Genomic DNA, 288358 nt, shown 5'->3' with positions numbered 1-288358 from the left:
AATTTGGCAGTAACTAAATTTTTGTTGTTCCATAAGCTAGACCAGACTAAGAAAGTTTTTTAAGCAAAAGAGCATGGATGTCTCCTCTGAGGGACATCGTTCATGGTATCTAGCTGCCCAGTGCATTGGTGGAGCTCAGCTTCCCTTACAGCTCGTGACCTGCGTGGCCTAACCGCCAGCAGATAGACACATTGAGAATAAGACCTCAATTTGAAAGCGAGCAACTTCAACTTCTGTTGTTTGTAATTAAGAATCCTAAGTAAGATGGCACCTATGGCTTTTATTCACATGTATTGGAAAAGGAAATGCCAGGTGGCCTCCACTATGGTGACAGCAGAGACCTCCAGCTTTTGGTGCAATCCCGATGACAAGTCTGAGTTTCTGTCCCAGGAGAGGCATTGCTAGATGGCTGGGGTCCTTGATTACTCACCAGGCCAACTCTGCTGCCAGGCTTTGGACATGGCTCCTGGAAGATTAGCTTGGGTGTGGCTTTCCATTCCTTCCAAAGATCCCCAATATTATTTTTGTAGACTCTTTTTCTGTTTCATAAACCAGAGGCTTTGTCTGTTGTTTGCAATTAAGAATCCTAAGTAAGCTGGCACCTATGCTTTTATTCACATTGGAAGTGAAAAATATTTTGGCTAATCCTTTCCGGTCGAAGCCATCCATAAATGTAACCTGACAGAAGATATCTAAGATGTCAGAATTGCATCTCGGGGAGGAAGATCTCTGAACTCCTGGAGACTTTCTTTGGACCCCTGAAGAAACCCACAGAAGCTGTATGATGAAGCGACTAATTTGCCTGAGTCCAGAGCCCAAAGAGCCTTTTTACTGCGCAGGAGCAATCTGCTCAAAATATCTCGTGTGCCCCAAATCTGAAAATTTTATGGGCTAAACAGGTCATTTCTTTGGGGACTTGAGACCCCTACCATTGTCTCTATTTAATCCATGCGTGCACCACCCAAAGAATTATGCATTAATTATTTTTGGTGTTGCTTCTCCTTCTATATTAGATTGAAAAATCTGACTTCATGTGTGAAGGAGAAGGTGGATAGAACAGATGCCTTGCATCTGATGAGATGCTTGGGAAGACTGTGGTGGGCTGGATACTTTTATTTTCAGTAAAATTTGCAAAATATAACATACATATAGGAAATTATATAAAATGTGTATGACTTTTAAAGAATAATAATAAAGCGAACACATATTACCATTGTTCAAAATGAGAATAAAAGCTATTGCCGATAATCTACCAGCCCTCCCATGGCTGGCCTTGAGTACATTCCCCCTCACTCCCCTTTAAGGGTAACTATTATCCTGCCTTTTAGGATAATCATTCTTTCACTTTTGTTTATAGTTTATCACCTATATAGGTATCCCTGAAAATACCATTTAATTTTTCCTGTTTTAAAACTTCATACAAATACGTCTCATGTATTCCTTTTTTGTCTTTTATATAATGCTATGGTTGTAAAATTTGTCCATATTGTTGGATATGGTCGTAGTTCATTCATCTTCATTGCTGAGTAGTGTTCTGTTGTGTGACTATAGTACTACTTATCCGTTCTAGTGTTGGCAAATAGATGGTTTCCAATATGTGGCTATTGCAAATAATGCTGCTGTGGACGTTTTGAGTGCTTCTCCTGACGTACACATGCAAGGGTTTTGTGTGTATGTGTGTATTCCAAACAGTAGAAATGCGGGCTTATGGATGTTATTCACTATTCTGAGTAATCCTTAACTATTTTCTCAAGTGCTTGTATCAGTTTACAGTGCTAAAGGCAATGTAAGAGTTCCTCCTCTTTTATCCATACTGTTACAGTTTGTCATCTGGTGACTTTATAATGATCTCTCAGGATGGCTTATGTTGCATTTCCCTGGTAATACTAGTGAAGCATGGTTTATATTTTTGTTTTTTGAGTTATTGGTAACTAATTGTTTATCAGTTATTTGAGGTTTCCCTATGGTGAAGTGCCCTTGCATGTTCTTTGCTCTCTTCTCTGCTGGGTTTTTGTTGTCTCGTCTGGGAAGCCCGGAGAGCAGGCTGGCAGCCGATGACCGTGGCTCTGTGTTTTGTCACAGAGAACACTTGGAGCAGCGGGACGACAGAGAGGAGAGTGAGGCTGAGGGGTGGGGGACACGTGAGGTCACTTTGCCATCACCGTTTACTTTCTCTTCTTGAGCAAGAGATGCATTATATAGTAATGATGACGTTTAATACCTGTTCATAATATTGGAGTAGAAACATTGCTTAAGGAAACTCAATATTGTAAAGATGCGTTTCTCACAAAATTTATTAAAATTTGTATCTACTTTTAAGAGATATGAATGGAGGGGTTTTTTTTGGTTTGATTTTCATTTTTTGTTTTGCATGAAGCACACTTGTGGAAAACTAAACTTATGAAACAATTAAAAAGAACAGTAATGAAGAAAGACTTGCCTGTTACATAACAACATGTTAGCTGGCACAGTATTTAGACACATCACTGGTAGAGAAAGGGCCACTTAGAATCAATGACATAAAATAGAGAATTCCATAAATGATACAAAGACAAGTGGCAATCATAAAAATAAAGAAGAGCAAAACAAAACAAAGCCAAGGCAAACAAATACAAAACCTTAAAGCCATTCTTAACCTTATATTTGACAATCCCTCCCCCCAAAATACACAGAAGTTTTGGGAGAGGGTAGGAATATTCTATTTATTACACAATAGCTAGAAACTATAAAAGAAATGGTTGGTAGATATAACTACAAAAAGAATTAACCTCTATTCAGAAAATCATGCCTTCTAAAATTTAAAAATAATTTTTTAAAAAGTATGTCTATAAAAGACAAAGAAGCCTTACAAATTAAAAAATAAAACACCAACATAGCACAACTTTTAAAATTCACAGAAGGTGCAAATTGTAATGAACATTGAAAATATGCACACGCACGCTAGCAATCAAATAACTTGTTTATCACTTAATATATTTGTGAAGATTTAAAAGACTGATGAAACTCAGTAGGAGAAGATGTGGTAAAGGAGGAAATTTCACACAAGTATGATGAGTCTGTATATTGTTACAACAGCTATATTTTGCTACAACTATACTGTATGTTATTATGTTGTAATTATACCATGTATTCTTAAAACTATGCTGTTTTTTGTTAGAAGTATATGTACAAATGGGCATACTGTTCAATCAGTTATTTCACTTTAGAAATTTATCCCAGAGAAACAGTAAGGCATTATGTAAGGCCATATGGAGAGGACACTTGTCAAAATGTTCAGTATAGTGGAAAAAAAAAAGAATATCAGGTGTGTTTACTAGTGAGAGATTTCTTAAATTTTAATCCACCCATATAATGGAATTCTGTTTCTGCCATTAAAATTGATGAGGGATATCATGTAATTAAAACAGACTAATGGCCTCTCAGAAATAAGTAGACAAATATGAGAAAAACCTGGTATGAAAAAGAGGTTAGTTTACCTTTATTAGTTATAAGATATGATGACAAGCAAACTTTTTTTTTTTTGGCAAAATTTTGGCCCCAGAATTATGTAAGGTTAACATACATTTGGGAAAAAAACCTCACGATACTTACGATTATCTCCAAGAAAGGACAGCAGAGAGCAAGGAAGGCATCCTAAGACCTCAGAACATGTCATATGGGGAGGTGGGTCTTCACACTTGACTGGATCTCGGAAATTGATGGAATGAGTGGGAGGCTCAGAGGTTAAAGACTGGCAGCATCCCAAGTGGAGTCCAAAGCGGGGAGATGAAGAAAAGTCTTCCTAGAGTCAGCTGTGTTTGTGAATGCAGCATCCATGTGCGGGAACATGGCAGAGGTCCCAGGCCTGTTGGTTCTCCCAGGAATCTAGATACTCGTCAGTGTTGGTAAACATATGCTAGAAGATTATGGAGGCTTTGTTACCTCCATCTATCAGTATCCCTGCCAGGTTTGCTCTTAGGTTGGAAGAAAAAGGCATTCTTGGTAGTATTTGTGAGATGGATTGGGATTATAGGGGTCCTCACAGTACGTCACTGTAACTGAAACATCCCTCTAATCCCTTTTACCTGCAAAGAGGAGGAGGCCGTGGGGAACAGGGCAGGGCTCTCAGTCTCAGCACTGTTGACATTCTGAGTGGGTAATTTTGTGTGTCAGGGTGGGAGGCTTGTTCTGTAGGATGTTTAACCTCCATGGCCTCTGTGTGCTGGATGCCCCTCCTTGCAACAACCAAAAATGTCTCCAAATATTGACAACTGTCCCCTGGGGCAAAATTACCACCGGAACAGGGGTGGATAATATTTTGTAATGTGAGATGATATCTTTAAATAAGAAAAGTAGATAACAAAGCAGAGCGATTTTACAAAGCATTGTGATCCTATTTTTATTTGAGAAAATGTATATCTCTGCATAGGTACACATGAAATGCTTGATTAGGAGTGTTGTCTATTTTGTTCTATACGTATTTTGGTGTTTTATAATTTTTGACATATAATTTTAACATTGAAAGAAAAACATGGCTATCTTAAACCTTTATATTTGTACACATGCATAGAAAAAATCTTGATATACGAGAACATGGTAAAGATTCTTAGTGTTAAGATTTTTTCTTGTTTTTGTTTGTATTTTCTGAACTTTTTACAGTGAACATATATTCATTCTGTAATCATAAACGAAGTACACAGAAGGTATGTCAAACATAAATCGAAGATTTCAACTAACCACTAGGTGCCTGCAGATAATTAGGCCCATTGAAACACATGCTTCTAACTTCAGCCGCTCAAGCCATTCTAACTCTTAGAGAGTGGTTTAATGACCTCTCTTAGCTGAAAATAAGTAGTAAGTCTTGCAAATGTTCTTTACTCACCTCTTCACACCTCTATCCCAGCTGAAGAATCACTTCTTATTTTGATGTGAAAATGGGTACCACGCAGTACCAGCCTCTTCAATTTTTCTACCTTCAAAATTTTTCTGCATGTTAATTTCTCTTTTTTAGCCTCCATTTGCTGTAAAGAATGATGTATGCATTTTTTTTTAAGTTCACAAGTTTTTTCCTCTTGCCTCTTCTACTAAAATTAAGGAGAGAATCCAGGAAGGAAATAATGAGGAAGTCTTTTCTTTCTTTAGACAATTGATCACAAGACTCAGGATCCAAGATGAGCTGGCAGGGTTATTCTCTACAAGGCAGGCATGCTAGACTCTCTCCCATGTTTTGTTAGGTAGAGAACCTGAGGGTGGGAAGTGGGCATGAGAATGTGACAAAACTTTTCCACCCCACCCACCCTACCTTGGTTCTAGTAACTGCACACACTTGCACACATCTGCCCATGTGATCCTTGTGAGGCTGCCTTCCACAGTTCTCCACCCCTCTCACCACAGTCGTGATCATGTGATTCTGGCTAGGCCAATCACATTCCTTCTGCCTGGAATTTGAATTAATGTTATTGATAGCAGGTAGTCAAGGATGGATTATCTATCTGATGCAGGAGATCCCTGGAAATGCCATGGCTTTTGAGGAGTAATTAGCTGCACATACCTGAGTGCTTACTCCTTCCCAACCCAGTCTAGCCCCACGAGAAAAGTCTGAAGCTCCAGTTTACTATATCTAGGTAGTGAGAAAACCTCCCACGAAGTCCAGGCTTAGCTCCATAGCAGCAGAGAGCAGTAGGCTGTAGTTATATCCAGCCTTCGTAAGTGCTTGGAGAAGTCTCATTCTTACCAGGTGAAAACACGGTTCGCTACACCTTCAGATAAGCTTTAACCAGAAACAAAGAGGCAATGATTAAGCTGTTGAAAACCAAAAATGTGTCATTGGTGAAAATGTGAGACATGAGCAGACCCAGTAAGATTTTGATTGAGTGAAAAGTTCCCACATATAACATGGTCTCTATTAAATTAAAGGTGCAAAGTTTTAAACACCATGGGCCAAGCTACAGGCAATGCCTTGAAGAAGAATGAAACAGGAATGATTGTGTATGGGGTGGTCGGGTACTACAGTGGCATTTTTTCTTTCCATCTTGAAGAGGTTCCCAAACAGGAATATTTTGTCCAAGTTGACAGTATAACTTCATTAATGTAGGAACAATTTTGAAATAGAGTCAGTTAAATTTTGGAAAAATCTATCAAATATTACAAGATTGCTTTGCTTTACTTCTAAAAGATTAGGACTTTCATATTCCTACAAGGTAAGCTTGAAATAATCTTACATTTTACTGACTTGGATCATTATAAAATTTGATAATTTCCTGATGTTTATACTGTTTTTATCATATATGCTTGCCTTCAGCTTATGGTATAATATTCAATCATAAAAGCAAAGATCAATTTCACCATTTTATATATTATAAGCTAAAAACCACAGAGATGAAATAACCTGCCAATGTCAACTAGCCAAATGATCTGCAAATTTAGAATAAAAACTCTTCTTCTGAATTAAGAGTTATTTCTACCATGACAGTTATCAGGTATCCCGCCAGGTTTAAATCAGTTGACTCATTAAATTAGCATAATTGAACTGGTACTTTACTAAAAACATTTAGCACTTGGTATATAGTGCTATGAGGAAATGCTGTCTGTGAAGAAATTACCCACCCTCAGAAGCTCCTTCAGCTATTCACAAAACTACATAATGATTCCACCGCTGATTTAAAAGGGTTGGATATAGTCTGAAAATTATGAATAATTGGAAATTGAATACAGCAAGTTATTTATATGGTCAAAGTGTATGGGAAAGACACACACACACACACACATACACACTCACTTTAGAAACTACTGAAAGTAGAAATAAATAGCTGCCATCTGCCAAGACAATACTTATGAATGGACACTAGATTATATGGTCACCCTGCCCATGGGATCCCAAGATGTTACCACTGAGGTCAACGTTTGGGCATGTTGCCCCTAGTGCTTCAGTTAAGAAATTGACTACAGCTCTCAAAAGTGGAGGTGGTACTTGGAGCTGGTCCTTACTGGGTGGCCTACTTAAAACTTCTATTTCTTTTTTTTTTAAATTGATTTTTTTTAGCTTGACAGAGAAGAAGGGAGAAAGAAAGGAAGGGAAGGGGAAGAGAGAGAAACATCAGTTTGGTTCTTGCACTTATTTATGCATTCACTAGTTGTTTTTTTCTATGTACCCTAACAAGAGATCAAACCCACAACTTTGGCACATTGGAATGATGCTCTACCTTGTCTCATCTAAAGTCTACTAAACCAAGGTGCAAATGAACCCAATTAGCCAACTGGACTTTTTAAAAAAACAGAAGAGAACTTTAAAATGCAAAGTTGGTGGGGTGATCAATTACCTTGAGACTCAGGATTTTCAAAACTAAAATGGGGAAAATCAGGGCAAACCATGACAGACATTCAACTTGATATCTGTATGTCATGACAGTGGAGGGCTTGCTTTCTTGAATGGCTGGTGAAAGGAGACAGAATAAAGTCATTTCACCATTACAAAACCTACACACAATTTTGTTATATTTAGGTTTATGCATTGACCCTAAAAGAATCAATGTTATACTGCTCTTAATTTTAATTCAGTCTAGAACCTTAAGATAAAATTCCTTAAAAAATTGAAGTCCCTTAGAAAAATTGAAATGAATTTGGTATAAACTCACGATCAAATCAAATTTCTTCACCAACTAGGTGCCATTTGACCAGCTGGTGCACAGGAGGTGACCAACTGTCCCAGGTCACCTGGGAATCAGGGGTTCTCTGGATTAAGGACTTTTAGTCCTAAAACCAGAAGTCCTAGGAGACCAGGATGTTTCGTCACCCTACTCATGGTATGTTTCTGAAGGGATATTTAAATTAAATTTGTGGAAAACTGAAACTTCAGTTTACAGATGAGGACATGGAAGCCTTGAGAGGTTAAGCCAGTGGGTCATCCCATTTCAGAGTCCAAGTCACATTTTGAGTCTGTCCAGGGAACCTGGCTGCTAGTCCAGACTAGGCTCTTTTTACCCGGTTGTTTCTCTTTTCCAATGCGAAAACATTGATTCAATCACAGTGTGCTGGAAAGGCTATCTTCCACAAAATTAATGCTAAATTTGTGGAAGGTTTGAGAGAACTGTAAATAATCTCTTGTCAACACATCTCTGCTCTCGATTTATGAGTCCTTCAACTTTGAGGGATGGATGGGAACACCCTGTAAAGCTCCTATGGTAGAGTCGGTCGAACTACTGAATGACAATTGTGAAATTACTTCTGTGGGCCCTGGTTAGTCACAGAAGTAATAGCAAAGAGGTGACAATAATGAGTTATGCTATACATCCCTGGTTCTCAAACTTCAGTGTATTGGAATCATGTTCCTTGCCAAAAACCAGGCTGCTGGGCTCCTCCTCAAAGTTTCTGATTCAGTGGCTTTGGAGAGAGCCTGAGAATTTGCCCTTCTAACATATTCCCAGGTGATATTGCTGCTGGTGGCCTGGGACCATACTTTGAAAACTATTGCTCTCTTCCAGTAACACACACACACACACACACACACACACACACTCACATACACACAGAGCAGAATATTCCTATTAGTGGAGAGGTCAGGTCTGGTATCTGTTTTAACAAATGTAGTAATACTTAATAGGAAAAATTACTAAGATTTATACATTAGAGAAGGAATTGTTTTCATATCTTTCTGTTTTTCCCCCAGCATCAAGTCCCAGTTTTGTGGGGGCAAAAAATGTTTTACAAATCACCTTATTAAAAATTTTCTACTGCAGTAAGATGAGAACCACAGGATAGCTTTTTAAATGACTTACTTGCAAATTGTGTTTTTATAGCCTTTCAGTAAAATACACCTGTAGAAAAAGCTTAGTAAGCTTACTTGTGAATCATTTACAACAGTTACAGCTCTTAACCCATCATTAATTTTCAAAAAAGCTAGTGTTTTATGACTCAAGTAATTAACTAAACAATGTTTCACAAGCATTGTAAACAACTAGTTATACCAAGGACTTTACTGTGTTTAACTAGAAAGTAAATGAACAAGTTTAATGTCACTGGGAAAATTCTTACTTGTCCTTGGGTGTCCAGAGTTTAAGAATAGCAAGTCCAGTCAAATCAGGCATGTAGCTGTTTTGAGACTATCTCTCAGCCTTCAAAATCTAACTACTTTGTTATCTGCTGTTTAGAAATTGACCTCTATTCTTAATGGGAAAACATATTTATGATGCTGTATTTTTCTAAAGAGGTACATATAAGGTTTCCTTCTACATTCTCTCAATTTGAACGCTTGTTTCAACACCATCTTTCCTCAAACTAAATCCCCATGTTGCCATAAAACTTTATCACCCAGCTATACTCCTATTCCTTCTTAGTTGAGTGACATTTCCTCAGTGAGGTCTTCAGTGATTCTCCTATTATGACAAGGGATCCCCTCAAAACCCAAAATTATCATCTGGAGGGAGACCCCTTGTAGCACAGGCTTCCCTGCTAGGCGAATGTTCCAGGAACCCATCTGTCTCAGTGTACCAGCTCGTGTTGCTGTGAGAGGCTGCATTTGGCTTCAGTGAATTTTTCTGAAGATTCTTTCAACCTGTTTGCCCTTTTCATGATGAGTCACTTAGGAGCACACCTACCCACACATTGCTGAGTGTTCAGCAGTTTTTGATGAAAAATGGCATGACTTCCATGCCCCACCCTCCCTATTCACCCAATATCTCCCTGAGCAAGTTTTTTGTTTGTTTCCCTGATGAAAAAAGTCCTCAGAGGGGAACTTTTTGCTGATGTGGAAGAGGTGAAACAAAAAACGGCAGAAGTACTAAAAGGCATCAAAATTGCCGAGTTCAAAAACTGCTTTGATCAGTGGAAAAAAAAGGTCTCAATAGATGTATTGCAGCAAATGGAGAGTACTTTGAAGGTGACTAAAGTTTAAACGTGTAAGAATAACTACATAGTTTTTTATAAACAAATTCCAGGTTTTTTTGGAAACAAAATAACTCAGGGTGAGACTGGGTCAATAGGGAGGATGGGGCACAAGAGTCATGACGTTTTTTGGTCAAAAACTGCTGAACACTCAGCATGGTGTGGGCAGGTGCGCTCCGGTATCACCACCCATCATAAAATGGGCAAATGTATTGGGTCTTAAAAAAAAATTCACTGAAGCCAAAGCCAGCCTCTCACCACAATGCTGGCTAGTACACTGTTACAGATGGGTTCCTAGAACACTCACTTAGCGGGGAGAGCCCACATTACAGGGGCCTGCCCTCCAGAAGGTAATTCCGTCTTTTATTTTTGGGGGCCCTCTTCTTATAGTCTATACTTTTAAAATAACATCAATAATTTGTAAATGAGTACTGTTCGCTGTTTCTAATTGAATTTTTTGTGCTAAGGCAACATCATTTTCCACTTTTCCATTGTGTATTTGGTAACAGTTTTAAATTTATGTTTGGTAAATATGTTTTAAAAACACACCAATTTTATACTATGCAATATATGCAATAATTTTTCAATATATGCAATAATTTACTGAAGCCCAAATTTCATTGTGTATTTGTTGGGAGCTATAAAAAATTATTGATGTTGAGATTTTTTGATTTATTGTTTACTTACCAAGTTTTAAAATATGCAGAAAAGAAATAAAGAATATTCTAAATGTTCTATCTTTTTAGGATTTTTATTTTGTTATAAGCTCTTATGTTTTCCACATACATTTGTAGCATTGTTGTATTCCTGAATCCACAAATTAGTTTGTCTAGATTTGTTTATAGAAATATCTATAGTGCATATTTGTACAGTAATGTGATTCTACTGGAAAAAACTCTCAAATGGTTCACAACATGAAACATTTATATTTTGGAGAAACTGTAATTCTATCAGTAATTTTATTTGTTTTACATTGTCTGTAATAGGTACTGAGAATGAAAGAAATATTTATTATTTTTACTTTATTTAAAAAGATTTCACTCATTGCATATTTTATAATTTTATTTACTTTTTATATTTTAACTATTATAATATTTTGCTTTATTTTTGATATTCTGAATTAATATTCTAACATGAAATAATAAGATATTTTTATCAACTGAATCAGGCTTAACAGTAACATACCTGTACATACCTGTATGCTTTTTAGCTTTCTTGCTCTGTGTCTCTAATGGCTGGATATTTCTAATTTTAGTTTGGAATATTAACATTATTTGTTGATGGACATTTATATTTCTTTATTTAATTAAGAATATACGATCAGTACTGTTGCCAATACCTCAGTCTATTCTCTCTCTTTTTTAATCCCCAAAGAGTTTAGTATATAGAATTCTTAGAAGTGGATTTGAGTTTAATTTGTTTCTGAAACTTACCTATTCTGTCTTTCAGAAAATTAAAATTTCATGCTTGAAGTGGATATTAGTCAATGAGAGAGACTGCTGTTTAATTGAACTACGCACCCGTGTAGTTTTAGGAGCAGAAAGAATACTGATTTTAATGGGGACTTTTTTTTAATCATCCAGTTTTTCTTGAAATTCATCTATTATGACTGAGATGGAGTTAAAATAAATTCATATTCTTCTGCATTAGGGAAAGAACTATAAGTCATTAGCTCTAAAAATAGAAATATTAGAAATTACCCAGTAGAAATTAACTCAAATATTTTCCTTGTCTTCCAGCTATTTCCCCCCATTTTCAAAAATACAAATATTATATTTTATTTTCCTCTTAAATACTATGGTATTTTCTGTTTTCCAACTGTAATTCTCTATACAAACAGTTCTATTTTTCCATCAGGAACAAATGTTTTATCTTAGAATTTAGAACACTTTAACCCACTTAATTTTAACAGTGATTAATTTTTATACTAGTGGAATTTCCATTAAAAATAATTACTAGAATAAATTAGCATAATTATGTTTTTATAATGTTTATTTATAGATTATTAAAGTTAAATATACTCAGTTGCTACATAATATTTAATGACATAATTAAAGTACTTGTAAATTTTATTTTGGTACTCAAGAGCTCCATTCAGGTGTATGTATAAATGGTAGAACATATAAATAGCATTCTGAAATGTCAAATTTAGCCAAGGCACTAATAGCAACAATGAAGAATAGTAGCTTCTTATTTAGCAGCGTGGGTTACTTGAGATACTAGATCAACAAAGTGTTTTCCCCTTTTCATTTTTTAAATTGTGGTAAAATACACATAACACGAAACTTACTGTCCTAACCATTTTTAAGTGGACAGTTCAGTGGTATTAAATGCAGTCATAAGGAAATGGAACCATCATGACCATCTGTTTCCAGGACTCTTTATCCTCCATCCATTAAACAAGGCCCCATCACCCCTCCCTGCAGCCCCTGGCGCCCACTTTCTGTCTCCATGCTTTCAGAAATGGATTTTCATTATTAAGCTTGTTCTTTGCATTATACATTTTCAATATGAAATTTTCAGAAAAATATTTAACCTTTTTAGAATTAAGCCCTTTATTTCTGTTAACTGGAAGACTGGCAATATATACTCATTTGGCCAGAAAAAGAGAGAGTACTGCCATCTGTCAGGAATTTTCAAAGTTGTTATATGAAATTGCTTAATTATAATAAAAACTTTTCAAAGTAATGAAAATTGTAAAGATATAAATGGTGCCCTGTTAGATGCGGCACCTGTATGCAGCGTACAACCTAAACAACCAAAAGTGATGTCACCCTAGCAAAGAAGTTGGTGGGATAGATAGAGCTAACACATTCTTGGGAAGATGTGCACAGGGAGATATTTTGTATATAAAACAACTAGAACAGGAACAGAATCACAGAAATGGAGATCATAGGGAAGGTTATCAGTGGCGGGAGAAGAGCGAGCGGGGAAAGAGGTGCAGGGAATAAGAAGAGTAATTAATTGGTAGGCACAAAATAGGCAGGGGGAGGTTAAGAATAGCAAAGGAAATGGAGAAGCCAAAGAACGTACGCACATCACCCGTGGACAGGAACTGAAGGAAGGACGGAGGATGCTGGAGGGAGGGGGTGCAGGGAAGAGGGGGATGACGGGGAGAAAAAATGGGACAACTGTGATGGCATAGTCAATAAAATATACTTAAAAAATAAAAAAGAACAAAACTTATGTTTATAGTATAAAATTGGAAATTTTTTCTTCTTCCTGTAGATAAGCTGAAAATCCTTGAGGTTCGGGACTCACAGTGATGTCTGCCTTTATATTAAACACTTAAAAATGCTCATAAATGTTTTCTATCTTTTGAGTGAATAATTTTCAAAGGATGATATATTATATATACAAATATATGTCTATTTATATAGTATACATAAAGTTTAAATATTAATGTTAAAATTGATATTAATAATTAAAATTCCAGCTTAAGAAATACCTGAAGATTCTTATGAAGTTTTTATTTGTTATATAGAAGTCATATGCAGCTATATGCACATGTATAGAGAAATTAGTATGTGGACTTTAAAGAGAAAGGGATATGAGACGTAACAGTGGAACAATAAATAAAATATATTTTTAACTTTTGAAGTTAAAATTATTGGCTTGATGGCAGAGTCCAAATAATCCCTTTATTTTTCTTAATCTTATAAAACCTTCACAAATACCAAACTGATAGTTAAAAGATAACTATATCCCTAGTATTTCACACATAGTAGGTGTTCCATATAAATTTATTAAGTGTGATCAAATGGAAGGTACCATAGTGTATCTTGTATTTCTTCTCTTCATAATTCTCACTCTTTTAATGTTGAAAAAAATCTAAAATTTATTTCTCTCCATATCCTTTGGTCTTACCTGCCATTAGTTGCCTCTAGAACTTCTGAAATATTTTTGAATTCTAAAATTCTATATTATATGTACATACTTTTATCTATTCCTTGATTATTTCCTTCAACTTCTTGACACCACAAACAGACATCCAAACTTTTAGTTTTTCTTAGTTGTAAATTTCCTGTCTATTGTCCATGCTTAGCTGGAATCCCTGTCTTCTTGTCGATTTATAGGAATTCTTTGTATATTCTAGATACTGATTACTTGATGGTTCTTTCAGCCTGAAATTGTCTGTTACTTTTGTCCATTGGACGTTGTAAATTTTGATATAATCAAATTCATCTCTTTTTGCCCTTATGATTTATGCAAGGGTGTCTAATCCACGGCCCGGCCCACAGGCCACATGTGGTCCATGATGGCTATAAATATGGCCCAACACAAAAATTGTAAATTTACTTAAAACCATTTTTTTTTGCTCATAAGTGTTCATTAGTGTTTGTGTATTTAATGCATGGCCCAAGACAACTCTCCTTCTTCCAGTGTGGCTCAGAGATGCCCAAAGTTTAGACACCTCTGTTAGGATTTTAACTTTGAAGTTCTTTTCCTTAATTCCTCTTCTAGCCACAAAATGTTCTCCTACATTATCTTCCGTTAATTTCAAAATCTTACCATTCACACTTAGGTTTTTTTTTAATATATCATGATCCGATGAAATGTTAGTCAACTGCCTATTTTTATTTTTCTCCATGGATGAGTCATTATTTTTCTGTACTACACTGGGTTCTTTTCATATTTGTTTGTGATTTCATCTTCATAATAAAGTGATCTAATACACCTAAGGTTTTTTCTGAAGCCCTTATATTGTTTTAATGGTTAATTTCTCTGTTCTCGAACCAATACTATAATTTGGCCTTTTATGCTTAATATAGGGTAGGGTAAGTTTACCTTCTCATTCAAAGTTAACTTAGCTGTTAATCTGCCTTTATTCTTTCATTTACATTTTAGTTTATTGAGTTTCTAAAAAATTCCAATAAAGTTTTATATGGATTGCATTGGATTCATATTGTTTTATTTTGACATTCTTATGGTATGAAGTTATTCCATCCCATCACATGTAATATACTCCAAGGTAATTTTCTGTCTTTTTATTAGTTTTAAAATATTTTCTCCCTAGAGTATTTGTGTATGTTTTATTTTAAAATATTTTATAATATTTGTTCCTATTGGAACTGGTTTCTTATTTTTGATTATAACATTTGGTTATATATAGAGTAGAGAGATATTTTCCCCAAGGTGATCTTGTATCCACCAATTTTACTAAATTCTATCCTTATTTATGGCAGTTTAAACAATTATGTAAGGTGCATCATCACTATCATCTCCAAACAGTGACAGCTCTCCAACTCTTAAACTACTTCATTTTTATTCACAGCATTGGTTGGTTCTTAAGCTGTAGTGATGAAAATGGACATTCTTGACTTGTTCTTCATCATAGAGAGAATAGATCTGAAATTTCTCAATGAACTATTATATTTCCTCCAGTTTATTTTACAAATATTATCAAATAGATGAGAGTTTTGGGTTTACCAATAATAAATAGATGTGGAACTTTATCAAATACTTTTAAAAAAATCTTCTGAGATAATCATAGTTTTTGCCTTTAATCTGTTAATGTGGAGAATCATATTGACAGCTCTTCTAAAGGTGAACCATTCTCTTCTTCCCAGGTAAATCCTCCTTGATCACAATTATATTTTCTTAGCTTACATCTTATTTAGAATTTTATGATTCCCACATTTATTGAATGAGTGAAAAGGCTTATACATTTTTTGTTCCAACTTTAATTTTTAATGCTTTTTAAATAATTTATTATCTGTCTAGGCTGTCATGTTTATTAGCATGTAATTTCTCACAAATTTTCCTTTAACACTTAAAACATTTCTGTTTCATTTGTGTTTGTTTCTCATACTTTTTTATTTCTCTCTTGTTTATTTTTATTAGCTTCCATATAGTTGACAAGTTTTGCCAGAAGTTTTATTAATCTTTTAAAAGAACCATTTTTTAATTTTGATAATACTGCCTATTGATTTTTAAAAATTCTCATGCCATTGTTTTCTATCTTTATCTTTATTATTTCTTTCAGCCATATTTTTTTATTTCCTTTGTTGCTGTTTTTCTAACTTTTGAGTTGAGCTTTTAGTTTATGGCTTTTAACTTCTCTTATTTCCTAGGTCAAAGTATTTAAAGCTATAAATATCTCTCTATGTGTTGCTTTAGCTGTGTCGAATAAATTTGGTCATGGGGTGTTTTGTTGCCATTTAGTTTTAAGCATTTCATTGTTCCCTTTTTAGTTCAAGAGTTGTTTAGCAATATATAATTTAGTTTCTACACCTACAGGAATTTAAAAAATCTGTCCTCATATTATTAATTTCTAATTTTATTGCATTACGGCCAGAGAATATAGTCAAATGGTAGTGAGTTTGTGAAATTTATTCAAGTTATCCTTGGGGCCCACTGTGCAGTCAGTTTTTATAAATATTTCTCATGTATTCAAAAAGAATTTTTCCGTGTTTTTGTTTATTTTTTGTTTGTTTTTGACTGAGGGTTCCATATATATCTAGTATGTGAAACATTAATGGAATTGCCCTGATTTTTCATGTTTCTGCTTACTTTTTGTCTGTTTCAGCTTCAAGTTTCTAAGATTGATTTATAAGAATCCTCAACTGCAATTATTGCTAAACATATTTCTCCCTAAATTTCTACCAATATTCTGAATCTGTATTGTTTTGAGAGACTAGATTTATGATGGCTAAAGTTCTTATTCCATTATGTCTTTTACTAGTACATAATGTTTCCTCTTTATTTCTTTTCTGTTTTTTGCCTTGAATTAAATTTTGCCAGGTATTAAGAGTTCTATTTTAACCTTTCTTTGTTTAATACTTTATACCCCTTTTCATCACTTTATTTTTTGTTTTTCTGATATTTTATTTTAAATATGTCTCTTTTAAACCACATGTTGTTAGATCTTACTTTTAAATTTAAACAATCCCCTGGCTGGCTGAGCTTGTCCCCAATGCCTTCATATAGCTGCCTTGTTGTGAGGTTTTTTGGCATGTTACACAGTTTTTACAGATGTTCTCAAGGGGAGGCTTATTCTAAATCTAGCTACTCTGTCATATCTGAAAACAAAAGAAATGCATTTAAAAAATAAAATTTGTATCCTTAAAAATATCTTATTTGTTAACACTAAGTGAGATTGAGACCATTTTTGAAGTAAACAGTACTCTTTTCAAATAAAGATTTTGGTAGCAATTTGACATAGGGAGCGTAACACATTAGTTAATTCAGAATTCTTTGAATTCAGTAAATACAATTCATAATAACTTTATCTTCCATGTGATTTTTATCCTCAGAATCTTCTTCACTTAATATAAATATCAGATACTATTTCTGAAAATTTATGTTATGGAGACAATATTAAAATCTGTCACATTCCCCAAGGTGAATTAGTGTGAAGAGCATTTCATACATAGCGTAGATAACCTTCCTGAACACAAATGAAAAATAGGGCTTCTTAGTACACCAGTATCAAATCAATCATTTTACCTATAATTCAAGGCCATCCAAGGATTTCAAGATTCATTTCTACAAATCTTCCATGTCTCTACTGTTATGACCAAGGCTAATATATCAATTCTCATGCAAAATACTAAGGCATATCTCTGGTGACAATGGTTTTGTAAATTTTATATCCTATAAACTAATGTTGATTGGTATATAGCAGTCAGTATATACTAAGTGTGTAAAGTGACTTTAAAATCTTTTCGTGAAAACTTTTTTCTTTAAAAAAATCACTTAATCCATTTAAAAATACTTTTTTGAATACAGAGAATTGAAAATGCAGAAAAAACAAGGTAAATAGAGATAGGTTATCTTTGGCTCTGCATCCATACTCTATTGGGCTCAGCTCTGAAGAAGATGGTGGGGGAGTGGCAGGGAGCGACCAATAAAAGACACCACTATAATCCCCAACCAATTTTTAAAGAAAACCATGAATGTCTTAATGTTTTCAATCCAATTATTGGCAGCACTAATGTGAGATAGAAACCTATGTTTGGTAGTGCGTGTTTTGTTTGCCCTGGCTGCAACAAAAATGTGGGAGAAACAAAAATATGGCCGCCGTTCAGAGTTTCTCTGCACTCAGGTCCAGTTTAGCCACTCTTATGTAAAAACCCGACCCCACCCCTTATATCTCTCTATTGAACATACTTCTCCCAATCTTTTTTCTTTGCCCCAAGATAAAGCTGACAAAGACTACTTGTTTTCTGAGCTTCATTAACTTTTCATGTTATTTACATAAAACTTTTCTCATTTTATTATTATGACATACAGAAAAATGCCTTTTTTTTTTTTTTTTTTTTTTTTTTTTTTACTGAGGGATTGGGATTGAGGTAATCTTTTGAGGTGGTTGCTGTGTACCAGTTCAATCTTTGCAGAGACCTCAGCTCTATTAGTTTGAATTCCAACTACGACCTTGACTCATCACACTTAAAGTCATGAGTGTTGAAAATACAAAATTAGTCTCATTCCTATATACTCCTTAACTGGGAAAGGGTTCTTCAGCATTCAACCCAACACATTCTATTTTTCATTAATTAAAAATGCAGTCATTTACAGTCTTATTTTAAATAATATATATGTATATATATGCACATCACACACAAAACTCTATTACTAACAATATATAATACTTTAATATATTTTCCAAACTGATATTATTCTTTTCTTAGAATGATAAAACCTGATATAATAAATATAATAAAATTTCTTCCTTCTTTGTACCATCTCCCACTCTAGATAATTCCTTTGTTCATTTTGATTACAATAGAAAAGGAAAGATTAAACACCAAGTGCTGAGGTTAAGCATTGAGTTAACAATATATGCTATTATTTCACTCAGGCATTACAACACATAAAGTCATCTCACCTATGTGGTTTGCACTTTAGAATAAGTTATTTTTTCTCTATACTTCTGGTCCTAAGCAATTTTCATAAAACTATGAGATATTAGATTCTCATTTAGTACAATGCTAATTTGACTAAATTACAGATATTACTGTATTTGAACAGGTAGGTATAGCCATAGTGGGGTTATTATGTTCAAATTTAAAGACAATGCAGAATGTTTCGCTCCTCAAATTCAGAAAATATGATTACTGAAATTAGTGTCTAAAATTATTCATAAATATAGGTCATACCATTTAGAAAAACAAAGATCAAAAGAGAATTTATAGGAACGAAAGCTCTTAACAAGCCTGGAAATGGGAGTGGAGTTGCAACCTATTATCAGTTTTCAAATGGAAAGGAGCTTCCAAAGGAGATAGATACTCACCATAAAATGACAAGGGGAAAACTGATATTAAAATTTATGTTTATATTAAGGAATTACTTTTCAAGAATATCTCTTACTTAAATGTGTGACTGAGATGAGCTAACAACCTATGGTTACAAGCCGCATTTCTCAGTTCTGTTTTAATGAAGGATCAGCTCAAGAATGTTCGACCTCAAGTCCCTGTTCTGGGGGCTTTATTTACTTATGGGCTTTAGGGTCCTTGACCTTTCTGAAATTATATGCAAAGTCTATGCAAAGAGGAGAAGTTGCTCTGGAGAGGGCTCATAGCTTGCATCACATTGTCCAAAGGAAGCCCTACACGACCCCACCTCCCCCTCCCAAGTTACAGACTAGTGGAGAAAATGATTTAATTAGCTCTTGTTAACAGTGCTGAGAGTAAAGATGTATTTCATCCTTTAATACCTTAACAATGACTAAAAGCGATCCTATAAATTGATATGAAAGACAAAAATAAATACAAACAAAATCTCCCCTTTGAAAAACATTTATACTTAAATAGTCACTTTTTATAATCGTTACCTGAAAAATTTCCCAGATAAGGTTGAGATACACAGCCAGGGAAGTATCAAACTTACTCAGACAGAGATCATACCCTCTCATCTTCTTGAGGATTATCCTAATTTTAAAATCACTAAGCAAGAGAAATAAAACAATTGATAATGTGAATCGAAAGATTTGGACTTGAACTTAATGACATTTGAACTAAATTTTCTTTATCTTGCCAAATGCTGTCGTGAGCACTTCTGATATCATACTTCAGCCGTGTTGTTGAAAGATTAAGACTCATAGTTAGATTTTATTATTAGAAAAACTAAAGCTATTGCTATTATTGCTCAGTTTTTATGTTACATATTTTCCTTACAGATAAGTAGGCCATAAAATGGACAAGCTACTTATCAAAGTTTGTTTATGACCTCTTCCAAATCCAGAAAATGCTGCGGTCCATTTACCCTTTTTGCAGGAATCCTAAGTCAACATGTCTGCTCTTGAGTCATTCTTGGCAGGGTGCAGAGCAGTTGATCATGTTTTATTACTGCAGGATAACAGAAGCTACAGAGTTATCTGAAACTTTTTATCATGTCTCTCAGAAATGTGCTATTTGCAAATCTATGATTAATAATTCTATAAAATTTTAATTAGGCCTTTGCCTGTAATAATTAATAAAAGATGTCTGGTCCTCCCCTATACCATACCCATAGTGCCTCCACACACACCTTCCCCACCCACTCTAATTTTCATGTTCAAAACTGTTTGCTACCAGTCATTATTCTTAAAGGACAATTTGACTGGATATAAAAATGTTTGGCCTGCACATTCTTTTCATAGTCAATTTTAATAGTATATATCTTAACGCTGGCTATCCTGGGTTAATTTTACTTGCATGGTGTTCCTTTTTAATATATAAAATTTAAGTCTTGTTTCAGACATCAGGAGAATTTTATTGAATTATATTTTTTCATATCTGTTCTATTCTATTGTTTTAGTTTTTTTCTTCAGAAATTCCACCTCCAGGTGTGCCTATGTCTTCTATGTCTTTTGCTTTTATAAAAAAATTTTTTTAAATATCTTTTATTACTTTTGAGTTGTTTTATTTGCTTGATCCACTTCTATCCTCTATGTTCTGTGTCTTTCTATGGTATCTATTTTCTCTCATGCTCCTTGTAGTTTTTTTTTTAAGAAATGATTTTGTCTCTTCCTTTTCTGAGTTTTATCTGTTACTGTTTCACTTTCTCCTGTTGTCTGGCCCCATTTTCTCTGACTCCTATTTCTGCTCTGTGGTCTTCATAGGGGACTTACCTCATTAATTTAAAGAAATTTCATGTTAGAATATTGGTGTCATTTTTCTATGTAGGGAATTTTGCTTTTTCACTTTGTTTTCTAGTAGCTCATTGGTATGGGTGGTGTGTTTGTCCTTTCTTTTTTCTTTTTTACTGTTCTGATTCTTGCCTTTTCAAAAAATAAACTTTACTTTTTTAACAGTTTTAGATTTGCAGAAAAATTATAAGGCTAGCATCTGTACATCCACATCCCCAATTTTCTGTATTATTAATATCTTGTATTAGTATGGTACATTTGTCACAATTAATGAGCAAATATCAATACACTACAATGAACTGAAGTCCATACATTATTCAGATTTCCTTATTTTTTAAAATCTAATGTCCTTTTTCTTTTCCAGAATCCCCTTAAGGATAGATAGTACATTACATGTAGTCATTCTTCACCTTAGATTGTGACAGTTTCTCAGGCTCATTTTGTTTTTGTTGCTCTTGATTGTTTTGAATAATGCTGATTAAATATTTTGTAGAATGTCTCTCAACTGGGATTTGTCTTATATTTTTCTCATGGTTAGACTGGCATTATGACTTCTAGGGAGAAAGACCAAAAAGGAAAAATTTCATTCCCATCATCTCTATCACTTAATCATGGTTGATGTTGATCTTGATCATTAATATAGTGTTTGTCAGGTTTCTCTACTGCAAAGTTATACTTTCCCCCTCCTTTTCCAATGTACTTTCTGGAAAAAAGTTTTTATGTGTAGCCCACCTTAAGGAATAGGGAGTTAGGCTTGCCTCCTTGAGGGCGGAGTGACTATATAAATCATTGGGGATTGTTTCTGCATGGAAGATTTGTCTCCCCCGTCCCCATTTATTTATTCATTCAACTATTTATTTATATCATGAATCATGGTTTTTGTTTTATAATTTAATCCAATATTACATTATTTTGTTGCTCAAATTGTTGCACTTGTGGCCACCGGAAGCTCCTTTGGTGAACTCCTGTGTCTTTTTGGCACATTCCTATGATCTTGGGTTCTTTCTTTGCACTTCATTACTTTCTGACATTATGAGATATTCCAGGCTCATCTTGTTTATTTACTGCCCCATGTCTGAGAATCCACTATTTCTCTAAGGAGTTATGGTTTCTTTATTTGGAGAATGATACTAGAAATCAAAATCTCAGCACTAGGTGTGTGTGATACTGCTGGATCATTGAAGCTTCTAGTCTCCCTCAGACAAGAGGACAAGGAAATACATGTGTGTAGACTCACCTGGATTTGTATCTATAAATATTTCTATATGTAACCATTGTATCTATATTGAACTAAACATGAGTTCATACTGATGTCTCAAATTCTTATCCATTACTCCATGGATCACTCTAGTCTCTTCCTCTTGCTTATCTCTGTAGCCTCCCACTCCATCAGTGGATCTGCGACCCATTTATTTAATTGCTTAATTCCTGTGTGTGTAGTAGTATTAAAATTGTTAATCCACACCCCTATTGTTGAGAAACAACTCGATCAACTATAGTACAATGGTTATGTACAATTTTTTTGCCTTTAATTTTACATTCTCCCTTCATTTCAAAAGTTTCTCAGGTCAATAACTTTTCCCTCTACGCCCTTCAATAAAATTGTTTTATACATTCTCAATATAGATAGATTATTCTCACATTATATATTCCAGTCTAAATGATTTTTTCAACATTGACATAACATTAAAGTTCACTCTTGGAAATCTGAAGTTCTATAGATTTTGATAAATGCACAGTGTCACTTATTCACCATTATAGTATCACACAGAATACTTTCACTTTCCCCAAAACTCACTTACTTAATACTTCCCCCATTTCCTGAACTTCTGACAACCACTACTATTTTTGCTATTGCTATAGTTTTGCTTTTTGCAAAATGCCATAATTAGAAGCACGAGTTTCATGTTGATATTTTCTGGGGGAATTCTCTACATACATAATCATGCCATCTGCAAACAAGGATAAATTTACTTTTTCTTTCCCAATCTATATGTCTTTGTTTCCTTTTATTGTCTTATTGTACCAGTTAGGAGTTGTAATATGATGTAGAATAGAAGTTGTGAGAAAGGATGTTGTTTCCCTTTTCCCAGGCATCTAGTTTCTCTCCATTTAGTAAGATGTTAGTTATAGGTATTTTTAAAAAATACATTTCATTGATTATACTATTACAGTTGTCCTAATTTTTCCCCTTTGCCCCTCTCCACCTGGTACCCCCATTCCCTCCAGTAATCTCCTCCCTTAGTTTATGTCCATGGATAATGCATATAAGTTCTTTGGCTTCTCCATTTCCTATACTGTTCTTAACATCCCCCTATTTTAGACATACCAATCTGTACTTCTTGATCCCTGCACCATTTCCCCTATTTCTCCACCTTCCCCTTCCCAGTTGATAACCCAACAAATTATCTCCATATCTGTGATTCTGTTCCTGTTCTGCTTGTTTGCTTAGTTTGTATTTTAGATTCAGTTGTTGATAGTTGTGAATTCATTGCCATTTTAATATTTACAGCTTTGATCTTCTTTTTCTTACAGGTTTTTAATAGATTTTTTTATCAAGTTGAAGAAGTTTCTCTATTTCTAGTTAGCTGATAATTTTTATCATGAATGAGTGTTGGATTTTGTCAAATACCTTTCAACATCAGTGCATATAATCATTTTATTTTTCTCATTTAGATTGTGAATTATTTTTATTATGTGTTTTTGAAGAACTCACCCTTTTAACATTATGTTAATTTTTCTGGTCCTGAGGTCTCCTTTGTCTGAAATGTATATAGCCCTTGGGGCAAGTGAGTTCCCAAGGTCTTCCTGCTTTGTTGCTACCATTATGGACTGTTTCTTGATAATAGGGCTCTCCATGTAACCTCACTTCCTTTGGCTCACAGAACCTAGCCGGATCCCACAGTCCTTCTGCCACAAACCCTGAACTTGCTCGAGCCCTTCACTGGCTCCTACAATGAGGGGGCATAACCCCTGTCTTCTGAGACATCTCTTTTCTTTTTCAAAAGGTGGCATTTTTTTGAGATTTGCCTTTTCTAGATTCCACTCAGAATTTTCATACCTTTCTTCATTGCCTTCAGCTATTATTATACCCTGGCGTTAATTTTTGTTCAAATAGAGTTTACTCTATTTTATTATATTTTACAGATGTTGATTTCCAACGTTTCATAGCGAAACGCCTCATCTGCACTCCATATTCCTCTCCACTACATCTGGCAGCTTCCTGCACAGGACCTGGGCTCAGTTTCTTTTGGCCACATTTACACATAATTTGGAGATTGTGGGTTTTTTTCTGTCTCCTACTTTCACCAAAGATGTATTTCATGGCTTTATTTTTGTTCTCCTTGTTGTTCTATTTGGTTTCCAGGAGAAGTGGTAAGATTCAAAACTAAGCAGACGCCATGTTCCTGACCTCTGTACCGAATTTGGAAATAATAAGAAACATTAAGAAACAACAGGAAAATGAACACCTGAAGTATGGTGTTGCCTGGTGCAGAGAGCAGTGTAAATGGTGCCCTCTGCCGTGGCCTGGTGGAATAGCTTTTATAAATATGCAGCTTTCTGTCCACTGTCCCTATTTCTGTAATCTAAAGGTTGTGCTCTTTTTCTTCCTGATGTTATGTGCTCCCAACTGGGATTTTGATAAAGAAACAGGCAGTAGTGTAAGTGCAAAGTAATTTGCTACTACTTGGAAGGGTCGGGCTTTGAGAATTTGACTTTGATGAAACAGCACAAGAAAAAACACTTAAACTGGTATTTACTTTGCTGAAGATTTTTTTCCCCTTCGCCCATGAACCGTGCCTATATAAACAAGTGATTGTAAATGATTCTAAAGATCCTTTCAACCACCTAAACATATACATTCACACAGGGAAAATTTTTTAGTTATACATAGGCATTCTGATAAAGTTTCGAATAGAAAAATGTTTCTTTGGTAGTTTATGCCACTTCCCTTCTTCAAGGCAGAAAACCTTAAAATAAAAATATCTTCCATCTATACAATTGCACATGGTTTTCACATTGCCTCTGAGTAATTACGTAGATAGTAATGATAAAATATTGTAAATGCACTTTCATTTAAGCATATAATTAACTGTGTCCATAAAAGTTGTGTTTAAAAGAAATCTGGCAACTTATTGAGGAAGCTAACAGAAATATCAAAATCTGTTCTCAATAGAAGCTCTTTTATTGAGCTTTTATAAGAATGTGTGTTGGAGAAGAAATGAAATTTGTATGGTGTCAGTCATATTTCATTACAACATTAGGGATAAATGACATAATTTTCAGTGCCTCATTAACTCTCCCACAGAACCTGCTTACTCTAACCTACACATTCTATTTAACCATATGCCTAAGCCCTGCAGTGCTAAATTTATTAAAAAGACTTTTGGAGTCTTTATAAAGAGAGCTCCAGAGGGCTTAACACAGCCTTTCTAGTCCTAAGAAGTATAGCCTGGTTAGTTATTTTACAAGTGGAAGTAAAATGGTTGGGACCACGGACTCCAGAAAAAAAATACTAGGTAAGGCTAAGTGGCCATTACCAGTCACTGACCTAGGGAGCAGGAAAGACCAGACATGCCCAAGGGGAAGTGAGGATCCAGACAGAAAACGCTGTAAAGATCTCAGGAGGCTCTGCTGTGGCCATCCCAGGAGTTGACTGGGATAGGGACGGAGACAAGGGCATAAAGAGCTGGTGTGCAAATCATCTAAGCTTCAGGGAAATGGAGAGGGTTCTAGACATAGACACGAGGTTTAGAAAAAAATAAAGGAAAGAGATTTGCTTCCATCTCCTAAACTAGATGAAGATTCCTTTGGACTTGGGAAAGGAATCTTTCTGTGGAGACAGGAAGTAGTGAAGTAGAGGGCCCTTGACCCCAGCCTCCTGGACAGAAACATTAGGAAGGAAGTGAGAGTCCAGAGAGGAAGTATCCTCTCAAATAAGGCCACCTGCTTGGTTTAATGCTCTGCTGCTGCTTTCTTGAAAATCTTAATGATTTTGTCTCTGAACTTGGGTTTTGTGAGTGAAATCTGATGGGAAAGCAGAGTGCGTGCGTGAGCAGAGGACCATTTTCCAATGTTGTCTCAGCTCAGAATTCCAGTGGGCTCGCAGTAAATAAGTGTGCTGTATCTGTGACTGAGTAATTGGGGGTGCTGATGGCCCCAAGAGTCTATGTTTCCCATCGGAACCAGAAGGAGCTTCCAAAGCAGAAAGAAGGCACTTGCACCCTACAGACCAGGAATGACCTCAATCAAGGGACTTGACATAGCCTTTCTTACTTGTTACTTTCCTATATTAGTCAACCCCCTAGGCTGAAAATGATGATGTAGAAGGAAATGGAATGAGGAGACCATAGTTCCTTTTCATTTCAGTCCTTCCTTACTCATCAGCAACCTAAGGTAGAGTGTGTGGGTAGAATGTATACATATCTAGAAGTGAAATAAAAATGGTCGGGTTAGTTTTGTGCAGAGTTTCCACTGATGTGGTAAAAACAAAGTACATAATGCATGTACCCTACTCACTACAAATGGTGAATTGTGTAGTTTAGGAATTGTACATCTGCATTAGATGTCCCTCTATTTGCATTTAAAACTGGCATTGCACAACATAAACAGTGACATTCATGATAATTATTTAGTATTTTAATATTTATTTACATAGACTAGCATTAAATAGCAAATAAAATGCACTCTGACAAGGTGAGAGAGAAACAGCTGAAAAAAGGAAAAAGCTTTGCATTTAGGGTGTTTAATGACATTTCCCTCTTATTTTTTGTACAAATCATGTAGCTCCCCCTAGAAATAGTAGAGTGGTTGTCCACATAGATTCTTCCAGAATCTGTGCACTGAGGCTTTAGGGTCGAGGGAGCCATGGAGCTGAAGGGGCACACAAATAGAAATGGCAGCAGTTGGCAGCCATGTGTGGAAGGATGACTGCACACCAGGTGGGCCTCCTCCCAGCATCTGAGCGCTGTGGCTGATCCCCAGGATCTTGACAGATGCCTGTGGAAGGGGAGGATCCCCAAGACTGACTTTAAAGTACTGTGTAAGTTTCCCACTGCTGTTATAACAAATTAGCACATACTTAATTTAAAAGAGCACAAATCTATAATCTTCCAGTTCTGGAGGCCAACAGTCTAAAGTAGATCAATAGGGCTGTGTTTCTTTGGAGGCTATAGAAGCGAATCTCCTTGAGATCTCCAGATTCTACTGACCACTTACATTCCTTGGCTTGAAGTTCTTTCTTCTATCATCAAAGCTACATCACATCTTCTCTCTCTGCTTCTATATTCACAGCGTCTTCTGTCTTACAAGGAACTTGTGATTACAGCAGATCTACCTGGATAATCCAGGGTCATCTCTCCATCTCAATCCTTACTCACATCCACATGGTCCCTTTTTGCCATATGAGATAACACGTTATAGGGATTAGGATGTGGACATCTTTGAAGGGCCATTATTCATCCTACCACACCTACCATCCAGTGGGTTGAATGTTCAATATAGAAATTAAGCTTAGTTACAAAAAAAAACTATTTTGTAAACATGTAGGCTGAGACCCATACCCTCTACATTAAAGTTTAAACTAAGCAAAGGAAGAAAATGAAACAATCATCATTAAAACCTCTATCAATGCTTTTGATATTTAAGAACAGGGGATTTCCCTCTCAAAACTGGACAGGAGTTGTGATGTATATTTTTAAATAAGGCATTTCTTATAAATACAAACATCCTTTACTTTGTTATGCTATCAAATATGCATTCGACCTTCAGCCACTGCCATTTTGATTAAAAGGCACCAATATTAAGAAAAAAATCATTAATGCCCTCAATACTAAAAGTTTGGAGAGTTTATTAAATCCATAAACCTTAGAAATTTATCTTAGTCCTTTGGGTCTGCTATCACATAGTAGCACAGACTGGGTGGCTTATAAACAACAGCAATTTATTTCTCATAGTTCTGGAGGCTGGAAGTCCAAGATCAGGGTGCCATGTGGTCTGGTTCTTGGTGAGGCTCCTTTTCCTGGTTTGTAGATGGCAGTCTTCTCATTGTGTCCCCACATGGCAGAAAAAGGGCAAGAGAGCTCTCTGGGGGCCCTTTAGTGAGGGCACTGACTCTACTCATGAAGCCTCCCCTCTTATTTCCCAGTTACCTCCCAAATGTTCCACTTCCTGATGCTATCACATCGATGGTTAAGATTCCAACATGTGAACTTGGGGGGAACACAGACATTCCATCGATTGCAAAATTCAACCTCAGTTAGAGCACTGTTACTGTAAAGAAATGATATGGCAGGCACAGTGTGGCCCTGCCCAAATGCTATTTCCCTTGGCCACTCTTCCTACCACCAGACCCATTAATATTTTGTTTGGGTATCTGCTTTTCACTGTTCTAATTTAGGGCAGTACTTCTCAAACTTAAATGTGCATATGACTCACCTGTGTATCTAGTTAAACTATAGCAGGTCTTGAGAAGAAACTGAGAACCTATATTTCTCACAAGCCACCAGGAGACGTCTGTTCTGCTCCTCTCTGGATGGATGCCTTTGGGGATGTTGACTTCATATCCAGCAGCAAGAGGTGGATCCTAGGTATCCAATACCACACATATGCCTTGTCGGTTTCTGGATTAGAAATGAGGGTGTGACCCCGTTGCAGCCAATATGATGCAATGGTAATGCTACAGGGTGGATTTTGAAGCCCTTTACTGTTCATAAGTCATCAGTGAAGAGACATTGTCTCCTTCCTCTTCACCTTGCTGAGTCTGGTTGTGAGTCCTAGAGCTTTGGCAGCCATCCTGGGTCCAGAAGATGAGCCAGCCTCGTGCAAAGCTGCCCCACTAAAGAGGATGTAGGGGAGTTGAAGTTCTCAGTGGAGGAAGTGTTGGTTGTAGCAGTCATGTCTGGTAAAAATCCATAGGCTTCTGTGAAGGAGATTTACACTCTGGCGACAAATAAATTCATTGCCAACTTCAGAATCTTATGTAGCAACTAGAAAGCATTTGTGTAATTTTATGCTATAAGATTTCGTTCAACTCATGTTCACAAATATACTGCACATGATGTAAATTCTACCTGAAAATGCCCAGACTAGTCAAAAAATTCCTAAAGTGACTGACATCACTAAAAATGTAAGATTTTGATTGCTGTAAGATACAGTGAGAAAAGTATGGTTGATTCTTGCATAAGAGAGTAAAGTCTCAGTGGGTGGAGGGTGAATTGAGCTGATAATTTAAGGAGTTGTTCCTGGTAGGGTGGGAGTGGAGGTAACAGATTTCCTTGCTCACTATCATATAATGAGGCATCCACTAACATTAGTGTTTGTGGTTGTTTTAAAATAATGTTATTTGTCAGGTAGTTGTCATTTTCCATCATTTATGGGGGCAAAATCCAGGCGATGCTGGTAGAAAATCAGTTTTGAAACAAAAATAACTGGCTACCGCTATTTGAACTTGACCTGCCCAATTGGCTCACCCCTGTCTCCTGGCCTCTGTCGACTCTCTCAGAATCCTTCTCCTGGCACGCTTAATGCAGTGGTTTTCAGTGCCAGCTCCACACTGGAATCTCCCTGAAGATATATAAATGCTGATGCCTGAGCCCTGCTGCTTCCAGAGATTCTGGTTAAAGTTTCAGTGGGACCCAGGCATAAGTCCTATTTGTTTTTACAGTTTTTTATTTGGATATAATTGCAGACTTACAAAAAAATTACAATAGTATAAAGAATTCCCAGATACCCTTCACCCAAATCCCTCCCATATATAATCCTTCTGAACTTCTTTAAAAGTTGCAGAAATGATACATATTGGCCCTAAATACTTCTGTGCATACTTTCCAAATACAAGGAATTCTCATCCGTAACCACAAAACAATTATTGAAGTTCAGGATATTAACAATACTACTACTCTTTAATCTACAGGCCTGTTTGAGACCTTTGTCAGTTGTTCCAATAACATCATATACAGCAAGGAAAACCCAACAGCAGAAGCGGTAATTTTTAACAGCTCCAGGGTGACGCCAATGTGTGGCTGAAATTGGAAGCCATGCCTGCATTTAGCTGAAGCTGGGGGCCAAGATTCCCAGAGCTCCAGGGAGGAGGGTTTGCAGGGAGTGCCTGAGTGGTGGTGTCCAAACAGTACAGGCCGGGAAGGTCAGGCACTGCATGTGGAGCCCAAATGGCACCAGACCAGTCTATGGGACTCTACTTGCAGAGGATCGAGGGGCAAGGCGTCTTCTGGTCCTGAATTTCACCATTGACTGCCCCCACATCCTGCCAGGAAGGCACAGAAAAACATCTTGAAAGTGTTGAAACCGAGGTTTTCTCTCCAATACTCTCCTACAGTCCTTAGGGTAGAAGCAGGTGGGTTCATACAACTGGAGCCACTTTTCCCAATTGTTGCCCAGAACAAAGGCAGCTCAGTTGGGCATGCGTGGGGCACAGCGGGGGGTCGTAGCTAAGGTCCCTCCACCTCTCAGGGAGACGTGTGTCCTTCAAGGGGGAAGGAGAGCTAGGGTACCCAGTAGAGTGCCCCACCCAGGCAGTGTCCACTGCAAATTCCCCTGTCGACCAGCCTTCTAGGGCTGCACCCAAGTAAAATGCTGCAGCTTTCCCCCATCCCCATGACCTGCAAAGCAGCTGGGAAGTGGGGGAGGGAGAAAACATAGATGGTGAGGGGAGAGCCTGTTCCCTATATCAGAGGTTCACACGTGGGAAGATAGACAGGGAGGGCACACCATACTGGTAAACTCTAGGAGCATTTGGTAGGCCACAGAGTAAGGGAGAAAGTCGAGGTGGGTGAGGAATGCATAGAAGCAGTACTTGTTACCCAGCAAGTATTATATTTAGCAGAAGATGATAGATATCTTTTCTCTGTTTTGGTGGTATATTACTACATAACAAATCACTCCAAAGGTTTGGGCTTAAAATGACCGTGTTGTTATTTCTCATTTATTTCTTATTTACTGTGATTCCTGGGGTAGAAAATCAGTTTTAATAACTGGTTACTTCTATCTGAACTTGAACTGCCCAGTTGGCTCTCCCCTATTTCTTGGCCTCCCTATTTTCTACTCTCTTCTGTGTATTGACCGGGGCTTGGATGAATAGGTTTTTAATTTTTCTTTATTTTATTGTTTTGCTGATCTCAGTTGGCATCTTCAGGGCATTGCAGCCAAGTGGCGGCCAGGCCTGGGACACCTAACACGGCTTCATTCACTGGTGCTGGGGGTGATGGTTGAAAGGCCAGAAAGTAGAACAGCCTCTGTGTCTCTCTGCCTATGGTCTCAGGACTGTCTCTCTCTATGGATCCTCACTAGCGGTCCATATGGTGTTTGGGTTTTCCGTATTGGTGTGTCAGGGCTCCCAAAACTGCAATATTGGAAGCTGCCAACCCTTGGGGCTTAATCCCAAATCTGGTACAGCATCACTTCTGCCACATCTTGCTTTGCAGGGGTCACAGGATGAGCCCCATTCATTACAGGAGGGACTCCACAAGGGTCTGAATACTGGTAGATATTGTTCCTGTGGGGACCATCTTTGGAAACTAGTTACCACTTTATTCAGGGGCCTCTGATGATATCCCAGCCAGGGACCATGACAATAAGTGTTACTGGCAACAAATTAGAGAGAATGCTCTTTGCCATCACTCCAGTATGACTTCAGCAGGTCATGTGGTACAGGTAGGGGTTTGGCATCCTAACCCCAGATTCTCAGTGTCTGCAAATATTTCTATGTCCCAAAGGCACTGACAGAAAAGGAGGAACTGTGTGAACCAAGACAATTTGCATCTATGAGGAAACATGTTTGATGATCATGTAAAGATCTTTCCAAAGCCTCTGCACGCTCTAACACATCATTAAACATTGGCCCAGGCTCTGTGATTGGGTAGGGTGAACTGTTGAGAACTTAGGATGGCTGAAGCTGAATACTCTTACCAGAATGGAAAATTGATTTAAAGAATATAGAATTAAGATATCTTTTTGCATACTTGATTTTGTGGCTTGAGACTGGCTACATTTTTTGTTTGTTTTTATAAAGAAACAAAAATCTTAGATTCCTTGACACGCTCATGGAAACACTGCCATCATCTACAGAGATCAATTTTCTTCTACAACTTATTATCTACTCTATTCCTTCCTAGTAGGTTTAATTTTAAGGAAAATAAAGATAAAGTATAATTAAATGCAACCTAAATAGTTTACTGATAATTTGTAGATATCTACCAAGAAAGATAACACTGGTATTGATCTTAGCCATTTCTAGACAGCTAAATATTTTAAACTGACACAGTCAACCAAGTTTGCCTAAGGCATTTATGTGTGATATCATCTATTCTTCTTTGTCCATTACTAATTCTTGACTTACACATTAAAGCATCAGTACGTTCACTCTACTATTTAGTTTTTATTCACCTTCGTAAACAATCCCTAAGTCGTACTTTTGTTAAGTTTAGGAGCTACTAAGCCACACTAACATTCAGAATGTTTTGCGGGGCAGGGTGGGCAACATCACCCCTTTCATCCTGTTCCCAGGCATGACTTAAATGCCCTCACTGTTTAAATTGAGATTCTTAGTGAAACTGCATTGTAAAGATCTGAAAAGGTCGCAGCTCTCCATTTGAGAATTCCAACTTCTGGCCATCTGTCTTGAGAGGTAGGGTATGTGGACTAAGAGAAGGGCAGAAACAGCAAGAGTGACCCTGTCCGTCTGTTTCCTCCTGACACCCACTAACAGGCAATGCCAGTCCCTGCTGATGCCATTTTTAAGCAGTTTGGTTCTATTGCTTTTGTTGGTGAATTATCCTTGAACAGTAACACCTACTGGCTACTCAACTAGAGCTGCTAAAGAACGACAGGCTCTAGTGTATGGGGCATCTCTATGAGTAATAAATGAGGCTTTTTCTTTCTCCTGGCAAACCAAATTGTACTAGTCTATTCCCAGTAATAAACAGTATTATGAGTCTCACTACATAGGGAGTACATAAAACCTGTTTTGGATGATGGATTTTATATCTCCAAAGAGGCTTAGACATTGTATTTAAAGCTCTTGCCATGCTGCTTGGATTCTATGTTACATTTCAGAGGAAAAAAAAAAATGACAGTACGAAAATAGAAAAGAAGATAGATGATGATTTCACAGCTCCCCAGGGTCAAGGCAGGAATATACAAATCAGAGAGGGAAAGAAAATTGCATTTAAATATAGAATATTCTAAGTGAAAATTTTCATTTTATTTGAAGCTTTATGTAATTGGTATAATTAAACTTCTGCTGGACAGAGATACATGATGTAATCTTTATCTAAAGGAGGTACAGGAGCCCCTGCTTATCTATAGTTTCACTTTCAGTTACCTGTAGTCAGCGATAGCCTAAAAATATTAAATGGAAAACTCTAGAAATGAACAATTCACGTTTTAAATTGCATGCCATTCTGAGTAGCGTGATGGAATCTCATGTCGTCCTGCCCCAACCCACCCAGGACGTGAATCACTCCTTTGTCCAGAGTCTCCCTGCTGCGTCCCTTCCCGCCCGTTCGACACTTAGCGACCGTCTCGTTTGTCAGATGGACTGCGGCGCCATTGCAGGGCTTGTGTTCTAGGAGCCCTTTATTTACTTCACTAATGGCCCCGAGTGTAAAAGTAATGATGCTGGCAACTCAGAGATACCGAACAGAAGCTGTGAAGTGCTTCCTCTAAGTGAACAGATGAGTATGTGAAAGAAAAAACATAGTGTATATAAGGTTCAGTACTATTGGCAGTTTCAGGCAGCCACTGGGGGCCTTGGGACGCGTCCTGCACAGAAAAGCGGGGACTACTGTCAGTAACTTGAGAAGTTTGTGCAAACGGAATTTGTAAAACAAGGAATGTGGTTAGGACTTCTGAAATAATTGTTTGCAATGTGAATAAAATGTGGTTTGTCTTAGAAAATAAGGACTTAATGTAATTTGCAAATTAGTTTCATAATGAGTCTATTTAACAATGAATATGTTACTGCTCTATTTTCATAGTGAATGCATGAATGAAGTTAATGAATCACAATTTTATTAATGTTCTGTAGAAATATGGGGCAATAGAACTAAATTGAAATACTCCACGTGGTAGAAATAAACGGAAATATTCCCTGTGCAAACTTTTAGCTTTTAGCATGCAGATTAAAGAGTGGTTTTTAAACTTATCTTTTAACATATATCCTTTATTGAATTGGATGGAAATTTTGTTAATCATCATATGCAAGTAAACTAATGTCCTGTGAAAAGAGCAAATAAATTCGGCGGTGCCGAACGGTAAGAGAAAAAGGTATGTATCTCTTTAATCTCAAGCAGAGTCAGCAATGCTTCCGTATACAATAGCAATCATTTGGCATCACAGCCCTCTTACATTTTATGCAGTGTGATTCATCCATCCCTCCTGCAAATATTTACTGAGTGTCTGCTTTATACCATCCCTATGGGACGTGCCATGCTTACACAATTGCAACGGAGGAATTAGAGGCCAGCTGTTCAGGTGATCCATAGGGCATTCCCATGACTTAGGGAGGTTAGATGAATAGCATGATGCCCCAATGAGGGTTACACTTGTCTTTGTTTTATTCAGCTCTATACAAGGTTGCAGGAGGTTTTCTGTATAGGAAGAGGGTGAAATTCACTTTTGGTGGACTGATGATGATTTCTAACCTCATTCTCTAAACCCCTCCAACTCCATCTATACTCTCTCCCCCTTAAGGATAGGACATTTGAAAAAGGGAGGAATGGTACCTATATTGCCTGAAAATGTACTTTGATGATATATTTTCTGGTAATAAATTTAAAATGATAAGTTTCTAGACAACAGGGAGAAAGAGGATGGGGAGGATGGTATGGTGTTTGTGTTTATATAGTCAATGTAACTTCTTATCTCGTCGGGGTAGAGTGTGTGTTCAAGGAAGACTGCCATGCACAGTGGTCTGAAGCCACTGGCCAGGACAGAGGCCACAGCCTTCTTGTGGCCCAGTGTTTCTCAACTGGGGATGATTTTGACTCCAAGGGGACACTTGTCAATGCCAGGAGAAATTTTTGATGGTCATGACTAGAGGGAGTAGTGTTACTGGTGAGAAGTGGGGAGAGGTCAGCGTTGCTACTAAACATCCTACAATTCACAGGATAGCCCTACAACAAAAGTTGCTCAATGTGTCAATAGTGCCAAAGTTGAAAAAACCTGTTATAACCTGAGGCCTAAAGCAGAGTGCCTTGAACATCCGGGGTACTCAATAAATACTCAATAAATGCTTATTGACTGTGTCAATTAATGTGTGAGTGATTCAATGGCTAAACTAACCAACTTTGGAACGTGATGACTTTATCAAGTCAATATTGTGCTCAACTCTGTGTCCACTTAGAATGAAGCTTCTGACTCCAAATTGGCATAAGGAGGCCACAAAAAACCCCACTATTTTTTCTACAGGGTAATAACGTTATCCTATTTGCTTGAGTTTATGGCTTATTTAATCAATTTTTGAAGGACCATATTCATTTAACATATATTTTTGAGCACCTACTATGTGTCAGATACACCTCTAGAGGGAAATATTGGCATATATCCTTAGACACACACACACATCAATGAATATATGTGAATCTGGAATACGCATATGAATTTCATAACAAGATTTAGTTGTAGAAAATAGTCTAGGATGTGGGGTGTTGGTCAAGGAAGGTTTTATTTGTAATGTTTGAATATATTTTATAAAAATGTACTTGTGCATATTTGTATAAGTAAAAAGTAAACATTAATTCCATAAAGTAGTACTACATGCTTTAAAACTATACATATATTTTATTTTTTGCTTAACATTTTTGTCCTTCACATTTCCCCAGCATTTTATTATAAAAATTTCAAATGTACAGAGGCCAGGATTATACAGTGAACACCCAGATATTCACTGCCTAGATTTCTCAATAAAAGATATAGTTTTAATATAGTTGGCTTTATAACACATCCTTCCCCACCTTGTCCATCCATCAATATATCATAATTTTTGTTGTTTTTCAAAGTAAGTTGAGTGCATCAGTGCACTTCACTGTAAATACTCAGTATTTGTTTACAATTCAAACATATTTTATATTAATACTATATTCATATGCAAAACAAAATGTCTGAAATGTAAACACGAGTTCCCTCTTACAGGTCTGCCACTTGTGTAAGTTTCCTTGTGTAACTTATTCAGGTAAGACCCACATAGAAGTCTGACCTGTAAAACAGTGATTGCTTTAAGACTTTTCCTTAAGGGATACCCCCTTTGAAGCACTTTACATGTAACTCTTATTAATGAAAGGATCCCGTGGGAGAGCCACTATTTATTCTTTCTACTGATAAATTCCCACCTCCAAACTGAAAAAATAGCACCATCAGTTGGTCAGTTAAGTTATTGGCTGAGAGACAGATGGTCTACACAGACTGCACTGCAGGAGTGTTCTCTGTGACTGGGAATCTGCCACACTTGGATTTCGGTAGCCTTTCCAGCATGTACAAAAGGCCCTGTTAGGATGAAGGCAGGACACTTGTCTCCTTTGTTCACAATCTTCCCTCAGATAATATATGGCTCAGTGAGTGGCACATAAGAGATTCTCAATAAATATTTGTTGAATGAATGAATGGTTGAGTGAGTATTTTCTTTGTAGGTGGTATGCACAAGATTACTAGGGGGACCCCCCCAAAACAGAATTTATTTATAAAAATTGTGTACTTATTCTTACATGTTTAAACTTCAGTCACCTTCAAAGTACTCTCCATTTAATGCAATCTACCTATTGAGATATTTTTTTCAACTGCTCAAAATCGTTTTTGAACTCACAGATTTTGATGCTTTTTAGTGCTTCTGCTGATTTTTGTTTCATTTCTTCCACATCGGCAAAGTATTTCCTTTTGATGGGATGAGATTAGGTGAATAGGGAGGGTGGGGCATGGGGATCATGCCATTTTTGGTCAAAAACTGCTGCACGCTCAGTGTGGTGTGAGCAGATGCGCTTGTAAATCACCCAACATGAAACGGGCAGACACATTGAAAGGGTCTTCGAAACAAAGTTCACCGAAGCTGAATGCAGCCTCTCACAGCTCCAGCTGGTGCACTGATCCAGACGGGTTCCTAGAACACTCACCTAGCAGAGGAATTGTGCTGCAAGGGGCCTGCCCTCCCGAAGATAATTCAGGTCTTTTTTTGGCTGCCCCCATATTCATGACGTTGATTAATAAATCTTACGGTCTGTAGAAAGAGTAGGATAGTGACAACCTTCTGGCATTAGCACTTACAGAGTCTCTTATCCATTCTAAGATCTCAGTGTACAGAATATTGTGAATAAATTTTGGAAAATATTTAATTCAATATCTTCATAATAAAGACAAAGCTATGAAGGCTCGCCATAATTGCTTGGAGAAAATATTGGTTAGCTGTCTACAAAGACCAGAAAAATTATGTCCTGGGTGTTACATTGACTAGTATATAAACTTGTCATGTTCTTTAAGTACAGTGCTGATTTAGACTGGAGAGTATTAACATCATATTAAAATATTAGAATGACATTTTGGGTAAATACAGTATTTATGTAAATAAGAACTATCTATTCTTCAATAGATAAGTAAGAAAAAATAAGTAGCATGAAAGAGTGTGGGTTTTGAAGTCAGAAAGACAAGTTCCCACCTCAGCTTCCTCCCGGTCACATTTCCCAATCTACGTGTGAGGATAATGCTTCTACTACTGTTATTTCAAAAAGAAAATGAAATAAATTGCTTAGCAGAGTTTCTGGAGTTAAGCACTCCTTCTTTGTTAGTTTTCTTCTTTTGATAAGAAATTTTGAAACATATGACAGCAGTAAGTTACAGTAAATTATTTCATTTCTTTTTAGAGTGCTAATTTGGATGATTTGTTCTTTTTAATTTTTTTTATCAAAATTGTACTTGCAAATAGGTTAAAAATAAAATGGGTTAGAAAGCTTAGTGCTATTACAAATATCTTTTTTAAAGTTTATTTTCCATTTGGTGGCATGGGAATATAATCGATATTTATGTACTGATATGGTATTAGTGACTTTGTTAAACTTGCCTATTGCTGTTAATAACTTGTCTTTAGATACATTTGGATATTCTTTTTACATATGTTATCAGCAAATCGTGTCAATTTTATTTCATCCTTTTCAATTTTTTAATCTTTTGTTTGATTTCACTGCCTCCTGACTGGTTAGACCCGCCACTGTGCTGTTGAATAGAAAAGGTCAATCTTACCATGTTTTCTTCAGGGAAGAATCTTTCAATGTTTTACCTTTATGATTTTGGCTATAGGGTTTTGGGGGAGGAACAGCTACCATTTATCATATTACAGAATTTTTGTTATATTCTTAGACTGCTAAACACATTTGCCATGAATAGATGTTAAATTTTATCAAATACTTTTTCTGCACCTGTTGAAATAATCATATAGTTCTTCTTTATCATTTGTTAATGTAACAAATTGCATAGTGGATATTCTGTTGTTAAAATAATCATGTATTTCTGTAATAAAGTCAACTTAGTCATGGTATTTTATCTTTTTATATATTACGTGACCCCGTTAGCTAATATTGAGTCTAGAACCTTTGCATTTATGCTCCTGGAAGGGGCTGGTCTGCGGCTTTCCTTTCTCACTTTCTGTGTTGGGTCCTGTTATCAAAGTTTTACTACATTGTACAACGAATTGGTGCACATCAGCTGCTCTCTTTTTATTCTCTGGAATGGATGGTAGTTCTACCTTAAATGGTATACATTATGTTTCCTGGTATAGATATCATGGGCCTGTTTTATTTTGTTTGTTGTATTGTATGCATGTGTTTCTATGGGTCATTTAATTATGGAATCATTTTAATGGTTATGGGATTAATCAGGTTTTTAAGTTTCACACTTTAAATTTTTGATAAAATGCAATTTTCTAGAAATTTTCCCACTTCATCTGATTTTTCAATTTGTTATCATAAAAGTTGTTACATCTTATCTTTTTGATATTCAAAAGATCTGTAATTGCTTTTCATTATTATTATTAGTTATTTGTGTTTTCTCTCCCTTTCTTGATTAATCTTGCCCTACATACAGAAATTATATTAATTTTAAGAAGAAAATTTTGACTTTAGTGATTTCCTTTATTCCGTTTCCTTTCTTCTTTGCTACTTTCTGCCTTACAGTAACTATTTTCTTTCCCCTCCATTCTTATGATTTGATGCACTATTCTTCAAATTTCTTGAAATAGATCAATGAAAGTATGCTGATTCATGATGTTAAGACTTCTTTTCCTCTTCTTCTTCTTTTTTTTTCTTTGTCTCTAGGCATCACTTTAGAGCAGTGGTTTTCAGCCTGAGCTGATTTTGGCCTACCCCGGGGGCATTTGGCAATACCTAGAGATATTTTTGATTGCGATGACTGGGGAAAAGTGCTACTGGCCTTTACTGGGTAGAAGCCAGGGCACTGCTAAGCACCCTGCAATACACAGGACACCACCCCCACCCCCGCGCCCCGCCCCCTCGAGAAATATACTATCCACCTCTAAATGTCAGTTGTGCTCAGGTTGAAAGAGCCTGCTTCAGAGCATTCTACAAGGTTTGAAAGGTATTATTTTGTTGTAATTCAGTTAAAAATATTTTCTAATTTCCATTTTGATTACTTCTTTAACCATGTGTGATTTATAAACATTATGCTTTAATTTATAACCACATAGGAGTTTTCTCTCTTTTTTTTTTTTTTTTTTTGACTGACTGCATCTTTTAATTTCCTGCTTAAATGAATTGTGATTAGAAAACGTTCTCTGCATATTTTCGGCCTTTTGAATTTTCTTGAGACATGATTTGTGGCCCAGTAAATCATTGCGTAAATATTCAGTTTGTCTTTGGAAAGACTATGTTTCTGTAGGTTTTGGGTGAAATACTCTGTATGTATTAACTTGGTTTTTATGGCTATATTATTGATATTTTTGATGCATGTCTGAAAAATTACTAAAAACTGTTTTGAAATCTTCCACTATGACTGTGGAGTTATTTATCTTTTCATTGCATTTCTCTCAGATTTTCTCTTTTTCTCACTTTTGAGTATTTTTAAAAAATTCTATTTGCCCCTCTTATTATTTTGGAAATTATAGTCTCTATATCCACGTCAGTGTTTACCCTATATCTTGAATTATACCCTTAACCAAGTCTACTATAAATATTTTTGCCACCTGACCAAAATACTGAGAGGGACCTTAGAACATTTTAGACTACACTTTGCCCCCTGAAGTCCTATTGCATTACACTATTTCAATTTCATCATGCTTTTTTAACCCTACAAATAATTAGTCATTATTATTATCATCATTTCATAATTCAATATTTGTTTAGATTTACCCACATATATTTTTATTTTATTTCTTCTTGCATTTTAAAATAATCACAATAATAATTTTCCTTATGCTTGAATAACAGACCTCCAATACTTTAGTAAGAGCTTTTTGCTGTAAGTGGTAAACAGTTTTGGTTTGTCTAAAAATGTCTATTTCATCATCAATTTTTAAAAAGGTAATCATTTGGCTGGTATTTAATTCTTAGTTGAAAGTTATTTTTCTCAGAACCCTGAAAGTACAATTTTACTTTTGCCTGGTTTCTAATGTTGTTATTGAGAACTTAGCCATCTGTGTATTCATTGTTCATTTTTAGGGAATTTGTCTACTTTTAAGATCTTTTCATTTTCTTTGTTGTTCTTTGTTAGACTATGCTCGGTCTTTGTACATATGTCCTGTTATTTATCTCGTTTGGGATTGATTTGACTTTCTAAATTGAGGATTTTTGCCTATCAACAGTCTGGAAAGTTCTCAGCCATTGTCTTTTCATGATGCCTCTTCAATATTGTGTCTTCAGTCTCCTTCTGGAACATCTGTTTGACATACTACCCTTCTCCACACAGCCTCTATGCGTCACAGTCACTATTTTCTTTCTCTTGGTCATTCTGAGCTTCACTTTTGGAATTCCTTTAAATCTCTCTTCCAGTTCGTTAATAACATTTTCATGTTCATCTCATTTGCTATTTAGCCTACTATTTAGTTTTAAATTTGATTGTTTTTATTTTTAAAAGTTCCATATGATCTATTTTCAAATACTTTTTACAAATATGTCTAGTGTTTGCTTATCTTCCTGCCTGTCTTTGATGCTTTCAAATGTATTCAATATACTTTTTTTTATATTCCATAATTCCAATATTCCATGTTTTGCAGGTAGCATTCTGAAACCTGTAGGTTTCTTCAGGCACTCACAGTAAAGTGGAAATATTCTGAAATAAAAATAAAAAATTTAATCCCTCCACAGGGGATTTTACATTGTTATTATCACATTACCTGTGGGCACTACCAACTGGGGACCACTTTACATTAAATTGGCACTTGAGGCTTTTGTCCTACACATGTAGCAAGAGTTCCAGCTTTCAAGTGATGTGAAAGTTGGCTTGCACAATGAATTTCTGGGGGAAATAATGAAACTTAGCTATCGGCCCCTGTGGGACTCCTCACTGGCAAGCCACTTACGAGGCCTGGTGAGGAAATAGCAGTATGTTCACAGGGTGTTGTTTTATCAGCACTGTCAAAGTATGACATTTGAACAGCACTTGCTTCAAACTATTGTCTTTTTTGCATTCCAATATCTCCTCTATCACACTTTCCTTCCCACTGGGCGACATTGGAGTTGCCTCAGGCTCTTTTGGAATGTGAGTAAGAAGTTATTTGGGAAGGTAACATTTTTACTGCAATTTGGAAGGACGTTTTGAAATGTTTTTAAAAAGTAGGTCATTAATTATAGGCCTTTCTCAGATATACTTTTGTTGCTGTAAAATTTATTTCCTAAAGAACTGAGAGATAATTCAGATTAACAAATAGAATTTGAAACAAAAGCAGTAGTTATCAATGCTATCAAGAGAAATTATTCTGATATCAAAAAGTGAACTATAACAAAAAATTTATTTATAATACTAAAAGCAATTATTTTATTAAGAGAAAGAGAAAAATGTCAAATAGGAGTAGCAAATAGAATCTTCATTGTTTTACAGTCCAACTGGAGAAAGGAGATAAGACATGTACGTAAGATGAACAAAATTTAAGTTCCCTGCTGTTTTGACAAGAGATATTACCATTGAAGATGAAAATAAAACTTGTAACATGTCAGTTTGGTGAGAACATAGATGACAAATTACTTAATGAGTAATCATCAATTCAGATACGTTTAACATTGGTTGCTGTGTAAGTAAATGTAAAAAAGCTCTGAGACTTTCCAGCTTGTCAATGAAGAAATAGAGGTTTTGCCACACTTAGGTAATAGTCTTAAAGTTTTTCATCTTATCAATTACAAATTGTGAAGCACAAGGTACCTTTTCTAAAGAATTGATTTCAAAAGATTGTTTTTGATCAAACATGGTGAAAAAGACTAAATTACCTTTTTAGGCTTTCAAAAGTATTGATACAACAATATTTCTGTCATAAAAAGAAGTGATCAAGGAATTGCAGCCAAAAAAAAGTGGGAAAACACTACTGAGGTGCAGCATTATGCAATTATTTAATAGAACCTGTTCTGTTCTTCTGGATTTTCTGATGTTTTTGATATTTGTCAGCTTTTCAAAATCTATTACAATTTCTTCATATATTCTAAATAAATATTTTTAATATTTATTCTGATGTCCATAACCTTGTATTCATTTGGTTACGGAGACCTCCTGAGCACCTGGTTGGCTCCTCATGAGTCTGCAGGAAGAGTTGTGTTTCTGTGCACCCAGGGCCCGGATGAGACAGGCCAGCACCTCACTGTCTCCCTCTGTGCTGTAGGTTTATTTCTCACTGAGATGGGCCCTTTGGGGTCCCTGCTTATGCCTCTGTCTCCTGTATCATCACCCACTACCAGAGCTCCAAGGTCACCAGGGTTCTACAGAACTCAGAAGTGGACCTGGGTGCTTACCTGCACCCCAGATTTCCCAGCCAACTAGCTCTTCTCCCTCTCTCCCTCCCTCTCTACCTTCCTTCCTCCATTCCTCCTCCCTCTCTTTGTCCCTCTCCGCCTCCTTCTCTTGTCCTTCCTTCCTTTCTTCCTCCATCCTTCCCTCCCTCCCTCTCTCTTTGTTCTGTCCCCCTCTGCCTCCCTCCATCCCTAGCTCATTCCTTCCTTTTTCTTGTCTGTGAATTCCTTTCTTTCTTGCCAGTTTCACAACACATGTAGAAAGATTTTAAACATTTCCACCCCCTGCCCCCGATTTTAGTTTCTTTTAGTGAAAGGACATTTTAGGTATTTAATCCAATAGGCTCCCAGAAATTAAAATGCCTGCAAATCCTATGTTCAAAATTATATAAGATGTATACCTGATTTTTACCTAAATTAGCAGAAATTTTTTCTTGATACTTTGTGATCTCTTTGTCTGTTAGTTATTATAATTACCATGTGCAATATACATTTGCTTTCATTCTAAGGCAAAATTTAAGGTCATCTGTCATTTATTGCATGACTCATATAATAGTAATTGTCAATTTCTGTAATAAGCCAGAGTTATGGCTTTCTATCAATTCTCAGCCATCAGCAGCAACCCACTGAAGCTAAATGGGTCAGGCTTTTGATCTAATTTGAGATATGAGTCACTAAATATATTAAAGTTGATGAATAATAACACCACTCATGTCCACACTGAGAAAGCCTTTAGCAAGCTGATTAGTCCCCACGAGCTACTGTGGAAGGAGACCAAGGCAGGGAAGCTGCTCTCCCTCTAGCCCCAAACTCCGCCCCGGGGCTGTGGAAGCAGCTGCTGCAATCGTTGTGGCATTTGGGAATACAGACACATACCCACGCACTCACACACAGAATATAAAGGTGGATTTAAAAAGTAACTCAGATTCAAAGAAGAAAATTTAAGATTCTCCTTTCTTTTCTCCCAAAGATAGTTGAAGGAGGAATAAAATCTCCTTAAATCTTCCTACTGTTTTATAAATTGGAAGAGGTACTTAGATTGTGTTTAGCATCCCAACCACAGAATAACACATTTTCCCTTAAGGGGTTGCTTCAATAATCAGAAAACTCACTATACCTGCTTCCTCATTTTATTTTAATAGTGTCCGTGTCATTTAAAGCACCAGCTCTGCTTTTATTTCATGCCCAGCTCAAAGGATCATAGATACCTGCCTATCAGTTTGCATCTACTCTTTTGCCTTCCTTTCCTTTTTGTTCATAAATAATGAAGAGTAAATGTACCAGACCATTTCTGAAATTTTTGTAGAGTACAGTAGTCCCCTCCTTATCCAAGGGAGATATTCTGAGACCCCCAGAAGATGCCTATAAGCATGGATTAACAAGCCATATATATATTATGTTTTCTCCTGTACATATGTAACATGTGATAAAGTTTAATTTATAAGTTAAGCATACTAAGAGATTAACAATGATAACTAACAATCCAATAGAACAATTATAACAATATACTATCATAAAAGAGATGTGAATGTGGCCTCTCTCTTTAAGAATATCCTATCATACAATACAGCACTCACCTTTTTATTAAAGGGAGCACTTTGTGGCTTCTCTTTGGTGTACCCAAATACCAACATCACTACTTTTACACTTGGGACCATTAATTAAATAAAATAAGGGTGACTTGAACACAAGCACGTGACACAAACACAAACCATGACAGCTGACCTGATAACCATGAAGGTGACTAAGTGACTAATAATCATGTTTAAAATAACTACCAAACTGCTAGATGAAGACTGTACATAAATTTTGTATTATTTTCCAAATTTGATTGGTTGTAGCTATCTGAAATAGGGAGAATTTAAATTTTTTTTTTCCAAAAGAAATTTGAAGCCATGTCTTGCTCAGAGGAAGTAAACAGGAGGATTGATCACATATTTATCCTTAAGAGACTTGGTAAAACTACTAGTTTAAGAAAAACTATAAATGATTTTTAGAATTTATTAATTATTTAGAAAGATCAGGTTGATCTATACATGTCTGTTTTAAATCGCATCAAAGATGGAAAATATCAAAAGCCAGAATGGCATTCTTGAACCTGAAGAAGAGTGGGAAAGAATCTTGTTAATAAATGGACCCTTATGGTAGAAAAGTCAAATGTTACAATCATTAATAATAATTCTGCAACAAAAAAAAGAGTTAATGCAATTTGTGTCACTGTATCAGTCTTTGATTAAAAAATAATATTGCAAATCATTTAATATTGCTAGAAATACTTTAAAATTAAAATGCTAAGGTAATCAATTAAGAGTGGACTATTTTCTCACCAATATATCTCCTCCATGAACTCTCTTTACATAATAATTATTAGTATGTTCATCTGCTAAGAACAAAATATCCAATTTTTTAAAAATAAAAGCTTATTTTATTTATACAGTGAGAAGCTTGTAGGTAAGAGTTGCTGGAGCTGGTTAAAGTATTAACAATGATCTCAAGAACTTAGCTGTTGCTAGTGTTCTGCTCTGTCATCTTGCATGTGTCAGCTTTTACTCTCATGCTCTTCCCCAAATGGCTGTGACAAACCATGGTATCATGTCCACATTCCAACGAATGATGTAAAAAGCAAAAGGCCTTCTTATGAGAAGGTTTCATCTGTTTACTTGGAATATAATGCCTCTTCCCAGCCAATTTTTTCTTACATCACTTTAGCCAGAAGTGGGTCACTTGCCTGTCCTTGGGCCCAGCATTGGCAAATAAGAAATATTGTAGCTGGTTTTATTCCATGGGGATGAGAGGGGCTTTCCTTTCCAGTGATCGAGAGATCTCTGCCCACTCCTTCAACATAAAAGTGGCACAGTGGGTGTGAGCAATAGACGTCATCATCCACAAAGGGCAAAGATATTTTAGGGGATTCACAATAACATCATTTCGGTCAAAGCATGATTTTCTTGTTGAAAGAGCTTAAGATAAATACTTGCCAAATTTTTGAAGTTTGAAATGCAGAGTTTGTTCTTGCAAATAAAAATAGGTAAAGAGACACTTTATAAAGCTATTTATAGAAAAGAAATTATATCATTAGCCAGTATCATCCAAAAAGTACTAAACCAAGTCCAAATAAAGGAAGGCTAAAGCTAAGTTGGTTAGTTTCCATATAAAAAATCTTGACTAAACTGCTCGTTATTTTTGATGTTATATTTTTCTAATAGTGCCAAACACTGTTTCAAAATTAAGACTGTATTTCAGTGAAGTGCATGACACAAAATGGTAGTTGGCAGTGCTGCGTTTGGGGAGAAAGTGTCAAAATGATCCCTAATTAATTTTTAAAAATTAAAACTAAAATTTTATTTGTATCCCTCAATTTTCTCTCCACTTTGGTAACCACCAGCTTGCCCTCTACATCTATGGATATGTTTGTTTTGTTTATTCATTTGTTTTGTTTTTTTGTTAGATTCCACATAAAAGTGAAATCATTTGGTATTTTTCTTTGTCTGACTTATTTCACTTAATGTAATACCTTCTAGGTGCATTCAAGTTGTCCAAATTGGCAAGATTCCATATTTTTTATTGCTGAATAATATTCCATTGGGTATATCTTCTTTACATCCATTCATCTTCTTTATCCATTCATCTATTGCTGGACACCTAAATTGCTTTCTTATCTTGGATATTAGTAATAATGCTGCAGTGAATACAGGGGTACATATACATATTTGAATTAGTGTTTTTGTTTTCTTTGGATGAACACCCAGAAGTGAATTTGCTGGGTTATGTGGCAACTGTATTTTTAGTTTTGGGAGAATTTTCATACTGTTTTCCATTGTGATTATGTACTTATTTACAATCCCATCAGCAGTGAATGAAGGCTCTTTTTCCCTCATGTCCTTAGCAGCTATTTGTTGCTCTGTTGATGATAGCCATTCTGACAGCTGTGAGGTGATCTCTCATTGTGGTTTTATTTGCATTTCCCTGATTATTAGTGATGTTGAACATTTTTTCATATGCCTATTGGACATCCCTATGTCTTCATTGGAGAAATATCTCTTCAGGCCCTCTGCCAATTTTAATTGTACTGTTCATTTTTTAAATATAAAGTTATATTTTAGATAGTAATCCCTTAACAGATTTACATCTTTTCATTTTGTTGATAGTTTTCTTTGATAGTCAAAAAATTTTTAGTTTGATGTAGTCCATTTGTTTATTTTTTTCTTTTGTTTCCCTTGCCTGAGGTGACATATCCAAAAAGATATTGCTAAGAGTAATGTCAATGAGTTTATACCTATGTTTTCTTCTAGTTTTCTGACTTCAGGGTTTACATTTAAGCCTTAAACATGTTTTGAGTTTCATTTTGTATTTAGTGTGTGAAAGTGGCCCAATTTCATTTTCTTTGTATATATCTGTCCTATTGAAACACCTATTGAAAAGACTGTCTTTACCTGATTGTATATCCTTGCCTCCTTTGTTGTAGATTAATTGACCACATCAGTGAAGATTTATTTTTGGGCTCTCTATTCTATTCTATTGATCTGGATATCTGTTTTTATGTCAGGAACATACTGTTTTGATTATTATAATTTTGTAGTATAGTTCGATATCAGGACACATCATACCTCCCATGTTGTTTTTTATCAACATTTTTTGACTATTCAGGATCAATGGTTTGATATACATTTTAGGTTTAGTTCTAATTTTGAAAAGAATGCCATTGGTATTTTATAGGGATTGCATTGAACTTGTATATTGCTTTAGGTAGTAAGGACATTTTAAGAATATTAATTCTTCTAATTCATGAACAAAGAATATCCATCTACTTATTTGTACTTTCTTTAACTTCTTTCTTAAGTACTTACAGGTTTGATAGTATGGGTCTTTCACATTTTTTCCTAGTTATTTTTTGGGTCTTGATACAAAGGTAAAGGGGATTGTTTTCTTAATTTCTCCTTCAGATCACTCATTATTGGTGTATAGAAATGCAATGGATTTCTGAATATTGATCCTGTACCCTGCAACTTTTCCAAGTTAATTTATTAGTTCTAATAGTTTTTTGGGGGGGGAGTGGAGTTTTTAGGGGTTTCTATATATAGTATCATGTCATCTGCAAATAAGAATTTTACTTATTCATTTCTTATTTGGATGCTTTTTATTTCTTTTTCTTATCTGATTGCTATGGCTAGGACTTCTAATACTATATTAAATAGAAGTGGTGATAGTGGACAACCTTGTCTTGTTCCTGATCTTAGAAGAAAAACTTTTCCATTTTCACCATTAGTATATTAGCTGTGGATTTGTCATTTATAGTCTTTATTATTTTGAGATGTGTTCCTTCTATACTCACTTTGTTGAGAGTTTTTTTATTAAGGGAATTTTGACTTTGTCAAGTGCAGTTTTTGCATACATTGAGATGATCATATAGTTTTTATGTTTTATTTTGTTAATGCAATGTATCATGTTAATTGATTTATGGATGTTGAATCATCTTTGAATCCATGGATGAATCCCGCTAGGTCATGTTGTATAGTTCTTTAAATGTATTGTTGAATCCAGTTTGCTAATATTTTGCTGATAATTTCTACATCTATATTCTTCTAGAACATTGGCTTTAATTTTCTTCATTTATTATTTTTGTAATGTCTTTTTCTAGTTTTGGTATAAGGATAATGCTGACTTCATGGAGTGAGTTTGGAAGAATTCCTTCCTCTTTAATTTTTTGAAATAGTTTAAGAAGAATAGATATTGATTCTTCTTTAAATTTTTGATAGAATTCACCTGTGAAGACATCTGGTCCTGGACTTATACTTGTTGGTAGTTTTTTGATTAGTGCTTCAATTTCATTGCTAATAATCAGCGTGCTTAGATTTTGTATTTCTTCCTGGTTCAGTCTTAGAAGGTTATATATTTCTAGGAATAGATCAATTTTTTTTCTAAATTGTTGAATTTGTCAACATATAAATGTAATATTCCTTAATGATTCTTTGCATTTTTGTGGTATTGGTTGTAACTTCTCTTTTATTTATGCTTTAATTTATTTGAACTATCTCAATTTTTTTCTTAATGAGTTTGGCAAAGATTTTTCAATTTTGCTCCTTTTTAAAGAACCATTTCTTAGTTTTATCAGTCTTTTCTATTTTTTTACTTCTCTTTATTTTCTCTCTGATCTTAACTATTTCCTTCCTCCTGTTTATTTTGGATTTTGTTTGTTTGTCTTTTACTAATTCCTTTAGGTGTGGAGTTAGATTATTTGGTATTTTTTTGTTGGCTTGTCAAAATAGACCTATATAGCTATGAACTTCCTTCTTAGAATGGTTTTCGCTGCATTCCATACATTCTGGAAGTTGTGTTTTCATTTTCATTTGTCTCCAGACAGTTTTCAATTTCTTGTTTGATTTTCTCTTTAAATAATTAGTTGTTTAGTAGCACGTTGTTTAGTCTCTGCATATTTGTGCTTCTTCTTGTAATTAATATTATTTTATGTCATTGTGGTGAGAAAAGGTGCTTGATATGATTTCAATATTTTTTAGTTTATTAAGGCTTGTTTTGTAGCCTTATGTGTGATCTATCCTGGAGAATGTTCCATGTGCACTTGAAAAAATATGTATTTTGTGATTTTTTGGATGAAATGTTCTATTAATTTTATTGTTAATCTGGTCTAATGTGACATTTAAGGCCATTATTTTCTTATTAATTTTATGTCTGTATGATTTATTCATTAATGTGAGTGGGGTATTAAAATCACCTACTATCATTGTTTTACTGTGGAGTTCTCCCTTTGTGCCCATAATAATTGCTTTATATATTTATAAGTCCTTTTATAGTGGGTGAATAGATATTTATAATTGTTACATACTCTTCTTAGATGTAGTCCTTTATAAATATCTACTTTCCTTTGTCTATTTTTAACATTTTTTGTTTTAAAGTCTATTTTGTATGATCTGAGTATTGCTACCCCAGCTTTCTTTTTGTGTCTATTTGTACAGTATGTCTTTTTCCATCCCGCCACTCTCGATTTGAAATGTCTCTTGTAAGCAGTCTATAGATGGGCCATGATTTTTAATCTATTCAGCCATCTTATTTCTTTTTATTGGAGCATTTAACCCATTTACATTTAAAGTTATTATTGACAAGTGTGTACTTATTGACATTTTGCTCATTGTTTTTATAATTTTCTTTTGCTTCTTTTTCCTTCTCTTGATATCTTTCTTCTTTTGATCTTCCTTTGTTGTTTTCTGCTTTTCTTTAGTGTTTTCTTTGGGTCATTTTCTGTTTGTAGCGTTTTGGTTTGTGGTTGCCATGAGGTTTACATATATTATTCTGTATAGCAGTCTATTTTAAACTGATAGGATTAAAGTTTGAATATATTTTATGAGGATCACATTTTTTACTCTCCCCTCTACATTTTATGTTATTGATATCATGTCCTAGATCTTTTTACATTTTATACCTCCTTACTACTTATTGTAGTTTGAATTGAGTTTGATACTTCTTTTTGACCGTCACAGTAACTTTTTCAATTTCTAATTTTCTGATTTATTAAATATTTGATTTACCTCTGAGATTTTTTCCTTTATTATATTTTCTTATTTGGTCATTACTTTTCTTTTTATGTTTAAAAAGATTCTTTAATATATCTTGTAAACCTGGTTTTATGGTGATGAGCTCCTTTAGTTTTTGCTTGTCTAGGAAACTCTTTTTCTCTCCTTCAATTCTGGATGATAACCTTTCTGGGTAAATTATTCTAGGTTGTAAGGTTTTTTTCTTTCAACACATTAGAGGGCCAGCCACTTCCTTATGGCCTGTAAAGTTGCTGCTGAAAAATCAATGGATGGACTTGTGGGTTTTCCTTTATATGTAACTCACTGTTTTCTTCATGCTTCCTTTAAGATTAGCTCTTTATCTTTAACTCTTACCATTTTAATTACAATATGTCTTGGTGTGTGTCTCTTTGGGTTCATCTTGCTCAGGACTCTCTTTGCTTCCTGTACCTGGATGCCTAATTCCTTCCTCAGTTTAGTAAAGTTTTCAGCTATTTGTTTTTTAAATAAAGTTTCTGTTCCTTTCTTTTCTTCTTCTTCTTTTGGGATCTCTATAATGTGAGTGTTTCAACACTTCATGTTATCCCAAAGGTCTCTTAAACTATCCCCACTTTTTAAAATTCTTTTTGCTTTTCTGATTTCTGTCTGATTTGCTTTTCTAACTAGTCTGTCTTTGAGGCCACTGACCTTTCTTCTGTATTATTTAATCTGTTATTAATTCCTTCTATTGTATTTTTCATTTCAGCCATTCTACTCTTCTAGATCTTCTTAGTTTGTCATTTTATTTTCTAACTTTTTATTTAAGTTGTTACTGGACTAAAAAGGTCTCTTTACCTATGTGCATCAAAGTCCAATAAGATATGAACAGGAGCTTACAGCAAAAAAAGTAAGTACATGTTTATTTTTAGGATGTTGTCCGTGCCCAGAAACATGTTAGCTAATGCTCAAAGACCTGACTCCATGATGACTTCCAGGGGATGGATTACCTAGGGACAAAATCATTAGTCATGATGACTAAGGAAGTTATGGTTTTGGTCTCTTCTGGTGGTCAACATTAGGGCAGGGGGTCCTGATATTAGCCACAGCATTGCTTTACCTGGTCTTGATGCTTTTCTGGGCCTGAAACACAGCTAAAACTCAACTGAGGTCTAGATATTATCTCTACTTTGACTGAAACGTAGGGGTCAATAGACCTGAGACATTGTTTTTAAGATATTTTGATGCTGATCAGACCCTCACTGTCTTGAGGGCTCAATGACTAAGGGAGAGCACATGTAAGGAAGAAGGTTACAGGTGAGTCACTGTGCGGGGTGAGGCCAGTTTGAATCAAAAGAAAAAAAAGGATGAAAGTTCATATTAAAGAAATAAAGTTTCTACACAATTACAAAGTCCTCCCTAAGTTTCTCTATTCCACTCTCAAGTTTGGTGAACATCCTTATGTCCACTTCTTTGAACTCTATATTAGGTAAATTATTTATTTCCTTTTCCTTAGAGTTTTTTTCCCCCTGGGGATTTTACTTGTTCCTTCACTTGAGAGAGATTTTTCTGTCTTTCAGTTTTGTTTGATTTCCTATTTTTGTCCATATGAATTATAAAAAATAGCTCTCTCTCCCAGTCTTGAAAATGTGGCCTTATGTACAGTAGAAGCAGGCTCTGTGTAAGCAGTGGATGTGGCTGGTTTTGCCAGGAGGGTGAGAGCCAAGTGAGTGCCCAAAGTGTGTGGAGCACTGCCCTACTGAGTTGGATCAGCTCTAGGGACGAAGCCAGGTGTGTATTGTAGTAATACTCTATAGATCATGCTTGTTCCTTTGGTTTGGGTGAAATGGGCTTAGGTGATGTGTCTGGGAATGTGCTGCATCAATCTTGCAGGTAGACCAGAACACCTGGATAAAGCCCTGCCCACCCTATGGAAGTGGATGGGCTGTAAACAGTTGCACTCACCAAGTCCTTTGATCTAGAAAATTCTTTCAGACGCTGGAGAGCTCCTGTTGCTCTTCAGCCTTCTCTATACAGTCTCTCTCTTGCTTGTTGTACACAAAGTAGTGTTATGTAAATGCTACCTCTGCATTGGCTTTTTGTGCGGGATAGATTTGGGAAGCAGGTTGGAGCAGGGCAGGAACCTATGGTGCCTGGGGCACTGACCTGTGAAGGCAGCCCAGGTGTGTGTGGTGACACCCTATTATTCCTTCTTCCTCTCTTTGTTCAGAGTCAAAAGGCTCTAGGCAACATAGCTGGGAACAAACTGGGATGAGAAACTGCTATGATCTTGCAGGTAGGCCAAAATATAGAACAAAGCTCTTGCCTCCCTATTGAAGTGGAGGGAGACATAACCCAGTGATTTCCAACCTTTTTCATCTCATGGCACACATAAACTAATTACTAAAATTCTGCAAAACACCAGAGTATATTTTTTTTTCCAACCTGACCAAAACATAGATAAAATTTTGATTCATTCACACCTGACATCTATTGTTCTGTTGGTTGTTGTCATTTTACTATTTGATAATCTAAGAGAAAAGAAGTCAGTACCCCTTACTAAATAGTCAGGTATTGCATCTTTAAAAATTCCTGCAGCCCCGGGTTGAAAATCACTGACACAAACAATAGTACTTGCCAACTTCTCTGGTCCAGAAAAATCCCTGTGGCTCCTGGATGGCTCCCATTGCTTCCCATCATTTCCTATTCAGTCTTTTTATCTTGTTTGTTGTTCAAAGGATGTTTATTCAGCCCTCAGTTGTATCATAGGTGTAATTGCTTTCTGTATATGTATATATTTGAGTTTGCTCATGGGAGGGACAAGTTCAGGTCCTCCTACGCCACAGCCATCTCAGATATTCACTTTCTTAGAATTTTGAAAACTGGCTGCTAAGTCTGAAATTGTGAAGCATCTGAGATTTTACCCTAATTGCAAACTAACAAGTTAGCTTGCTAGTTTTATGTACATATACTGCAGAAGACACCAGGTATTTGGTCAAAGACAGATGGTTTATCACTCTTAGCAAAATGTAGTCAAAACAGCATCTGTGTCAGTTCCCCATGTGATAAGTGCCAGATGTTTATCTGCACATGCGGTGGTGCTCCCACAGGAAAGGGACCCCCAAATTAGGAGACTTGGATCTTTAATGGGGCTGCTGGCACATCTGCCTGTTTTCCCCTTTGGAGAGAAAGATTATGTTGGAATGTCAGGAAATCTCTCCAGGGAAGGAAGTAGAGCAATGCATCTTTACATTTCTGGATGTCTCCAAATCTCTCCAGAGGAATAGGCTATTTCTAGCTTCCACAGCTATTTGATATACAAACATGCCCTTTGCTTTGAAGGATCAGGCCACAAAGGAGTACAAGAAATAGTAGAGAATTGTCTGGTAACACTGGGCTGATGTTCTGGAATCTTATTCTTAACAGAAGTCAAAGTCATTAACTTTCACAGACTAATGGGATTTAATATTGAAACCAAATAATTAAAAAGGTAAACAATTTTTAAATTGCTGTATATGACAGACATCAAGTTATCTATCAAATGTTTTGGTTTTTTTTCATTAATGGAGCATTATTTTCTACTTCTCTGCAAGCCAATTTCACAGTCAACACCACTGAGGAAAACCTGAAGAGAGGCAGAATAAGAGAGATAAAATTGTGTAGTTCAGACTTATTTTACAGATGAATATTCAGTAAATGCCTTTTCTTCTTTCCTCACTCCTTTCTCTCTCCCTCTTCCCCCTCCCTCTCCCTCTTCCTTTCCTTTCCTTCCTCTTTCTCTCTTTCTTTCTTCTTTCTTTCTCCCTTTCTTTCTTTCTTTCTTTCTTTCTTTCTTTCTTTCTTTCTTTCTTTCTTTCTTTCTTTCTTTCTTTCTTTCCTTCCTTCCTTCCTTCCTTCCTTCCTTCCTTCCTTCCTTCCTTCCTTCCTTCCTTCCTTCCTTCCTTCCTTCCTTCCTTCCTTCCTTCCTTCCTTCCTTCCTTCCTTCCTTCCTTCCTTCCTTTCTTTCTTTCTTTCTTTCTTTCTTTCTTTCTTTCTTTCTTTCTTTCTTTCTTTCTTTCTTTCTTTCTTTCTTTCTTTCTTTCCTTTCTTTCTTTCTTTCCCCCAGTAGCCCTTGAAAAGTTACTGACCTTGTCCTACTCAGTTTGGATTGCTATAACAAAATAACATAGACTGGATGGCTTAAACAATGCACATTTATTTCTCATAGTTCTGGAAGCTGGGAAGTCCAAAATCAAGGTGTCAACAAATCTGGTGTCTGGTATGGACCCTCCTCTTGGTTTGTAGACAACTGTCTTCTTGCCATATCCTCACATGACAGAGAGTAAGCTCATTCTGGTCTCTTCTTCCTTTTGCAAGAGTACGAATTGCATCATGGGAGCTCCACACTCATGACCTCACCCAAACCCACTCACCTTCCAATGGCCCCACATCCAAAAATTGTCCTATGAGGGATCAGGGTGGCAACCGATTGCAGAAGTACACAAACATTCAATCCATAGCACTGTTCCTTGAACAATAACTACTCTTTTTTTTCTTTTGTAAATGTTTTTCACATTTACATTCACAAAACCACACTCAGTAAAAATAAAAAAGAATATTTCAACATTAGAATTTCTGACAAAATTCAGCAATTTTGAGTCAGAAAGTGTGAACTAAGATATTTGAGTTATGTCCTATCTTTGTGTCCCAAGCACTTTGTTGAAGGATAGCATTTTCTGTGCTCTTCTAGTTCTTGTCCATGAGTGCTCTTTGCCTATGTTTCAAGCTCTCTTGTGCTGAGCCTGCATTTTACTATAAAGGTAATTATCTGTGATAGAGCATTATTTTCAAATAAAGTTGAGTTCAAGATAACTATCAGCAAGCAAAAAGTTGAAAAATTTATAAGGAAACTGTTGCCAAAAAGGAAAGAGTACAATAAACTTTCACCTTTTTCTACTAAATGTGTTAGTTAACTTTTTTACCTGTACTGAATTTTAGTCATTATTTAATTTTTATATTTTACTATCTGTGAAATTTCTTTGGTATCTTAGGTTGTCATAGAATATAGGGCCTGTCTGGAAAAAGTGCAACCATTGTTAATATTATGAGAACAGTTTGCATGACATTGATGTAACCTGGCAGCCAAGAAGAGTGGACTGGAATGCATATGTGTGCACAATGATGATTTCACTGCACTAGTCAATGAGGGTGGTAGATGCCGTTGAATGAGCATGTGTACTGTGTGGCTGAGGCATTCAAAATGACTGAGTGAATAGAGCAATGAATCTGCATCAAATTTTGTGTTAAGCTTGAAAATGCCTTCGTGGAAACTATTTGGATGATTCATAAGGTCATATCTATGTGCAACTGGTAATTGGCAGCTTCATCATAACAACGTGCATGCTCATGCATCACATCTTGTGCAGTTTTTTAGTGAAATATCAAATCACCCAGGTGACTCAGGCCCCCTAAAACCCAGATTTGGTGCTCTGCAACTTCTGGCTTTTCCCAAAACTAAAATCACCTTTGGAAGGGGAGACATTTCAGACCATCAGTGAGATTCAGGAAAATACGACAGGGCAGCTGATGACAATTGGGAGAGCTGTGTGAGGTCCCAAGGTGCCTACTTTCAAAGGGACTGAGGTGTCATTGTCCTACGTACAATGTTTCTTATATCTTCTTTCATAGCACATGGCTGGATACTTTCTTTACAGTCTTCATATGTCAAACTTTCTTCCTATTAAACTTAACAACTTTTCATTCAATGTCAAGACTATCAAAAATGAATTAAATTAAGAAGGAAATGAGTTTATCAGCTTATAAAGCCAGGTCTAAGAAATCTTCACCACCTCCTTCTCTCTCAGCCAGGTGTAAGAGCGAGTAGAGGGGGCGGTTCTCACCTTTGGAAGTATTACTGGTTTATCTTTTTAAACTTTTTCCCTGATAAAAAATTTTTTTGTCATCATTAGACATCATTTTGATGGTCGCACCAACAATGGAAACGAAAACTGAGGACCTAAAATACAATGAGAACTAGTTTGTTACAGAAAAGGCTTTTCTGCTTCATTTTAGGAAAGAAAGTACACCACTCACTTATTCAGGCCTAAAATGAGATATATGGAATCTCTGGACAGGCTAATAATTTTGGTACCTGATACTCTTTATTTCTCCAATACTTTTTAAAGGCTGCAAAAAAAAAAAAAAAAAAAAAAAAAAGGTGGAGAAAAAGGCCTCCTAGTGGCTGCCTCCCCTTATCTTCCATGGATTCGAGACTTTCAGCTCTGCCCCCGAACTTGCACTCTCTGCTCTGAAGTATAAAAGCCCTGTCGTTCACCAGACCTCTCTCCCAAGTGGGAGGTTTTGGCGTCATACCTTGCTAAGAGAGTCTGACACTAAAAGCACTCAGCACTCACCAGAGCCGCTTATCCAAGTGTTTCCTCCAGTCGCACACAATGTTTTCCCTGAGAGAATTTGGCAAATGAGATGTTCCCTTTCCTTGTTCTGTTTTAAGCACCTATAGAGATAGGCTCGCCCTGCAAATGTCAAGTTGCTCTGCCTGTTAATCTGTCACTGCAGTCACTCATTCAACAATTCTTAAAAAGCAGCACCTCTGTGCCACGCATTGCAGCAGGTATTGGGATGAAGCTGTTACCCATCGGCACACAGCTAACAACCTAGTAAGAGAGGCAGACCGTGGAGTGGGAACAAGTGGGCGGCATGTTCATCTCCATGAGGCCATGGAAGCAGGTGACCTGGTCTGAGGAGGGCAGGGCCAGACTCCCAGGAAGGGTGAGAACCTGCAGCAGGACGAGGAGTGTCCGGGTAAAGAGGCCCAGTGAGGGGGAGATTGGCTCAGGCCAAGGGAATGGCCTCATTGAAGGCAAGAGAGAGCCTGGAGGAAGAGTAGTTAAGGAACTGAAGAGGACCAAAGGGATTAAGGTGTAAGAAGAAAGGAAAGTGAAGGGTTATTGGGGCCAAGGTCATAAAGAAACTTGTTCCCTGTGTTATGGTGTCAGGATGTCCCTCAGAACGGGACCTCCCTTCAAGGTCTGAAGCAGAGCAGTGTCATGAACAAACATGCATTTTCGATGGGCTATTCTTGTTATAGGGGGAAGAAGGGAATGTGAAGGTCAATATTAGGAACCTGGAAACCTCTGTTGACTCAGGTTTGGCCACCCAGAAGCTGGACCGAAGATGAGGGTTTTGAAGTAAATGATTGATGAAGGAAGGGCTGCTTGAGAAGACCTGTAAGAAAGCAGGGGAAGCAAGAGAGGGAGGGTGAGGAGGCCACATACAGGTCCAGCACCAGGCAGAGCCCTGGCTGCAGCCTGATCCCCGTGGGAGCCCATGAGAGTAAATTGTGCTTCAGCCGTTGACCAGACTCAGAGCCAGGCAGCTGGGCCTTCCTGCCCCTGCCAGTCGGTCATGGGCATGGATCGCTTGCAGGTGTAAGCACCCAGGCAGCGCCAGCTCTCTTCACCTGTGGGTGGCATGGCGCAGCTATGGCAAGCCAAGGGCACGGACAGTCCTCTGAAGGTAGCTCTCAAGGGCAAGCGTTGGGAAGCGAAGCAAGCAGAACCTGGGGGAGGGGCGCGGTAAATGGGTGGAAACGACTCCAGCAGGCCTGGTAGGACGCCAGCGCCGCGCGGAGCACGGGAGCACGATGACTATGGTGGGGGAGAGAGAGAAAGAGACACTGAAAAGATACGTGGGCGACGGAAAATAGGGATTGTGTCGGTAATTAGTTATATATTTTTAACTTTTATCAATAAATATTGCACACTTTTTAAATGGCAATAAGATTATACAATAAACATACAGCAATTTATGTTTAAATAATTAAGAGTAATATTTATGAAGCGATATTGCTCCAGCAAGCAGAGAGTCGGAAGCTTCCAGTTTTTTAAAGGTGATATATGGATATGATATAAATACTTAAAAATTCACAAAGAAAGGAAACCAAGAGTGTAAGCCTTTACTGAGAAGAAATCAGTGCTAAAGAGATAAAAGTTTAAATGCTGTTTGCCCAATGATTTTATATATGTCCTAATCCAGATGCTTTTTTAATAAAAATATTAATCCTCATCCAAGGATATGTTTATTGACTTTTGAGAGAGAGAGAGAGAAAGAGAGAGAGAGAACATCAATGTGAAAGAGAAACATCAATCACCTCCCATGCATGCCCTGACCAGGAACTGAACTTGCAACCTTTTGGCATACAGAATCACTCCAACCAAACGAGCCACTGGCTACAGCAGGCTGCTATTTTTTTGGTGAACCCAAACAGTGGATGCAGTTGGGTTGCCCAGCAGGATTGAAAAAGTAGTGCCAGGCTTCTCTTCTGAAATACTTTTGGTAATTTCTCAGAGTTGATTTAATAAAAGGAGGTTGATTTAATAAGTTGATTTTAATACAACATACCAATTTTTTTCTGAAAGCCTGCTTGGCTGGATGACCTTGTAAAAAGCAAATAGATGAATTAGGGACTTACTTTCATTAGCCAATATTAAAAGTCTATCTCCTTGACATATTTTACTGGCTTTCAAGTTGATTTTACTAATGGAGAGACTGGCTAGAAAAACATGTAGGAAAATACAGTGTACTGATATAATTCAACACTTTTCTCTAATGCTTCTTAGCCAAATGCATATCTGGAAAATGGAATTTTTATTAACATTCTCAAAATAGCCCTCTAATAATTTAGAAAATGACTTTATTAATGAACTCTTTGCTTAATGTTTTATTTTACAAAAATGGGCAACGTTGGCTCTCTGAACAAAATCCCTATGTCTTCAGAAACAAGCAGAATTTCTTTAGAAAAAGGAAATCAAGTTCCAGGAAGATCTAGAACAGCATTTAATTACATAGGCGGAAGTTTATGTTGCCTAGTTAAAGAAAAAATGCAATGTGGAGTAAGACAAGATCTTTTACTTTTCTGTCACATTCAGATATATTAATTTATCTTAGCCATGATTTCATTTTGGGGCCAAGAGCACTAACAAAATCTAACGACCAGCTTTGGTTAACCTTCCTTGTAAATGGGAAGATTCCCCCTGCTAGCATATGATTTAATTGGGCGGTTGCTTAGAATTGTGGACTGGCCTCAGGTCTCCATGATCAGCAGTGGCTCTGGATTTAAAACTTTGTGGCCAGCCACTGTCCTGGGCTGGGCAGAGCAGTGGTGGGTGGGGCTGCAGGGCCTGGAAGCTCGTTGGAGTAAATTCTATGGTGTGTTGGCAAGTGAGGACCGAAGTTAAAAACTGTGTTGGCAGTTTTTAAGGGCAACCTTAGCTCATATAACAGGTTCCCCCCCGACCCCATTTTCCCAGTCTCTTTCTGGCTCTCTGTGATTTATTTAGAGAAAATCCATGAAAATAGCACATTCATTGCTTTAATCCAGTGGGAAAATATGAGGTATAACTGTGCCATCAAAATCAATCCAATCTAAAATAAAAACTTCAGTTATTCAATAATTTTATCTACTAGACACCTAATATTCATTAAAAACAATGAAATAGCTGATCGTTTGGATGTCAGCTAACATAAGTTCAAGGTACTGCTAATATTATAAAGATAGTTTTATCTTAAATTTATATAAAGAAATCCTATTTAAAAATTCTCAGTCACTTATCTTAACAAAAATTTCGTGGATACCTGTATATCCCCTTATTTGCTCTAAGTCAACTATTTGTCCCATTTCCCTTAATTATCAAATGACAGAATTCCCTTGTGCCTTCTTGTCCTCAGGACTTTCTACCAACTGTGAGACATCATGTATGACCTCTCTTTCTTTCCTGACTTGGAGCTATACATTTTCCTATTTGCACACTTATCCTACTTCCTTTCCTCCAGTATCAAGCTCATCTATGCATCATTATCCTTTTGCCTGTAGAATTGGAGAACATGTGGTTAGAAAGCCTTATACATCAATTCTATAAATCTTGTAAACTGATTAAACTGCTCCATGTTATGTAAAAATTTTTTCAAAATAAATCAAAATCAACTGATCCCTTCTCGTACACAGTACTAAAGATACCCAGAATTATTTTAATCCTCATTTTTCTACATTTCTACGTTGGTCATTATATTAGTCAATATAACCATACTTGTGTTATTTTTTTCCATAATTCATTACAGTTTCCATGTTTACAACTGAGGTTTCATTTGCTATATTTAATATAGGTGTTTCCTAGGGACATGGGAGATAGCAGAGGTCTACTAGTCTCATTCACTGTTGGATTTCTTCAAGATCTGGGACTAGAGTGTCCCTTTTTTTCACCTGTGTCTGCTCCCTAGGCTGTCTCAGTCACCCTCACCAACTTGGTTGCCATCTGAGGATTGCCCACAGATATTTTTATTTCTGGCTCAAAATCCTCTTCTGAACTCTAGCTTATATATACACTGGTTATATCTCTATCTCTATCTCTATCTCTATCTCTATCTCTATCTCTCTCATCTCTGTCTATCTCTATCTCTCTCTATGTTTATATCACCTATTGGTTTATTTGATACATGGCTTGTTATTCACAAGTGTTTGTTGAATAAATAAATGAATGAATCAGTTACATGTTTCTAAATCCCACTGTCCAGGAAACAAGTAGAGAAACAACACATTATTTTAAGCACATTCCACATACACAAAACGCCAGTACCTAGCTCACTTTCTATCTGAAATTACACAATTTTTATTTTGATGTATGTTACTTCCACATGCTTGAGAATGTTTTGCCCAAAAGATGCCTTTAGTGTTTCACCATAGATTTTCTGTGTGTTATTATTTACTATTGAACCCTTCCTGTCATAGAGTAAAATTGAATCTCCGTGAGGGTGTAGAGTTGCCTTTCCTCCAGCCATACTCCTGCCAGCATCACCATCATGGATTTCCTGACTGTGTCCACACTCTTGTGATATTCCGTGATATGCAAAATCAGGAAGACTTACAGAAAGAGAAGTCAAGCCACGGGCTCATAGTCGTGGGAATCACTCGTCTGATCACGCACTCCCTCTCCCATGTAGAGAAAATGTATGCACCCTTCATAGAAGGGTGGCATGGTTTAGTAAAACTCCGTTATGGCACCAGCTGAGAGACCACACATTATGAGATGTGAGTGCCATCTTGGAAGATGTGGATGTAAGAATGACTTATACTGCATGCAAAGTGTTTTTCACAGCCTACATGTGGGCTCAAGTGAGGAGAGGGAAGGATGTGCCCATCACTACATTTCCTAATGAATCCATTGGAAAAGATGTGCTTTCTTTCCCTATAACTCTAAGAGCTGCTGGTTTAGACATTTTAGCACTCTGGAAATGAAGGCATCTCTGCACAAATGCTTTCCTTGAATTATAATCTGAGACTTCCATCTGACTATTTTGGGCTTCTGTGACCTTTGGATGAACAAGCCAAAATGGGATATGGTATTGACTTTGAAAATTTATACTATCAACAAGTAATAGGACTACTATTATATAGAGGGCTTGATGCTCACGTATACAGCATTCATGGCAGCTAAGAAGCAAGCACCTGACTTAAATGTGGCCCATTACACTTGCTTGGTCTGAATTTGAGTTTGGTGGTAGGGATGTGAAGCAGCTACAACCAGTGAAGGGTAAATTTTGCTACTGAGTAGCATTCAATTTTAGGAGGCGACTGTAGCATTCAGTTTTTCGTGAAAGTGAAAGTTCTGTCTCTTCCGGACTAAATTTATGCCAAGGTGCGGTGTGGCCACTTGCCCTTATTTTCTGAGCTCAGTTGCCTGGCCCTCATGCTCATTCTGAGAGCTATCTAACATCTTTTCAATAAAATATTTTTCTGCTCACATCACCTAGAGTCAATTTCTGCTTCTTCCAGCTAAGAAGCATGAGGTACGCACTGAGGACACCCACGTGGAGCACTGCAAGCTTCCTTCTCTGAGAGTTGAGTATTCTAAACCCACATGCATGTGGGATGCAGGCTGTGTCTCCAAAGGAACCCCAGGACCCAACTCACCCAGAAGCCTCCAGAAAGGTCTGCTTGATTATGTAAAAGCAGGATTTATATACAGCTGTTTATCCTCAGTACTGGAGGCGTGAGGTTAAGCCTGTGGTCGTCCTGACTACATGATTCACAGAGACTGTCTGAATGTTCTGAGTCATAGGAAACCTCAGGTGGGTTGTGGAGGCCCAGGAAATGCTTGTGGTATTTTCAAACTGATGTTGTGATAGGAGTATGATCTAGAAATCCTGCCTGCTGACCCCAAAATGCTGAAAAGGTATTAACATAAACTTTTCAAAAAACAAATGGATGAAAGAGGGGGCAAGTAGAAGGAAGTGGAATCCAAAAAATATGTGGTTGTTATTTCATTCACAAAGGTAAAAATGATCAAACAGTGGGTGGGTTTCTTCCTCCTTCCTTCCTTCCTTTCTTCCTTCCTTCCTTCCCTTCTTTGTTTCTCTATTTTTTTCTACCTCAGAGTGGATATCAACAAGAAGCTTATTATACAGAAAGGAAGAATAGGCAAGTTCCCAAATTAGCAAAAACTGGATGAATCCTCTTTTGAGCAGCTTATGTGATCATTAGCTAATAACAGAGCTTAGTTAAAATGAGCAATTTGAATTATCTAGTTGTCTATTGGAAAAAAGAAGTTCAGTAGAGCATGCCTGTCTATTTTTTTAATATGAAAAACTTGTGCTTATTCAGAATTCTCACGAATAAGGAAAACTATTGAAAATGTAACCATGGAAGGCAAATCAGATAATAGAGGTGAAAAATGGAGAGTGTTTATGGTCTTAGGAAGATAAAAGAAAACAATTTTAGATTGAATGGAACCTAAAGGGTGCAGAAGTTCAAGCATTGAAAAGAAAATTCTATGGCATGGCCAGAGAGAGAAAAAACCCAGCATTCCAGATTTATTGTGAAGTACTATATAAAGGTAATTCCACTGAAGTATGAGGATCCTTTTTGGTTGTTGAAGTACAGAAAGTAATTAGATAGAAAGTGAAAATCAGGGCACATAATACTACATGCTCATCCATAGTACTAACTTCTAATAGTTTATATTATAGTTTCAAGGATTACAGTCATGGTGTGGGTGAGCAAAGGCTTGAAATTAGCCAGGCCTGGGTTTGAACTCTAGCTGTTACTGTATGTGTCTAGGGTTGCTGTGACAAAGTACCACAGACTGGGTGGCTTAACATATATTTATTTTCTCATAGTTCTAGAGGTTAGACGTCTGAGATCTAAGTGTCTCAGGACTGACTTCTTTGGAGGCCACTGGGGGAAGTTCTGTTCCAGGCGTCTTTCCGTGATTTGTGTCTTCCCATCCTGTTTCTTCCAAGTTTCGTCTTCTTATAAGGACACCAGTCAGATATATTAGGGTCCACTCTAATGACTTAGTTTTAATTTAATGACCTCTTTAAGGACCCTATATCAAAATATGGTTGCATTCTGAGATACTGTGGGTCAGGAGTTCAACATATAAAATTTGGAGAAGACATAATTCAGCCCATAATGGTCACCTACTTGGTTTTCTTGGACATATCACTAATTCTTCTGAGACATCTTTATTATCTTTAAAATAGGGATAAAAGATCTTTGTAAGGTGAGAGGTAACCAACCTATAACCACGTCTGCCACATAGTAAAAACTAGAAAAGAAAGATAAAATATTACGGCTCTTACTGTTGTGATAAAGGACATATGAGTGTTAAAAGCACACAAAAAGAAACCCTCAGACCTTTTTAAACCATATTACTTCAGCACCGTCAGTGATTTCAGAAAAATCTCTGTGTCCCACAGAACTTTTCTCAAACCCTCACAACTGGGGGTGTCTTTGAACAGGTGTCAACTCTTTTTCTCTTCTTTCCTGACCCACCCAAGTCACCAATATTTCTTACTCAACCAAGACAATAGGCATTTGGGGAAAAACAAGTCTGATTTCCTGTCTAAATACTCTTTCAGGTGAAAAGTAAACAAAAGAAAGAAAAAGGGAGAGTTATAATATATTAAATTTTGTGAATAGGTGCAACCTACTTTTCTAGTCACTTTTGAACCATTGGGTACTGGTGAAGCTTTCAGAAGGATGAGCCTGTTGGAGAAGCGGAAAGGAGCCAGCAGAGGGCAGCAAGTGCCAGACAGTTGGGCCTGCCGAGGGACCCAGGAGGTGTGGGAGCCATTTTAGCAGGTGGGTTTCCCTCTAGGACAGTGGTTCTTAAACTTTGCTTCATGTTAGAACCACCTGGGAAGTTTCTAAAACTTCTGATAACCCCTTTAAGTCAGATTTGCTAAAACTGGAAGTTTTAGAAAAAAGCTCCAATTGCCCTAATGTGTAGCCAAGTTTGGGAGCCACAGCTCTGGGTGGAACCCAGGGAGAGGAAGAGGTAGAGGTTATACTGGAGGGGATATTGGGGCATATGTAACAGTCCATTAGCAGACCCATGGACCAAGTTTGGGGTATGAGGACACACTGGGTCAGAAATTAGTAGAAACCAGCCAGGGTCAGTACTCAGATTATAGCTGTCATTCTAGGGAAGAACACTTTGAAAGTTTCTAAATTGTGACCAAATTCCAAGGCATTAGTAGTGCTTTGAACATAGCTCTTCAAACACGCTGGGATACTAAATGAGATGCAGCAGATGCAAACTGAAAGAAGACTAAGCTGGTCAGAATATGAATGAAACAGGTGAAAGTTACCCACAAAATAGGCAAAAACAGGAAGTATTATGAAATACCTACCCCAGAGCTCTACGTGAGAGGCCAGGCCATCCTCCTCACTAAGTGGGCCCAGGAACTCCTTTGGCATATAAACCACCTTTCGGAAGCACTAAGGTATTTTTAAGATATTTCAAAGTTCCTATGAATCCTGAAGTCTAAAGGATGAACAAGGAGAGATCTTAAAAGTGTTTGTGGAAAGAGAATTTATAGATCATAGAATCCAAAGATTATGGGGGAAGGAGAAATTCTGATTTTCTACTCACCACACCTTCAGCCCTTGAGAAGTCAGAATATGCAGTGGGAGAGGTTAACATGTTTATGAGGAAAGACAGTTGTGACAGCGATATCTGTCCAAATTGTGATTGCTCCGTGAGTAGGTGGTTAGAGGTGGAGGTGTTGAGAACCTGTTTGTTAACCATTTGAAGAAAATGAATTTTTGTGTGCTGTGACTCAAATAATATTGGCGTTTTCAAGCCTTGTCATTCTAAAATTTTAACAAATAATCAGTTATGAAGTGCTGAGAGGTGACAGAACACAGACAGACATGTTTCTTCGAAGCAGTGATTCTCAAAATTCACTGTTTCTCAGATTGGCACACAGATAGTTGGGCCTCAGAATTTCTGATTCAGAGGGTCTTGTAAATTTGTTTTTCTCACAAATGTCCGAGTGAACTGCTGGTCTGGGGATTATACTGTGAGAACCATTACTTAAAAAGGAAAACAATTCTTATCCTGTGGAGAGGATAATTCATGATTGGGGTAGCATATGGAGAATGCTTACCTCTGCCTAACTCGGCAATTTTGGCTTTGTACGTTGGAATCACTTGGAAAGTGTTCAAATTAGTGACACATAGGTCCCACCCCAAGAGACTGTTGTACTTGACCTAGAAAATGACCTGGGCAGGTGACTCAAATGTGCAGCCAAGGTTGACAGTCAGTAGCTGGCGAGCCAACCTCCTGGTTCTAGCTGGTCTTTTCTTTCGTCTCTGGATGGCCTCAGAATTTCCGCAGTCAAGATCATGAAAAAGACCAGCTGACATTTGTCACATGCTTCTTATGGGTCTGCATAGCTTGAAGTCCTGCATGTGGATGATCTCATTTAAACTTCACAGTAAGAGACGTATTATCCACCCCTACAGGAACAGGGCCTATGGCTGTGTGACAAATTATAAAGCTGGTTAAGACTTGGGAAAAATGTATGGGCTCCGAAAAGAGAACTGAAAAGATTGAAATTTTTATTAGTCATTTTGACAATAAAATGATAAAACTCTTGAACATTTTGAAAATGATCTCTTATATGTAATAAAGAGCATAAGTGTTTTTAAAAGTATGCTTAGTATTTTATAAGGTAAAAATGCCCAAGTGCCTATGCATGTCTTCAAATGGCCTTGCTCACTGTAACTTTACATGATAGAAATTATTCACTCCACTTCATAGATGAGAAAATCGAGGCACAGAGGATTTAAGTAATTTGCTTTAAGTCTAAGTGAGGGATAAACAAATAATTTTAACTCAGAGACTTTGTGAGTCAGTGTGATGTAATGTATCCCCCGTATATACATACAAAGACCCACACAAGCCTTTTGAAAAAATTCCCCAGGGAAGTTGTAAAGGAATTACAATTGAGGCTGTTTAAAACCCTTTCAGGGACTCTACGGATCACTAAACTCTTTGGCCTGATTTTAACAGGGCGGGGAGGCTGAGTGCAGCTGCTCCGCAGGCTCCCCGGAGACTGGGAACGGCCCCGCTGGGGCTGGACGGGAGGCGCCCGCCGCAGGGTCTCACGTTCCTGTGCCTTGGTTAGCAGCCCAGACCTTGCTGGGTATTGCTTAAAAAGAAGGAACAGTTAAGGCATTCAGAAGATGCCCTTGGTTCACTTAAAAATTATAAAGTCTTGGTCATTCTGTGGGATTTGGCCTTGATTTTTGAAAAAGGAAACGGGAATCTGCAGCCCCGGGGGCTTATCCTGTGACACGGCCCTGCCCTACTGCGGTGAATGGGGAACTGGGACGGAGGGCGACCCCGGAGGCCCGGGGACCAGGAGGGACGATGCCTACCGGTGTTTTCCACCTGCAAATTTCAGTTGAAGGATGCGTCATGTTTCCTCTGAAATTGTCACCCTCTGGCATCGAAAAGCTGAGCATTTCTCCAACTTTGGAATTCTTTCTCCTCTCCTGCCATCTGGTGGTGCTTCATAGACACACGTTCATGCAACTGTTCTGATCCCAATAGTTGTTTCTACAACATTTATTTTGTTTTCGAGGTCATTACTGCTCAGATCATCAAGTCATATTCTTAGGAAATTCAGAAAAATTTTATTTGATGTTCAGGACAGACTGATGGCTTATGGTTCGTTTTTATACACCAGAGCATTTCATTTCTGCTAAATATTGTGTTTCTAAAACCTGAGCTGCTTATGGGACATTGTTAAATAATATCACTATGAATCTATACAAATTTATACTTTAAAGAGAATGGAAAATCAAGACATGCAATTTTATTAAACTGAATATTTATTTAAACACACGAATCACTAGTTGGTGTGATATCAGGTATTGAAACAAAAGATGCTGTTTAAAATTTTTCCATTTGAAGTGAATACTTGACTGTAGCTAATGTTACTGATTTTCTAGTATGATTATGTATTTGCCACCATTATACTTGGAGTTAATAAATATTAATCCCACTTCATTCACATTGCTAAAAATTATCTATAAAATCCATCTCTGATATAATCCAACAGTTTTCTGCCCTTCTACTAGCTGTAGAAGTAAAATCGCAGTTCTCTAACTTCTCTGAAGAAATAAGAAAATCTGGCAAACATCAACTCAACCCTGTGGTCACCAACTTCTCTGTGGCCTAATGGATCTATGGGGCTTCCACATTGAGGGTCTTGAGAAAGGACATCTATCTTTCCCCTTAAACTTCAGTCTGGCAAATATGTTTCTGCCCAGAACCCAGACAAATCCACCAAGTAGTGGAGAAAAACTTCATCATGTAAAAGTCAACCACAAAATTATAAACAATGACTAAAAGTCCAAAAGATACCTCAAATCACCATAGCCATATCTTCAAATGAAACCAACAATTAAAAAGAAGAAAGAACAGAAAAATAAAATGCGCACTTCAGAAGACTTAGCTTCTGAATATTTTGATTTACCAAATGTCAACATGTAATTAATTCATGTTTTTTGTTTGTTTCTCAATACATGATGGCAACTAGTACACAAAAGAAGCCTGAACGTGATTTGTTGATTAAAGGATACTGTGAATAATAGATGCTTGAGAACTAGTTAGAAAATTGTGAGTTGAAAAAAAAAATCTTAAAATATTGATGTTAATTAAAAAGTTGTTGAAATGCTTGAAAGTTATTAGTATGCTGAAATGAAACTGAACATAATTTGTGATTGAGGACAATGAATACTAAATGCTTGAAAAATATTAATTTTTGCCTAATACCATTTTTTATCTACTTTGAATTTCCAGCTTATTTTTCTACTCCTATTTATATAGATGGGGTGAAAAAAAAGACATGTCTTGAAGTCTTTTGTGCAATTGGAATAATTAATTGGTTTCAGTATGCTCATTGTGCTAATGTGCAATTTATTTTTGTGGCGCCTTATTCCATAGCTTCTAGCTTCTTAAGCAGAAGATGTTTCTTTACATTGATAGCCAGGCTAGTAGTGTTCTTTTCATTGTAATTTTGGAACAAAACACACACAAAAAATTTCTTTACCTTATGGCAAGAATCAGGGACAGAGAAGAATCTTGATTTGCCTAAGATTAGAGCTGGAGAAAGAGATGAAATGAAGTCCCAGGTTTCTGGCCTCTCTATCCAGTGCACTGCCCTTTACCATTTACAAGAATTCCAGGCATAATCACCAAGGTAAATTTCATCATTTATATTAAAATAAAATCAAAAGTCCTGAACAACCTTTCTAAATTTAGTCAGTTTTCTCATGAAGCTCCTTGGGTGGGCACCTGTTGGTGTGATTTGTAAACTGGTTCAGTAACACAGCAGCGTCGGCTGATTAGGGTGATGGCAGAAACACCTCTCCACGTGAGTTCCCCTCTTTGGGAGGGAGCCCAGGCTTGCACAGCTTTGATGTTTCTGTCAACGTGCTGCTCGCTCCAGAAATCCCCACCCTCCTACCCGATGAATTCCCAGGCGTTGTAACCTCTTGATCACATGGAGAAGGCAGCAGGTGGGGGGCACAAGTTGAATGGACGGACCGTACTGCAGACCCATGTCCAGGGAACTTCACAGGGTCCCAAGGTCCCCAGAGTGGCCAGTGGTCCGGTGGATAAAGGATGATATTGGATATGGATTTTTATATATGTTTTATACATTTCATTTAAAAATTGCCTTTTTCATCTTGTGGCTAGACTACTTTCAAGTGAGGATTCTCCAAGTTTCTGGGATGTGGATAAGGTAGGGGACAGTGTCAGGCTGTATGTAAGTCTTTCTTTCCTCAAAGATGACGATGCCCTTGGTTTCTACCAGTATTTTTGACACCATGTTCAGAAACTATATTTTTAAAAATCAAACATTAAGTTGCTTGCCCATTTCCTGATTAACTTACTGTTTTTTCCACAGGTAACTCTGGCTTTTAGATGTGAAATCAATGTGCTGGGACATATAATGTAACCCTTTAGGAAAAAAACAGCTCAGTCAAATATATTTGCTCTTAAAAAAAAAAAAAAAAAGAACCTTCTGGCTCTTCAATAAGCTCTGAATCAGAGATAGGTGTATTATTAGTACATGCCACTAAAAATACTCATAGAAAACCCCCTCTAGCTATTCAAGTTTAGGCCTATGTACAATATAGCTTTTGTTCAGCAGTTTTATTTTAATCTGAATGTGCAAAGACTTTCGGCAAGTGTTCTTTATGGGCCCGCATGCCACATAATGCTGACAAACTAGCATTTTATTGACATGGAAAAGCTTTTCTAGTTAAACAAGTAGGCATAGCTGTCTATTTTTCCTCTTAATACAAATATGAATCTTAGGCTTCCTGGTTGAGATATTTTGAAACCTTACAGAGGGGTGGATTGTCTTATGCTTTCTAGAAAACACACCCAGTTTAATTGCTACTGAGGCTTCTCCCCTGCAGAGTTCTGCATTTGATGCAAGATAGCGTTCATTATTATTGCATCTCAGCCACCCTCCCTTTTTTTTAAATCAGCGACATCTGCCATCTCCTGGTTATGAACAATTGCCTTAGATGTAAAAACTCAGAGGGCTCTTGTGGGAGCCACCTGCCATATAAGATGTCTAATCACCCTGAGACCATCGTACTAGAGAGGACAGGTGTAGGCAGCCTGGGTGACAACCCAGTTCAGTCCCAGACTGCTGTCAACAGAAACTGCCCAGCGTGTGAGTGCACTGCCTTGGATGGAGCCCTAAGATGACTGCAGCTCCAGCCGTTACCTGACTGCAGTCTCATGAGAAATCTCGAGCAAGAATTGCCTAGCTCAGCATTTTGCCCAGAGAGAATTTTGTAGGGCTTTTGGACAGGATTCTAGTTAAAGGATTGGTGAAGGATCCATGGAGAGCTCATGTTAGTGGTAGGAATATTTATATCTTATAAACCCATAATCATCTCCAACATAACTCTTATGTTTCTACGTCTAAAGGCAAAAGCAAAGAGACTCTTTTCCCGCCCCCTCTTTCTTCTGGTACGTAACCTCTATCAAAGTGTTGGTGGCTGTTTCATGACTTTGCTTTTCTTTGAGGCCTCACTCCAACTGGATTGTCACATAAATGTTTGTGAGAGCATCTTTCCCCACTTCGATCCCTGCACAACTTTGGGACCAACACTGTTGTTCTCTTGGATTTCTCCTTCCCTTGCTTCTCACTTTTTGAGTTTGAATCCTCCTCAACTGTCTGCCGTTCAGCGATCCATTTTCCCTTCCCCTCCTTTTTTTTTTTTTGACAAATCGACTTCTTTTTTCTCTAAACACTATGACTCCCACTCTTTTTAAATTGCATTACAATAGACTGTGGGCATTTTACTTAGAACAAATGTATAGAATGGTAATTATGGAGAAAGGGAAAGAATTTACGATTATTTAGTCTACAGAACATATTGTTTAAAGAATTTCATATACATGAATCAGAAAAGCAATATGCTTTAGTTATAGAATAAGATGGATACAGCTAAATGAGAGGTAAAAGTTAAGGGTTGATTAACCTCCTTCAGCAAATCTTCCCCAGGCTCTCTGCAGGTAGCTGGAAGTCTTGCCTCTGTTCTTCACATGTCTTGTCTATACTCATCTTTAAAATCTCAGTTTAAAGTCACTCTGTTTAAAATAGACCTTCAGTAATCTGTTTTCCTCACAGCACTGGTGTCATTTTAAGTACTGCATTTTAAAAATTTCTGTGATTTTGTAATTAGTTTTGTAATTACTATAGCCTTGTTGGTTACTGAACAGCTCTCTTCCCCACTAGGATGCAGGCTCCTTGGGGCGGGGGCGGGGGGCGGGGCGGTGCAGCTCTGCTGTTCTTGTTGCTGTTGAATCACAAGCATAAAACTTAGTCCTAGGCATATATAGTAGGTGCTCAGTAAAAACGTCTCAACTAAATGCTGGTAATGCAGTGTCAAGTTCATAATAATTAAAATAATGGTGCATGCCACTGCTGCAGAAATGGCAAGTATAATATGGGAACTGGACTACCAGTATTATTTCACTGGTATTATTTAGATAAATGAGGCAAAGATGGCCACATGAAAGGCAATCAAGAAGATACAGCTTAGCTATGGTGATTTTTCTTGTCATATCTCCTTTCTCATTTCTAGATATACCAAGAATATTTGAATTTTAATAAGAATAATTCTTAAGCCCATGTTCCCCAAGTGCCTTTAAGATACTGAGAAATTAAGTGATTTTTGCAAGTTACATTGAGAATGCTATGACAGATAAAAAGTGGCAAGGGGTTGGGATGAGCTAAACTCTTTAGCCTTCCTTAAATTGCACAACATTGGATACTATCCTTTCTGCTAATCTGTATTATCTGGAACAAGTGCTTTTATTTTTAACAGGTGGTTTAGGTAAATGTGTCTGACCTCATTTTTTTGACATTTGGAAGCAACCCCATTTTATAGCGCATGGAATCAGCAGTATGTCTATGGATTCCAGCAAAGTAGAACTACGGAGGGGAGAGAACAAGAGGACAAAAGACAGGGAGACTATTAGTCTGAGGTTGAATGTCCCTTGTGTCACCTACCAAATCAGCAATCTCATTCAACCATTGTAAGGCTCAATTTTTTTTACCTGAAAATTGGAGATGATACATTCTGAAGTTTCAATTTATATCACAATGTAAAATGCTACCATAAAGTAGGAAGTCAGCCTTTGCCAGTTGCCTGATGAATAAGCCAGGGAACCTGACATTCTAATATTCTGTGATTGTTATGAACCAAATATAAGCATTTACTCTAAATTTGTACATAAAGCTTTTTATTTCCCTTAAATTAGTAAATTATAGATAGCATGATATACAAGAGTAGGTTAGATACTTTCTTATTTTATTCACATTTTACTTCCTTTTAAGGCACACAACATAACAAGCAATAAAAAAGCACAAATCTTAAGTTTATAGCTTGATGGATTTTTCTCTAATGTATGCACTCATATAACCACAATCAACATAGAAATATAAGACATGTCCTGCACTGCAGATGGCTTCCCCAAGCCCCTTCTCAGCCAATACTCCTCTCCAAAAGTAACTCTTAATCTATTCTCTATCTTTATTGCATGATTTGATCAGATTTTAAATTTTACATAAATGACATAATACTGTATGTTCTATTTTGTGTTTAACTCGACATGTCCATGAAGTTTTCCGTGTTTTTATGTAACAACATTATTTTAAAGAGCATTCCTGAACCTGATAAAGCAAAGTTATTTTCAGAAGTAAAAATGTCTCCTTCAATTTTTTCATCCATTTTTCCCCTAAATATATTCGACATGAATTCATGGTTCTTCATGTCCTTCCTGAATAATCTTATTCTGTTTGTTATATCCATGATTCATCTCTCTTCTTCTCTGCCATTAGGATGGCCTGCTCATCATATCTAATTACATCATCAAATTCTGATTCCATCTTGTAGTGCTATCAGATAAATAGCGGTGCTTTAGATTTTAGCAGTCAAGCATAGAAGAGCTCAGGGAACTGAAATTTTCACAAGCCCAGTGGCAAGGGCTTCCTGATATCCTAAGGGTTACAGCGATTCATTTATTTCTGCACTGTTTGCATCACTCAGTTTGATTTCTTTAGGAGAATGGAGTGTTGAATGTCCCTAAGAGTCAGGTTTTGGAATATTTTCACTTTAATTACTGCAGACAAGGAGGAGGAAGTGAGAAAGCCTAAAATACAAGAGAAATAAATTTAACTGAACCGTAATAGGGCAAACATGACTCTTTTATTATATTAAAGACCTGGCACAAATCTGATTACTTTATTCTGTGGATATTGGGTTATCAGGGCCTGATGTCATTAAACATTTAAATTATATGACTGATGGTTCTTACGTTCTCACACTAAGCAAGAATTTTTGGATTATAGATTGTCAAATCACAAGTTTTACCTCAGCAGATATACATCTTACTGCAAATTAATTAATTTCTATGGAGATTGTATACATCAGCCTTTGTGAACCTAATGAAGTTGAGTTGGTATCTGTGCTCATAACAACTTCATTGCAGTGAAGTTTGTAAGTTTGCTAAGCTGAATGCCTGTCACAAAGATGAGTAGGCAGTTCATGTTTCTCAGGAAATGCTCTGCTGAGGGTGCTGCAAGGCCCGGATTCTTCTATCATAACAGAAAGATCTAGTCACCCAGCCATTGGGAAGATTGTCTGCTGTCACCTCTCTTTGAAATTGTCTCTGCTAAAGAGAGTCCCCTGTCTAAGGTCATGATCATGTTTAGGGCAGCCCACATTCAATGACTGGTCAGTGTGGGGCGATAAAGGTCCCATTCTCTGGTCATAAATGAAGGCAACTCTGAAAGTCCATGAGGTCCCAGAGCTGCCCAAGGACAAGAAATACTGACTTTTGATAATGTGGGAAATATGTATATGTTTACATTAACATAGGTTTTATTTTTAAAGAGACAGCACCCTGGGACAAAATAAAGTTGTTACAAATTGGGAAAAAATAAAAATTCCATATTGCAAAATACCAATAGCTTTGAACTTCAGAGTAATCAATGCCACATTAATTTAGGGTAGGAACTAAAATTTGGGAACACACCTTTGTCTCCATGGTACCGCTTCCCTTCTTTATCATAACCCCAAGCAAAGCATAGGCTGTTCACACAGAGAAGGAAAGGAGGCAGAAGATTGCTAAGTGTTACATTCCAATGGCATCAGAGCTATAGAGGAATTAGGTGAGGGTGGAAAGGAACAAATACTTGGGATTGCATCTTTGACCTATTTCTGGTTTCTTTTTAATATTTGGGGGTGAAATAGGGTTGATGTGGCCAGCTAAAATATAGGCAATAACATACTAGTTTAGTACATAACAACCTTGAGGCAATCTTTTCATCAAGCAATTTATATTTAGTATTTCTTAACTATTATGTGCTTTTGATTTATTATATATACATATTAGAATCAGAAGTACATTTTAAATGACTGAATATAACTTTACCTATATTTACATAAAATCCATCTAAGCCCACTTTAACTCATACTTTTCAACCATGGTTTCAGATGTTTTACTTCTTTTAATCCTTATTTTGCTGAGTGTTTGAGAGTTAACTGTGTTACCTCCAACTCCTGAGACTGGAGAAGAGCTAACTAACCATCGCTTTTTGACTAAGAAATAGGTGGGGATGGTCCCTGCTTCAAAGTGTTTACAATCCAATGAGAGAGATACATGTAAGTAAGAGATTAATTCTATATATCACATACAAGCATCACACCTTGGGAGGATTTTTTTTTCCATCTTGATTTTAAGGAAGTCAAAGGCAAGAATAGACTCTCACCTTTGGAATCCCACATGGTCTTAGGGAAGGATTTTTCATTCTCAACACTATTAACCTACTGGGCCAGAGAGTGCTTTGTTTTGGGGGGATGTCCTGGGAAGGATGTTTAGCAGCATCCCTGGCCTCTACCCAGTAGGTGCCAATAGAATCCATCCTCAGTTGTGACAACCAAAACTGTTTCCAGGTGTCCTCGGTGGGCAAAATTGCCCTCAGTTGAGAACTATTGCTTTGGGGGCTCAGAAAATATCAGAAAATACTTTGAGTTTTAACCACATGTTAAGGTAAAGCAAGTATTTTAAAACTCCAAAGCAAACATTGGTATCATTCTTTTGAGCAAGAAGATATATTTGAGTTTTGAAATGTCTGAAGTCAAGTAATAACCCTTTCAAGAAACCATTTTATTGGACTCCTAGTGAGGTAAATAATGTACCAATAAAAGTGAATAGAGTAAAAGGATCTTTCACCTGCCTGTACCCACAGCTATCTGTTTCAGTTTGGCAAATAACTGTTGATATTCCTCCAAAACTTTTGGATCATTCACTCAGAAGGTTTAGCCCTTTAATGCAATCCAATCCCATCCTATTAAGGCCAAGATCTATTGCCAGATGAATGTTGCCAGGTTGGTAACATTCCAAAAGCCCTTTCTACTTCTAATAAGGCTGTACAATCTTTTAAGAGAATAACAAGTTGCATGTGGCTGTTGCAAGAAAAGAGTTTTATAATACAGAATTGAAAACATAGAAGAAACATTTAGAACTCACAAAAGTCATCACAAAGGCAAATGCAAATAATGAGTATTGCAGGATAGAGCTATGTGTATCACCAGTATTTCTTAGTATTTGAAGAGGCTTGGTCCATCATCATTGTCTAATTGCATTAATATCATTTAAAAATTTCTCATATGTAATCAGGGCCAGAAGTGTGTTTTTGGAAGCCTCACCTTTCCATTTTGAGGCTTTATTCCTGCTTTATAGAATTTACAGTGCTATCCCAAACTCCTATGACCAGTGAATCAAAAGATCTTTTGAGATCCCTTTTTAACCTATTACTTGCATCAAAGATGCAATGCCTGATAAGTGGTATAGGGTGTTACCTGCCACTCAGGTGTTTGTATTAAGCCAACGTCAAAGTGAAAGGTTCTGCATTCCGTTCCAATGGCAGAGATGGGGGTGAGGGCGAGGACAGGGAGAGGTGTTCCCACACTGACGAACACTTATTGAAGACCAGCTTGGTGTCCTATGGTTCATCTCAATTCTGGAACCATCTACCTGGAGATAGCATCATATCCCACAGGTTAAGATGTCAGTCACACAAAGCTGTCCCCCTCCTCCAATTTCAGCTGCCAGTCAAAAGTCCACCTTGTCCCCTGTGTTTCTGAACAACCTGTTATATATTAGGTTTCCACTACCCCCTCCTTAGGTTTGATTAAATTGCTAGAGTGGCTCACAGACATCAGAGAGACATTTTATTTACTAGATTACTGGCATTTTATAAAAGGATGTAATTGAAGAACAACCAGATGAAAGAGATACATATGGCAATGTATAGGGAAAGGGCATGGAGCTCCCACACCTTCCCCATATGCGTAATTCTCCCCAAATCTCCATGTGTTTGCCAACCCAGAAGCTCTCTGAGCCTTGTCCTTTTGGGTTTTTATGGAGGCTTCATAACATAGGTGTGACTGATTAAACTACTGGCCATTGGCAATTAATTCAACTTCTAGTCTGTCTCATCTTCCCAGAGGACAGGAGGTAGGACTGAAAGTTCTAACTCTCTAATCACATAGTTGACTCTCCTGGTAACCAGGCTTCATCCTTAGGTGTCGTCTAAAAGTCACCTCATTAATATAACAAGAGACACCTTTGTCCTTCTCAAGAATGAGATGAACACAAAAAATATGTTTCTTATTATAAATCACGATATCACACAAAGAAGGATTTTGGGGTAGGAGGGTCTTCCTGAAAATTAGACCATCTTAGATATGAGAGGGAATCATGAATACTTACAAGCATTAGCATGAACGAAGATGTCCAGAAGAACATAAGGAAAGTTCAGAATTTGTGCAGAATGAAGACAGAAAGATAACATCTAACTAGCATTCTTAACATCAGAGACCAGTTCCACATGGAAACACCTTTGCATAAAACCAAGCCTCAAAGTAGACACTGAATTCATATGTTCCTGAACATTAAGAAAAGGAAAAAGTAAACATAAAATTATTGAGAGAGCTTGGAAATTGGTTATATAGAAGAAAAGTCTGTATCAAACAAGGTAAAAATTTGGAGAATTACTAAATTTTTTTAATATTTCTGGGAACAGTATTCTTTTGGTTACCAATAACTCAGACACTCTTTTTGTTGCCTTTCAGTCAAAATACATGTGCAGTGGGGACACATACTAATAATGGATAATCTGTTTGAGTTGTTACTATATGCCAAGAAGTTATTTAATTTTTTCAACAATACTCTGAAGCAGGTGCCTTTATCATCTTTATTTTATAAATGAAGAAATTGAGGCTTAGGGTGGTGAAGTAAACTGTCCAAGATTGCACAGTAAGGATTTGCACCTAAGCCTGACAGGCTTCAATGCTTAAATTTTTATCTACTCTAAACTATGATGCTTTAGCAGAAATGAATCAGATGCTACCAGAGCCAACTGAGGGACCAAACCAGCTTTCCTTCTATCTCCTGTGCACACAAACCCCAAGAAGATTTCTCATGAGATTTGTCTTCAGGATTGGGAAACCATTGAACTTGATATCTGCTAAGTTGTCTGGTCAAAGACAGGGTGCGGTAGAAGTTGCATCAGGAGGGGTGAGTTATGAGTCAGAGAGAGCTTATAACTAAGTGTGTCTGGTGTCATTCTGGCACTAAATGGATGGTAGAGATAGCTGAGCAATTCTCAGTCAAATACGGACAGAGCCAGCCTGGGCAACAGGGTCCCTGAACCATAGTGAAAACAGCCTTATGTTTTTGGTCAGGGAGGGTGTAGAATTCCAGACCTGCCTCTTCTTTCTCTCTCTTGTTGCCTCTACCAGGTCATTTATTTTCCTTCTGTAGGCTCCCTCATGATGTAGGAGGTAACCGGATAAGAATGTACTTTCTGAAAACCTCCAAGAAATCCCCGATTCTGTGAAATCTCAGGTATGATGAAAAATTATGAGAGGGGAGCTGTATTATGGTAAGTAAATACTTATGGTTCAGGTGCAATGAATGTAACATGTTGCTTTTACAAATAAGGAAGCATATCAGATTCCCTTCCCAATTCCCATCCCATTACACCCTATACATGAACTGGAAGGATCCAGAGATTGAGCTATGTTAATAAGCTGTTTGTCCTGATGATTTTCATGGATCATTTTGACTGTCTGTTTTATCCCCTGTCCCCAAGTGGGTGGCAGTGTGTGTAGTGGTAAGAACCTCACATTTGTAGCTAGGATGAACCAAGCCCTTGTTCTTAATTCTGCACTTCCTAATTGTGTGATCTGACTAGAGTTTATCCACTCTTTTTGAGCCAGGTATGCTCTTCTCATGAAGAGGAAAGGTGACAAGCAGCAGCTCTAGGCTTGGTCAACTCAGTAGATAGAGGGAACCTCTTTGCCAAGAGTCCCAGCTAAAATCTCAGGTGGGTGCCTTGACGTCCAGCCTTGGGTCTCATTGCCATTCCTGAACTAGTCAGTGTGTTTAGAAGGAAGGGGTTTGACAATTCATCAGCTGTGTCAGAAGACTCAGAAAATTTGGCTTATAGGCTCCCCAAAGCAAACCTTTGGACTCATGCTATGTGACAGTTCTTCTTTGACAGAAACCTGAAGGACTTTTGTTGAAAAACTCCTTTGAGCTATTTCAGAGTCCTGATTGCTCACTTCACTAATCTATGTGGGAATTATTTCATTAATTAGAGCCAGGAAGAAATTTACTCTGAATCTTGGTCAAAGATGTTGAAAATACAAGGTGTTGTTCATATGCAGCTCCTAGGAGCCTGGATTGGTGTCTGCCCTAGTCAAAGCACACTACTAAGCAAGGGTGAAGGAGAAGTAATTTCACCACAAAATACCAGGGTGAATTTACCAAAAGAAGGGGGAAATGGATGCTGGATAGGCAAGAACAACTGTACTGCTGCTCAGCATACTACCTGACACATCCACCTGACATTTCTATGTACCCATGTTTATTAAATTTTTTTCAGTACCTACAGCAGATAATGTACTGTCCTAGATAGCAAGGATATAATGACAGAGAGTCCTCAGGAACTTAGGGTTTAGTGGAAGGAGAAGGAATACAGAAAACAGACAGGTGATTCTGCTTCTGGTAAGCAGTCCATAATAAGGGAGAAGTTGCTATGGGAACAACAGCACAGAAGCAACACTAGTCTTGAGGGAGAAAAAGTAACTACTAAAAGGAGCCAACCTCTACATTGAGCCCCCAGAGGAATGGTAGGAGTAGTTCACTACAAGGGGGTACTCCTCTTGATCTATGTCCAAAGGTTGCCTGAGTTTAAAGTTTATCTTGTAGAAGACCAACAAAGATTAGAGATCTTCACCCCGGTTTGAGGGTTGTTGAATTCAAGAGAGAAAGAGGAGAGCTGGTTGAAGCATTTCATCCACAATTTAAAAACCTGCTCTCACTAGACTAGGAAAATGTCCTCAAATAGGTATTTGTTTTGTGGACATCATGCAAAGAACTTTTTTAAGAAGACCACTATTGTAACTTAACATCTAAAATAAGATTTATTTTGGATGCTAAATAAAATAAAGACTTAAATAAATAAGCAAAGTAAGATTTATTTCCCAAGAAGAGGTAAGAAAACATGAGACATCCTGGACAATGATTTTAGCCAAGGCTCTTACCCATCTGGAGGGGGCCCCATTGTAGGTGGTTACAAACTTAGGAACTGGCTTAAGTAGCAGGTATTTGGGACAGGGAGAAATTCAAGCAGAGATGAGGTAAGAGTGTGGGGACCACGGACAACTTCAGAGCCTAGGCCAGGGAAGGCAGGCATTCAGGGAGGGAGGAGGGACCGACCGGGTTCATCTGCACCTCTGTGGACCTTGGCAAATATAAGCATTAGAATGGCAAGAGAACTCAAATTATTGTGCCACAACATCTCATGCATTAGAAAATCTATATTTCCAAAATTCTACTACAAATTAGAGAATTTGACTTGAAGGGACTTATAATAATGTAAACAGTAAAATCATATTTGTTAGAAGGATGCTGGATAATTCCAGACTGAGGAAAACTAGACTTTCAACCCAAGAAAGGATCCAGGGTGGTTTGGAAGTCAATAGTTCTCAAAGTGAAGTTCCTATATCAGCAGTATCAGTATCACTTTGGAACTTCTTAGAATTGCAGGTTCTCATCCTCATATCAAATCTACTGAATCAAAAACTCTAGGGTGGGACCCAGCAACCTATGTTATAACTGGCTACCCAGATTATTCTGATGTAAAGTTGTGGAACCACTGCCTCAAATATTAGAACCAGAACATCCTCAGTTGCCTCTCTAAGGATGAGTCATTTCTAAGCCATATTTTGTCTCTGGATATCTTCATCCAAGAAGCAAATTCTAGAAAGTAGACTGTGATTGGCCACTTCTGGTCATGTGCCCACTCCTGTGCAGAGTGGTGCACCTCTGTGATTTGCTTGAAAGCCCCTCCCCCAACCACCAGAAGCACAGGAAGTGAGAAAAAGCAATTCCCTGAAAAAAAGTAGGGAGAGTTGTTCTAAATAAGGAAAGGAATTCTGACTGATCAGCAGATATATCAGATGGAGGATTTTGAAGGGAGGATGTGGGATGGAATTAGTCTCTTGCCAAAGAGATTTTTGGCAACATTATAAGATGAATTATAAAATTGAGAACTCCACAGAGAACAGGGGTTTAGTGTTTCTTTTTTTCTCTCAGTGTCAATATTCCATGTGCTTAAAATGCCTAATCCAATATTTTTGATGAGATTAATGAGTTGATTTCCTAAGCATTTTTTCCAAGTTGAAAGAGAGAATGAGAGAAAGAGCCACTGCCCTTAGACTGAGCTTCTGAAATATGCAGGGTCTGGCACAAATAATGCTCCTTATTATGAGTGGATAATCTATACCAAATCTTTTATTACAAAATTATAAGCATGTAATTCTGTAACATAACAATATTACATTCAAGAATACTAGGTGACATTTCAGGTGAAATATTCAAATTGTTGTCCATCTCGTGTGAGAGCTTCACGTACCCTACCAACCACACTCAATGGCATTACTTCTGCTGGACCCTGTGTTTCTCATCGTTGAGGATCTTCTTTTGGCTAGCAGTGAGTATCATGGAACCCTAGGGTGTTACAGATGAAAATAAACTGGAAATCACCTAGTCTAGCTTTTTCATTTTAGAGATGAGACTCTTTATGCTAAGGGAGTTTGATAGAATTTTCTCAAAACCATGTAGCCGATGCTGATCTTTATGGAATGGTATGAATATTTGGTTGGAAGTGAATCCAATGTCTATTTTTCTATCTATGGCCAACTACGAGAAAATTAGTCATCCTTGGCAATGCTTCTTAAAAGACCTGGCTTTGGACAGTCTTACTTTGGCCTGTGCTCTTTTTTGTCTCTTCAGTCTCATTCATTTATCCAATCAGCTAGCGAGACAACCCATGAGCCAGCCAGCCAGCATTCCGACCTCTATTTAGTATTAAATTAATGCTTCATCAAAAGAGCTAATTGTACAAAGGTGAACAAGACATATACCTAAAACTCAAGCATTCTGGCTCCTAGTCTAGGGACTCCATTTTTTAGATATTAAAGCAACTAGTAGACTATTGGCTGTGGAGATATTATGAAGACATGGACCAAAAGTTCTGCTACCTTGACTTGTCCTTCTGCCTCCTGTAAGATCTGTTGCCATTTTCACTGTGCCTGGTGCAATGAATTAGAGTTTTCTGTACTTTCAGTTAACTGAAAGTAAAATTTTTGTGAGGATAGCCCTAGCTGGTATGACTCAGTAGACTGAGCACCAGCCTACAAACCAAAGGGTTGCTGGTTTGATTTCCAGTCAGGGCACATGCCTGGGTTGCAGGCTAGGTCCCCATTAGGGGGCATGTGAAATGCAACCACACATTGATGTTTCTATCTCTCCCTCATCCCTAAATAAATAAATAAGTAAAATCTTTAAAATATTTATTGTGAGGATAGAATTAAAAAATTGTCAAATAAAACTACTTAGGAAAACTCTACAGTTCTGTGCTAGAAAAACCCCCCATTTATTTGAGGAAAAGATGGAAGTGATCTAATTTAAAAATGCAGCTTAATGCAGTAACAAATACTTTGTCTTATATCTGGAAGTCTACCCCTGAATGCCCTTATAGATTATGAGAGATAGGAAGACTCTACATGCCTGAGAGTCCTATGTGAAAACAATGACACTGCCTTTGGTCATATCAAAAGGATTTGACTTCACTGTGGTTTCTAGAATCTTAGATCTTTAACTCTTTCACTTCCACTTTCCAGTTCTCCATCCTGATTTCCTTTACCACCAAATATATAATCTATGGGAGTGGGTGCTATTCTGCAGAGGGAAAAAGTATAGCCACACTGGCCACTCGCTCAGTTTCTGAAATACTAAAATTGTAGGTCCCAACTCAGGACCTTTACATGTGCTGTTCTCTCTGCCCAGTAGACTTTTATGTCTTTCCATGGCCAACCTATTCTTAACTCAAGTCACCAACTCAAAGAGGCTTTCCTTATGACTATCCTTAAAGTGGCTATAAACTCACTGGGATAGATGGATTTTTAAAAAATGGAAGCAATTTTTCATCTCTCTTTGTATCTTTGCCTCTTAACTTTGTAGTTCCTCCCATAAAGAGGTGGAATCTTATTGATCTAATCTGGCCAACAGAATGACAATGAAGTGACCTGAGAGCAAGTATGTCATGCTGGAGGCTGACAGCCCAAGTAGAGGAGAGCTGAGTTGTCTCCAAACATATCAGCTGATACCTCTGCATGGAAGAGACTCAAGCCAAGATCAATAGAGCCACTGAACAGACATGTAGTTGACACTGATAAACAAGTGAGACAGGCCAAGTCCAGAAGAACTGTCTAGCTGGTCTGTAACAATAATAAATGCTTATTATTTTAAGTCACTGAATTTGGAGATAATTTGTTGCACAGTAATAACTAACTGATATCTTCACCACTTTATAGTTCTTATCACTATCTGAAGTTATCTTGTATATTTATGCATTTGCCAGAGTCTAGCACTATAAAGTAAGCTCTCTATTGGTTCCAATAATCCAATACCTAAACTAATACATAATATTTACTCAATAATTATTTGTTAATTGGGTAAATAAAAGGGAAGTAACATTCAAGTACCATTCTAAGTAAGATTCTCTCTCTTTCTCTCTCTCTCATATTAATCTCCCCAAAAGCCCTGTGAAGAAGGTCTTACCATTCATAGATTTTTATATATTTTTAAATTTTTTTATTGTTCAAATACATTTGTCTCCATTTTCCTACCAGCACTTTCCTCTGCCGCACCCACCCACACCTCTCACCCTCAATCCTTCCCCACTTTGGCTTAATAAATTCATGGGTCCTTTATATGTGTTCCTTGACTTGACCCTTCTCCTTCTTTTCCCCATTTCTCCCCACCTCGTCCCCCCTCGTTATTGTTGGTTTTTTCTTTCAATGTTGCAGTTATATTTTTCTCGCTTGTTCATTTTATTGATTAAGTTCCACTTATAGGTGAGATCATATTGTATTTGTCTTTCGCCCCCTGGCTTACTTCACTTAGCGTAATGCTCACCAGATCCATCCATGCTGTTGCGAATGGCAGGAGCTCCTCCTTTCTTTCTGCTGGGTAGTATTCCATTGTGTAAATTCACTATAGTGTTTTGATCCACTCATTTATTGATGGGCACTTAGGTTGCTTCCAGCACTTGGCTATTGTAAATTGTACTGCTATGAACATTGGGGTGCATAGGTTCTTTTGAATTAGTGTTTCAAGATTCTTAGGGTATAATCCCAGCAGTGGAATCGCTGGGTCAAAGGGAAGTTTCATTTTTAGCTTTATGGTTTTTAAATAAAAATCAAAAATTAACTAATATACATAAATCTAATAATAAAAAATCAGAGTCTGCCATATGTATGTAACATCTATGGATTGATCAAACTGTTTATTGGCATAAAAAATAGATTGTTCAGCCACACTCTATACTATTTCTGTTGCTATTACTTTTAGTAATATATAAATGTAATATATTGTTCCTAAAGATACACTTAAGAACTAAATAATGCAAACTAAAAAGAAGTTATTTGTATGAACAAACAACTTACTGTTACTGACTCACTTAACAAGCACATATTGGGACAGATTCTTGATTGTATCCATTGACAACCAGTGAAACCCATGCATGGGTCTGAGTTGGCTGTGTTTTTCTGTGGGACCTCGCACTGTGAGAAAACAATGTCACAGGCTGAGGCTTTCAGAGTCCTTGTGTCCAGGTCAAGGCTGAAACTTCAGGTCCCTGTTTCAGGCTAAATAGAACTTACCTCCTCTTCAGAGAGAAGAGCCAGTAGAATCATGTCAAACCTTGGGAATAAAAATGGTGGGAACAGGGAGTAATCTCAATTATACTCAAGGACAAACTTGTCTAGCTTCATTGGGAACTGGGGTTGTTGAGGGTATTTGGAGACAGAAATGTAGCAGGCTCTGAAGTCTTTTTGTTTTTACATTGGTATAAAATTTAGACACTGAAGGGAAAGACTTTGGAATGTAGTTTCTAACAGCAAGAACAACAAGCAAGAAACTGAACTACTATGGGTTAGAACACTGGGTGCTTCATTTTTCGGATCTTCTTTAATCTTCACAGCACAGTGTCAGGCATACTGAGCTAACTTTACCTTTTACACTGTAGTAAATGGAGTCTCAGAAAGGTTGTGTGGCCCAAGGTCACACTGTTTGCCAATGTCGATCTGATGGTTTCTTTCTCCTGAATGGGTACTTTCTCAAATGGGTACTGCAGGATTTGCAACACTGTTTTATATAGTTCTCTGTAAATGTTCACACTCCTTTGATATCATTCTTCATTCCCCATAGAGTTATTGAAAGAAATACCTATCTGAAATAAAAAGACATTTTCACTTTTATAATGGCTACTTACCGTATAAATAATAAAATCTCCACTAATTTTGAGTTAGAATGTATATCTAGCAATGTATATACAAAATATCATGCTAATAGAAAAAATCCTCATCAAAAAATGGCAACTTCAGAGGTGCTGGATACTAGAAAAGCTTCCTTCTTAAGCAAAAAAAAAAGAGAAGTACACTCATCAACTCCCATATGATTTTCACATTCAAATAAATCAGATTTTGCTATATAGTTTTCATTTAAAGTCACTGTAGCCTATTTAAAAACAGGGCCATTTATTTCTTCGTTTGCCTGGGAGGAAATAGAAAACAAAGACAAATATCAAGTCAAGTAAACATTGGCCATATGGTTATTTTAAATAAATATTTTGTTTGAAGAATGGGTAGCATTTGAATCCATTCCTATTTTTCCTCTGCTTTTCCTGGCCAGGAGAGGAGAATTAAACTTGACTTGCTCCTATTTACCCTCCAGCCCCTGCAATTTCCTGATTATTTGCTTTTTGAGGCTTTGATGGCACAGTCCACAGCCCCAGGAGGCCTGGTCCAAAGGGAGGTAGGAGCTCAGTCAGTCGCTGTGAGGTCCGTATTTCTCTTAGTCAGTAAATGCTAACAAAGAATTTCTCTCTGAGTAATTAGCATTTTTTTTTTGTGGCTTCTTTTCTCTTGGTGATCACTGACTGTGTTCCATTGGACAAACATGGACCTGAGATTCATTTTCTCTAAAATCAAATAGGAAAACAAAATGTGTCCGTGTGTATCAGCTTTATGAATGCTACTTTCATGTCCATGGACGGTGGGTAGGAATGGCTAAAAGATGGAAGTCAATGTTTGCTGTAATTCTGCCCTAAAATAGGGCAACCTGTAAACACTGTGAACTAAAGAATTAGGGCAAGATGGGCAGAAATGTGCTGTGTGTTTTGTGAAATTGGGTCAAAATGCTGCACTATTGAAAACAAGGGAAAAAATATGGATATTTGTCTCCCATGCCCCAGTGCGATTGAAAACATTGGCAATGGGAAGCCAGACAAACAGGGCAATTGGAACTTCGGAAACATTGCTCTTCCCAAACAAACTGTGCAATACAAGCCCAGGGAACACCCACGGAGCTCTCAAACTGGGTACCAAGGAAGGCGAGGCTGCTAACTGGTAAGCACAGTGACAATAGAAAAGGAAAAACCCAGCAGGATTGAGCTGGCGCTTCTTAGCTGGCACCAGAATAACACTGTTTGAAGAAAACAACATGAAATCTGGCAGAGCCACAAATAAAAGCTGTATTTTAGCAAATGCTGGGGACAAGACATAGTCTTTATTTCCTAGAGAAACTACCATGTTTACAATGGTATGAATGGTATGAATGTCAACGTGATCTCCTGCAGCCGATGCAGTAGATGCTGTGTCTGTCCGTATGGTAAGATGTTCTTTAAAACACTGACATTTCTTGTAGGGAAAAAAATTGAGGGCTAAGGATTTACATGAAGGTTCAGCTGTGTGAGGCCATTTCAAGATGTTACTGATTTCCTGAGGCCTAGAGCAGAGCTTCTTGAAGTTTAATGTGCACGATACAGTCCTCTGCAAATTGTGCAAAAATGCAGATTCTCATTCAGTAAGTCTGGGGTGAGACCTGAGATCCTGCATTTCTAACCAGGTCCCAGGTGATACTGTTTTGTAGATCCTGTTTTCAGCAGCAATATTCTAAAAATCATTATGTCAACAGAGAACTGGTAGGGCAGGTTTGGAATTAATTAGGTTGCCTCCTCAGGCTGTGGTAGGACAAGATAATGGACTTTAATTAGCATTTGAATATGCCTATTGCAATTTGAGATAGAAAAGACTGACATTTACTTTTAGAAGACTTTTTCCCCCCATTGAAAACAGAGGTTGCAACTGTGGCAGAACTTAGTAATATACCAGTACCTTTGAGTAAGAAGAAACCTTAAAGATCAGCCAGGACGCAAGCCCCTTGCCTCCCCATCTAGTGCTGTATCCACGATGTCCAGAGGATCCCAGCGGGATCCGTGCAGCCAACTTCCTCCCGTGATGGCATATTAATTTCCTGTGCCCGTTGTAATACATTGCCATAAACTTAGGCATTAAAACAAGAGCAATTTATCCTCTTACAGTTCTAGAGGCCAGAATTCCACAATCTGTCTTTCTGGGCTGAGGTCAAGATGTTCAGAGGCTCTAGGGGTAAATCTGTCCCTTGCCTGTTTCAGCCTTTGGTGGCTGCTGGTATTCCTTGGCATGTGGCCACATCATTCCACTTTTTGAGATCAGAAACTGCAAATTTTTCTTTGCCTTCATATTGCCTTCTCCTCTGAGTGTGTCTGTGTGGAATCTGTTTCTCTTTCTCTTATAAAGACATTTGCGATTGCATTAGGGCCCACCTGGTTAATCCAGGATGATCTATCTCCTCACCTCTGAATGTTAGTTAATCCAATCTGCAAAGGCCCTCTTTCAAAACAAGGTGGCATTTACAGGATCCAGGGATTAGGCCAATATCTTTGGGGGCTTTATTCAGCCTGTCACACATCATGAGCTACTACCCAATGCATGAGTTGTGCTCAGAAACATTTACCAGCCTGGCCAGTTAGGAATAAGACAGGCACTTCAGGACAATTGTCAGCTGAAGTACTGAGACAGCCATCCCTGTGGCTCTGGGTATCAGTGCAGATCAATTTCTCAGATGCACATGAAGCCTTGCGCCAAACAAGACATTCCTAGATGACATCGTTTGCGCTGGGATTTAGGTTGCTGGTCAGTGTATCTGCACAGCTTGTCTCTTGGATCTCAGCTAATAAGTGCTGCCCTATCTTTCAAACCAAAGGCTTTTCCTATAGGACATGAAAACTCTTTTTTTTTTTTTTTTTTGCCATTTTTTTATGCCTATAAAATGTTTATTTTAAAATAATTATAGATACACAGGAAGTTGCAAACAAATGTACAGGAAGGCCTCCTGCATCCATCACACAACCTCCCCCAGTATTAACACATTGCATTAATATAGTACAGTATCAAAACCAGGAAGCTTCCCTGGCTGGTGTGGCTCAGTGGATTGAGTGCCAGTCTGTGAACCAAAGGGTCACTGGTTTGATTCCCACTCCAGGCACTTGTCTGGGATGCAGGCCATGTTCCCTGTAGAGGGCGCGCAAGAGGCAACCATACATTGGTACATTGATGTTTCTCTCCCTCTCCCTCCCTTCCCCACTCTCTAAAAATAAATAAATAAAATCTTTAAAAATAAAAATAAAAAAAAAACAACCCAGGAAGCTAACATTGATGTAATCCCCAGCATTTCTTTAGAAGACCCATGTTTTTAACTGGTTAGATAATAGCAAAGGACTTTCCACTTTTTATATTTTTTTTCAGAAATAAATGGGCCAGATGACATTGTCATAGGTTGGTTCAGCCCTCACAGACAAAACGCTAGCTGTGGTTTGGAGGCACAGAAATGCTCTCGCCAGGAGATGGCACCTGAAATGTACAACAGGAAACTGGAGCAGTCACTTCTCATTCCAGCCTCCCAGAGTGTCATTTGCTACAAGACAGCTAGTAATGAAATAAATTTAGAGACATGAATCCAACATAATATTCCACTTAGAGTATGTAGTTGTTTACATGTGTAGTTAGAGCTTTTTATGTGACGGGGTTTTGATTTCCACATCGGAGCTTCATGAATTGTAATGAATTGTAAAATATTTTTAGGGCTGGTTATTATTTCCTGTGAAAGGGATATTATACTTGGAATGTTAAGGTCTATGCAATTTTCTTTGCTTCACATTTCTCCTTCTGATGCTGTCAGCCTGAGGATAGAGGGAAGCGTTCAGGAAAAAGGTCAAAATGAAGCAGCTGAGGAGGTGAGCCTCCTGGTTTCAGTAAACTCTCCATACAGGGTCAAAAACTGGGGTGCAGGGGCTTGTGGGAGTCCAAGATGATGACAGTTGATGAAATCCAAGTCTCTCTAAATATCCTGTAATTACACCAATCAACAAGAAAAGCAAATAAGAGTACACAAATCCAGGGCCTTCAGGGGAACAAAGACTGCTATGGATAGAAAAATAAATACTGCTTCACAGAAACTTTCCCTCCAGCTGAGTTAGAGAGGGGTAGGGCGTGAGGGTCCCACTGTGTAAAAGGAGAAAAAAGGAGATTAAGCTAAAATCATTGCTGGAAAAAGAAAGGCCACAAGAAGTATGGCAACAGCGAATGAGTCTAGGGGGATCGGCACTCTGACCACAGGGAAGGGAGTGTGGGGTGAACCTGGGCCTTGGAAGGCAGCCCTGGGGAGGTGGCTGTTCTGGGAGAGGTGCCCTTTGGTAACTGGATGGAGATGAGAAAACACGCCTGGGAAGGGATTTAAACCCTGTGTGGCAAAAGAAAATACCGGATCAAAATGATACGGGACCTCTCCCCTCGGTGCCCAGAGCCACCACAGTGGGAGGACACGTGTAGAGGGGACCTCTGGAGCATGTCACACCTCAGAGCAGTGCCATGTGGACCTATATTTGGAATCTGAGGTAAAAGGGAAAAATAGCAAAACTGCTCCTGTCTTTATTTAAAATGTTGCTATTTTGATCATCCTGGATTTTACGTTCATTCTGATTTTTTAAAATAGGACTCTGGAAAATATGTGGATTTCTGAATTTTTTTGCACCTGTCCCTCACCTCACACTTGTCCTGGTCCTGGTTCTGGGGTCTCAGAAGCGGAGGCTGTTGCTGGCTGTTGCCCTGCGGCCGTGCAGACTTTTGGGCTTCCCGTCCCCTCCCCTGCAAATGCTGGTGAAGCTGCTCTGGGAGCCCCCAGCACCCTCTGAGAAATAACTGAAGGGGCTGATTATTGGAATGGGGAGCCCACCAAAGGGTTGGAGAGAGGTTCCCCAAAATAGTAAAATGGGACCCATGGGGATCTGGAGCTGCTCCCACATTATCTGCTAGAGAAGCTCTTTTCCAAGGCTGATCTTTCAAAAGCTCTTCAGTTCTGTCCCAGCACCAGCCTCCCTGTCCTCATCCACAATAGTGCTCTTGACTCAGTGACCTATTATTCTGATCACAGTGATAAATATGCGGTGTCAACACACTCACACACAGCATCCTCTGGCCTGGACACGATGGCTGTTCATGCTGTCTGACGGGGATACAGCTGACAGAGGCGACCCTTGGAGAACCTAGCCCTGTGTCTATTCTTTTGCAGACTTCCTTAGAACCACTGACTTAAATGAGTTATAGATTCTTCTCTCTGTTCTATCTTCATATAGGGGATCTGGCAGGGTCAAGAGGATGAATCAGCACAAATATGGGCCCATTATTGGAAAACACATTCAAAGTGAATAACAGACTGAAAGCAGATAAAAGGCACAATGTTTGCATTTGAAAATTGTCATGCATTTCCTATACAAACTCTCTGTACCTCTTCTCTGTGGGACAGGAGACTATGTATCAGTGAAGATAACCAACAGTCATTCCCCTGTCTTACAAACAACCACAGACTTTGAGGAGAAACACATTCAGATATTTTTTTCAAAGTAAATGGTGTGTATAAGTGAAATGACATGCACAGACAAATGTGCAAAAATTGCAAGTGGACAATTCAATACATTTTCACAAAATTAACATACTCACAGGGCCAGCATCTGATTAAAAAAAAAACTACCACCGAAGGCCCACGTGGGTCCCCTCCCAGTGAACAATCACAGTAGGTAATCACTTTCCTGACATCTAACCCCAAAGATTAGTTAGCCTGGCTTTGCACTTCATATAAATGAGACTGTGCAATATGTACTCTATTATAGCTGGCTTCTTTTGCACAAATATACTTCTGGGAGTCATTCATGTTATTTGAACAATAATTTGTTTATTGTCTTTGCAGTACAATATTCCCTTTATTTAACTATTTTGCAATTGAGGGGCATTGACATTGTTTCTGGTCTGGGGCTGCTATGAATATTCTTGTGTGTGTACATTCTTGCATTCCTGGGCTTGTTTGAAAACATATAAAGACATCTGCTGGGCTATACACAGGAATTAAGTCACTCTGTTTCACAGAGATTTTCTGAGATTTAAGTGTTTATGAGTTCAATTGTATATATACAACTCAAGACAAGATTATTTGAAACAGACAAGGCGCCCCTTCCCATAGCGTGAGTGTGTGAACATGATTTAATTCAAATTCTACTTTCAGGAGAGCATTATCTAACATGGTAACTTCTTCTGCCAGTCTAATTATAGTATTTCTATTATAGTGGCATCTATCTTGTTAAGGAACTTTAGTTATTATTTCTTCTATACATGGACATGTTACAAACCCATTTTCAAAACTGGGGCTGGCACGATGGTAGTAGCATCTAAGCCATTTCTTACAGGCATATAAGTAATCCCCAAATCTCATCTGTTGAACCAGCATTAGGTAAGACACTAAAAATTGCGCTTACCTATTCAGAACTTGCTACTCTTCATATTTTAAATCCATTGCAAGTTCTGACACGTCACACATCTTTTAACAACAGTTTTTAAAATTTTTGCCTGATTATTAGACTCACCTGCAAAATTTCTTAAAAATAGATTCCTAGTCGAACTAGATCAGATGCTATGAGGGGAGACCTAGGGAATGACTGTTTTTCAAAACCGATGCTTATGATCAGCTCTGATTTGGAAACAGTATTACAAATAATTGCATATTTGATGTGCTTATTTAAATTACAGTTGTGGAGTCATGGCTTCTAAAGCTTCCTTTAAAAAAGAAAGACTTGGACATTGAATAAATTTTGGGTATGTGCACGCACGCGTGCATGTGTGTGTGTGTGTGTGTAACAGTACTAATTCCTTCATTTTATTCACTTCTTTTATATCACTGGTCATTCAGGTAGTGTTTTCATTCATTTAAGAGACACTCATTGTGTACCCACAAAGAACAGTATTTTAAAATAAGTTCCATGTAATGTGACTCCTGCCCAAAGGAATTCTAGATATGACACTCACACAAGTAACTAAATCATAAAGCACGATGACATTGTATAAACAAAGTGCTATAGAAGTGTTCAGAAGGGGGAAATAACCTCTAACCACCTTTTGCTTTTTCTGTTTCAGTTCCACCACTGCTTCATACACACCAGGGCAACAACCTCTGGAGTTCACTGGGATCTACGCTCGTCATGACTGTTTATTAAAAATGTAAATCTAAATAATGAGGGTGACATTTTATACACATCAAGTTAGGAAACGGGGATAAGAATAACAGCATACAAGGCTGGTTTGTCAGTTTCCCACTTAATTTGAAGGTTCTTCAAGACAAGAAAATGATTTATTTGACATTACTTTTTCTCCAGCTCCTAGAAGAGTAGTAGTTGATCAATAAATATTTTCAAAATGATGGGTGAAAAAGTGTAGTGGAATTTAGCTGTATTCTTGGTGACAAAAGTCAATTTATATGACCTTAAAAATAGATCTACTCTTTGGCCCTGTAATTCTGCCTTTGAAGAAAGAATCTAAAAGAAGAAAATCACCAGTTAGTGTGTAGATAATGTGTGGTTATACAGATATTGATATCCATTAAAAATCAATATAACAGGGTTTAACAATTGAGTGGGCTTGGGCTCGGGGGTCAGAAAGAACTTAAATAAACTCTCACCCTGCCACTTGCTAACTGAGTGAATATGGTCTTAGTTTCCTAATCTGTAAAATGGGGTTGACATAATAGTTTCTACTCTCAAAGGATTGTTGAGAGGACTCTATGAAATAATGTGGGAAAAGCTCATTTAACGTGGCCTAGCACATGGTACCGATTCAGTGAACAGGAGCAGCTTGCCATGAGGCCATCTGTGAGTTAGATAAAGCCACCCCTTGTCCACATACTTTCCTGCCCTCTGTGGCATAAGGACAGTCCAAGTTTACAGGGATTAGCAGTGTTTCTGATGGCCTCTAAAGGGGGGCCATTGTGCCCTCCACAGCCATATGTGGCAGCTCTGACTGTGACACTGTTATGACCATCATTATAATTATTCATGTTGTTCTATTCTTTTAAAAAGTACTTTTAGAAAAAGAAAGTATCCTAAATATTTCAAAAAACCTAGTTAATCTCAATAGTCCGAAAAGCTGGTTAATCAGTCAACCTACCAATTTTACATTGGTAAAGATATAACAATTAATAATTTTTATTGGGAGAAATTTAACATGGAAATATTTACAATAGTGTTACATATACAAATATAATTCCAGATTGTACTTTGTACTTTAACTAGACTAAAACATATATATATGTGCTTTATAGATATATATTCTTTGGAAAATAATTATTGGAGTGATACCATAGAATTGTAGACAGTTATTTCTAATTTTAAAATTGCTCACTTATTCTTGTTATCACATTTATATAATAAACATTTAAATACTTATATCCATCAGCTATGAAGACACTTCATTTGAAAACTATGAAAATGTAGAGAAAGATGACAGAATAAAAGCCGGGGGAAACATGTGGATGTGATGGAGGTAAAATGGGAATCTAAGAGGAGTAGAAATGGGTGTACAGAATAATGAGGTGTTTCTTTCAAACCACTTTTTTGAAGTGTTTAAGAAATTATGTGATATAGAATCTTTCCATTAAGTTTTCTTATGCTTTACATTGATTGATGCTTCATCAACCACCGACTTTTAATAAAAGTTCTAGGAAGGCTAGGCAGCTCTATGTACTATGTGTAAGCTTTAGGGGACAGAAATAGCCCATTTTCAGAAGAGCCAATACTTGTCCCCCCAGTTGTGATGGTTTCTTTGCAGTTTGAGCTACTATATTTGCCATCTTGGACCACTTTCTTCTAGTGATAGATGAAGACAGGTCTCTTCCTTCGTTTCCCCCAATAAGCCAGAGTTAGTACTTGATAATAAAATATTTCAATTCTATCTTGTTTTTCCCTTTTGCCATCACACAATAGCATTCCCTGCATTACAAAAAAGCTCAGCTTGCTTTATTAATATTTCAAAGTCAGCTTGTAACATATAATGTTCTCAATCATTAGATTGATTAATCCTGCTCAATCAGTTGAGCAAGATTAATTTGATTCGCCAGAAGTAGACTCAGTTGTGTTTCTAAATTAGAAAACCCATTTTCATCCAGATAATGCAAGGCTCAAGGGGTCCTGCTTGAAAAGTAGAACCACCGGTTCTAGCAATTTTGGCTTGGAGGTGCTGCGACAGTAAGAAACACGGTGCACTGATCCTCACTCTTGGCTTGAGATCTTTGTAAAACTTGTCATCCGAACTGAATTATTCAGGTGGAAGAAATGTGGTCATGCAAAAAGGGTTGGCCCTGTTCATATTAATGATGAAATCAAGTTACATCATTTGTGGCCTGTGGAGTCCCCCGAGGACTTGTATGCATATTATACCCATGAGGACTTCCCCCGACAGCACGATGAGGTTGGCCCATGATCCCCATTTTAATGGTGAGAAAAATGAAACTCAGTTGCCTTTTCCAGGGTCATGGCACTAGCAAGTGGCAGAAACCGGACTACAGGCCATGTTTCCTGCTTTGAAGTCTGTCTTGCCAAGGTCAGATGCTAAGCAATTGGGAGTGCACAGACATAAATAAACTATATTTTGGCCCATGTGCTTGGGATGACCTAGATTTGCCTTCCTTTCAATGAGGATTTTCCCTTTTCCTCCAGCCCCCCTTTCTCTGGAATGTAAATCAATCTCCACTAATTTTGCTGAGTCAACAGCTAGACTAAAACAATATCATTGGGAGGAATGTACTTTCTTCATTCATCTTAATGGGGAGTAAATTTTGAGACTTAATTACCAGAAACTGTGTATTTGCACTTGCGGTAGGTACCCTATGCAGAACTGCAGAACACAGTTGGTGTAATTTTATTCCACGCTTGTATAGGTGTGGAGTCTCATGCCTGAGGAGGGGAGCTTAGGACAGAAGTTTAGGCGTTAACTGTTGGTCTCAGGATATGGGGAACTTTTCTTTTGATGCTTTTCTACATGCAGGAGTGAAACCCCAACTTCTTACCCTTTTGACCATAAGAATATATTTCTTCCAGACCTGCGCATCTTTCTAAGCTGTTCACTTGCGTGTCTCTTCAAAGACTATTATGGAAACTCTGTGTGTATGCAGCGTGGGAGTGTGTCACATTCCTGAAAGATTTTAAATTTAAACTTGGACGTTTTCTCCAAATGAGGCTATACAGATAACTTTATGGTATAGTTGGAAATGTGGGTTTTAGAGTCAGACCACCTGCTTTCTAATTCTGGCTCCACCTCTTAGTGCTGTGTGATTGTAGGTAACTCAGCCAAAGCTAGGGAACAACTTTCTGTCGCCCAGCATCTTCATCCGTGTAATAAGGATAATGGTAATAAGAACCTTATGAAGTCATTGAGGGTGCAATGAGAATACATCTTTTAAACACTACAAACAACAAACATTGGCTATTAGTATTTGTGGGACATAGTAAAAGTGGCCATCTGTAAAGTGTAAGCTTGTAAAATATACTACCATTTTTGTCAACCTGACAGGACATTTTTTTTCAAATATTTTGATGTATTAAAAAGCCTTAAAAATGGAAATGTTTCTGCTCTCTCGTTTTTGTTTTTGTTTTTTCTTTGTAACTTACTCATGGATTGTGGCTTGGTGTTTGTAATGAACATATAGATATTTCAATTTAAAATTAAATAACAACAATCCCATTCATAACTGCTTCAAAAATAAAATACTTAGAAATAAATTTAACCAAGAATGTAAAAGACCTGTAAATGTAAAAGATAAAACAGCTATGGTACATTTATACAACAGAATACTACTCAGCTATAATAAAGAAGAAAATTTTACCCTTTGCAACAGTATGGGTGGACCTGGAGAGTATTATGCTAAGTGAAATAAGCCAGACAGAGAAAGACAAATGCAACATGATTTCATTCATATGTGGAATCTAATGAACAAACTGAACTAACAAGCAAAATAGAGACAGACTCATAGATAGAGAGCAGGCTGATGCCTCTGGGGGGTTGGGGATGTGGAAGGATTGAGCAAAAATGAAAAAAAAGAGAAAGAACTCGTGGACACAGACAACAGTATGGTGGGGTGGGGATTGCCAGGAGGAGGGAAGTGGGTAGAGATGGAAGAGGGTATGGGGGATAAATGATAATGGAAAAATACAGTGAAAAATAAAAGCAAGAAAACGCCCAGAAATTTCTCATTGTGTAATGAATATTTATGACTTCAGACATAATAAAACCTATTATTTTAAAAGACAAAAAATTAAATAACATTCACCGCGTTGATTTAATCATGGAATAATTTTAGTCCTAGAATTTATTCTAATAATCACAATAAGTCCTCTTCCCCATTCTGCCAATGCATTTTTGTGGAACCATTGATTTCCAAACTAAAAAAAAAAAACAAACAAAAAAAAACCCAAATCACTCTTAAGGGCCAGCTCGGGCCCTCGAAATGATGTTTTTTTCCACCATTCAGCTCACAGGGATTCTCTCCCTTCTGTGAATACCACCTGAATCCCTATAATCTTACTATTGCCCTTTTGACACTTACACATTTCATAATATCTTTTGGCTAATGAGTATGTTTCTTTTCCCTTCATTAGATTTTTAAGCTCTTTTAAGGAAGAATTCTTTTGCAAACCCTGGGTCGACTTACCCCTCCCTACATCTCTGACTCCTGAGCCTATTAGTATTGTCTCTGTTTCACCCATATTGCTCCAGGTGCAAAGCTCAGATACCTGTATAATTTCCTTAAGAGATCCATTTACAGCAGACATTTTGTGAGTTTCAGAAAAATTTACATGTGTTTTGGGGAGGGCTGATGAGGGGCCACCGTGCAGAGAACAATATGTCCCCTACCTCTATCTAGCTGGCTTCTACTCTGCCTTTACTAGAGTGCCCATGCAGAGTCCTAGATTCTTCTCTCTCTAGTATTTTGCATCTTTTCCACCCTCCTTCACTGTCTGTGAGGACAGCCAGTCCCCAATAAATAATTTGGGTAACACTTTTTTTCTCTAGCTTCTTATTGCTTTGGTTTTCCCAGAGCAGCAAATGACACTGCTGCAGTGTGTATACAACAGGCACTCCATTAATGTTTGTTGCCTGGTGATGTAAATGGTTGATTGTGGTAGAAGCAGTTTGGTAACCGGGGACAGACGTTTGAGGGTTTCTTGAAAAATTTGGAAAGGGACTGTTTGGGATGTGGAATCATATCCCTTTTTCCATGGATTGATTGCTTATGCCTCCCTGCCCTAAATCATATGTTGAAATCCTAGCCCCCAGTCTGATAGTGTTATGAGGTGTGGTCTTTGGAAGGGTTTAAGTCATAATTGAGATTAGTGTCCTTACAAAAGAGAACACAGAGAGCTTCCTGGTGTCTTATACCTGTGAGGTTACAATGATCAGGTGGACATACTGGTGCCTTGATCTTGGACTTTCCAGACTCCAGGACTGTGAAAATAATTTCTGTTTATAATCCACCCAATCCATAGTATTTTGTTTTAGTGGCCTGCATGTGCTAAGATACCTCTCTAGCAAAATTATGCAAGAAAAAGATCTGTTGTTACTAATAGTGAAAGCATTTTAAAGACAGATCTGTTCTCAAACTGGCTAAGTTAACCAATAACATTAAAACTGATAACCATTGAAAAGCTAATTAATCTCAAGGCTGTGAAATACTCGGGAGATTTTGTTTCTCTTAACTATCACACCTGACTGTGTGGAAAGGTCATGGGTTTTAATCTAATGCTAACCTTTCACTCCTATCCAAGCAATCTGACTGTGCATCCTTAGGGATAAACAAAAAAGTTAGGTAGGACTTCTGTGTGGTGATTTAGGTCCAGTTCCTCTGTCTTTGTCCCTTGTGACCTGGCAAAGTGTTGAAGGTTCCCAGAATCCAGAGAGCAAAAGGGGCCTACGTTCTTTTTAATGACACAGTTGATCAGAGATAAGTACTAGCTGGTTTCTAGAGGAGAAAAACTTTAAAAAGGAAGTTAGAACTCTACAAAACAGCCTGGAGAAGAGATGATGATTATTTATAATACAAGAGTTTTGGGAAGTAAAATGCTCTACAGTTCTCTGCACTTGAGCGGGGAAGAGGACCCATACTAGGAACGGGATTTCAGGCTCAGGTCCGGGTATGAACTCAGCCTCAGTGCACTGTGAGCAGAATTAAGAGTATGTAGATTGGCGTTCAGGTTACAACTCCAGTGCATTTTTGTAATTTGACACAAAAACCACATCATGGATGTTTGAGGATAGACTAGATCAGTGTTACTCACAGCGTGGGCTGCAAGCTATTTTAGGTGGCTTACAGCTCATCTTTTAATTTGTATACATTCATGATTACTAAAATAGTAAATAGTACATCAGACTCATGATTTACGCTTAGGTAGTAATCGAACTCTGAAAGTAGCAAGAACTATAATAGGTGGTGTGTTCGAGCATGTCAAGGATTGTTTCAAGATTTTGATAACTGAAGTTTTCACCAAAACCATCTATGATACAGAGAGTATAGATGATGTGGACTGCTAGTGTGGATTTGTGTAAGTTGAACCTCCACATTTACCATCATGTGTTTTTTAGAAAGATAAGAAAAGAGGGCGATTGGACTGTTTAAGTATCATGGTGATTGTATGTGAAAAATTAAATTTATGACACTAGGTTAGACCACCACTTGGTGGAGATGTTGTAGAAAAGATTCAAATACTAAATGGGATAATATGGACTTTGAGGTTCCTTTCCTGCTGGAGAGTGTGTATCTCTAATGGGACCTGATGAAAGGGACTCTATAAGAAAGGAGTAATGTAGAAGTTGTCAATGGATACAGGACCTCCTTAATGGCCTTATAGTGATGGGTATTGACACTTATCCATCATAGGGACTGATTTCTTTAGACAGCTTGTACCATGTGGATGACTTCCCACAATAAACAATGGTGTCATAGACCATATAACTTTTAAATGTCCTGCCAGACACTCATTTAGGTGAAAAATCTCTTGATAATTATCAGAACCTAAAATTTAACTCTGATGTCTAAACAGCACCATTTCCATTTTTTTTCCAGCGATATGAATACTGTGTAATTCAGAGGAGTGCTGTTTTAAGGATAGAAGTCCATTTTGTTTTATTATAAGTTATATTTATTTCTATCAAAATTAGATCATTTTATTAATTTTAAAAAATTATGAGTTTATTTGGGTTATATTTTCTATGGATTTTATATCTGGTTTAGTTTGAGACTTTTGTGAACTTGTAATTCCCTACACACATTCTTTTCTTATTAATAGGGCCTCTGTTTGTGTCCTCCAAAGATTAGGTCCTGTGATCTGATGAGGAAATTTTATTCAGTACTTGTATCATAGAAATTCTAAATACCGGAATTTCCAGAAAAGTTTTAGCTAGAAGTTCTACAACAAACCCCGAAGATCTCTTGATTTCTATGCTGTTTCAATCCCAAGAGACCTTACCTGGTTTACTAGATAGTGGGTTAAAGAAATATCTCTATCCTACAAAAATATTTAATCAAACTATTCTTTTTAGCTTAGTTGTCCTTAGACTTTTCAGTATATATTGAATTACTTGAGCCACTTATAGAAAATGCAGATTCATGGGTCTCATCATCATGAACTTGGGTTTCTAAGAAGCATTTTCATATTTCTTATGGAGGTGGTTCATGAGCCACAAGTTTGAGGACACTACATGGGGTTACATGATTCACGCTAGAATTGAAGAAAAAAACCAATCAGACTTTGATATCTCACCTGTGAAAACTCTCAGAGTCTCCCCAAGATAATCAACTCTGCTGTTCCCATGGGTCGAATCAACCAACATTTTTTTCAAGCCAATTATATAAATAGTTCCTCTGGCTAAAAGTTTCAAGAAATATATATCAAGATAGGGATATAAATACCTTAAAATGAGGAAAAATAGTTGTATCTAAGTGATGCACTTCATTTCCTCACCCAAGTTCATGCCTATCATCCACATCTTAGTTTATGAAACTGGTTAAGAGCACAGCAAAATGACCATTAGAAAGGCTATTCTGAAACTTCCTCTTCCAAGGAAACTCAATTAATTTTGGGATACTGAATCTCAGACTTAGGTTAGGCAAAAGATGCACCGATTCAATGTTCATGTGGCATTTCATCTGCCACCTTTTGTGAGAAACTCACGGTTTAGAAAATCAAACATTAGAAAGGCTTAAAAGTAATTAGCTGAAGTTAGTAAAAATACTGGTTAGTAAGTATATTAAATTAGTTAGGGAAGTTTAGAGAAAAAGAATCTTTGTCTTTCAATCAATCTCTCTGAGAGGGAGGGAAGAAGGAAGAGAGAGACAGAGACAGAGACAGAGAGAGATTTTAAAGAATTGGTTTATGTAATTTTAGGAGCTGACAAGTCCAAAATCTACACAGCAGGTTGGCAGGCAGGCTGGCAATTTCAGTACACGTTGATCATACAGTCTTGACTCCAAAGGCAGAATTTGTTTTACTTGGGGGACCTCAGTCCTTTCCCTTAGGCCTTCAGGTGATTGGATCAGGCCCATTCACATTATCGAAGGTAATCTGCTTTACTTAAAGTCTACTGATTTAAATTTCATCACATCTTAAAAATATCTTCCTGGAAGCACCTAGACTGGTGCTTGACTAAATAAGTGGGCAGCATAGTCTAGCCAAGTTAACACATAAAATTAACCGTCACAATAAATAATGAAGAACCCAAATGGATCATGATGAAAACCTGAAACGTGAACTGTTGGTGTCATCTTTGAAAGCTATGCCACAACCTTACCTAACCTAACTTGTACCACGCGCTGCCCCCCGCCCCATACCATGCTAATATTGGAAAACACCTGTTTTAGAGAAATCTTGGCTATTCTCTATACCATACATTAATTACCGTATTTTGCCATGTATAATGCACATGTTTTTGCCCAAATTTTTGAGGGAATGATAAGGATGCACATTATACAAGGGGAGTACTAATTCTGTATCTATATAAATGGTTTAATTTCTTTTATTTATGTTTATGTATTCAAAATGTAACTCTAGGCAAATAACAATATCTGTAGGCAAACTAATACCCTTTATAATAAAAAAAACAAATATCTAAATATAAATAAATAAATACTTGAATTAAAAAATTAAAACAAAAATATTTTTCCTGAAAGTTTGGGCCAAAAACATGGATGCACGTTATACACGGCAAAATATGGTAATAAGTTGCATTTATAAGGCAATGAGAAAAAGGTTTAAAGCTACAGGAATCTTAAAATCAGACAGGACTTTTCTGTATTTTTCCAATTTCCACCCTCCATCATAGTAGGAGTGTATTGAGTTTCGTCTATAGTCAAACTCTGTGGACACAAAGTGAGCATCTCTTCCCCACCTCTGGTACAAATGCCCACTGGTGTTTGTGCCAGTGTTGACAGACCATGATGCCATTCAGTTACAAGCTTTATTATTTTTTATCTCTTTGTGACATGTAGTTCTTATCACCCTCATCTTATGACACAATCAAATTTCCAGCCATTAATTCAGTTGCTGCTGTCTGTATCTTGTAGTGTTATGACTATAATTCTGAAAAAAATAATCACTTTTCTAACTACAGGGTATATTGAGAAAGGGAAACATGAAACTTATTCAAAATAAATAAGTAAATGACTTCATACTGGCCTTTCTACCAGGATATTGGAGTGATTGCATGGATAAATGTCTTCTTTGAAGGAGACCTTAGGAAGTACTAAATTTCAGCTTTCCATCAATATATTGCAAGCACATTGAAGTGTCCTGGGATCCTCTTTGTTCTCAGCTCACCACCATCTATTTAGCTGTGGCTTTTGAGTATCATCCAGACAGGCAGGAGGAAAGACTCCATTTTGGTCAAGGCAGAAGTGTCTCTCATTTCTCCATTGATCTCTTCTTTTAAGAAATGCCAGTTACACTGGAGTCGACTTCCTTGAGGCTAATGGCCAGCATTTTAACCCCGTTCCAAAGAATCTCTTTCCTCAGGCTCTGTCACATAAGATCCCTACCTCTTCAACCATGGCGTCTCCCCTGGGCCTCAGAAAAGCCTGCTGTTTGTTTTCTCACCTCTGCCTGCCAGTCAGCAGTGTGAAGAAGGGATGTCTGATGAGGTCCCTGCTGCCAGTCACAGTCAAACACATTCCTTCTTAAGGAAACAACCTGGGGCTTTGCTTTCACACCGCCAGCTTGCAGAGAGAGAGATCCAAGGCTGGTAGCATTAGATTTGTGTCAAAGGCATTATTTATGTTCATTAAACATGGTGTGAAAGCACAATGGCTTGTGTACGTGCCACAAGGGGGGAATTTTGCTGTCCCCCTTGTCAGTTCATTGCTATCTTGTTAAGTATTAATCCAGCACTTACTTAGTAATTGATTATTGAAAATATATAATTAGGTCTAATGTTCTATTTCATGAAAAGACTCAGACTTTGGTTTTGCATATTTATGAGTCTCCATGAGTGCTTTTTCAAAAAATGAATTGGTGGATAATGAGTTTACTAAAAACTAATTTATCAAACCAAATTAAAACTCGCTATATTTCCCTGAAAAAAATGGCATTTATGTTTTTGGCATCTAAGATTAACTTTCTAAGAAAGGCAGAATAAAGATTTACATATGCATAAGAATGCAAAACCACATTGATTTTTTTTTATTCAATAGTAATCTAAATTTGTAAACTAAATTGTTTCCCTTTTCTAAATGTATTTATTGAGGGTCGACTAATTGCCAGGCACTGGGATAGGCTTTATAAATACCAAACACGAAGGCCCTAATTCTCACAGACCTTCCAGTTACCACACATAGCTGGGTGGAGGTGAGAGATATGGAACAAATGAACACCCCCAAATTATAAATATATATATATATATGAGTAATTTCAAATAAAGAAAAAGAATATGAAGGAGAAGCATAGTATAGTATGAGAGAAAATGAAAGGTCCTTCATCACATCTGTGGGCCTACCTGCTGTGAGTATGCCAGATCCTGAAATAATAGATGTGCCATTCATCACTGGGACACCAGATTTTCAGTATGAGGGGAAAAAAAACAAAAACAACAACAGATGAACTAACAGGTGACAATTCACTGGAGTAGATTCTATGCTAACCTTCATGAATGAGGTCTCCTGGGGACCTCAGAAACCTGACTCTATTTGGGATAATCAGAGAAGGCCTTTTGAAACATATTACCTTGAAAAAACGTAACCATTTCATTAGTGACCACAATGCACTAAGCATGTTTCATAGGGTATAAATGACTTCCCCAGTTTAGCTGTGAAAGGACCAGGGAAGGCAACCAGGGAAAAGAGTGGAAGGGAGTCTGGATATAGAGGTAAAGCCTTTTTGTTTCATTGCTTGTCCTAGAGTTTGTGTAATTGAACATTTCTTTGACTTTACAGAGGAAAGATAATTATGTTAGAAAAAGGCCATTTACCTAAGGTGTAAATCAAGGGGGAAAAGCATCTCTTTCTCTCCAGATACAGTCAGTACGCTTGGGGCTTTCTCATGTATACAACTGCAATGTGGTCTTCCTTTGCAGATGCTGTTCATTCTCTTTCATACTGCAGCCCCTCCTGCTTTTTCTCTATGTCACCCTGATAACTTCTACCTGACCTTTGGGAATGTCCTTAAATGTCCCTTCTTCAGAGCAATCCTTACTGATTACTCAAGATTAAGTTAGCTTTGCCCTCAAGCATGGGCTCCCACGATATCCTCTATATAATTTCCTGTCATCATTTTTTTGCCACAGTGTGTTATGATTATCCATTTATTTGTCTCCATCAGTGTATACTAGATGGGAATATGTTTAACTGACTCTTATTCTACCAGAACCTATTGCAGCATTTAGGATCCAGCAGATGCTTAGTATATTATTTGGCAAAATAAAGGATGAATGAATGAATAAATTACTGAATCTTCAGTAGAATTTTGGCCTTCGGAGAATATTCACAATACCAATCCCTCAAGATGACAGAAGTAGATTCTTCAACACAATGACAGCAGGATTACCTTAAATTAGTCCATTCTAGGTGTATCAGTCATCTATTGATGTGTCTACCACCTAATTTAGTGGTTTAAAACAACAATAGCAATTCATTGCCTGGCAGATTCTGTGAGTCAGGAATTTATTAGTCACTTGATTGGGCGGGTGTAGCTCAGGTTTCTCATGAGATTGCAAGATGTTGAATGCGGCTGCTGTTATCTGAAGGTTCGACTGTGGCTGGAGGATATATTTCTCAGGTGGTTAAACATATTGCTAGAATGTTGGTGCTGGTAAGTTGATTCCTCTCCACTGGGGTCTTTTCCTGTGGCTTCTTGAATGTTCTAACAACATGGTAGCTGAGCTCTCATAGAGAGAGCCGTGGAAGTCATACACTTTTGCCATATTCTATTGGATAAATGCTCCAGCTTTGATTCAAAGAGGTGAGGGTCAATGGGGCCAACTTGGAGGCCTGTTGTCACACTAACTTATGTGAATCCTTTCCTTATTCTTTGAAAGAAGGATCAGAATCTTTTTCACTTGGCAACACCCCAGAGGCATGTTTGGGAAGGCCATGAAGAGAAGGTTAAACCCATGAGCAACTACACATGAACTATATGTGCATTGCTGACAGGAAAGGAATGTTTGACTTATCTTTAACTTTTTACTTATGGTCTCCCATACCCTTTCGTAACATAAATAAATTTCCACAACATCCCTCTTCAGTGGATGTTATTTTCCTTATTACAGATGATAAGTCTGTAAGGGTCAAAACACAGTCAGGGTATGCCATATGTCACTGTCAGAATAGGGGATACAACTCAAGGAATCTGAATTCAATGCTAATGTTTAGACTGGACCACCTCTGGTGCATAATGAGTTGTGGCATGTGCTAACTTCTCGGAATTTCCTTTTAACTCTACCTAACCCTGGCTGAGTGCACTCCCTTGACACCACTACACACACCACTACCTCCAATCACATGCACAAACACAGTACACAGGGACACATACTGACATCCTATACATGCACACACATCCCCTCTTTTCCCCATATCTCCCGAAAACCCAATGGCCCCTTCATGATAGTCTCTCTCTTTTGCCAATAGAGGGCCCCTAGAGGGTATTTTTAGAGTAAGAGCCAAGGCTCCCACATTGAAAATGAGAAAGCTATAATTTTCATATTGTATCTCCTTGCCAACTGTAAATCAGTCATTTTAAGGATGCTTCCCATTCTTGTTTCCCTTCAGGCAGCTCTTATTCCTCTCCGGAAAAAGAAAAGATTTGCTTTATAGCTAACTGCAGGACTGAAATGACATATAAAATAGCAACAGCAGGGAACAAATGTGTCCCTAAAGTGGCAATATGGTGCCTTTTTGTGTGTTTTAAAGCTTTGGAGTGAGAGGCAATTTTTCTTTTCAAGGCTTGTATTTGAATAGGTGTTGAAAATTTAGAAAACAATATTAGGTGTATTCAGTAATAGAGCCTGACCCTGAGTTGTTCTACACTATCAGTAGCAAGAAGGGGGGGAAATATATATAAACATTTCAGTATTACTTGGGCCAGCTCCTCTGATTATATTTGTAGGGCAAAGCTATCAAGCTAATAACAAAGATTGTTCCATTATTAGGTGTGGGTTTTTTGTTGTTGTTGTTTATTATGTAATACTTTTCCCACCAAAATCTTTGACATTCTATATCATTAATTGAAAAAAGAACCCATAGAATAAAAACCTATTTTATTCCTTCACCTTTCCTTTTCCTTCCTTTCAGTGTAAGAAATAGCCCTTCTGACTGCCAAGCCTATTTTCTTTTTTTTCCTTTTATTTTTTTGTCAAATAGGACAATTCAAACATTTCTTTTGAAACAAAGAGCCCAAAAGCCAAAGTAATATCTATATTTCTCCAAACTCCCTATAGTATCAATAAATCTGAAGGGCTGACAGCACTGGGGAAAGTTCTACGCTGAGAAAAAAAGAGCAAATTGGATCAACATTGTTGTTCATTATCCCCCATATTAGAAAACAATGTTGCTGAGGGTTATTTCCTGGAGGGAAGACCCCTGTGTGACCTGCCTTCCTCACCCTGCTGCCTGTGCTAGGGCTCCCTTTCAGCCCAGAGTTTCCAAGCATCCTTTCCAACAAGGGAAAGACTTCCTGTTCTTTTTTCTTTTCCTCTGTGCCCCTCTTCCCTTCACACTTCACACTGCTAATTCAGGGTCTTCTCCTGTCCCTTTCACTGTTCAGCACTCATCAGATTATGGAATGAATTAGTCTCCAAATAACTTAGTCTGACAGATGGCCACACACTGAGATGTGTTCCATCGCTACACAGGAGATAGAATTTCCCACAGTGCCCAGCAGCATGGCTTGGTGGGGAGGGCAAATGCCTTGATTCCCACTCTTTATTTGCCAATGACTACCTGGCCAGTCTTGGACTCCTCTGCCTACTCTCCTCATCTGGAAGATGATCTGCTAGTTTCCTTTCACTTCTGAAAGCTTTTCTGACTTTCGGGGCCCAGGCCCATGGGCCACATTTCTAGATTCTGGGCTTAAGAAGCAGAGTTTCTTGGGTTTGGTGATAACCCTGTGCACAATGATGATAGGATTGAAGAAGAGGAAAAAGAAGCTTTAACAACTGGCCTGTTTTGTGCATTAAGAGGACTAATTAATCATGCACTTTGCTGTTACAGATTCTAAACCGCCTGAGAATTAGTGGTAGGAACCAAGGATCAAAGTTTAACCTAATTTTGGCAACACTGGCCTAGAAATCCTGGCTCAGACCTAAAGCTCAGATGGGCTTCCTACTCTTTCCCTGATCATGTTAATCATGTCTTATGCTTATCACTTAATATGTTTTCTAAGCCTTTGATGTAGATTAAAAAACTCACTTAATTCTCAAAACAAGCCTTTCCAGTAGATATTATTATGATGATCACTTTCTAGGTAAGACTACAGAGGCCCAAAATTGTATAGCTCTTAAGTGGCAGAATTGGCCTTCACCCAGTGCTACCACTACACTTTTTCCAAGCAGGCAAGGCAGCTGATGGGAAGGGCCTCCCTCCACTACCAAGTTGGTCCAGGGTTGCTGAGCAGAGAGGCGGGTGTGTGAAGGTCTGAATGAGGCCTGTGCAGGTGTCTTGAAGACCATTCTCTAATATCAGCAGTTAGGTAAGCCATTCCTTCTCTCTTGGGAGGAATGAACTTGTCTCAGCATTTGTCTCCAGAGGCAGCAGGGAGCCACAGAGGCTGTTGCTAACTGGAGAGCCCAGGAGACATCTAAAGAGATGACAGCTCTTTCATCCTTGACCTATTGTTGCCCTAAGGCAAATGTCTGGGTGGCCAGACCTTGCTGTCCATCAAGGAGAGGTGGATATCCAGATAGCTAAATGAAGTGTCTCAATTTTTACAAGTATGGGCAAAATGAAATAAAAAAAAAAAGCAGAACAAGAATAACAAAAAAATGTAGTTATTTGATTTTGGCCTCACAAAATACTAGAGGTGGTTCACAGACTGCCAGTTAGCAGGTGAATTAAATGGTCACATAATAAAAGATTCATATACATTTGAACTAGAAAACAATTTTGTTTCATGGGTGAGGAAACTGAGGCTCAGAGGTGGGGAGGGGACCCAGTCAGCCACTCAGTGAGACTGTGGCAAGGCCAGGTGCAGAACAGAGGGCTTCTGAACTCACTCGTGTCTCCTTTCTCTTGCACCATGTCTTATTTGGAGAAGAAATGCAGACAGAGGCAAACTTCAGTGATTCCTCACATGGGTTAGCTAGTTCACCTCACATTAAATTCACTGTTCTCCTGATCATTTAAATTCCTAGACATGATTTGAAGTAATGCAGATGTTAAATTTTTGCTGCTTTACTTACAGTGGAACCCTCATTCCTATAGCATATGCCTGTTTCATGGCAGGTGCTGAATAAATTTTGGCTGAGTAAATGATTAAGTGAACAAATCAGTGAATGTCTCAGAGATGCAAACTCTCTGGGGGTTTGTGTTTGTGTGTTTTCTAAATCTAGGAATTTCCTAATAATCATAACTGCATTATTAGACTATGTTTTAAGCTGCTTGGTTGAATTCATTCAGAAAACAAATCAATGCTATTTGCTCTAATTTAAAAGTAGTCAATAAACTCATTTCTTTTTTTCTTTTTTTAGTATATTTTATTGATTGTTATTGCAGTTGTCCCCACTTTATCTTCCTTTGCCCCCCTCCACCTGGTACCCTCTTTCCTCTAGCGATACCCCCTTAGTTCATGTCCATAGGTTATGCATATTAGTTCTTTGGCTTCTTCATTTCCTGTACTATTCTTAACATCTCCCTGCCTATTTTGTATCTACTATTTATGTTTTTTAATCCCTGTACTTTATGCCCCATTCTCCTCTTCCCCCTCCCAGCTGATAACCCTCCAAATGATCTCTGTACATACGATTCTGTTCCTGTTCTGGTTGTTTGCTTAGGTTGTAGTTGTTGTTGTTGTTGTTTTTAGATTCAGTTGTTGATAGCTGTGAATTTGTTGCCTTTTTAATGTTCATAGTTTTGATCTTCTTTTTATTAAATAAGTCCTTTTAACATTTCATGTAATAATGGCTTGGTGATGATGAACTCCTTTAGCTTTACCTTGTCTGGGAAGCACTTTATCTGCCCGTGCATTCTAAATGATAGCTTTGCTGGACAGAGTAATTTAGGTAGTAGGTCCTTGTTTTTCGTCACTTTGAATACTTCTTATCAGTCCCTTCTAGCTTGAAAATTTTATTTTGAGAAAACAGCTGATAGTCTTATGGGAAATCCTTTAGAGTAGGTAACTCTACTTTTTCTGCTTTTAAGATTCTCTCTTTATCTTCAAATTTTGGCATTTTAATTATGCTGTGTCTTGGTGAGGTCCTCTTTGAGTCCAACTTGTTTAGGACTCTCTGTGTTTTCTGGACTTGTATGTCTGTTTCCTTTGCCAAACTAAGGAGTTTTCTTTCTTTCTTTTTTTTTTCAAATAAGTTTTTGATTCCTTGCTCTTCCTCTTCTCCTTCTAGCATCCCTATGATTTGGATGTTGGTACATTTGGAGATGTCCCAGAGTCTTCTTCTACTATCCTCATTTTTTTTGAATTCTGTTTCTTCTTTCTGTTCTGGTTGAATGTTTATTTCTTCCTTGTTTTCCAAATCATTTATTTAAATCCTGGCTTCCTTCCACTCCTGGTTCCCTGCAGATTTTTCCTTATTTCACTTAGTATAACCTCCATGTGTTCCTTTATGTTGTTGCCATACTCAATGAGTTCTTTGAGCATCCTGATCACCAGTGTTTTGAACTCTGCATCTGATAGGTTGGCTATCTCTATTGTATTTCATTCTTTTTCTGGGGTTTTATACTGTTCTTTCATTTGGGTTTGTCTCAGTTTGTTTCTGAGTATTAGGTAGGGCTACATGGACACCCTGTCTTATTAGCATGGCCTATTGTAGAAAAGGCACTATAAATTATGTGGGATGGAGCCTTAGGTAATTGCCAGGGTGGAGCAACCTGCTTCACTGCTTTGTGGCTCTGTGTGGGGAGAGGGCTTGGAGAGGGGACTGTGCCACTGCCTGGCTTCTGGGGTTTTCCCAGCACTCACTTCATTTCTAGTCATTTTACCCACTCCCCATGTGTGACTGGTGTCTTTCCAGCTGTTTCCCTAGTGTTGAATCCCAGAGTGGGTGGATTTGCAGACTTTTTAAGATCATGAGGGCCCTTTAAGTGAAGTTTTCTGAAAATCTAGCAATTTCTTCTGCCACCCTAACCCCAACTGGTTTTTGCAGCCAGAAGTTATGGCGATTTATCTTCCTGGCACTGGAACCCTGGGCTATGCGATCTGGCCCTGGGCTGAGATCTCTTGCTCCCAAGTTATCCCTCCTGATTTTTATCCACCACACGTGAATGTGGGAGTGCCTGTACCTATTCTATGTTGCCACCTCTTCATGGTACACCTCATCTCGCTTCTCTATCTCCACCCCTCCTACCTGTCTGGATGATTGTGGCTTCTTTAAATCCTTAATTGTTAGATTTCCACACTGTTGAATTCTGACAGTTCTGGGTTTTGAGATTTAGTTGTAATTATTTTTTGTGGTTGTGAGAGGAGGAGAAGCGTGTCTATTTACACCTCTACCTTGACCAGACATTTTTTTCTTTTTCCTAAAAGTTTTCACACTGCCAAACAACATAGCAACAGAAGGGCTACCTGGCTGAGCTGGAACATCTTGACTCTTTATCTTATCTGGGTGGCCCTGGAAATCATCAAACATATGCAGTCCTGCCTCCTAGTTCTGTGTCAGGGCTCACTTACTTTCCATGTTGAGGACTTTTAAATTGGCATGCTCAAAATGAGTAAGGTTTCAAAACTGTTTGGATAGAGTGTGGGCACAGGTTTCTCTAGTATCTTATTTTCTGGCCTATGTATAGGTAATGTTTTTGCAGGGCAATTGTCAGGTTTTCAAAATGTTTTCCACATCTGATAGGATTTGAACCTCATCACAACCCTGTGAGGTCAGAGCACAGTGTGTATCATTGTTCTGGTTTCTCAGGTGGGGGACCTGAGGCTCCTAGGAGTTCCAACTGATTGGAGATCACAATGCTGAAAGTAACAGAATAGATTCCTGGAGTTCAGACTGTGGCTTTGAAAATTAGTTGACCCTAGAACAATGTGGAAGTAGGGGGCAATGACCCCCACATAGTAAAAAATCTGAGTAAAACTTTTGACTCTAAAGTCATCCCCTCAATTCCCCAATTCAACCATCCCTATATCCAAAAACAGTACTACATGTATTTTCGATCTGTAGTTGGGAATCCGCAGCTGGGAATGTGAAAATATTATTTTCAGTCAGCAGTTGGTTGAATCCACAGATGGGCAACCTGTGGACACAAATGACTGACTAAATTTCTTGGAAAAAAAATTCATGTATAAATGGACCCAGACTGTTTAAACCCATGTTGTTCAAGGGTAATCTATCTGTAGTCTAAATGCCAAGTTGTGATAAAGAAGGAACTAGTGTGCATCATGTATCCTGACTGGCTGGTAGACCTCTCGAAGGAATTACCCAAGCAAGGCAAGACTGGGATCCATAGACATTCAGAGACACAGAGTGGGTGGCATATGTCAGAGATAGTGTCTGGAGGGAGAGACTTGACTGCTGAGGTCTTTCTTCCCTCTGGGCTCTTTCATTCTCAGACGGGACTGCGATAACTGAAAGGAAATATGATAGCCAGGGGACCTGTTTTGGGGGACGTCTTGTGGAATAAATGGGTCTTAGGGAAATCCAGGCTGCTCAGTTCATGGCTAGTACAAGAGGAACTATGAAAGGGGACTATTCAAACAAACAAATAATTAAAAAATAACAAACTTTTATTGACTTTCCCTGACTTTCCTGGTCTGGCTAGCCATGGGGCTTCTTTGGATTATTAGCTCAGAAACAAATAATGCACTACAAAAATAGCAATTTCCTAGTTTCCTCCTAATATTTTTAGCACACTCTGAATTTCATTATAGAGAACTCAAGTATTTATTCGTTTTTTGATCCATTCTTTTGGAAAAATAGTAAAGGGATTTATATGTCTTCAAGGGCTATGAATGGATTAAGAAGAGGAACCATGAAGGAGTGGCTGGGTGCCAGCCAGCTTTTCCTGTAGGTAGAGCCTGGGAAAGGAAGCCCTTTTCGTATTAATCTAAAGTTTTGTTACTCCATGCTGCATTTCCCTGCTTGAGTAAATAAATACACTGACTGCAGGCAGCTTCTCTGGGAGGCCTCAACAATATTCCCAGTAACAGTAACTACACTGTGTGTGTGTAGAGCCCATATAGAGTGCCAGACACTCTACTAACAACGTTATATACATGATCTGCTTGTTCCTTACAAAGCCCCACAAAGGGGTCATTATCCCCATTTTACAGACACACCAGGCCCCAAAGGGTGTAGTAACTTGCCTATGGTCACACAGCTCCTAAGTAAAAGAGTGTTGTGTCTGAATCCAGAGGCCCGCTCTTATATAACATTATACTGTACAGACATCCAAGACAGCATTCTCTCAAATACTAAATGGGTCCTTCTGTGGCCCAAACACTGCATTAGGTGCTGGAATGGAGCTATTATATTGATTTCAGCCACTTGACATTGGTTTCCATCCTGTAGGTAGTTAGTAAATGTTCCTTAGTTGGTATATATATGCATCTCCTGCTGTGAGCTTTCCCCAGTGGTGTTACACAGAAGGTAACCTGGGCTTTTCAACCCAAACCGGGGAGTTAGTGGTGAGGAAGCAAGACCTGTAGAGAAATGGAGAACATGAGAGAAGTTCAAAGACTGGCTTTTTCTAGGAGTCACCTTGAGACTGATACTTCTCCCCAGAAGAGAGCTTTGAAGAGGTCCCTGTCCGCCCTCCCCATGAGAGGACGTTGAAAGGGGTCAGATGGATGGGGCCCATGTGGAGATCATTAAGACCATAGGCACCATAGGCACAAGACCTGAGGCCTTTTCCGGAGTTGGATGTGGATTGGGAAATTAGCAGGGCTTCTTACTAATTGAGCCATTTAATGCCTGTAAAGTTCAATGCCAGTGTCATTTTTTGACTTATGAGAGTCATAAAGCTGGTTTCTTTTTGATGATAGTGTTAATGAATAAACATTAGGTCCGTATCCCATTACTGAATCTCTGGTAATCATAATAGCAGCCAGTATTTATAGAGTATCCATTATTTTCCAAATCCTTTACTTATATGTCCCCATGCCCCTGCCTGAAATGTGAAAAAATGAAATCACAGAAGTATAGGAAAATTAAATTGTTTTCTCAAGGTTACCGAGGGGCAGGTTCAGCCTTTAAACCTGTGTCGGCCCAACTCTCAGGCCTATGAGAGGCCTCTCTGTTAAGGACCACACGGGGTAGAACCCACAAAGTATAACAACTTACTATCAAGATGTTGATGAAAGTGTCAGGAAAAGAGATGCATAGCTGAGAGCCACAGTGCTGGCTCTGGGGCCTGACTTATGAAATAACAAATTTGGCCAAATTGCTTAGCTTCCCTAAGCCTCAGTTTCCTTATCTGTAAAGTAGACATAATAAAATTACCTACAAGCTAGGGGAGCAGTGAATACTGAATGAGATATTCCTTCAAGGACTCTGCTGCCTAAGAATAAACACCAAGAAGCCCCACTAGGGCCTGCCCCAGCTCCTCCCCACACCTCACCTTCGTGCTCTGCGCATTCCGACTGCACCAGCCCTTTGCTTTTTCAAATGAGCCGGCTCCCTCTTGCCTCAAGGCCTTTGCATGCAGAATTTCATCTGCCTGCAGAATTTCATCTGCCTGCCACACTTTTTCTCAATCTTTAAATATGCCTTTCTTTTTCAGGAAAATCTTCCTTTCCTGATATTTAGGTTAGGTATATCCCCTTTCTAAGCTCTATTAACTCCCTATAATTTTTCTTCATAGCCCTTATCATAGTTGTTATACATTTGTAAGATGATTTAATACACATCTTTTCCCAACCAGGCTGGGACTTCTCCCAACTAGACTAAACTCAAAATGTCTGGGCCTCTGTTTTTTCTCATGACTGTGTCCCTAAAATGTAACATAGTACTTAGTACATAGCAGTGTTAGGTATGTGTTTGTGGAATGAATGAATGAATTTTTAAAAATATTCACTGTGTCTCTGACACATAGAACACATCCAATAAATATAAGGTATTTTTACTACTATTATGTAAAGTATCAAGAATCAATCCTTAAGGGCCAAGACTGCTTTTGTCCCCTGTTTCTTCAGGGCCTGGCTTATGTGCTCAATGAGTAACACTTGAATCAATGAATAATGTGTGGACACTATTCCTATGGTCAATGAAGCATATGTAAAAATAAAAATTAAAAATTAAAAAAAGAATCAATTCAAGAGTTATATAAAAACAATGGTTGACAACACAAGTGGTGGCAGTCTATCTGTTACCTACTGCTGCAATAATGGTGCGTAACAACTATAAAACTCAGTGGCTCAAAACCACAGGCACTTATTTACAACCTGCAGGACAGCTGAGTGGTTCTTCTGGTCCCACTGCATGCATTCATTGGCTAGTGGGTTTGTTGATCTTGGCTGAGCTCTCTCACATGGAGGGGAGTCAGCCATTGGGGATTGCATAGGCAGATAGGCAGAGGCAACTGGGGCAACTCAGCCCTGCTCCACGTGTTCAACCTCCAGCTTGCTGGCCTGTGTGTGCTCTTATGGAAGAATCTAACTGTCCTCTGCTCTAACTCTTTAACACATTACATTGACTTTATGGAAGGGCTAGTTAGTGTGGGAGGAAGAAGAAATCTGGGTGGACACTGTCACGTCCCATATACTTGAATTTTAGGCCTGTTTTCCAGCTGCCGCTAATTGCAAGCTACTAATGATAAATGACAGAATGAATTCTGATATACTAAAGAAGTAAAGGCGTATTCTCTGATTTTTCCCAGTAGCATTTTCCCACTGGCTAGCAACTCCCCATTCAATTAATTGGGGGCCACTGAGAGAGCAGAAACAGTTTTTTGTTTCTTTTTATTTTGTTTTATTTATCTTCTGACAGAGTCTGAGATATGATGGATACTTGGATTTAAATAAAGACACCGAGTGTCACATCATCAGGCCTGTGGCAATGGGCAGTGGCCTCTTGGAACCTGCACTCAAGATCAGCTATTGTGTTGACCTTGATGGATTGCAAGTTCTTTGATAGCCCGTGGTGGATTCCTTTGAGGTCTCCTCTTTCTGTCTTTCTCTCTCCCTACCTTTCCTTCCTTCCTTCCTTCTTCCTTTTTTTCTTTCTCTCTTTCCTCCTCCAATCATCATTCCTCAGGCAATGATTAAGAAGTTTGTTCTATTTATTGCTCAGAATGTGTGTACTGTTTTCCCCTCTCCTTTCTGCAGAAGCAGTTTTTCCCCCACAGCATTTTGTAATGAATTCTCATATTCTGGGAACTTTTACTCCATAGCTTTGGACTTATTTCTCTAAGGCAAGGTGGAAAACCATCAATTCTTATATACTGTTTAATGACTCAAAGCTGGTTAATGTGGGAATAAGTGTTAAACAGAACAATCTGTTGCTCAAGTCCCGTATTTAAATGTCTGAAAGAGCCTTACTACTAACAATTATAACAATATTTATAAATATTAGATTTCAAATAACTCTGATCTTACAAATGAGGAAACTGAAGTTCCAAAAGAAAGTAGGTGGTTAAAAATGAATAAAAGATTGATGTAATTCACAAGTATACTTCAATTTTTTACCAAGGAGCTGGGCTTGCTTAGCACATAGTTTCATGTTTTTGACACTTCTCACTGGGGTGAGTCAGTTTCAGGGACAGTAATAAGGCAGGCAATCAGAGTCTTGTTCCTGACTGAAGCTGGGCAGTGGCCGGGGGGGTGGAGGTAACACCCTGTCTCAACCATTCCAGTCCCTTTTTCCCAAGTCAAGCTCTGCTCACTTCACTGAGCAAATATGCAAACACTGATGTTTTCAATCCTTGGAGAAGGAAGTAGACAGAGAAGCCCAAATTATATCACAGAACTATATGGATTGACAAACTCCATTGGAAGATCATATTCTAGACTCAGTGATGAAAAGTCTGATCAATATAGAAAACATTAATTTCAATGTATCTGTTTAAGTTTGCAGCAACCTCTTTGGAACTATTTACTTTAAGTTATGAATATTATTCCTGGATCACACTTTGCTGAACTCTCTAAAAATGCAGATTGGTACCACCTGGAAAGTAAATAAATTATACTTCTTTTTAAATTTAAGTATAATTTGATATACAATTTTATATATTTTTTATTTATTGATTTTAGAAAGAAAGAGGAAGAGGGGGAGAGAGAGAGTAACAGAGAGACAGAGATAGAAATCAGTTTGTTGTTCCACTTATTTATGTCTTCATTGGTTGATTCTTGTATGTGCCCTGACCGGGGATCAAACCTGCAATGTTGGTGTATCGGGATCATGCTCTAACCAACTGAGCTAACCGACCAGAGCCTGTATTAGTTATTTTAACTTCAGGTGTACCATATAGTGATTGAACATTTTTATAGTTTACAATGTAATCACCCCACTAATTTTAGTAATCTGTCACCATGTAAATTTATCACAATATTATTGACTATATTTCTTTTCAAACCCATTCCCACCCTCTCCTTTGGTAACCATCTCTCTGCTCTTTGTTTCTATGAGTCTGTTTTTGTTTTGTTTGTTTCTTAGATTCTACATATAAGTGAAACCATACCGTATTTGTCTTTCTCTGCCTGACTTATTTCACTTAGCATAGTACCCTCTAGACTCATTCATGTTGTCACAAATGACAAGATTTCATATATACAATGGAATATTATGCAGCAATAAATTATACCTCTTAACTGAAACTTTAGGAACTGTGATTTCATTAACTAAAGATGCATTATCTAGCAACTAAACAAAGTAATGTTCTCTACAAAGTAAAGTTTACATTGATTTTGAAATATAAAAATACAAAGACCAAAACATCATCAGTTAACCAAGAAAAAACTCTTGTTATTGGACTAAACCAGGCATTTCTGTTCTATAAATAATGAGTTGATGCACATAATTCAGAATAAGTTTCTTTTTGTAAGATCCTAGTTTTTCTGCTCTTAAAGACTCTACAATACCCAAATATCATGATTGTGTCGCATCTTTACCGCAATATTATTATTTTTTGTGTTACCTTAATTATAATTGGCATAATGGTTACATGTGTAGGTTTATTAAATCACCAAAAGGCTTAGCAGTCAAGTTGTTAAGACAATTGAAATAAGTATCCCGTTCTTTACCTATATTCAGCTGACTGATTCCATTCAGCCAAATAGCCCACCCTAGGAATACCTATATGAGATGTTGGGGAAAAGGAAACACCCTTTGTTATAAATCCCCAGTTTTGAACTATGGGCCATGACCCATTCCCTTGAGCCTTTGTCTTTGTAATCTCACTCTTCTAACGCCCAACCTTACTATTTTTCTACATTCATTAAATTTTGATATATTTGTGGAACAGAGATAATTGCCTCTGCTCCTTTTCACAATCTTCTTCCCACTTTCAAATTCCTCAGGCCTGTGCAGTAATACACATCATTGTCCAACTCCATCCACAGAACCGTCACACATGTAGTTTATTTCTGCCTGGGGTTTCTTCATTCTTTTACCCAGGACTGTAGTGTTGGATGAGGACTTACAACCTAGAACAGTCTGTAGCAATGGCTACTAGTCAGGAGCTTGAGACTGCAGTCACATCCCTCTCTTAAATTCCTGACCTCTGTGTAGTTGTTGGAATGGCCTGTTATTTCTCTCTGAACTCTTTGAGGACACCCTTTCCAATTATTCAATTACCATATAATGGACAATACTTAATTTCCTACTCCTCATGTGTGACTTGTCTGAATATTTTCATTTATTTCTTCCAGCTGAGCTTCATCCTGATCTCAGGGCAAGGTGCCTCTCACTTTACCCGTGTGATTATTGCTGACAGGCTCTTTCTAGGAAACTTTGTACATCATTAGAGATTAGAGAATTGCAAATATCTTTTAAAATGCTGTGATTAAATGAAAAACATAATGCATATTCTTAGTTGCATCAAACTAACTTTTAGTGTTTGTAAGTCAGTCAAGTTCCCATGACATAGCTAATATGTCAACAGACATGCCAATAGCATTTAGACTATGACTATTCAATTGGATGCTTGCTCAATTTGTTAAATTAATGGTGCATTGATATGGTAAATTATTGAGATCACAATTTTATGATGTTTTCAGTTAGTACAAGAGTGTTTGGATGTGAAAGGAGAATTGATGACAAAATATGCTATTGTAAAAATCACCCTAGTGAAAATCTTTTTGAGTTATACAACATGAATATAAAAAAAAAACCCTGTAAGACCTGACCAAGATCAAGGGCTACTGTCTAGCAAATCTCAAGATGAGATTTTGAGGAGTTAAATTTCTAGGGTCAAATACCTTGTATGAGCTGCAGAGCTGGGATAAGACCATAACAGCATGTAAATAGATTTCAAATTTAATTGAATTGCTAATAATCTTTGTTATTTTAGAAAATCAACCTGATTTCATGAACTAATGAATATATGCTTTGCAATACACACTAAAGTAGAGTAAAAGTACCTATGCTAAAACCAGAAATGCAGGTGAATGCTAAGGCATAAGGCAAACTCCTTATTTGCAATTCTCATTACAGAACACTTCTGTGCAGGACAGAGGCAAAATTTTAGATCTCTTGTCCACTACTATAGTCCTTTAAAACAAATGCATTTTAAGGGCAGGGGTGATTAAAGCATTGCTTTTATTTATTTTCAAAAAGATAAATTAATAACTTATATCCCCACCCAACAACACTCAGTGATTTGATGTGCATATATCTCTATAGCACCCTTTTTCATAGTCATCCACATATTAAGGTATACCTGTCATCTACCCATTAGTGAATCATAACTGCATTAAGAAGCTTTCAATACCCAATCTTTCTAATGTTGTTAGACAACCTTGACCTTCAGTTTCTTGCAATGTGAATAATATTGCATCATATCTGCACAGAACAGTGTAATCATCTTTTCTATTTGTGGCACTAAGACAGTCAACAGTATTTGATACAATCAGCATGTGTCTTGATACGGAAGGCACATGGTGACAAGCCTAACTGAATGTAGTTATTCGGCTGTCATGAAATGCACCTTATGGTGATAAACTTCCCCCATAAAATTGGAAGACTATCACATAAACATGTTTCACGAAGAAATACACTAGCAGAATTCACTGCTGGGTTATTGTTGGAAAACAGTGTTCTATTTATTGTGCTGAGATTTTTACAGTATGTGTCAGGGTTCCAATGCTCGTTATGTTTTACAATGAAGTAATTACTGGGCAGTGATTTCTTCATTCTGGACAATTCTATCTAATTAGTGAACAATAAATTGAAGTGGTTAGATTAGGAAAATCTAAATGGACATTGCAGGGCAGGCTGATTTTCAGTGCATGAAAGCATTGCATTGTTTACATTTAGGCTCCTACACTATATGCACATTTTCAACTTCATGGTAAATTATTTTTTTCTATACACTCAGTTTCTGCTTCTTTGTGTTTCTATCTCTCTCTAATATCATTGCATTGTTAATTAATAAAATAACATGCTAATGGAGCTGATGACCTATCTGAGAGGGATGATTGAAACTATGGATGCAATAAACAAATGTACTTCTGTCCCTTCTAAACTTATACAATTTTTAAAGACATTTTTCCTTAAATTTTATTATGATCCTGGGAATGATACTCCTATTCCCAGATATGCTCTCCAGCTATGAATGATGGAGGAGGAGCTGCTTGTGGATCTGTGTGCTCATTGGTTTTTCTGAGGAAGGTTCTTAAGATCTAATGTTTCCTTCCCAGAACTAGGAACTGTCTATACTTATCTGTCACTCTCTATATCACATATCTTGATTGTCTAGTCTATATGGTTTGTAGATTCATGTCTTGAAAAATAGTCACAACCGCTTTCAAATGCCATGCATAGTAATGACAGATAAATATTTTTTAAGAGAAAATTTGAAAATAGAGAAAACTCTAGCCAGCTACAGATCGAGAGGTTACGTGAGAAGCTATAGAAATCAGACCCTGACTGCTCCGTAGTGACTGGTGGTGCTGTCTGCTGGTGTTGTCACTGGGTCTTCAGAATTCCCAGTAGCCTCTCAAATGGCAGGCCAAGGTACTGCTGTAGGGTCTGGTTCTTTGGTTCTAAGGATCAGGTGAAGGGATATTTAGTACTGGTAGTCAGGGAGGAATAAAGGCTGGAATGGAGGTGAGAGGTAAGAAAAATAAGAAAATGGAAAAGCATATGGCAGACAAGTAATAAACAAAAGAACACCTTTTGATTACTACATGTTGTAGTAATGCTAACTCAGACAAAAATAGATTTTAAAGCAAAACAGTTGCTAGGAACAAAAAGGGACATTAAATCATAATAAAAACAGCAATCCACCAAAAATATATTACATTCATGTATATGAACCTATCAACACAGGCTTAAATATATGTAAAACAAACACTGATGTGGTTATAGGAAGAAAATTTTTAAAAATACATTTATTGTAGGAAATTTTAACTCTTGCTTATGGGAAACAGGACAAAAAATTATAAGAATACAGATACTGTAGGGATTTTTAAAATCTGGAGAGTTAATTTAAAGGGGACAGTCACTATTCACTTCAGAGTTTGGTTATCGGAAAGAAATGCAGGCCCAGCATTGCTAAAACATCAGATTTATCAAGAGAAATTTAGAATCAGGATTTTTAGGTGACATCTCATGGATAATGTGACAGTTTAAGACTTTAACATCTGAATGACACAGTACAGGCCACGCAAACCTGGTCCTCAGGCAGGGTAAGTATATGAGTTACCAAATGCCTGTCTTCCCCTTTATACTGTACATTTCGTGAGGTCAGAATCTTTATCTGTGTCTTCATAGTTATTTTTTAATGGTGTTAGAGGATTAAATGAGCAAAAAAAAAAAAAAACCATTCAATGTAATAATGAATACATGAATTAATGATTCTTTTAACATATCAATGAATGCTTTCTACATAAGAATACAATGGAAGTTTCTGGTACTGCAGAAAGTGATAATGTACATCCTCTCTCGCCCCTACCAGCTCCAGGCCTTTCTAAAACATGGAGGGAATCTCATTCTTTTCTGCTTCTCCAGTGCTTAGCTCATTAGTATATGGATGATCAATGAGAAAATAAATGGAATGACTGTTTGTGTTTGTAATTCTTCTTTATGATTTTCACAATTCTGTTGACATATATTCATTCAGCACTTACTATATGTCAGACACTGTGCTTGCTTTTTACGTCTAATTGATTAATCCCCACAACAACTGCAATTAATGCCCATCTTACAGATGAGGAAATCTAATCTTAGAATAATAAAAAGGTTAAATAACTCATTGAAGTTCCCACAACTTGGAAATAGTGAAGCCAGGCTGGGACTGTTTCTCATAAAAGTCTTATGAGACTTATACAGAGCTTTTCAGTTAATGAGAAAGGAAATGCTGATTGCAGCAAACATGAAAGTTATAATCCTGTCTTTAGAATTGCAACTACTTAACTGAAATTTTCAGTAAGACTCAGTCACTCAAAATTTAACAAATTATTTATTGAGCACAAATGGTGAGTCCGGCACTGACTTACCAGTTAACTCTGCTAGGCACTAAGGATCTAGCAGTGGACAAGACGGAGAAAGTTCCTGCTTTCATTGAGTTTATATTCTAGGGGATAAAGAATAAATAAACAAATATGAATAATATGAAACAAACATGAAAATAAATGTATGTGTAATATAATGTTAAATACTTGTAAGAACTGTGTATAATAAAAGCCAATGTCAAAGGACAGGAAATGAAGGGCTGCTTCTTCATCTAGGACAGTAAGGAAAATCTTTCCTGGGAATATCAGGAGAAAGAGAATTCAAGAGTGAGAGAGAAGAACAGATACAAATACACAAGAAGGAACGTGCTTCTTTGTTCAAGAACCAGGAAGCTGGAGCAAAGAGGAACGAGCAGGAAAAGATGGAGTCAGGGAAGTGGTCAGGAAAGTCTATATGTGTAAGACCTTAGAGACCAGAAAAAGGATTTAAAGTTTTGGTTTCAGTGTGATGGTAAGACACTGGAAGGTTGAGAGAAGGGAGGGGACAAGACCCAATGAACATTGTGAAATATTCACTGTGGTTGCGATGTGGAAGTACAGCATAGGGAGCTAACATGGAGATCTTTGTAGATTTTAGGCTCATTTATATGGCTTTTTTTTTTTTTTTTTTTTTTTTTTTTTTTTTACCTATTAGTAGGTTTGGAGAAAGAATAGAAGCCGAACACTATTATGAAGTCTTGGGTAAACCCCTTGAAGCTATATAAACTTCAGTTTCCTCATCTATTACATGGAGATAATATAATACCTGCTTAGCCTTCTCCTAAGTATTGTTGGGAGGATTAGAGATAAATGAAAATGAGCACATACTATAGACATGTAAGAGGTAATATTATTAAGATCACAGTGCTGATTGTAATAGCAAAATGATGAAAATCTGACATTATAGGAGACCATTTCTGGTTTGCTGTATTGCCCATTTAATAGCTGAATAAAATGAATACTGTACATTTAATAGTACTAAGTCCTTATTTTACAGGTGTGAACAGTACTTCTGGTGTTACATTAACTGAAAAATGCCCTGCTTGGATTTTGTTGGCATAGTGCAAATACATCTGAGAAAGGTTTTAAAAATCCTCTGTTCCTAAACTCTGAACAGTCAGGAAGATGTTCTTTAGGTCACCTACACAGTTTTATCTGCTGTTGGCCAACTGTTGACTTCACAGACATCTTTTCACAAAAAAGAACTTCATAAAACCAGGCACCTACTAGAAAAAGGCAGGGTCTTCAGTAGATGAATCAGTGTCATGGCTGCTATCTTCATTCAGGTTCGACCTGAGGATCTCTGTCCTGTCAGGAGCCTGGAATGTGGGTCTGCCTTAGCCTAAGGAGGTAAGGTGCTGTAGCAGAGTATGCCTGCAATTTGGAGCTGGATGGGACAAGCTGGAAACATAAAACAGACTTGAGTATAAATCCAAATCAGTTTTACTACTTTGGTGACCTTGGACAAAATTTGGAATCTCCTTGAGTCTCAGTTTGCTTATGTGTAAAATGGAAATAATTGTATTTGCTCATTTGTTGGCCCGAGCTTTATATAAAATCAGTATTCAGAGTACTTGGACTACAGTGGATAAATAGTAAGTATGGCTACTGCTATTATCTTTTGGGGGCAAATCTATTTCTCACAGTAGTGTGCTGGGGTGGGGGTAGGAAGGTGCTGTATTATCAGAATTGGTCCTAGGTCAGTTCTAGAATTATAGGAACAATTGTCCCTGCCAATGTAGCTTGTTTGAATTCACTTTTCCATTCTTGAAATGCCCATCCTTTGGAAGGTTTAACAATTATGACTTGGAAATTACTTCTAGAACACTGCTGAGGTGGACACATTTTCTGTGATTAGACCTCTGCCATTAACTCATAAATATGAGTTGACTTTCATTCTGGTACTTTATAGGCACAGAATGCAGCCTTTAGAAGATATCCCCTTATGAAATTCTGGAACATGGCAATTAAAGCACCCACAAAAGACCATCTCTATCAATGATGCTTTAGTCTGTTAGGGTGAAAAACATTTTGGAGAATCTGTCAAGATCAACACATCACTTCAGGAAAGTGCTCCTCTGCACTTACATGTACCAAAGCTTCATGTACTATTTCAGTTTGTCCACAGCCCTTTACATATTCATGCATGGACCCCATATCAAAAGCTTCTAACTCTTTAGTGTTGTCTATGTTTATTGTTTCTGATCAGGAAAGAAAACTGAGTCCTAGATTAATAGGCTCAGATTGGATTTCTTGGGCAAGAGAACTTGAGGTGGAGACAACCAGCAGATGTTTATCAGGGAGTACTCTTGGGATCAGCACCCATTCGAGGGAGAGGAAAAAGCAGAATTTAGGCAAATAGAGAAGCTGAGCTGCAATGCAATCTTAGCAAAAAGCATCAGCTGAGTTCCTGGGGACCCCTAGAGGTAAAATGACCTTTCCCTCCAGATCTGGGGCAAGAGGGCCAGCTGGTCTTCTTTGTTGACCAGTCAGTGGCTATGGACATCCCTGGGTGAAGTGCCCTCCTCAACTGAAACCATCTTCGAAAGGGTTGACAGCTGGGGTCTTCTGCAGGTGTCCTCCCACCAGGTGGGAGAATGAGTCCTTCCATCCTGAAAGAAGAATCTGGGTAGCACATCACAGCCTCCACCACATGAAATGACTTGCCCAAGGTCACACGTTGTTAGAGCAGCTGGGACTTGGACCTAGTCTCTAGACTCCTAGGTTAGCACTTTTTCCATTCCCGCTTTGCATCTTTGCCCATTGCTGCTACCTGATACATTTCATCCCACTGTCAAAATTTCAAAGCTCTTTACCATTCTCCTTTGGAATCACTTCACCCTAGCATGCTAGGAAGGGCTGTTTCCTTGAATAAGCCCCTCTGTATAGACTGTTAAATGTCCTGCTACTCTTGTGCACGACCAAATAATACCTGCAATTGGAAAAACAGAACCTAATATTAAATTCCATTACTCATCTCAGGAGCACAATAGACACAGAAAAGGTTCAAAAAGGGGCAATGAAAAAGAATTGAGTCATAACAGAGGTGTATGGAGTAATGAGTTTAATTTCCCAAATTCTCCATTTCCACCCTTGGTTCCAAGCATGTTTCTTTTTATGCAATTTAGCCATAATTTCAGGGTAGCCTTACAGTGTATTGACTAAGAACTAATTAGTGTGTTCAGGCCTTTAGTGTGTCTGATTTGTAAATTGCAACTTTTAGTGTTTTTCTTTTTCTGTGCTATTTGGCCAAAGCCAAATCATCTTTTAAAATGTTACCCTTGAAGATAAAGTCCTTCACTGCCAAGGGAAGTCCCGCAGATTTCTGATCACAGCCAGGAAGCAAAATGAATGCATTCCTCCTCTTTGTTTGTTTGCTTGTTTGTTTTTTTTCTATAGGAGTCAGTTCCCAAGAAGATCCTAGGCTGTCTAGCTGGGGCTGAGAGTGGATTAGGCAGTGGAGATTCATACTCCTTGCTTGAGCCACACTCTGTAGGTAGTCATTGATTTTGTTTATGGCTGGAGCTGGCCTTGAGATCAGCAGTCCCCACCATAACCATATCCAGATGTGCTCATATATGAAGCACAGGGGCCATTGTTGTTTTTGCATACATTTAAACTTTTTATTTGTGTCATTGGTAAAAAGATTGATAGTCTATTCTCAGATAATTATCAAGTTAAGTACTTATCATTGCTACCTTTCAGCATGTCATTTAAAAAAAAAATTCATTTACAGCATCCACATACGATCATTGATCCAGATTCTCAGCACCTTAATAGAACTTAAAGCAGAGAAGATATAAGTCACTGGGGTCCTTGAGGTCAGCAAATCTTTATTATACCTTACGTGTACCTAAGAAAGCTATTGTCCCTTCTTTCAGCATAAGCAAAGATTCCATTGTTCCATGCTCACTTCAATTCTCCATGTAACCCTCTGAGCAGGATGTCTTCTGTTCCCCATGAAGCTAATCTCTGCCTCCTGCATCTTGCATTATGGCCCATGAAACTGACCCACATGGCCAACACCAATGGATTCCCTCGCCTTCTGGCTGCAAGTTCCATTGCTGGGGAAAAAAAACTGAATGGGATTTTGGAGGGTAAGGAGAGAGGGAGGCTGGAGCATTATTTTCCCTACCTGTCCCTTGCTGAGTGGCCGTGGGATGATTAGGCCAGTAGAAGGCCACTGCTCCCATTCAGGGGTCAGTCCATTTAATCAGCTCTCTGGATTTCTGTAACCACTCTCTTTTCTTACTTTTTTAGGTCCAAGATGCTAATGGTTCCCCAACTGTAGTTAGTCCGAGGGTGCCCTGCCATCCCACCTTGATTTCCTTAACTCCTATTTATCCTCTCCTAAATTGTAAATTTTAATTAAATTCTTCTTTACTATCTCATTGTTCTCTGCCAGGACACTGACATACATCTACCAGCCCGCTGTCTAGTTGGGGCCAGAGAAACCTCTCAGATGAACATAATCCTTTCCTTCTGATATCATAGAAATACCTCCATGTTCAAAATTCCTCATTTTTAAATTTTTCCTTATTTTAGGATACCGTGCTGCTTTTTTCTTTTCTTTTCTTAAGAAGCGTTATCAGTAGGAAGAGCTTTCAGCTTATCCAAGGTCCAGGGTTGGAGGCAGGCTTCCAGAGAGTATGACAAATGCACAGGCATGCCAAGCTGTGACAGTCTCCATGGACTGAGATTTCAGAAACCTCAGGGAAGGGAGACTTTGAAGTGCCTTATTCAAAGGCAGCCAAGGCTTTTATCATTAGAAGAGGAGATTCCAATGTGGCCTGATAATTAACGGAGAGTGGGAACCTCCAGCCTGTCCAAGGAATATTCCCTGGGCCCAAATGTGGTTGCACAAAGAGCGAGGTCTCATTCCTGAAATGTATAATCATATCAACCACAGTTTTATGAGATACCGCATCATTTTTTAGAAAAGCTTGAACCCTTAAAGAGCTATTCAAATAACCATTGAGCCATTTGAACTGAAACAGGAGTTAGTGCAAAGTGGCAGTTCATAAATTAGAGGTGCTGTTGTTTCAAGGAGAGGGCATACTTGTCAAGCAAAGAATCCTATGCACAAGTTTACCAAGTTATTATTATACTCACAACTGTAGAGAAGTGGGGATGGGCAAACAGGCAGAATATGACTTTTAATTTGACTTCAGAGTGCAATTAGAGGCCATCAGCCATCAAACACACAGAAAAAAATTCATGTTATTTGTTTATTCATTCAGTATTTTCTTTTTAGTTCAAACTATACCCAAGGGGAAAAATGAGTAAATAACAAGGCAGGTCTTTAAAGAATTTCTAGTTTAATAGGGAAGGCCTGGAAACACAGAACCACGATAGAGTGGGCTAGCTAAATGTTTTGTGGCAGAATGAGCAGGGAACCAGGGAGCACAGAGGAAAAAGTCCTGACTGTGGGCCTAGGGAATGTGGCTCGGGCAAAACCAGGGAATATTTTGTTAGCAGAGGGACGTATAAGCTATTTCTTACAGCACCAGTTGTAGTGTCTCAGGGGAGCAAGGTCAGGGAGCAATATCCCAACAGAGAGTAAAGGGAACTTTGCTGCTTGAGGAAGCAGGAAAAAGCCAGAGAACTTTGGGTGACTCCTTAGGGTCAGAATGTTGTGTTAGCAGTATGACATGGCAGGGGGTAGTGTCTGGATGTGGGGGCTATTGAGCATTAAGGAACTTGAATTTAATCCAAAGACTAACAGCCTCCTGCTTTGGCAGACAAGCATATCACCTAAAGAACTGATGAAATACAGATTACTGGGCCCTGCTCTTTCACATTCTGATTCAGTAGGTCTGGGATGGGATTAAGAAACCTGCATTTTGAAAAGCATTTGTATTTTGAGAAATACTGCCACAGTAGATGGATAGATCTGGAGTAGTTAAATGGAGGGTGTCCCACCCAGCGTATCTATATGGACAAGCATTTGCTTTGTTTTGCATTCTACTATTCTTCAGATTTGACCCAAGAAAAGGTGAGACTCAAGGAAAGTTAAAGGGTACTATAGAAATGATCTACTGTGGAGTGTGTCAGTAGATATGTGACCCCTTACAGTTGGTCCTGAGAGCTGCTTCGTGTTGTCACTTATACAACTGGTGTAGATCCCAAGCAACACCAAAGTGTAATTTAATTGATTAGCAAGATCAAGTATAGTATCCAACAAAGCAAAAAAACCTCTGGTTTACATAAAGAATAAAAACCAGCTGTAAGGGTGTAACTCTCTAAAATCAGAACCCCCTTGCCTTGGAAACTGATCTTAAATTGTAGCCTTTAATCTCCTATGAGTCCTACAGCCACAACTTGGCAAAGCAGTTTGGCTGGCGAGGGTGTCTGACGGTAGCGCTTCCCACACTGAGGAGGAAGAGCGGGAGAACATTAGGTAGAGTGGGTATACACAAATGGATTACTAGTAAGCAGTAAACACTGCCCAGACAACTGCTTCTCAATCTTTTTTTCATTATTGCCTCCCTCCCGAAGGAGCCTTTTTAGACATTTTTTCCTAATTGCTCCCCCATAAAATTTTATTATCTCATACGTACTATATATCTGGTTATGTGCTGCGTGTGTGTGTGTGTGTGTGTGTGTGTGTGTATATAGATATCTGTGCTTTATATATTAAAAGAGATTTTTTTTTATCCCTATCAAAACTTATTTTCACCCCATGGGGGCAATATTGCTTTCATTGAAAGTGCTTGGTCTAGACTATGGGACCTAAGAAAGCCCTAAAATTCATTATTGTTTCAAATAACCAACAACTTTATTCATTGTCTTTACAGAAGGTCTCAAAGATATGGGTATGAGAAACATGTATAAGATTAACCTACTAGATGATGCTCATTGTTGTCTTTACAACAAATAAAATAAATAAAATAATTCATCATATAATAATGTCTATATTAGACATTGTTGAATGGATTCTGACACAAAATAGGCAATCATTATGTCTTGAATGTAGTATTGAGAGTTTTTATGTCTAACAGGGAAATGAGGATAAGATGTAAAAAAAAGGCATGTATTCATGAGGTTATGTAAAGTTGTGTATGAGGAGTAGCAAGAGACGGCCAAGGCCATTTTCCTTTACTTCATAGAAATTTTAATATTTCCCTTGAGGATGTTTTTTGACAAAAGCTTGAGGATAGAACCTTGTCTTGATCATTGTTAAATGCCACAGAGGTCCTAACACAATGCCTTCTAAGTGGTGGTTGAGTATCATTTGAATTATGAATTAGTGTTGAAGGCAGTAATTCTTGAGAAGAAAGAGAATTACAACTCTTCTTATTTTTTCTTTCTTTTTATTTAAAAAATATTTAGAATCATCTATATTTATGTATTTTAAAAGAAGCTTTTCAAATAAAAAATTTTATATTTGAAGAAAAATAATTGTGACATATTTTCTTCAATTTAATATTGTTTGTATCTTCATTTTCTCCCTCCAGTTCATCAAAAAAAATTACAATTTTCCTTTTAAAAAATAAAATAGAGTCTAAAAGCTCAATTACAACCCCCTTAAAAAAATAAAAGGACTATTAAAAGATTAAAAACACCTAAAAGGAGTTGGCTGTATCAGTTCTCTTTTTGCTGCATTTTTGTGGCTGCCATGGGAAGACTATAAAAGCTTCAAGAATGATTTTGGTGAATAAATTCCCAACAACCTCCCCCCTCAAGGAGTGATCAGTATTATGAACAAAAGGGAGGTAGTTCTTCAATACGTCCATTTGATTTTATTTTGTGAGGCAACCACCTTTGTAAACTACACTAACATGTCAGAAATATGAAACTGTCTTCAGTTCACTGCCCTGTAAAAGATGCGTGGCACAAAATAGAAAAATAAAAAAAATAAATAAAGCTAAGAATGCCTGAGTAAGTCATTTTATTTTTTATGATTCAAGCCCCAAAAGGTCTTGAACTGTCAGATTTATTGTCTATCCAATTTTATGACTTTTAGTTGTATTTATTCTTTGATGTTTACCATCAACTGTGCCTACGTGCGCTGTGGTCTGTAGGATTTCATATTGCTAAATCATTTTTTAAGCTTTAGTTGTAGCTTCTATTTAGCATCAATCTCCTGAGACGTGCCATTAACATGAATCATTTTTGAAAGTGTTTGGTGCAATATGAACTCCTTGTTGAGTCAATCACTCATTGCAATGGAAAGAAATGATGACTTTCTCAGAAATACCCATCACGGTTAAATAACCAAGGGCAGAACTCAATGGTCAGGGACTTCTGATTGGGGGGCTCTCATTGACTTAATCATCACTCCTAAAGTGGGAGATGAGTGGTAAGGGAAATTTAAGGAGAGAAAAAGAGAAAGAGGGGGGCAAGAGTAAGGAACAATGTAAACCGAAACAACTGTTTTATCAGAATTCATTTCTACTTTCATTAAGGTTATTTTCACAGCAGGAACTTCAGTGGCTATTATCTACACTATTTGAATGTATTTTTCTCTAATAATACTTTAAACTTTTGACCATGCTTTTTTTTTCTTCACCCAAGAAAATTTCAGAGGTTGTCTTCTCTGATTTCTCTTCTCTGCTATGCATCCCTCACCCCTGGTATTTTTGTTCTCAGTTTCAACTTTATACTCAGTTGCTCAGCTGTTAGAGATCCAGAAGTCTCATGACAAATTAAAAAATTTCTAAAGGAATGATGTATAATTATCACCAGCAATGATCTTTTTCTGTGGTTTATACCAAGTGTTTAGCTATTTTCAAGTTATAAGCCAGTGTAATAATTTATAGATTATTCTGGTGGATTGCCATTGTTTCTCTGCTTATGTTTGGTTAAATTTGGTCTCTAAATCCTCTGTTCAATCCAGGTTTCCTGCTTCTTTCTCAGATGAATAAATATAAATATTCTATATACGATGATTAGGGAACAACGTAGTGATATATTCTAAGGAAAAGGTCAGAAAACTGCAGCCTAAATATGGCCTGCTGACTTTTCTTATAAATAAAGTTTTATTGGAACACAGTCACACTCATTTATGTATTGTCTATGGCTGCTTTCACTCTACAGCAACAGCTGAGTAGTTGTAATACAGACTTAACGGCTCTCAAAGACTGAAAGATTTACTATCTGGCACTTTATAGAAAAATCTGCTCTTCTAAGTTGTAGATTTTCAAATGTAATCCTAATTACTAAATAAACAATAATAATAGTTTTATTTACTGAGCTCTGGAAGACCAAGTTGTTGAGAAAAATACCAGCAAATTTGAGGAGAAAACAGAAGGAGATAACTTTCAAATTCACTTTTATTATTTGACTCTATGCTTTTAGGTGTCCTTTTTCCTACTTAAATAGATTCTCTCTAAATTGCAAAATATGAAATTTTGTCATATATGCAAACTTTCAGGGACAACACTAATTTCTAAGTCTGTCTAATTATTATTATTTTTTAAACAATGAGACAACACTTCATTTTATTTTGTTTTTTAAGATTATACTTATTTCTTTTTAGAGAGAGGGTAAAGCAGTGGGTAAAGGAGAGAAACATTAATGTATGGTTGCCTCTCACATGCCCCCTACTGGGGACCTGGCCTGCAAGCCAGGCATGTGCCCTGACTGGGAATCGAACTGGGCCCCCTGTTGTTCACAGGCCAGCACTGAGCCCACTGAGCCATACCAGCCAGGGCCTTTGTCTAATTATTCATGTATAAAATTACATTCACATATTTAATTAAAACTTTCCAATTTCTCTGGAAAAAGTCTGCTGTTGTTTCAATCTGAATTTTTTTTTTTGGTATAAATTTTGAGGTGGAACACTTTTTTCTCTGTTCATTGGCTGCCTGTACTTACCCTTTGCAGATTCTCTTCACACCCTTCATTTCTTTTTTAAAACAGGCTTTTGCTGAAATTCTTGACAAAATTGGTTATATCTTTTATTTGTGTTATTCTAGTCTGACTATTCAATCAGCTTATACCCTCCCCAGGCCAGCCCACTCATGTAAGAGGACGGGCAGAGTGTCCTGAGCATATGGTATAATATGCCCTCTGTGTCTGATGATACTAAAATATAAAGAATCACCTGTGACAGCATAAATCACTAAACAAACATAAGTAAACGCTTTTAGGAAAGAAAAACTTACATTAAGAATTAGATTTTATACTTAAAATAAATGTAAATGTTTCTAATTTTCTGAAATTATAGCAAAGAAGATCGCCTCTCAACTATAGGAATTTAAAGTTACTTATAATATTTCCCATTGTTTGAGTTTTTCTTATTTTTTTGAAGTGCAAACATGCTTTAGGGTTCATGTGATTTTTAATTGGCATGATGCAGTATAATTGAATGAGATACTTATTTCCAGATGATAGATGTCTATGATTGAGAAGAAAGTGCTTTCTTTAAATTGTATTTGACTTATGAAGATAAATGGCTTGTTAGCATAAGTAGTTTTATATCTAATCAATTCTAAAGAGACTGAGACTAAAATATCTAGCCATTATAGAATATTTATGGTGAGTGTGGGGGTGTGTGTGTGTGTGTGTAGCATGGAAAAACAAAAGGGCCATGTGTGTAAACACATATGCACACACTCATGTGCGTGTACACACTATAAAGAATGAAGTGCTCCAAGATAAAAATAGTCCATTGAATTGTTAATAAAGATTTTTTTTTAAAGAGAGAGAAAAATAGAGTGTGTACAATATCTATAGGAAAGAAGTGTCAGACTAGTATAGAGTTCTCTGTGGCATTCTGGATGAAAAAGACAGTAGAAAAAATTTACCAGAATTACCAAGGAGAAATATTTTATTTTAGGGTTTATGTCCAGATGATTTATAATTTATTTGCAAAGTCAAAAATAAAGATATACTTATCTGTAAAATGCCTCAGGGTTTTCCACCTAAAGATCCCCATTGAAGTACTTGTGGAGGAAGCTTTTTAGAGAGTATAGGAAAAGACTCAGACAGATGCTCTCAAATACATGCAAAGTAAGAATAAGAAAATGACTCAGTAAAGCTTATTGTTTTTTAAAGAGTTAACAACCAACCAAAAATGAACATATACAAGGTATGAACAAAACAAGGTAGAATAAAAGTCTAGATCATCACTGTCCAAAAGAAGTCTCAAATATGATGGAAATGTTCCATGTCTGTGCCACACACAGCTATCGAACACCTGAAAAGTGATTAGTGTGCCTGGGAAATAGAATTTTTTTTACCTTATTTAATTTTAATTAACTTAAGTTTAAAATTAAATGGCCTCATGTGGCCAGTGACTACAATGTTAGACAGTGAAGTTCTAGATGATATCAACACAGTGAGGTTGGGAGAAGTTTCATTTATCTGGTGTAGAGGAAAAGTTAGAATCCAATAAGGTTAATAAATTGGTAGAAAAGAGTAAAATTTAAGTATATCTTAATTGTTAGATGCAGATAGATGACTAACAACAGAATGTATAACTTTCAAACCAGCAGATAGAAGTTCAATCAACTTACAAAGATTAAAAAGATGATGAAGAAACAAAAAAGCATAGTAAATAAAAATAATTAAATGTCAAAAAGCCCAAATATATTAGATTATGAAAATAATAAACTATTATGAATATAAGGTTTAAACTTACCATTTAAAGCAAAACGTTTTTAGATTACATTAAAAAGACTACCAATATGTTGCCTAAAAGAAGTATATGTAAAACAATAATATTCAAATGGCAAATAATTAAATAAACAAATAATATTCAAATATTATTCATTCTTAAATAATAATATTAAATATATTAATAATAATAAACAAATAATATTCAAATAATATTCATTCTTCAAAAAAGAATGATAGAGAAATACAAATCTAAAGTAACCTGGCAAAGCAATTTTAATATCAGACAATATAGAATTTAATGAAAAAATCATATAATTAAAAAAGGGATATTAGGAGTAAAAAAACTAGGAGTAGATCAAGAATTTACCACTGGTGTCAAGGGTCACAATGGGAAAAGGATCATCTCTTCAACTGACAGTGCTGGCAAAACTGGATATTCACATGTGAGAGAGTGAAATTGGGCCCTATCTTTAAACCACACATAAAAATCAACTCAAATGGTTTAAGACTTAAACATAAGACCTGCAACTAAAAGAAAACATCGGGGAAAAGCTTCATGAAAATGGTCTTGGCAATGAATTGATGGCTATAACATCAAAAGCACAAGCAACAAAAGCAAAAATAGACAAGTGGGACTACATCAAACTAAAAACTGCCCAGCAAAGGAAATAATCAACAGAATGAGAAGGAAACTTAGAGAATAGGAGAAAATATTTGCAAACCGAGTATCAGAGAGGGGGTTAATTTCCAAAATATATAGGAACTCCTATAACTCAAAAGCAAAAGCACTAACAACCTGATTTTTATAATGGGCAAAGGACTGGAATATGCATTTCTCCAAAGAAAGCATATAAATCATATAAATGGTCAATAGGTTTATGACAAGATGCTCAATGTCACTAATCATCAGGGAAATGCAAAATCAAACCACACTGAGATATCACCTCATATCTGTTAGCGTGGTTATTATCTTTAAAAAAAGATAGCAAGTGTTCCCAAGGCTGTGGACGAAAGGGAACCCCTGAACGCTGATGCCTGCAGTGCCAAACGGTGCTGCCGCTATGGATCCCAGGATGGAAGTTTCTCAAACAATTAAAAATAGAACCGCCATATGACGTAGCAGTCCCAATTTGGGGTATTTACCCAAAAGAACAGAAATGAGGATCTCAAGAAGATATTAGCACTTCTCTGTTCATCGCAGCACCATTCGTTGGAGCCAAGATGTAAAACAGCCTAAATGCCTAACAACAGATCAATGAACTTAAACATGCAATATATACATACAATGGAATATTATTTATCCTTAAAAAGAAAGAATCCGGCAATATGTAACCACATGGGTGAATTTTGAGGGCATTAGGCTAAGTAGATGAAAGCAGTCAGAGATAGACAAGCACGGCATGACTCCATTTATGAGAGGTATCTAAAATAGTAAAACTCCGAGAAGCAGAAAGCAAGACAGTGGTGGCCAGAGAGAGGGGAGGGCACAACGTGGAGCTGCTACTAATCAATAGGCATAATGTTTCAATAATGCAAAATGAATCACTTCTAGGGATCTTCTGTACAACTTGGTGCTTATAGTTAACGACACTGTATTATACCCTTAAAAAAATGTTAAGAGGGTAAATCACCTGTTTTCTTATGACAATAAAATAACAATAAAAATGAAGATGTTGTAACCATCATCATAAGCATATGTAGGACTAAACTATGGCCTTGAAATACAAAAAGCAGCAAATCACACACTGCAGTAATAACCATACTTAGTGCCCCGCTCTTGGTTTCTCCTACCATTCTCCAGTAAAAGAAACCAGGCTTCTTGTAGAAATGACTTATTCTAGGATTGGGGCAGGAAATGTGCAAAATGAGTCTCAAACATGCCGTAGTGTCAGAAAGTAAGACAGTGCTAAACAAAAAAAATCTGCAAGATAAGGAAACAAAACAACCCAACGACATTGATGTGAACTTGTCAAGGAGCTAACTGAAAGAAACTCCAATGGCCCAAGCTGGAACAACTTGAACAAAAACAATAAAATAATTGCTATTACTTTAATTGGAGTATTACATAAAGTGTAAAATAAATATCCATGAGTTAATACTGATATAAATAAATAATTGAATAAAGTAATAAAAGAAGAAGAAACACTTGTCCATGGAGAACAATTCCAAATTATTTATGCAGAAATTCTGCCCTGAGGGAAGAAGAGCGTAACTCCCCACTCCTTAAATGTGAGCTGTACATAATGACTTTTTTTTTTCCCAAAGTGCGCAGCATGGAAAGCGGGGAAGAGTAACACTGCAGCGGACAAACCTGACAAACTCTGCTTCAGCCAGGTGGTCCAGGTCAGTATCAACAGTCATGAATCATGTTGATATGAAATGATGAAAACGTCACTTTACACAGTTATCTTCCTCCAAAAAATTCATAACTCCTGACTAAGGGAACAAAGTCCAATACAGGGACACCTCAATCCTCAAGGTCATCAAAACAAAGAAAAGTCTGAGAAACTGCCAGTCTAGAGGAGCTCAAGGAAATATGACAAATATGTAATGTGGTATCATGGATGGAACACTGAGACAGAAAGAAAGACGTGGGGAAAAAGAAAGCACTGCTAGCTAAATCATTTAGTTAATAATGATGTATCAAAGTTGCTTAATTAATTGTAACAAATGTACCATACAAATGTAAAATGTTAATAACAGGGGAAACCATGTGCAGAGGCATATGTTCTCAATTTTTCTGGAAATCTACAACTGTTTCTAAAACATAGTCTGTTAGAGAAAGCAAGAAGTGACAGGAGAGGCAAATAAGTCAAAAATGTACTCTGGAAATTTTAACGTATTTAAGGAACTTATACATCAAGCAGACAGATATTAACCAACACACATGCACAATAAAAAGAGAGTATGTGTCCTTTTTGAGCACACATTGATGATTCATAAACCCGTGGCCATATGCTGGGCCAAAGAGGATCAGTCTCCGAGGGCTGGCACAGCTCAGGTCCTGCCAGACCACCTCTCCTCTGTGTATCCTTCTCTCCTGACTTCATCCATTTCTCTGTGTCTTTAAATACCAGCCCTGCGCTGATGTGGTGCAGCTGGGTTCTCTCCCCTAAACTCCAGATTTGTATATCTACAGTAGATTTAATACCTGTACTTATTTTTCTCATAGACATCTTGAACTTGGCACATCCCCAAACCAAATATCAACTTTTCCCCTCCAAGTCTGTAAATGAGAACACCATCCTTCCAGTTGCTAGGACAAAAAGCAAAGCAAAATAAAACATATAAACAAACACCGCCTCTTTTCCTTACCTGCACCCTGCAATGCTGTTGGTCTTCATACTGTCAGTGGCGTATCAGGGTCTGACTGCCAAAGTGGATCCTTTTATTTTTGTTTAACAATCCTCCATATATGTAACAGAATTATTTTCAGTAATAGTTATAAAGTAAAGTAATAATCATCATGAAGGAAAATCATTAATAATGGCTAGACAACAAATGCAGACAAGTGATGTTTTTCTTTCATTAAACTTCACATATAAAATTATGCTAGAAAAATGTCACAATTCAAAAAATAAAGGGCAAAATAAAGATTATAATACATAAAAAAGGAAAAAAGTAGTAGACTAATACTGCTTGATTTATTACTTTTCTAAAAATACAAAGATTATATCTATTTTTTGCATTAATAGAGCTTTTGAGTGTCAACTTTTGCAAACTTGTCAATGACATCAACAAAATTGATTTTTTAATATATTTATGTTTAATAGAGTAGAGCCATATTTGTCAATCTTCCTTCGCAGCTGATGGAAGAAAACTTTATAAATTTAAATTATATGAGTCAATCAATACAAAGTGATCACAAAAAGTCCCAAAGATAAAAATCCCATTTCACGAAAAAACCCAGAAATTTTAAACTCAAAAACTTCAAGCGGTCACACTGAACGGACAGAACTGAAGTTATTCAAGGGCTGTTTCTTCATCTTTACCGTCACTGCACTATTGTTTATTTTACGTCTGTAGTTAAGTTGCAAGTATAGCTGCGACATTTCTCGCCCTCCGCCCCACTGCCAATGGGAAGTGTGCCCACCCCAGCGCAGGCCGTTCTTACGCGCTGTGCAGACGTTTGCCCAGGACCAGTGCAGGCAGCGGAGTCCCTACAGTGTAACGGAGCTTTCTCTGAAGTAACCTCCATCTGGCTAACAATGCTTATTAAAGGATAAGAAATAAAATACGCTAAATCGAAGTCACGGGTATATTATTAAAACACTGCAGGAACTATGGCAATTGTTGAGAACTTAAAATAATAAAAGATTGTCTTCTCAGAGGAGTATTTTATCGCTGGCTTTGTTTAAAATCGCAAGTTCATACAATTTTTTTAACTCTGCAGACAGCCCCCCACCTAGTGCCGGTACCTGGAGCAGATGGTTTCCCCAGCACCACTCTTGGGATGCCAGCACGAATTATATCTACAATCCGACTTTTCCCCACCCCTACTGCTGCCAGCTCAGTCCAGGAAGCCATCATGTCTTACCTGGATTATCGTAACTACCTCATAATGTTGTAAATGGACTCACGGCTTCAGACTTTTCCCTCTCCCTGTTCTACTCTGAACACAACAGCTGAAGAGCTCTAAGTCAAAGTTAGATCAGTTACCCCTCAACTCAGACCCTCAAATCGCGTTCTCCGGCCACAAAGCCCAATGACTAGACAAACCACACACCAGGAGAAAATATTTCAAATCACATATCAGATGAAGAACTTGCATCTAGAATATACAAAGAATTCTCAGGATTTTGTCATACAAAAACAACCCAGTAAAAAAAAAAGAGGCAAGTTCAAGAAAGAAGATATACAGATAAAATAAGCTCATGAAAAGATACTCAACATCATCAGTCATTATCAGAATGAGAATGAAAACTTCAGTGTGATACCACTCAACACCCACTAGAACCTGGAGGTCCAACCCCAGGGTCAGCAAGGATGTGGGGCAAGTGGGGTTCTCATTCACTGCCAGTGGGGCTGCACATGGGTATCACTGCTTTGGAAAATAGTTTGGCAATTTCATAAATACAGTTAAGCCTGTGTCTGCCATTTGACCCAGGCATTCCACTCCCAGTTATTTACCGAAGAGAAATGATAATGTAGGTCCATACAAAGACTTGTACAGGAATGTTCACAGCAGCTTTATCTGTATTAGCCTCAAACTAGAAGGAACTCATGCCTACCAAGAAGTGAATGGAGAAACAATTGCAGTTTATTCATATGATGGAATACTGCTCAGCAATATTTAAACATGTAACAACATGGATGAATCACAAAATAACCTTGAGTGAAAAAAGCCTCACACAAAAAGAGAATATATTGTTTGATTTCATTTGTATAAAATTCTAAAAAATGCAAACTAATCAATAGTGACAGAAAGAAAATCAGTGGATGTCTGGTTATGGGGCAAGGCTCCCGTGCAGACTCCCTTCTCTCTTTGGGGGTCACCAGACCTGCCATGACAACTGCCACTTCTGTTGCTGCCACTACTGCCACCAACATGGGCTCAGATGACACTTGGGTCCCAACAGAACCCCAACCTGCCCCAAGCAAGCTGCTATGTGTATGCCTCAGCCATAGGCCTGCGTGCATGCTCAGGCTGCGGCTGGGCTACCGCCGAATGCCTCCACTGAAGCTGTGTGTGGCTCTTTTGCTCACATGTATGCTACATGGTCCCTCCTGACTTCACTTATGAAACACAAGTTCAAAGGCAAAGTGATTAAGAACTTTAAGATGGCCATAGGAGAGCATTAAACCAAGTATGCAGACCTCCTTGACTACAGAGGTTGCACAGCCACGAAACCATCCTGGATCTTGTGATATGGAGAAAGGAGACTCATCATGCATGCACTTTTGTGTAAGAATTAACTAGTGAGCCCATCCTGGAGACGACCTGGTGTTATTTAGTCAGATACAGAGATTTAACAACTCAGGAATTGCACTCCGTGTATATAACCCAAAAACTATTTTCTCCAGGCTCATAAAAGGGTATGTATGAGGATGCTTAGTAAAACATTGCATAGAGTAGTAGAAAACAGGAAGAAAATGAGGCATCTACCACCAATGAATTAATGAATGAATGAGAGTGGAGGCATACTATGGAGCAGTTAGAAACAATGAAGTAGATCAGCAGTTCTCAGCCTTAGGAACTTTTAAAAATTCTTAATGTCTAAGCTCTTGTACCTGAATTAATTGGTCTAGGGTAGAAGGTAGGAACTGATGTTATTTAATAGCTCCCTAGGAGATTTCAGAGTTGAAAACCATTGAATAAGATACAGCAATGTGTATACATATTTTTAAAATTAGGATACACCTTATATAGTTTATGTTCTTTAAAAATATAACAAGTGTGTGCATGTATATACATATACACACACACCAGGGATGGGCAAAAGTAGATTCACAGTTGTTTGTATGGAAAAAGATATGCAGGTTATGATTATATTACAACAGCTTCTTTAACTCAAAAGAATGTGACAATCTAATACGTGCTCAAATTGCTGGCCTTCATTATTTACATTGTTGTAGTCTACCTGCTATACTCAAGCAGTTTGGCATGGAGTTCTTAATTACTTTTCCTGCCCCATATGTTAAGGACACACACAGACATAAATATACACACATACAAACACATATATGTATATATATGGGCTGTGTGTATATATATAGATAGATGTATACTACATAGTCTATATATACACACTATGTATACTATATACTGTATATATACACACACAACGTATGTTTTTCTAGGCAATATATATCCAACAAACATATATTAAATAGGTTAGAGTGATTGTCAGAGAGGACTGGGGAATTATAAGGATGTGTTGAGTATCACTGAAGGAAATAGTGAGAAAGATTTATCCAAATTGATGATGATGGAGTTTAGTTCTCTGAATGTACATATAAAATAGGTAATAATAGTTACTAAGAATTGATTGTGTTCAAGACATTCTCCTTTCTAAGGGCTTTAATTGTGTTATTTCGTTTAATCTTCGCATGAGTCTATGAGGTAGGTACAATTTTCTCCTTGTTACAGATAAGGAAATGAAAGACCGGAGGAGTTATATGATTCATCCAAGATCACAAGGCTTGGTGGCTGAGCTACCTGTGATCCCAGGCAGAGGGCGCTAGAGCTCTGCTCTTAACCACTGTGATTTACTGCTTCTCCTAACAAAGATGTGAGAGGAAAAAAAAGAGGAAAAGAGATACAGAAAGTCAGAGACAGGCATGGGCACAGAGAAAGCAGGAAAGAAAGAGAGAGAAAAAGATATCTTGAGGCTAAGGGTGTGTGCAATAGCTATTTTAATAAGTTATTGATCCTAACTTTGAACTGATTGGCATTAATCATAGATGATCGTAGAAAACACAGTGTCTCTTAATCCTTTTCTTTACTACCCGGCAATAGGAAGCCTTGAACAAACCTAGGAAGTTAAGAACTCAAAGGTGAAAGTTGAAAAATACATGTTCAAGACAAAATAAAAACTGTGAGGAAATGGCAATTATATGACCATAAAATTATGAGTAAGAAGACTAAAAGCCAATGAAGAATAAAAAAGGCAGAAGGTAGACAGGCTGCTTGGACAAGAATACCACAGAGATGACACGCTCTTCCCAGGGCCTCGTAAGGAAATGCATGATGTCAACGTTCTATTGCTGGTCATGTGAACCTTCATTATTGGGGTTAAGGTAGTATCTGCAGGGCTTATCCACTGTGAAGTTCCTATTTTTCCTTTTGTCGTTAATAACTATTCTGGGGAAGATACCTTGAGATTATAGAAATACCCTGTTTCTGCTCAAATGTTCACCCATTTATTTTAGCATTCACCAGCGGATCTCGCCTGTTCCAAGACAAGCTGAGTCATTCATTCATTCACTCACATCGGTATGGATTTGTGGATATATATATTTTATTCTATAGGTTATTTTCCAATTCATTATTTATTTATTTTTGTTTAAATTATTCCAGCTTTGGCCTTGGGAAATCTTCCTGGTTCTTGCCTGTGCCATTTCTGAATGTTATATTCTTAGTTTCTGTTACCACAAGATGCACCAGGTTCATATGATGTTTTCTGAACTCCAAAACCTAAGGTACCCTCGATACTTTTATTTAGAAACCAGGATCTAGGAGCAGGATATGTTCATTACTCATAAAGTGTAGCTGATTATAGGTCCTCTCTGTGGACAAAACTAGAGTGTGTATGTGCATATTACTAATCCATGAATACACATGTCTATATTAATTTTGGTACCTATCTGCATGTACAATAATAATAATAAACAAGAATTCATATTGATACTGCCTATTCCAATTCAACATCGAGTTTATTTTTTATTTTCCCTGTTCCTAACCTAACTCATTTTTTCTAACAATATATTTATTTTTCTACAGTATATTTATTTGTTCAGTTCTAATATATTCATAAAGTAGTTTCAGAATTCCTAACACATACCCTCAACAGAAAGAAAATACTACCTTGAATACAGTAATTGTGTACAGTTCTTTTTGTATTTTACCTTTTACCATCTAGTCAGGCTTCTCTCATTTAGCAAAATGTTTTCAAGATTCATCCAGGTTGCTTCATGCATCAATAATTTATTACCTTTAATTTCTGGGTATTGCTTCTTCATTGTATGGGTACACCATTATGCTTATCCATTTATCAGTTGAAGGATGTTAGGGCTGATTCTACTTTATGGCAACTATGAACAAATATTCACACATAGGTTTTTATGTGAAGGTGTGTTTTTATTTCTTTTGGGGAAATACCTAGGAGTGGGTCTCTTGACCATATATTAAGTATATGTTTAACTTTTTAAGAAATTGCCAAGCTGTTCTCTAAAATGGCTATGCCATTTTGCTGTCTCATCAACAGTGCATCAGAGTTTGAGTTGCTTTACATCCTCACCAGCATTTGGAATTACAATGTTTTAATAGATATGCATCTCATTGTGATTGTAATTTGCAATTCCCTGACATGATTAATATTGTTGATCATCTTTTCATGTGTTTTCATGCCATTTGTAGAGCTTCATTGCTAACGTCTGTCCTGATCTTTTCTCCATTTTTAAAATGGTGTTTTAAAATTTCTTATTGTTGATTTTGAGAGTATGAAAAATCATAGTCTAGATGCAAATTATTTGTCAGAAATGTGGTTTCACTTGCAAATATCTTCTCCTTGTCCATGGCTGTCTCTTCATTTTCTTAACAGTGCCTTTTGCTGAGCAAAAACTTTAATGTTAATAAGTATAATGTATTAGTTTTTTAAAAAAATTTGACCCGTACTTGCCATACTGAATTTGAAGAACACTATCTATCCTAATGTCACAATTATTTTCTTCCATGTTTTCCTTAAGAAATTTTTATAATTTTACATCCATGATCCATTTTGAACTAATGTTTATTAATTAGAGGTTTATTTATTTACACATGTACATCTAGTTGTTTTCATAATATTTTTTGAAAAGATTTGTTGACTAGAAATAGAAAAGATATTTCTATTGAGTTATCTTTGCATCTTTGTAAAATATTAGTTGACTATATTTGTGTGGCTCTATTTCTGGGCTCATTGTTCTGTTGTATTGATCTCATTGTCTACTTTTGTACCAGTACTACGCAGTCTTGATTACTGCAGATTTGTAGTAAGTCTTGAAACCAGATAGTGTTACCTCCAAATTTGTTTCTTTTTTTTTTCAGAATTGCTTTGACTATTCTACTTTCTTTACCATCTTTCCACACACATTTTGGAATTGGCTTTTCAATATCTACAAAAACCTGCTAGGTTTAGATTAAGATTGTAGTGAATCTATGCATCAATTTGGGTAGACCTGACATTTTAACACTAGTGAGTAATCTAATCCAGAAATCTCTCTATGTGTATTAGTTTACTTTAGTTTAATTTATCAGTGTTTTGTCATTTTTCAGTATCCTGAATATTTTAAAGATATAATCTATATATATTAATTTTATTGTTGCTGTGTCTTTTAAAATTTCTAATTCCATTGTTTATTGCCATTATACGGAAATACATTTGATTTTTATTATTGATTTAGTATCCTACAACTATGTTAAACTCAATTATTAGTTCTACATTTGCAACTTTGTTGGGATTTTTCTTTGTGACTGATGATTTCATCTATAAATAGAAAGTTCTTCCTTCCTTCCTTCCTTCCTTCCTTCCTTCCTTCCTTCCTTCCTTCCTTCCTTCCTTCCTTCTTTCTTTCTTTCTTATGAGGTCTTTTTCCTTTTCTTGTCTTATTGCACTGGCTAGGTCTTCTAGTAAAGTGCTGAATAAAGTGGTGAGGAAGGATATCCTTGTTTTCCCATTATCTCAAGGAGACAACATTCAGTTTTTTACTAAATAATGTTAGGTACAGGTTTTGTGTAGATGTCTTTAATCAGATTAAGTCCCCTTCTATTCCTAGTTTGCTTAAAGTTTTTATCCTGAATTAATATTGAAACTTATTAAATGCTGTTTCTTCATCTATTGAGGTAATCATTTATATTTTCTTCATTAGTCTGTTAGTATGGTGAATTACATTGATGATTTTTGAATGTGGAAGCAGCCTTGTATTCTTAGGATAAACTCATTTTTTAGTCATATGCAAGTATTATCCTATTATATTTTCTGGGTTTGGTTAGCTAATATTTTATAAAAATATTTGTATCTTTGTTCATGAGAAATATTGTTCCTCTTCTTAGTTCCTTTTCTTACAATGATTTTTAGTACTAAGGTAATGCTGACCTCTTTAGATAAGTTTGAAAGTTTAGCCTCTGACATTTTCTGGAAGAATTTTTGTGTCATTTTGTATCAAATAGTTGGTATTTTATTTCTTTAAGGTTTGGTAGAACTCACATATGAAGTCATCTGGGCCAAGAGTTTTTGTTGTTGTTGGAAGGTTTTTAACTGTAAATTTAATATATTTTTTATAGATATGAGCTATTCTAGTTATTTACTTATTTCCTGATCAAGAAATGGCATTTAGTGTATTTCATGGAATTGGTTAATTTCACCTAAGTTTTTGAATTCATGAGCATAGGTTTTTTTATAATATTTCCTTATTATTTTAATAATTCTATGTGATCTATATAACATTATAAATTTCTGATATTAGTAATTTATTTCTTCTCCCTCATCTTTAATTTTTTGATATTTGTGCTTTGTTTCTTCTCCCTCTGTGTTTTGGTTAGTCTAGCTAGAAGTTTATTATTTTATTGATAATTTCATTGATTTTTATCTACTGTTTTTCTAGTACCAATTTCGCTGATTTCTGCTTTTATTATTTCCTTTTGTTGCTTGTTTTGGGTTTAATTTGATCTTAATTTTCTAGTTTCTTGAAGAGGAAGTTTAGATAACATATTTGTGACATTTATTCTTTTTTAACATAACAATTTTAAGCTATAAACTTCTCTTTAAGCACTTGTTTTGCTTTATCCATCAAACTTTATATGTTTAATTTTATTTAATTGAGTCAAAATATTTTAATTTTTTTCTGAAATACCTCTTTGACTTATGAGTTAATAAGAACTTTTTATAAATAGTATGGATTTTCCAGCTATCTTTTTGCCATTGATACCTAGTATAATTTCATTTTTTTCAAGAACTTAATTTTGTATAATTTCTATTCTTTTAAATTTGTTAAGACTTGTTAATGACATATAATACAATCTATCTTGATGAATGGTTGATGTACATTTGAAAATAATGTACATTCTGCTGTTGGCTGAAGTGTTCTGTCAAATTAATTAGATCAAAGTAGTTATTCAGCTCTTCTATATCTTATTGATTTTTAGTTTATTTGTCCCAAATAAATTGATAGTTTATTGATAACTGAGAGAATCATATTATAATATATCTAATTATTATTGTGAGTTTATCTATTTTTGCTTTCAAATCTAGAAATGTTTGTTTCATGCATTTTGAAACTGTGTTGATAGGTACATGCACTAGTATAGAATTATAATGTTTTACGGAAAATTTACTTCTTTCTTATTCTGTAATATTTGTTCTAGATAATTTTTTTTTGTTCTGAGGTACACTTTCTCTTATATTACTACAGTACTTCAGCTTTTGATTTACATTTGTCCTATCCTTTTACTTTTATCTTATCTATATATTTAAAATGGATTTATTGTAGATACATGTAGTTGAAATTTGCTTTTTTTAAAAACCAATCTGACAATCTCTTTCATTTAATTTATGTGTTTAAACCATTCACACTTAATGTAATCATTCTTATGATTAGTTTAAAATCTATCCTTTTGATATCCATTATTAAATTTTTCCATCTGTTCTTTGTTTCTTTTTTCCCTGTTTTTCTGCCTTGGCTTAAGTTAGTTAAGCATTTGTTATTATTCTATTTTATCTCAACTCTTATCTCATTATTTTATTTCTTGTTAAATATTTTAGTGGTTGCTGTCAGGTTTACAAGAAATAACTTTCATCGGAATTTACCTTTAAATACCATTATACTACTCAAAGTTTATTTGAGGACTTTTAAGTACTTTAAACAGTAGATTTTCTATTTCTTTCTCTCAAGTTTTATGTTATTGATGTCACACATTTTAGAATTTTTCATGTAAACATAGAATACATTGCTACCATTTTTACTCTAAGCAATGAGTTATATTTTAGAGACATGATAAGTAAGAAAAAATTATTTTACTGTCATTTATTCCATTTCTAGCACTCTGCATTTTGTGTAGATCCAACTTTCTATTTGGTGTCATATTTCCCCTGCCTGAGGAAACTCCTGTAAGCATTTTAGTGTAAATTTGCTGGCAATGAATTTTCTCAGACATATTTGTATGTCTGAGAAAATATTTCTCCTTCATTTAAAAAAAAAGTCACTGGGTGTATAGAACATGTGCAAACTTCTTTTTGTTTTTTTTGAACAAGTAAACATTTTTAAGCACTTTAAGAATATTCCTCTATTCTATTCTGGCTTGCATAGTTTTGGGAAAGAAAACAGCTCTAATTCTCACCTGTGTTCTTGTACGTACAATGTTTTTATTCCTATTGGCTGCATCAAGAGCTTCTCTTTATCTTTCATCTTGGCAGTTTGACTACTATTCTGTCATGTGATTTTTTTGATATTTATCTTGCTTGCTATTCTTTGATCCTCTTTAACCTATGGCTTAATGTCAGTAATTAATTCTAGAAAATTCTAAGCCATTATTTTTAAAAGTATTTCTTTTGCCCCATTTTCTCTGTCTTATCCTTGTGCAACTCTTGGACTGTTGGATATCATTCTACAGCTCTTGAGTGCTCTGTCTTGTTTTTAGTTTTACACTATTTTTTTTTCAGCTTTAGATTATTTCTAATGACTTGTCTTCCATCTTACTGATTATTTCTTAGTTTATGTCAAATCTACTCATGGGTCTGCTGATGTCATTTTTCATTTTGTTCCAGTGCTTTTTGTTTTCAGTATTTCCACTGAATGATTTTTAAGTAGTTTTGCATCTCTGCTGAAATTTTCCTCCCGATAACACAAGTTTTCCTCCTATGACATGAGATCCTTTAGCGCACTAATCGTAATTAATATTAATCACATCATAAGATTTAAATTACCTCTCAGCTTCTACAGCAGTGTCATATCTAAGTCTGGTTCTGCTGATTGCTTTTCTCTTGCTTTTTGTATGCCTCCTGATTTTGTTGTTGAAAATGGGACATCTTGTGTTGGACAATAGAGACAAAGGTAAATAGCATTTATGCCTGCAAATGGGCATGACACCTTCCCTTCTGCTGGGTACTTTTCCCCCTGCTAGTCTTTTAATGTGCACGTTTAAGTTAATCTAGCCAGTAGTTGGCATGTATTCCAGATTTGTTGTTACTATGGTTACCCTCAGTGCGCCACAGGCTTCAAATGCCTCTGAAGATACTTTGTGTTTTAAGGGACGACTGGTTTGCCAGTAAGTACATTTTACTTAATATCTGCTTTATCTTCAGCTTTAGGCCTTCCATTTGTATTGTGCCTCTGATAGTGTCTGTCTTCATAGTCTTTAAATAATTCCAGCTGTATTCTTTTGTACTTTTTCAATGTGTATTTGTTAGCCCGTGTTCTGGATCAGTCTTGGTCTTAGACAGACACTGGGTCTTTGGGTCTCAGGTGTAACTTTTCCCAATACTCTTCTTCACCTATCAGCTGTAGTTCTAGGTCCAATAAATATTTCTGATCTTTCCTCAAGGGTAGAAGATTTTATTTTACTTTTACTTTCTTAGGCCACACTGGGCTTTCACCATTGCCCTCAGGGTGAGAGTGTTGGTTGTCCTCCATCTTATAGATTATAGCTTTTTTTTTTCCCCCCTCATAGGACAGAGATGGGAGAGTGCTCAGTTTGAATATGTGCTTCTCTCTCAGTGGCTGCCATTTCTCTCTCCTAGGCCTGCAAACTTTCTTGGGACTCTCACAAATCATTTTTTATGTGATTGTCATTAAGTCTGTGGAAGGAAACTTGAAAAGGGTTCTTGGAAAGCTTGAAAACTCCTCTAGATCTTCATTTTCTATGCTGCACAAAACTCTCAGCAGCCCCTACTCAGCTTCTACCAGTCTATTAGTTACTCTAGCTGAATTCTTACCACTGTTCAGCTGCATCTACCCCAGGTGAGCAAGTACAGAAAGTCCTCATTTAACATTGTTCATACATGCATTCTGTGACTTTATGCAAACCAACACATCATGAAACCAGATCATCATAAGCTGATTGATATAAACAAGAGTTAGGTTCCTATGGCATCATATCAATGTCATAATGAAACAATGTTGAATAAAACATTATTCAAGGACCTGCTGTATGCAAGTCCCATCTCTCCCTACATACATCTGTCTCTTATTAGATTGTGGCTGATTGGTTTCCAGCAATATCAGCTCTCTGATGTGTTCAAGAAAGGTCATGGACTTGTATTTGTTTGTTTTTTTTCATTGCTGTAAGTTTTGGAACATAGCTCTTCTTATATTTCTATATCCCCAGTGAAAGTGAGAAGTTTCTTGACTCTTCTGATATTGTTTTTGAACTTAAGTCAGACTAATATAGGTAGGGCCACTGGGAAGATATATAACATTTCAACTGTTGGAGAATTACATTCTACAGACCTAGAAGAGTAGAGCTACTGCTGTACTCTTAAAAAAAGAAAAGAAAAGAAAAGAGGCAAGATTCTTCTGCGTGAAGTGTTCTTTCCTTGTCCTTCAAATAAAAGGTTGTAAGATATATTCCACTGCACCATCATGAAAAGAGGAAAGAGGGAGACTAATCGACACTTTAGCTTAATGCCATAAAAGCGGAGAGACAGTCCTTGAAGAAGTGAACTCCTTTTTTTTTAATCCAAAAGGATGTCAAATGTTGAGATGTCCCTGGTTTTGTCTCACACCCACTATTGTTTACATTCTCTTTGAGTGATTCATCCACATCAAAATTATTATCAAGTAATGTAAAATTTCATGTTGATTTCTTAGGGTAGAGAAGGTTTTCATCGCACACTACAATTACATTGACATTGCATTGCTTACAGTCTTCACAAATTCCACTAGACAGCTGTCTTTCGTGGCCCTTCCTGTTTCCTGCATTTTCGCTAAACAATGCTTAGAATAGTCCCTGTTCTTTGTTAGACTAAACAATTATGCTCTGCTTTTATATGTGTGAGTCCCATTGACCACAGTTCTCAGCAATTAAACGATCCCTAAATTATGATCCCCCCTCTATATTTCTTAGAAGACACGCTATTGACCATGTATTGCCTTCTATATGGCTTTTGGGTCTCCTTTCAACCTTAAATGATTTAATAAAAGATCTTTTCCAAATATACACACTATTTTCCCTGAGGAGGATTATGGCAAATAATTTTATCCACATTATTATAGAAATATGGCAAAGAATAGGGAATTTAGAAAAAATGAAAGTAGCTTTTTATTATCCCGTGGGATCTGACTTACACAAATGAAGTGTAGGAAATACTCTCTTTGACATGGTATGCATGTACTGACAGCTGGCTCAACATCAAGGTCATCTGATGGCAATATAAGGGCCTGATTGTGGGTGAGGGTTCGATGAGTGTCACAGATTTATACATGAAGTGGAGCACCTGACAACCTAGTTTAAAATTTGTCCTCATTGTCATCACATAGGAGATAATTTGCTTTAAAAAAGTTTTATATTGATGCCCAGGTGCCTGACACCTCCCCTACTCCCTACCCCCCACCACACAGACATACACACACGTCCCACCTTCTCTCCAACTAATATTTGGAAGTATTAGTAGTCTTTTCTTGTACTCTTTTGAACAAAGCCCTTTGGGCTCTTTAGAAGGAGAATGTTACAAATACACAAGGTATAAACAGCTTAGTAAAAGGTAACAACTGACATTCAATGTTTAACAGCCCTTCTTTCCTCTAACATCTTGCAAAAGATATACACTGCATCATTGGCCCAGTGACATACCCCAAAGCATTTGAATTTTTTAAAGAAGGTCTTAGGATAAAAGAAAGTCATTCTGTATCATCATGTGGGATGGTGGTATTTAAAGGTCATCAGAAAAGCATCTTTCTGACATGTGACATTAATGGCAACCTCTTGGTATATGAGCTGATGATAATATGTTGCTAAAAGCATTGTGTGACAAATAGAAATAAGAATGTTTGTCATCAAATATTTCTTACTGCTTGTACAAATAGAAAAGATAAGGTTCATGGTATTTATTCTTCTGTCTCCTAGTATATGTGCACATTCCTATCGGAATTTTATCTTTATAGCTGTATCTCCTGTAAAGATATAATAACCTTGAGTGGAGTTTTTAACCATTGGTAAGGTAAATTTTAGTGTTTGTGGCCAATGTTAGAAATAATAATGAAATATACTTCTGGTACTGGAATGATAAAGAAAAACATTTTAATTACAAAATAAAGTAGTTACACATGTAAGAATGCTGGCCTTCCTGTGCGCCTCTGGATGATAAGGCATTGCCTTTTAAAAATTATCTGTAAGCAGTTTTATTATTATGAAATGATAAATGATAGACATTTTAAGATGATCTCTAAATATGAATCTAGGAATACCAGAGATATATCAAAGGGAAAGGTTAATTGCTATATAAATTCAGATTAGTTACAAGATAAACTGATTCATTGTATTCTTCCTAAGCAAAATTTTACACTTTTAAGTTCTACCCTCCATCTCTCCAGATAAAGGAGGTTGGAGGAGGAAGGTTGTGAGAGCTTGTTTCGCAAGGGCCATCTGTCTCTATGATTCAAAATTTCCCAGTGGGTAAGTTATTTAACCTTTCTGTGTTGAAAAAAAATTTTGCCATTTGAAGCGTTTTGATTGGGTTTTGATTGTTAAGGATGTTCTAGTTTTGAAAACTCCACAGTTCAATCATAACCAAATATATTGTTTAACATCTCATTATTTGATATTAGGTATCAAGATGGACACTTAATATATCATTTTATTTTTATCATTCACTATTCTGTAACTACAGGTTGTGAAACTAACTAAAATAGTGTAGGTTCTGGGGGAAGATATATAGTACACTCAAAAATTTTTCATTGAAGAAAGTGAAAGAAAATACTTTAAAGGGTTTGAGCTGAGATAAGAGAACACACAGAGAATGATCAAGAATGTGTGTGAAGCCATTACTACCACCCCTAGGAATATCCATGAGGGAGAAGCATCATAAGAACCCAGGAAGAACTTAGAGGTGTGAAGGAGGCACTTCCACCTCCAATAAGAGCTATAACTGCTCCTTGGCCACTGCCAATCTACCATAAGAAAGAAATAGGGAAGGAGATAAACATTCCAACTTTGGCTTTCCCGACACTTTCCCTTAATCAATCCAACCAAAAGCCACAAAACAAAGGAACATGAGTGATGCAATACAGAGATCAGCCTTCCTGGGGTATAGAACAGAGCAGAGAATGGTGGGAAGTGACATGAAAGAGAATGGCAAATGAGTTTTTAAATATGTTAACCACATATGAATGAGATCTCCTGTGTGTGTGTGTGTGTGTGTGTGCGTGTGTGTGTGTGTGTGTGTCTGCGCATGCGAGAGAGAGAGTGAGAGAGAGAGAGAGAGAGAAAGAGAGAGAGAGAGAGATCATTCTCCTTGATGTGAACATGATCTCTCTGGGCTTTGATGCCCACATTTCCAGAGCCCTTCGCTCTGCCTCCCTTAGCCATCACTCCCAGGGTCACACCCAATGGTAATCATCAATGATGCCCTCACTTCTTATTCTAATTGTAAGCATTTAGTGTTTAACTACCCTCTTCTATAGTCCCAATTTGTTTACTCTAATATGCCCACTGCAAGAATTTTCTGACCTCATTAATACCTAAGATGACCTCATATGACCTTCTTCCATGTTCCCTTTCCTCTTACCTTGCTTAGATTTCATGATTCTCATTACACTATTTTTTAAACTCCCTGAACTCACTACTCCCTTCTCCCTTTATTGTACTTACCTGGCAAAACCCCAGCACAAGCTAACATCTAAATTGACTTATGTGAACACTGACAAAAAAAAAAATAACACAACTCATTTGACTGATTTCAACATATGGGAATGACCAGAAATTTCAAATAGACAGTCATACCAAAAAATTATAGAAAAACAAAACTACCAGTACTGTAAAAAAAAGAGTCATAGTGCTTTTCTCCTATGCCAGGAAATCTAGAGGCAGGCAACTGCAGGCTAATTCTAGAGCCAGCAATGTCAAGGTGCTAGGCTAGTGTCTTTTGATCTTTCCCACAGTTTCAGGATAGTGGCGGCATCTTTGCTCACCACAGTTCCACTTCGCACAGATTCACAGGCCAGGCACCTGAGGTTATGTTGCAAAAAGCACTTCTCATGTAACACTTCTCTTAGCATAGAGCAAAATCCCTTCTCATAAGATAACTCCGCATAACACATTGTCCATTCCTAGACCAGGGGCTGGGCCCACCTTTCTAGAAATCAAGTCTTCTCTGCTTAAATCCCAAGCATAAAGGAGTGTTCTGTTAGCAAGGAGGAAGGGCACAGGGATGACCTCCGTAGAGAAACAGGCAATCAGGGCAAACGGCTTCTGGTGTAAATATGTTAGCCCTTTCCTCACGGGACATACACATATCTGCACCCTCATGTTCAGACCCACTGTTGCTAAATTTGGATAGTGTATAATAACTGTAACAAAGAGTAAAAATAAGGACTTCTGAGAAATCATGGTAGTAAGTACTATTAGCATCTGCTTTCTGTCTTAGGTGTTACAAGAGATGTGGAAAAAGTCTATGATAGCTAAGATTGTCTCTGGATAATCATCTTTAAATGTAATCTTATCTCATATTGTTTGTGGATCTAAATATTATGTGAGCATTTCCCTTCCTTCAAAGTGTGTGAAATTTATTTGCTAAAAAATACTATTGATTTTTAGTGAAGTTGGGCTAGTTAATTTAAAGTAGAATAAATCTATACATAAAACTTTCAAATTGAACTTCCATGAATGCATTTATTAATTGTGCCTATTGCAGTGAGTAGATGATATCTAAGCATTTACCAGTATGTACATATTATTTTGTCTATCTAGTGTAATATTTAGACTTTATAGTGGCAAGTAGATTTTGACTGACACCAGTCTTTGATAAATATCTCCAATGCTATCACCTGTTATCAAATTAAAGCTAAGTCTAAAGAAAATGCTAATTTCCTCAAAGGAACCTCAGGTAAAGGGAGCTGATCAGGTATGAGTGTGATATCAAAGTGCATTATTTGTTTTGAATTCTCACAATAAGTAAATATCAAATTAATGTTACTTCCTCTCTTGGCAAAGATTTGTAACCCATAATTACATTGATACATGTGCTATGTCAGTGGCAGCAGTGAAATTCATAGTATTTTTATGTGAAATGTACTGTTTTATTGCATTAATTCACATTTAATGTGTATACAGTAATAACCATAAAATATGATAACCAAAGTTATATATTTTCTCCAGAACATTCATTTAGAGAGCTTTCAAAAGAGTCTGAGGAAATTAAAATATCAGTCAGTTTACCTGCAGGATATAGAGCAAGAGCAAAAAGCAGTATAATATCTTTTACAAGCCACCCATTCCTCCCTCTATAATGTTCTTACTTCTGGCTGGTAAAATACAATAGTCATAACTCTGTACATATTTTTTTAACTATGGTACACAAAACAAAGGGTTCTGGAGTGAAGAAAAATATACTTTCTTCAGTAAAATTGAATTACTCACACGATTACAAGCAGGAGGGTTGAAAGTAAGAGAAGGCAGTAAGGTGGAAGTCCCAAAGCCCCTTCCATGGTAACGGACCACAGAAAGATGATGCGCATAAAGGCAGGGAGTCTCTTATAACAGGGAGTAGAGGGCCAAGGGGATGTTGAGAAATAACAAATGAGTAGGTATCCAGCGAACAGAACACGAATGAAAAATCTTGGTCATATCAAGTGCCAAAAAAATAAATAAATAAGACCACACAGCAGGATATACTGTTCTAAAATCTGTGAAAGAAGAAACCAAGCAATGGTCGATTTAGACTTGGTGCTGAACACAAAATGGTTCTGGAAAGACAGGAGGCTTTCTGTGCCTTTTTGTCTAATCTTCTAAGATTGGAATAGTCCTGCAGTCCGCTACTCTGTTCTGGTATACATACAAAAGTCAGTTGTTTGCAATTAAAGCATACTTCAAGACCCAGTTCCTATTCTGGACCCTTGGAGAAGGCTCTCAGGACAACTATAATACCTACTGATTCTTCTCTTAGTTAAATTCTAATTGCCTTTATGTTATTTATACAGTTTGTTCATCAATTTATTCTTTTGTTTATTCAACATTTAAGAAGCACTTTCCATGGGTTGAACATAGCTTTGGTTTATCGCTGAATTACATTTTAATTAAGATATGTGTATAAATGTATCTACAATTGAATTTTTTCATTGCTTCAAGTCATTTTTAAAAATACAAATCTTCCATATAACTTAAAAAAATTTAACCAAAAAGAGAGGTTTAACACAAGTGGTGAAGCCTCTTTTCTCAATACAACCTTAGTCTCCCTCACCAAAATAATCACTTACTATTTTCCTGAGTGTTAATTTAGAAAACAGAATACACATGTTGGTAAAGGCTTTTCTAAAAATACATTTAAAATTTAAATAAATGGAATCTATACACATACAAATGCACACACATATAATGTTTTATACACAAGCACACATTACCACCCATGCTGTTTTATACATTGCATTTTTCTCTTAACTCTCTATTCTGGAAATTGACTGACATTAAACCATCATGGCAGATGCTGCGAGTTGGCCTTTATCATCCAACCCATCTCTTCTCCTTCCTGGTTCACAGACAGACTACATCTCCAACACTCTTTAGCAATAAGGTATGGTCAGCTGAGTGAGTTCTAAGCAACGGAATGGGAGTAGAAGTGATATGCCTCACTTCCATACCTGGTCATAAAAATATCCGTGTGTGATCCTTTCCCCATTTCCTATCTGCCAGCTGAGTGTTAATAACCAGGATGACCATAGAGGCCAGGAGTTGAAGATGGCAGAGCCTACATCAGCCTGGATGTCTGGAGGATTGCAAGGAACACATCTCCCTGACCACCCCTGCTGCCCACCCCTAACTGGGGCACTCACATTGGGCTATAAGATGAATGAGAAATCAAATTCATATTGTTAGGACATAGAACGCTGAGATTAGTGTCAGCAGTTAGTATTAACACAAATCTATACACACAGGTGATATAACTGTTTTTAATGTCTAAGGAGAACATATTTCATTGTTTGTAAGAACCATTATTCATTTAAGCTATCCCTTGTTGATAGGCATTTAAATTGCTAGTGGTGTATGTTATCAATGATATCATGAATAATCTTATACATATGTTTTTGTTTCTGTGTGTGCATAGGGTAAATTCATAGTAGTAGAATTGTGGATCAAAGGTACATACTTCAAAAACTTCTGTACTTTGGCAGAGATGCAGGCTTTTTCTTCAAATTATTTGTCTCCTTCAATTGTACTTGAGCACACCCACTTCTTGAAATCTTCAGGGACACTTAGGTATAATAAAATTGTTAATGTTTTTCCAATCTGGTTGGTGAGAGATAGACTTTATTGTATAGGTTTGCATTTCTAAAATTTTGAGCTAGACTGTGTGTCTTTTCATATGTTCTTGGCCATTTGTATTTCTTTCTCGACAACCTGTATACTCATATCCTTGGCAGATTTCTCTAAAGGGCTATTTGTCTTTCTCATGTTGATTTATAACAGAACCATAAGCTGCTTGAGAGAAATCTTATTCGGTGGATCTTGGTTAACTCTCAGCACAGGAGCCTAATATATTTGAGCACTTTTTGCATAATCGATAAATACTTATAGTTTTTTCAATTCTTACCACAACAGTGTAGTTATCCTACAGTCTGTGGAAGAGGGAATAGAGGCTGAAGGGAGTTAAATGTTTCCAAAGTCAAATAACTACCAAGTGGTAGAGTGAGTAAGGACACAGAATCTTTAGCATAAGGTCCTTTCCTTTTTCCAGTATACCACTAACTTTTATGAAGTGGTTTTCCTGCACACATCTACTAGATTACTAAACCAAAAGTGACCCATGTAATACTAATCATCATTAGTCATCATCTGTAATTTGTCATCAATTATGAAATATCCATGGATGAATGATGGTAACAAACAAAATGGTTTGCAAAGGACATTCTTTATAGGCACCTACAGAAGAAATAAAAAATACAACACTTTCTAAGAAAATGTCCAGCTCTGAAAGCTAGGTAAATTTCTAATGGTAACCACTGGTAGACTCCAGGTTATAAATATCGAAGGTTCTGGTGAATCCTGTTTTAGTCATTCATATTTCATATCAGGCAAGAGCACATATTATCTACACTTTATGCTAGGTACTCAGGATAAAATGAAGAACAGTTAAATGGGTGTCTTGGAGAGGCTCAACTTTTCCTGGAGAAAATTTTGAAGCAAAATTATACTAAATTACAGTCCAGAGCTCATTTTCTATAGTTCTCTACTGAGTACCATGGGAGCACTCAGAAACAGTCAGTGATTGCATTTGGAATTTCTGGGAGCAGGTTTACCCAAGAGATAACATTTGAGCTGGGTATTGGCAGATGAGTAGATTTCCTGCATAGGATACTTAAAATGCTTTCCTGAAAGTTGAAATGTTGTGTTGATAATTAGTAATCACCAATATCAGACAAAATGCTCTGAGACAAATGAAGCTATGTATAGTATGACAGCAGTTTTCAGACACCACTTGGCATTTTTAGTTCCCAACATTTAGATTATAGAAGGTGAGAGAGTGTTCTATTGATGATTTCTACATCATAGGAGGGACTCAATACACATTTGTTGAATTAAATTGAGTCGTATGGGTTTCTGTAATTCAGGTACACTATTCTTGGGACAGAATAGAATTTCAATCAATAAAAAGTACTGTTATTAGTTATATCTTTTTATGAGACATAATGAATTTAGAAGGAAAAACTAACAGCAAAGGTAACATCACAAACCTCCCAATGACACTTACTCTTTTTAGTGGTTCTCAGGAGGTAAAAACAGAAATCACTTATGGCAGAAGGTAAATGTTCAGCAATGATTTACAGTTCCTAAGTCCATCATTGCCCATGATATAACATTGCAGGAGAAAATAGTTCCCCATCCAGGGACTACATATCCCAACCTCCTTTGCATCCAAGTATGACTGTAAGGCCAGGTCTCAACAATAGAATATGATTGAAAGTGATATATGTCACTGTACTCAAGTACACATCTGTCCAACTGCCAGGACCTGCATTTCTTTTCTTGAAGACTTTTCCTCACTTTGCCCATCCCCCAAGCAGGTTGAAGGTGCCTGTGAACAACTCTAAACAAGTGCAATCAACATGGCTATAAACCCATCTTCCTCATCCTTCAAATGGATAACTCTGAGCTATGTATACAATTTATACTGTGTCCCAGAGTTTCCCCAACAAGATTAAGCTCTGGTTGCCCATAGTAGCACCTTGCTTGATAATATGACCATTATTTGTTGCCTTTTCTTCCTTATCTCAGTTTCCCCATTCCCCTACCAGCATTCATATCTCTGTATCAGAGTCATAAAATAATAAATATTATATTTACATAATGATTATTGTATGAGTATAATAATTTCCAAAATTATTTTCCTTTGTATTTTCAAATGTGTTACTTCATTGTTTTCCATCTTCCAGTGGTGTTCTTGAGAGGTTCAATGTCATTGTAATCTTTCATCTTCTGTATGTGATATATTCTCTTTCTGGAAGATTTCAGAATCTTTAACTGAATTTCCTACAGTTCAATGATTGTGTGTCTTGGTGTTATTTATGTGATTGCCTCTTCATTCACTGACCCGGGATCTCAAGGAACTCCTACACGCTGGTCACTCCTTTCCTTCAGATCTCCGACATTTCTTATATTATTTCTTTATAATGTTCTCCTTTTTGTTTTCTTGTTCTGTCTCCCTGAAACTCTCATTAGTTAGATGTTTAAATTCTTGACTAGTCTCAAATTTCCTCTATTTTTTAAAATTTTCATTAATCTTTGATTAACTTTTTTGGAACAATTCCTCAGGCCTCTTTGCTAAACTTCCTTTTATTTTTTTAAATCTGATACCATATGTTTGATTTCAAAAATCTGCCATTATAACCGGAATCCTGGGAATTACAATATCTAAATATGTATGATTATTAGGGGAGGGTAATTGAGGGGGAAAAAAGAAAGGTGTGGGTGAAGATTTAGTATCTAATGCTATTGCCCTTGCTCACTTTACCCCCAGACCTCCAACACTGTTCATGTCAATAATAATTGTGCCTGTCAGTCTAGTCAGCAAGGTGGAAATCACTCTAGTTCTTTCAAACAGGGAATTTAACAAAAGGCATTGTTTTTAAAAGTGTTGGAAGGACCAAGGATTCAAGAAGGGAAAGGGTGAGATGTTACTCAGAGATTACTACCTGAGAGGCGCTAATATCTAGATTAGTGCATCCCCAGGGCTGCAAGGACAAAAGGGGCAGCGGTGCTTCATGGAACCCACACAGTGGGCTGTGCTGCCGAGGGTGCTGGAGTGCTGCTAGCATCTCAGCTGTTAGCAACACCACCACCCCTGCTGCTCTGCGGGAAGCCAAAAGCCTGCACTCCTGCTGACTCTGCAGGAGCCCCTGAGCCCAGTCTTGCTGATGCTGTTGGAATTGCTGCTGAGACTTCTGGAGCCCATAGTTGTTTATTTCTGCTGCTACAGCTGCCATAACCATGCCACAAATGCAGCACCTGCTCTTCACCTACACTGACTTGCCATTGTCTCTACTGCTGCAGCTGCTGCGATCAGAGGCAACGAGCCCATATTTCGGAGGTTTATGGCGTTGTGCTGCTGCCACTTCCAGAGACAGATGCAAAGGAAGGAAAAATGGCTTATCTTTTATCCTGCCTTTTACTTTCCACCAGTATCTCCTAGTTAGTAGAGGCTAATCATAAACTAGCTGGCAAAGGAGCCTGGAGAGTATGGCTTTGAGGGAGCAAGTCTGGGAATAGAGTTGAGAGTCAAAAGGGAAATAACCAACATCTACAATTTTTGTGCACTAAATAGATATCATTTCATTCTCAGAACAACCATTGAAATTAGGCACAGTTATTGTCCACTCTTCAGAGGCGAGGAAACAGACTGCGAGGCATTGAGCAGGTTGCCTATGATTCCATAGCTAGGACGATGGCAGGCACACCCAGGGTTATAGCTCAGGTCAGTGTCCTACCGATTCCTGGGCTGTTAGCCGTTTTGCTTCCTACAGATCTTCAGCGAAGTACCCTTAGTGCCTCCCAGATGCCGTTGGGAGTGCAGTTGTCCTCTTCATTGGAGATCACTGTTGGTCTTCTCCCTGCCAAACCAAGAAAAGTCCCCTCAGCATTCTAAGATAGCAGGAAGCTTATTTTACTGTGATTACATGAGAACACACAAACTATTCCCTTTACCCACCATAACTCCCACTCTAATTGCACTATTCATTCCCTATGGATGGGAAGCAGATGGTTGTGTACCAGCAAGCAAAGGCAAATGAGAGAACATGTCCTCAGCAGCTCTCATCCTCTTCTGTTTCTTGTTCCTTTGCCTCCTCTACATGGAATGCCAGTGCCCCCAACCTGGCCTGCCCCTCCGCCATGGGTGACGGCATTAGTGCATTCTACTTGTGTGATTACCTTCACTTGGTTCCTGGGAGCTGCTGCCAAAATCCAGACATCTAAAGAGCATGATATGAATAGACTTTTCAGGGAAACCATAGTCATATTTCCAAGCAATACATCAGCGTTGATTCTGCTTCTTGAACAGCTTTTTAATTCTTGTGGAGTTTATTAGTCACCCTTGTTCTCAGTTGATTAAATTTGTATGTAGTTGCCGCCAAGGTTATATTGACAGACATGCCGCCTTACAATTTAATAGCAACATTTTTGCATGGTATGAGCTGACATGATAAGACAAATGGAAAAAGCAAATGCATCACACTGTACAAATCTGATTCACCTTTCCTCCTTTCTCTTTGTTTATTTGTGACATGATTGGGAATCAAATGAATAGGGTGACATTTGGTTTTAGTAAGATAACTCTATTATTTTTTATCTGTTTTCCTGTCTTTAAAAGTAAACACAATAACAGTGAAGATGAAGTTACTTGGAATAAGTTGAAAGCCACTATATTTTGTGAGTTAATTTTCTTAGGATATATTATAATTCACACACATTAAACAATATGAAGGAAAATATAATATTGTTGTAAAATTTTATTATGGTTAAATGTGATTCTCTTTAAATTTGGACACATCTGAGGAATAGGAAGCGTGTAAGACATGCAGCATGAGAAAGGCTGGTTTCTTGAGCAATTCTGAGGTAATTTTCACAATGTAGGAGCTATGTTTATTATGTACTAATTACCACTTCAGCAATAAGGTTTGAAAGGTTGTAAGGAAAAGACAAAATCAAATAACCTTTTATAGGAACAAAGAAATACGTATTTGGCTGTTCTCTGTGGTCTCAGTGGTCTACTTAGAACCCAGTAGGTTAGGTTAGGCTGTATATTGGGTTGTGTAGAGAACCAGGTCATCAGCTCAGCAACATCTGGGTCATGAATTTGTGTTCTAGCATGTAAACATTCACAAAAGGTATGTGAATGTATTGGTTCACTACTGAACACCACGAGTCTGGAGGCAGTTGGCCTCCATCATCTTTTTGCCTTCCTCTTGGGGTTCTAATCTGGTGCCCAAACAAGCACGGTTGGTGTCTCTCTTTGGTCCACGTCACCAGCCACAGCTGCGTAGCATGGAAAGCCCCACAATCTGTGATCATGGGTAGAGGGCACATACGGTTTTGTGGAGTCTTCTGTATCCAGGGATCAATGAATCCTTTTTCTTCCAAAGTAAAAGAATGTAAATACTTTGACTTTTTCAAAAGCTGCTATTTGGTTGTCATACAAATCACTTATACTCAAACAGTGTTAAGCCCCATAAGGGCAGGGACTTGCCTATTTTCATCACTCCTGTATCCTCAGGGTCTAGAGCAGTGACTGACTCCTGAAGGGTACTCCATTAACATCTGTGGAAGGAATGAATCATAATGGAGCTAAGTTTATATTGAACATTGTTGGCTAAAAGATAGGATCAGGATGCATGAGATAACCTCAGTAAATTGGAAAGTGTGTGTTCTGTCGTTTTTAGTATCCCTAGGATAAGGGACATTTATAATTGCCTGCTTCATAGGTATGCTGAGATTATTTAATTGGTAATTTTCAGTACTGCAAAGTTAGAAAATGCCCTACTCAATTGAATTCTGCTTAATTAGTGCTTATTATGTTTGCTAAATTTTTAGGGGTATTAAGAAATGGAAGACCCTCCCATTGTCCTTAAGGAGATTATAATCACATGATTACTGTGATATCTTCGCCCCTGTACTTATTCTTTTTCCACAGCTTCATTCTTTCTTCAGTTCTTTCATGGGGTCAGAACAAGATGAGCCATGAGTAAGAGTGCCAGCCTATCTAGCCAGTGTTTGGTGAGGAGTCTCAGGGGAAGGCAAAGGTGGACAGGTGCTGGGCTATGTCAAATAGCCTTACCCTATTGTAGTAATGGACAAAATAAAATCTGGAAATGCAGTGTATTTGTCTGTATGCTGAGCAAAAGTAAAAATAGGAAATCAAGCTTAAGATCAATATTTGGGAGGTCCTGGGAAGGGCAGTTGTATTTACTGGAAATGGTTCAAAGAGACTGATCAGGAGTAAGGTTTTCAACAGAGAGCATCAGCTAATACTTAGGGACAGGTGTGATAACTTAAAGTTGCTTTTTTTCAGTGGATACTATTAACCTGCATACCTCAAATTTGCATTCTACTCTCATTAATACAAACTGTTCTTCCATAGGTTTCCAGCAACATCCTGAATGCAATGGCATTCTCTCTTTTGCAGTTCCTTATTTCATAAAACCTTTTTAATATTTCCTTCTCAGTTCCTCTCACCACCACATAATGATTCTATCTAAGATAACAACTAACTTTTCTTTGCTCAAAAATTAGTTCTTGGGCTTCCAGGTACAGGTGATTAAAAAAGTACATTTACCTCCCGTTCCTTCCCCTTAAAGTTACAATAAAGGGCCCTGGTGTGTGGCCCAGTGGATTGATGCCAGTCTGAGAACCAAAGGGTCACTGGTTCGATTCCCAGTCAAGGCACATGCACGGGTTGTGGGCCAGGACCCCATTTGGAGGCGTGTGAGAGGCATATGTTCCTCTCCCTCTCTTCCTCCCTACCTTTTCCTCTCTCTAAAAATAAATAAAATATTTAAAATAAGTTACAGTAAAGATATAAAACTAAAATAAACTTGTAAGAGCAAAGAGAATGAACAGGGTCCCATAACAGATAAAAGTATTTATGCATTTCTCTAATTTAAAAATAGATGCCAGAGAGATGACAGATAAAACTCTGGGGAGGAAGATGCAGCCTAGGATGCCCACTGAGGAACTCCAATGTAGTGCGGAATCCCGGAGAAGATTCACTGTATAGAGCAGAAGTGAGATATATAACCAAAAAGAGAAGAAATTAAAAATCTGAACAGGCAACTCCCCCATCCCTCTACAACCTGCAGAGGTGGAGCACAGGTATCCTAGCAATTGCCCCCAGACTAAAAGATGAAGAGAGTGTTTTCTTTTTAAAGAATAATTCAGAGCCACACATTGCTTCCCAAAGAAAAATGATTCTTTATTTTGTGGACTCTTCTTTGACATTTATTTCTGAACATTGATTAGAGCAACGCTGATAGGAGAAAACTCAGGCTGCAGGCAGACGCCTAACTTTTCAGCTTTGATGGTGTGAATGCAGGGGGCCACCTCACTGCGTTGCTTTCTTCATCACTGACCACCCACTCTTGGCAACCTCTAACCAATTTCTCATCAGAGATATTCACAGGAGCTCTCTACCATTGGCCATGGAGTAACTGCTCTTTTACAGATGATCCCCAACGAATCATGTATGTTGTTGGACAAAAAGGAGTCCATTCTTTTTAATATGGAATTATATTCCATCTCATATATTTACTGCAATTGTTTCTCCTATTACTGTTGATGGACATCTAGGTTCTTTCTAGTTTAGGGTTATTGTAAATAGATATATTGTTAACATTTACACTTAAGTCCTGTATGGTCATATGCCTTTATTTCTTCTGAGTGAATATCTAGGAATGGAATAGCTAAAGAATGTACAATGCAACAATGCAGGTTCACGTTTAACTTCAGAAGGAACTGCCAAACAACTTTCCAAAGGGTTTATACCATTTTGCATTCCCATCAGCAATAGAGGAGAGATCTAGTTGCTTTGTTATTTGTCAACACTTGGTATTATTAAACTTTTTAATTTTACGGTCATGTATCTCGTGGCTTTAATTAACATCTTCTTGATGATTAATTATGCTGAGAATTATTTTATGAACATAATAACTATTTGTATGCCTTTTTTGGTGAAGTTTCTATTTAAATCTTTTGCCTATTTTCATTTGTTTTTCTACTTATTAAGTTGTAAGAGTTATTCATATACTTAGAATATAAAACTTTGGTCAGAAATCATGTATTATATGTATTACTATAGAATACAGGTGATAGATAAAAACAAGGTTTTATATTTTATGTCTTGTGTCTTTATTTTCTTATTAGTATATTTTGAAGAGAAAAATGCAAGTTCATTACCTCCTTCCTCAGTCATCTCAGTTCTGTTCTATGTCATTTCAACTCTGCCAATGAGTTTTCTATTTTAGATATTGTATTTTTTGATTCTAGAATTTCTATTTGATTTTCTGTTAAATTTTCTTTTTCTATGCTACATGTCCTATCTTTTCAATCATTATATTTTTCTTTATGTGTTTTTCTTATAGCTATTATAACTGTTTGAACTCATTATCTAATAATTCCAATATTTGAGTTAATATTGGAGTTTCTTTTTTTATTGTATTTTCTCTTAAGAATTAGTTATATTTTCTTTAACTTTTTTTTAAAATTTATTTTTAGGGTGGGGGAAGGAAGGGAGAAAAAGAGGGAGAGAAACATCAAAGTGTAGTTGCCTCTCTCTTGCTCCCTCTCTAGCCCACAACCCAGGCATGTGCCATGACTGGGAATTGACCCAGCGATCCTTTGGTTCATAGGCCAGTGCTCAATCCACTGAGCCACACCAGCCAGGGTATATTTTCTTGATTTTGTATATTCTGAGTGTTTTTAGATACTGTCCTGAACATTGTGAATATTATGTCAGAAAGACTCTAAATTTTGATATATTCTTCCAAAGAGTGTTGATATTTTTGTTTTAGAGATTAATTAACTTGATAAGTAACAGCTCAAATCTTGATTCAGTTCTTATAGGCTCAGCTACAATCTGCACTGAGTCTCTCCTATACATACATGGTTAAGGGGCCAGTCAGAGTTTATGTTCAGAATTTGGAGGTTCTTTGGTCTGACATTCCCCTTTCTACAATTCCCTCCTCACTTTACTGTAGTTATCGTTTTCTGACTCTGTTTAACTCCTTCAGACAGAAAGATGGAAGGATTCCTACTAGAGTTTTAACAGCCCCATGCCATATCTTAACTCTTGTCTGCTTTTGGGCAAAATCTGTAAAACTGGGAAATTTAGCTCATGCTAGTTACCTCTTTCAAGTTTCATTCCCTCTCCAAAATCTGCTTCTTTAAAGTGTATTAAGTCTTTTTGAATTGTTATGCTATTACAGTTGTTCCAATTTTTCCCCTTTGCCATCCTCTGCCCATCCCACCCCCAACTCCCATAGTCGATTCCTGCACTGTTGTCCATGTTCATGGGTCACTTGTACATGCTTTTTGTCTAGAAGGGAAACGGAAAAAATCTGTTTATTTATTTTTTTACTCTCCAGAGGTTGAAGGCAATTGATATAAGTTTTGTTCCAAGTTTAAAGTTATCTGCAGGAGAATCAGTCTCTTAGAAACTTGTCTAAGAGACTGACTCTCCTGATTAACTTTCTTGGCTGAAATAACTCAAGAAATAAAATAATAGAGGCCAGTTGTAACCTTGCATGCATGTAACTTTAACATCCAAACTTCCTACTTGCTTTATAAAGCAGCCCCACCAGGAAGCTGACCAACTAACTGGACTCTAGTAAAAGAGTGGCTGGGTAAATCACCTCATTTCTCCCTGAGGTGCGAGAGCAGTCAGGACTCTGAATTACATACAGCATGATCTTCTGGTAGGCTTTATTACTGACGGCATACTGTCTATTAGCCTCTACTCTGGGCCCTCAGATGACATATCTGAGATTCTGCGTTTTGTAGAGATTTGAATAAAAACTAAAGAACAGTTGTTAATAACATATACATCCTTCAAAATTACATGTGAACACATTTGGAAAGGGGAAATTTCTCAAAAAAAAATTTTTCCCCTTAGTATCTTACTTAGCAAACTGACTTAACAGATATAATCCAGGATTATAGACATTACAGATGATAGTATTTTATTTGAGTCAGTCATTACTGGTCTTTGTGATTACATTTTTTCATGTCCCTGTTCTGTTGGGGGTGTCCAGATAGTATGTAATAATTGCATCATTTTTATATGTGTCTATAGTTTTGAAAGCACTAGAAACTAATGAACCAACTGCTCGTGGTTTTTTTATTTCAATCCTTACATGAGGGATTTCAAGCTGAGGAAAAGTTTGGGAGATTTTTTTTGGAGATAAACATAGGGCTGGGAAAGGATGGAAATTCAATTTTCTTTAGTACAGGAAGTCATTAAAGAATAAATGAACAGGTATGCCCATGAGAATATATTACGTTAATTCCATTCAATATCTAATCATTTCAAGCACTTGCCATCTCTTTGGAGCTCACTGTGTTTCAATAACACTATGTCTGTACAAAGTGGGGAAGCTGCTGCTTCTTAAAATCTAGTTACCTTGCACAGGTAGTGTTCCAAATACTTTTTGTTTCATTGTGATGAGATACACAGGTACTTGTGTATTAACATATATACTTTAAGTAAGATGGAGAGCATGGATATGACAAATCCTCCAGTTTTTTTTCCCAATATCAAAATGCTGTCATGTGACTTGACATCATGGGATTTGCCCATATTGTTTTCACAGACTAGAGTGAGAAGAAAGTGTTATACCAGGTAATGGACCTATTTGTATCATCCCTTCACAGGTTGAATAATGCTATAACATACATTGTACATTGCTTGCACCTTTGGAGAACTCTTCAAAAAACATTTGCATAATTTTATTTTAAAATATATGTGATTGGCAAAAGTAGGTTTACAGTGGTGAGTATGTGAAACACAGAATTTATTCTTGTATTATTTATTAGTTATTGTATTATTTATTTGTATTGCAACTGTAAATCTCCTTTTACTCACCCCTGTATATATAGTAAGGCAAGCCTAATCTTTCTCAGTAAGCAAGTCTTGTCTAGAGAGCTTAACTTTTTGCTTGATCCAAAAAGAAATAGAGATGATAAAATTCTGGTCCATCTTCCACTGGTAGAGCCCTGGGATGAGATTCTGGAAGGCCTACTAAGAGAGGGAATGGTCAACAGGTGCTGGGTGGAAGATACTTCACAAGGGTCATGCCTATATTTTCCTCTTAGAAAATATGAAAAAATATTTGTTAGTAAGAGAAATACTTATCAATAACAGAAAAAGAGGTCTCCTACCTTCAAAACACAGGCTGAAATGCCTCACATGTTTTGGGAGTAAAAGAATTGGTGGTTGTAGCTTCACCTTCTTGGCAGCTGCTGGATCTGTCCATATGAAAAACTAGCTGAACAGTCTGCCTTTTTCTCACCACCCATCTTCCCTGGTTTTCTCCTGCCCTATCTTGCCAATAAAGGAATCATCACCGTGGTGAAATGGGATTTTACTTTTGTGTCTCTGCCTGTGTCCCGTACTAACCACACGTGGCAAGAGAACACTTGACACTCTCAAAACTGGCCACTACATTTAATCTGCCCTAACTCACTGTTAATGTGTTAATCACAGTGCCAAGATGTTGCTCTGAGAGCTTTTACTTTTATATAGTGTCAAAGTGATAAGTAATACATTTTAATAATTAGGCTCAGGGATTCAGAGACAAATGCTGAAATTTTTTTTAAAGATGAATCATAACTTCTTCACCTTCTATGCATTAAAATATCACACAAACATGCTATACACAGAGGTACACATATATGATAATTACATACATGTATTAAAATACATGTTTTTAAGGACTCTAACTCAAGTTAAAGGTTCTTAATAGTGGCTGCCCTGTTTGAGAAATGGTAATATGAAAAGGAAGAAAATGGTGCTCTTATTCTCAAAAGCCTGAATATGACTGAGAGATGGACTATTGTTTTCCTACTTGGAGAAGGAACTGCTATAAGTACATGGTGTTTGGAAGTGGCAGAGTATGTGTGCATGCCACAAACAATGTGTAATCAGCTAGCTTAATATGTTCACTAAGAATTGTTAAACATACGTATTTTTCAGATTCCTATTTGCTGTCTTATATCTAAGATACCATAATTACCATGCTATACACCTGCTCAAGAATTTCAGAGATTCTGTAAAACCTAGAACAGAATACTTAACTAAAACCTTGTCAGTCACAAATTGCCTCAGTTTAGCTTTCTAAATGTGCTCTGCCTCGTGGGTCCTGCAGTAACACTCTGCTTTGATCAGCGGTCTCATGTGCTTTCATCTGGTCATATCATGCCCATTTTTGCCCCTAAGCCCCCATCTAGACCTCTGTTATTTTTTTAGCCAACACAAATCTTACAAGCAGGAGATGGATGAAACTTTAAAGTCAAATAGACCAGATCTGGTCTTGACCCCAGGCATTGGACCTTGGGCAAGTTACCTAATTTGGCTGGACCTCAAACTTCTCATCTATAAGATGGAAATAATAATGATTAATAATGCTGAATGAGATCATGCTTATTAGCCCAGCAAAGAGTCTGGCATACAGTGCTGAATGAATCTTAATTTGCCTTCTCTGTATACTTCTTTGAATTGGGAATAAATTCCATCTTTGCACAGAAAAGGAAAACACTAACAAAATTAAAGAAAAACCCCTACAGAATGAGAGAACCTATTTGCCAATACATCTGATAAGAGGTTAACATACACAATTAATAAAAAACTAACAAAACTCAACACCAAAAATCAAACTACCCAACTAAAAAATGGGCGAAGGACCTGAATAGATAGTTCTCCAAAGGTAGGCAAAAGACATATGAAAAGATGCTCAATGTCACTAATGATCAGAAGAATACAAATTAAAACCACAATAAGATACTATCTCACACCTATCAGAATGGCTATCCTCAATAAATCAATAAACAACAAGTGCTGGCAAGGATGTGGAGAAAGAGAAACCCTTTTGTAATGTCTGTGGGAATGCAGATTTGTACAGCCACTATAGAAAACAGTAGGGAGAAACCTCAGAAAATTCAAAATGTATCTGCCTTTTGACCCAGTGGTCCCACTTCAGGGAATATATCCAAAGGAACCCAAAACACTAATTCAAAAAAACATAAGCAACCTTATATTCATTGCAGTGTTATTTATAGTCATTAAGTATGGAAGCAGCCCAAGTATCCATCTATATATGAATGGATAAAACAACTATGGAACATTTACACAATGGAACACTACTTCGCTGTAGAAAAGAAGCAAATTTTACCCTTTGCTATGGAATGGATGTACATGGAGAACATTATGCTAAGTGAAATAAGTCAGTCAGAGAAAGACAAATACTATATGATTTCACTCATATGTGGAATTTAATGAACAAACTGAACTAACAAGCAAAATAGAGGGAAACTCATAGCTGGAGAGCAGGATGACCGCTGAGGTGGGGGGAGGTTAGGCAGTAGAGGGATTGAGCAAAAAGGAAAAAGAACTCATGGACATGGACAACCTTGTAGTGATTGCAGCAGGGAGAGAGGTAGAAGGAGACTAAATGGTAATGGAAAAATACAGTTAAAAAGTATAAATAATAAATGAATAAATAAATTCCACCTTTGCTGTAATGACCATTCTCTCTACCTCGCACCTTGACTTTAGACTGTGTTAATTTCTCCCTTTGTTGCCTTAGGATGCTTCTTGTCAGGTACACTCATTTCCCTTAATTAAAAAAAAAAAGGCTTGGGCTCTGTTAAATGACAAAAATCAAATAAAGTGCTTCCCATGAGACTTGACACATAGTAAGTGCTCCATAAACATCCCTGTGGCTGATGCTATTGCAAAAGCAACAGTCACTTATACCCCTGTGGTCATATCTCTTCTGCTGATGAATCATGTTTGTTCCTGGAAAAAAAAAAGGCAGTAAAGATTCACGGGTAAGAGAATACCCTCTGGACCCTGCCTACAATGTCCAGCTATGTGACCTTTGACGAGTTACTTCACCTCTCTTGATTCAGAACATCATGATAATTATCCACCCATAAAGTTGTTTTGAGAATTGAATAAATTAAAATAGAAAAAGAATGTAAATACCCCACAAATAGAAGTACTTTATATGGATTAGTTATTGCTGATATATTATTTTAGCCTTTCTGTTCTAACCTCCCAAATATTTTGAAAGTTCCTGAGAACAGAAATGTATATTTATCTTGTTCTTACCCTTTCATGAGGACAAAATGAAATAACAGATGGCATAGGGTTGGTCTAGTAAAATTCCTAGAGCACTGTGAAAGCTCTCTAATAGCTGGTTTCCTTCCCCTTATCTAGCTTAACACATATAATAAGTAGCTCTAGGAATTGCTCTTTGAAGGGAATAAATGAATATTGATTTTTCCTATATGCCAAGGAACACCATTAACTACAGAGCATTATAATCCAAAAGACTGCCTGTTACTCCATGGAAATCTGGTTTGGTGAAATTGTGTCATCTTCATTTTATTACTAACATTTATTCACTATATCCTGACTGCCCCAAAGCTACTTGCATATTTTGTTCTGGAGCCCTGGGTTGTAATATAATATTTAAATCAGACATAGCCTTAATTTTGTTTTAGCTTCAGCCTCATTCCCCTCCCTGTTTTCTCTTTTCCTTTCCTTCTCTCTACTGCTTACTTGCATTCATATTTAAACCATTGAACTGTCACTAAATGGCAAAAGAGCTTTCCTTTACAAAAGGCTCGCTAGAATTGTTCTCAGCTGCTTCCATCTGCAACATTTTCAACATTTCAACATCTCACAGGTGAAGCTGTGAAATCAGCACAAGGCAAAGCAGACATCACTCTTCATGCCTTTGATCTTGAAGTTGTCTCCAGTTAGACAAGTGTAATGTAAAGTGAAGCCATGAATAAACCCGAAAGGTAATAAAGTATGGGATGACTAAAACACTGATTGTTAGGTTAACTCTGGAATCTCTTTTCTCTCCAGCATTACAGAGACATCATTGACACATTACATATGTAATTTTAATGTATACAGCGTGATGATGTGATATATCTATATATTGTAAAATGATTAACATGGTAAGATTAGTTAACTTATCTCTCACTTCTCATAATTACTTTTGAGGTGATAGCATTTAAGATCTATGCTCTGAGCAACTCTCAAGTGTATAATACAGTACTGTTTACTATAGTCACGATGCCATATATTAGATCTCCTGAACTTACTCATCTTATGACTGGAAGTTTGTTACCTTTGACCAGGATCTCCCTGTTTCTTTCAACCCCCAACGCCTGACAACCACATTTCTGTTCTCTAAATGAGTTCAGCTGCTTTAGATTCCGCATATAACTGAGAAAGTACACTATTTTTCTTTCTCTGTCTAACTTTTTTCATTTAGCATAAAACCCTCAAAGAATACATATATATTCCTTATCCATTCATTCACTGATAGAAACTTGGGTTGTTTCAATATCTTAGCTACTGTGAATAATGTTGCAAGGAACAGGGAGATGAAGGTTTCTTTTCGCAATAGTGATTTCATTTCCTTTAGGTATATGACCAGAACTGAAGTCGCTGGATCACATGGCTAGTTTTAATTTTTTGAGGAAATGCCACACTGCTTCCCACAGAGGTGGCACCCCTTTACATTCCCCCCAGCAGTGCACAGGGTTGCTGTCTTTCCATTATCTAACACTTGATATTTCTTATCTTTTTGATATGGCCATTCTAACAGGTATGAGGTGATATCTCATTGTAGTTTTGATTTGTCTTTCCTTGATGTTTAGTGATATTGAGCCTCTTTTCAGGTACCGTCAGTCATTTGTATGTCTTCTTTGGAAAAATTCTATTCAAGTCCTCTTCCCATTTTTAAATTGGATTATTTGTTCTCCTGCTAATGAGTTGTTTGAGTTCCTTTTGTATTTTGGATATCAGCTTTTTATCACATAGATGGTTTGCAAATGTTTTCTCTTTTTTCAAAGGTTACCTTTTCATTTTGTTGGTTGCTATTTTTTCTGAAAGGGGATCGGGCAGTGCACTGCACTGTATATTATGGGTCCCTAACAAGAAAGGTGTAGAAAATATCTTCTATAAATAGAATTATTGATAAAAAGTGTTCTTTAGAAATCATATTCTTCCCTCCATTTAAGGACTCTTCTTAGACATGTAGCAATTACTGATATTTTCATACTGTAGTAACAACTTTTCTTAGTCATGTAGAAATTACTGATATTTTCCTACTATAGTAACAACTTTTCTTCATAATTTAAATAAAACACAAAATACAGTGAGCAACAGGGTAGTCTATTTTCCCTTATTTGGATATATAATGTTAAAAGATAAACTATGAATGTTTCCAAACAATTATCACATTTGTCAATTTGATCTCATTTGTAATATTGTTTACTGAGATCCCTATTTTCTGAGTTAATAGGTAGATATATGTATGAAGAGTAATGTGATACAGTAGTACATTAGCAGTAGAACCTAGGAAATTCCCTTATAGGCGATAATACTCGTATATTGTTCTTTAATCTGCAAACTTGAAAATTTTTATAATAGAATTTTGGGGAGAACAAGGATCCTATTTTAGTTAAGTTGGCTATGTGTTTATGTAAGTATTGAACTAGGATAGTACTTAAGTGAAATGGCAGAGTACTAATATGAGCCAAGTATTTAGATATTTAGAGGGCTGTAACAAGTTAAGGACATCTGCAGTTGAATAAACAAGTAACTTGAGTTTTTATTAATCATTCTTTTTGGGGGGAGATGTTGAAAGGCATTTTTGTAACAGTGACAGGTATATTATGTAAGGAAACAGACAAAGAAGATATTTCTTGTTGAGGATGAGACTCCAGGTACTGAATAGAGATTTATAAAGAGGCTTAAAGTTAATAGGCTGTAACTCACCTATTTTACAGATAAGGAAACTGAGATTTGAATCAACTTGTTCAAAATTACCCAAGTAGTAGTATCAGAGTAAGACTTTATTTCTCCTAGAAATACTCCTTCCTCTTATCCTCCTTGCCACCAACACACCTACAAAAGGATCATAATACCACAAACTCATAAAGTACTTTATCTGGGGGCATAGCAAATATTTATGGAGTGCCATGCAAAGTTTCCCTGAGTATTTCTCCCCACTGACCAACCATAGTTATGTATAATATTTAAAATTTTCTGAGAATACAGCCTTATACATGTATTTATTGAGAGGGTTAATGAGTGATTATGCAAATGATAAGATGAATAGTTGGTTTTTTATAAAACCATTATTACTCTGGGCCCAATTGGTTACCAGATTAACTAATGAGTTGCCCAGAAGGAAAGAAAAGGGCCCCAGGACAGGTAAATTTGATAAGGAAGGGAGAAGGAGAGCAGGACTTGGTGGAAGCTTGGAGTGATGCCCAGACTGAGACAGCCAGCAGAGGGCTTTAAGAAGTAGAGATGGGCCAAGACAAAAAAGTGGCAAAGGACTTCACCTATTTATTGTCCAGAAGTCTCACTGTATCTCAGAACATACTACCACGTTGGGAATGCACAGGGTAATGGTGAGTACCTTCTGGAGCTTGTGATGGAGTGCCTGAGTTTCTCAGAGCAGAATTTGCTATCAAGGCTCAGTCTAAAAGTGGCTACTTTCCTTCACTTATTGTGCTCTGTCAGTGGTCTGTTTTGTTGGTTTGTTTTTGTTGTTGCCATTGCCTTAGATTAGTGGTCTTCAACTTTGTTTTTAGATGTGAAGTCTTTTCTTCCAATGGCATTTTACTTGTAAATTCAGAATGTGAAAGATATTGGGTTGGCCAAAAAGTTTGTACAGTTTTTTTCTGTAAAATAAAAGACACATGTTTCACTTTCACCAGTAGCTTTATTGCTTTGGATATTTGGGGTATATCAGCTATCTCCTGCTATTGGCTTCCAGTGGTTAGAGGCCAGGGGTGCTGGTAAATATCTTCCAGTGCATAAGATAGACCCACAGCAAAGAATTACTTGGCCAAAATGTCAGTAGTCCCAAGAAATTTTGCAAACCACTTTTGACACATTGGATGAGTCATAGCATTTTCTCCATATACTGCACAATTTATTTTTTTTTACTCTTCAGTTCTGTTTTTTCCTTTCTTGAAATAATAAAGCATAAGGCATAATATGCTTAAAATATTGTGTATTTTATTCCATCTTCATTATAAAAATGACTGCACAAAAATTCACCAATTTGGTAAGTTATTTTAAATGCACGCTGATATGACAACTGTCACAATGCAATCTAACAAAATTGCTTCAGTTGAAGTTAAAGGCAACTAAGCACTGCTAGAGCCATTGTATGGAAAAAACAAATTTTTGGCCAACCCAATACAATTGCAGTTGTTCTTTTTGGGGTAGAACAAGACGGGGTTGAAGGGCCCAGACCCAACAGCCTTTGCCCATTCTTGAAGAGCTCTAAAGAATATAGAGATTCCAAGAAGCATGGTTAGAAGAGCACTGTCTTAGAAAAATAGAAAATATATTATGATCATCTGAGTCCAGTACAGAAGCAACTACAACATTATTTAAGTCCTTGAGTTATCTATGTGAAAATGCTATCTTTTGGGACTCTACCTTATCATTTCAGGACAGAAGGGATGTAACCTTAAGCTTGAATTGGTTTCATTTCCCACTAAAACAATGAGCCAAACTGATATTGAAAAAATATATATTCAGGTTGGTTTCATCATCTGCTTTGTTGATAGAATAATTGTTGTCTAGATTCAGAGGAAAAAGAGTGTCTTTTATTACCCTGTCAGATTACTGATCTCAGAACTTCACTTCTGCCTTTTAAGAGGTAGCTATTATTGTTATTATTTATAAGTTTACTTGGTACTTTCAAACCATGTGATGTCACATTAGTGACCTCCTCAACCCTGTTTCTTTACAAATCTCAATCTATCCCCCTTTGAAAATATATTAATAGATATCCTACCTCTTTTGTTCATGTATGAGTAGCAGATATCCCTTCTTTCTTTTCTTACACTTCAGCTCCTACCTCCAACTTCAAGGAAACATATGAGACTACAAAGTGAAATATTGACTATAACACTTAACCTTAATATTCATTCTTCAAAAAATACTTACTCAAAGAAATAAAAAGTTATTTCTTTTACTTCATTGTTTTTGTTACTGACAGATTCTTGGAGGGGTGAATCAATTGCTGATTTTATTTTTTATTGTTGAATTATTGATGAAATATCTGCTGCATCCTTTGTACTGCCAAATTGTTTGCCTCACTCCAGCAAGCTGCAACAATTCCTTTATGTGGGACTTTTCTAGATTGGCTGTGTCCTCACATCATGCTAGTGAATTCCTCCTAGAAAGATAATACAGGAAGGGAGAAGAGAGAAGAGGAGAAGAGAGGAGAGGGGAGGGGAGGGGAGGGGAGGGAGGGGGGGGAGGGGGGGGGGAGGGGAGGGGAGGGAGGAGGAGAGGAGAGGAGAGGAGAGGAGAGAGAACAATGTGGAAATTAGTTCCAGGTTTCACATACACAAGGGAAGCAATATTATAAAAATTTCTTATACCCTATAGAGTTAACAGTGTCAGTTCAGAAAAAATTTTAAGATTTTATTCATCTCTATTATAAGAACTGTTTTATTGGTAGTAAATTCATTTCGAGAGTTTGTATCAGGAAAATGTTACCACTAATTGAAATACAGTTGGAAGAAGCAGCAATTTAATGAGCAGTTACACTGTATGTTCAAAGAAAGTATTGAAGAATGGAAATTCATAGTTTTATAAGATGGAAAATCTAACGGTGCTTGAAGTACTGGATTAAAAAGCAATACAAGAGGCCTTAAATTGTATGAACCCTGTTGTTAGTACTATGCTAGCCACAGAATATGCAACCTGATATGGAGCTATATTTGACATGTAAATATTTGACACATTTAACTTTCATTTTAAAATTGTGACTTGCACTGTCTGTGTGATGCCTAATATCCAAATGCTTGGTAGTTCACAAATAAAAATAATAAAACCTTTAATTCATTTTAGGAAATTGTCAAGTTCTATTATGTGTAGTTTTAGTTGAAACGTAAATCGAGGTGTCTTACCACTCTCACCAAAGAGTGGATCCATGAACAAACTATGCCAACATGACTTTCTCTTCACTTTTAATTTTCACCAGAGTGACATAAAACCAGAATAAAATAGTTGGAGCTGATGCATTTCAGTGGCAGCCCTGGTATGGCTTCTGTGGTGCTTTTAATATATGTCTTTGAGTCCTTTGACATCCCTCCCTTCAAAAGGTGGATCCTTTCCCCTTGAATTTGGACCAGACTCAGTGCCTTACTTCTAATGAATATGGTGTATAATTGGATGTATAAGGTAACACTGAAAGCCAGGTCATAAAAAGGTTACAGCTTTCACTTTGTTCATTTTCTCTCTGTGTGTGTTTTATGTCTCCCTCCCTCCCTCCTTCCCTCCCTCCCTCCCTCCCTTCCCCTCCCTCCTTCCCTTCCTTCCTTCCTTCCTCCGTCCCTCCCTTCCTTTCTTCCTTCCTCTTTCCTTTTTCAAGGGGGAATCAGCCACCATGGTGTGAGGACATTCAAGGAGACCTGGAGAAGTACCACATGAAGAACAACTGAGAACCCTGCTAAAAGCTTTCAGAGTGGACCACCTTGTAAGTATATCCACCAGCCCTAGTTAACCTTCATATGTCTATAGCTGTAACCAGTATCTCAGTAGTAACCTCAGGGGAAACCCCGAGCCAAGAATAATCAACCAAGGTGCTCCCAAATTATTCACCATTGAAACTGAGCTGCCTGTGGGAAAGAGTATAGAATTACCTCAACCATCTAAAAATGGAACTGCTTTTGACTTGGGAATTTCACCACTGGGATTACACCCTAAGAATCCTGAAACACCAATTCAAAAGAACCTATGCACCCCGGTGTCCATAGAAGCACTATTTACAATAGCCAAGTACTGGAAACAACCTAAGTGTCCATTAGTTAAATGAGTGGATCAAAAAACTGTGGTGCATTTACATAATGGAATACTACACAACAGAAAGAAAGGAGCTCCTACCCTTCCTTACAACATGGATGGAACTGGAGAGCATTATGATAAGTGAAATAAGCCAGGTGGTGAAAGACAAATACCCTATAAGTGGAACCTAATCAACAAAACAAACATTCAAGTAAAATATTAACAGAGACATTGACATAAAGAACAAACTGACATAGTAATCAGAGGGGTGGGGGAGGTGGGTAATGGGGGAAAGAAGGGGAAGGATCATCAAGGAACATGTATGTATGAAGGACCCATGGACAAAGACAAAGGGGGGAAGGATTGAGGGTGGGAGGCGGGGGTGGGCGGGGCAGGGGAGAGTGGTGGTACCAAAATGGAGACAACTGTACTGGAACAACCATAAGAAGAAGAAGAAGAAGAAGAAGAAGAAGAAGAAGAAGAAGAAGAAGAAGAAGAAGAAGAAGAGGAAGGAGAAGGAGAAGGAGAAGGAGAAGGAGAAGGAGAAGGAGAAGGAGAAGGAGAAGGAGAAGGAGAAGGAGAAGGAGGAGAAGGAGAAGGAGAAGAAAGAAACTGTGAGCTGCAATGTTTTTTATCTTTGAGCTAGGACATTTGGAGGTAATCTGGTACACAGCAATAAATAAGTAATAAAGTTGGACTAACCTATGCTACCAAGAATTTCTAAAGGTTCTTTGCTTCTTTTCACTTTTTCAATATTCTTCAATCTTCCCTATAATTCTATGTCTCCCCCAACTTCGTTCTGATAAACTGAGCTGCAATTGCTTGCTATTAAAGAAGACAACTTTAAAACAGTAGAAATTATGAACTTAAACCAAAATAAGAAAAATAATTTCTTAATTTGAGAAAACTTAATTCAATACATTAGTCTACTGTGGATTTTGTATTTTAAAACCAGGGTTTTGTGTGCCTACAAATTTTACAGATACTCAATTAAAAGACTGCAGTTTGTCTGGTTGGCATTGTACAAGTCAAGTGTGATTTACCATTGATATATATGTCTCTTGATGGATTTTCTAAGGTTATGTGGCAGTTCTTTGTCATGTATCATTAAAAAAGAATTATGTGAACATCAACTATAGAGAATATAAGTGTAAGCTTATGAAATGAAACTAAATGTTTTATAACTAAAAATACGTTAATTATAGATTTAATTGTTGAGTAACTATGTTGATTTACCCACACAAGTGGTTATTTCAGACAAACTTTGAATATCCTGAACTTTAGCACTTTCATGATTCTGTGATGACTTTCTTTTATTCTTCATGGATTTCTACAAATTGATGGAAAATTCAAGGACAAAAAGGAATCAACATAAAATGAAAATGCATGCACATTATTTTAAAAATCAAATTATTTTGTTTAATATGTTTAAAACAGTAGTGTGAGCTGTGTTTTTATACAAAACTCAAGAAAATTTTTGTCATTTTTTTGTGGTCATTATTTTTAAAACATTCTTTATTGTATTGTTCTCTTGCCCTTCTGCTTCTGTGCCTCCTACTCCTCTTCTTCCTCTTCTCCTCTCCACTAGACATCATTCCATAGGTCCCACACTGTTCATTTTTTCTGTATTGTTCTTGTATGTTCCTTAAATTGTGTATATTGCATATCGATCTTTCTTTGAGCTCAATTACTTTTTTTCCTGCTGTTAATATTTGCATAAAGCTATCAAGTAAATTTTTTATACCTTTCAGTTCTACAATTTCCTTTTGGTTCATTTTTATAGTTTCCTTTTCTATTCTGAGATACCCATCTTTTCACTCATCATGATTATATTGTACTTGAAAATATTACCATATGATCTCACTTATAAGTGGAACTTAATCAACAAAACCAACAAATGAGCAAAATGGAACCAGAGACTTGGAAATAAGGAACAAACTGACGGTGACCAGAGGCAGGGGAAAGGAGGGGAAGGGGCAAGAATAGGAACGTGAATAGAGGACTCATGGACATGGGATAAGGGACGGGAGGGTACGGCTGTGGCAGTGGCGGGGGACAGGGCAGGAGAGAGCAGTGGGGAAAAAGGTGGGACTACTCTAACTGACCAATAAACAAACAAGAAAAATGAAATTAAAAATATTTTTAAAAGCTGCTTTGAGGTCTCTGTCAACTCTATCCAACATCTGGCTATTTGGTATCAATTTTTATAGACTGCGTTTTCTCTCAAATATGGTTCACATTTTTCTCTTTTCTTACTTTTAGTAACATTTGCTATATGCTTGACATTATGGATCATAAATTATAAGGAATCTGAATTACACTGTCTTCCTTAAACAATGTTGATTTTTTGTGGCTGACAGATAAATTATTGGTCGATACTTTTGTTCTTGTTGGAGCTTATATTTATCCTTTTTAAAAAACCTCATTTAGATATTATTCAAATACCATAAAAGTCACAATTAAAGTTCAGGGTATCTTTTTATATTCACAGAGCTTTGCAACTATCACCATAATGTAATTTAAGAATTTTTAATTAAAGCTGTATTTATACTTACTTTTAACTTTATGCTTGGACATGTCCTTCACCAAAGCATGGTTCTCATGCTTAGGATACTTCTGTAAAGTCTCAGCTGAGTGATGAATGAAGTCTCTTCACTTTGGCTGGGACTCCAGTTAATTCCAGGACTGTATGCTCTCTAGTATTGCTATTTAGCTGTCAGCCCTGAAAGGCAGTCTCCGCTAGCCTTTGTGAAGTCTCACTCTGCACATATGCAGCCCAGCCCTTGGCCAGCCATTAATCCCACACACACTCCTGGGGCCCCCACCAGCATAGCTTCGTTTCTGAGGCGACATGTTGTGTAAATTCCAGATTTTCTCAGCAGCTTGGATCACCAACCTCTTTCTCTTCAGATCAGTGAGACCACCAACCCTGTTAACTCCACTTCCCTGCCACTAGGAAAGCTGAGGTGAATGGCTGACTATGAGGCTCATCTCTAATATTTATATTCTTTCAAGAATGACCATCTTTTCCAGCCTATTGTTTATTTTATGAAAACAATGACTTCATATATTTTACAACTTTATAGTTCTTTTGTTGATGAGAGGGCACATCTGGTACCAGTTACTTTGCCATGGTTAACAGTTAAAGTTGCTTTCAAATGGATATTTTAAACCAGTTTGCTATAAAATTTCTGGGCTTTCTTTTTATTTTTTTGTAACCAATAAATGTTTATTAAATAAAATTAGGCTCATTCAGGTCATGACATTAGAGTGTTAAAAGAAGAACTAATACCCTGGCCAGGTAGCTCTGTTGATTAGAGTGTTGTCCCAGTACACCAAGGTTGTGGGCTTGAGCCCTGGTCAGTGCACATGCAAGAATCAACCAATGGATGCATAAATAAGTGCAACAGCAAAACTCTCTCTCTCTCAAAATAAATAAAAAAAAATAAGCTCCTAAAGTTCAGCCTCCATCTGATCATAACGTTTCCCACTAAGTACCAGCATGCATATATTAACAAGCAAATACAGAAAACTTGTTAGGATGCTTCAGATAACCCTCCAAAGAAATAAACAAAAAACCTAATAACCCCTAGTACATATATGTATGCCATATACATGCTCAAAATAGAAAATTTTTAATAAAATGGATTGAATCTAGCTTAATAAAAAATAGATTAAACTACAAGTTGTTTCACAATTTAATTAATATCTATATTTTGTGTTTATAGACATACAAAGATATAATTTTGTCACGAGAACCCTATATATTTATATTTATGTGCTATATTAAGTATTATATTTTAAAATATTAATATCTTTCTATAGAGAAAAGGAACTCGATTATTTTGATAGTTCAACAAATTACCTCTACAAGTTATGGAGTCTACAAATTATGCCTAATTCAGGTAGAGAACTTTGTTCTTAAGGACAGAGTTCAACTTACCAAACCAATTTCTACCAGGACCTTTACTCTCAGTGGAAGAAAGCTCAATAAATGATTTTACCATTAATCTTTCTGTATTTCTAAAATATAGTAACAATATACTAAAAATTTAAACCTATACTAAAAAACAGAATGTGGTATCTCCGATATTTTAACTATAAAATTTAAGTCAGAACACCACCCAAAGGGGTTTCAAAAGTATTTACAATCTATTTTACAAATTGTAGCTAAGAGCTTTGCACAATTCATCTTCCAGATGTAGACACACTAATGAATTTAAGTGTATTAATTTTCCTCTAGCATTTACAATTAATTATTGGCTTGGTTTGGCAGTGAAATGTTAAAAGGGGTTCAAAGTCCAAGTGAAATGATTTTTAAGTGCATTGGGAATGATGAGTTATATTCCTTTTAGCAATGCCAAGTCCTTTTAAAGGCTCCATGCTGTCAATGTTAAAATTTTTAAATCAGAATTTTCTTTGATAAATGCCTCACTGAAAAACAGAAAAGTATAGGATAGGCATTTAACAAACAAGGAAGTACATTAGGGTAATAAACTTATGAAAAGTATGATGCTTTAGCATCCTCATTTATAACCAGGGAAATGAAAAATAAAATTATAATGAAGTATCATTTTCTGTCCAAGAGATTGGTAAAATTTTTTTTAAGTTTGATAATACCAAATGTTGGCAAAGATATGGAGCAACAGAAGACTCTTACATATTTAGTTTGGAACATAAATTAGTATAGACACTTTGGAAAATAATTGGGCATTTTGGGGGGGTAAATTTGACTAAATACATAACTTACAACCTTGTAAATCCACTTAAAGTACATACTCTCAGGAAAGTGGTAGATATTAATATCAGGTTACATCATAATACAGCAACAGATATAACAGCATTGTTTACAATAGGCAAAATGCCGGTACAATTCATTATCCAACCACAGCACATACATAAAGAAATTGTGTTATGGTCACATATTAGAATATTGTACTACAAAGCAACAGAAATAATAAACCATACTCAAAATGGCATGAGGAAGTCTCAAAAACATAATTAGTGAAATAAATCCGTCTTAAAATAATACACATTGCATATTTACAATCATATAAAATGCATATGTATCAAACTACATTGTTTAATTTGTAATGCATAACTAGAACAACTCTAGAGAAGTTCTTTTTTTGCTTGTTTTGTTTTTTTAAGTGAGTTTTGCAGAAGTTAGGAGCGTGATTAATGCCTAGGGAAAGGGCAAGGGCTATAATTGGAGAGTAGAATGCTGAGGCTTCTGGGTAGCTGGCTGTGTATTATTTCTTGACCATAGTAATATTTACAGTAAAGTTTGCTTTATAATGATTCATTACACTCTACATTTATTTTTGTATCATAATCTTTAAGTTATCTTTTATAAGAAAAATTTCTTTAAATATATCCAGAAGATTATATATAAATGATTAGGAACAGGAAAAAAAGAGAATAGATAAAAGAGCATTGAAATGTATTATAAGTCTCTGCCTATAAGTAGAATAAAACAATTCAAAATAATTGAAATAATTTGTGTTATCTTTTAAAAAACAGGATGTCTCCAGGTTAGATTAATATCAGGGCCAAGCAGTATCATCCTGGTTTCTTTCATCTTTTCACTGCATTTTTCATATTATACTTTCTGGTTGTTATAGAATGGTGGTCATAAAGGCAGAACAAACACTGTATCCCTCTTTTTTATTACTTAAGAGACCATTTTTCCATGTGTCTCTTTCATGTCTCTTCACACAGACATGCAGATATTTCCTCTTGACTCATTGACTGAAATTGCTTTCCAGCTTCAGGTCTCCAATTCAGGAAAGGGACCACTGTTGTTAACTCAGACCAATTATGTTTTACCCTCTCACCTCATCTGAAGTGAAGTTGAGGGAAGGAGTGCAGGTAACTCAATAAAATTGAGATTCTGTTAGATAGAAGGAAAAAGTTGAAATGTCTGTGACAAATTTAAGAATATGGAAAATTTCCCTGAAAATCATAAGACTTGGTATAAAAGAACTCTTAAGAGTGCTAATCGACATTACTGAAAATGGCCCATATTCAAGCATTTTCTAATGTACTTTTTAAATTTAAAGAATTAAATTACCAGCAGGTAAATATCATACTACCCAAAGAGAAAACACACTCAGGTTATTTAAGAATCCAAATATTAGAAAAGAAGAAGTAACCACTACAGAATTTCTAGGGGAAATATTGTTTATTTCTTTTTTTTATTTTTTTTATTTTTTTATTTTTTTATTATTTTTTAAAAATTTATTTACTTTTTAAATACATTTGTCTCTGCCTCCCCCCAACCACTTTCCCTTGCCCCCTCCCTCCGTCCCTCCCTCAGCTCTTCCCCTTTGGTTTTGTCCGTGAGTCCTTGCTATATGTTCCTTGACTTTCCCCTTCCCTTCCCTTTCCCTGCCCGCCCCCTTCCCTCTTGTCTCTGTTGATTTCTTTTCCTTTCAGTGTTGCTGGTCATATTTTCCTAATCATATCCCTGGTTATGCTATTGTTTATAGCAAGGAACGACAAAAAAGACTGTAAGACCGCATACACTAATAAATGTAACCACCCTAAGAACCTTATTGAAACAAAAAACTTGAAAAGGATGTTCCTGATTTTCTAGTCAAGAAAGAGAAAATGAAAAGGACAAACTCAAGAACTGGAAAAGAATTGTGTTCAAAATAACATTGAGCAGTGAAATTTAAAATTTAGACCCTGTATTATACAGGAACAACAACTGACTCCATAATTATTAATCATTTTAATAATTATTGTTAATATTGTTTTTAAAATAAACTTTATTTTTAGGAACAATTTTAGATTTACAAAAAATTATGACAATAGTACAGGGAGTTCCCACAGACACAGCGCCCATTTCCTCCTATTATTAAAATCTTAGTTTAGTATGGTACACTTGTTACTATTAATGTTCCAATATTGATGCATTATTAACTGAAGCCCATGATTTATTCAGATTTCCTTAGTTTTTAACCTAGTGTCCTTTTTCTGTTCCAGGATGCCATCCAAGATATCACAATGCATTTAGTTGGCATTGCCTTTAATTTCTCTTGGCTGTGACCGTTATTCAGATTTCCCTTGTTTTTGATGGCTGGGACAGTTTTAAGGAGTGCTGGTTAGGAATTTTGTAGAATGCCCCTCGACTGAAATTTGATATACGATTAGACTGGGGCTATGAGCTTTGGGGAGGAAAACCACAGAGGCAAAGTGCCATTCCAAGCACATCATATTAAAGGTATTTGAGTTGGCCCTAGGCATTTGGAGGCTCCTCACCCCATTCCCTGTCCTTGGAATGTATGCCTATAGGAGGAGCTGTTTCAAGGATGTAGCCTTGAGGAGGTAAGGTGCTGTTGTGTCCATCTGGACTATATACATGAGTAACCCAGGTAAGGCCTATCTAAATTCTAACTTTCTGGTGGGTAATGCAGAGTTCTACTCTGTAGTCACCCCAAACAAGCCTTGTATGTAACGTAAGTTCCCTTGCTTACTAGTTCTGCCATCTATCAGTCTCAATGGTCTGTCTCTTTCTTCCATCTTTTCTTGCTCTCTGTGTATGGGGGCCAGTTTGCAAACCAACAACTATCACTGTGACTTAAGGCTGTTGATGTTAACTTTGATGACTTTGCTGGGGTTCTCCACAGTACGGTTACTCCTTTTTTAACCCCTTTCCATACTGTACTCTTTGGAGGTTACTACGAATAGCCTACCCTTTAAAGTGGGTACTTATGCTTCTCTTTCTTGGGGACAGAGTATCTATATAAGTTATTTAGACATCTTCTACATGGGAGGTTTGTCTCTTCTTTCATTTATTTATTAATTCAATCATTTATTTATACGCATGCAGTTATATTATTCTGTATATTTATTTTATTATAATTCAATAATTATTTATTTATTGTTCAAATTGTTCTAGCTTTGGCCATTGGGAGCTCTTTTAGCTGGTTTCTGTGTTCTTTTGACATAACCCTAACATTATGAGCATTTTTCTTTTCTAGCACTTCCTTACATTCTGGCATGGCAAGATGTTCCAGGTTCATTTTTGATTTTTTCTGCTCCAATTTTTTTGAGCTTAGTATCAGGAAAATATTTGTATCTCTTAAAAAGTTTGTACTTCTTTCAGAGAATGGAAAAGTTTCCCTCTTTGCCTTGTCAGAAAGTTCCACACCAACTTTGTGACTTAATAACCATAACAATATTATCTTTCTTTGCATTTTCATAGTTTTGATAATATACTTTTATTTTAACAGTAATTATTTATCCTTTTATCTCTATGCCTTCCATTGTAAGATATCTCCAATACAGATATAAACAGATAAACAAATAATATCTATAAAACAAATAATAAAATCTCCAAGATTGTATATATTCTCATTGTTCTTTAAGTTAAAAAATGCTAAATTTCAAGATTGTTTTGCATTTTAAGGATCTTTCTTAAACATCAGGGTTTGAAATTAATATTGCCCTTTAAAGCCACTTAAAAATGAATACATACAAAAATTGTCAGACTTCACTTAATAAATATACTTTATTATTTATCAATTGTTGGATAAAAAAATTATCCCAAAATCTAGAAATTTAAAAAGAACAAATATTTATCATCCCCCATCATTTTTGAGAGTCAAAAATCCAGGAGAGTTTGACCCTCAAAATACAGGTGGTTCTGGCTCAGGTGGCAGCCAAAGCCATGGTCATCTCATAAAGTCCAGGGCTCGGGTGGTTGTAGGCAGGCCTCAGTTCCTAACCGTCTATTGGCCAGAGGCCTCAGTTGTTCACCACATGGGTCTCTCTAGAGGGCTGCTCATGACACACCAGCTTACTTCTACCACAAGGAGAAAGGAAGAGAGCCCAAGAGAGAAACCACAGTGTTGTACAACCTAATCATGGAAGTGACATATGGTCTGCCAACCATCGCACTATCTAATTTTAGACCATTTGTATCACCCGAAATAAGCAACCCTGAAAATTTTTTGCTCAGTGAAAGGCACTGGTAAGAGAATGAAAATGCAAGCCACAACCTGGAAGAAAATGTCTGCAAAAGGTATCTGATATTAATATATACAAAGGAGTCTTAAAACTTAGTGATAAAAAAACTGAACAATTTAAAAATGGGAAAAAGATCCAAACAGACATCTCATCTAAGGAGATAGATAGAAAATAAGCATATGTAATAATGATGCTCAACCTCATATGTAATCAGGGAATCACGCATTAAGACAATGAGCTACTACTACCCACCTATCAGAATGGCCAAAATCAGGTACCCTGACAACATCAATTGCTGGTAAAGATGTGGGGCAATAGGAACTCTCATTTATTGCTGGTGGGAATGCAAAACAATACAGCCACTTTAGAAGATAGTTTGCTGATTTCTTACAAACTAAACATACTCTTATCATATGATCCAGCAATTGTGCTCCTTGGAATTTACCCAAAGAAGTTAAAAACTATGTTCATGCCAAAACCTGCACCCAGATGTTTATAGCAGCTTTATTCACAATGCAAAAATTGGAAGTAACCAAATGTCCTTCAGTAGGTGAAGGGAGAAATAAACTGTAGTTCATCCAGACAATGGAATACTATTCAGAGCTAAAAAGAAATAAATTATCAAATGATGAAAACACATGGAGAAAAACTAAATGCATATTCCTACATGAAAGAAGCCAATCTGAAAAGGCTACACACTGTGTGATTCCAAGAATGCGATATCTTGGAAAGGGGAAAACTGTGGAGATAATGAAAGATAAGTGGTTGCCCAAGATTAAAAGAGGTGGGAGGGAGCACAAAATATTTTTAGGGCTTTGAAATTATCCTGTGTGATACCGATATAATGGTGAATATATGTCATTATATATTTGTCCAAAACTGTAAAATGTACAACACGAAGAGTGAACCCCATTGTAAAGTATGGACTTTGCATGACAGTGATGTGTCAATGTATGTTTATCAATTCCAACTAATGTATCCCTCGGTGAGGAATTTTGATAGTAGGAGAGGCTTTGCCTATGTGGGAAAAGAATGTATGGGAAGTCTCATACGTTTTGATGAATTTTTCTGTGAACCCAAAACTTGCCTAAAAAATAAAATCTAAGTAAAAGGAAAAGCAAAAAGAAAGAAAAAAACACAAACTAGCAATCACTCATCATTCATTCACCATTACCTCCAGGCCCCAAAAACCAAAAATGTACTTCCTGTCTCCATTGACTTGCTTATTCTGAGCCTGTCTTATAAACTAAACCATGCAGTATGAGCCCTTTGTGTCTTCTTGTTTTTACTTATAGTGTTTTGAAAATTCATCCACATTATCAGTACATTATTTATTTTTATGAACAAATCTCCATCAGCAATGTATGAGAGCTCCAATTTCTCTGTATCCTCTCCAGCACTTACTATTGTTCAACATTTTTGTGCTTTGTTGCCATTTTCATATCTTCTTCGGGAAAAAGTCTACTCAAAATTTTTGGCAATTTTTAAATTTGTTATTTGTCTTTTTTTTCTGTTCAATTGTGTTACTTATATCTTCTGGATGTAAACCCGTATCAGATATATGATTTGCAAATATTTTCTTCCATTTTATGGATTGTCTTTTCAATTTTTGTTGGCGTCCTTTGTTTCTTGAGAGTATTCAGTTTTAATCAAATCTAATGTATTGATTTGTTCTTTTGTCACTTGTGCTTTTAATGTCATATTTAGGAAACCATTGACTAATTCAAAGTAAGAAATATGTACTTCTGTGTGTTCTTCAAACCATTTTAGAGTTTTAGTTCTTACATTAAGTCTTTTATCCACTTTGAGTTAATGTTTGTATATGTATATAGAAATATTCTTTCATTCTTTTGCATATGAATATCCAGTTGTTCCAGTACCATTTGTTGAAAAACTTGTTCTTCATGGAATGGTCTTGGCACTCCTGCCAAAAATAATTTGATCCTAGATGTACAGATTTAATTCTGGACTCTGTTCTCTAAACCATGAGCTTATATGTCTATCCTTATGCCAGTACTACATGGACTTGATTATTATAGCTTTGTAGTAAGTTTTGAAATAGAAAAGTGGACACTCCCTTAACTTGTTCTTCTTGTTTAAGATTGTGTTGACTATTCTGGGTCCCTTGCATTTCCATTTTAATTTTAGGATTAGCATGTCATTTTGGGCAAAGAAAAAGTAGATGAGGCAACCTGCACACTAAAAAACTAAACCATATTGAAGATTATTTAGTGCCACAGAAAAATGCCTATCATGTTACTGTGGTCCACGAGCATATAATTGTATTACACTCTGATGTGCATAGGTATGAATTAAAAGTTAAAGTAAGGGATTGTTATTAGAAAGATGGGATTATGCGTTGTCTTCTTTTTCCTCCCATAATTTTTAATGCCATTTTATAATATGGAAAACATGCTTGAAATTTTTGTGAAAATAATTTATTTCTGAACTCCATAAAGCACATGGCATACTGCTTTGCACGTAGTAATGGCACTTGGTAAATACTTCTTGGAATGAATTTTGTGGTGTTAATTTGCACATGAAAAAAAGTGAGTTAATTTATATGGCAGGTAGTTCAAAGTTGCTTTTTCAAAACAACTATTTAATCCAGCTAAATTCAACAAGTAAATTTCTGCATACAATTTCCATGAATCGGCTGTATTAGAAACATAGTACATCCTTCATAATACTTATTTTTCTCCATAGACTTGTATTTTCCCCATCATTATTATTAATTTCCTGAAAACTGAGCCTTTAAGAAATAATTTGAAACATCAGGAAAGAAATTTTTTTCAAATGGGTAGAGTGAATTAAATCTTAAGATTTTTTTCAAAAAAATATTCTTTGGGAGATTAGTAACTCAACTCCTTCTGAGATATCAAAATCTAAGATTGTGATCAGTGATCAAACTTTGGCAACCTAGCTTACATTAGTCTTGGAAATCTTTTCTTGGAAAATAATATGACACCAATTGACGCCTTAAAGAATTGTATCAACAGGGGACACGGTAATTGTGAGATACTCACAGGTAGTGGGTTGACTTTATCAACATTAATGAAAGCCAGTAAGGACGAGTGGGGGAGTGAGCGGCAAGTGGGAAACAGCCTATCTTTATGGTATTCTAGTAATACCACAAACCACTCCACTTTTACTTCCATGATTGATGATGCCACTGAAAACACTCCATGGGATGACTGCACTTTCTTGAATCTGAAACTGTAGACTATTCATTATGCTATATATTTTGTACCATGGCCTGATATTGATGTACACTGTGTTAAATGAATCATATTTATCACACTCTGTTTTAGCACAGGATATACTGTGTATCTTATCATACAGTCATGGTCCAAGCGGGAAATGGAACGAGTGAGGTTTGGGAATAGAATTGAACTAGAAGGCAGATTAGGGATCTTTGGAGAGAAAACCTGAGCTGGAAACTCTTGCTGGAACAATGCAGAGCATTCCAAATACTGGTGAAAACCAATAGTAGGCTCCTGCCATCTGCCTTGTGGCAAAATGACAACATCTGCAAAACCAGATCCTTCCAGCTTCAGATTATCATCAGAAGCAGTTCCCAATGGATGGTCATACCATTTCCCCAAGTGTTGAACCCATAGATATATAATCATAGCCACACATTCTAACTAAAAATAAAAAGGAAGTATATATACAGATATTTTAAATGAAATTACAAATGAAAACTAAGGAGAAGAAACTATCCTATGCATATTTCTAAGCTAGTGCTTTACCTTAAAGAAAACGAAAACAATTAGACGTATACATGCTGTTTAACCATATATAATCATATTATAGACTTTGCTTTGTGTCTTGTGTTGCTGATATTTCCAGCGTTTCAGGACACATGACAACCAGCTGGGACGCATCCTCAGGCAGTGGACAAGCTCTGCCAGACCACTGCCATTCCAGCAAACAGCAGTGGGGAGCCTCACCTGAGGTAGAGGAAGTTACCTGAGGACACATCAAGGGAAGCAGCCAGGAAAAGTAAACAATCCCAATGACTACTGAGTTGTACAAAATAAAGTGTAAATGTGAAACTACTATATCTTTTTCAAGCCACTGGTTCCAAATGTGTATGTGAAATCTTTCTTCCTTACCAGGTAACAGACCACTTAACAAGACAGATTTCATAACTTCTGGATCACTTACAACTATTCACTTACATGTATTAAAAGTTCATCAAGTTTAAGTTTCCAGGTTTATTTCCACTTGAGAGCTCTCTCCCTGATCACAAGCCAGTCTGAAGTATAAGGAGCCTTAGGGGGTAGAGGGCATGCATGGCCTGTGCGTATTTCTCTTACCAAAGCAGCAAGTGGCATTCCAGGAGAACCAATGTTTGGTTTTGGGGATATTGTTTTTCCTTCTATTTCCAAGACATAAGTCCCTTTTCCTATGGTCTTAGGGGTTGGGAGGGACAGACAGAGGAGGGACAAATTCTCAATATGCAGCTGCCCTGTGTGGGTTGTCACAGCTCTCCTGGCTAAGATGAGCTGATCATTTATACATTTTCATGCCAGGCATCAGAATACTGGCTCTCACAGACAACAGGGTTACAAGGATATGCCAGGTTGGCCTACAGTTTACCTCCCATTGTAACCTGAGCTTGTCCCGGCCTCCTCGGTGCCCTCACCACCTAACCCCATAGGACATCCCATAGTCACTTGCTGCTGAGCCTCCCTTTCCCAGGCTTAACCCTGTCTTGGGTGGGATTTTAGGTGCTCAGCTCATGCCTATGGTCCCACGTGGGAAACTCACATATTGAAAGATGAAGTCAGTGCTCAACTCAGATACTCTCAAATCCATTTTACAACTTTTGTATGACACCTCACCTCCTCCAAATTTCTGATTCCATTGCTTTAAAGAGCTAGCAACCTTGACTTTCCTTTGAGGGACTGGCCTCAAGCCACCGCAGCCTACTGAAGTACCAAGAAATTTATTTCCCATGGGAGGTTGTTAACTGTCCAGTAAAGGAATATGAATGCCAGCTCTCTTCATTCAATCTGAGACCATTTAGAGACTTAACTTAAACTTGCGGGCCTACCTGCAGAGTCAGGCCAAGCTCTACTTGCTATGGGACTTCCAGACCCCTGTGTGGCGCTCTCCAGTTCCGTTAGTGGTTTCCACCAGGAGTACTTTTGTAGTCAGTCACTTGCAGGGTTTCTCAGTAAGTCCTTGCTTAGGGCCTGCTCCTGGCAACCTGACCTAAGAGACCTACACTTGACATGGAGTTGCGTAAGAACAGAGCTCTGTTACCATTGCCCCTGTGATTCCAAATCTACCAGAAAATAAGAGTTCAAAGCCAGAATCAATCCCTGGACCTCACCATGGAAGCCAAAGAGCCCTCTCACATTCTCTACCTGGCAAATAATCATCAGTTCCTCCAATATCTAATAAGACCTGACGCTCTGGAAAGAAGAGTAGAAAATTGAGTGGGGTAAGGTGACTGAAAGGCTAACATTCGTTTGGTTTTTAGTTTATGCCAAGTTGTGTCTTAGGATGTTGAAACAAGAAGCTGGACAACCGTTGGATAACTAAACTGACCTACATTGGCAGGAGAGAGGAGGCGGTTCCCCTTGTCTCTGATACATAGCGTTTATGAATGAAAGTGCTCAGCATCTCAGTGGCTCTCCTTTTGAACTGGCTCATCCATTACTGGGGTAATGATTTTCCGTCTGGGCAACAGCAAAGCCAAGGGCCTATTACACAGGCAACATAAAGTTAAAAAGACATTATGAATAAAACGTTGGCTCGCGCGGCTTTTGCCAACTCCAGAGAAGATTGCCTGGTGCCGACACGTGTTTATTACACTTAATAATGTTTACATAATTCTTCCTTGAGCTCATTAGAGCTGTCAGATCAGAAGTAAATGTGTTCCCCCCTCTGTTTATCTCTAAAGACTTCGCAGTCAATAAAGCAAGATGAATGGCATCCAGGGCGCACACAACGTACTCTCCAGCTTTGCAAATACTGCCAAGTTAAACCCTCGGCCCCTGCAAGCTCCTGGATTTTAGGATTGCATCTGATCAGCCCCTTAGTTCTTGACCAAAAGAAGAGTGCTTCTCCAACTTTAATGTACTTGAAATCACCCCAGGAGCTTGTTAAAATACTCAGTGCTAGGTAGGCCTTACCCCCCTGGATTCTGATTCAGTTGATCTGGGATGGGGCTCAGAAATTTGCGTTATGAGCAAGGGCTTGACTGATGGCTGATGCTGCAGGTGCATGGACCATATATGCCCTGTTATAGATGGCATTTCCAATCATCTCTTGGGGGGGTACCCTTAAAAATTCAGGGCATCTTTGCATGTGGGATGCTCCAGCAGCCGCGGCCACGACAGCGGGGGCAGCAGCAGGCACAGCTGCAGCAACTTCATCGCCGCATCGCGCGCGGAAACCCCACTAGACCAGCGTGGCTCCGCGCGGTAGTCGGCCAGCGTGGAGGGGCGGGGCCTGGAGCCCGGGGGCGTGGCATGGCGCCCGGAGGCGGGGCTCAGAGAGCCCGGCTCCCGCTGTCTGCTCTGAGCGACCGAGCCAGGGGCTGAGGGCACAGCCAGCGGGCGGCGCGCCGCGGACTCCCAGGCAGCCCGCGGAAAGGTAAAGGCAGGAGAGCGCGCCGGCGGGTCTTCCTGCCCGGCAGCTGCTGTCCAAGTTCCGGAACGTCCCTGGAGCCCTAAACTGTGTCTGGGAGTCCCGGGTATTTGCCCAGCATCCAGGGAACGGCTTCCGAGCCAGGGTTTTGTGTGTATTGCGGCGGGGCCAGGGGCCGGGGGTGTTCGGGGTCTGCAGCCGGAGCCTGCTGCCATCCCAGGACATCCGGAGTCGGAGACAACTTTGCGCAGCGGCCCTCCTCCAAGTTCCCTTTATTGCTATTGTCTTAGCGCCTCCAGTCTGACAGTCTCCCCGGACTCCAGCTTTGTTCTCATCAGGCCAGACCCGCGGTCCCCTAGGGCGTGAACCCGGGAGGCGTTGGCAAGTTGCACCTGCCATGCAGATCCGCCCAAGCACCCTTCGAGTCCCTGCCAGGTTTAGGGCGCTCGGGCATACGCTGGGGCAGGGCATCTCGAGACCTGGCGTCCCCGGGGGCAGCGGTGCTCGCCCCATTCCCCTGTGTGGTCTGGCATCCGGACTAGGGAGTCAAATCTCCTGGATGCGCGTGATTTGGGGCCGGAGAAAGGACGAGAAAAGTTTGGAGCCTGGGCTGGCGTGAGGGAGCCGGCAGCCCCGGGCTGCACATGGTAGCAGTTGGAGGCAGTGCTAGGGGCTTGGCGCGGGGCAGAAGGACTGGGACAGAGACGGAACCTTGGACGCTGAGGCTTCAAGCCTAGGCTGTCCGCGGAGATAGGGTGCTCGTTGTGTGCGTGTGTTGGCATGAAAAGGCTGTGTGTAATTGCAGAGAAAATGGGTGAAAAAGAGAAAGGAAAGGGAGAGGTGCTAGGGAGATATGTAATCGCAATACCCTGTGTGCTCTTTTCCCCTTCCAGATATTTTGGAAAAGATATGCAGGGGATGCCTTCTTGTATCTGAACTCCGGAGGTGGGGGTGGACGTGGGGGCGGAATAAGTTTTATCCAGCTAGAGCTGGCTTTGAAAGTGAACAGGTGACAGAATACTTCTTAGTGTGTTTGTGTACGCGCGTGTTTGTGTGTGCGTGCGCGTGTGCGCGCGCGTAGCGGCGAGGGATGCTGGACCGCCTGCCCGCCGAGCATACACCCTGCCCCCTTCCAGTTGGCGACAGCGGTGTGAGTTTCTCTGCCACTCCCTGCCTGAGTCTGGCAGGCGATAGGCGAAGTGATGGTCTCAGGGTGGAGCAGACAAAGGGGTGCACTCGGACGACCCTCCGAATGCTAGGCGGCTAGGATGTGTGTGTGTGTCTGTCTGTCTGTCTGCAGGGGATCCCTTTTCTGCCATTTAGGGAGAAAACACTGGTAATACAGGGTTTAGTAGAAGCAGGAGAAAGACAGGTGAAGCGGAGCCTATGAGAAGTAACCAGACGGGAGGAAGAAGAGAGCAGAGATTTAAAAGCATCTTGCCTGATAAGTGAATTTTAGAGATGTTGGGGCCGGGGGAGGGGTGGGGGTGTGACTCTGAAGCTAAAATTTGAGAGGATGGGGGCGCAGTAAGTTTGATGGATAAAGGTATTTTCGCGAAAGATGTTAAAGTAAGTCTGAAACATTCGCTGAAGTTTATTGCTGGTTTTAGATAATCTCCTTAGACACATCTTTCCAGCATCTACTCCAGAAGTACCTTGTGACTGTCAGAGAGAAGTAAAAGGCATATATACACAAATAAAATGCAGCTAAAATGAAGTTTAAATGAAGCTTTGAGCAGGATTAAATGGCTTGTGTAACTGCTGAATGTTGCTGAAGTACTGTCAGGGCTATAAAATAGCCAGACAAAAAATAAAGGAAAAAAAATAATTGTAACAAGAAAATGAAGGCTTTACAAGAACTTCAGTAATGAACACATAACAATTGATGGTATGATGCAGTAATTATTTTCGTATTTACGCCATTAACGATTGTAATTTAACGTTAATGTCCTGGTATTTTATTCCTTCTCATTTGCAGACAAAAGCACATCTGAGACACCATCAGGGAGTAATTTGGTAATATAAAGTCATGAATAGAAAACACTAAACCATGCTCAGAACTCTGACAACATAAAGCGTGAAACAAAATAACCTCATTTGCTGTTTATTATCTGTCTTTATAATTCTGTTTACTATCATTTGCATAAATGAATAGCTAAATTGTATAGTATATCTCCTTTAGGAAAAAAAATACTTGATGCTTATAGATATACTGAGGGGAAATTAGTAGGCAGGTAATCCTTACATTAAGCACAAAAATAGATTAAAAACAACTTTATAGCATTAAAAGCCGTCTGGAAATAATCAGAATACAAATTCAGCCTACCTAGGCATCCTTATTTTATTTAACTTGGTTCGAGTAGTTTTTAACAATATATATGTAAATTAGTCAATGGGCAGACCCTAAACTTCTTTTCTACCTAATCTTAACCAAATCAAACCAAACCAATCCAATGTACTCTATTTTGTTAACCTGAAAAACTCTTTTTTTTTCCTAGTCAAACTTTCAAAGGGTAAATTCTCTGAAATTGAGAAGGAAGATGTTTATTGGAGGAAGCTCAAAACAAATTTTTTTTCAGCAGATACTTAAGTTATTAACATTTTAAGACAAACATCAGAGTTCACACATTTTAAAACTATTGTGCATGATTTTAACCTTAGGAACTTTTCTGAAACTGCCTCACTCGTATGATTAATGGGACAATTAATACTTGTATTAAAAGGGCTCTGAAATAATATGCCAGCAAAACAGCTAAGCAGAATGTGTAGTGGTTGGCAGGGATCAGTCAATCACATGAATGCTTAAAAAAAACCATTTATCTTTCCAGGCACTCAAGATATCCCAATGATTGAATGCACCTTTTCCTTTCCATACAAATGCACTGGTCTCATGTGGAACAGCACAATGAAATCAGTATTACCTGAGAATGGATGGATTCCATGTGGGAATAAGGACCTTGTATGTATTTTAAGTGCAGGGGGAAAATAAGTGACAAGCAAGTTGTTCACTATGATTGTGTGAGATTAGGACAAGTTCTTTCTAACTGTCTGCTGATTACAAACTTGGGAAATGCAATGGTGTGAACAAAGTACATTTTGAATATAGATTTAAGTATTATATTCATCCTTAATGAAAGTCACCATTTCTCTATGTTCTCATAAGATTCCAAATATTTCAAAAACTGTCTTTTTCTGTATTTGTGTTGTTCTTTATATCATTGATCTGTAGAGGAGTTCTGTATTTATTCTTTGTTTTAAAGGCTAGAATATGACTTTTGGTTAATTTCTTTATTTATTCATTTCTGCAACATACTTACTAAGACCCATTATTGACTACAAGATATTGCACTAGGTGCTGGGGATTCAAGGATGAGTTAAACTCATTCTCTGTACTTATAAAGTGAAGGAGACATTACGTGGATAAATAAATGTATTAAAATTTAGGAAGTGACCATCTTTCTTAGGGCTTTAGAATGAGATAAATTGAGTTTGAATTTTAGCTCTGCCCCTTCCTAGCTGACATTTTTTTAACCTTTCTGAACTTCAGTTTTCTCATATGGGAAAAAGTAATATCCCTGGATCATAGAGTTGTGAAGATTCTACCTTAACATGCTTTACTATCTTCCATATCCAAAACAAACTCTGGATCCCATACTTCTCACCATCCCTTACTTCATTGCACTTCTCCATGCCATTACCAAACTTATGGTGAATCTTGTCTTTATATATATCATCTCCACTTTCTCTCTCCTTTACTACCAGTCTTACACCAACATGGCTTCTGGCTTTGCTACTTATGGAAACAACTTCAGCAATAACTACTAATTGGTTTCTTATTCTGGGAAATAACACCACCATATATCCAATCATGCCATACAGAAACTTAACCTGTTTACCACCAATATATTTCTTAATTCTTCATCATGTTCTATGTATTCTGGCTAGGTGTTTACCTGATACACACAGGTAGACCTATGAGTGTTGATGAATTATATCTGCATCTATTCTGATTGGCCAGTGACTTGACCATACCAGCTGATAAATATGTTTTACTGTTACCCCCTCTTATATCTATCTGCTTCTGTCCATTTCCATTGTAATTCCCAAAGTCTCAGCCAATATCGTCTCTCACCTGTAATTTTTGTCCACATATGATGAATTTGTGTGTAAATTATTAGTTTCTTTATTTAAAGTTAAACTGACTTGTTAAGTTTTACATATCATGTGACATACATTTCAGACAATTTAGTACTAAGAAGTTGGACATCAAAAAAGGCATCTATCTTGTAAGGATCCCAGTACTTTAATATTAAGAGGTTGGATACTTTTAAAATAGAATTTGTTTATGGGAGAGGAAATATGCTTGGTTGGCTTCCCCACCAAAACAACAGATTACAGAATTTCGGGTTGTCGACTTTTTGCCAAGTTTGGAATACTATGCCTACATTTAATTTTAAGGAAATGAAGTCAGATAAAGTTCTACCATTAAAGAAAGTTTAATCATAACTTTGAATGGTCTGTTTTTTCCTCTTGTCTAACAGAGTACATTCAATCAAAAAGCTAATCTAGAAATATAATTAAGAGATGGTATCAAGAATATTAAATGTCGGTGTACAGATTTTTTTGACAAATAGTAGCAAATAAAAGCAAAATAATTAGGGTAAGATATATGATCTGTGTCAACTCCAGAATTGCTTGTTATTCCAGTCTTCCCCTCTTTTGCTAGGAGTCTGGTGTTCTTAGCAAAGACATCCTTGAGTACAGTTTACTTTGTAGTCATTTCATTTGTGAGTTATAAGATTTTACCTCAACAGAGTCGCAATGACGTACATGTAACCCTGAAAACAAGACTCAAATAATTTGTCAATGATGTCATGACCATTTAAAGATCAAGTCAAAATTTCAATTTTCTAAAGTTAAGGCATTTTCATTCACGAGAGAGGTACAGGAATGTAAGAAAAAATTGATTCAATTGTAAATGTACTTTATGTTCTCTGTTAGTCCTGTGATGCTCATCCTGGATTTCACCTTTGGGTTACATCATGCTATAGACTGAGACTACTTGTAACCTTCTACCTTCCTTTTCCTTAGCTCCCTTTCTTCTTCCTTCTCTTCCACTATTTGTTTTCTTCTTTTTCACTTCTTAACTTTTTTTTATTCCTTTCCTTTTTTTCCTCCCCTTCTCTCACCGCTGGTCCTTTTTACTGTCTTTCTTCATCATTCTTATGTAAGTGAAAACAAACAAAATAAAAAGATCTGCCCAAGCTTTTGCTCTTGGTGTTACCACTGTTAGAGGATTTAGTATACCACCTTGCCTCTGCTTTCACTTTGAACTTATCTCAAGAATCTTAAAATTCTTGCCTCAGTTTTTCCTCTGTATCAACAAATAAATATTTAAGAGGTGGAAGAAAAGGATTGGTCGAATTGCTTTGTGAGTTCACACGACCATACTCTAGAATGACCCTTTTCCAATAAGTAGTCTTTCTTAGCAAATAATGTAAGAGTAGCATGCCTACTTCCTGAGCTCAGGTATCACTTTGGAAGATGCATCTCCATCTTCACAGTGATAAGTAGAATAATGGTTTAAACAATAATATGTATTGAACATTCGCTGTGTGCCAGGTTCTGTGCTAAATGCTTGGTACATGTTATCTTATTTATTCCTTACTCCTGTAGCCTCATATTATAGGCAGGCTATACTATAAACAGATTAACCAAGGTTAAATTGCTTAAGCAAAAGTTGCAGAACTAAAAGTGTGAGAGTGGAAATGTAAATTTTCTTAGCTGCTGGGCTGTATACTATCTATAGTAGAAGTACTATCAGTATCACCCAGGTTCTATGACTATGACTACATTAATGTTTATAGCGAGCTACAAGGATACCCTAAAGCCATAGCATCTGCTTTAATAGGACACACCTCAAAGAAAGGATGGGTAGGAAGAGTGGCATTTATTGGCCATGTGGGCTTAAGTTGTATAGGAGGTCAGTTGGGTAGCTCTTAAGGTTAGATCCTCCACAGAAAAGCATGGCAAAGCCAGCTTAGTATAGTCTTTCTCTCCAATGTGGTTCCTGGGGAAGCCTGAAAACTAGTGGGATTTTTCAGTGTGGGATGACCTAGCATCATAGGCTTTGGAAGCAATGTATGTGGCTCCTGGCACGTGTTCTTCTCTTTCAAGACAATGAGGTTTTAAATTTTGGGGTAAACATGCTATAGATTGGTTTTTTTATGAGAGTGAATGGAATAGACATTGGATTTGAACAGTAGCGAAATAAGATAACATGGTGTATGTGAAATAAGCCTTGACCGAGGAACGAGCAAAACTGGACTCCCTACTCCATAAACTGAGGCAATACAATTAGGTAGGCTCTTTGGGATTTGTTTTGTTTTGTTTTGTTTTGTTTTTTGCAGTGTCCACGTCATATGATTTTATGCAAGGGGATGGACTGAGTCTCAAAGAGAGGACAGCACAATGGATGCTGGGTGACTTACCAGAGCTTCTAAAATCAATCCTGTGTTCTTACAAAATTCATTTCTATTTTGAATTACATGAGAGTATGGGCAGTCAAAAAACATGAGTGTTCCAACAGCTTCCTGACTATGATCTTGTTTTTATTGCAGCTTTACTGGCCAGGTTGGTCATATTCAAATGTTAATCAGAATATGACACATTGTGTCAGAGCCCTCCAGTGGCTTCCCACCTCTCACTCTTACTAAAAGCCTAAGACCTTACAGTGGCCTATGAGGGTCTTCATGATTTTGTGCCCTGTTATTCTTCTGATCTCATTTTCTGGCCTCCATTGTTGAATGGATGAATAAGTGAATGAGGCCCTATGCAAGGTGCTCGGTAGTGTTTATTGAATAAATAAGGAAGGGGAAGGTGTTGTTTTAATGAAGACATTGGAGAAATTAAGGATAGAAACAAAAGGCATAGGAACAATTTGGTGAGTAGATCAATGCCATTAAAAGCAGTATATCAGAGATGCTAGATGCTGACATTGAATTTTTATTTCTTTTTTTTTAAAAAGATTTTATTTATTCATTTTTAGAGAGGGGAAGGGAGGGAGAAAGAGAGGGAGAGAAACATTAATGTGGGGTTGCCTCTCACACCCTGCCTGCTGGGGACCTGGCCTGCAACCCAGGCAAGTGCCCTGACTGGGAATTGAACTGGTGACCCTTTGGTTTGCAGTCTGGCCCTCAATCCACTGAGCCACACCAGCCAAGGATGATTTCTTTATTTAACAAGCATTTATTGAGAATCTACTCTATATCAAGCACAAACCTAAAAGCTGGATGTCTATCAATGAACAAGAAGTGAAAGACACCGGCCCCCTGTGGCTGATGTCCTCTTAGGAGACATATACTGCAATAAAGTAGACAAACTTATAATTTCAAGTACCAATATACCCTATGAAAAAAACTTTAGCATAGAGTTGGGAGCAGGATAGGTTTAACTGAAGACTCCATACGTGCCTTGTATTAAACACTGAATTAAGTGGTCATCTGTCCCCGTCTCTTCTGTGCTGAAAATGGTGCTGATCTGAGAGATGAGTATAGTTCAAACTGCCTTGTACTGAATGAATTTTTTTGTCTTTCTTACGATTTTTGCGTTAGTTAAATAAGGCCTCCTTTTAAAATATTATTTGAAAATGAGACTTTTACAAAAAAAAAGTCCCAAATTGATGGCTTCTGTGAACGTGCTCTTTTTTAATTTTAATTTAAATTTAATTTAATTTTAAAACTGTAGCAAGTATTTCACTGATACAATGGCAATTGTAGTATTCTTTTGATAAATAATTTAATGAAGAAGTCAAAATTAGTGTAGAAAGCTTTTTCTCTTGCCTCACACATCAATACATTCAACATTATAGTTACAAGGGATAATTGTGAAAATTTTGAACCGAAGAGGTTCAGTTTCCATGTGATTTTTATGTTACTTAATTTTCTCAGTGCCAATCTTGGCCTCTTTATTTTCTGGTTTGTGCTAATTTGTGATGGCAGTGATAGCAAATGAATACAGGCTCAAAATCAATATGATTGGCTTAGAAACATAAGTGATTAATGACAAGTCACACCGACAAACAAATAATGATTGCTGTGGACGAAGTGTTCAGAGTCTGACACTACCCTCTGGGGGGGTCCCTAGTGACCATGGTGCCTGTATTAATATTCCATTACTGCCTTAACAAGTTAACAAAAACCTAGTGGCTTAAAACCTCACAAATGTATTATTTAATAGTTTCCAGGGGTAAGAATTCCAGGCAGGCTTCGTTGGGTACTCTGCTTAAGAGTCTCACAGGGCTATACAAATCAAGGTCTCAGCCAACTTGAGCTTTTATCTACAGATTCTGGGAAATAATTTGCTTTCAGGCTCATTTATGTTGGTGCTTTTCAGTTCCATGTGGTTGCAGGACTGAGCTCCCCACTCCTTTGATGACTGTCTGCTGAGAATTGTTCTCAATTTCCAGGGGCATTTCTTGGCTCGTGGACCTTTCCATCAAAAATAGCAACAGTAGGTTTCGTCCTTTCATGGTTCAAATATCTCTTCTACCTCTACATACCTTTTACCTCCAGCCAGAGGAAGTTCTTTTTTATTTTTTTAAGAGCTTGTGTGATTAGGTTGCATTCAGCCTGATAATTCAGGATAATCTCTCTATCTTAAATTAAGGTCAACAGATTGGTAATCTTAATTATATCTGCCAAGTCCCTTTTGCCAAGTAAGGAAGTGTATTCACAGGAGTGAGAGCAGAAGGGCCATAATTTTGCCTGTGAGAGAGCCTATGAGATCTACCTCCAGGAATATGCTTGTCAACTGAGACAGACTAGAGGACCTGTCAACTAGGTTAATTTGAAAACTATAAACTTTGGTGAAGTGAAATGTGGTGTTGTTCTAGTACTTTCTGTAACAGAGCCACAGTAGAATAAAGACACCTACAGTATTAAAACAAAACTCAAATATTTAATTTTGTAAGACATGGTCTCCAAAAAGGAAGCTTAAATCAACAAGGAAACTTTCAATCCTGGGGTGCAACATTCAAATTCCTCAGGCGTGAGGAGTCAAGAGGAGAGGCAGCCTGGACATATGGGTTAAGAACATTAAAGAGGGCAGCCCTACCTCAGTCCCAGGTACTTGTTTTCCTTTGCAGCAATTTTAGTCCAAAAAGACAAATGTCTAACTTGAAATGAGGGTTTAGAAATCTGGATTTTTGCATGAATCTGGAAATCTGTGTGAAATCTCCAGGTTTTCTTTTTATGCCAACTAAATCAAAATTGAACATAATAAGAGTACCCAAATGTATTTGGGGACTAAATTGGGTATGTGGGTTGCCAGTTAGCAATTTATGGTTTTACTCATACTGCGTAAAGTGCATATTTGAGTAAAAAAAGTATTCAATGTGGTAGCAACTACTCAATTTCAGAGCTGGCATTGACAAAGATGTCGAAGTACTCAATATAGTAAGACTAGAAGTTTTTGGCTCCAGTTTCCAGATGTAACAGTGCCTTTAGTGGCCTACTTTTGTTAACCTATATTAAGAAATATAAATGAGGAAGATAAATTAATGCTATTATGCTATTTCCCAAGTCTTGAACCTTGCATAAGTGTCTAAAATATCACTTTTTCTTGGTTTAGATGCTTCAGATTTAAACAAGCACAAGGGATCAGGACAAAGTGTGATGAACTGAATTAGAAGGAGTGTGTAGAAATAGTCTGGATAATGCAAGCACAGGTCCTGATCAGCACAACATCACGTTTGTCTTTAGACATAAGGAAAATGTCCTTTAAAAACACACACTGCTTTAAAAGAAAAATTTACTTCACAATATATAAAATGACAGGAAGAGATGGAAAAAAAAATGATTGTACAGTTGGAATCTGAGGTTCACAAGGGTTTTAAGAATGTCTCCAAGTGTGTGGGAACAGGGTGTCTGACAGTATAACGGCCAAGAGTACAGCTCTGTGAGTTGAACTTATTGGACTTGACCTAGGGCTCTACCACTCACTAGATGTGTGACCCTTGGCAAACTTATTTCACTTCCCTAAGACTCAGTTTTCTCACCTGAAAAATGGAATCATGAACACTTAACTCAGAGATGGTTGTGAAGATTAAATGGACCGATACATTTAAAGCACTTGGGCCCTTTTTACATGATTCTGGACCTGGGCACCCAGTATTTTATCAACTATCATCAATTCTCACAATATGCACTTAAAAAGGACAGAATGAGTAGCTGCCTAGATGGGACCATGTTTATCTGTCCCTTATTAAATGAAGCAGTGAGGGCATAAGGGAACGGTTTAGGTTTAGTTGGAATCTGAAGCCTGGATTGATGTTTTATCTCTTTGTAGCCTGCTGCTGCCTTAGCTGAAGTGGAGGGAGGGTTTCGCCTTTCCCAGAAATTTCTAGCATGCTGTGGTTTCATAGAAAAACTTTTGGATTTGGTGCCTAAGGGCCTGGATACAAGTATTGCTTTGACTACATTCCAGCCAAGCCATATGACTATGGGACATACACCTAAATTCTCTGAGTTCTACTTTCTCCTTGCATGGAATAGAAAACCAAGTTGTCTAGCTCACAATGAGCTTGAGGAGATTCTTTGAGGAAATGCATATAAGTGCTTTTCATAGATTTGGAATCTAAATTGTATACTTCTTCTAGTGGGCCATTTCCTTTGGTCTGACATGAGTAAAAGCAAAGAAAAATGTGAAGATGACACTCAGCAAGCCACTGCTGAATCATTTAATAAATATTTATTGAGCATCTATCCTCTTTCAGCTATGCCATGTTCAGGGGATAAAAACTAAATAAACACAAACCAATGACACAGTCCCTAACCCCTTGGAACTCATGTTCTAGCCAAGAAAGATAAATACCATAATATATTTTGATATACACTTTGATTCAATTTCTTGCGAAGTATTCTGGAGAACAATGGGGCACTGGCTTGGGGAGAGAATCCAGGAAGACGTCCTAAATTAATGATCATTAAAAATATTTTTTTTAGCTTGAGATCAGCATGGAGGAGATGTTCTGAAAGACATAAACAATCAACCACATGATCCAAATGTTTTCCTATTTGCTTTCTGCAACTTCAGTTATTTAATACTCAATTGAACAATTTCATGGATGTTTTCCCAATTTTTTACCTTAGGTCACATTCCTAAAAGTATTACATAAGGTTTTAAACGACAATTGGACAAAGGAGAATTTACCTGCCACAGTCCCAGTGATAACACCAATGTAGATCGTACATAAAAATGCATATACAAACCCTATTCTTCAATCACAGCATATGGCCACATGCTGATAATTGCTCAGAACTGCTGGTTAGATGAGGGTCACCGTAATCTTCTCAAACTGCTGTAATAAATCAGAAAGGCTTTCTTTAATTTAGGATATTCTAGAAGGTGTGTTGCAGTTTTGGTAACTGTAAAACACCATATAGTATTTTGGTAAGTTCGCTAAGAACTAGATTTCAAATAAAAAAAATAAAGCAAATGTATAACAACCCCTTACATCAAAACTGAACATTATGTCCATCTCACATTTTAGCTGAGTAGAAAAATTAGACCCACAAAAGGCAAATAAATTACGTAATTCTAATCCCAATATCTTTCTTAAGAAATGTCTCTAAAATAACAACTAATGAAATGATTTACTATTAATGAAATTACTAGCGAACAAATTTCATAATTATAAAGTTTTATATATTAATGATAATGGTTGTGCAATAGTTTTATAAAGTATAAAATATACACATTTTAGAAATTATTATTTAAAATGTATTTATTAATTAATATCGTTTGTGAATTTTATCTTCATCGTATTTTGTATTTTCACATGGAGCCAATAATAAAATTTGTATGTGAAAAAACTTATTGAAAAATTACTCCCTTTTTTATTTTTAATAATCAAAGCAGAAAGTATATTTCTGGATCCTTGTTTTTAATTGATGTAGTCTATTTTTGTGCTCCAAAGACCTAATGATGCATTAAGAATTCTTCATTTTTGTTGCTTCGATTTTCTATTGAGCAACATTTCTGAGAGCAGTAGAATAAAGAAGTGAGGGAAAAGATTGAGAACTGCCCAAGATTGACTACAGTTATGTAAATAAGCAAACGATGGGAAATAATTCAGGTTATTTTCATTTTTTGTTCTTATCAGAGATTCATTGTATTTATATATAAAACATGGAAACTATCCCATTACAAATTCAGAGCTAGAGTTAGATTAGCATATTAAAAACTACTTCAAAATGAAATTATTTTTATCATTTTGAGGTCTTTATTTTCCTTATAGAAAAATAAATGCCAATTGGGCTGCAAATTATAGAGGATTATCTTCTCTCTTTATAAGAGTTAGAAATGTGAATATTGTTTTTTGAGGAATTTGATTTGGGGGTTGAGGGAGTGATCTTATTAGCACCAGACTTCCTTGGCCAGTAATCTCATGACTATGGGATATATATTAAATCCTTTTCTATTTATATTCTTTGGCAGGCCGTTATTCATTGTTATTGTGGAGATTTTGTTAAGTAATAGTTCTCTTGAGAAATCATGGGTGCTTTTTCGAGGTCACGATTTCCTCTCGTCAGTTAAGAGGGGGCCATACATCCTCTCTTCAGTTAAGAACCCACTCTATACCCATTTTCTTTAACACATACTTTATTTGTAAGGTTTCTGACACTCCTTTCTTCCGAGAACTTAAGAGTGATATATCACTCTTTATTCTGTGAAATAAAATTGATTAGAGGAAACAATAAACATAATTCTTTAAGCATGAAACCCAATATATTTTGAATACTTGGCTGAGCTGCCTTGGTGATCGTCACTCGTTCATTCTCCGGGGACTGCTGGGCTGTGCCAAAGACCTCCCAGTAAACAGTCCTCACAGTATTATTGTTCTGATCCAATGTGGCAAAAATCCATCCCCTTCCACTTATAGATACCTGTTCTTTGCTGTCCAGTCATTGCCAGAAGGGGAAAATCAGCTAATTAGGTGGTAGTATTTTTTTTTCATCCACCTAGAGGTTTTAATGAGAGCTTATGTTTTTAAAAATTGGATTAATTCAGCACTGTTGATGAACAGAGGATCACATATTAGATTTTACTGTGTTTGAAGGCAACTCCCATTGCTAAACTTATGGCACTTCAAACAATCTATTTCCAGATAGATGTTAACCTAAATGGGTAAGAGGACAGCTTAGGGGAATGGCTAAAACATGGATTTGAAAAGACAAAGAGACAGTTTCAAATCTTTACCTTTTCTACATACTAGCTGTGGTACCCCAGATGAGTTACTTCATTGCTCTGAATTTTTTTGTTTTTCACCTATAAAAGAGATGTAACAGCACCTACCTGTGAGAATTTATTGAATTTAAATAAGCCAAGTACTTGGCATGTAATAGGCTCACTATGGAGTGCATTTCATATACTCATCTTCTTCATGGGCACATTTAGGTTTCGATCAAATATCTACCTCTTACCTGCCTACACAACAGCAAAATAACGTATCAGAGCAGTGCGAAAATTAGATAAGCCTTTGGCTGCTCTAAATGTAGTCTTCAGACAAGCAGCATCAGCAGCACCTAGGAGCTTGTTAGAAATGCAGAATCTGGGGTCCAGCCTGGATCTGCTGAATCATAACCTGCTTTTTAACAAGGTCTCCAGGTGATTGCATGCACAGCAAAGTTTGCGAAGCATTGAGAATGGACAACACTGTTTTTCTTTTCTCATAAAGTCGATCTACTGGGCTATTGGTTGTTTATTCTGTTTTACCATTCACCTGCTGTTTTGGTGACGTCTAGGGAGAAAGACACGCTTAAGGTGTTCTCTCTCAGCGCCTGTACCTGGAGGCAGGTCAATGCACACGCACTTCCACACACACCGACGAAACATCCCTCAGCATAGGGCCTGGCGCAAGTAGAGCCTCAATAAATGTTTATTGAGTGAAATAAAACAGCCAACAGTCAGACAAGCAGACTCTCCCATCTGTTCTGCAGATGCACAGCAGCCCTAGAAGGGCCTGGAGAGAGATGAATGTGCTTGAGGTCTTTGCCAGGAGGCATTACCCATGCCCAATGGGGAGGAGGGCTTTGCTCAGTGCTGTTCTTGCCAGGAGATCTGCTGAGGTTCTGAAAGCCTGTCAAATGTGTGCGGTCAGAACAAAGGACAGGGAGCTGCCTTTCTTCTCTCTTTGCCCTGCCTGGCAAGGCTGGTGCCACAATGCTTTGGGAGCAGTGGTTTTTTTTTTTTTGAGACAGTCCTTCTTGCTTATAAGGGACAAAGGAGCAGGTACAAGGGCAGGGCATCAGGGTCATATTTCTCATCTCTGTGATGACATGGGCTAGGTCTCAAAATGTCTCTATTGGTTTCGGGGTTTCAAATTTCTAAGTTGCTGGTTCATAGGCTGGTATAGGGAGTGGTCGCAGTAGGGGCAACCTGGGAGCTGATATCACCTAGAGAAAGATCAAATGGAGAGAGCGCAGTGGCTTGAGCACTGTGAGAGTACAGTGCTCTCCTGAGCACAGGAAACTGTAGGATCTCAAATGATTGGGGAATGAATTGTACTGCATGGCCTTGGACAGATCAAATATGTGTCTTCCCTGATCTGTAAAATTGTGACAAATACATTTATATCAACCTGGTCCACTTATACCCAGAGTATTTCAGTGAACTTGGCACCAAAGTCCTAGGACTGTTGGTATCTGGAGCCTGTCTCCCCAGTGAGTTAGCCATCCATCCACTCTTCTTTCTCCCTCTTCCCATGACAGTCTTGACAAAATTGTCACCGGGAAACTTCTTTTGGAGCCACCCCACCTTACTCTATGATCATTTTAGCCCTGGAAATTTGATGAGCTCAGAATATCGAATGTCTGTTTTTCTCTTCAGCAAACTCCTCCTCCATCTTTGTTGCAAGTTTTTCCTTCTGTCCTTCTGTGCAGAGATCAGAACTCTTACTTACCCAGCATGTCTGATCCCAGATGAAAGTTAGAAGGAAAACAATCAGATTAACGTACGTATAATTGTAAAATGTCCCCTAATCCTAGATGGAATCTTTATTCATGATAATATGCAACAAACTGAAGGACATATTTAACTTGGCATACAACAGATTTGAGGGAAAAGGGGATATTGATCAGTATAGTAGTTTGGTTAATACCAGCTATGGTAACAGACAAATCTCCACATCTCAGTGGCTGAATGAAGTTAAAGTTTGTGCAATATGTAGGTGACAGTGTAATTACGATATACCTGTACTGAGGGGGAGCAATAGGTTCATGCAGTCACTCAGGGACCCAGGCTAAAAAAGGCTCTGCCATCTTCCATGTGTGGTTTCCTAGTTACCTGGGTACTGGCATCCAGTTGGCAGATATGGCAAGAGAGAGAGGGCCGTGCGTGGGAAGTGTTTATGAGGTAAAACTGGAGGAGGAATGCATGGCTTCCGCACACCTCACATTCCATCAGAAACAGATGTAGGTAGCCATGCTTAATTGCAAAGGAGGCTGGGAAATACAGATCATCATTGCTGCTGTACATGTAGGAACTGCCCTGTTCCTTTTGAGCCTTTCTCCTGCAGCTTCCTAGAGAGGTCAGACATTCCCTCCTCATCTTGAGAGTCAAATTTCTGTGTCAGAAAGCCCCCGTCTTCCCACCTGAAGAACAAGGATAGAGTCTCGACATGCCACATTTTAACAATTGCCAACAATTAATCCGAACTCAGTTTCCTGTATTTCTCAAGGATGTTGTGAGAATTAATGAATTATTTGGGGTGATTATCATCCCTTTGATCATTGTCTTCACCCTGTGCTTTTACAGTTGACACATCCAGGCACAGATTTACACAAAACCTTGGGGAGAGGCAGAGAGCTGCTCATCATCCTGCTGACCGCAGGAGGAAGCTGAGATTGCACCCCCGTTCAAAGACACATTCTGCCTGTGTGACAGGGTCCTTCCTGCACGCACCCTGCACCCTTTCCATTAGCACAGTTTTTTCAAAAAGCTATAATTTCATGGAGAGAAAAGCTAAGACAAGAATGATGGTTTAACGTCTTTCTTATTTCTGTGCTGGCTCTGGAATCGACCTGCTGGGTGACTTTGGGTGAGTTAATTAGCCACTCTGTCACAATTCCCTAATCTGTGAAACAGGGACTCATCAGAGCAGCTACCTGCTAGGTTGTTGTGTGGAGTAAATAAGACAATGGATGTGAAGTGTTCAAGACACTATCTGGGATATAACTTGTGCTTCATAGATATTAGTTATCACCATTTTCTTTTTTCTTTTTTATATTTGTAGGAGAATTGGTATCTAGTTCAGGGACTACAAAGAAGAAATCACAGGGTACGTGGTTTTATGTTACTTGCAAAACTAAAGCAGAGGTAGAAAATGTGAGGGTAGCATTGCGTATTTGTAGAAGGGAATACACTGCTTTTTAGTGGGCTCCACAGACAGAAATGAAACCTTCCTAGAAACCACGACCAACAGGAACTCTTGCAAAGGCAGGGGTTTCGAGGCCTGGCTCTAGGCGCTGGCTGTATCCAGGTGTCCTAACGGGACTGTGGTGGCTTCCCCTGAGTGGATGCTTCCCTGGAGAGAGCAGACCTATGTTGCTTGAGCCAGTACAAATGCTCTTCCCTGTCAGAGACAGAGCTTTCTGTTCTTGCTGTTGAAGAGAAGTTGTTTTATTCACTTGGCCAATGAATCTGCAAAGCTGTGAGAAAATGAACTGTCTTTGTCTTTTGTGGTTAAAATTAAAAATATATAAATAAAAGGAAGAGCAGAGGCTGGAATACAGGCTCAGGGGAGATTAAGCAGTTGTGTTTATACACAGGATGCAGGTTTAACAACCCCTAACAATCCCTACATGCAGTACCTCTAAAACCTTACTGTGCAAGCAAGTCACTAGGGGCTTTAGGTAAAATATGGAGCCTGACTCAGCAGTTCTGCAGTGGGGCCTGAGATTCTGCATTTCTAACAAGCTCCCATGTGATTGGGATGCTGCTGGTTCAGAACCATCCTCTGAGTAGCAAACTTGTATCCTGCTTCATTGTTGGGGTTCAGTTTATTTGAGAAAAGGCATGAAATATAGGGAGCCATTTCTTCCAGAATAGAGAAGCCAGAGGCCTTTAGAACAGTAAGTAGTGCACTAAGTGTGATCCCAGCAATCAGCATCAGTATCTTGTGGAAACATATTAGGAATGCAAAATGTCAGCCCCCTCTTCCAATCCCAGACCCCCTCAGCTAGTCCAAGGGTGAGACCCAGCAGTCTGTGTTTACAAGCCCTGCAGGTGATCCTGACGTAGTTAAAATTTAAGAACCATTGTCCTGGAGCAGCTGACTCTGGCTTTGGATGGTCTGGTGATGATGTAACCAATTCTCTGGAATGGTTCTGGGCTCCTGGAGAGCATCTCATGGTCTCTTTCTGCTCAGTTTCAAGATTCCTTGGGCAACTCTGTCCTGGAGTAGAAGGACTGGGTGTGGAGGAAGATTATTCTTCAAAATCTTAGCTTGTCATATGAAGTCTTCCACCTTTGTCCCACTTTCCTCATGTGGGGAGCACATAAGACCAGGTATGCCTCCAATATAAAGCCTGGGGAATTGTTTCAGGGTGCAGTGATCCCTAGTGGTTGTGAGTCTCAAATCTTCCCATTGAGAACTTCCTTTCATTGTGGTATTGGGCTAAATAGGGTTAGTAACTGTCCAGATTTGCCTGAGATGAAGGGGTTACCCATAACACAGACTTGCAATGTTTATACCAGGCTCCAGACTGTCGGTCACCTTAAGGGAAGCCTAGTGCTATTAGAGTTTTAATGTATGAAGTGCCTGAATGTCTTGTTAAAACACAGGCTCCGTTTTAGTACCTCTAGGTTGGAGCTGCATTTCGAGCAAACCTGCAGGTGCCATCCTTCTGCTGGTCTATGGATCACACTTTGACTAGGAGCAAAGCAGTATGTCACCCTTGGGATGCAAAATTGGCCTATGCACAAATACTTTGGGTTACACTGCAGATGGGCTGCTCAGTCCTGACACGTTCAGAGAGAATTTTAGGACCATCTCCCAGGCATTAGGATTGTGGTTTTGCTTTCAAATATATAGTATTAATAAATCTCTGCTCTTCTGGGCTATAGGTTTTTAACCCATCAAACTCAAAAACTCTTTTTTAAAAAAAAATTCTTTACAAGGAGAGGTGAGTGCTGTTGACCCATGACTAGAACATTCTCAAACCTATTGATTTCTCAGCTTGTGTTTGAGAACTAACTACTTAATGCTTTTCCTTGTTTGGGCTGAGCAGCTACAAATGACCTGGGATGGTGTTTCCGTCACTTTTGGTCTTGTCTCTGCCTCACCAGCGATGCATTTGTCCTTTGGTTTACAGCTGCGGTTGACCTCAGGGTTTGCTGCTGTTTGCAGTGTTTCTGCTTTTCAGCATAATGAGTTTTGCTTTTTCCAAATCCGCCTTTACTAATTGCAGCACAGCAGCACATTCTATATCCCATCTGTTTCCATGATTGATTGTCTTTTACTTCAGAGTGTCCTAGAGTGTTACTTAACAAAAAAAAAAAAAAAAAAGAATCAGGCTTTAGTGTGACCTTTAAGATCATCATAACTTGTGTTTGTACCTAGGTATACCAGACTCTGCCCCATAACTACCAAAAACACAAGAAGCGATTTATTTGAGGTTGATGATGTAATTTTTCCTTACCCTCCACTCTGGGCAGGCATGCCTAAGCTTTGTTGCCTTGCGACATTTACTTCATTCTGCTTCTATCCCCCTCAGATAAGTCTTTCTGGCCAAATGCCTGTCTGTTCATGGAGGAAGTAAGAGTGGAGAGCTCAGTAACAACTCTGAAGAAGCTGCTAGTCATAAGACTTTCTGAAAATGCATAAAGTTGCTTTGGTGTATAGTTAATTCTCATTATTCAGGGTAATTATGGTCTATAAAGATGCCTCAAATCCTAAATTAGTGACTACTGAACAGTTGCTCTTAGGGGACATACAGGGTTAGGGTTTTGGTCTTCGGGTCACAACATTTTCATCAACTAATCAACGCATAACCTTGTTTTATGATTGTTTCTGTACAAAGACACCTTATCTAATATATATTGTTGAATCATGACATTGAACTCAAGGCCAACAGCACTATAACTCATGCCTGAATGAAGCTTATCTAACGCGTATTTTTTTCTGTAAGGAACATCACAGCCTCTTGCACTTAAGACCAATAGACAGGTTTTTAGCACTATGCTTGGGAGCCCTTTTAAACAGTGAGATCAGCAAAAAGCACAAAAATGTGAAAATTGTGGCACTAAAAAGACCATAAAAGGGGCATTTTTTAATGGTATGAGAGCTGAAACAAGAAGGCAGAGGGCTGCTGTGTTCAACCTAAGCTGATGTGTGCACAAGGGGATGCTAATTTGTCACAGCTTTGCACATACTCACAAGTGATCCTCAGAGTGCTGCAAGTATTGACTTTGAGTTTATAAACACATTTTTGTGAGTAGGCAAATTCATAATGAGAGACTCCATGAGTAAAGAAGATGGACTGCATATTGTTCTATAACCATACTTTAAAAAAATTAAGTATAATTAGAGTACAATATTATATTAGTTTCAGGTGTACCATATAGTGATTTGACATTTATTTACCCTACAATGTGATCACCACACTAAGTCTAATGTAACCATACTCTTGATAGCTGACTTTCTTTAGGCTGTGGAAGAACAGAAATGTATTGACTCTATACTCATTTAGAGGGATAAAAGCATCTGCCTTCCACTCTGGAAAAACTGCCAGAAGCCTGTTGGTAAAGGTCTGCCTTTTATATAAATGAAGGCACATCACTGGGGCCGCACCTTCTCCTACACCAGTATCCAGAGCTCTCGTTTCATAAACAACATGGCAGCAAGCTTCTCTTTCATACGATATATATAACACTGAGGCCAGTGCATGGATCCCTGTGTTTCAAGGTAGGTACAATTTCCACGAAAAAGGTGGTTCAAATATAACATAGTGAACATTAAGTGTGTAATAGATGGTACAGACAACATTTGTTAGAAAATTTCAAAATGACCAAGGCTGAGCTATTTTTTGTCTTCTTTTAGACTGCAAGTTCTTGGTCTTTTTACCAAGGTGTCCTACTACCTAATGTATAGTAGTGGCTCAAAAAATATTTTTTGAATGAACATGAAAGTATTTAGGCTGGTGTCTCAAGGCCCTACTTAAGTCAGTTTTTCAAACTCTGTTAAATAAATTTTCATGGGGTATTTATCAAGTGAAATTACACTTCACAAATCAATTGATTATGTCTCAGGCATATAGACTTCAGCTTTCATATACTTTACCATCTCCCCAACATTTTATTATGAAATATTTTAAATATACAGGAAGGTTAGAGGAATTTTGTAGTGAATATTCACACAGCCACCAATTAACATTTTACTAACCTTGCTTTATTGTATACTTACCTATCTATCCATTTACCCATTCATCAATCCGTGATATTTTTTATGCATTTCAGAGTAAATTGAAGACATCAGGATATACATAACATTGACTAGACTTGTATTTTTGATATGACTTTTAATTTCTTTGGGTAGCAATTTCTTTATCAGTAAAATTATAGGGTTGGAAAATGTCTATCATCCCATGAACTGAAATTTCTATGGTTTTATGTGTCCTTAATCCCTGGCTTAGTTTAGAGGAGATTAGTGTGTGGGTCAAGGTAAGAATAATCTGTAAGTTTTGAACCTTGGACCAGGAAAGTTTTACTGAAACACAGCTACACTCTTTTATTTATGAAGTTTCTAAGAGTACTTTCAAGCTACCACAGTAGCTGAGTAGTTGTGACAGACCATATGGCCTGCAAAGTCCGAAATATTTACTATCTGGACATTTTCAGGATAAATTTGCTGATCTCTGCTGTAAAGAAATAAACAGTTATAATGTAGACTGGGAGGAATCTGGAAATTAGAAGAAGGATAATTTTAAAAATACTGGCAGAAGAGAAGAGGACAGTCTACTAGAGGTTTCACATGGAAATGTGACTCTAAGTAAGATTACTTTCTCTAGGTATGCCTGTTCCTGTTTGTTGTTGTTGTTGTTGTTGCTTTAATTAAAAAAGGAATAAACAATAGTGATTCAAAGTATATCAGTCAGCTTTTGCTAAAGTATGTTGTATCAAATTGATCTCAAATTTCTGTGGCTTTCAATAGCACATTTATTTTGCTTCTCTAGGTCCTCTTAGGGTCTGCTCTATGTTGTCTCCTCTCTGGACTCAAGCTGACAGAGCCACCTCCACCCGGGTCATGGCCAGTGTGGCAGAAGTGAGGGGAAAGAGGGAGAGGGAGAGAGAGAGAGAGAGAGAGAGAGAGAGAGGCTCAAGGCATTAATTGACTCTTAAAAATTCTACTTAAAAGTGACACCTACCACCTTTGCTTATATTTCATTAGACAAAGCAAGTCATATAAGCAAATATGGGTTTAACAGGATGGGTCTGTTTAATACTCCTACTGGGAGAGGAAGCAGATAAATGTGAACAATAGCGCACTCTTCCTCACAGGGGTAAAAAGGTCAAGAGATTTTTGTTGTTTAAGAGAGTGGCTTTAGTATGTTTGGAGGCAGAGAGAAGAAACCGATGCAGAGAGAAGGAAGTGCTTTCTGAATGATAAATGTTCCCTGCTGTTATTCCTGGCCAGGGGAGATGCTCAGCTGGGTAATGTGAGGTTCTGGGTCTGGGGGTTAGACCTTGGAGTCCAGGCTAGCTAAAGTTAAGAATCATTTAGGGGAGATTGTTAAAATGCAGATTCTGATCAGTAGGTCAGGGGTGGGGTATCAAATTCTGCATTTCTAATGAGTTCCCAGGAGATGCTGATATTGCTTGTTTGTGGACCATACTTTTAGTAGCACTAGTTTACATCACCTTATAGTTGACAATAAAACAGGGAAACAAGTATTCATTGGCAGACCATCTGGGTCAACCAGGTAAATATTGAATCCAAAGGGAATAAATGCCCCTGTACTGACATGCTGAGCATTTCTAGTCAGTGTTCAGAGCATCCCCAAGCAAAAGAGAGTAAGACTTTAAGAGAGCAGGGTGTTCTTTTGAATGACCATGGTGTTGGATCAGATGGTGTTGGAGTCATGAGTGATGGTAGGAGAGCAGGTGGAACAAGAAGTATGGCTAGAGAGGGCTGAGGTACAGATTGGGAGCTGGAGTGGTTCCATGCACTGACATCAGCCATCACCATTCCACCAGCAGCCTATTTGTAATGGAATATGAGCCAGAGGAAGCATCAATATTCTTCAATCACAGACGGGGATGCCAGATACTGGCAATAAATGTGTTTTGAGCACTCAGACATGAACAGCAGTTGTCAGAATTCACATCTTTAGATAGTAGCAAATGATTCAGTACAGTTAATAAAAACCATTCAGCAATTTTAAGACTATGAAGTATGTTTCATTTGAGTTTTGATTGTCATAAATATCTTGCTAGTTAAATCTTCAATCAAAACTACAAGTGTGGGATTTGTCATTTGAAGAGAAAATTTCAAGGTGAAATTATTCTCTAGAAACTTCAGTGCAGTGTCTTCAAAGGAAAATCTGTAGTTTTTTGAAACAGTTGAATTTACTGTTTTGTGGATTCCTTTTTTGATGACATTAACAGAAAAGTCTTGGCCATGATTAATAAGATGAAGCCATGCTTATATTTCAAATATGTCTTCACTTCTGCATCAATAACTCTCATATTTATAAGTTTTGTTTTATGCACATCTAGCATAGAATTCAGATCCTGCCACCTGCTTGCTGGGATTCCAAGGGCAAATATTTAACCTTCTGAGCCTTATTTCTTTTTTTTGTAAATTATGGATGATATCTCATTGTGCTCATGGTGGGTTAACAGTTACATAGTTAAAGAACATTACACAGAGTTGGTCCTCAACAAATGCTAGTCATATTTTTATATTTGTGGTACGAATTTGAAATCACTGTTATTTCAACATTTAGAATGGCCCATGCATGGCTGTAGTAAAAAAGATAAACAATTACAATTATGTTGGAGCGAACATGGAGACACTGTAACTCTCATGTACTGCTGGTGGTATTGTAACAGGCAACAGCCACTTTGGAAAACAGTTTGGCATTTTCTTAAAATGCTACACATAGATTCTACTGTATGACCCAGAAATCCTACATCTAAGACTCTACCCAAGGGAAATGAAAGTATGTCCACATAAAGGCTTGTACATGAATGTTCGTAGCAGTATTATTCATAATATCAAAACAAAACAAATGCCGATGCACTAATGACTGGATAAATAAATTATAATATACCTATTCAGTGGATACTGTTTTATAATATAAAGGAACGAAGTATTGATATATGCTATAGCATGGATGAACCTCAAAACAATATGCTAAGTGGAAGAAGCCAGACACAAAGACCACATATTGTATGATTACATTTATATGGAGTTTCTATAAAAGACAAATCTAGAGAGAGAGAAAGTAGAATAGTGTTGACTAGGGCTGGTAGTCGGTAGCTATCAATAGCTTGAGGTTTCTCTTTGGGATGATGGGAATGTTCTAGATAGTGGCGATAGCCAAACAGCTCTGTCAGGTTACCAAAAATCATTACATTACACTTAAATAGGTGAATTCCTCATAAATCATAAATTTATATTTATAAATGTAAATTAGAACTCTAACACTGTTTTTTATAGAGTGAATCATGTTCATTTTTTAAGGTTTTAGTTATTTCTCTGTAGGTTCTCATTGTTGCGAAATGAAAATCATCAGTGAAGTGCTTTTGCACTTTCAGAAATGTGTTGAATTCTCCAAGTTACCATGAGCACTTAGGGAAGGCTTGGGTTTTTTCCGGACAGCCCTGAGAACTAATAGCCTGCAGGCACGGGCTGGGGATGCAACATCTGAAAACAATAGAAAGTCCAGTCAGTAAATGCAAATCAATATCACTGGCTGATGATTCCACATGAGTAAAAAGAGATTTGTAAGATGGAGTGTCTTCACTTTAGCCATTAAACTTCTCATTCACCAGTTCTTCATTAAATGCCTGTCTTAAACTGGGCAATTGAATCTAAGATATCAGACATGTTTGAATTATGGAGATCAACTGCTTCATTGTTGGCCTTGGGCACAGGATAAAAGGAACCGAATTTAATATTCCCCCAGAAAATGAGGTAAGGAAAGATAATTGGCGGCACCTGAAAGATACTAGCAGCGAACTGCCATAGATGTGGTTATAGAAGCACAAGCACATTTAAGAAGACATACCGAGTCCTACTGTGTTAAAATGCTAGGGACTTCACTCAAGCATCAGGTTTAAGAACTAAGTGTATGTGGGGCATGTGGGGGGTGTGTTGGGGGTGGGTGTATGTGGGTGAATTCTCTGGCTTTACTTTTTGAAAATGGGAATTGCTCAGGAGCTGTTTGCAGTACCATGTAGTTCCATCATAAATACATAAAAAAACACAGGCACTTGCCTTTGACAGTTGGTTTCTTTTGAAAAGTTCTTACTGTGGTGAAGTAACCTGAGCCTTCTCTCCCCCTCCCCTATGAAGACAGGCACGTCTGGGCTAATTCAGGAACTCTCCTCAGGCTTCTTTGCTTGGTAGTCAGTACACTTAGAAGTCAGCAATAATAGAAGGGTTTTCAAGGTTGCTGCCAACGCAACAAACAAAAACAACTCTTTTTTTCTCAGTGTATTATACATGGATCATTGGTGTTAGAACAACTTGTGGAGAGAGGGATCTATTGTTAAAAAATTAGAAACTTTCTTGTCTGTACTATATCACACTCAGTTGCTAGGGAAGTAGTAAGTAAAAGAGACCAAAATCCCTGCTTAATGGAGCGTTTGTTCTAGTTAATTGTTCTGCAAGTGGGAGCCCTGGATCAAAGCATCTCCTTTACTTGGGTACTTAGTTAAAATGTAAATTGTCAGGCCTAACAAAGCAGAAACTTTGGGGGTGCAGTCTGACAGTACAGATTTTAATTAGTACCCTAGTTATTAGTGCCCTAGGTATTAGTGCATGATAGTGTTTGAGAAGCATTCTTCAAGGGCAGAGTTTTTCAATCTCCGCACTATCGACATTTGGGGCTGGATAATCCTTTGTTGTGGGCGGCTGTCCTGTGCAATGTAGGATCTTTAGCAGCATCCTGGCCTCTACTCATGGAGATGCCAAGTAGCTTCCTAACCCCAGTTGCAACAATAGAGAATGTCTTCAAATGTTATGAACTGTTGGGGGGCAGGGAGGGGTTGGTAATCATCCCAGATGAGAATACGTGCTCTAGGACAAGGCTTTTCAAAATGGTTTGCTGACCAGTGCTATTAGCATTACTTATTATCAAACCTCTGGGGTGGGAATGAGGAACCTATGTTTTGACAAGTCCTTCTGTTGACTCTGGAAGTGCTAAGGTCTGAGAAGCACCATCCTAGCAATAGAGACAAGCAAGAAATGATTAAATGTACATATACACATAAATCACTGAGAGTGATTGTGTGCTAAACATGAGATTTGTGAGATGGAGTGTCTTCACTTCGTCCATTAACTTCACTCTTTGGAAGAATAGGGAAGACAGGGGAGGAGGACAGTGTGTTCTAGGGAGGGTAGAGTCTTAAGTTTTTAATAATATGGTCATAGGAGGTCTCACTGAAAAGTGATACCTGATCAAAGATGGAAGGAATGAGTCAGGAAATAACTGGGAAGAATGTTCCAGACACAGAGAAGAGAAAAAGCAAAGGTCCTTGGGCAGACATATATCTAGCAGGTTCAGAGGACATTACATAGCCCAGAGTGACAGAGTGGAGGGGTCTAGGAGGAAAGTAGTTAGAAAAGAAGTGGGAGCAATAAGGAATGAATGAAGGAAGGAAGGAAGGAAGGAAGGAAGGAATGAACAAATGAATGCACTTACCTGTTTTTCAACTTGACTTCTGTTTATACTGGCTACATGTCTTTGAATATATTCTGTGGTCTTTTTGGACCTTACTTTCTCTTCTTTAAAGCAGATTAATGCCTGATCCCTATAGGTCTGCTCTGAAAAATAAAATGCTTTAGTGATGGTAAACCTTTTAGATGGGACAGTATAATTTTTCTGAACTTTCAATGCGTAGCATATTACATTGCTCGTAGTGCATGATCAATAAATATTATGTGCATTGTAAACAAAACAAAACAAAATCCAGAAAAATTTAGACCCACTTTATCAGAAGCTCTGTGATAGAGATTGGTAATCTGCATTTATAATAAGTTTCCCCAAGTAATGCTTGAATATAAACACTGTTGTGAGAATCTTCATTCTTCTCACATATTTGTAGCCTGGTCCCCATCTAATTTTTTGAAATGTCATAGCAATGGCATTTTCCAGAGCTTCAAGGAAAAGCATTTTCAAGGCTTCAAGGAAAAGACAAGTTGTAGACTTATCATGGCCTGCTCACGGGATTATACTGAGGGGCTTTAAACTTTGTGGTATGGCTTTCTGGTTTGAACATTCAGCAGACTACTCAGAGGAAATAATTCCTTTTTGATTTGCTCAAGCCAATCAATAGTATTAAGAAATAGAAACACTCCACTCTGATCCACTGTGTCATGAAAGTAACTCTGAGATAGATAAGGTATTACATGCACCATGAAGTTCTTGAGGTTGGTTGAAATCATCAAAGCAGAAGAGTCTTTGTACCCAATTATTTAAGTCCTTTTTTGTTGTTGTCTGTTTTTGCATTGCACTGAATTCCTGTAACTCTCCCTGATGAGTTACTTGTCTATGTCATTATGCTTTGATAACTTAATATGATAATGTTAAAATTTAGTAGTTTTTTTTCCTCCTAAGTGCTTGGTGTTTGGGCCATTTTCAACCTTTAAAAATAAACTTATCTTCAACATGTTACTCTTTGATTCTTTTGCTCAACCTTAATTTGCTGTTAGGAAACTCAGAGATTAAATTTTACCAAGTCTTAAAGCTGCAATAATTTGAACTGCCAGGTTTCTCTGCCTAAATTTTCCCGCTATGAGTTCAAGAGGTCAGACGTAGTCTAAGGCAACACTTAGGCAGTCTGTATCTTGAGAAAGCAATTGGATTAGTTGGTTCAAATCTCTTTCTTTGTTTTTCTCTACATTGAAATGATGAGGTAGGAGAGTGTCAAGATGAGCTTTAAACTGATTTATTTGGTAGAGAAAATTCACCAAAGCTGTACGGAAAATGCCCTCTCATTATTTAGGGGCTGAGCTATATCTGATAATTCATGATGATGGCCGAGAGTAGAATTGAAAGCACACAAACAGCTTTGTTCACTTATACATTATAGGTATTATAAATTAGTTACCCTAATCAGTGATATCTATACACAGGCAATTTAAGGAAGTTGAAAATCTAGGATGTTGCAGTTTATTTTGTATTATAACTGGACTATCATTACTTTTAATTACTCTCATTGGAGACCCATGCAACACACAGCACATCTCACATTTCACGGATTGCAGAGGCTTGAGAGTATTTTGGTTTGTTTTAAAGTTTTTGAGAACTTCTACCTCCCAGAATTAGGCAGTACATAGCCACTAAATTCTTCCTCCTCTATTTATTCACCAAGAGCCATTTTTAATTACAGCTGCTCTTAGGATTGTCAGAAAAAATAGAGGATGCCCAGATAAATGTGAATTTCAGATAATCAACTAATAAATTATTTATATATACTATATATTCCACGCACTATTTGGGACATACTTCTATTTGGGACATAATTATGCTAGCACTATATTTGTTGTTTATCTGAAATTCAAATTCAGCTGGGTGTTCTATATTTTTATTTGTTAAATCTGGAAACACTAGTTACATCTCTTTGAGCTAATGTGATCAGATTCAGGAATATCCAGTTGTGAGCATTAAACTTCTTGGGGTAAAAGACAATTTAGAAGGTGAGAAATTTTTTTGAAGGAAAGCTAGGATTAAAGTCCTTGTCATGTGTCCTTAAGATGGCTGAGGCAATATAATTAGTGGTATTTTTCAGTAGACCCTAGGACATGTAAAAAAAATTAAGCCAAAAAGAGCACACATTTTTTTTTTTTTAATCTTCATGGGTGTGGATTTTAGCAGAACTTCTATTGAATCTGCTTTCAATTTGCTGTTGAGTCAAAGATCCATCCTAGTGGTAAATGCACCATTATATTTAATGTTCATCACCTGTGTAAGTTCTTTTGCCTACTCGGGTACCACTCATATAAAGAACAGAGCCCAGTTCATATAAAGCTTAGCACAAAGAGGCTTCACTTCCTCAGCTGGTCTTCTCCATCTGGGCAATCACAGCTTCAGTGGAGACATTCCAGTTTGGTTCAAGATATAGCAAAGGAACCTGGTGGTTCCTCCTCATTGTGAGAAGAATTAACATGTCACATCATGGGAAGGAGGTATTGTGAGGAAGCAGGCAAACACGAAATAGTCAAATTTATTTTAAATTTATTATTCTGAATAGTGCTGTTTAAAATTGCTAAATGAAGGAAATTTCTGTTGCAGGTTTCTGAATCTCACCAGAAGGAGATTGTCAGCCAACCTTCTCGTCTAGAGGCTTGCTCTCAGGACCTACAGCCGGGAGGTATGTTCGAATTTGCTCAGTTTAAGCTCCTAATACTGTTGTTAGTAGTCATGTTGAACAATTCCCTTCGTAATTGGCCTTATCTGGGTTTTGGAATATTTATTCCCGTTGGTGTGAACCATGAAAATAGTTGCTTGCCAGGAAGAGCTCAGAGAAAAGGATTGTTGTGGCTTCCTGTTTTATGTTGAAGTATCTCCTGAAACAAGGTGGTTCTAGGGGTAGGACCATTTGCCTCTGTTTGGGGTGGAATCTGAGTTGCTACCAATAAAGTGAAGATGGATACGGGGTGGTGGATTTTTGTCTTAGAGCCTTGAGGTGTAAGAGAAACGCAGTCCCTTTTTCAACTTTACTGCAGTTTTAACAAATACACATTAGAATAACCTTAGGCATGCTGTTATTGTACTCACCTGGAAGTAAAACAGAACGTTCTAAAGCAGCTCTCTCACTTGAGAAGATTTGGGTCTTACACCATTGTATTCTGGCAATTCTAAATGGGATTTAGAATTCTAAATCTTTCTGGGTTAGCCTCTCTCACAAAATCCTAAATTCAGCTGATATCATTATGCTTTGCTAAATCATTAAGGTTTCCCAGGGTGAAATATGCAAAGATATTAAAATCTAAAACATGTGCTTTATATACATTCTGTCGGGAGTAGGGGATTAGGAGTTTAGAGCAGATGTTTACAAACTTTTCTGTATAGGACCAGACGGTTTCTGTCACAACTACTCAATCCTGCCCTCGTGGAAGTAAAGCAGCCCTTGATAATATGTAACAGAATGAGCATGGCGTGTTTCACTAATATTTTACTTATGGACACTGAAATCTGAAGTGTACCTTTTCAGGTATCAGGAATTCCCGCCCCCCCCCGCCCTCCCCAAAAAAGCTGGGAATAAAAATAGAAGTGCTGGATTTGTCCTACAGGTTGTAGTTTGCTAGCCTCTGAATTAGATCAGTAAAACCAGGCCTGCCAATCTCTGCTTAGCTTGTCCGTGCTGATACTGCAGAGACCTTATGTCACTGTCTCGTTACAGTAATCGTTTCCTGAAGAGAACTGGGCCCAAGTCAAGAGTGTTGGTGCTTTAGAGGCTCAGAGAACATATTTTCAGCTCTGCATTGTGGGAAAAGGAAGGGGTGTCATACGGAACACACTGGGAGCATTTTGAATATTGATGCCGCGGGATCTAGGAACACACCTCCTGCATCTTGACCATTCCGCCCTCCTGGCCTGTGGCCTTTCACCTGCTTCCATCCTCTCTTGGCCTTCTTTTAGCTCTTTAACCAGTGAGCAGGGCTTGAGGAAGTTGGAAGCTTGGCAGCTGCTTTTCAACAGATCATATAGCAAAAGGTTTCTTTATATTTTATTTATTGCTTTTCCGTGATTAAAGGGTTTTATTTCAAACCCTTGGTAAGGATTGTTTGAACATAGGTATAGGTCAACATAAGCAAGTCCATGGATAGGAAACTAACAAACCCATGTACTGCCTTCCCCATACCCGTTATTCTCTACACACACTTAAATATACAAATAAGTTGGGGCATGGTCATTGGGGGAAAAAAAATCTTACAAAAGAAGTAAGCGCAAGCAGTCCTTAAGCAATGTTCCCTTAAAATCATCACAAGCTCTCTCTAAATAATATACTCCTAAATATGTTGAAAATAAGCCTATGTTTAAAAATGAAAACGTAGTTCCTTGTGTTAGCCAGCAATGTGTTGTGCGACCTTAGATAAGTTATTTCACCTCTGTATACCTGAGTTTAGTAAAATGAGGAACTGGAGCTAAGTGAAGTCAGAGGGCTTCCTATGTACACTTGACTTAGAGAGATGATAGTGGAGTACAGAGTGTAGTGAAGTAGCTATGCCTACAGAAATCACAAGCGGAAGAGCATAATGGTGTCATGGAGTAAGTTGTCTTCCTCCAAAATTCATTTGTTGAAGTCCTACTCCCCCTCCCACCTCAAAATGTAACTGTGTTTGTGGACAAGGCTTTTAAAGAGGCAATTGAAGTTAAACGAGGTCTTATGGGTGGGCCCTAATCCAGGTGACTCTCTTTGGAAAGGGAGCCTTCAAAGATGTAACGAGGTCAATGTGGGGGAGGGGGGCCCTAATACAATAGGACTGGTGTCCTTAGAGGAAGAGGGAGATAATAGGGATGCTCCAACACAGAGAAAATACCATTTGAAGATACAGTGCGGAGAAGCTATCTGTAAGTCAAGGACAGAGGTCTCAGGAGAAACCCAAACTGCTGACACCTTGACTGTCTAGCCTCTAAAACTGGGAGAATAAAATCTCTTGAAGTCATCCAGTCTCTGGTATTTTGCTGTGGGAGCCTTAGCAAACTAATGTACGTATCCTAAAGGATGTGTAGGGGGCGCAGTCCCTGACTCAGCTCATGGAGCAGAGGTCTCGGTGTGAACATGGTTCCCTCCTGGCTGCCCGCTCCACCTAACTCATGGACCGGAGCCCCTGGTGGGGCTGGACTGGGAAGCTGCCATGACAGGGTGGTGTGGCCCTCCTGGGGAGGAAAGGCTCAGTGTTTGGGATATCAAGCAGTGTGGTGACTGTGGGGAGCGGGGTGGGGTGGGGGGTAGAAGAGGGTGGAAGGGGGATAAATGATAATAGAAAAAATATACTAAAAAGTCAGTAAGAAAAGTTATATTTTGTTATGAGTGTATTTTTCATATGCGTTAGTGAGAATGCCTGGACTTTAACTTATTTCTCACATATGGAAAATATTTATCGCATACCCTTACTGATACAGAGAAGCCGTTCACAAATGTTAGTCTAAGGTCTCTTTCATACTCCTAAGTCATTGAGGACCTCAAAGATATTTTGTGTGTTGGTTATAACTATTAATAGTTACCATATAAAAATTAAAACCAAGAAATTTGTTGATTTATTTAAAATAAGCCTATTACATATTAACGTAAATAACTTTGTTTATTAGAAATCATTTTCCCAAAGCAAAGAGATTAGTGGGAAGCATAGCATTTCCCCACATTTTTTGTAAGTCTCTTTAGTGTCCTGATGCACATTTCATGATAAGCTCTAGAAAACTGCAGTGTACACATATGTGAGCATGAGAGTGAAAAAGACAAGCGATTTTGTATTATTACGAGCTTAGTTTTGACTTCATGGATGCCCTGCCAGGACTTGCGAGGTCACAGTTTGAGAAACTCCGAGACAGCAGTACCCTAAGGTGTTTATTCCTTCAGTAAGATTTGATCACCTGTCCTATTGTCCATGCACAAACTTCTCATTGGGATTGCCTTTCTGAGGTCTTGACCTAAAGACAGTTGTCAACTGAACACTTAAAAATGTAAGTGAATATGTCAAAATTAACATTACTTCACAACTTTAAGAATTATGGCTGAGTGTAAGAGAAAAGAAAAGAAGAACTGTTTCCAGTGGCTTGCATTGCCTGTAGGGTTGGAAAATTTTGTGTGCATGGTTTTGGAGGGGTTTTTTTTTTTTTGCACTCTTGTTATAGATTCGTATTTATCTATTGATGGAACTCTATTAATCCTCAAGTGTTTATTGAATGATACTAAAGACTGAAGTGATTAACAAATATAAGGCAGAGAATTACAGGTGTATAGCTTTTCACCTTTCACATGACAAAATGAATGTCCAAAGAGATCAGATGCATTGCCCAACATGACTCATCTAGGAAGTACTGTATTTGAAATACAAAACAGATCTCTTTTCTGCATTATACTGTGCTCTACCTGCTTAACTCTCAAACCAAATATAATTGTGAACTAAATCATGGAAGACAGATTCCAAGGGTGGTCTCTCAGCTCCATAGACACCCACGAAGACTGGAATTATCAGAGAAAAATACTGGACTTCCGTGAAATTGAGGCAAACTTCGAAGTGCAGAGAGATTGGATGGGAACAGAAGAGTCACAGTGGAAGAAAGGACTTGGGGAAAGGCACAGAGGGAAGGTAGCTGGAAAGGAGAAAGGCCTGGAGACCGTGGAGGGGCCATGCTGAGGAATAAGCAGAGAGGGGGCTGATCGATGGAGTGATGGCAGCCACACGCTCTCTGAATAAGAGCCTTCTTTTGGGAGACGTGTCATGTAACGTGCGGGCTGCTAATAAATGGCCTGTAAAGAGAGCCTTCCTAACAGAGCTTTACAAGGGTTCCATCCACAATTTTGGTCATTTAACTTCATGGATGAACCAACCAAGGGAGCTAACCAGCCACAGATGTTTTGTTTATAACCGGAGGAGTTCATGTGAGCTTGGTGATGACATTTCCCTGTCTATAAAATGCTGATAGTTAAACAGTGATACTGTGTGAAGCACTTGGAAATCTCTATCTTGAGAGGCAGTTCTTAAGTGTAATGGTTTAATGGTCATTTAGCACGATGGGCCTTCAGAGGGTAATATCATTTGCCTGCCAGTTAAAATGAACACTTCTCCGTGGGAAGTCAAAGATCATGTCAGCGTAACGTGGGTTAGGTGAAGGAGAGCATCAAGAAGTGAGTGCCAGAATAGAGAATAGGGAATAAAATCTCTTCTCTGTCTAGCCTGTTCATAAATCCAGTGTAATCAGAGAACACCACCAATTCCCACTAATTGGGGGTAGGTGGGGATATACTCTGAAATAATGAAAAGTTTGACATATATTTTTTAAAGAACGGCTGCTTTATTATTTTCTCCCCTTTTCTCATGTTCTCAACATAAAACCTTTCTCATCTTATTTGACAGCCCTCCCTCTTTGTTGATAAAAATTGAAGGTACCCAAAAGAAAGAACCTGAACTTTTTGCCTGCCTGAAACTTCCGTGTCTCCCCCTTCCTGCTGGCGGTGTATGGGGAAGGGCCATGCCTCTTCATGCGCAAGGCTGGCCCGCACTCTTGGCTCTTGGTACCACCCTTTCCCAACTCCTTAGGGACCTCAACCCGTCAAGCTCCCCCCCTTTTTCCTAGTCTCTTCAGTCTGTCTCTGCTCTGGATATTGTTTTTTTGTTTGTTTGTTTGTTGCTCTCACTTAGAAAGGTAGGAATGTTTTATCAACTTCTCCTCTCTCTTTCTTTGACTACTGTCATTTAAAAGGTATTCATTTCACCCCCACACTTAACTGTGGGTACACACAGTCACCAGGGATGTCCTGACTGCAGGCAGAATGGCCACTACTCAATGCTTATAATACTGCAGGGCCTGGGACTGACCATAGCTACATTCTCTCCTCTCCACCAAGCCCACAATCCCTCTGGGTGTTTCCTGTTCCTTTGTTGTCAATATTGTTGTCCCGTGGATACCATTCCTTGGCCACCTTCCTTGCTCACGTGCATCATGGTAGTGTCATTTGCACCCACCTTTTAGATTAGCATCTTACCCCATCTTTTAATCTGCATCTTCAACCAACCCTGCTGTTTCCTTCAAGCTCCAGTGCCCGATAATTCAACTGAAGATCGACCATATGTATCCCAAGCTCACCCTCTCAACCCCCGGGTTAGTTGTTCCTTCCTTATTGCCAGTCACAGCTGCTGGCATCAGCATCCTGGAGCTGGGGGCGGGGGTCCCGGTACAACCTGCATGTGGTTTCGTTAGTGATGATTCATTGGAACAAAATGACATCCACTTGTTAAATGTGTTTTAAAGGGAACCATGTGGTCTGCAAAATCTAAAATATATACTGTCTGGCCCTTTGCAGAAGGAGTTTACCAACTCCTGTACCAGAACATCAAAATCATTTGAAGGGCTTGTGAAATCACATTGCTGGCTGCAAGGTTTTGATTTAGAGATCTGAGAATTTGCATTTCCTAAAAGATCTCAGGCAATGCTGGTTCGGGAACCACCCTGTGAACAGACTGTAAGAAAAATGTTTGCAATTACCTTGTCATTCACTTCTGTCTTGTAAATATGTTTACATCTCTCCTCTCCATCAAATCTACTTTCTAAAAAGATTTTTTTTTATATACATGTGTGTCTATACAACATGACAAGTTCTCAGGGTCTTCCCCTTACCTACAGGTATGCATCATCAACTCAAACAAGTTATGGATCCCAGTTAAAGGAAAAAAGATCAGACCACAGTAGGATGAACATTCTATTTTTATTTTGTGTCAAGCACTTTGCAGCTTAAACTCATTGAATTCTCACAATGACCCAGTGTTGTAGGAACTTTAGTCATCCCCATTTTCTAGATAAGCAAATTGACATTCAAAGACAATGTTATGCAGCAGGAAAGTAATAGAATTGGAAGTAGAACCCAAGCAGTGTGGCTCTAGAGCCCAAACTATACGATGTCTCTTCACAGCTCTACCTCCAAGCCCTGCCTTGTGCTGATTTTTTTTTTTGTTATAGTATTACCTTAATATTTACAATTGTAACCTTAAATATACTCTCCTGGGCTAATAGTTCCTGTACAACTATAAAACCAAACCAAAGTGGATACAAAGACACAATTCCAATGCCATTTAAGTTAACATTAAATTGATATGACACATGGTACTGGATATTTAACTGAATATTAAATTGTCTTTTGCAACATGAGCTGGTGCCGGTTGCTGCAATGAGGTTCCTGTGAAGATGATTTAACTGTGCACCCAGAGGCATCTCATAGCTGTTAATACATTTATTTCCTTCAAACTTTTGTAAAACCTTCACTTTTACACTAAATATGGTCTTTCACCTGAATATTCCATGAAAATATTAGGTTGACCTCTTTTTCCCTTATTAAACTGTTTCTATTATTTATTAAATTTGTCGGAATAACATTGGTTAATAATATTGTGTAAGTTTCAGGTGTATGACTGTGTAATGTACCATCTGTACACTCTATTGTGTGCTAACCCCCTCCTCCCACCACCGAAGCCTAGTCTCTTTCCATCACCAGGTGTTTGACCCCATTTACCCCCTTCATCCATCCTCCCCCACAACCCTTTACCTGTCGTAACCACCATTCCTTTGTCCGTATCTATGAGGTTTTTGTTTGTTTCTTTTTGTTTATATCTCACATATGATTGGAAACCGTTTCTGGATAGTATGATTTGTCACCCGCACAATCAAAAGAAAAACACTGGCCTTGATTTGCAGAGATTCTGGGTGGGTTTCCAGGTGGTTAGCTGCAGACCACAGTCTGAAGAACACTGGCCCCAGGATGAAGTCTAACTCGCAGGCTGATGTCCAAGGCCCTTCACACCTGATCCTGCCCATCTCTCCTCATTTCACCTCCTCCTGCTTTCTTGTACTTTACATTTCATCAATACTAAATTGCTTGCAAGTCTAGGTACTCAATAAATTGTTTCATTCCCTTGGGACTTTATACAAACTTTTCCTCTGAATGACTCATTATTCCAATCCTCTCATTCACCCCCTCAAATCCACTCGACTCTACTCATCCTTTAAAGTCCTGCTTTAGAAAAGACACCTCGTAAAGCAACAAAGGGACAAACTAGTGACTCACTGTAATGCTACGCAAAGCCCTTGTGAGCTGTCCTCTCTCGTATGTCATGGTTCGAGGTAAATTCTACAATGTTACACAACACGGCTGTGAAATAGGTGTCCTGTGGAAAGGGAAAACTTACAAAGCCAGGATCAGAGGGGACACGTGAGTTTCCCAACCTCTCCTTAACTGCCACTTGGATGTACTGCTGGGTCACTGTTAAGTGCTGGCCTCACAGTGTGGGTTTCTGTCCCAAACATGGAATATTCTTTCCCTATCCCACTTCCTTTTTCAGGAAAAGCTTGAGGGAGAAAGCTTCTCAGAGGAGACTACTCAGATGACCTTGGCACCAGGCAGACTGAATCTCAGAATAGCAGTAATACGTAGTGTTGCCTTGGAAAACCTGCTGCCTAGAACCTTGATACTTTAAAATCCATGGAGAGTTGCTGTCTCACCTATGGGGAAAGGAGGCATGAGCATGATGAGGTTAGGTCATCGGTCCCCTACCTGGCAGAAGGGGAAGCAGGCTCAATGCTCAGGCACCTCAATGAGACCTTAGGGTCATTTGCAGCTGTGCTTGCTCTCTTCTCTACCCTCTTTGTATTCCGATCCTGCCAGGTTTTTAGTGGTACATTAAGTTGAAAAGTCAGCTTTGGAAATTATCTTATGAAAAAATCTACAAAAATGACAAAAGGGAATGGGTAGAGGTTTGGGAACTGTTCATTGATTGCTGTTGAAATCAAGTTGATTGCTAAGCAGAATTCCAAGTCAAGTGTCAAATAAGGATTCCCCCCTGAGAGAAAAGTACTCACCATGAGCTTCAGTGTCTGTTGAAGTGATCCGTATTTGAGACAATTCTTCCCTGCCAAGGAAAATGCAAGTTTATATCTCTGGGTGGGTTGAGGAGAAAATAGGGCCTGATATTTGTGTGATAAGAACTACCAAATTACAATAAATTGTGCTCAGCCATGTCAGCACTCAAAATGCAATCTTTTCATTGCTGATTCAATAAAACAGTATAAAGTGCATGTGTTACATGTAGGTGTTAGCCTCTTGCCAGGATGTGGAAAATCTGTTTTAAGATTGAAATAATTCACTTATATACAACAAGGGTAAGAAAACACTTTAGAAACATATCTATAACAAATGATGCCCAACTTAGTGTTTTATTCACCTATTAGCCTGTTAAGACTTTGAAAAAGTGAGTCATTGTCAAAATAATTTATATGTTGACTCCGTTTGTGGCTACTTTCTATTTTTGTGAAGCAAGAAGTCAACTTTTCATGCTGTATCTCCATTTTGTCCAAGGAACTCTAAATAATTCTTAATAAGATGCAGTCTCTTATTCATTTATGTAGGTATTGTTTTAAATGTCTTACATTAAGTGTATAATTGAAATCACTAATTACAATTAAGCAAGGCATATGTAAGTTTTCATAATACTGTTTCTTAAGTTGTTGATTTATAAATCTGATCAACTTTGTCATTTTTATGAAATATTTTGAAAAATATCTTACTCGCACAGAGTACATGTTTAGAACTTAGTATATATGGCTTTTGCACAAATATATAATTTACTTGAACCAACTAAAGCCATGCTTCATGGCCTATGAAAATTGAGTTTAGTGCTTATTTTCTTTGATTAAATAATTAGGTTCAGTGTTTGGAAAATAGAAAAAAAGTATAAAGAAGATGAATCACTCAAAACATTTTAGATTTCTAAAATGTAAACATACATGTTAATGTATTCCCTCTCTCTTCTAAATCAGAATCATACTGTAAGTTGACAATTTCCTAAACAAGAACATGTTTCCTGTCATTAAATATTCTTTGAAATTGTGATTTTTAAAAAACAAATCTGCATATAGTCCATTATATGGATGTAGCATATATTAACCATTTCTTTTTATAGACATTAACATATTTCAAATGGTTGTATTTCATAAATAAATAACAAATATACTCATAGTTGTGTTTATACTGACTATTCCTTTAGGATGGCTTCCCAGGAATGGAACCACTAGATCAGTAAATGAAAAAGGGAGCTTCATTGATATGGAACAAAAAGTTTTCAGATGAGACAGACAAATTGACACTGCTATCAGGGCATGTGAAATTAACTCATTTTACTGCTCCTTTGCCAGTATAAGCTCTTATAATTTAAAAAAATCTTATTTGGTAAACCACTTTTTTTTTGCCTATGTCTGGTTTCTCTGTTTGATTCCATAGATGCATCTGCTGATTCATCAACTACTAAAACTTTATAATAAACTTTAATAATTAAGTCATTCCCTCTCATTACTCTTCGTGTTGTTCCCAGTACTCTCCTGGCTGCACACACCTACCTATTTTTTTTTTCCCTTCATTTGGAAATTTGAATCAAATTGGAATTACAATCATAGTTCAGGGAGAATTGTCATCATTGCAGTATTAAATTTCCAGCCTGGAATGGATTTGTCTTTTTATTCAGCTCTGGTTGCCCACCTATTTTTTTCTTTTTTTCCTTTGAACCTGGTGGCTTTATCAAGATATGCTCTACTGACTTAGACATCAGTAATCTCTTTCTCCATTTTAACATCTTAATTTAATTTTGCTCAGTTTCTCTCAGCCTGTTTTTCAAGTAACTGACCATTTTTTACCATGCTTGTCTGGTTGATTTAGAGTGATTTTATTTCAGTAATAGTTTTGTTCTTCACTGCCATTCTTTTCAGAGCTGGGCTAGTTAAATTTTCATCTCTTTCTGTTGCCTTTAAAATCTTGCATCCCTTCTTTGTAATCTTTTTCCAAAGAGTCATTTGTCCTTTAATTGCTTTGAAATAATGAAGAATGTTAGCTAAGATTTTTATTCTGCTTTGTAGGTTAAATTTTCATAGTTTATGTTTTCAGGGCAGTTACAAATGTGACAGAATGTATATGGAAGATAGGGGACCCAATGCATATAAAAGATATCATGAATAAAATACTTGAAAATAATAGACAAAAATAATAAATATATTTAATGAAAAAATAATAAAATACAAAATAATCAGGAATAAAATAATAAATAGTAAAATACACTAACAAAACAAAAGCCCCATATTCAATACCCAGTTTAAGAAACAGAATGTGGTTGTTCCCTTTGAGACCCCTGTGTACCTTCTCACTTTGTTTTCCTAATGGAACCATAGCACTCTCCTGAGTTTTGTGTTAATTATCAGCTTGTTTATGATTCTGTCATTTGTATGTACATTGGATAATATATTGTATGTGAGTATTCTTGTGGTCTTATGTATTCACCATCACTTTGTGCCACTAAACTTCTTTATTTTTCTACACTTGCTTAGGGTAATAAGATATGTCGTGATTTCAGTTGGCATTTACCTAATTTACCGATGAGGTTGTGTTTCTTTTTGTGTTCAGTGAACATGTGTTTTATCTTTTATGAAACATCTGTGATATTTTTCTATTTATTTCTGGAAGTTCTTAAATATTCTGCAGTCTAATTCCTTATTAATTATACACTTTGCAAATATTTACCCAGTTTGAAGCATATCTCATCTTCGCGGTATACACACAGCTTATCAATTTTAATGCATTCTAATTTTATTTTATTTTATAATCTGTCTCAAGTAACTAAAAGTGCTCTTATTTTCTCATAGCATCTTAGTTTTTCCTTTCAAATCTTTCATTTGAACTTGATTTCTGTAACTGGTGTGATATAGATATCTTTTTTTTTCTGAATATGGAAACCACTTGCTCCAACACTGTTTAATTTATCTTCTATCATTATCTCAATGATAAATACTTTTTCTGTCATAAATTACATTTGCATGTGTTATTTCTTCTGAGCTCTTATTTCACTCTTGCTTATAAGTTTATATCAATACTCCTTTGTTTAATTCTTGTTTCTCTACACCAAGTCTTGATTTCTGATAGTTTAAGGCTTCTACCTTGTACTTCTTTGAGAATGTTTGGTTTCTTTTTTGCTCTGCTTTTCCTCATAATTTTCAGAAGCAGCTTGTCAAGTTCCATGAAAAACTCTGTAGAGATTTTTATTGAAATAGCTTTGCCTATGTGGATCATTCTAGGCACAAATACAATTCATGAATATGGTATTACTCTCATTTATTTGACTTCTTAGCATGTTGCAGAACATTAATATTCTTCTATGTAGAAGTGACATAACATTTTTATTATCTTTAATGACTGCTTTTGAGAAATCACATTTTATGTTCGATTATTGTATTTAATATAATTGACTTTTTATATCCACAAATTTTAGAAACTCATATTATTTTTAAAATTTGTTTGTCTCTTCTTTGAGATGCCATTATCTGTGGTTCTTGTTCCATTTTTCAATAATGTTGCCCTGTGTGTGCACGGTGGGGCAGGTAGGAGTGGGTGGGTGAGGGCGCCTCAGTGCACGGATTAAGACCCCTAGTACAATATTTAAGAGAGTTTGTGATGGTGGCCAACTCTGTCTTGTTCCCAATTTTTAAGGGAATATTTTTAACCAGTGAGTTTGAAATTTTGTAGACATAACCTCATATTCAGCTAAGGAAATTTACTTATACTATTCATTTTCTATGAGTTTTTGTTATAGTACTGATTTTTCTTTCTCTTTCAGCATCTATCCAGACAACAAGATAGCTTCCTCTTGAAATTCTTTGATAAGCTGACTGGTCAATTTTTACCCTTCATCATCTTTTACCTACCAGCCTCTAAGTTGTTCATTCCTTCTTTCTTGACACACTTTTTTCACTTGGCTTTTAAGGACTTTCCCTCACTACCACCTCTCTCTGGGGTTTCCTCCTTGCATTTCAGGTTCCTTTCTAGTTATTCTTTTCTGTGGTCTCTGTTCATTCTTGTGCTCTGTTCATTCTTGTGCTTTTCTCTTTTACCAACCTTTCGTTTCTTGGTGATTTCTTGGTTTTCATGCCTACATCTCCAACTTTGTATCTCCTGCCCAGTCCTCTCTCCCAAACACCAGATTTGGATATCCAACTGCCACTTAGCACCACTACTTGGATGTCTCCCAGATATCTCAGTTAAACAAATCTAAAACTGATCCCCATCCCTTAACACCCTTGACATCCCTCTGCTCCATTCCCACCACCTGTTCCATGCATGATTTCTTGATGTTTGCCATTGGTAAATTTATTGAAACAATCAGATTAAACAATTAGGCTAATTCTATACTTCTTTCTTCATCCTACACCTCACTTATAATGAGTTAAGAAATACTAGTACCTTTTCCTACAACATATATGTGGAATTCTCCCCTCCTCACCATCTCCACTGCTATCACCCTGGTCTCATCCACTGTCATCTTTTGCCTCCCAACAGACCTCTGCTTTGTACCATTGCCCATCTGCAAACAATGTTCAGTATGATCATAAGTGTTCCTTTTAGAGCGTAAGGTAGGCCATGACACCTGTCTTCTCAAAGTCCTACAGTGGTTTCCATATAACTTAGGTAAAAGCCAGAATCCTCGCAGTGGCTTGCAAGGAACTACATGGACCTTCTGCTCCATCCTATCCCCCACAACATACATGTCACCTCTCTGACCTTCTCTGCTACTATCACTATCTACCTTGCCCTCTGTGCCAGCCTCATGGACTTCTTGCCATGTCTTGAACAGAGTGGTATGCTCCTGCTTTGTGGCCTTTTCTCTACCTCTTCCTTCTACCAGGAAAGCCCTTCCAGCCAGGTATTCACTTAGTTAATGGCTTGTCTCCTTTTGGTCCTGGCTCAAAGCTCACCTTCTCTCTAAAGACTACTCTAACTACCTTATTTAATATTACAAACAATGCATACATGCACATCCATTACCCATTCCTGTATTCTACTTCATGCACCATGCTCTACATTTTTCTACAGTACTTTTTTTTTTTTAATTTTACTATCATTCTGTATCAGGGGTCAGCAAATTTTCTCTAAGATCCAGATGTAAAATTTTTGCTATGTGGATGTGTAATTTCTATCACAACTATTCAACCCTGCCATACTGGCGTGAAAGCCATCACAGCATAGACAGCATGTGAAAAATAAGTGTAACTGTGTTCCAATAAAACTTTATTTACAAAAACAGACCACAGGCCAAATTTAGCCCATGGGCCATTAATGCAATCTTGTTCTACATTTAATTTGTTACATTTGCCCTTTCCTAAGGTTGTATTACCTCTTGCGTGAATGAGTAGCTTATAAAACCATCTAGGCTTGACATTTTCTTTGTGGAAATACTTTTTTATCAAGTTCATTAATGGTTTTAGAGCCATATAGATAGTCTATTTTTTCTTGTGAGTGTTAGTGATTTAAAGTGTTCAGAATTATCTCATCTCTTTAATCCTTCTACCTCTGGTCACATCTTCTTATATTCCAAACATTATTGTTCTTTATTTTCTTGATTATTTATGTTACAGAGATTTTACTTTTTTTAATCTTTTCTAAGGGCCAAAGGGATTTTGTTGGTGCTGTCTATGGTATACTTTTATAATTTGTTATTTTTTGCTGTTATTTTTATTTAGAACTTTTTTTATTCTTTGGACATGTGTACTTTTTCTGGATAATTAGCTCATTAATTATCAGCCCTTTTTCTCCCTGGAATTTACAGCTATATGTTTTCCTTGAATAAGTGGTTTTAATTCATCCCACATAATTTGATATGTGGTGTTATCACTTTTGTTTAGCTTCAAATATATTCTTAATTATATCATAGTTTTAAAAATACATATGTTTTAGGATCTACAGTGTCATAATTTCTAAAAATTTGTAGCATTGGGTTACAAAAAATACTAACCATGTTAATATTATGCCAGAACATATTATACATAAGAAAACAGAATTTTCTCATTTACAGAAACATGATGCCAATTAGAAAAGTGGAATTTAGACAGTGCCATTTTATCTATCAAGTATTTATCATTATGAATTGGTGTAAAAATTATAATATATAATCTCATCCCTAGGCATAAACATATGCAGAAGAAAAATTTACATAAATTATCATAAAATTGTAAGTAGCAGGAGAAATATTATTTTATTAACCCTGGGGCTATCTTGGAATATTAATAGGAATATTTAGGACTGAGAGTTAATAATACAAATTGGAATGATGATATATGTCTCTAATAAATGCAAATACATTTGTTCTATTATGTATATTTTCTCTAACTTTTATTGGCAGTGCCCTGAGTTAGAAGAATGCTTGTTAGGTGTACTATGTAAAACCTATATAATTTTTAAAGAAAATATTTGTTTCAATCTAAATAGAGGTACTTCTTAGTTGTGCAGTTTCTTAGCACCTCCTCTTGACTCTTTAAATGTAGGTCCCCAAAAAGGACAAAACATTAAACTCTGAAAAGTTTTGATACATTTCCTTACACATCTGAAATTGGTCATAATATATTTTATATGATTTGGTGATTATTTTCAAAGAAAGTAACTTACATTTTCAATATATGAATCTATATAATCTTTCTAAAACTTGAGAAAGACTTGGGAGTAGAAAGTTCCAGGTACCTTTAAAAGGTGGTGTGCTCATGTGGCTGAAAACAGGAGGATTTGTTGAAAGAGTATTTAAAAAAAAATTATGACTTCAGTCTCCTCTATAAAATTCTAAAGATTCCGTTTTGAGATATTCATCCAGTAATACTACAAGACCATGACCAAGGTAGCAAGTACAGCCAGGGCTTAATTACCACCCTAAAGGAAGAGCATTTCAGGGAAAGTTTACATGGAGAAGAGGAAATTTCCAGGTCTATTCATGCACTGATCTCTGAGAACAGTGGCAGAATGACTAACACCTCTCAGAAGGAAGACTGAAAATCTCTTGGGTGAAAAAAATAAAACTGTATGTAGTGGAAATTGAGATCCAGTTAATGAAATGGGATATCTACCTGTCTATAGGTCTTCAACATGCATGTGGACTTTCTATAAGCTTTTAAATATATTATCAGATTTTTCTTTTAGATCATTTTCAAAATATGTCATTTACTAGGTATTTTTAAAACACAGGCATGCACTCAGAATGAGAAGGAAAAAATAACCATTTCACCATCCAGTGACACAAAAGAAAACTAAAAGTAGTGTATGTGCAAGCTTCCAAAATGAGAGCAATAAAGAGAGACAAGAAATGCGTGCTCTGAGGCTATGTTGTCAGCTGCATATGTGTTTAGAATTGTTTTGTACTGGAGAATGAAGTCTTTTATCATTACATAACAAAACTCTCCTTTAGTCAAACTTTTGTCTTAAATTCCCTTTTAACTGTGTTAACTTAGCTAGATCCATTTCCTCCTTTGTCGGTAGTCTCCTCATATGCCTTTTCCCACCATTTTAACTGTCCTGTGTTTTATGTGTGTCCCTCTCAAGTAGTACACAACTGAATCTTGTTTTCAAAATTGTCTTCTTCCCACTTGGCATGTTTCCTTCCTGTTGCTTTTTGTTGCTGTTCTCTCTCTGCTTTCCTCTACCATTTTAAATGCTTTCCGCAGATATCTGATAAAAGCCTTGGTTGACTGCTTATGATTTAGAGTGGGAAACAAGCTGACTTGAGGCTCTAAAAGGGTAGCTGGTGCATATCAATGATGATAAGTGCTTTAAGTAGGAATTCTCAATGCCAGCACTATTGACAAATAATTCTTTGTTGTCAGGGGCTGTCCTATGCATTGTAGGATGTTGAACCATATCCTAGCCTCTAATCATTAAATGCCATTAGTACTTCCCAACTGCGATAAGCAAAAGTATCTCCAGACATTGTCACATGTTGCCTGGAGTGGGGTATTGGGTGCAAAATCCACCTGGTTTAGAGCCACTGCTGTAAATGATCAGCACGTACCATTTGTTGGGGAGCCTCTGGTATCAGTAGTTTTGTGATTCCTCTTGGACTAATGAGGTTTCCCAGGAACAAACCCTACTATCTCCTGCTTGTAAGTTAAAGACATGCTTGAAAATATTTGTCTTAGTCTCTGCGTCCTCTCTTTGGCAGAATACCCTTTTTGTTAAGAAACCTACCCTCCCAGCTCTTGCAGTCACATTCTCCTGACCCATGATTGGTTGACAAGTGCATATGTGACAGAATTCTGACCAATTAGAAGCAAGAGAGAGTCTTCACTGGTGGTGATGTTAGTAGAGTGTGTGGAATAAAAACACATAGAATAGATAGTTTTCTCATCTGATAAATGGTGTTGATGTTGGTTGTGAATTCTGGAATTTCATGCAGCATGGAGGGGAAACCAAAGTTGAGGGTATGACATTGTGGAACCACTAAATTAACCAACCATGAAAACTAACTTCAGATATTTTTTTAGCTTAGATTTTATAAATCTCCTTATTTGAGCTATCAACTGAATATGGATTTTTAAAAATTGCAATTAAAGTCATTTTAATTGATATTTTTCCAATAATAAGTTGCACTTTAAAGTTATTTACCTCTAATAATTATATCCTTTTATTTGCATCAGCTGTTTGATACTCAGGGGTACAAAATATACATTTACTTGGACATATGTGAAACCAGACTTTCAGTAGTTATAAGGTGGTATTTTTTTAGGCCACTAAAGAAATACTTTTAAACTCAAAGGAATGGTGGTCTATTAAACAAACAAACTTTAAAATACTATGAAGTGAAAGAATCAAGAAAGAGGGCAAATCAGGGAAACAATTGTTTTGACATTCTAATTATAAATACATTAGACTTGGTGCAAAAAATCATCAAACCATCAGTCTTGACGATGGTTAAGTTAATTCACTTTTTGAAGTTCAATAATTCATCTGTGAAGTGTCAGCAGCTGGGTCTTGTTAATGGTAAGCCTTTCATTCCTGTTAAATCAATTGTAAATAATACAACCCCTTGGAGAAAAATGATGAAATAAGCATTGATTTCCAAATTGGGTGTTAGATATAGAGCATTAATAAAACACATTGCAAGCAAACAAGTACCTAATATACTCTGATTACTGAAATAATAATCAGAGGGGAAAATCAATGATTTTTGTGTAAGTTGCTAGTATTTTTCCAATTCATTTGTGTCTATGTATCATTATATCAAATTTCACATTTTAGACCCCATGTGGTTAATTTTCATTATTCTCACCAACAAAACCAATGACATCGGTGTAATGTTAAATTTGTTTCTCCCTTCTTCAAAATAGGTGACAAGCATCTGGTCACATAGTTTTTTAGTTTCCTGACACCGATGATTTTGTTTTGTTTAATGCAATACAATCATCATTTACAGCAAGCCACATAAAACATTGCAGAAAAAAATGTAACAGCTCTAATAAAACTTTCAAAGGAAAATAAAGCTCTCTAGCAGGTGTCCATAAAAGTGCTTTATGCCCACAAACTCTATTAAATGTTAATGCCAGTGTCCTGTGACTACCACATAAGGAGTCTGGCTGAAAGGAAAATGTGTCTGTGAAACTGTGATTTTCCAACAAAAGGGGTTGGAAGGGCAATACCATGTTATCTGTTAGACTGAATTATGAAAGCCATTAGGGGCTCTATTGATTGTGCATTTTATGAAGGACTAGTTTGAGGAAAAGTACACGGAGGTTTTTTTTTTTTGTAAGCCATACATGGGGCAAGGGAGGAAATACTGAGGGCACAACTTTCAAAAGAGCATCACCAAACTTCTTAATGTTATAAAGCACAATTTTTGTCCAAGAATGTTCTCTAAAGATTAAACAGTAGTGACATAGTGCTGGTGGTTTAGGCTTGGTTTTTCTGTTTTAGTGCTGTTTCCTCCCATTTCATTATTAATTGTGTTCTGTCTTTTAGTCTATTTTGCTTTCCTTTTTATATATAGACTTTTTTTATTTTTAAAACTTTTAAATTAAATGTATTGGGGTGATATTAGTTGATAAGATTATTAGGTCTTGAGCGTACAGTTCTATGATACATCATCTGTATATTGCCTTGTGTAGCAACCACCCAAAGGCAGATTTCTAGATTTCTTTACAAAACCCTTTTGTGAAGTTATTCAAGTAATGTTTTAATGTTATCAAATGGTTAAATACCCTTGAGTGGGATGGAATGTCTTTGACCTCAGTAACAGGCTTACTAACTCTTTGCAGGAACCTCATTTTGAAGAATAGATCCAAATGGTCACTAAAAATAGTCAAAAATAGAAGATATTACTCACAAGAAAGAAAATATAAGCTGAATGCACAATGTGAGGTGACTGACTGTCAAAGACAGGGTCTGGCAGAAGTAACACCTGCTTGAGTGTGGTCGGCACAGTAATAATGTGGGTGTAATAATTTATAGTTTTAATTTGAACACTTCACCTTAAATGCCATGTGGTGTGCTTGAGTATGATATTATTGTGTTACAGAATTACATGCTTATGATTTTGTAATAAAAAGGGAATTATTTGTGCCAGATCCTGTATAAAACAACATATTTACAGAATATAGGGAACTTAAAATCTGACATGTTTTCCCCAAACTTAAACAGAGACCAACTACTGTGTATTCAAAAGAAGAAACCGGGATGATTACAGATCTTAAACTATACCAGGTGAAGTCTTTTTGAAAGATGTGGGGAATTTTAGCTGTAAATAAAGAAGACTCAGGCAGTCTGCTAGATGGTCAACATTCATTATATTAGGATGGCCCAAAAGAGGCAACTTCACCTGTGAGGATAACAGGGAGGCTGTATTAATGATTAGGTTGGGATAATAATCATGTACAAGGACTGCATTGAGCAAACAAATTATGTGGTCATCCTAAAAAGGGGAGTTGGACTGCTGGCCTCAGAGGGTTTAAGCAGGATCAATACGAGAGAGAGAGAGAGAGAGAGAGACTGAGGTTGGATTTTACATAAGGAAGGAACTTGTAAGGAACATTCACATGGCTGAAATGGGATGACTTCCTGCCTTTGGGAATTTCTAGTTAGTCAGTGGCGTTGCTCAAATATGATTGTGAGGCCATTTAACATGGACATTTTAATGGGAATCTGAGCCTCAGAATTATGGTTGGACCAAATGAACTTTAATGTTTTTGCAAATGTTGAGAATCTGTGGGTCTGTTAAGTGAAGAAGTCCCATGGAGAGCTGTGCATTCTAAATCAAGTCGTTTTAAGATCAATTCATACACTTGTGTTCTAGGATAAGTGCAGCATAGCATGTCTGTAGTGTAGCTCTCAATCACTGACAGCAGAATGGACCTCAGCCTGGGTCAAGAATGAGCTGGGCAGGACACTCAGGCTCCTAATGTTGTATAACAGGACCTAATGTTAGGATGGCAAAACTAAGGTATAGATCGGAGACCTTGCGGTTTGAACAAACGTTCCTTTTGAAGTAAGGTCGGTAATTCCTAGAGTGCTCTTCTACTGGATTTTTGAGAAGACAGAATGTTTCCAATAGCCCATCTGACATTCTTTACAGTGAAGCTATGTCATACGTGCATGTAACTGGAACAATTTGAGCTATGCAGATAATATATTAACTAGTGCTATAAAACTGTCCTCTGTGTTTGTATTATATACCACCTACTATTTTAAATGTTATACTGTGCTTTATGGAGTGATTTAGGGGATTTTTAAGGATGGACCTTCACTTTGTGAGTGTAACCTCATTTAATGTCAGAGATCCAAATCCCTACACTAGGATGCTGGCAACTTCTATCTATCCAACAATTCCTTTTTTCCAGCTCAAGTCCCATATTCTCTGCAAACCCTTCCCAGCTAGCTATGATTAAGGCTGAGCAACCCTATCTTAGTATCTGGTGGCACTCCTTGTCTACAAGACAGATTTTGGCATAGAAATATACCTGGTTTTATTTTCTTCTGTTTGTAGCTTGGGTACATCTGGCCCCTCCAACTAGACTGCTCAACCCATTGCTGGAGGGACTGAATCACCCTTTGAAGGCCCCCTGGGTGTGGTTCTGAGCTCACCTGATCCTTAATTGGAAAGAGGGGGTTTGAGGAGCCTTGTGATACCCAACTTCCCAGGTAAATGTATCTGTAGATAAAACTTGCTACTCGCAGGGCAGCTTGAACCATATGGAAAGGCTAGTCTGAAAAAGACAGTGACATAAGGGAGACACTCTGTTTAAATTAGTTTTAGGCTGCTTTCCTATATTAAGCCTTGGTGTCCGTGATGTACAAACCATGTGCTCACAAAGGGTTTCTAATTATTTTTTAAATGGACTCTCTTCCTTTGGGAGTTTTGAACACAACCAGGCTGCCTTTGGAGTTGTGGATTCATATTTGAGATTCACATTTTACATCAAATACAGTATTAATAGTTTGGAAAGTATTCTCTGCATAAGAACCATAGATTTCTACTTCTCTAATACCTGCTGTTTTGAATTAATGCCATGGAAACACAAAAACTGGTGTATTCTGATCACCTGCAGATTCAGATTTCATAAGCAAAGACCATCAATTACAAAGTAATCTGTGCATAAAGGGATTGCAGAAGGATTTAAAGTCACACGTCTTCTATTAACTGGTATGCATGAGAAAAAATAATCTATGGTGAATACTTTCTGGGGGTCAGGGGAAGAGACAAAAGGGTCCTTATTATACAATGGAAAGTATTTTTTTCAAGCTATTATCACAATGTGAGATTGATATCTGTAATATATTAGAAGGTAAATTTTGGCTGAGGCCCATTTATTATAGCACATTGTTACAGTGTATTAACTCTAGGCAGCACTTCTTAAAAGTGCACATGGAAGCTCACTTCGCAAAGTTCCTTTGCTCCTTGAGTATTAGGATTAGTAATTATACCTTCTTTGAAGTCTAGAACTATTTGTGAGAGAATATTATGGTTATGCTTATGGGTAATATTTATTAAAAGGCTGGCAAATACTAAACTAAGACATAGCAGCAACAGAACATGATTGTCACTTATTGTAAGGAAAGAGTATGATATGCAGACTAACGTCAGGAATAATATCACACCTCGCACAGCTCTTCTAGAAATGATGCTCAGCATTATGGTTGCCTCTATGTTAAGACCTCGTAAAGTTTATATGATATTTTTCTTTCTTTGCATATTTGTTACATACTCCGCTCCTGGCCACTTGGGAGCAGGGCATCGTTGACTCGCAGCCACTCTGGCCAGCTTTAGTTTCGCCACTGGCGGTGTGACAGCCTTCCGGGAGAGGGCGGTGCGGTGGGTTCTGAGGCCTTGTGCCCCGGGAAGGTTTTATCTGGATCTTGGCCCATACGTGCTGTGTGACTGGCTGATCCCTCAGCATGGTCGAGCGCCCCATGGCTTGCATGGGGAATATTGTTAGGATTCATGACACTCAGGACTAAATGATCATGTGTCTAAATTATCATGAAACCCACCTTTGTTGCACGGAAACACTGGAAGAGCCAGATATGAGCCATTTCACACATCCTGAAACTGAACAATGGGCTGTTCTTCATAAGATGTGCACGTAAGATGTGTTTCTAAAAAGCACAATAACAATAACAATAACAAGGATACAGGTAATAGTAAATTCTTGGGTAAGAGCAAATAACTTCACGCATGTCGATTTGTTAAACATTCACCACAGCCCTGTGAGAACTGATGTTAAAAAATTACAATAACTTACACAGGTGAGCCTAGGTTTGGAATTCAGGTAATCACAGCTTTTTCTTAACAACCATGCACAGTGGCTAAAAGCTGAGGCCCTGTAATCAGTGAAAACTGGGCTGAAGTGCTGAAAATCTGATACTTAACACTCAAGCTTTTTTTCTTTCTTTTTTTTTTCCCCATTAAGCTGTAAACTGAACATAGTAATAAAATCTAACAGTGCTTTGAGAGTTTTGATATCTCTGGCATATAATAAGTACTCAGTCAATATTGCCTTAGGATCATTTTAAAATAGTGGAAATAACAGGGCTATCAGTTGATGGGTATAAAAAAGCCTGGTATATGTGTTTATGAGCACATGTCGGGGGATAGTTTAAAAAGGGGGGATGATAGAGTGAGGGATGGTATGGTACCTACATTCTTGTTTTGGAATATGCAGTTTAATCCACTCCATGGAGTTACTGTAGTAGAAAGTGTGTACAGAAATTTTGCCTCAGGCCTGTACTTCAACTTCCTTCGCTTTTAGCAAATTCACCGCACTTTACATCTGAGAGTCCTGGATCATATTTAACTGGAAAACAGCAACTGTCAATCCAATTTCCTCTTGATAATATTGTGAATTTCCTTCTCTAATTGGATAATAGAATTATTGAGAATTTTGAAAATAGACAACGGGGCGATCTGCTGAGGACAGGAAGTGATAGCAATGTGCTGAGCTACCTAGGCGCTCACTGCAAGCAACCCAAGTCACAAGATGTGTGGATTCATCAAAATTCACAGAATGGTAGTCTGTCTTCCTTTGTTTTTACTTCCTGATCTGAAGGCTATCACTACAAACCATCCTTATGCCCTCTTTTACTAGTGTTGCTTTCCTTGACTGATTCATCCCAGGGCAATTGAATTTCACTAATAAGACACCTTTACTCATTCAAATATGGGTTTTTCATTGGTGGCCCAAAGCAACAGAGAAAATCTTGACTTTTGCCAAAGCCATGTTTTTTCAGCCTCCAGTTACTTTAGTGTTTTACAGTTACTGTAGTGTTTTATGTTATTTTTTACCTAATATTTGTTAAAGGCGTGAAAATCAGCTCAGCAAATAACCAAAGCAAATCATCGTTTTGGTATTTTTAAAGATATTTTTATGTTAATAAAATTATATGTACAAGTTGTTGGCAACTTTGATGCTTCTGAAATTCTTCATTACCAAATGTTTGCTAAGACTATTTTAAAATTTTCAGTTTCTACTCTTAGTGTTTGGATAGCATCTCCCTTCCTTCCCTCCCTCTCCAAATGTATATAGTTACATTCTAATGTAGTGCACACACACACACAAACACACTTTTACATTTTTTAAAGACATCTGCAGTAAGTATACAAATTCTACTTTTCAGAGCCTTTTAGTTTTCTAATATGAGGTCCAAGATATGAAAGGTTTCTGGAAATAAGAAAAGTTTCCTGTTATTAAAAGAGTTGTTGAGAATTTTTTGGCAGACCATTTAAAGAAATTACCTTCAGGCTAAGGGTAAGAATATTAAAAAAATATCTTAAGTCAAAAGAGTTTCTATGACAGAAAAGTTTAATAATGTCTGGGTAGCACATTCATTATTATAATGTGATCAGTAGTACACACAGTAATTGCATGTATAACAGCTCTACATTACCAAGTGAAAGTAGTGAAGAATTAGGCCAACCTAGATGTGACTGTGGTTTACTGCCATATGTTCTCTTTATTCTTTTTCCAGAGGTTATCATTTTTCTACCATCGAAAAGTACTAATATTTGACATTGGCCTGCTGGTGCTGCTGATAGTGGCTCAATGAGGATTGTGGTGACTCTCCTCTCTTCCCAGTTGGTGATGAGCCTCAAGCTGTGTGATCTTCTAACTAGTCCAGTTCCTGACCATGCCTGGTGTTGAAGCTCCTTAGACTGATGTCTCACAGTTACTAGTAGGGATTTAAGGAAACTAGAGACCCACTTTCAGGTTGATCAGGCTTTCTGAAAGTTGGACTTGTGTTTCTTGAGCAGCACCATGGAGAAATGTGACTTTGTCATGTGTCTAACTGAAGATAGCCTTGAATTGTGGACTCCCATATGATGTAGGGAAACCTGGCTAAAATGAGAAATGGGAAGATCTAGCAGGCGTGTCCAGCCTGTGGCCCATGGGCTGCATGTAGCCCAGGATGGCTGCAAATGTGGCCTAACATAAAATCATCAAGTTACCTAAAATGTGAGAAATTTGTGTGTGTGTGTGCTTATGTGTCACAATGTGCTTCTAAGTCCAACATTTCTTCTTCCAGTGTGGCCCGGAGATACCAAAAAAGTTGGTCTCTCCTGAAAGGAATAGCTGGTCTTATACATACAAATTCACAGACCACACTTTCAGAGCCAGTGCTATAGACTAAAGGTGGCTTATTATCTAAGTGTTAATATCTAAAGTGCACTATGGATTACTATAAGATTTATACATTTTTTCCTCTTTTTATATACTAATTATCTCTATTCTACTTGCTCTCTACAAGTGGGTTTTTTAAAGGAAGCCATAGCACTTTAGGATGGCTATTGTAAAATACACAGAAAGTAACAAGTATTGATAGGATGAAGAGAAATTAGAATCCTTGTCCATTGCTGATGGGAATGTAAAAGGGTGCATCTTCCGTGGAAGACAGCATGGTAGTTCATTAAAAAAGTTAAATGTAGAATTAATATGTGATCCAGCAATTCAACTCCTGGTTATATATACCCCCAAATTAAAAGCAGGGACTCAGGCAGATGTTTGTATACCTGCGTTCAAAGGACCATTATTCACAATAGCCAAAAGGGGTAAACAAATCAAATGTTTATGGATGAAATGAATGGAGAAAGAAAATGTGGTATATACATAATGGAATATTATTCAGCCTTAAATAGGAATGCAGTTCAGGTACATGCTACAACATGGATGAACCTTGAGGACATTATACTAAGTCAAATAAATCAGACACTAAAACACGAATATTTCGTGTTTCCAGTTATATGAGTTACCTAGGATAGTCAAATTCACAAAAAGAGGAAGTAAAATATAGTTACCAGGGGGTGGGGAAGAGGGGAGAATGGGGAGTTATTACATAATGTGTACAGAGTTTATTTAAGATAAAGTTCTGGAAATAGTGGGGATGGCTGTATTACAGTGTGACCGTGCTTAATGTCATTGAACTGTACACCTAATTGTTAAAATTGTAGGTTTTGTTATACCTATTTTATGACAATAAAGAAGGGACTATGAAAAGCTTTGCACACACCTTTCCTCTTATTTATCTCAGTATTTCTCTAAAGCTCACTAGAATGGTCTAGACAGTCTTGCTTGAATGACTGATGAACCTAAAATGGGGCAGTATTTACTGCGACGGTGGAAAAATAAACCTCTGGTTTAGATGTGCCTCATACCAAAATTTGAGCAGTTATGAAAACTGACCTAGAACAATAAGATACACATTGAACTTGCCCAGAAGTTAACCCTTCGCATCCAACCATGGACCAGGCTTCCAGAAAAATAACATGTCTGAATTTGTCTGAATGGGAAGCCATTTTCCGTAAGTTTAGCGCTTAGAAAATGGCTGGAAGTCAGAGACTGTCTGATTTGGCATCGCTGATGTCTGTCTCTGACACTTATGTCTAAATTAGACTGCTGCTAATTAAATCAACGTGTAAAGCCAGCGTCGTGCCCTGTCTCCCGTCCTTCATAAAGCAGGGCCTTGCCAGTTTGGGTAGTTGTCCACATCTATCATTTCATAATTTCTAACCTTAGGCATAGCTGTTTAACTCAATTAAATGTGACCAAAGTGAACTTTGTTGAAAAACCTAATAGTAAAATAAATATGGGGAGTAAAATGCTCAAGGGTGATTTCTGCAACTCAAGTTAGGGCTATTAATTTTGGGCAGCATGTGAGATTTCTTTTCTTTCTTTCTTTTTTTTTGAATTATGGTTTGGTGAAGGCAAAGATTGTTCCTGAATTTAATACTACACTTCTATTTTCATAAAATTTTATTACATTGAAGCGACCAAGTTTATTAATCCTTGCAAATGCCGTAACTATACACTATAAAAGTATATTAAAAGTATAAAACTGTATTTTAAAACTTAAATGATAAAGTTGTTTATTTAGGTCAAATATTAGGTACAAGGTTAATAATTGACAACTTGATGTGGTTGTCGTTCTTTTTCTAGATCTTCCATTTCCTTTACAGTAGTCCCCTCCTTATTTGGGGGGATACATTCCAAGACCCCCAGTGCACGACTGAAACCACAGGTACTACCAAACCCTGTATATTTTGTGGTTTTCCTGTACATACATCTCTTTTCACTTAAAGGAAGCACTTTACAGCTTCTCTTTGGCCTATCTGAATGGCCAGAATCACTGCTCTTGTGCTTTGGGGCCATTACTACGTATAAAGGGTCACCAGAACACAAGTACTGCGATTCCCTGACAGTCGATCTGATATCCAAGACAGCCACTGACTAGCGAGCAGGGGGTGTATGCAGTGTGGTGACACTGGACAAAGGGCTGATTCCCACCCTGAGTGGGGCGGAACTAGATGGTGTAAGATTTCATCACACCATTGAGACCAGCGTGCAATTTCAGACTTATGAATTGTTTATTTCTGCAACTTTCTATTTAATGCTTTGGGACTGTAGTTTACTGTGGGTAACTGAAACTGCAAAAAGCAAATCTGTGGATAAGGGGAGGACTATTGTTTGCATTCAAGGAAGTCTTAAAGTCAGAAAGGACTTTTACCTCCATAGAAAGCAATGCTCTGAGAGGTGTTGTTGAATTTTTTGTTCTTTAAAGAAAGTGTTGTTTGGTCAAATAACTTGGACAAATTTTGGTCTAAACAAAACTTAAAAAAAATTACAGGACTTTTAATGAAGAACCTTTACTTCTAATTTGCATTGCGAATTGCCAAGAAGAAATTCGTAGAATTTAGTGTTCTAACACTTACTGAAGATAGAACCTTTTCATTTTCCCAGAGGCATCTCCTAGAAGTAGGGGATAATGAAAAGGACTTTGAGAATGTTAGTTCAACTTCCTGTATTGGAAAAATAGAGGAAGTAAAGACTTTAGATCTCATAGTTTATTTGAGGTTGTTTGACCTTGAAAATTGATTCTTTTCCACATTGGGGTGCAAAGGCTTGGGGTTAGAAGTCAAGACCAGAATTTGAGTCCCCTTTCCGTCAGTTGGCCAGCCGGGCACCCTCAGACATTTCTGTAACTCTGATGATTCATCCCTGGATTGGGGTATTGCTGCCTCCCATACCCAACTCACAGGATTGTTGTCAGCCAGTGAGATAATGCTTGTGAAAAAGCCATGCAAATGTGAAGCACAAATAATTACGCAGCATTGTTATCATAAGAATGGTAAGTGCAATGAGACAAAGGTTTTTGTATTTACTATTTTTATGATTGCATCTGGATACAATATTTTGTATGTCATATGATTACCCAGTATTATCATAGCAATGTCATTGATAACACTATGTATAGAACAAACAGTATTGGAAGGCACAGTGCCTAAATGCTAGCAATATTTTGTTTTGGTCAGGGTTTTGGGTGAATACTTTTCAATTTTATATAATAATTGTAGTACACAGATTTATTTTTCTGATCAGCTCTAGTTCTTAGGAATTTCTCCTTGGTAGAAACCCATGCTGGGGTACCTGTTTTTAAGCTTTCTGCTCCAACATGTCAGTATTTTATGTTTGTCCTCATTGTTGCAAAATGGCTGCTGTACCATCAGCCACCACAGCTGCATTCTAGGCAGATAGGAAGAAGAAGGATTGTGCAGACAAAGGAAAGGAGGTCCTCCTCAGCAAAATTCTATTTACAATTTATTTTCCAAAATTGTTTCACGACCACCTTTTGCTTGTGGTGGCATGGAAATCAAGTATTTAGCATTCTGATTTCTAGCACACAGTTCTGAAAGTGTAGTCCTCAGACTGGCAGTATCCGTACCACCTAGGATCTTGTTAGAACTGCAAATTCCCCTACTCTACCCTTGACCTTCTGTCAGGACTAGCTACTTAACCCATGAAGTTCACAAAATGTCAAGCCCTTTTTCAAAAATTATTAAAAAATTCAAGACAGCAGTGGAGCAATGGCAAAAGTCACACACCCATTAAGTGATGCTAACTTCTGTAACAAATTCTCCATGTGACTCTGAGGCACTCTCAACTTTGAGAACCACTGAAAGAGAAGATTTGGCAGTCTAAAATAGGTACTTCATTATTCTCCAGAACTTCTAGCTTCTCCAGAAATCTGCTGGGTTCTTTGCAGGAAGATTCAGTCACCCCCAGTAGGTCATGCAAGATGCAGAAGGTTGTATGATTTATTTATTTATTTATTTTTGCCATGGGTGAAAAGCATCCCTTGACATCTGTCTCTCCCTCCCATTGGGGACAAAAGCCCAGTGGGAAATGAGTAGGACCCAGGGGATCTTCAGCCAGCCAACAGCTGTGGCCAAGGATGAATTCCAGACTAATAAGCTGGGTAGTGTTGCTCTCCTGATAAATGGTCATTTCAAGGGCATAAAAAAAAAAAATTGCAGATGAGCCTTCAATGAAAGTGAAATTAAAGTCATTTATCCCAGATCATTTGGAAATATCAACTCCCTTCTTAAAGAAGGAAAATATAATAAAGCTCCCTCATAAAGATATAAAATATTTAACATGTGACTTCTGCTTTGTACCAGCATCACCTCTTAATGGTCCCATTATTTTGTTATGTTTAACTTCAATGAAAAATTTAGGAGGAAGGTTAGGAAAATGTTTAACCCAAATCAGGATTTTTTTCTTTTTTTGCCTGAAATCTGTGATTACATCATTGGCACATTTATATTGCAGGACACTTTTACGATATAAGCATTTTTTCATTTGGACAGCAACCATAATAAATTGAAATAAAATTCAGTCTTGATTGATGTTGTAAGTGTCATGTACAGGGCAAGTCCCATCTATTAAGTGTGGTTTGCCAGGGCAGCAATAATAGTAGCATTTGAATGTTTTTCTTATTAAGGAGAAAAATGGTCAGGAACATTGGCTTGGTGGACTCCAAGGACTGTGGTAAATGGAAAATGCCTGCAGCATGTGCAACTCCTTCCTGGGCTTTAGGGTAAAGGTGGTCAGCAGGCTGCAGGGATTGTTTTTCTTTTTTTCAAAATTAGGATAAACTATTACAGTTTGTGGAATGAAAGAGAGAGGCTGATTACAACATAATGGAGTGTACCATATTCATCTCTTTGAAATATGACCTTACCCGGCCTTTTCCATTTTACAATCGATTCTCTCATTCCCTTAATGAACCTTTGCATTCATGAGTCTTCCTTGGAAGTATGCACATGAAGTATTGCTGGAGCAAAGAATAATTGTCTGCCAAGTAAGTAAGAACAAAGTGCCTCTCTTGTCGTTCAGTTCAATAACATTAGAAACTGTTAATGCATCATGTTGGGCACCGTATTGTTTTGCTTAATAATTATCTAATTTGCCAAAGCCTGCTTTAAAAAAATGTTTTTTTGAAAACTGGCACAATAGAGTTGTTTGCCAGTTTCACTAAAGATGGGATGAGAGGGTTGTTGTCACTGTATTTAACTACAATCTTAGGTCTTAAAAATGTTGCTAAGCATGTCCGATGTAAGCCAACTAACACGTTCAATTTAAGCAGAGATACTGTGAAAATTATGGTCTAATACAATTATAGGGAAAAGTTGAATGTTTGTAACAAAAAGGAATATATGAAACAATAAGTAGCTCTTGAGTTTTTGAATAACAATTCATTTATGTAATTGGGAATGCATGCATACAATGCAAATATTGTACCCAATATTTAAAGATAATATAATAGGTTTCACATAACCTAAGACTTAACACATAATATGTTCAAGTCTCATCTTTTGAATTCTTCCCTCTGCTGGTAGGATTAAACTATGTTCTGTTAAATGTTCTAGCTAGGTGTATGACTTTGTGTAAATTAGGTAAAAATCTTAGTGTAAATTGATGGCAGATAGCATGCAACAGGAAAGAAGGGGATTGAACTATGACTGGACTTGTTAGCCACTGAACAGTTTCAAAGGCTGTGCCCCTCCCCGGGAAGCCAAGGACTACAAATAACTGTATGTGATGGGATGTTTAAATTGAGCTGAAGAGTATTAAGGGTAGACACAAATAAAATAAAGTTCTTCCAAAACCGGGGGTCCTGGTTGGACAGCTCAGTTGGTTATAGCATTATCCCGATACACCAAGGTTGTAGGTCAGATCCCTAGTCAGGGCATAGATGAGTGGAGCAGCAAGTCAATGTCTGTCTGCCTGTTTATCTCTCCCCCCCACCCCATTTGCTCTCTCTTTCTAAAAATCAAGAAATAAAAATTTTTTTAAAGTAAGCACAATATCACCAACAACTGTGATGACCAATTCTTAAAAACATATATAAAATATAAACTATATTCATATCTTATGTTAATGAATAGGTTCCAAATCCTGGCAACTTAGGTTCCAGCATATCTGTTAGCTCCTCTCTATCTAACTCTTCTTGTGATACCCAATTCAGCTCCCTTCAGGGAGCCTTTTCTGATTGGCAGCCGGAGGGAACAATGCCTTCCTGAGTTCTCAGTTCTTTGGGAGCTCTCTTAAATTGTACAATCGGTAGGCCTTTATGTATGCTGATATTTTATTGAGCATTTAACAGGTGCTAAGGGTTTACACATACATCTTCATATAACCCCCTAACCATCCTACAAGATTGATGCTATTATTATCTCTGTTTCACTGAGATAAGTGGCTTGTCCAAGTTCCTACAGCTGGGAAGTAGCAGATCAATAATTTTACCACAGATTTATCTATCCCCAGAGACTAAGAGCACTGCATCCAAAACACATCTCCTTATTTTTGTTAAGTTTTAATGTAAACCTAACCTAGAAGGCCTTCAGGAGAAGGTAAATCACCAGAATAGAAAGCATACGAATTTCCAGACAATCACTCTCAGAGCCTCACATCCGCCTTCACTTGAAATCGTTTCTTCCTTCATTTTGCAAAAGAAACACCACTCACCCTCCTGAATCTTGCCAGGGCTCATTGGTAGGACTTTGAGATTGAGACATACCCTGTTGAGGACGATCCAAGATGCTAGAAATGGGTACTTTGGTTTGTATTGAGAATCTTCTGTATTTAAATATATTATAGAGTCAGCTGAGCATGATGAGACTATTCAATGACCTCCCCTTCTTACCTTCTGAATCTCAAAGAATGCTCAACTGTCTGGCTGTCTCTATAAAATAGAGAATGATATGGTGATCATAGGAATGTTTGTTGGCATGTGTATTTAAATGAAAACTGAAGCCCTATCTTTTCTAGTGAATGTAAACCTAATTTGGTTGATTGGTTTGACAACAAGGACTGACTTTGCTAATCTGGCTACATAGTAGGTATTTTACCTAAATTACATGCACTGTATTAGTGGTTTAAAGGTTTTAGCAAAACTGCAAAGCACATAAGATCAACATATTTTTTCTTTATATTGGTAAAGTAGTTTTTAAATTAAAAACACTTTAATTTTTCTATGTCTTTCAAAGTATATTCAGATAAACAAGGTACCTCTAGGCAAAAGAGCAAGAAGCATAATGAATAGTCATTTGATGAGTGTTAGAGAAACCATTTGAGGTGCTTGCAAAGTTTCATGATAAACTAAAGCCCCATATCACTAAAATAATTTCAAACGCAATTTCTCCTTATGTTTAATAGCTATATGAATTTTTAATATCTTTTAAATAGGCTAACTAATAATAATTCAATCCCAAAGACTTTTTATTTTTCACAGTAGGACAGCCTTTTGACCATAGGAAATAAAATTAAAATGATACATTGGGCAGAGAAGTAGGACGAGACCATAAACATAAAAATATATTACATTAAAACAAAATTTTATGTGAAGTAGGTCACAGGAGCACAGTAACCCTGGTCTAGTAACCGAGAGCTTCTCTAAAATGCTCAGTGTTTTGTGCGAATGATATGTATCTCCAGAAGCACTGAGACAATTTGACATACATGCTTTGTCTTCGTCCCCAATCCGTGGGACACTCTGGCAGGTGATGTTATCTGCTTTTACAGAAGAGGCCAGTCAGGCCCGGAATGTGCTTGTTGACCTGCCCTGCGACTGAGCCTGAGACCAGACAGAAGGGAAGGCCTCAGACTCTCCCACTCCTTTTCAAAGCCAAAATAAGTTTGCTTTAAAAACAAAGAATAAAGGGGGAAAAAAAAAGGACCTAAAGTGATTTTTTGAAAGTGACATAAATTAAGTAACCATGAAAATTACCAATAATGTCAAAAACTTGAAAAACTGACAATATATTAACATGTTAACAAGGCAGCTCTTAAGCGGAGAGAATTCTTGTTAAATCTCCATCTTCAGGACCTTGAACCTTAAGTAGAATATGTCACATTTCTGGTAAATTTTCAGGTCAGGGCCAGTAAAGGGAGCATATTTTGAGAAACATCAATATTTGTGTGTGGTAACCTAGAGGAACTTAAACATATTCACCATACATTTTCAAAGGAGCTTTGAACTCAGTTGGGGAAAAAACAAACATTTTACCACTATTATATAAAATAATTTTAACAAGTCATGTTCTGACGTCTATCTAGGTAACAAAATCACAAGTCCTAAAAGTAAGAAACACATTTTTGACAGAATGCTACCACTCTTGTGTTTTCCCAGGTCATAGTCATAGTCTGATTAAAAGGCTGGCCTTGGTTTCTGTGTGTGTCTAGTGGAGTCAGTGTTTTCCCTTAAAATGGAGGAAAATCAAAATGTTATTTCCAAAAACAAATAGTTGGACTCTTTCCTCTAGCCCTTACTAATGATACAGGGCCTATTGTTGAATAAGACTAATGATACAGGGCCTATTGTTGAGTAAGGTTTTTAAACTTGACTCCTTTCTCAAGTGGGAAAGATAGCCTTGACCTCCTAGGGCTGTTTTGAGGATTGAATAATGTGCCAAGTGTGTTAGTCTGAGCCCTCTGAGAAGCAGAAGCTGAGATGGGATTACATGTGCTAGGATATTATTCGGGGGAATGTCTGTGAAAGACAAGGGGGTGGAGCCAGGAAGACGGGGAGGGCCAGAGACTACAAGCAGGCAAGTCTGACCTCAAGGCAAGGACAGAGGAACCAAAGCTGGGAAAGCTTTAGACCTCAGTGCCCTCTAAGGGAAGCTCAGCACAGCAGCCAGGGCCCTGGGACAGGAGCAGCCCCTGTCGTTGGAGGCCTGTGAGCTGCGTTTTTGCGGCTGCCACAATATGTGCATGTGTCTGCCGTGCAGCAGGTACTCTGCTCCAGGTGCATTGCTTTTTACACTGTTATGGCCATGGCTCATTCTTCCATGGCTTCAGTTTAGTTTATTTTCTTAAGCAATACTTCCCCTTTACTCCATTAAAAAAATAATCAAAGCCTCTAAGGTGCTAACAGAATGGTCAATCTGTGATTTGTGCCTTTCACGGATGGTAGAGGGAACAGCCATGTCTTCCCTACACCAGGTCCTAGGTGGCTGCTAACGTGGTAGGTTCAGATGGGATTAGAATGGTAGTAGAAACGAATTTTCTAAAAGACAAATCCAATTTTATCTCTTGTTTTTCATATTGTCTTAAGGCTAAATCCAACCTTTTAGCAGAACATGACAATCTTTCTGCTTACTTCATGCATCTAACCGCATCTGTTCTCACTCCGCTCATCTTTCTGCTCCATTGACAGTGTTGATGGTACTCAGCATTGATGGGCTGACTCACGCCTATCCTCAGCCTCTCTTGTCTGTAACCGCTCTCCGGGGATGGTCCAGTGACATAGTCCTGACCAGCATGACATCAGGGGAGACTACTGGGGTGAAACTCTTAAAAATAAATTAAAATTAAATTTAAAAAAATCACTTTGGAAGGCAATGTAACAATTAAAAAAAATAAAAATAAAAATAGAGCAGGCAAGCATTTTGGCCTCTGTACTTCCATTCTTTTTCCCCCTGGGAACCTGGAGAAGCAGCCATCATCCTGAGTGAGGCAACAAGAATGAGGAGCCATCCATACCACAGGATGGTAATCATAGACACTTCGAGAGCTCGCATCCTTGAACACATTGAGCAGTTGCACCAGCCCAGCGTGCCTCTTTTGAGACTACTTACATTAATTTGATTAACATCTATTTATACTGTCAGATTTTCTGTAACAAATGCAGTTGGACTATTTTACCGTAGTCATATTTCACCTCAAAGCACTTAAGGCTCGGTGTTTGAATTGCTGGTTTTCCTGTCTAGACAAGACAGTGAATTCTCTGGTGACTTTTTCCCTTCAGTTTAGTATGCTCAGAGCATTGAGCTAAGTCCTGGGATATACAAGGTAAAACTGCAGTGCCTCTCAGAAAATAAATACAACTCAACAAAAATATTAGCTGAATTATTAAGCTAAGTCTATAGGGTGAGGATCTAATCTAGGCAGAGAAGGTAGACTAGATACCTGAGTATAAATATCACCAGGGGAGAGTCCGTGATGGTGGTCAGAGTATGGGCAAAGTCCTGGAAGCCAGAAGGAGCATGCCATGTTTAAAGAAGTAGAAGAAATTTAGTGGGTAGAGCTGGAAGAAAACAGTGGCGAGTGATGACGAACAGGAAAAAAGGGACTTTGAAGCTGCTGGGAAAGAGTTTGGACCTTACTTAATGGGAAGTGGTAAAAACAGCTGTTAAATACTCCTTGGAAATGTTCTCTCTGAAATTCTAAACCTGATCATGGGTTATGTGGGTCATTAGGGAGGGAAGTCGCATATCTTTATCAACCTCCCAGAAAAGCTTGCGGATTGGGATGGCACTTCTCTGAATCTAGGACTACACATAATTCATAAGTACCGAACATCCTGCCTATCCCATATTATGACATATTCTAAGTCTTCGGATGATAGACAACTTGGAGAAAAAGAACTCATCCCTATCTAGATATTTGGTCTCCTGGAGGTATACTTGGATTTGTATCATGAAAATGATTTTAAGGTATTTGTTCCCTTCAATTCCTTCTTTAAAATTGTCTGTAACAACCAGTATGTACTTCTTAGTCCCTTCACCTTTCTCACCCATTCTAGGGATGTAAAGTGCAACATAAGTAATATAGTCAATAATATTTTAAAAACTAATTATGGTGTCAGATGAGTATGAGATGTATTGGGATGATAACTTATTAAGTTATGTAATGTCTAATCTCTGAGGTGTACACCTGAAATTAATATAATAATACATGTCACCTGTAATTGACAACAAAAAATAACAAAATTACCTGAAATTAAAGGTAATCTTTATGTAACATACAGTAGTTATATATTTTAGTGTTACTTTTTTTGCAAACATTTCTTCTTTAGAATATGCAGCAGTAGAGTCTATGCTAGAAGAGTTTGTAGTCACCATATGCTCTGCATATTGAAAGCTAATATATACACAGCTTCAGTCAAGGCAGATCAATGAAGCAAGGAACAGTAATTTGGATCTTCTTGTTGATAAGACTAATTCTTGGATGCAGCTTAGTTCAACATAATGAACACAATTCCGCTGCTTTGGTTTGGAAATGCTTTCTTGAAAAGCAGAAATGAGGTCAAATCAAGGAACTCAGTAGGAGGAGGGTAAATTGACTAGATAAACATGAAGGCTTTCGAGCTCCTAAACTCCGTAATTCCCAAGAAGTAACCAGTTCTATGGTTTGTTGGATTTTTGTTTATTTGTTTGTTTGTTTGTTTGTTTGGCTAACATGAAAGTTATTTCACACTGTTCGAAAACTCTAGAGGAAAAAATGAAAGAGAAAATACACTGATCTGTACTAGCCTTAATAGACTGAGACTTAACACCATCTTACTTTCTAGTTCTATAAACTATCAACACTAATATATCTAGATGACTCACTGTCATTTGAGTAAAATATAAGTTTACTTTTCCCAACTTCTGTGTCTTAACACACACTCTTTATCTTCCCAGACCCTTCAGCAGCCCATGTGCAATCTCCTATCATGATTTTGCTGAATCCAAATTTTTCCATGAAGTGTTTATTTGCCAAGGACTTCAGCAGAAAAGCATGCTATTAATGATACTGTTAATTATTTATACTCTTCATGATAATCCTGGGAAGCAAGTTATCATCATGATGGCTTATTTGTGGAGGAAGAAACTAAGTCTCCAGGAGGTTAAATGCCAAAAAGTTGTAGACTTGAACCCAAATCAGGATTTATGCTACAAATTTTATAGTTCATCCTCTATTACTTGGCTGTCTTTCCTGAAGTACTAGTGCACTTATTGATCTATTCAACAAATATTTATTGAGCCTCTACTAAATTCTGCTGTAATGTGTGTTTCTAGATAGGAATTGGCATGTATGCAACTGGTAAATAGAAGAGTGATGTCAATAAACATGGCAGTCATCTTGGTTTAACATGAATATTCACTAACACAGTTAAATGCAACAAGCTAGGGGGGAATGTGGTCATGTGCACAGTGCCCATTTACTACATTCTTCTTCCTGACTCAGTGTGGCTATGTGTTTTTTCTTGGAAGGATGTATTTTGCTCTTCATCTTTTTGCATTTTTACCTTGCCTCCAAACTCAGGTTTAACCTTTCCTTAAACCTACTTCCATTAAGATACCTCCACCTTTCCTTTTGGTTTGTTAGTTCCAGGCCTTGTGTATATTACAGTTTTATTTATTTAGGGATTTATGGTGTCTTTTAACTGTGCCAGTATTTTTATTGATTGTTATTTTTGCTTGCCTCCTGGTTACAAGGTGAATACATTATGAATGGTCTGCTCTGACCTATTTTTGTTATATCCCCTCTGATTTTTAATTGTAATTTTTCCGGGCATAAGGATTTTAATAATGTATGTATTTCATGTTCACATAAATGCCTGTTTTTGCTGAGTAACTAATGAGTATGCATGTGTGTATGCATTCGTGTGTATATATTGTCCACAGTAAAATGTCTAACTTGCATATATCTTTACCTAGAATATTTATGTCACAAAAGTAAAAAAAAAATGTTGGCTTTCAATTGTTTTTGTTAGAGATTATGGACAAGCTACTCTGTGCTAGGTACTTGATCATTGTACCTAATTTCATAGCAAATGTAAATCTGGGTCTTTCTAATCCCCATTTTGAGGAAAAGATTTGAACCTAGGAGAGTCTGACTCTGTAACTTTTAAATGTATTCCTCCATGTTGTTTCCATTTGTTAAAAAGCTAAATAGAGAATTTTGTACTTTAAAAATTGTCTACCCACACCTGGAAACGGGAAGGGGGAATGCTGGCAAAAATGTTTGTTTGCCTTCTTATCAGACTTTCAAGTAAGTTTTATAATTTTTCACTCAGATGCAATCCCTCCAACACTAACTGTTTTTACCCCCCAAACCTCTAATATTCAAAGATAAAAATTTCAAAAATAACCAAATTACTTGTAAAGTATACAGAGCAAACATAACAAGCTTTGCATTTTCTCAGGCGCCATGGATATCTGTGCTTGTAAAGGGAAGCTGTGTTATTTAAAACAATGCTAGCTCCTATAGCAGATAAAACACCTCTGAACACTCTCAGATCTCAGAGGCTTGATGTAAGAAAGGTTTATTTGTCACTCAAATAACAGCCCAGCATGGGTGATCTTGGCCTGTCAGCTCTTGTCCAAGCTTGAATTCTAAGCCTCCTTCTATTTGGTAATCCTACAATTTTCAGTGTATGGATATTAGACTCTCCAGGGAGTCATCTTTAATACAGCCAACCAGAAGCAAAAAAGACCAGGGAGAGTTAGGAGGGAGGACTTTATCTGGGGAGGATTTTATTTGGGTAGATAACCCAAAATGGCATTCATGCCTGCTACTTCATGATACTGGCATGAAGAACTCAGTCATGTGGCTACTTCTAACCAGAAGGAATGTAGCCTGAGTGCCCAGAAGGGACAGGAACTGCATTTTGTGAACAGCCAGCCAGTTTCTGCCACAGGGTGGACATAAGTTCTTTTACAACTCAAGCTTTACGTGTAAAACTATTGCTTCTAGCAGAATAAATTTCTCTACAGCAAGCTGTGATAAATGTTATGACTTTAGATTTTATTTTATAGCACCTCTGCTCCATTCCTTCTAAATTGCCTTACTGTGTTTCATTATGTGCACTAATGATGAATTAAGCTGGACTGCTTAATAATTAAAAGTATCACTCGGATAAAACCATATTTCCTCTTGGAGCAAATCTATGTGGCTTTGTTCACAGCTGCAATATTCAGTGCAAGAGAATTAGAATTCTTCAGAAATGAACAAACAGACCTCTCAGTAAGTGACATTGACAGGGTTGTTTGGTTTGATCGGGAAAGAAAAGAACTTGTACAAAATACAAAGGCAAGTGTTTTACCAAGATAAACTAAAAATGAGTAGTAAGAACTTTTTTAAAAAAAGAAACAGGATTCTTTTAAAAAAATTTTATTCGTTTTTAGACAGAGGGGAAGGGAGGGAGAAAGAGAAAGAAACATCAATGTGCAGTTGCTTCTTGTGCGCCCCCTACTGGGGACCTGACCCACAACCCAGGCATGTGCCCTGACTGGGAATGAAACTGGAGACCTTTTGGTTTGCAGGCCAGCACTTAATCTACTGAGCCGCACCAGCCAGGTGAGTGGTAAGAACTTTTAAGAACAACTTTGGGAATGGTAGCACTTGAGTGAGCTGACATATCTAAAAGAAAACTCTAGAATGTATATTTGGAGAAAAATGGAGGGAAAATAGTCCCATGAATTGGAATCAAGCATAAGTGTTAACCTACTGTCAAAAAGTTACCTAGGTTTTATTTCTTGTTTGCTTTTGCCTTGCAGTAGTATCATCTTAACACTGCAAAAATTTGAATAAACTTCCATCCTATGGTTCCTTCATGGATGGCATCAGAGGATCTATGAATGTATCAAATTAAGGATTAAAATGTGTGTCACTGGGGCATATTTTCCTGGGAAAAAAGTCCCTACCTTTCATTAAATTGTCAAAGTATCCTCTGATAGTCCCCTAAAAGGCTTAGACACTATTGATGTAAGAAGACTTGAATCTTAAGATTGGTGGATACAGAGCATGTGGTGGCCTTAAAGAAATTGAAATCTCTAGGCATAAAATATGACATTCCAGAAAGCTGAAAAGCATGAATGTAGTACCTCAGAAGCATTTTGAGGAACATTTACTCATGTGCATATTCATCAAACATTATTTGAGAGCCTTTTTCATGCTGCATACTGTGCTTAAATATCCTAATGGATGAAGGGAGGTGAGGTGGAAAGGAGACGTGGCTCTGTCATAGCATCTGGAGGCAAGTGCTGGCACTGACACCGAGAGTGCAAAGGCCACTTCTTCCATATATTATCTAGTGTCTTGGGTGAGGTAGGAAACCTCTCCACACCTCCATTTGATCTTCTATAAAAGAAAGATTAATGCATTTATTTCTTTGTATTGTTATAAAGAGTAAATCACACACACAACATTTAATACGATTCCCAATACACAGTAAACTCTCAATGAGTAGTAGGTAGTATTTAGTGTCTTTACATATTGTATCTGTCAAGGATAAGACGAATTGGTCTTACTATGGGTGGCCCTGTGGGGAGGATGGAAACAGTTATAGGAAGGCATAGTTCAGCCTTCCTATATTAACAGAGACTCTTTTAATAATTATGAAAATGGATGAAAATAGACCCAGGGCACAGGGCAAGGAACTCTATCACTGGAAGTACTTAAATAGAAGAAGCCACTGATCTCTCAACTCCAGTAAGAGATTGGAGAATAATCAAGAAAATTATTTCATTCAGGCGTGGCATCTTTTAAGAAAAGTTGATCCATGAATATCTGTAATGACAACAGACACATAATGTGGTTATTCTTTGCTTAACAGACAGTTTTCCCACTGGTATTTACTTCGATGGACAGGTAACTCTGTAGAGGAACAGCAAATGTGTGAAGGGATGTCTTCTTTATTTTTTTAGTCAGAGATCATATAGAGTAGTGAATCCAGAAATGCAGTGAACACATGCCTCTTAACTCAAGGGCAGAGAGAAAAAAATTCTTTGGGTAAGAATTTATGCAGTTCTTTCTAGAACAGCAAGGTTGAAACTAAATGAAGTACTATATTAAAACTATTATTTACAGAAAGTGGCTTCATATTTGATTCTATCACAGTTAGTGGAGACCAGTATGTCAGGAATTTATTTTGTCAAAATAAAATAGTATTTTAAAGTAAAATGATGCATAATCTGAGCCTGTTGAACAATCAACGTAAGAACAAGCCTGTCATGAACACTGGTCCTTATGTTGTCATATTTTTAACTTTTTTGGAGAAAGTATCAGGGTTAATCTTAACAACTGGTTCAATAATTACAAATTTATAGGTAAGCCTAGAAGCAACATAAGAGAATAATGGATGTCTAGTCTAAAACAGTACTCCAGCACTACCCACTAACATTCTGGGGTTATGCACTGTGTCTTAGAAATATAATAATTTGTTGTGGAAATGAAGTCAGCTTTGTGAAGCTCTTTGTAATGCTGGATTGTCTATGCATTGTTTTTTGCAATGGGAAATACTCACAAGTCAACCAGATGTGATGGTAGCTACAGCCACAGGAGGATAGAAGGACCTGCTCAAGACAATGCCAACTACACATGTAATCGTGTGGTTCATAACAGTCATTACACAATGTATAAAAAGAAGGGATCCGCGATACCATCATCCCAAATTCTATATCATTCCACCCTCTGTATGCTTGTACATATTATAGCTAATGGATCTGAGGCACAGATTTCTTAAATGATCTAGCATACCTTAGTGGCAAAGGAAGGACCCATTCAGGCTCAGGTGTCTTGACCAGTAATATTTGCCAGAGCCTTCCTGTGGTATCTCAGTGAGGAGCAGGGTCTTGGATTACTGGAATATTGCCACTCACTGAAGCTTCAAAGCTTTTAAAGGTGGGAGATGATGCTACTGAATTATTGGAGGCATGGCTGGACTGATATCATGCCTTCCCAGATGAGCCTCAGCCTGTTCATTGGAAGAAGCAAGTAAACTTTCTGGATTTGGTACATAGAGCATCTTATGCCAGTTATACTTAAAATATAATTGGCCAGAATGATGTAGTAATCTCAGCACTAACAGAAATACTACTAGCCTGTCCTAACTACATGCATGTTAAATATACTTTACTGCCATCAGTTTCTATGATACTAAATTTGTTGTTGTCTTGTTTATTAAAATAGATCTAATACTTTGGCTTTGTGTGGAAGACCTAGCTACCATGTTACTTGCCTTTAAAAAGCTTGTTTGAAAGATAGAAGTGGCCATATAAAACTGCACTTACTGGTACCAGAAAAAAAACCTTTCCATATGAGGGATTTCTGAAGCACTTATTCTGTTGTTTTTGGATAAGAGATGCTAAAGGTGAAATAAACAAGGACAAACCATTTTGAAAGAAAGACCCCTTTAAAATGCTCTAGACCCATACTACCCAACAGCAATGTGATAGAAGTCAAATATATGATTCTAAATTTTCTAAAAGTACCATTGAGAAGAGTAAATACACTGTTTTTTTTATTTAAAAAATTTTAATTAACTTAATATATCCAAAAATATTTGTACAATCAGTGTTCAAAAAAATTACTGGTGCATTTTACCTTTTTTGGTGCTGTCTTTAAAATGTAGTGTGCATTTTACCTCTACAACACACCTCAGTTCTGAGGAGCCGCGTTCCCACTGCTCGATAGTCAATGACTATCTCTGACTACCTGTCAGCTGTCACAAAGGGCAGGGCAGCTCTAGACTAAAGGACACCACTCCTAAGTTGCCGGGAAATCACGCCTGATCCATTGGAGCCATTTCAGGCTGGAGAATCAATGTCCAAATTTCGTTTCCTGAAGGAGCTTCTTAAGCCTCTCGGAAGAGGAAAAACGTTTTCAGGTGTTATGTATGTACTTGCCATACAGCATTGTCTGTGTGAAATGTGACTTTGGATCTGCTCTAACTGACATGTGAGATAAGATGACTTCCTCAACCATGGCAAGCTCACCAAACAGTATTTCTGTGGAAATGTAATCAGTTGACCTAGTCTGTATCAATGCAGGTGAGGAGGAAAAGCATTAACTGAATGATCAATTTGTAGAGATATCATCCAATAAAAGGAATGGGTTTTCTGAAGCCAAGAAATGAAGTGTTGATTGCGAAGCTGGCAAGGGAAGCCCTAGCACCTCAAGCGAGAAGCCAAACCGAAGCAGGCTCGGAGAAGGAGAAGGGGGCGTGGGCGAGGCTGGAGCAGGGTTACAGCGTTTCAGAAACAGAAAGCGTTCAGAAGCTTTAAGGAGGTTTGTTGATTTTAGTGAACGTGGAGAATTAATAGATATCCAGCCTGTCAATATCAGTTTACTTCTGTGCAATGAGAACACAGAGATACCTGTTTTTATGTCTGAGCTAAAGAAAAAAGTTTCGCAGAAAACAGTAGACACAGTGAACAGGAGAACCCTCTTTATGATTTGGAGGGTAGATAGCTTTTACTTCCACTCCAGTCATGGGTGCAGAAAAGAGAAAATGGAAAGCTGGAAAAATTCATAAGGACCATCAACCTTATTCCTCTTCTACCCCTATGTCTCCAAGGCCCCAGAGAATGGCAATGGGAGAGTAGGATGGATCTAATCTTGGGTCTTTTCATCAGTAATGTTTTCTTCCAGGGCTGCTTGTGTTGAATCTTAGTGTCCCTTAGGACACCCAAGGAGAAGGTCCTGGTCTCCTGTTTGTAAAATGGATGCTCAGATCTGTTAAATTACCCCTTCCCTCTAGACACATTGTAGAATAATTATTTTCCCTTCTGTGACATCCATGATGTCTGATGTAAGTAATATACACTCCAGGAGAGGGGTGTTTCCCAGAAAGCATGCTGGAGGTGATGTTAAACAGCTGGAAATTTCCTGTGTTGCTGATGGGGGTGTAAAATGGTACAACGACTGAGGGAAAATGTCTTGCACTTTCTCATAAAATTAAATACACATCTATTTTATGACCCACCAGTTTCATTCCTGTTTACTGTCCAAAAAAACTTCACAAGAAGGCAGATAGCAGGGGATTTTTACTACTCCAAAATGAGAAACAGCCCCTCATGCCTATCAACAGGCGAACGCATGGACAAAGTACACTCCATACAATGAAATACTGTTTGGCAGCAGCAGCATGCATAAATATCAGTAATATTTGGAGTGAAAGACGTATTACACAAGAGTGCATACCAAGAGCACATACTATATAATTCCATTTGTATGAAGTTAAAGAAGAGGCAGAATTAATTTGGTTAAAAAAAAATCAGAACAATGGGTGGTAGAGTTGGGAATTGGCTGGAAAAGGTCATGAGGAAAATTTGGGACTGGTAAATCTTTTATATCTTGATAGAATTTGAGCTAAAGCAGTACGGGAATTTTTCAAAAAGTGACAAAGAGTATGTGAATTTTTCAAATGTGTAGCTAAAATTTATGCATTTCACTGTATGTAAATTTTACCTTAAAAATAAAATAGAATTGAAAACCATTTTGAACTCTACCAAGATACATTTAAATTTACTTTGAAATGCATCAAAAAGTAAGATGAACTAATAGATGGTAGTGTATGTGGATAAGTATGTGATAAAGTGAATGCATCAACTTTTAACAATTATAAAACCTCCGTGATAGATTTATAGATGTGCACTGCACATTTTACCAGCTTTTCTGTATTTTGAAAAACTACATAAAGTCTTATGAGAAGAGGAAAATGAAGTTACTTGTAAACTCTGATACATTATTGTAAACAAATTTCTTTAGACTCTCATCCCATACCATACACAAAAATTAATTCAAAATGGATCACAACCCTAAATATGAGAACTAACACTATAAAACTTGTGGAAAGGTAAAATTTAATGACCTTGGGTTAGCCAGAAGTTTAAAGATGACACCAAAAGTATTCACAGAAAGAAAGGCTCTTAAATTGATTAATTGTTGAATTAATAAATTCAAGAATATTTAAAACATTTATGCTTCAAAAAAATTAAGAAAGTGAAGACAACAGATTAGAAGAAAATATTACCTAGCAACTCAATAATGAGACAACCTAATTTTATATGAGCAAAGGATTTGAATAGTCTCCTTGCTGGAAAAGCCTACAAAATGATGTTCAATGTCATTCATCTTTAGGGAAAACCAAAATCTACTTCATACCCACTAGAATTGTTACAATCAAAAAGCCAAAGCAAGTATTGATGAGGATGTGGACAATCTGGAACCCTCACACACTGCTGGTGGGAATGTTAAACGTTGCAGCTACTTTGGAAAAATTTGGCCTTTTTCCAAAAGGCTAAATTTAAATTGACCATGCAGTGCAGCCAATCTATACATGGGATGTTATGCAAGAGAAATGAAACCATAGGCCCATCTAGGGACTTTGAATGGGAATGCTCTGAGTAGCATTATTAACAAGAGCAAAAACTGGAAACCAAAAGGTGAAAGGCTAAACAAATGTGAATATGATTCACCAATGAAAAGGAATAAACTAATACATGCTATGACCTTGTTGAGCCTCAAAAACATTTTCTCATTACAGGAGACCAGACACCCAAAGATATCATATTGTAAGTTATCATTTATGTGAAATATCTAGAAAAGACAAATCTATAAAGACAGAAAATAGGTAAGTGGCTGCCCAGGAAGAAACAGAGACTGGCTGAAAATAACCAAGAGGAGTCTTTTGGGAATGATGAAAATGTCCTCAAGTTGAATTGTGGCTATGGTTGTACACTTGTGTAAAGTCACTAAAAATCACTGAATTGTACACTCAGAACTGATGAGTAAGCTGTTAACAATAGCATATGAAACTTAAAGACTGGTAGAACTTACTGGAGTCTCTCTAAATGCTTTGATAGTACTGTTCTGTGGCTATGAGAATGGAATCTCTGTATGATTTTCTTCATCCTTCCTGTGTGAATTCTATAAGATAAGCCCTTTATGATTTACATTACTCCTCTATGAAATAGAAATAACAATAGTGTCTACCTCATATTAATGCTACAAAAATTAAATTGGATACACAGTACTTTAGCACAGCGTTTAGCACATTGATAGCTTAATAAATGTCAACTCTTACTACTATCATAATGATGATTGAGGGGAATTGGCCATAAATTCACTGTTTCTTCTTGGCTCAAAAAATCTTAATCTCAGATAAATGTATTTGCCTCCAAGATTTGGTTTTGGGTTTTGTAGACCTTCCTGAAAGAGCCTGAGATGGTATACTTTTCTAGTTTGTTATCTTCTAATGTTATCCTACGTCCCTCTTGGCCATGGTGCCTTTAATATCTTTTCCTCAGACTTTTTAGCGCTCTCTCCAGCAGCTTCCAATTCCTCCTCATTTGCAGCATCCTGTGGCGCTGCTTAAGTCTGTGATCAGCCTCCATACAACTGTGTATAAACGTCCAAAATAGCTAAATGAGGATCTTAGGTCTTCCTCTACAAAGTAAAATGCTTGGGGTTTTAACAGGCTCATTTCGTGATGACTTTGTTAGACACTCATATGTTTATCTTTTGTAATGTAATTTTTGGTTGACATCAATCAAGAGAGAGTTCTCAGCTGAGAAAAATAACAGTATTAAGCTTTGCTGGGGGTGGGTGGGTCTGCTGAGAGGGTAAGAGTTAAATTTCTCTTCGCAGAAATTGGGAGAATGCCAATCATACAAACTGAAGAGACTGAATTTAAGATTATTTGAAAATAAAAAGCAATTTTATTACTCTTCAAGAACACTAACAATGTGAACTAGCTGTTAACCAAGTGTTTTCATGTAGAGGTCCTGCTGGGACTTCTTTTAATTTGGCAATTAGCAGGGCCATTTACATACAAATACAGAATATGCTGAAGTCCTTAAACAGTCCATTCACACCCCAAATTAAGGTTAATATCCAAAAGAAATAGTATTAATCCCATTAATTTGTGAATATATAATACCACAATAGACTTACAACCAGCTCAAGAAGGATAATCACAGATTTAAAATTGGAAAACATGGAATCAGCACATGTAAATATTGTATCAAAATTGGTAATCTTTCTCATACCCATTGTCACCACTGACTTTCCAGGTCTCAAACATTTCAGCTTCAGCTGTTAGTGTCCATGACCTTATCAATTAATATATTTCAATTTCCTCATTTTTCAGATGAAGAACTAAGGAGGGGGTGGGACAACCTTGGGCAAGGTCACAACACCAGAGGCAGTTGCTAATAGTCGGGACGGGAACTCTCCTTACCCAACTTCCAATTCTGTTTCCGTCCAAACCATTGTGTTGAGTTCTACATCCGGTTATGCCACAGCCCATTTCCATTCTGTGCTTGGCTGCTTGGCTCCGTGGGTCACAAACTCCTCCAGGGACATGACTTTCACTTGCAGCTCAGCTCTTATCAGTCACCATTAGTCTCACTCACCTCTGGCAAATGTGGTGTAACTGGGTGCTGCAGTTACAGAACGTCCCCAAGAAGCAGATTGAGACAGTCAGTCCTGCTTAGGTGAAAGGGTTAGAGGGGCAAATCAAAGTCCCTTTCACTCCAAATTACTAGTTCTCTTAAGCCTTCTCTAGCATTGCTGCTCCTCCTGTGGCCTCCCATTCCCACTATTACAGCCATGCGTTTAGGTCAGAGGCCTACAAAACCCAGGTGGAAACAGGTCAAGGTGCCACCTGCCTGTTCCCCAGGGAGCAGTTACTACTCTGCTCTGGCTAAGTGCTGTTAGGTGTGGCCTGGTGGCCAGATTGCTCTATTTTTAAAAAGAAATGGTAAATCCAAATTTCTATATAAAGTCTCCTAATTAGTAAATGCTGGAAGAGAATTTCTCAATATTTAAACACTGAATATTCCCAGCAATTCTTTCAGCATAGCCAAAGCCACTCTAGCTCAATGAGGCTGTTTGTGACTTCTACATTATATTCATTATTTCATTCCATTCACATATCGTGTTGTATATCTGTCACTCTGTTACATATTTTTTACTCTAATGCTAACGAAAAATAATGCTGACTTTCCCAGTCATAAACTTCTCTGCATCCCTCTACTCTCTGAAGCCAGGAGTTACCGGAACCCTGGACCACCCTTCTCTATTTTCTTTCAACTTCACGTGAATTCAGCCCTGCACCAGACTCTGGAGCACCCATTGTCTTTGGATGGGTGAAAATGAAGCATTCCTATGACCTCACATCAACACAGCCACCTCTGGTCTAGCTCACCTTGTGCCTGTGTTTACCAATGAGTTTCCTACCAAGCCCTTTAGCTCATCCTTTGTTCCTCTCTTCCTTACCCTGGCAATCAATGAAGAGGTCCCTACACCTCTATCTTTCAAACCCCTGGAGCCCCTAATCACCTCTTCCCTTCCCTCCCACATAGTCGAGTACCGATGCTATCATTCCTCCCCAGAGAGCTATACCAGTTATCTTGTCTTCGGCGGTGCCAACTGCCATCTCCCAGTTTATCCTCATGTTCTACTAAGCTGAGCTAAGACACACTACCATGGATTTCCTTTTTTTAAATTTAGGAGTGGGCTGTTAAAAGTTTGGGTTTCACATTAACTAACTGCCTTTTCCTGATGCTGTTGACTTATGGAAATATTTCTGAGCCTAGACCAAGAAGAAAATATAGCAGGAACAGGATTAATTTGTGTAGTATAACTCTGCTATTAGTGACCCAATGCAGCAATTCTTAGATGGTACAATTCTAAGAAATGATACATTTCAAATGCCCTGATTCTGGCATTGATTCATGCATTGGCTGGCTTGGAGATTTCAAATTCAACACAGCCTTCTGCTCCCCGCCCAGCATCACCTCTTTCCTCTTAGATCTCAGCAGACAGTCCTGTCCTGCGGTATGTATTCCTGGGTTCGGGAGTTGCACTTGAATCTCTAGTTCTGCAAGCTATGATCCTAAGTCAACTTAATTTTGCTAAAGTGCCATTTCCTCATGTAAAATGAGAATCCCACTGCCTTCTTTGTTACAGAAAAGTGTTGTATAAAAGAACTTCTGTGTTATATAGTAAGAACATAGGCTCTAGAGTTCAACAACCTTGGTCCAAGTCCTGGTTCTGCCATTGCTGTATCTGTAAGCCTGTGAAATGAAGATGCATGTGGTTCAATGAAACAGTTTGCTAAGTGCTTAGCACAATGCCTGGCACATGGGTCTCTGTATTAGGGGAGATGGCATTGATGATGTTGGAGACACTTGTTTTTTCTGTTAATTGTATCCTTTCTCTGCAGAGAACAGATTATAAGGAAAGCTAACTTATATTGATCACTTATACTTTTCCAGGTACTGCGTCAGCATTATTACATCATTCAGTCCTTGCATCCAGCCTATGCTGTCGGTGTTTATAGGAGGTATTCACTATCCCCACTTCACGGATGAGAAAACCAAGTTTTTACAAGTTAAATATTTTGTTCAGTCACAAATAATGTGAGAGAGCCCAGGTATATAAATAGGGAGTCTACCTCTAAATCTACTGCAAGAGGCTGCCTCATGTATATACAAAGAAAAAATGTACAGAAAGTGGGTCACACTTGGGTCTGAAATACAGAGCCTTGCATTCAAAATGAAAAGATTAACTACTTATTGCTACAGCTGGCTGCTTCCAGCTCCGCTGAGAATCTTCTACTGAAAGGGGGGGCGACGGGGGTGTCTCAGGGTATAAACTTCTAGGGTCTCCATGGTCAACATGCCCAGGGATAATGAAATCCTGGGACAACTTGAGGAGAATAAATATATCAGAGAAATAATGGAGTAATTAGAAGTAAAAAATGTAACCAACGGAGACTATATTTTTCTTTGTTCTTGGATTTTTTATTTATATCCTGCCAACATCCAAAATGATGACTTGTGGCAGGTTACAACAAAAGACACACAAACAATAGAAATGTTCAGACAAGGGTAAAAGGTCAAGAGACTGGGTATTTGAGCTATTCACTTAGCACATTATTTTCCCAGATGGGAAATCTACTGCAAAACTGAACTGAGATCGGAAGGGTGCTTCATAAATGTATAGGTTAATTCTAGCAATATATTTGAAGTGCTAAGATAGCAAACCTCTCCCTATTTCACTATAATGGCCCAGCTTAATTTGTCACCTTTTTTCCCTCCTTTTAAAGCATCGCTGAGACTTTAAGATACTCATTGTGAATTAATTTGGGATTTGGCATAATAACACTAATCATACTAAAAGAATTCATTTGACAGTAATGCAGTATAATTAGTGATATACTAAATCCATTGAGATCTACCAATAATTATAGAATCGTTACTTTAAAACCTTATATAGGCATTCCTTCTTTCTTTCTTCTTTTTTTTTTTTTTCTATTTTGAATCTGCAGCAATGTAGAGGCAAAGTCTCAGCTCTTAACAATTTGCTTTTTGAACTATTGGGCAAAGGTATCAAGATTAAACCCTAGTAGACTGAGCACAAACTTTAGAGGTCCTTTGCTTAGGGTAAGACATAATAATTGGCTTAAGGAACTATTTAATTCTGAAGATAGCCAAATTATGTGGAATTATAGGGATGGCTTCAGAAAACAATATGGGACTAAAAAGACCTAGAATTTCATAGGTCTTTTAGCTTATGAAGCTTAAAGACTGGCAGAGGGTGAGAGAATACCTAAAAATTCCTGTTCCTAGATGGCAGTGAGTGTTTAATCTTTCTTAAAAGTACTAACAGTCAACTTGGAGTGGAGTGGGTAGTGTCTGCGGTTGAAGATTTTAAAAATTTTCAACAGAATAAAGTCTTAAAAATTCACAGGTCAAATCGCACATTTTACAAAAAAAAAAAAAAAAATGAGTCCCACTGAGGTTGCATGGCTTGTTCAAGTGCACAGCCTGGTGACTCAGCCAGGTCTGTATTCCACCTGCCCATACTCCAGTAACCATGGCCTTCTGGTCTTAAGTGTTTGATTTCCGTAGGAGTGTAGACTTAGCCCTTCTCAGGTACGAGAGAAGTAAGCCCCAGTGTCCTAAAACACCCTTTGCATCTAGGATAGTAGTCATCAGGCACTATCTTTGGGAAAATTGTTAAAATAGTTATCTACATGATTCTCTGCATTCAACTGAGAAACCGTGGTTGAAGAAGCCTTAGATTTCAGGAGTGTAATATAACTTTCTGTGATAATGGAAATGTTCTATATCTGCACTGTTCAATACAGCAGCCACTGGCCATATGTGGCTACTGAACATTAGAAATGTGGCTAGCATGACTTAGGAAGTGAATTTTGAAGTCAGATTAATTTTTAATTTGAGATACATGTGACTGGTTCCTACCACACTGGATAGCAAAGCTCTGAATATATTTTTTTAAGTCCGTATATAAAGCCATGTAATGACTATGTGTTGTCAAGGATAATGTACTATTGCATTTGGATATATCAGTGTTTTAGTCTCTATTCTGTATTTTTGGAGGAACAGAGCATTGTGCTTTGTAGGGTATGATTTACAGGGACTGGGTTCACAGCCTAACTCTAGCATTTGGGTCCAATTTAGGCCAGTGTCTTAACTTCTTGCAGAATAACATCCTTACCTTGTAGGAAGTAGATGAAAAGTAAAAGAATTAGTAGACTACTTAGGACAGCCTCTGGCACATGCAAAATGCTGATGATGGTGAACATTCCTCTTTGATTTCTGCAACTCAGATACGGCTTTTTGAACCTTAAAAAAGTCATGACATTGGCTTGCACAGACGAATGAAGTACTGAGGAGAGGGCACAGTGGCAGCATCTGGCCCCAGTATCAAGGAGTATTTTATCCCTGAAATTGTTCAAACTTGCTGAGGCACAGAGATTGTAAAATGCAGACAGATTTTATTTTAGTATTTTAAAAAATTATTCACATTATGTACAGACAATGCAACCCCTTGTCACCAGTTCCTGGACTGAACACTACCATTGTCTCCTGTTCCCTTGACCTAATATCCTCTTGGCACAGATGTGTCCATAGTAAGAAAGGCCTAATCCTGTTATGCTCACCTTTCTTTCCCCAGCCCTCTGGTATGTATTAGTTAGTGAAACAAAAACTATAACCCTATAACATTACACTCTATCTGGCGTACCCAAAGCACTCAAACATTTACTGAATACAGAAAACACGACAGATTCCATTTACCAATAAAGAGTGATATATTGTTACTGTATTGCCATATTTGTTTTAGATAGCTCCTTTTAAAAGAAATTTCATGATGGTATATAGATTTGAAAGGGCCCTCCATGCTTTTGGGAATGTAGCAGGTTATCAATAAAGAGATGTATCTTGACATCTTCATGTACTGTGGGATCTCTGTAATGTTGAGTCTTTGAATGAAGAGCATGAGGAAAAAGCAGGAGACATTAGTTTATTAGAAATTAGGTGGAGAGAAGGATAATAGTAACAATCAGGCAGATTACAGTGAAGAGCACATGAAACTGAAGACCACTTTTGGAGTACAGTTTACGTTAAGGGGTGGAAATCAAACCATTATTTCACAGCAACTAATTGATTCTCTATGACTTGCTATATTCTGTGGTGCTTTGAATACAAATGACAAAGTTCTTGCCTTCAAATACCTGTTTAACTAGAGAGATAATACTGACCCACAAATACATCTGAATTGAGAAATGGAGCAATTACTTGTGGATGGTGCTAAAATATCACTGGAAATGTGAGCAAGTCACCGGAACTTGGTGACTTATGATTCAGCTGTTCAACAGGAAGGATGAGTTAATGGTGATAGCTTCAAAGTGTTTGAGTCTGATTGAGAATATGGTGTTGCCAAGGAAAGAGAGGACGATTAAGAGCTATTTTTGTGGTAAGAATGAGGAGTTCAGTTTTAAATCTATCAGGATGGATGAGACAACAAGGCAAACGTAGTAAATATATAGCATGCTCTTCAAAGTCAAAGCCCCTGGGTGCTTTTTCTAGGCTGCTCTAAGAACAAATTATACTGTTCAAATAGTTGTATCTTTAGATCAGAATAAATTACCCAAATGAGGCTTAATATGATACTCCCATCACTACCCTATTCTCAAACCAAATGTTTGGCTTAAGAAATTAAATGAAAAGGCCAGTCTTAATGTTTCCTTGCCATAATTCAGCTGAACTTCTAAACAAGAGCCATTGGAGGTTGAGTTCGTTAACATACAGAGTACACACAAGACTCTTAAAGATGAGATGAATGGACTCCAGTTGTGTTTTTATTACTACCGTAACAGGGTAGATTGATCCAGTAATGTTGTTACTCTACCTTCATCCTCAAATTACACTTTTCTGGCAGAGTCATTTTGTTCTTATAATACCAAATCAAATACTTCATTTAATAACTATGATATTTTATTAGACTCTTGGCTCTCTACAGAAAAAATCTAAACCTGTACTTTTCCACGTAGCAGCTTGATTATCATTAAATTTATTTATATATGAATCACTTGTTCTTAGTTCCTCAGCTGAGGCCCTGGTTAAGTACAAGGTGAGACAAAAGTAGATTTATAGTTGTTCATATGGGAAATAATACAGTAGTTAATAAATAATACAAGAATAAACTCTGTGTTTTGTGAACTCACAACTGTAAACCTACTTTTGCCCCACCCTGTATATACTCCATTGACCCTAAATAATAATTTTTAAAAATGTGTATAGTAGATCTGTTTTTATATGAAGCAATCTTGCAGCTCACTTGGCTTCTACAAGGCCATGGGATACAATGACCATGACCTTTGTGTGCTGTTAGGGATGTAAAGGCTCTATGTAACATCTGCTGATTCATTTGGTCTTAAATACTTGAGTGTCTGCAGTAGTTCTGATAAGAGCTGAAGATGCATAGCCAGAAGCATGCAAAGGAATCTGTAGCTTTGAAAATATCTGTTACCTAATTCCATTTCCTTCCTGAACACAAAGTAAGAAATAATGTTACCCGAGATTGATCTGTGTATAGTGATATGGACTCAGCAATCACCTTTTTTCTCCTTAGCATTCTGATCTTGTAAAAGTTTATTTCTTAAAAGTATATTAGGTTGATTTTGGTATACATTCAAATTAGTTGATATGAGTAGGTGCCAGAAATTTTGCATGTTTTTACTACACACTAATGCCAGCCTTCAGAGAATAAGATAAAATGTACTGTGCTCTGCAGCAGAGGTGACGAACACCTCTAAAGGGTCATTTTGTTTTCTGTAATGTAGGTGTATTCCCAAACCAGGTCTTCCCCAACTTTGTACAAAAATGTTGTGTTATTGTTGGGTCAAATAGGAAAAGTAGAGACCCAGGGGGTTATAAATGTTTTTGAACAGAGCATGTTAAGTCAAAGTTCATCTTTATTGACAAGAGAAAAACAATTAGTAAAAACAAAACTCACCTCACGGTAGAACTTTGAAGTTCAAGTCGCTCTGTGCTATTGGAAGTCAATGGATAAGGAAGAATCCTTGTCAGTTGTCAATATTCCCATTGCATTTACCACACCACAAATGAAGGGATTAATTTACTCCTTACATTATCCCTGGTGTTAGTGGACAGGAATTGAAAGATCAAATGCTTTTTGTACCAAAAGTATGATCCATTTATTACATACCAGAAATACAATCCATAACTGAACCCATCTGCTCAGTAACTATACCTTAACTTTCAATACACCATTAAATATAAAGAGAAAAAGGCCTGAGGCCTACAGATAGTTCTTAAGTCTTGAAATTTTTTTAATTAATCTTTTTTTTCAGTTTTAGAGAATTTTTCTTTTAATTAAATGGTTGTTTCCTTTTTTCTCTATAGTCTTAACCATTTTTAATTTAAACTTGATCTATGAAAATTCTTGTGGCTCTGGTTTTTCAGAGCTAAGATTCTTTCTCAGCAAAAAGAGTTATGTCACTATCTGTTGATGCTTTTCAGGGTCTTTTAGAAAGCCAAGTAAGGTCTACCTGTCCCTCTACCAATTGATACCTGTGGTTAATTCATGTCCTCAGCCCCCAAGTTCTCATTCAGATTTCCTCCAATTATAGGAACCATTTTTCTTCTTTAGAGATTATCTCTGTTTTGTAGACCACATGCAGTAATTCTAAATAATGTGATAAACCATGATTATTTTGTATTAGTCATTCCTAGAAATTGGGTTGGTTTTAGAAATCAGCTATGTACTCAGATAAACAAATCTGGAAACAGCAAAAATAGTCTTACCACTCAGAAGTGATCACAATTCATACACTGATCATGTTTTCTCCTGGTCTTTAAATGTATACATTGAACTGCTTATTTTGTTTAGAAAAAGGGCTTTTGAATGAGATGATGTGAAAGCCTTGTAAATATTTTTCAACTTCTATCTTGCCAAATTTTTAATATCGTTTGAAAATAAGATTTAATTAATGAACCCTAGTATAAATATAAGGTATTTTCAAGTATTTCAAAGGAAAATGGAGTGAGGACAACAGGTTACTAATGGGACCCTCTAGGAGATGAACCCGGGTACTAGCTTTACTTAATGTTTTAATAAATGATTTGGAAGTTAGAGTGCATAGTGAAATTTCTGCGTTTGCACATTATATAAGCTATTCTTATGGATAAATTATAGGAAGATTTCACCATGCTCTGAGAGTAAGCAGAAACGTGACTGATGATCTTCAATAAAAATGCATTTTAGGGGGGAAAATGTCGTGAGTTGTAGTTTATAATATGATGGTTTGGAACTAACACTTATGAAAAAGCATGGAAGAGCAGTTTTATTCTGCTGTTGCAATATAGGACTTTAGGCAGAAAAGCCAACAAGATGCTGGTCATCATTCATTCGTTAAGCAAGTAATTCTTTAATCTCCTTCCATAATTATAAACACCATGATAGATTCTGAAAACCTAGGGTTAAAACAACAACAACAACAACAACAACAACATAGTAACTTATTGGTCATACCTAACAGCTAAACTCTCTTTCTCTCCTTTTTATGTCATTTCTAAGATCTGGTTCTTAGCACTCCTAGAGGAAACTGAACTTCCACACTTTATGTGATACCAATACCTATGTTGTCAATAGGGCCCACCTATCATACGTGGGCAGTGCTGCTACATGTGCCAATACCGCTTCTTTAGACTGATTTCTTAAGAGATAGTTTCTTAATTAAGTATGAAAAATGGTAATTGTGAAGATGTAACTATGAAGAATGCTTCTTAATTATGAAAACAATGTATAGCTCATTCTAGTATAGTATGCTGTTCTTAAGTCTTTCAGTTCTTTTTGTCAATAATAATTTGGAACACAATATGATAACTCAAACAGTTAAATTCTAGATACTTTTAGGAAGAGCTATTGACAGCATTCTGGAATCCATCTTGATATAGAATACTTTAATTTGGATGGTAAATAACAATGATGAGGATTTTTTCTTTTTTTATAGGTCATAATATCAAAGAACATTCTAACACACTGAAACCAGAAACAGGTTTATTAAAATAGGGTTAATGACAAGAGGAAGTATAAAGTAAAATTATAACACAACAGCTGTCTGAATTTAGGTGGAGTGCAGAGAAGTCTCCTTGGAGAGCCATGTGCTAGGGGGTCCTACCCTTTTATCGTTCTGAATGAAAAGGAAATGTGTAAGAGGTGGGATGCATCTAGAGGTGGAAGCTTTACCTCCATTAACTTTGTATCTGTATGCCCTGCTGGAATTGAAAAATATGGTTGTACTTACAGTCTAAAAATTCTCAGCAAGATTCCCCAAACCAAAGTAGTTTAATTCATAATCATTAAACAAAACCAAAAGCCATTCAGTAGGCCCCTGAATGTTGCTTTGATGTAAAATCTGTCAGCGCAGTGGTTCCTTTATTCTTTCTTACATTGATAATGTTTGTTACATTATAGGAGTTCAGTTAATTCTTGTTTATCTACCACACACTTACATAGTACCTACTATGTGCCAGACACTTTTCAGATATTAACTATTTAATCCTTATAGAAACACTGGGAGATATGCCTCCCCATAAAGGTAAGAAAGCTTAAATACCAGAAAATTTAAGTTGCTCAAGATCACACAACTCATAAGTGATGGAACTGGGATTCAAACCCAGGCAGTCTGGCTTCGCTGTCCATGCTGGAAACTACTTGTCTGTGCTTCAATGGACTAAAAATAATATGGGGAGAGCCACTGATTCATATGATTAATGCTTTCCTTCTCCACTCATATATTTTTAAGAATATACCCAATTATTTCTCTCTCCTGCCAGAATATTCCCCCATATTCCAACCACATAAACTTATACTTCTTGGCATGTCACTTAAGATTTTCTTAATTTGACCTTGTTTATTTTCCACCTTATTTCTCTACTGTTACCCTGTAGCTTGAGCAAAAGAATCATAAAATATCCCAATAGACTTGATTAGGCTGTTTGATCTTATACCTCAATTATCTTGACTTCCTTTTTCCCAAGCCTCGTTCTGCAGAACAATCACGACCAGATTACATGCCCCCCGTTCTATGAAGTTTGCAGGGAGTTGTCTAATTTGTAAATATGATCCAGAGTCTAACATTGTGTCTGGTACAAAGAGAATGATGGGTACACACCCAAAAAGGTGCACTGAACAGCTTCTGTAGACTTCACACCTGTCATTGCCGGTACCTTCCCACACACCTTGACATGCACCTATCTATAACATTCCCATAGCCTGTGACATGAATGGTGCCTCCTGGACTTGGGCCGTGCGGACTGGCACAACAGTGCAGGCCAACCCTGCTGGTAAATAGGAGGGTCTCAGTGAGGTTTCATAGGATAAGCTTGTCCCTTACCTACTATCACAAGGCCAGACAGTGTCCAGTCTGGCTCTGTCTTTCTCTCAGTTATTTGCAGAGTATTGCCCATGCCGTCAGTCTGTCGATGTATGTTTCTAAACTTATATCTCTTTCCACAAAACTTTATTTCGTAGAACAATTGAGGTGCTCCCAACTGAATACCAAACTGTGCCTTTGGATATCTTTGATTTCCACAGTAAACAAATCCCTAAATGTTGAAGACTGCTTAAAAGAAAAAAAAATTGATCATGTCACCTAGTCCAAGTACCATTTCCCTGATGTGAAAGAAGCAATGGGCCTTCAACCCAGGATGACTGAAGTCACTTCCTTGATGGACATAAAGAGAAATAAGGAAGGAAGGCAGTAAACTCTCAGAAGTGTCTCAAAGTCTTAATTCTAAAATTGGGCTGGGCCTCTCTCCCCCTTTTAAAGCTCCAGCACCAGGATGAGGGGCATAGAAAGACCGGGCACTGAGAGGTGCCATAGCTCTCATTTGTGCAGTGCCTGTTAGAATCACTAAAGTTGCTGATACGTACATTATCTTTTATCACTTTAATGGATGCTAAATTTGTATTCAATATTAACTCTGCAGCATTCGTTAAATGTATATTTTAATGTATTCTAAGTACATACATATGCATACATTTTTATATATGCACAGATATATGAATATATGGAATATTTCTGTTGTAATTTGTTACTGACTCCAAGGTCTTCTATATATTTATCCTGGGCTAACTTTCTCAGATTTATATAATTTATTTTTAACAATAAAAAATGAGGAAAATAGTATTTGTATTCAAGTTATTCAGAGATTTTGTTAATAGAAGTTTTGCTCTGTGGCTAGAAAAATAGTATTTATTAATTAAGCAACAAACATCCAGTAGAATTAAATTATAATTAATTGGTACTTTGGTTAAGAAAATTACCAGTGACTGATGGAGTTCATGAAGGTGCTAATTTCCTAGGAAGAAGGGAGTTGCATAATTGAATTCAAGTTTATTTTCCTATATGAATCTATTTAAAAAAAGAAAAGCAATGCTAAAATATAAAAGCACTGTAAAACATTTCTTTCATATAATTCTCTGCATCTTTTCTTTTCAGTCTTTAAAAGAAGATTGTTGACTTTTGGTTTGAGGAAAAAGACAACAATATTAACAATAGCATTTCAATATAAAATTTCTTTACAAATCTTCATGAAAATAATGTTTAAAACATGAATCTAGTAGGAAAGAATATTTTACACCTTTCACATTATTTTTCTAAGTCTATTTTAAAAAATTTTCCTAAATGTAATTTTTGAACACTATAAATAATTTCTCAAGAAGCCAGTTCAAATAAAACCAAGTTTTCAAACTTGGTGGTTTTGTTAGGCTCTGTAGTGACTTTTGCCTTTCACGGCCTTGACACTGAGCAAGGTTTTACCTGCCTAAAGCAGGACCACTTCCAGCCAGGAGAGGCAGTGTGGGCTGATGGTTAGTGTGAGCTGGGACTGGCAGGGCACAGGCAGCCTCAGCGGAGCAGGTCAGTAGCAAAACCGACTAGGACACTCAAGGAAGCAAGTGTGCTGGAAGGCCAGAAACCTTCTCCTTTATAAAATGGCCACTTTAACGATTTGAAAACAATTAATGTAAGAAATAAAACAATATAAATAAATAGGTTTTTATGATCACTTTTACCACAGTCCCTTTACTTTCTGTTGTAGTAGGTGATAAGATGCAGTGTAGTAAGAAGGTATCAAGATGAACACTAAGGAACAAAATATATTGACATTATCCACTCAAGTACATGTAAAAATATGTACATTTGTATAACTTTGTGTTTTCCAATAAAGTAATAAAGTGCATACATTCTAATAAGAGAATAGGAACTTTTCTTAGTATCCATGGAATCTTTGGAGAACGTTTTTGTTTTGCTTTGTTAACCAGACTTCTCAGCTTCTCAATGAAGTTCCCTTTGAAGAGCATAATGATAAATAATGGAGCGATTTCAATTGTTATTTTGCCAAAAGGTCTTGTCTGAGTTTTTGTGTTCATCGTGACTTGTGAAGTTCAGCTGTGTGCTGGGTCCTAGCTGGCCAGAGGAAGGAGAAAGCAAAGCCATTCCATGGTGGCTCTCTCTGGAGTGAAAAATCAAATGCCATGCCTTCATGCTTGTTAGTCTCATAACTGCTTGCCTACCATTCTGGCGTAGGGGTGAAGTTAACGCATCTCTCAGTCTGAACTAATGTAACCCAGAGATAATCTGGCAGATCTTTCTGGTAAGAGTAGCTCTTTTTAGTGTATTGTTTAGATGACTTTGAAGTTTTAAATTGCCTTTGTCTTACTTGCACATCTGCTAGAGGATCATACCATACACTATGAAGTTCTTATTTTTATTAAGTTGGATTTGGTCTTGGTCTATAAATTGTATATGAATAAGCCCAAAGTCTCTGTTGATAGAAACTTCTGTCCTTTTGTAGTCTAATGCATGAAACTAATAATTTCACACCTCTTCTGCTGCAGCTATACTTAGTTTCAGTAAGTGTTCTGGTTGCTTTCATGATCAAAATATAATTTTTCCTGTCATAAATATATCAATTTTAATGTCAAAGAAGATAATGCTTGGTTGTATTTCTATATTATTAGGACCAAATACCATTTTATTTCAAAATTTTTTATTGACGAATTTGCAGCACTAGAAAAAGTTTTTGAGTGAGCTATCATAAAACATAAATGAATTTAGAGCCTATGAATGACGAATAAGATTTATCAAGCAGCAAAAAGCAAACTGGTACATTTAAAAGTTAATGGTATTTTGGAGTACCAAATTACAGTGGGGAGATGACAGAAATATTTTGCAATTTCGAAAAGCACCCTAAAGACTTGAAGTGTTTAACGAACCATATCATGTGGTATTATAATATTGGTTTACATTCCTTTTGGACTATGATTGCATTAGCTTATGTTTTCCAGAGGTGGGTAGTTTTGAAAGGCAGCTGTTTATTAATGTTTTGTCATTTTCTTCATAAAGCTGAGTAATGGGCTGTAGCTGGCTAATTTAATCCATAAGGCACTTTCATACTCTGTTGCAGGTTTTAAACAGAAGTCAAATTGCTTTGTTACATTTAGGTATAGAACAAAGGCATTATGTCAGTCTCTATGCATACATTCCACTGAGCTCCAATAGATAAAAAAGAAAAAAAAAAGAAAATAGAGCTTAATTCCTTTTCTCTCTGGTGAGCAATAGGTATACAACCTCTAAAGCCAACAAACAAGAATAGTCATACCTTAAAAAAAAAAAAAAAAAAAAGAGGCAGCCCTGACTAGTGTGACTCAGTGGGTTGGGAGTCATCCTGTAGACCAAAGGGTGTCCAGTTTGATAATTCGATTTCTGGTCCAGGCACATGCCTATGTTGAGTTTTGGTCCCTGGCTGGGGGCATGTAGGGGACATCTGATTGATGTTTCTCTTCCTCTCTTTCTTCCTTCCTTCCCTTCTCTCTAGAAATAAAGAAATAAAATCTTTAAATTTTTTTTTAAAAGCCATGGAAAAATATAAAAGCCTGGTAACCCACTCTATTCAAACTGTTACGTACTCTCTCTCAGGCTTCCCCCCCACTGCCCAAGATTCTATTTAATTATAGAGAGAGGGAAAGAGAGGGAAAAAGAGAGGGAGAGAAACATCGATGTACGAGAGAAACACTGATAGGTTGCCTCTCACATGCCCCAAGCTGAGAACCTAGCCTGCAACCCAGGCATGTGCCCTGACTGGGAATTGAACCGGAGAACTTTCTGTTCACAGATCGGCACTCAATCCACTGAGCCATGCTAACCAGTGCTGTTGTTGTTGTTGTTGTTTTAAAATAATTTTTAAAATAATAATTGTATTGTAGTCTGTCCTAATTTCACAGATGTGAAATTAATTTTTAAAAATCTGTTAATGTTCTGAAACATTCACACCCCTAATTTTGTAGGCAAATATTTGAAAATTAGGTTTATGCTGATTTTTACAATCCTCAGGACATAGAAGATGCTGCCATATGTTAGGGTAAGATGACTTATGATGGCAAATTGGTGAGTGTTTGCAAGCAGGCCTGGCAGGATGAGGAAATCTTGTTTAGATTCAAAAATTGGATTGTTTGTTTTTACTTTCTTACATGATTACTCTAATATGGCATAATCATAACTGCACTGCAACAACATGGCAGTCTGCTGGCATATTTTTATTGCAGGCCTTTTGGAAGAGAGCTCTGTCTGATTGTTCATTGCTTTTACTCATTTTTTAATCCTTCCTTGATTTCACCACCAATGAATTGGCACGGAGTAGCTGAATTTTGTTTCATAGTGTTTTAGGAGAATATATAAATTGGAAAATTAATTTGAAGGAACCTGAATGTCTTTTGCAGCTTAACTGTTTGGAAATAATAGGTCGCTGATGAGCCAAAATGTACCTTAAAAAATATCCTCTGTGGTCTCAAAATTATATTTTAGAGACAGTCCTCTAAATTAGTTATATGGTATAGGTGCAAATGTTCCCAGATAGCACCAGAATTTTGAGGTGTGTGCTGGTGATTGGGGTACAGAATTTTTCCTGAGATTCTATTTGTTTTACAAATTAACACATTGAGTAAAGAAGTTTTCTGAATTTTAGGTGTAGGGAGCTCAGGTCATGCAATAAAAAGATCCCAAAACTAAAATCTGTAACATAATTTTATATAGTCTCAGGATACCCAACTTCAGATAATCTTAGTTAAAAAGGCAAGAGTCATATAGAGGATTAAAACCTAGAATGGCATTTTTCACACCAGCTTACCCAAGAGTATTAACCAAGGCCTCCAACAATCAGCCCAAATGACTAATTTGATTTTCTACTTCTCTTCCTTTCCCTAATCAGACTTCTGATAGAGGGATTAATTAGCAATAAAGCAACACAAGGAAGAAGGAAAGAAAATGAGGGCACAGATAATCCACAAACTATATATAATCATCCCTGCATAATCAAAAGTTAACTGTCATTAACATGACATTTGCTTTTAAAGCCAGGCAGAAAATTATGATTTTTGGCACTAACCTAATCTTTAATTATAGCACAGTACCATTTTTTTCCCCTGTGTTAGTTCAGATAGCTATAAATTATATTAGTCTAGGGCTTTTGTGTCATTTCCTTTCCTTTTCTATGATTTATATAGTCAGAATACTGACCTATAATTAAGTGTACTTGAGAATGCTCTCCAGTTAATTAAATGCTGTGGAGTGTGTAGGGTGTACTTTGCCAAAATTCCAAAGGAAAAGGCCATGCCTGGGTTAAATATCTGTGAGGAGCCTGGATAAGTCTTCAGTGCTAGTCTGCTCTGCTGAAGCTGTCATGAGAAGTAAAAACGAATCTTTCTTGACTATTGTCTATAAAAGAATGTAAGATTCATCTTTTCGTAGAACTTAAGGATATCACTTCAAAAAGTGATTGTTTCATTGTAGGCATGCCCCGGCTCTCCTTTTGCAACAGCAAATAATTAATTGGGTCAGGGAAAAGGCAAATTCTTCCTAGGTATTTAAAACAAAAAGAGTTTCATCAGATTAAAATTTTGATCAACACTATTGTTTTACTTTTTCAAGCACATATACAGCACTTTTCAGTATCAGATTAACTATTCTGATAATGATTTGTAAAATTTAAATTCCTCTGTGAAAACCATCACAGTTGATGAATCTGTTCTTTGCAAAATTAGAAGAGTTAATTCCTCTGAGTTCCCATTTATTTAATACTGGAAGTGAATTTTTTAGCACATTACAACACATACTATGCAAAAATGCCTTTATGTAACCATACATGAACAAGTAAGTGTGTTTTGAGTATGCTCCTGACACATGTCCATACACACGAAGGAATAATTTGTATAACACAGTCTATACACACAAATGATAGCCTGTGCCATGCTTTTTTCTTATAAGCAAATTCACTCATTTTAAAGAAGTTGTGTTATCCTCATCAAAAGAAGTCTCGCTCATGTAAATACACTTTAACTTTGTATGTGAAGAGCCTTAGGTATGGCTGTATAGTGTGAAAGTGAGCTCTGAAAGTGTGCACTGTTGATTTCAGTAGAAAAGAAATGTCATTGTTGGCGGTAATCTCTACATGTCTCCTTTCAATGGTTGCGGTTGTCTGTGTCTGCAATCAAAGGTGTGGTGCATCATTTCATCTTTTCATACTACAAAAGGAGTTTTATTTGACAATTTCATAGCAAATAGTCCTTTCTATTCAACCATGGAAATAATGGGAGCAGCTTGTTGAGTGGGGATTTCTTCACTGGCTCAAAGAAATCTCAGGACGAAGATGTAGGCCTGTGATGTTGACAGTGTGGAGAAGGAGATTCAACCTGGGAAAGGAGGAGCTATGTCTTCTGCTTAAAGATATAAATAAATTCCATTTCCTCTCACATGTTACTGTAGGATAAGGGGATAGGAAGGGCTTCGTACCATTTTAGTTTTCAAAATAATTATTCAAGTGAACTACCTGGTTAGGCAACCACTTAGATTTCCTCTCTACCTAATTCCTTCACTATGTTTTTCCCTCCTCTTGTATCTCTGTGGCAATATTTCACAGAGCCATCTTCTTCATCTGGACCAAGCTGAGTTCCTGTCCATGCATACTGTCAGCATAACCAGCCACTCTAACTTACTGCCTGCTGGGAGGAAGGTATGGGCCATAGGATTTTATTTGGCCAAGAGATAGCGATGGGATGTGGAGAAAGCACGGACTCTGGAGTTACCAGGCTCTGAATTTTGGGTCTGATTCTGTTCCTTACTGATGCAGTCAACTTGAGTAAGTCAGTGACTGGTATCTTCTTCTAGTATTGTGTCCTCATCCAGTATGCTCTATTGTAAGAAATACTGTATAGAAATTTAGGGAGAAAATGAGGATTGGGACCCAGGGAGAGAAGATCAGTGAAGAATTATCCAAGATGGAGTTGCCCAAGGTACTTTTAGGAGCAAATCCAGGCAGTATTAAAGTTTAAGTTGTTTATAATCTTATCCTGTAATGGAAGCTCCCCTTCCATAATTATTACAATAGCTTGTAGAAAAAGAAGTTATTGCCAGTACTTTAGAATGGGAATGAGCTAAAGGGGGTTCCACTCTGTATTAATGGAGACTACAATGAGAGAACAGGCATAGGTGAAGAATAGAGGGTGAGTGGCAAACATCATCAGAAACAGAAAACTAAAGTAATTGATTACTAGAGGATGTGGAATTTTCCTGAGCATCCGTGGAGATATTGGACTAACTTTGGACTGGCAATTTTTTTCCTCCATCAAAGGCTATTTAAAAAAAATCATTCTTTCTTAAAAGAAAAAATATTGTAATGCAAAAGTAGGAAAGAATCATAGGATAAGTGAATAAAAATAGCTTTATGAAATTTACCATATTGTCCTTAGATTTGCTTCATTTTCCTGTTAACTGTGGGACTCTTCATTCCTGGGCCAGCATTTGAGAATTCTAAATCCAGATTCCAATTTCTTCTTTTAAGGCTAAGGAGATTAATATTTACATAAAGTGGCTTGTTCAGTTCACACGGTTGGGAAGCCCAAAGCCTAGGGTAATTTCAAGTTTTAGATTTGCAGTTCTCTTACTGTCTCATCAAACTTCTCCATGAGAGAAAAATGTGACTAACCAGGAACCCAAGCTGAAGGATTTCATTTTTTTTCTTCCCACAGAGCAGGTAAATGTTCTATACCACAGGAATGATTTGGCCATACTGGTACGGAAATTTCCTTAGGTTGTTTTTTGGTCAGAGCTCCTATTTTTACAGATATTTTAATTTAAGTTCAGAAAAGTTACGTGATCTGTTTAAGCTCTCACCGCCATTTTGTGGTGTAAAAAAAGAAAGAGAGATTGAGATTGTACTCAGGTTCCACAATTCCTGGTTCATCTAGACATTTCATCTCCTTTAACACCTCCTAAGTTCCATGCCTGCACTGAGTGCTGAGTAATAGAAATGAAACAAACTTCCTTAGCCCGGTGGCTCAGTTGATTGGAGCATTGTCTCATAAGCCAAAAGGATGAGGGTTTGACCCCAGTTGGTCACATACCCAGGTTGCGTGTTTGATCCCTGGTTGGGGTGCATACTGAAGGCAGCTGACCAGTGTTTCTCGTTCATGTCAATGTTTCTCTCCCATGTCGATGTTCTTCTCTCTCTTTCTCTGTATTTCTCTCTCCCCTCTTTACCCTCTCTCTAAAATCAATAAACATGTCCTCAGGTGAGGATTTAAATAAATAAATAGATAGATAGATAGATAGATAGATAGATAAGTAAATATATTTTTTTTTCTGGAGCTATGTTTAGAATTGTTGGGACTGAGAACGTACATCTGGAAAGCAATAATTATAGATGCACCAAACCTTAAATTTAAAATGGCCCTTAGGATTTATTTTTTTCTAACTCCTATTTGAGATAGACCCTAATCTAATGTGCTACCTCAGGTAGAACAGACAGATTTGAGTAATTTTGGTGTTAACAGCCCACAAGACTTGATGGTGAATTAACCAAGGGGGCTGAAAGATGGAGAAGTCAAAGATGCCCATAGGAAGAATTAAGAACTTGGGAGCAGAAGAGCATAGCAATTAAAACATGGACTTTGAAGTTCTCTCTCTTTAATATCTGAGGGGTCTTAGTCAGACTGCAGGACCTCAGTTTATTCATTGCGAAATCAAGATAATCTCAACATTAGAAGTTTTGTAAAGATCAAGTCCAATTATATTTGTTAAATCTGCAATACATTGCCTGGCACATGGTAACAGTACTTAATGTGTACTTACTAAGAGCATTAGTGGTATTGAATAGTGAGAAAAAGTGAGCTGTGTTGGTTTAGGAGATTTCTTTCTCCATTAACCTATGCATTCGGTTTTTGATTTGTGAAATCCCTGGAACTTGGCTTTATCGATTACCATTTTTATTTCTTGTATCCTTCATCTATATAAAAGTTTTTTAATTAAAAAAGTTTAAGGAAACAAGGCTTAGATTTGGGCTACCAACCTTTGGCCTTTGGGAAAAGCCAAAAAACATATGGAAAGAGGATTCAATAAAAGATGAGTTAGAAAGTATCTAATGCAAGCCAGGCAAAGAGCGGTCACTGTGGACTCTACAGAGTCTACAGTGTTGACTCTGAATTTAGTGAATGATGCCAAGAGGATTTCTGGGCTTGATACCTAAATCAGACCATGCAAGGGAGAATTCTGTTGGGGTAATCTTAGTGGTTGGCATCAGTTTATAAAATACTTCTGAGTTTACCGGGAGAAATAGTAACCAAAAGCCTCACATAAAACAAACTTCTATTCCCTTTTATTGCACTTGGTGAAGGTTATTAAGAATGTAATTCTTTCTGCTTGCTATGTGATTAGCAGCCAAACCTTTTGGGGGTAAATTTCCATTGCTATGCTCTTGTTATCGCAAATGGAATTTGCATGCCTAATTCTCTTCCCTCCATATTGAATCCATACCCCTTTAGGTCTAACGGCATGCTAAAAATGATTCCAAATCTCCAGTGTTGATTGTGGGCCATATGTTAGCACTAATTATATAAATGAGACTTGGTGGAAATGTGACATGCTAAGCATTCGGAGCTTAAGGAATTATCTAAATGAATTCTAGCCTGAGTTAGTGCGAGCAGAGGCAAGGAAATGAGGGTGCAGGTTTTGAGCAGATGTTAACAGGTCTGCATAGCTCTTCATTGTCTTTATTTTTCTAACTATAAGGACTGCTGATAGAACATTGTGTCAGAATATTTTAAGGTGCCATTTTCCTGAAAATTGCATTTTGCACCTACAGATGGATCCATTTTCTGAATAAGCAGAGTGGAATGACAGAATATCAAAGATCAAAATCTGCAGTCTGGCTGTGAGTTTGGAAACTTAACATCCATTGGGGTCAGTTGGCGTGGTCATCTTGGCATCAAGGTGGAAGACTTTTAGAAGAATATTTTGTTATCAAACATTCTTGAATTTTCATTTTCAAAATGCAAAGGAGCAGAGAAAAGAAAAATGGTTCTGGTTCAAAACATAAGAGAATAACAATACTGTGACTATCTAACAGTTTCTCTATGTACCTATCAATTAAGGAAGACAGAGCCATGGTATGTACATTAACTGACATCATCAGGGAGGCTTTTGGTCCTTATATTTTGTCAAGACAGAGCCCCAGATTGCTCTCTTTCCCTGGGCATGATGAAGTCTTGGGCGTGTCAATGGTTGCCTTTTTCAGAGCCCATTGTAAACAGAGCCCATCCTTGTTTCCCTCACTCAGAGACTTTTTCAGATTGGATTGCATTATTGTTTAAAAGTGGGGGGGAAAACCAACTGATTTGTACCCAGTCCCTGATCAGTAAGCACATTTTGAGCATCGCCTCTAGCGCAGCACATATATCCCCCATCCAGTCTTCTCATGTGTTTTCCTTGTGCTAATCCCCTGGAGGGAGTAAACTCTGCCTTTTCTTTCTGAGTCCCCAGCACAAAGGTCAGTGCTAGACACAGAACAAATGTTTACTGAATGAACATTGCTGAAATCATAGAAATAGCTGGTAATTATTGAGGACTTACTATGTTTCAAATATTTGACTATCATTGTTTCATTTACTCCATACCCATGTGGTCCTAGATGGGTGCTGTGCTTTGTCATTTTGCAAATATGGAAACTGAGGCTATGGGACATTAAAAGGCTTGCCTCAGATCACACAATAAAAGGGACAGAGATGGAATTTGAACTTAGGAATGTCTAACTTTGTTGCTCAGTCTTGTAGGGTATGGATTCTGTCTTTTAGATGCTCTATACTAAGTTAATTGCCCTCAAATTTGGATCTTTGGGTATATTCTTGAGGGTTGATGGGTTTCTTTGGGTGAGTTGTTCTGTATTTTTTTTTTTCAATTTGTAATCCAAGTGAAATGGGTCTGAGAGTATTTTTGATCATTTGGATGATTATCTTATGATGGCGTTTACTATGGCATTAGTGCCAACTAGTTAGTATTAGTTTAACTGCAGACCATTATTCATAGAGGAATAGAGGCAGACTAAATACAGTGATAATAATGTGTTTGTGCCAATGAAGTTTCAGCAACATTAAGGGTTTTGGAATGGCTTAAATAGAGGACTGAAGTGGTAAAACTTCACTTCCACAGAGCACAAAGCAAGTGTTGTGACAACACCATAGGAATTGGGCTATTCCAGTTAGGCCACATTCACATGGTGAACGGCAACACGGTTTCACTAATCTCATATTATCTATTATGTTGAAGACATGTGATTAATTTCATTTCTTTTGTAATCTTTGGTGTTTGGCTTTCCTTTCTTCTTTTGGTTTTATGGCTGTAGAGCACTTCAGACATAAGGAGCTAACCATTTCATGTTTGTGCATATTTATGTACTACACTGAATCTTTCAAGAATGGGGAGGGAGCCATAATTTTCTATTTTCCTTTTTTTCCTTTCAAAGGGATCGTATACTCATTGAGGTAAGACTGAGTATGTCAGCCTTTGGGCATCACATGTTACCCAGGG

Source organism: Pteronotus mesoamericanus, unplaced genomic scaffold (assembly GCF_021234165.1).
Source record: "Pteronotus mesoamericanus isolate MK-2021 breed Mesoamerican mustached bat unplaced genomic scaffold, CSHL_Meso_final scaffold_54, whole genome shotgun sequence".
Lineage (NCBI taxonomy): Eukaryota > Metazoa > Chordata > Mammalia > Chiroptera > Mormoopidae > Pteronotus > Pteronotus mesoamericanus.
This window is presented reverse-complemented; position numbering follows the sequence as displayed.